The sequence below is a fragment of the Hippopotamus amphibius genome, chromosome 2 (assembly GCF_030028045.1).
Source record: "Hippopotamus amphibius kiboko isolate mHipAmp2 chromosome 2, mHipAmp2.hap2, whole genome shotgun sequence".
NCBI classification, from domain to species: Eukaryota; Metazoa; Chordata; class Mammalia; order Artiodactyla; family Hippopotamidae; genus Hippopotamus; species Hippopotamus amphibius.
Window position 1 is genome coordinate 2,538,623 of NC_080187.1, and position 279,095 is coordinate 2,817,717.

The 279,095-nt window shown below is 59.1% G+C and overlaps 5 protein-coding genes across 12 annotated transcripts; 3 read left to right on the forward strand and 2 right to left on the reverse strand.

The window, feature by feature from the left end:
- Positions 1 to 5,593: 5,593 nt before the first annotated feature.
- VAV2 (vav guanine nucleotide exchange factor 2) lies at positions 5,594 to 185,064 on the reverse strand. Of its 4 annotated transcripts, XM_057722244.1 has the most exons (28): positions 184,748 to 185,064; positions 145,377 to 145,493; positions 87,869 to 87,927; positions 65,115 to 65,183; positions 47,430 to 47,532; positions 44,508 to 44,606; positions 43,263 to 43,331; positions 41,902 to 42,002; positions 33,976 to 34,075; positions 33,009 to 33,104; positions 32,285 to 32,353; positions 30,725 to 30,811; positions 28,358 to 28,443; positions 27,467 to 27,599; positions 25,516 to 25,625; positions 24,307 to 24,408; positions 23,813 to 23,901; positions 21,120 to 21,136; positions 20,214 to 20,235; positions 18,823 to 18,950; positions 17,501 to 17,575; positions 16,174 to 16,226; positions 14,825 to 14,941; positions 12,139 to 12,226; positions 10,810 to 10,933; positions 9,941 to 10,027; positions 8,817 to 8,971; positions 5,594 to 5,778 (listed from the first exon to the last, which is right to left on the reverse strand). In XM_057722244.1, exons 1-28 carry the CDS (start codon positions 184,949 to 184,951, stop codon positions 5,731 to 5,733), a joined length of 2,607 nt encoding a protein of 868 aa, XP_057578227.1. In that variant the 5' UTR covers positions 184,952 to 185,064; the 3' UTR covers positions 5,594 to 5,730. The 4 variants fall into 4 exon arrangements, with proteins under 4 accessions (XP_057578227.1, XP_057578225.1, XP_057578224.1 ...); XM_057722242.1 differs by lacking the exon at positions 9,941 to 10,027; XM_057722241.1 differs by lacking the exon at positions 9,941 to 10,027 and having other exon boundaries at positions 8,817 to 8,974.
- Positions 185,065 to 208,259: 23,195 nt separating this feature from the next.
- Positions 208,260 to 210,568, forward strand: BRD3OS (BRD3 opposite strand). The gene is made up of 3 exons (XM_057722250.1): positions 208,260 to 208,380; positions 208,554 to 208,718; positions 208,910 to 210,568. The coding sequence occupies exon 3, from the start codon at positions 209,494 to 209,496 to the stop codon at positions 209,746 to 209,748; it is 255 nt and encodes an 84-aa protein (XP_057578233.1). The 5' UTR covers positions 208,260 to 208,380; positions 208,554 to 208,718; positions 208,910 to 209,493; the 3' UTR covers positions 209,749 to 210,568.
- Positions 210,569 to 212,500: 1,932 nt separating this feature from the next.
- BRD3 (bromodomain containing 3) lies at positions 212,501 to 247,329 on the reverse strand. 5 transcript variants are annotated; one of them, XR_009051380.1, is made up of 13 exons: positions 247,221 to 247,329; positions 233,165 to 233,490; positions 232,218 to 232,355; positions 231,294 to 231,441; positions 230,395 to 230,609; positions 228,367 to 228,738; positions 226,013 to 226,141; positions 223,825 to 224,016; positions 222,430 to 222,659; positions 218,484 to 218,776; positions 217,210 to 217,338; positions 213,508 to 215,526; positions 212,501 to 213,464 (listed from the first exon to the last, which is right to left on the reverse strand). XR_009051380.1 is itself a non-coding variant. In XM_057722245.1 (12 exons), the coding sequence occupies exons 2-12, from the start codon at positions 233,375 to 233,377 to the stop codon at positions 215,411 to 215,413; spliced, it is 2,175 nt and encodes a 724-aa protein (XP_057578228.1). In that variant the 5' UTR covers positions 233,378 to 233,490; positions 247,221 to 247,329; the 3' UTR covers positions 212,501 to 215,410. The 5 variants fall into 5 exon arrangements, 4 of the variants coding, with proteins under 4 accessions (XP_057578228.1, XP_057578231.1, XP_057578229.1 ...); XM_057722245.1 differs by having other exon boundaries at positions 212,501 to 215,526; XM_057722248.1 differs by lacking the exon at positions 247,221 to 247,329 and adding an exon at positions 245,054 to 245,180 and having other exon boundaries at positions 212,501 to 215,526; positions 228,367 to 228,735.
- On the forward strand, positions 237,289 to 239,427 carry LOC130843962 (basic salivary proline-rich protein 1-like). The gene is made up of 4 exons (XM_057719898.1): positions 237,289 to 237,373; positions 237,512 to 237,750; positions 238,169 to 239,033; positions 239,354 to 239,427. The coding sequence occupies exons 1-4, from the start codon at positions 237,289 to 237,291 to the stop codon at positions 239,425 to 239,427; spliced, it is 1,263 nt and encodes a 420-aa protein (XP_057575881.1).
- Positions 241,369 to 246,419, forward strand: LOC130843963 (basic salivary proline-rich protein 1-like). Its single transcript, XM_057719899.1, has 7 exons — positions 241,369 to 241,402; positions 241,501 to 241,750; positions 241,918 to 241,995; positions 242,236 to 242,355; positions 242,872 to 242,941; positions 244,874 to 245,371; positions 246,222 to 246,419. Exons 1-7 carry the CDS (start codon positions 241,369 to 241,371, stop codon positions 246,417 to 246,419), a joined length of 1,248 nt encoding a protein of 415 aa, XP_057575882.1.
- Positions 247,330 to 279,095: the final 31,766 nt, after the last annotated feature.

A 279,095-nucleotide genomic window follows, 5' to 3' on the forward strand; every position in this document is an offset into this window, starting at 1 on the left:
TTTTCTTTTTTCCTCCACCCTTTGTCAAGGTCCAAGAAAAAGAGTTTTCCTTGCTGTGCCATGGTGGCTGGGGCAGTGGTGTGTTTCTAGTCATCCTCACATTTAGGGTGAGGTCCACTGGGGTCCCAGCTTTAAGAAAGAGCTCACCTATTAGATTTGGTACTTTGGTGGGGGGCTTGGCTTTGTCGCCTCTCCCCCACACCCGGCCAGGCTCTACAGTCTGGTACTCAAGCTCACTCAGTTGGGCAAACGCCCATAAGGAGAGAGCCAGCTGACCTCTCTGGACTTCCTGCCCTCACTTACCTTTTGGCATCTGTGCTCCTTCTTCATTACCAGCTCGCTGATGAAATTAGAAATATTTCCCCACCATTTTTGTATTTACCAGGGAGACTGGTCAGAGTACCCAACCTACTGTTGTAGGCAGAATAATGACCCCCCAAATCTGTCCACATCCTCATGTCTGGCACCTGTGACCATGTGACCTCTCACGGCAAAAGAGACTTTGCAGATGGGATGGAAGTGAAGGACCTTGAGATGGGCAGGTTTTCCTGGATTACGTGGGTAGAACCAATCTGATCACATATGCCCTTAAAAGTGGAGAAGCTTTCCCAGCTGAGGTCATGGTCAGAGGGAGAGAGATGTGACCACAGGAGGGTCGGCAAGGCAACCATGCTGGCTTTGAAGATGGAGGAAGGGGCTGTGGTCCAGGGAACGCAGACAGCTTCTAGAAGCTGGAAAGGCAAGGAAACGGATTCTCCCCTAGAGCCTCCAGAAAGGAACACCCCTGTGCAGCGCCTTGATTTCAGCCCAGGGAGACCTGTGCGGGGCTTCTGTAACCCACTGTAAGACGACAGTGTATGTTGTTCTAAGCCACCATGTTTATGGTAATTTGTTGTGTCAGCAACAGAAAACCAACCCACCTACACACCACTGGAAACAGACACCAAGCCGCTTTTTTTTCAGGCAGTTTCTATCATCTCTCTACCATGAGCCGTGCTGAAATTAGACTATTTTCTCTTCTCTGCCCTTCCTCTCATCTCCACCCAATTTGAGCTCATCACCTTTTCTTTCTTAGTGTTTATCTTTGTGCTATTAAGTATACTTACACCTCTATTAGTTTTCAGGTTTCAAGACCAGGTCGTGACTTTTACCCGGAAAGAGAAAACCAGGGTACCCATGCTGCCTCCCACCTCCTGTCTTTTTCTCTCCCCAGCTGTCTTTTCCTGAAATTGTTTTGATAGTCGTTATTTCTTGCGACAGAGTTTAGAATCGTTGTATTAGGTTCTGTAACCAAATCTGCAATTTGTCTAAGACGTGTCCCTGAAGATTGGGGTTCAGCCTCCTCCCGCCCCAATCCTGCGGCACAGCTGCCCACTCCTCCGGCTCAAAGCTGGCCGCTGGTCACTTCTCTAAGCAGGGATAGTCCCTGCAGTGTTGAGGGTTGGAAATGGTCTACATGGTGCCTTACCTTTGACTCTGCGAGCATACCGCCTTGGGCACACGGACGGGCTGAGGTTTAAGGCAAAGCCAAGCTGTCCTCCCCGTGAGGCACTTGCTTACTGCCCAGTGGATTTTTATTCTGTCTTTGGAGCCCGGGGTTAACCATTCTGTGTTCATTCTTTTATTTCTGGAAAGTTTAAAGAACACTTTAAAATATTCGTCCTGGTCCACGATTCTGTTTCAATCCATGCCTGTTAGAGCTTCCTTTTCACGACGGGGGAATTATTTGAGACCCCGGCTTTACGTGGGGGCCCAGGTCCGGCTCGTGGCCTGGGAGGACCTGTGGCTGGTGTCAGAATCCCAGGTCCCAACCCCACACGGCCCGAGAGCCTGGATGCTGCCGTGGCCTTGCCTCCCAATAGCTGCTCTGCTCCGGGCCTCTCCTCTCCGGGACGGGCCCCTTCTCTCGAGCTCAGCCTTGCCTCTGCGTGTCCTATGGTGTTCCTGTCGGTAGTGGAGGAGTGGGGGTGGAGGGGGTCCACAGCCCCTCAGGAAATGGGCTGTTTCCATCTCTCACCGGGAAGTGTTTCCTCAAACTCTGGACACATCGGCCTCCATGGCAGCCCTGCTCAGGGGGAGTCCGCGGTTGTCAGAGTTAAGGGGCGGGACCCTCGGTGCTCCTGAGAGCCCGTGGGCAGCCCGCCCTTAGTGACCGGGAGCGTGTGGCTCCCCCCTGCTTCCCAGCGCCCAGGGTAACCTCGGGCGGGCAGGCCTGCTCCTGCTGGCCCTCGAACAGGCCTGGGGCTTCCCACCCTTTTCTGGCCTGGACCCCTCAGCAGATGCTGTAGGTGCCCTCCCCCAGGCCCCCCAGCCCCCACATTCACCCGCAACTGCCCCCCAGGCCACCTCAGCTCTCCGCTCCCAGGCCGGAACTTTCTCCAGGGCTGTCCAAGCTCACTTAGCCCCTGCCCAGAGCAGCTGAGTGCCGGCCCAGGGGCTGGTCAGCGAGGGTCCCGGCCTTTCCATCCCCCACATGTGGACACAAGAACTCAGAACTAGAGGCTGGCTCCCAGCGCAGGCGGTGTGGGAACAACTGGGCCTCTTGGGGGACACAGGCCTGAGAGATTCTCAGAGAGGGGGTGGTCCCCCATCTGGTTCTCGGGGCACCAGCTTGAGCCAGGCTCTGGGTCCTGGAGATCAGGGCTGGGGCAACCTCCAAACTCTCCAACTGTGTTACCTCACATATCTGCACACCTCCTTGGTCTGTAACAAAAACTGACATCTGCAGAGTACCAGATGTGTGCCAGGCTCTGAGTCTCACCTGACCCTCACCACCCCAAGGTGGGTCCTATCTGGTCCTGTCTCTGCAAAACAGGACCCAACATTCTCCAGGCTGTGCACTCAGCCCAGGCCCCACACCTGCAGCCTCCAGTGCAACCAGCAGTGGCCACATGCCCACGCCCTGGGTAAGGAGAGTAAGGGGAAGTGCTCTGTCAGCTTCCGTATCTGCCCACAGCCTCAATGGCAGGAGCTCCAGCAGCTACCTTGGACCATGAGGCAACTACAAGGAGGGAGCGCATGCTCAAGATGAGAGGAGTCTGGGGTGAGGGATGGGGGCTCCAAGCCACCCTGGACCACCAGCTTTGGACTACTTCCCCATAAGGGAGAAATAAGTCTACCATACTGCTCTGATTTCCTCTGCCACAGGCCACAGAGTCACCCTCTGGAGAGACCACTTTTATCTCCAACATGTATATATAAAGAAACAGGCTCAGGAGGTGAAGGATATGCCCAAGGGGCAGGGCTGGGGTTTGAATCCCATCCAAACAGAAGACAGTGACGCCCGCCTCCGGGAGCTGCTGGAGACGGCACAGGACGCTGCATAGGAAGTCCGTGACCTGGGCCAGCCTGCAGATGCCTGGCTGGTGGCCTGGCACCATTATCGCCCCAGACCCCCAACCCGTGCCTGTGGCTGAGCCACCTCAAGGCTCATGTCTGACCCAGGCTACCACCCTGTGGGCTGACAGTATCCAGACAGGGCAGACCCTTCTGGACACAGAGGAATCCAGCCACTCCCTCCTCCCCAGCACGAAAGGCCAGCCACTCCTGCAGAAAAGAACTCAGGTTTATTTGCAGTAGAAACTGTGGTCTGAAAAAAACCCTATTGGCAAATGTACAGTTTGTGTTCTGTTTGGGGTCACCACCAGCTGCAGGACCCCCAGACCCTGACCCGCATGCATCAGGCTCCTAAGTGTTCACAGCTAATCTCAGGCCCCAGGTCCGAAGCCCACCCCCCAGGAGGGCGTCCCGTCTCCTGCTGAAACCGCCCGCATCCCAGCCTGTGCCCAGCCCCCGTCCCTCCTGCTTCCTGCAGTGCAAAGACTAATCCAACCAAGACAAGTTTACAAACAAACAAAAACAAAGCAAAACAGTCACAAGAACCAGGGTTCTAAATTAGGTTTTCTCAGTGTCCTCTGTTATCATGACGCCTTGCTTCAGGACGACCTCAAATATATGTTATTTTCTTGCTATTATAAAATCTCTTCCTTATTATTCACAGATATATAATGGGACCTTTGGAGGAAATAATTACAAACTTTTTTCTTTCGCTTAAAAAAGCAAACAAGCCAAACCAAAAACAAAATGAAACAAAACAAAACCCCAACAACAATAACAAAAACCAAAACCTTTCTGACAACCGTAAACATGAAAGGGGCCCGCTGGTTTCTCCCCTCCTATCCTGGGCTCACAGCTGGGCCAGCTGAGCCAAGGTCACGTGCAAAGTGCTGGGTGCACCCTGACAACAAGGATCTGGGTCTGCTCTCTCCGTGGAAAGTTCTTCCTCCCCCACTTCGCCCACCCAAATGCGATTCTGTCACCCTCATTCCCAAGCCTTTGCTGGCAGCCTTCTCTCTCCTGCTTGACACACGCCCTCTCGGACCCCTCCCCACCTCCTCTGCACGCCGGGATGCCGTTGTGTGGGCCGAGCCTGGAGACCGCGAGGCTGACCTCAGAGGAACCCCAGGGTGCAGCTTGGCCACCAGCACCCACCCTGGCGGGGCCCAGCCTTGGCAACACCCGACCTTGTGTGGCTGGCCGAAGGGAAAGGGGGACCCACGAAGCCCAGGTTGCACCCATAGCTTTGGCACGGAGCTCGGAGGAGACAGCATCACTTGGTCTCGTGCAACAGCCAGGCAGAGAGAACATGGTCTGGCCAAGACAGCTAGAGGTCTATGGCCAGGAGAAGTGAGGACGGGGAGTTCAGGGGGTGGAGCCACCCCAAGAGCACTTATTTCGGGCTGGCCACAGGCCCCGTTTCATGGGCTGCAGGAGCCCTGGGAAGGAAGAGTTGTCAAGGGCTAGAACTGACATCTGTGCAAAGGCTGGGAAGACCCTCAGGGACCACCTTGCAGGACACGGGACACTCAGAGGGCCCGCCTGCTTCGGAGCAGTGGGGGGGCCTTCTTCTGGAGAGGAATGTGAGCCACAGGGACCCAGCCAGCGAGCGAGCGGACAACCCCGTTTGCTTCCCGCCCACATCAGGGTTCACAAACGATGTATCCACCTGGCAGCAGGACAGTACAGACACACACCGAGGACTCAGGGCAAAGACAGTACCATTGACTGGGGGGCAGGGTTGGCAGCTTCATCGTTCCTAAGGCTCCCTCCCGAGAGAGGGGATGCCCTGAGGTCTCTGCACACTCCCGGTGCAGAGGGACAGGAGGAGGCTGAGGGGCTGCACGGGCCCAGGCGATGCTCTCTCCCTCTGTGAGCACAGCAGCCTGGCTCTGGTCTCCTCTGGCTGCCCCTGGGGGCAGCAGGATGCAGGAGGGCTGAGGGTCCAGAGGCTGAGCTGAAGGGGCCAGGGGACAGTCCCCTCTGCGGTCCCCAGCCCTCCCTGGGACAGCATCTGCCATTCAAACCTAAGCTCCTGAAGGCCATCTCGACAGGACAAGGGCAAGGTGAGCTCTGGCCTCAGCTGTCACCCACAGCCTGGCCCAGGATGCCACGGGCACTCCCTCTCCTTGGCACCCTGCTGGCGGCTGCCAAGCAGGGCTGGCCCAGACTCCCTCTATGTACAAGTGGCGTACCCAGGACAGGCCACCAAGGGCAGGCAGACGGTGGGACGGATCACGTGTAGGATTCTGAACACCCTCCCCATCCCCATGGGCTGTTGAAGACTGGAAGGTTGGCGGGCATTTCCCCTCTGAGTCATGGAGCTGGGGACAGACTTCCATGCTGGAGCGACTCTTCCAAGAAAATCCGCGAGTCCTGCCCACACTCTTGCTGTCACTGGATGCCCTCCTCTTCTACGTATGTTGAAGGAAACCAACCGATCTGAAAAAGATGGCAGATGCACGTAAGTGTGTGTGTGTGCGCGTGGAGGGTGAGGGCAAGCGGAGGCTTGTGGAGGTGGGGGATTCTTTAAAAGGCCAGTGCCCTAAGGCAGGCCCGTCCCAAGAGAGGCCCTGGAGAAGAGGCAGAGAGCCTCATGGAGCCAAGGCCCAGGGGTGGGGTGACCCTGAAACGCACCAGCCCTGAGCAGTTCAAGACGACCTGCCCAACAGCTAACTGCCAGGCGGAAAAAAAGTAAATCCTCTCTGGAGGAAAATAACATCATCCAGAGCCTCTGTGGTGTTTTATACACATGCTCAGCATTTAATCAGGACCAAGAGACAGAAACTAAGAGAAAATGCAGACAGCAGAAACCAGTCTGTAAGTCATCCTGATATTGGGGTCATCCATCAGGAAATGTAAGTGATTCTAACTTGCCTGTTTCAGAAAACTGGTGAAAAAGCAGAAAAATGTACCAGAGAACTGAAATTAGAAATCAAATAGAAACCCTAGAACTGGAAAGTATAATGACCGAAATTAAGAGCAGATTAGACAAACGGAAGACTAATAAACTGGAAGATAAGTCAATAAAAAGGAATGAGATGGAAAACCAGAGAAAATGGATTAAAAACACATAAAACAGTATAGGTAACATGTGGGCCACGGTGAAAAAGACCTACCATCCATGTGAAAGGATCCCCAGAAGGAGAAAAAAGAGAAAATAGAGCAGATACACTATCTGAAGAAATTTCCCAAAGTGATGAAGGACACCAAGCCCTACATTCAAAAGTCTCTGCAAATCTCAAACAGAATGAATACGGAGAAAACCATACACAGGCACATTAATAGTAAAACTGATGAAAAACAAAGACTTGTTCCACATGGAGCCCAGTGGGGAGTAGTGCAGACATTTCCTGCAAAAGAATCACCGTAAGAATGTTGACAGACTTTTCTACAGAAGTGATGGAAGCCCAGTGACAATGGGATGACATCCTCAAAGTGCCGAAATAAAAGATCTGCCAGCCGAGAATTCTAAACCCAGTAAAAACGCTCTTCGAAAATGAACTCGATACAATGGCTCACAAAAAAGGAAGCAGGTCTCGTTGAAGAGATGACGGATTCCCGGAGGGAGAATGACCAAGGGAAGAAGAGAAAACTTTTCCGTACAGTAGAATGCCCACTAATCAGTGTATAAGAGAAGACAGAAAATCACTATTTTCCACCATGATAGAAATAACTAAATAGGCAAAATTCATCAATGAATGATATAACTGGCAGGTGAAAGTTTAATGAGGAACAGGCTATTTATCTGATTTCAAAGCATTGCCCTGCACATTACTTATCAATTACAGTAAATTTACAGTGGAGAAAATTTGCAGATGCCACCTTAATCAAGTGATCAAAGTTAATGTCACAATAACGGGACAAACTGACATTCTATGCCTCTTGAGAGGACACTATGGCACTGAAAAAGAGACAACATCCCCACTGTGGTGTTCCCATCAGAAAATAGCACCTCAGTCTAATCGTGAAGAAATATCAAACAAACGTAAATTGAGGGACAGTCTATAGAGATAACCAGCCCATACTCTCCATGTGGTCAAAGTCATATAAGACAGAGAAAAGCTGAAGAACTGTCCCAGATTAAAGACAGATGAGTGGCATGAAAAGTAAATGCAACCCATGATCTAGGACCAGGAGAAAATAACTAGAGAAGACACTATTGGGACAGTTGTGAAATCTGAATATTAGATAATTAGATAATTGTAGCAAAGGGAAACGTTTCCTTGATCTTAAGGAAGACACACTACAGTTCTTTAAAGGTAAAGGGCTATGATTTCTGCAATTGACTTCTAATGGTTTAGAGAAAAATGTGTGTACACACACACACACACATACACACACACACACAGAATGCAAATGAGAAACCAGATGGGCAAACCATTCTTAATTGGTAAATCTAAGCATTTTTTGTACAACTGCAACTTTTCTTCAAATCTGAAATTGTATCAAAATAAATTACAAACATTTTATAATGAAAACATTTAAAAAAGAAAGTAAAATAAAGACGTTCAGATCCAACAAAAACAGAATCTGTAAGTAGCAGACTTGCACTAAAAATCACACTAAGAGGGAACTTCAAGCACCAGGAATGTGGTTTTGATTGTAAATATAACAGTTCAGAAAGAAACAAAGAACCCTGGGGAAGGTAAAGAGGTAAATCTAAATCAACATTAACTGCTTACAACAAAAATAATGTGTTACAGGGTTAAAAAACTATCAAATTAAGAAACATGACAACACCTGCACAAAAGTCGGGAGAAAAATTAATACAGTCAAAGGTTGTCAGGCCCTTACACTGTCTGGGAAGTAGTGAAAGTACTAATTTAAGGTGGTCTGTCAGAAATCAAAGTGCACACTGAACCTCTAAGGTAACCACGTAAGTAACAGGAAAAGAATGTGTAACTAATGAACTAAGCAAAGGGGTGAGAAGTGGAATAGAAAAACTGATTAATCCAAAAGTAGGAAAGAAAGGACAAAAAAGAAGAAATAGATGTGATAAATATAAAATAGACTCAAATCTAAGTAGCTCAGTAATTACATTAAATGTAAATGGACTACATACACTAATTAAAAGGTTAAGACAGTTAGATCAGACTAGCTTGTAAAAGTCCATTTATAATAAGATTTTATCATATAACTATCTTAAATATAAGAATATAGAAAAGTTTGAAAGTAATACAAGAAAGAAGAAAGTATTGCCATGCAAAACACTAATCCCCTCAAAAAGCTGGTGTCTCTCAAACCACAGATAAAGTAGACTTCACAGCAAGAAGAGATGAGACACTTCATAAAAACAGGAGGTCGCTTCCTCACTGTGTGACTTTGACGCACAGAGCCTGAGGACACCCAACCTCCTGGGCGCAGCTGGAGGGTACAGGGTCAGGGCAAGGTGGTGGTGTGGTGCCAGCCCCACCTCCCCAAGCACCACGGTGAGGCGGGACCTCACGGGGCCCGGGGCAGGGGCCGGCCTGACTCACCCGGCCGTTGGTCTCGCCCTTCCACCAGCCCTGGTCCCCGCCAATGCGGCTGTAGATCTTCACCACGTCGCCTTCCCGCAGTGAGAGCTCCCGCAGGTCCCGGGCGGCAAAGTTGTACCTGGCCACGGCTGTGCCGATGACACGGGGCGTGAACACTGCTGGGGGAGACAGGTGGCGTCACACCATTGCCGGGCAAGGCTGCCAGGGCTGAGGGTCCTTTGGGCCGAGCGGGGTCTCTCCCCCGGGGGCCCAGCCCTGTGCCCACAGAGGAGGCTGTCAAGCAGAAAGGCTCTAGAGGGACAGACCAGGCTCCAATCCCAGGGCCCTTACTCCTCTGTGGGCGCCCCAACCTGCGGGCACGCGGCCCACCCAAGCTCCACCGTGATGGGGTCAGAGCTTCACCACCCACAGTGGGGGCCGTCACAGGCAGCGAGCGTGCTCATGGGGATACGAGCAGATGCTGGTGCTCTAACTGCCACAGCTCCCTCGGGCCTGGGCATCACACGGCCAGTGGACAGCTGAGTGACCGCCGCCCAGCTCCCAGCCTTCACTCTGACAAAGTGCCTGGCACCGGACCCAGGGCACTGGTGCCCGACTTCCCTCGTGTGCTCAATTCCAGAGCCCAAACCAAACTGTAAACCCAGGTGGGCCAGCTTGGCCCGGGACCCGGGAGTCCTGACGGACAGGTGACAATGGCCATGATGGGAGGGAAACATACACAGCTGCTGGGAAGGGCTCTGACTCTGGCAGCGGGGGGCCGTGCGGGCGAGATCTGTCCCCCTCACCCAAGTCCACACGTCCTCCTTACTGTTACCGAGTGGGGCCCGCCGCGGCTGTTTGCTGCTACCAGAGGCAAAGCCCCCAGAGAGCAAAGGGGGACAGTGGCTGGTGAGCTGGCGAAGGGTCATGGGGGTGAGCATGTCAGGGTGAGGGCAGCGCCAGGCCCGACTGTGTCCACAGGAGCCGGAGCCCCCCACCCCTGCCCCCCTGCCGAACCTCTTCCTTCCCTGCCCCGTCCCGCCCGCCCCGGCTGTGGGCAGCTGTGGACACTTTCAGGCCGGGGCCATGGCCCGCCAGGCAGCTGGGGCAGGCCGGGCCCCCCACGCCCCGAGCGGCAGCGGTACCTGACCAGAAGGGTGCGGAAGAGCCCTGGGAAGCAAGGCTGAGGCCCTGAGGACTGAGAAAAGAAAAGTTGTAGGAAGCGCAGGAAGCTGCAAAGAGGCGAGAGAGACCGTGAAAGGGGGGCCGGGGGAGCGTCCACACACAGTCACAAGCAGCAGGGATGGGGACCCAGGCCCCACCTAGGGCGCCAGGAGGGCAGCGGGACAGCGCGAGCCTCCAGGACCACCCAGGCATGGGTGCAGCTGCCCTCGCTCCACCTCCTGCACCTGTTTCCTGGGCCACCTCCTGCCAACAGGCGGGCCAGAGTGAGGATGAAGGGGTTTATGCGTACAGAGCCCAGCCCCTCACCCTGCACACAGGAGGTGCTCACTAAAGGCCCGTCGCTCCTCTCCTGGCCTGCTCTGCCTGGGTGGGATGTGCGGTCCTGTGGGCCCCTGCCGCTGGAGGCAGCGAGGTGGCTGCCCTGGGCCGGGTGCCAAACACTCTGGGCCCACCCTGCCCCTCCCTCCGGCTGGCCCCCATCTGCGCCAAGGAGCCCCGCCTACAAAAAGGTACTGGCTCTGGCTCCCTCGCAGCTGGGGTCCCTGGGAAGGGGGCTGGGGCACAGGGACAGACCCAAGGACAGGAGGAACCTGCCCTGTTTCCTCTCCACTCTGACCTCCAGGCAGAGGCACCATAACTCAGGACAGCGACTCAGAGCTGGCACTCCCCACTTGTCACCTGGGGCCACCAGGGCACCCTGGCATGGGAGGTAGCTGGTGAAGGGCTGGGGGGCCTGGGCCACTGCTCCCCGGGGCGGGAATTGGGAAGGGGCTCCTGGCCTAGGTCAGTCAGGGCAGCCCCCCGGAAGCCTTCCTCGCACAGGCGTTACCTGGGGACCGGCTGGACGCCCTGGAGGCCGTGCGTTCCCGTGACTTGTAGGGGTACTTGAGCGTGGTGTCCAGCTGCTTGAAGCTCTCCTTGAGCGAGTGGCACTGGTAGTACTCTACCAACTCCTGCAGGACGCACACACTCGCTGCTACCTCCGCCTCCAGGCAGTCCTCCAGGCGCCCTGCCCTCCCTCTCCCACCTCCTCAGATTCTCGCAGGGACTCATCTCCTTGATGAGGCCCAAGAACTACCCCACCTCCTCGCCACCCCTCCGCACCCAGACTGGGGGCACAGTGGTCAGTAGGGCAAAGACTTCTGATCCTGCGATTTCTCTCCCAAATGTTTCTAAAGGAAGAACCAGGGAAGAAGGCCGGGATCGATAGACACGGGCGCTCCCTGCAGCACTCTATAATGCAGGAAAACTCCACATGTCCAACACCAGGGAAGTGCTTCTAGAAACCACAGTGTATCCACGTAACCGAGTGCCACGCGGCTACAGAGGGGCAGGAAGAGGGATGTCTCCCGGTGAGCGTTCTTTGTCATGAGAGGTAAACTAGGAGTGGGGTTCAGGGTGGCCAGTGGCTCTGTTTGGAAAAGGAACCTATAAACCACACCTAGGCTGTACGCAGAGGCGGTGGGGACTCAGCCTGAGACGAGAATGTGGGGTTCGGGGTCAGGCTGTGGACACTTTCTGTTTTACTGTGTGCGCTTCTGCGGCCGCAGTGGGGCTTCTACGGGCTCACGTGCTCCAGTTAGATGTTCTCCATACACAGAACACGTGTAATTAAGCAAAGAAACACTAGGTCTAACTTTTAAATCATCTTAAGAAGGACTCTGCCTCTCATAGTTTTCTGGCTGGGCCGGCACAGTTGGGGGTGGGGCACCGGAGGCACCACGTGTGTGAGGTCGGCCGGAGGCCAGGCCCTGCATGGGGCCTCCCTGGGCCTCAGTTTCTGGCTCTGGTGGAGGCCCGGCATCAGGCCGTGCATCAGGGCTGCACGATGCTGGTGGCCCTACTGTCCACCACGGGGTTTGGGGAACAGAAGTCCTGATTCTGGGGGCTGTGACCAGGCCCTACCTGTCCCAAGGTGCCCTACAAACCAGTTTCCCTGGATCGCTTCCACACTGGGAAGACTCCTCCCCGGGAAGAGCGGCCCCCAGCCCAGTGGTGCGGCGCCCCTGCTGGGCTCTCCCCCTCCGCGAGCCTGGCCTGCGGGAGTGGGTGCGGGAGTGGGTGCGGGGGCCGCGCCTCCTCACTGTGGCCGCTGGGGGAGCCCTGGGCCTCCTCCCACCCTCGGGGACAGGCCGGGCGGAGCCCCAGGACCACCTACCAACAGGCTTTCAAATTTCTTGGCTTCCGTGATGTGCACCCAGCTGTCCTTCTCCACCACCTTAATGTGCTTCACCTCGTCGTTGAATCTGAGCAAAGCAACAGGCAGCGGTCACCACCCGAGCCACGCAGCGCCGGCCCTCCAGGGCTCCAGGCTTAACGGCACGTTTGCTGGAGCAAAGGCCTTGGCCCTCAGCCCACACCTCCTGCTCCTACGGCCGTGTCCTCTCCCCCGGCCCCAGCCTGGGCTTGTCTCCTACTGCTTGTCCACCTATCCGTCAGCCACCTTGCCCATCTAAAGCCCAAACTCCCGGGTCCGCCAAGGCCTCGGGCCCAGAAGCCCCACGCCTTCCCTCCATCCAGCCCCTTCGAGACGTCCTGTCCGGGATTCTGCTTGTTTTCTGCAGGGTGGGGCGGGGGGGTGGACGTCCCTCTCCCCATTTCCCCATCGCCTGGTTAGGCCTTCACAGCATGGTTTGTCAGTCAGAGGTCTGACCTTGGCCCATGAGGCCCGAGGGGAGCAGCCTCACCCCAGGTGTGACACCATCTCCTAAGATCCTCCCCCTCCCCGCCATCCAGCTGGCTAGAGGGGCTCTTCCTCAAGACACGCCAAGCGAAGCCCACCAGGCGCCGGCACGGGCTGTCCCCTCGGCCCAGAACGCCCACCCTCCTGCCACCCTCACGACCCTGCCTTGCGTCCCAGGACTTAATTCAAATGTGGCCTCACTGGAGAGCTCGCACCTGTTCCCTCCAAATTACCACCCCACCCCTGGCCAGCTGACTCCAAAGCCAAACAAAGATATCACAAGTAAAGAAAACGACACACCCACATCCCCTGTGACGCTACAGACACAAATCCTCGACAGACTCCCCCCACCTGCACACCTACACAAGCCCGAGTCCCACAGAAAGGGCTACACCGCAGGACCTTCACACCTGGGACACTGCAGGAATGCAAGGTTGGCTTAACATCCAGAAACCAGTTAATGGAAGAAACAAGTTGTTAAGTAAGCAAACGCCCAGCTGACCAGCCTCCTCTCCCGTGGCCCCTGTAGAACACCCACCACTCTGTTTCTCCTGGATTCAAAGTGAGCTCACCCCCACCCAGCTCCCCGGACAAGACCCGTCTGAGCACCACTCCAGGGCCCTGGGGGCCAGGCACCCAGAAGGTGCTCTGTGAGTTCCCATCAGGCGAGAGACATCTGTGCCACGTCACTGCTTGGAGCTGCCCGAGCCTCTGCCACAGACCTGCCACCACCTCATGCCTCACCGTCTCTCAGGCCCCACCAAGACTGCCGCGGGAGGCCCCACCCACACTGGGTCCGACACCTTACGATGCCTCGCCCACCTGACCTCTGGTTGAGAGCAGGTCCTGTGGACCTGGTGACCCAAGTCGTGTCCAGCTGACATTCACTGGACATTTGCCACTTTCAGTGCCACAGGAGTGCTTTGGTTTTTGTATTTTAGAAAAGCCAGTGCATTTGTTTCAGGCCCAAATATCTATGGGGCCTCTCGGAGAGGCTGTGGGGCCTGAGGCAGTCTGTCCGCCTGGGTGGGGCATCTCGTCCTCAGTCCCGGCTCCTCCTCGGCCCCAGATGCTCACCCCCACCACGTCCAGCCCGGGGCTGCTCCAGCAGCCATTCTGTGCAGTGGGACCCTGCCCTGATGAGCAGGGGATGGCCACCTGCAGACCTCCCAGCAATGGAAGAGGGGGTGGGGAGATGTTCACGCGCACACACACGCGTGCAGGCACGCGGGCCAGCGGCAGGTGCTCAGGCCAGAACCGGCACCCCGCTGTGGGGCAGCCATGCTCTAGACCCCACTGGGCACGGATGCAGAGGAAGCTGGTGTAGAGACGGAGGCGAGGACAAAAGCTGAGGTGGGCTGTGTGTTCAGGACCTGGGTGTGGCTCCACTGAGCCCGGCCCCCGTCTGCCCCTAGAGGCCAGAGGCGCTCCTGTGTCCTACAGAAAAGGCCTCTCTGCGCCCTCAGGTTGGCTTCTGTTACCCGATACCAGAGGCACCCAGGCTGCAACTGTGTGGATGTCCGGTGTCCTGGCCGCTGGCCCCGCCCTCCCCAGCACCCCCCAGCAGACCTGTCCTTCCCTGGACACAGGCCACCCTGCTGGGGGCTCCTGACCCCCAATCAAGGTCACGGCAAACCAGCACCCTCTACTCACTGGCCTGAGACTCCTGTCCAGTGTGTGTCCTATGCCAGTGGTGACCAAGCACCAATCAGACTCTGTCTCTTGGAAAGGAGACAGAGGACCCGCGAGGGGGCAGCTTCTGGGCGTGAGGACCCCAGCCTGAAGGCCACAGGCTGAAGCCTTGAGTCGCCAGCTGCATGGCCTGTTCTTCAAGGCCACCAGTGGGGCCGCCGGCAGTCCCTGACCTCTCCCCGTATGCCTGTCCCTGCACCTGAGCTCCTCCGGTTCCCACCACCTGAAAAACGCCAGACCGACCCCGCGGGAGGGCTTTGGGCAGAGCTGACGGCCTGCTGCGGTCACCCGTGACTGTCCCAGGCCAGGGGTTGGTGCGGACCCGCGGACGCCCTGTCACCGCAGAAGCGCCCTGGCGTGGGCAACACATCCCAAGGCCACGGCCAGCAAGCCCGGAATCTGGAGGGGACGTGGGCTCGGCTCACACGCTTGCTGGGGGAGGGCCTCCCGACCCCCGGCCTCCGCGTACTTGATGCTGATGGCAAAGCGCTCCGCCTCGGCCGGCCGCTCCCTGATCAGGTAGGTCCCGCTGGCGTGCGACTTGAGCAGGTTGTCGGTCTGCTGTCTCTCCATGTTGCCGGCAAACCTGCAGCGGAGGGGAGACGGGCGCTGCTCGCGGACGTGGGACCCACCGAAGGGCCCGCGGCGCCGCGAGGCCACGCCCCCGGGAGGCGGGGCGAGCGGAGGCGGTCCGCGGGGGGCGTGGCGCGGGGAAGGCGGCCGGGGGCAGGTGAGGGCCGGGACACGCCCCCGCCAGTCCACCGGGCCTCCGCCCACCCGAACCGGGCCTGCTAGAGGCGTTCGGGGTAACGGGCATCAGGTCCGTTTCCTCTCCAAGGCTTCACTGCCTAATATGCAGTAATAAACGCAAACTGCTCTCGTGGGGGTCCGCTGTGCGTCCTAACACGCTGGAGACCCCCAGCGTCTCCACGGGTGGGTTTCCGACAGACTGCAAGCTTTTCTCGCCCTCTCTGTCAAAGTGAAGCCCACCCCCACCCCACCCTCTGTGAACAAAGCCTGACCCCCTTTGCACCTCCCTGCCGGGCTGAATTGGGACTTTTGTAAATTGATTCCTTAGAAAATTGAAGTTCTGTGCGTCTCTCCATCAGGCGAACATCACAGGCAGGCCCTCCACCCTCCGCGTCAGACCCAAATGCAGGGTGAACAGCGTACTGGAACAGACCCCGGGGTCTCCGAGACGCGGATGGGGCAGCTGGCCTGCGGTGCCGGGGAGGCCGGGGACACTGGGTACAGGCACAGGGGTCCCTGAGTGGCTTCAGGGATGAACCCCGAACCGAAAGCCATGAGGGCAGGCCCTTCCGGGGTAGGGGGCCCCCTGCTCTGGGGCTGCCGCAGGGCCATCATCACTGGGGAGGCGGGTCACTCTTCCAGGCAGCTGGTGAGCCAGCGGGCAGGGCGATAAAAGCTGGACCCAAGGCCAACTGGCATCTGAGACGCATACCTACCACGTCCACCTTCACGTTTTATTCACCAAACAGCCCCACTGCTCTCGTCAAGCACCGTGTGGACAAATACACGATTATAACTTTGACCTTAAATATGCCTCCTTTTATATATTTTACACAATGTTCAAGTAAGATCGCATTAAAAAAAAGGGCTTCATTCTCTCAGATGTTCGACCCTAATGAGCTGTTTACTGATCGGGAAGCAGCTGCCTCGGGGCAAAGAAGCCTCCCCCAGGCTCCCAGCGGTTCAGAGCGGAGGAGGGGAGAAGGGGGCTCAGCCGCCCCGGAGATACGAGAGGCAGCCTGCGGCCCCACACCCCCACCACGAAGGGGCCCCCGCTGATCTACTCACCAGGGGTACGCGGTGTAGTCCATCTCCCGGGACAGCGGCCGGCTGATGGGCGGCTGGCAGGAGAGAACGTTCGGGTGAGCGGGTCCCCGGGGACTGCCCACAGAGTGGGGTCCAGCAACGTCCTATCAATGACCCCGGGGGCTCAGCCCTGGCCACCAGGGCGTCTGTGGACCTAGGCCCGGAGCCACTGCCCTGGGAGGTCCCTGAGGAGAGCAACTGGGCCTCCCCATCTCTGAGAAGATGCTCAGCGGGCTTGACTGACGAACGACTGATTGACCACATGAGTGACTCCATAGCGTCCAGCGAACAGTGCCACGTTAGGAGGAAGAGAGTGATCTGAAGGCAGTTGGCACTTCTCCGCCGTGGACAGGAGCACACCCTACATCTCGCGTTCTGTGCTGCAGACGGGCCGCAGTCCCACGGGCAGGCACTGGGCTGGCAGCGGCGCGGTCTGCAGGGGGAGTGCCGCGTCTGCAGGTACACCTTGTGCCTCTCCACACCCCACGCGGTGCCCTCGCTAGCCAGAGCCTCCACCCTGACTTCCCCTCACTGGGCCACAGGCTGGGTAAAGCCTCCCAGACTACCTGTCCCCTCCCCACCCCATTCACCATGCAGATGGAGAAACTGAGGCCCAGGGCTGGGAAGGGACACCCCCGGCCCTTGCAAGCCACCCAGTGAGTTAGTGACATTTTCTTCCTCTGCCGTCTGCTCCCTTTGACCTGCCAGCAAAGCCTGTCCAAAAATGCTTTCTCCTTCAACTGGGCAGTGACCCACACAGACACAGCAGGCGGGGCAGTGGGGCCAGAGGCCGGGCAGCGCCCGGTAGGCAGACCAGGGCTCCCGGAGGGTTGGGCACCTGCCTCCTGCTCCTTCGGGAGAAGCCTCACTCTCTCACTTAGCTTTCTCCAGGGGGTGTAGGGGTGATGCAATTTATCCAAGCCTGACCGCTCGATGCCTTTTGTAACAGAGCAGAATCTCCTCCACAGCACTGGAGGAAAGAAATGCCATGTTGCCTCTCTTCTAAATATCATAACATCTCGCTCTGGATCCTTATGTTTGAGGGAGAAGACCTGTAACGTCCCTACAATCTGGAGGAAGGCAGCTGGTCTCTGGGGCATCACCCCTGCTGCACAGACGCTCACTGCAGTGCTTTTACAACCAGCCACCTGCTCCCAACAGGAGGGCTCCCCTGCCCCGGGGCCCCCATCCCAACTCCGGGGCCGGCTCACAACGGCCTGGACAAGCCCAGGGCGTCCTGAGAGACAGCGCTCGGCACCCCCGGCCCCCTGGCCACCGTGCTCCAGGAGCTTCCGTGGGAAGTACTCACCCTTCCATCCACAGGACAGGGCTTCACAGACGAGCTAGGGAAGTAACCCGACTTCCTGGTTTGCAGCAGCCGACCCTGGGAAAGGACAGATGGTCAGGGCCAGCGGGGCCCGGCCTGGCCAGGGGTCGGGGAGGGGGATTGTGTTGTGCGCTCAGCGTATCGTGAGGAGGACGAGGGGGTCCCCGAGAAGCCCATTACAGCATCACCTTCCTGCCGTAACCTCGGCTGACCTCATCGCCATGGCGGCAGGAAGGTGAGGGGCGCCCCCACCTGACAGATGAGGATGCAGAGGAGTGACACGGCTAGCTCGGCGCTGCGACCAGAGCCCCCCTCCCAGCTGCCGTTTCCTCTCATCCACACCGGCCCCTCCCAAACCGCGAGGGGCACGCGGACCTGGGGGTCTTCATAAAACGCAGCACAGCGTGGAAGGGTCTGGGGGCGGCTGTTCACGCTCCCCGTCGCGTCTGCCTGGAAGGCCCTCCCAGGGCCCTCCTGGCACCTCTCCCTCAGCCCCCCAACTTCACATCAGGACACTGTCTCGGCAAGGCCCCCCAAACCTGTGGCCCCGGTGACACGTGGGGAGGGGAACTGGGAGTCTGGGGTCAGCGTGGGGCAGACACCCCCTCAGCGCCTGAACCTCCAGTTATGTGAGGCACAGTCCAGGGCACTAAGTTCATAAGTTTGTACTGACAAGGACCGCCACGCAACAACAAGGACGGCAGTAACAGGACTCGGACACGGATGAACACTTGACTTAGACTCCGCTCTAAGCAGGTCGCCCAGCCTGGACAAGTGCCCCGGGTTCCTGCGGCACCGCACGGACCCCCGGGGGCCAGGGCTTGGGAGAGATGCCGCACGGACAGCTCCCCTGCCTCGGGCCTTACAACCGGAACAGCAAGCTTCACGGCTCAGACCCATAAGCCGTCACGTGGACCCGTGTCGGCGCTCAGGCCTCCTCGGGGAGGGTGGCGGGTGGGTCTCGGTCGTGCTGCCCCCGTACGGAGCCTGGTGGTGCTGGCCTGGACTGGGGCGGGGTGGGGAGCAGGGCGGGCACGGCATGGCCTGGGTGGAGCCCGGGGGGCGTGTGTGCAGGACGCGGCCCAGGCAGGAGGCAGACGGGGAAAAGGCTTGGACACCAGGAGGAAGGTCTCTCCCGTGAGGGGACACTGCAGTCCCGACCCCGTCAAGGCCAACACCCCAAGACCCGGGCCCTACTAACAGCCCACCTCTCTCCACCCCGATGGTCCCTCACCCCAAACCCGCCCCGGGGGAGTGGGGAGGGGGCGGCCGGGGGCCGAGACCCTCCAACGCCCAGGACCCACCTCCCACCACTGAGACTCAGGGTCGCCTCTCAGTAGCTCAATCACGTCGCCCGTCTGGAAGGTCAGCACCGGCTTCCCGGGGGGAGCAGGGTTGCCATGGTAATTCTGCACGGCCACCATCTTGGGACCTGCAGAGACAGGGCAGGAGGGGGCGGGGCTTGGTGACTGTCCTGTGGCAGTCTGGCCCAAGATGACCTTGACCTCCCTGGCCTTCTCAGACCTCTCAGGGCTCTTGGAAGTGGACCGGGCCCTGTACGGCCCCTCCCTAAATTCTTCCCCCCGGACTCCCACGTCCCTTGGTTAAATATCTTAAGTAAACTATGCATGAGATTAACAGACTCAGGTAATAATAGCATTTCAGTAATACCAATTTTTGTTTGTCTGTTGATTTGTTTATTACTCAAAAAATCTTCATTTTTTTATCTCCATTGCGGTGCATGGGCTCCTCACTGCAGTGGCTTCTCTTGTGAATCACGGGCTCTGGGTGCGCAGGCTTCAGGGTTGCGGCACAGGCTCAGTAACTGTGGCGCACGGGCTTAGTTGCTCCGCAGCATGTGGGATCTTCCCGGCCCAGAGTTCAACCCCGTGTCCCCTGCACTGGCAGGCGGAGTCTGAACCCCTGCGCCGCCAGGGAAGGCCAGGAACTTATTTTTAAAGAGCACTTCATATGTTTTCATCCAAACCCCTTTCGAATCTGTGACTAAGAGTCAGCTGCGTGGAGCAGGAGACAGGGCGTCCCTGCCGTTACAGGTGGGGCTGGGTCAGCGCCTTGCCCAGGCCACACGGCTGCTCAGGGGCAGCTCTGGGCCGACGGGGGGCCGGGCTGAGCCCCCAAGAATGTGTAGGCCACTCCTAGATCGAGCCCTGCTCTGACCAGTCCAGCCCCGCATGGGCCGCGACTGCCAGGCCCGATCCCCGACCAGGTGCCCCCGAGGCAGCGGCGCGGCTTCTGTTTTCTGTTCCCATGATTAGGATGGACTGTGTCCGCAGCTTGGGCTGCGTCACACCTGATGCTTTCAGTTCCTCTGCTACCCAGCGCAGAGCAAGGGGGACACGAGCGGAGGGGGAAATGCTACAGTGACAGTAGCAGCGTCCCGATGTCTGCTCTGCTCGGGGTCTTGGGGCTGCAGCTCAGGGTCTCTCCTGGGCGGAAAGGACCCTGACCCTCTGCAGGCTGGGCCCTGTCCCCATGCCCGATGCTATGTCACCAGAGACTAGGAAAACTTCCGGGGAGGTGGCCGTGAAGGCAGGAGGGAGAAGGGCCGGGGGGCAGCCTGGAGCGCAGGACACCGGGCAATGCTAGCAGTTCCCGTGGCCAGGCCCGGGCTCGGCTCCCAGGGTGACCACTGCCAAGGATGGCAGCAGAGAAGGCCCCAGTCCCACACACTCACCTGGGCCCGCTCCGGAGGCATCCTGTGAGGGCAAGGACAGAGCACAGTGAGGCGGGAAGGCTGCCCCAGCATCCGACACCCCCTGCCCCCCACGCCCAGAGAGAAGGGTCAAGGCAGGACGTGGGGAGGAGGACAGAGACCCATCCTGGACGCCCACAGGTATTTGTGACAGCTTCCCTGTGTGACAACTTATTTCCCTGTGTCACAACCTATTTCCCTGTGTGACACGATTCTTACCTACAGCTTCCACCTCCACAGCCCTGGGACGTCTTTCCTCTTTCCCCTCCCATCCCTTACCACTAACTCCCACCTCCTCCAGGAAGCCTTTCCTGACCACCCCAGCCCGGGGCCTCTCTGGTGAGCCTGGGGTGTGTCGTCTTTGTCTGGGACGTGTCCTGCTGCACACACTAAACGCTCTGTCTTCCCTCCTCCTTGAGGGCATCTCTGTACCCGACACAGGGCCCAGTAAGAGCCCATTAAGTGCTGGTTAATTTGACTGGACCCCACAGCTGGGGCGAGACGGGACGTCCACAGCCCATAAGTAAATTCAGGGACTCCATCCCCAAGTCAGCTAAGGACAGGGCTCTATGCCAATCGGGATGGGTGGCAGGTGGGCAGACGCCAGTCACGGAGCTGGGCACCCAGAGCTGTCAGCAAGCCACTGGGCAGGTGGCACGGGTGGGCAGCTGGGCAGGGGGACAACCATGTGGGCCCGGGAGGCTGTGCACGAGGACCCGTTTCTATGACGTCCCCAAGGGGAACCAAAGGCCCATAGTGACCAACAGGGGCTCTGCAAGCCACGTGGCCCCGGGTCGTGAGGGCTGGAACGGTGGGGGCTTTCTGGCTCCTGGCACAGGGCAGCGTGGGGTGCAGGGCAGCAGGAAGGGGATGGTTTGGCGGACTCACCAGGTCTGCAGGAGAACCTGAAAAGGAAGCACATCGGGGTCAGAGCGCAAGGGGCCAACACCGAGGACCAGGGGGCTGCTGCCCACACGACCAGAGCCACCGGGCGCGCTCAGTCCGTGCGCAGGGCACACTTCGGGGCCCTTTGTTTCAGATGTGGGCTACGGACACACAGGGTTGGTGACCACAAAATCTCTCCATTACTCCTGATGGCAGATCCTGAGCTCTGGTTCTGGGGGCCCTTGGGAGAACACACACTGGGTATCAGACCCATTGGCAAACAGGTTTTCCTGCAGGAACCAACGCTGCCCCAACGGAAGCAAATGACTGATCACTGCGTGGAACCTGGGCTCAAAGGGAAGATTTCCACAATTGATTAGTGATGCCTGCCCCGGGCAAGGGGTGGGAGACGTAGCAGGCGTGTTACTCCACGTGTCAGCAGGCTCACTCTCGGACATGAGGCACCTCAGCAACTCAGACGGAAGGCAAACGTTCCAAAGATTCTTTCCGCCTGCCCTGGGGTGACCCAAGGGGAGGACACCGTGCCAGGCTGGGCCCCAGCCACCTGACAAGCTGGGCTGCCGCTCCGCCACCCGACAAAACAAGCACCACAAGGGCTAATGTGCGGCTGATGGGACTTCAACACCATCTAACACTCACAGTCGCAGCCTGCTTTGGGCAGACAGAGGATCTGACAGACCCTGCAGAACAGAGGTTGCAGGCATCAGGCATCGGGTGGGCAGGCAGCTGGTGCTCACCGGGGAGGCAGTGCGAGCCTCAGTCCTGACAAGCGCTTCCCAGGGAGAGGGGCTCTGGGAGCGGCCGGTATCTCCTCGGAGCATCCTGGCCCCGGGGGCAGTGGACAGTTAAACCCGCCCTGGCACGGGTCATTGGCACAACCCAGAGGTGAGCTGATGAGGCCAAGGAGCACTGCCCGAGCCCAGAACCAAAGACAAGCGCGTGGACCAGAGAGGAAGCAGCCTGGGCTCTGCAGAGGCAAAAAAGCCCGGAGCGGCTGGGGCGGGGCACGCCCCCAGCAGAGGGACAAGAAAGGGAGCCACGCACATGCCCTCGGGGGAACCACGGGCTCCTTAAAGTAAAACCAGGTGCCCGCCACGGGCTCTCAGGGACACGGGGAGCGTGCTGACAGCTTCAGCTTTCGAAAGATGCACAATTGCCTAACTGGTGAGGCCCCAGCTACGCATATCATGGAAAACACAAAAACCTAAAAAGAGATGGGGGCCGGGGGGGAGGGTGTTGCGGAAAAGGAAGAAGGCAGGTGATGGCTGATGGCAGTTGTTTTGCCAGGTGCCATCATGAGTTGCTTCTACCTTTCTTACTTTCCTCCACGTTTTCTATGGGAAATGGGTATTTTATAATCAGAGGCAAAGAGAAACAGAAAGATTATTGAAAAATAAGAAAACGTGACTGGAAATATACCAAAATACCACCTTTGGTTATTCCTTAATACGTTCACAAGTGACCATTATTTTCTTCATTTCATGTCTTCTCTTTTTTTTCTCTAAGTATGTGACTCTTAAGATCAGAAAAAAATGTCGAAAGAAATGAACGGTCCAGTCACGTGACGCAAAGGACAAGTGGCCACAAGAGGGCGGTACCCGTGGGCAACGCAGAAAAGCCGCCCTGAGGACGTGCAGCATCCTCTGGCCCGGGGTGCCTCACGGTCTGGCTGGGTCTCCACGGGGCCGAGCGGGCTGCATCGGGCCTTGGTGGGGACGAGGGGGTGTGGGCTGACCTGTCGGACCCTCCTCCCGGGTCAGGGCACTGGGCCAGCCGTCACAGAAAGTGGGGAATTGACAGACTCTGCTACTCTGGACGGTGGCACCCTGGTGACAGGCAGGCCTGGCACATCTTCCTGTCCACCTGGAGCATGTTAACCCCTCTGAGCGCGGCTGCCCCGAGCGTGGACGGCAGCATCACAGCCCCATCTCCCAGGGACGTGGGAGCCTCTGGGCCCACATGAAGCACGGCAAGCAGTGCTGCTTCTCCGCAGGTGCCCCGTGCTCGGACCCAGTGCTCAGCCAGCCCCGGGCCGTGGCGGCTCCCACACCTTCCAGAACCATCCAGCTGCTCTAGGCTGCATCCTCCCCCAACTCACCCCCCAAACCAAGACGACTCAGAGGAGCCTCAGGCTTCCCCGTCTGACAAATGGGCTCGAGGCGAAGGGGAGCACTGTAGGTTCCGTGCACGCAGAGGAACCATGTGCAAACAAAACAGGGCTGTAGCTGAAGCGGGCCGGGGCTCTCCGGGGCGGGGAACCCGGAGGGGAGGTGTTTCTCTGTGATCGGAAACCTCCACGCAACTGCCGAGAATGTTCTGTGCCCTTGCGAGGTGGAGATGCTAGAGGCTTACAGGTGCAGTGCAGCAGAGGGTGCAGGGGAGGCCAAGAAAAGCCAGCGAGCATGCAGTTAGGAGGCGGCTTTGCCACGGAATCCCCGCCCCCACCTCCGGCTGGGCCTTCTGACACTGTGACCCGGGGCAAGCATCCTCCCCTCTCTGAGCCTCACCTGGTCCCTGCCCCACGGGGTCACCATGTCAGGAAAGGAGAAAGTGGGAACACTGCCAGGGCCGGCAGCTGTGAGGGATGGGAGCCTCGGCTCAGGGGGCACAGTGGGGCCCCGAGGACCAGCCCCCAGGGCCCGTGTCCCACGGGCGGGATGCGGGTCAGTACTCACTGATCTTGCAGGGAGGGGTCACTTCCAGACACTCCTTGTGAGCCCCCACGCCACACTTGGTGCACAGGTAACCCTGGTAGAAGGTGCCCCTGCACCGGGGGAGGGCAGGAGGTGAGGTGGACCGCGGGACCTGCCTTGCCTCCGCCCCACCGGGCATCCACCCCTCAAAGCCCCGGGCCCCCAGGCCCCCCACCCTGATGCACAGCCTGGTGCTGGCTCTCCCCTTGGACAGTCCCTGGCCTGGCTCTGTCACCCCCACACCCGAGGGGACCCCCGGGGACGATCACCTCCCCTCCCGGCTAGATCCCAAACACAACGGCTGGGTCCCACACAGGTGGGATGTTTCCCTGGGTCCTTGGGGCCCAGCACAGCGCTGGCCCAGGGGTGGTGGCCTAGGAGTGGTCAGCAGAGATGGGGACACGGGACAGGCAGCACCAAGCTCCCCCGGGGCCCAGGAGGTGGGAGCGGGTGGGGGCCGGGCAGGGGGTCGGCACCTGAGGAACATCCTGCAGGCTTTGCAGTCGGTGGTCTTGTCAAACGTGTACATCTGGAAGCTGTGGTGGTTGGCGTTGGCTTTGTCAGGCTTGATGTTTGACCTGACGGGAAGGAAAGCGGGCCCCCCTGAAACGGGAGCCGCCAGAACCAGCCAGGCTCAGGAACGGAGCCGGGAGTCGGGAGGCCAGGACTAAGAGCCAGGATCTGCCCGGACCCCCATGGGCCCGGACCCCCCGGGGAGGACGAAGCTCTGAGTGGGGGCTTTTGAGAACCTTGTGGGGGGATGGGAACGGACTATATCTGGACAGGGTTTGGGGGGGGCCGGTGCAAGCACCTGTCATGACTCAGGATGTCACTGTGCGGGGCTGAGATGTAAAAATCTAAAGCAGTTGTGAGTTCGTGACAGGCACCCCGGGTATTGAGGGGACATGTACCGATGTCTGCAATTCACTACGACGCGTTCACGAGCCCATGGCGCCAGCGGTGGGGGGACGGCACCAGGGCCGGGGCGGGGGCGGCACGTGTCCAAGAGCAGCACAAGATGTGAACGGAGGAGGCCGGGCAGTTACCATGACATTCTCTCAACTTAGATGAACACTTGAAAATTTTCATAATAGAATGTGGAGGAGAAAATTACAACGCCTGGGAAGCCTTGGGACCCACCGCCTGGCCGCCACGTACTCTGACGTGTCCCACGTGGGACCCCGTTGCATCCTCCCAATAAACCCAGCACCTGGGCCTCCTTTCATCTCTGTCTCACCAGGAGGAAGAGGCCAGGGAGGTGAGTGCGCCTGCCGGGAGGCCCCCAGGCCCCCTGCCACTCTGGTCTCAAGGTCTGATGTGTCTGGGGACCCCCGTGATCACCTTTCTCTGTTGGGCTCATTGGGGCTCCTCCGAGATTTCATGGAAAAACAGCTCTGGGGCTGTCCCCAAAAGGTGAGACTCCACCGGCCCTGAGGCCCCGAGGATCCGGGTCCCCACGAGTCCAGCTGGCACCACAGCCAGTCCTGGCCACTCGCTGCCCTGCCGGTCAGGTGTGGGAGGCTCAGCCCCAGGGGAGGTTAAAGAGCAACTGGCCGATTAAAGAGCGAGGATGCCGCCCAGAGGGAAGGGGCTGGGGCCCCCTGAAGCACTGCTCACCCGAGAGGCTCCCGGGGCAAATCCACGTGGGGTATCCCACCCCCACACCGCTGCCACGGCGGACTCACATGGCCATCTCAAACTGCTCCATCCACTTCCTCTTCATGTCTTCCGTCTTGCAGAAAAACTGGAAGCCCTGCTTGCCTTGAAGGTGAATTAGATAGAAGCCGTAGGACCACTGCGGGAGGAGACGGGGACACGCTTGCAACGGGCACGGCTCCGGGTGCACGGGTACGTGTCCGTGCACGCGCGTGCCTGGGCCCGTGCGTGCACACGTGTGCACGTGTATGTACGCACGTGCGTGAGCTGTCCCAGGACCCGTCTCCCACCCCCTCAACTGGGGTCTCCACCTACAATGACCCGTGTTCAGGCCCTCGCCCGGGGCCCCCCCAGGACGCCCGCCCCCCCACTTTCACTTCGTAAATGTGATGCCAAACACACTCACTGACACACTCACTGGTCTGAATCAGAACAACAGAAAGAAACAAAAAAGGCACAGGAGGCCGTGGGCCTGGGGAGCCACGGCAAAGCCGGCCCAGCCTCCCCGCCTCGGCTACCACCAGCCCCGGCCAGCTCTCGGGGCTTCCCAAGGGGCCCAGGAAGAAGAATTGGAAAGTCTGAGCCCATCCGTGTTCGAAAAGATAAAAGGAGAAGAGGGAAGGAGGGAGGGGAAGAAGAAAGAGAAGACGAAGGATGGCGCGGAGAGAACAGACAAAACCCCGGCGGTTCTGCAACCACCCAGGTCCTTAACCTCCGGGCGGGAGTGGGCGGGGCAGGCGGGAGGGGGCTTCGCTTCACACCCCCCGCAGCGAGCAAATCTGCTACCACAAATACACCACTGCGGGGAGGACGGGGGAGGACGCCAGGGGCCCAGCCCAGCTCAGGCCCACCCCAGGCCCACCCCCCCAGACCCACTCCCGGCTCAGGGAGGAAGCGCCAGCAGCGGGCCCGGCGGTGAGGAAGGCGGAGAGCGGGAGGACGCCAGGGGCTTACCATCTTCCCGTGAGACTAGGAAGCATGAGCAGAGGAAAGGAAAAGGGGAGACAAGGTCACCAGAGGCCTGGCCCAGCCCCGCGGTGGCTTCCACAGCCCAGGACACTGCCCACTGCTGAGTGCCCGGGACGGGACGGCCAGGGAAGGGCCCTCCTCCCAGAGGGGAAGATGCCGGGGCGCGACTCGGGGGGCTTCCTCTTCAGCCCGAGCCTGGGAGGTGCCTCAGGTCACTGCCTCTGGGGCCCCAGTGGCTTGTTTCAGACATCGGGGCTCGCCAGGTCACCCCCAATAGCTCTTCCAGGAGGTACCTGCATTCCCACCTGTACGCTCGGGAGTCTGGGCTCTTAGCGCTTTGGTTCCTGGCCCCCACACCCAGCCCAGGGCTGCACACAGTAGGTGCTCAAGCACTGCGTGCAGAAGCAGGACTGAACCAGAGAGCGTGGCAGCCCCACCCCAGCCTCCATGGCCCTGCCCCCAGCAGCCACAGCCCCACCCCTGCAGTCCTGGCCCCTCCCTCACCAGTCATGGCCCCACCCCCAGCAGCCACAGCCCCACCCCTGCAGTCCTGGCCCCTCCCTCACCAGTCATGGCCCCACCCCCAGCAGCCACAGCCAGGTGGTGGACATCAGAGTCCCACAAGCCACAGCAAGGCCCACCGAGCGCCCTCCTCTAAAGGGGGAGGGTCGGGGAGGGGCAGGAAGGTCTGCTTGCTGCAGGAGCCACAGGGGCTGGAGCCAGGCGCCAAAGTCTCAGGCTGGGCTCTCAGCAGAGGCCTCGGGCCTGCCCCTCCGCCCAGCATCCTCACTGGGGAGCTGTGATCCCCGCCCCCACGCCCCGCACCCCCGGGAAAGACTCAGCCAAAAGGCCAGGGAGGTGCTGGGCCCGGCACGGGGCAAGGGGAGGCCGGCCGGCCCACCCGAGCACCCTTTCCCCGGCCGCCCTGCGATCCTGCCTCAGCGGAGGTCAGCGCCTGCCCCGCGCCCACGCCGCAGCAGCCCCTCCGTCACCCCCGGGAGCCGGGCGCACCTTCTTGACGTCCTTGTTGTTCATGGGGTCGTCGGTCACCTTGTGGAAGAGCAGCTCAATGATCTCCTTCAGCTCGTAGCTGTAGCCTCTCCGCTTGCACACAATGACCACCTTGTCGAACAGGAACAGGTACCTGGCCCGACAGCGCGGCCAGGGGCCCGTCAGCACGGCCAGTGTGCGGGGCTCCCAGGCCACGCGACAGCCGCGGGCGCCTGGGTGGGCTGCTCCCCCACCGAGCCCGAGCCCTTCCCCTGCCTGGCCACCCGGCTAACGGACCCCTCGCCCAGGTCTCGGCTGCCCAGATACAACTCCTCCAGGAAGCCCGCCTGGGTTCCCTGCCCCCACGGCTCAAGGTGCTGTGGGCTCCTCCGCCCCTCGAGCCGGCCTTCCTCGTGAGGCACTGGCCTCTGCAGCTCACTGTCCATGTACGTGTCCATGCCTCACTCGACTGGGAGCCCCTGGGGGCAGGGCTCATGTCTGCTGCGACCCCGGCCACGACCCCAGGCCTTGGACACAGCAGGTGCGCGGGGAGGGCTGAACGAGCTGGGGCCGTGCCAGCTCATCCGGAGCTTTCCCGTCGCCCGCCCGGCACTCCTGCCCAGTCCTTTGGCCGAGAGCTCACACGGCCGCTCCCGGGAGCCCGCGGGCTCACAGGCCGGACCTCTGGCTGCCCCCCAGCCCCGTCCAGCACCAGCCACAGGCAGGGGCCTCCCCACGGGAGCGGCAGCCACCGGCCCTCACCCTCACTGGAAACGGAGGAGGCAATTGAAACAGAGCAACCCACAGCCCAGCCCACAGGGAAAGCTGTCTGCAGGCCGGCTGGGGAGCGGGGGCCTGGAGCGGGGAGTCTGGCGTGGGGGCGCCGCCCGGCCTGGCGCCTGCCCTGCTCACCTGTCTTGCTTGGTGTGGTTGACTATGGAGCGCACTTTCAGTTCCCCGTCAATTTTTGGTCTCCCAAATTCCTCCAGTTTCACTTGCTGGGAAAGAAAAGGCAAGGCCGTTAGTCCCAGTGCCACAGCGTGTGCCCCACATGGAGAGACACAGGTGGGCATGCGCCCAGGGCGGCCGTTTCCCGCAGAAGCCAAAGGCGGGAGCGACGTGAGATGGGCCCCGTGGTCCCCGGCCGGTGCTGAGGACGGGAGGGGAGCAGACGACGGGGAGGAACCGGGCCTGGAGGCTCCGCGCCGGCCCCCGCCCCCTGGCCCCACGGAGCACTCCCTCCAGCTCTGCGGCAACAAAGGCCGATTGATGGAGTGGGTCCCGTGAACAGGCCACTGCTGTGTGGAACCCAGAGCGGGAACCTGCTGGGAAAGCCAGACGCCCGAGCCCAAGACACCAAATTAAAAAGAGAACAAACAGCGCTTATCAGATGGAGGGCGGGGCAGGGGGGTCAGGCCCGTGGTTCACCAGCCACAGGAAGAGCCTTTGAGTCCAACCCCCTCTCTGGTTTGCAGGGATTTCATTTTCATCTTCCGCCTGGTTTGTATCTCTGCTCTGCTTTGATTCAGAGAGACGTCTCCGGGCACGCCCCCTGTGCGGTCCACGTGGACAGAACAGGAAGGCGGGGACGCCACAAAACGCTATCAGGCCAGCCCGCCGGCGCCACGACAGGGGCCCTCAGCATCTTCCTGCGGAGTTTCCTGCGTTTTCCAGGAGCTGCCGGAGCAAAACTAAGAGTGCAGTGCCGGTGTCCCACAGGGTGGGACAGCACCCTGCTTCGTGGCTCCGTTCCTCCGAGTCTCATCCGCAAACTGCCAGGAGCAAGCCGCCAGCTCCGCCTGCTGGGACGCGGTCCGGAGAAAACCGCACGGCTGGGCAGAGCAGGGCGCCCGGCCGGCAGGCACACTCTATGCCTGCTCACCTGCTGTCTACCTTCTGTTATTTAATAAGCAACAATTACTCATACGTCAAAACTTAGAAAAAAAAAATCTTCGTGTCACAAAAGTAGGGCCCGTCCATCCATCGTGTAGCACGGAGAAAACACCCGACGCCCGACGAGGGGACAACTGACAGCCCAGGCCCCGCCAGGCACCGGCAGCCACGCTCACAGCCCGGGGCACAGCCGTCCTCAGCCTCCTCTGAGAGGAGAGAAAAACGGGGTGGGCTCATCACCTACTCAGCAACTTCCTTTCTCTTTGCTGGCTGACCCGTCACGATCGTCCCCATGCCACGGGCCTGCACAGCGGTCCTGTTTGGGCTCTTCTGACCCTGCTGGGGAAGGACCGGGCAAATGGGCACCAGGTGTTGGCCTGGGCACCCGGGGCTTCCTCTGCAAAAGCTTCTGTGCTGATTTGCCCGTGACAGAGGCTCCCCCAGACCCTGCAAGTTCAGGGACCAGGGAGGGAAAGTGTGTGTAAACCAGCAGTTCTCAGCCAGGGGTGACTGTACCCAGGGGACACCTGTGATGTCAGCAGGCGTATCTGGCTGTCGTCACTTGGGCCCCCGAAGGGTGGGGTGCTACCAGCATCTGGTGGACAGGGACCAGGGGTGCGGCTCAACATTGTACAATGCACAGGACAGACCCCACCATAAACAATGCTCCGGCCCCGAATGGCAACACTGCCGAGGTGGAGAAACCCCGTTTAAACGTTCAGCAGATCAGCGAGAAGCCGGTACTGGTTGGCACAGGCGGCAAAGGGCCTGCTTCTTGGGATGGCCCATCTCCTCAGCCCGCAGGACACAGGGCTTCACCCAACACCCCAGGGCCGAGCCTCTGAAGGACCAGGTTGAGGATAAGGTCCCGTGAGGTGTCAGTCCTGCCTGCTAGAGGCAAAGGGGGAGGGGAGAACCCGAGGGCAGCTCCCGGGCAGGGGGACCAAACCCTCTCTGTTGTCCCTTCTGGGGACAGGAGATGTGGGTGAGCCAGGGGTCCCAGCTCAGAAGGAGCCTCACACCCCCCTACCGGGAGCCACATCTTCCTCTTGGACCCAAGAGAGTCCTGGGCGAGGCCAGGGAGGGAGGGTGGAGCAGTCAATCCTGTTCCTTCCCGTGGGCCTTGCCCCTCAACCAGAGGCCACCTCGGTACACAGGGCACCTGGGCTGGCCACACTGCACAGCCTGGCAGTCCCAGGTCAGACGCAGCCCCAGAAGCTGCTCCACCCTCTGGGCGGGCGGCGCTCGGCACGGCCGCACTCGCCTCCAGCCCTCGGACAGACGCAGCCTGGGCTCACCCTTCCACTTACTCAGTATTGAGACTGTGAAGGTAATTTTTAGAAATACGTATATATGGTCGTAATTACAGGCAGTCAACACACTTACCAAGTTTTCTATGGAACTCTGAAACTCGCTGATCTTCTTCAGGGTCTCTTTGTCACGTTTAACTTCGTTTATGTACATCGCCAGGTCCTGGGACACAACAGAGGCGGGGAGGGGGTTGGCAGGCCTGTGCTGGGCGGGGCGTGAGCGGGCTCAGCCCCCAACCCCCACGGCACCGTCCAGGGCCTGGGTATTTCCAAAGCACTGTCCACCGTCCCCAGAGGAAGCTGGCCCTCCAAATGAGACGCATCACCCCACGTGACAAATGAGGCAGGAGAGCGGCACCCCGTCCGTGGGAATCCTGCCTCCTAGAACAGCTTCTCTCCACCCGTCACTCGACCGCCTTCTAGGTCAGAGTAGAAGAGCTGGGTAGACGTGGCCCAGCCCCTCCCTAGGCCCCACGGAGCCGCAGCGGAACAAGGCAACCCCCCCGTCCAGCCAGGCTGTCCACGTGCTGCAGCCGCCCGCTGGCCACCAGGGGGTGCTGCCGGCTGCGATCCGGTGGGACAGGCACCCAGAGCTGGGGTGGAGGCCCTGAGCCTGGCGGTGGAGCCCCTGAGCCCGGCGGTGGAGGCAGGGGTGAGAGCTGGTTCCAGCCTTCCCTCCAGCGCCTCCTGCCCGTCCCCACAAGGAGCCCACGGGCCGGGCAGGACCTGAGACCCCGAGGCAGGAACGTGACAAGATGGGCCTGGTGAGCCGTCCAACCACGGGGGTCTCCGTGGCACATGCCACAGAGTCCACACGGGACCTGGAGTGAGGCTCTCCAGGAGGACAGGCCGCTCAGAGACGCTCTCGACACAGACCAAGCAGCGGGGGACGGAAGCCGGGGAGGGGCCATCTTCCAGGGGACGTCACTTTGCAAAGATGGAGGATGTGCAAGACGCAGCCCGGTGACAAGGACAGCTGGGTACACACAGGTGGGCAAGGATGGAGCACATCCAGGGGCCAGAGAGTGGCCAAGCGTGCCTGGAAGGTGGGGCCTTAGGCGTAAAGGCAGCTGCAAAGCCGGCGCAAGCACGTGTGGGGCCCGCTTGCAAGGGGAGGGGCCGGGCCTGACTCCGCCGGCAGCAGGGCGCCGCAGCAGGGGTTTGAGCGAGGGAGGGACATGAGCTGGGCCCTCCTTCAGGGAGCTGAGCTGCACACTGGGATTCCGTGGACAGAGGGAGGGGGAGAGGCGATGCGGCTGGATGGGTGGGCACTGCAGAAGCAGGTGCTGCAGCCCTGGGCCAGATGGCCCAGAACTGAGCCCAGAGCCTGGGTGCCGGTGACAGTCCCGGCAGACGGTCAGGGAAGCAGGAGGAAGGGAGGCCCGGGGGGGTCGCCGTGGGCCTGGAGAGGTTAGGGGAGAGAACACTTAAGGCAGCCCCTCCACCCGCCCCCTCTGCCCCTGGTGGGTCTCATCCAACCACCCTTCCCGCTGCTCTGGTCTTGCCGTCCCAGGAAAATCTACGTCTCCGGTCACAGAGGCAAGGCTGTTAGCAAGCCCAGGTCCAGTCAAAGAAGGCGGGCACGGTCCAAGAAGCCAGGGCTGGCCCGGCCTCTCCCCTGCCTCAGTTTACCCACCTGCATGGCCTCCAGCGCTTCTTTGAGCTGCTGCCTCTCGGGCCGGTCGATGGAATGGCTCAGAAGTTCCTGGAGGGGTGGTGGGGAGTGGGTCACCACACGGGGGGCCCGGCCTGGGCCCGCCCCCCACCTGGCACCGGGTGCGCCTTCGGAGCCAGCCCTCGGGGCAAAGGCTCTGTCCGGCTGGCCCACTCCAGCAGACAGACAGCACACCCTCCCCCAGGGGACACAGGGCTTTGAGGTGGCGTGTCCCCAACTCTCGTGGATAATGGGAGGGGCATTAAGATAGCACAAAGCCAGGTGCCAAGCTGACAGGTGACCTGCTGATTCACGAAAGAGCCTCGCCCAGCACCTCACAGAAACCACAGTCTCTGGGCAGGTCTGTCTGTCCCGAAGGATTTCCTGTTTCCATGGTTACCAGGAAGCTCAGGGACTGGGTTCAGAGATCAGCCCCAGGAGCTCTTCCTTCTGGCCTGAGGATGCTCTGCCGACTCTCTCAGTTTTTCCCTTACTGATTTAAATCGTACTTTCCTTGTATACCAGCCAACAAACACTCACAATACCTACAAGTGCTGAGCAGCTCCTGGTACTTATTTTGCAGTTTTTAGGCACTAAGCATGACTGTCTCAGTCTGTGCGCTTGCTCGTGTCTCCGCCGGGCCTGTCCGTGGGCTCCACCCGCCGCCCGGGGCTGCAGGGCCCTGACCCGCTCCGGCCGGTCTCACCTTGAGGAGCAGGTGGTATTTGAGCACCCTCTGCATGGGGACCACCAGCAGGTCCTGCAGCTTAAACTTCCCGTCCTGGACCTTCAGGGTGCATTCCTGGGCGTCGGAGGGGCAGCAAGTGGATTTAGAGCATCCTTGCCCGGGGACGCCGGACCCCAGCATGCCCACCCCCCAGCCTGGGGACGGAGGGCAGACCCAAGCCCTGAACGGGGGCCCAGGTGTCCGGTCTTCCCCTGGTCCAGCTCCCAGAGACCCTCCCCGAGCCAGGTGTGTGCAGAGGGGTGGGCTTCACAGCAGGCGGGCAGGGGGCCCGCTGCCTCTCACAGCCTCAGGAATCTGCAGTGGCCACATGGGGGTATTCTGACGACCCCTAGCCTGGGGTCTACCGAGACACTCAGGGAGGCCAGCTCACACTAAGGGGGGCCACCCTCAGGAACCAGGGGCTCCCCACTGGTTTCCTGGACACACAGGCGCATCAGCGCTCTCCACGGGGCACGTCACCCGCGGCACCACCTGCGCAAAGGGACGTGGCACCAGGGTTCACTCCGGAAACCATCTGACCGGCCAAACACAACATGGGAAGCCCAGCCTCTGCAGAGCGGACACGGCAGGGGTGGGAGGCTCCCAGCAAACATCTATCAGCTGGGGCCCCCTGGGGTCCAAACAGGCTAGGGTCAGGGGTCAGTCACAGCCCCTGGCTCAGCCGGATCTGGTCCTGGGTCCTGCCGCAGCTGCGCCCAGGGGGCTCAGGCTGGGCCCCGGCCTGGGACGGTGACCTCCCCCTGCCCACTCTCAACCCCAACAACGTGCAAAGGGAAAAAAAAATCACCTGCCAAAAACATCTACAAAAAATGTCCCATCACTGCCCCGTCCCCAGCTTCCCATGAAACGGGCAAGGGGCCAGGGAGCTGGAAGCTCAGAAGTGGCCAGGGATGGGCCGGGGGCCAGGCCCAGAAGCCCCCAGTACCTCGACTTTCTGTCGGAAGTCCTCCCTGCTGGCGAGGAGCTGGTTCAGCGTGTTCTGGGCGAGTTCCATGTGGCTGCAGTATTCCCCGTAGATCAGGAGCCTGGACGTGGGCATGCACACACACACACACTGGGCATCAGCCCCTTGCATTTTCACAGCAGGCTGTAAGCCCAGCAAACAGGCCTCTCCCCGTGTGACAGCTCCTCACGTGTTAACACACTTCACAGTTTTCTCCTTTCCAGGAGGCTGCCTTCCTTCCCTTCCCTGCCCAGGAGGAGGACCGCCAACGGTGGGGAGGGAGAAGCACCCTGCCTTCCCCGAACCCAAGGAGGCCCCCTTCTGTGGTCCTGTTTCAGGTCAGGACCGGGACTGGGGGTGCCGTTCCCAGCCCCCCTTCTGCACCTGGAAAGGGCCAAAGCCAGAGAGAAGCCCCTGACCCGCGGGCGGCTCTCCCTCCAGCCCGCAGGCACAGAGCACCACGGCCTGGCCAGCTCCGGGCTCGCCCTGGGGGGGCGGCTCCTGAGCTGACATTTCGAGGTGCCAGAACCCCGTGGGTCAGCCCAGCCCTCGTTGCGTCCACACGGCGCCGATGGCCTCTGCCCGGGTTCCAAGCACCCGTCTCTCAGGGCAGGTGACGTCAGCCCCATCACCCGGGAGGCACAGGGCCGGGAGGAGCCTCGGATCCAGGGAAGATGCAGGGGGTGGGGGCGGAGGTGGGGGAGGGGTGCAGCAGCTCTCTAATGCAGCCCTGCGGGCCCCCCCTCCGGCCTCCCCTGCGTCCACGGCATCCCTGTCTCCCACCGGCCACCCTGGTTGTCACCCAACATCCTCTGCTTTGTCTCCCACTGGGCCCACGACCACCCTCCAGGGCCGACGGACCAGGGCCCCCGGCACCAGGGGCCCGGCACGCTCAGGGCCTTGGGTTACTAGCCTGAAGCTTCACCTCTGAAGACTACGGAGGAGGCCCCTGGAGGAGGACAGGCAGGTGATGACACTGGCTATGACGAGGACGGCTATGACAAGGATGGCCACCGCCCGGGAAGCCACCGGGGCCGGAGCTTCACGCACAGCGTCACGACCCTTTAACCCATTACAGAGGCGGGGGTGACGAGCCCCGCTCTCCGGCGGGGAAACCGAGGCCGCAGTGAACTTGCGAAGAGTCACCAGCTAATAAGGGGTGACACCAGGAGGCCGGGCCCCGTGCGGGAGGTCCCAGCGACGCCCTCCGGACGCAGGTTACACTGTGTCGGCCAGCGTCGGGAGACCTCTCCCGGCCAGCCGCTGGGAAGCTGGGGCCGGTCTCCGGGAGCAGATGACGATGGCCTCAGGGCCGCTTCTCTGTCCTCCGCGGACGCTGCTGCACCCTGGGGCACCTGGCGAGGCGCGCGGGGCAGGCCGTTGGGCCGTCGCTGGCTTCCCTTTCGAGGCGATGACACTGCATCCCTCCGGGGTCTGTTGGACTCCCCAGGCTGTCCCTGCACCGCCCAAGCAGCCTGTGGTGATCACAGCTGGGACCGGCATCCGGCGCCCCGGCACTGCCAGGTGAGCCCCTGGGCAGGTCTCCCCTCCCCGGGGCCTTGGGGGTTTGGGACGGACAGCCGGGACCTGAGACCGAAGCCTCGTGAAGCACCAGGCCCCACCCGGCAGTGTGACACTCTGGCCGGGAGTCACTTGGCATAAGCATCTGAGCCCTGGTTTCCACTTCAATGAGTCTGCTATTAAATTGAGATTTTTCATATTAAAGTTGGTGAAAAAGCCATCATCTCTGGAAGCGACTGGGGGACTGGAGACGCAGAGGTGTCTGTGCAAGCTGTTTTAGGTGAGCTGGCACGGTGCTGCCCGGCCACTCCACAGCACAGGAAGGCTGCGTGGGCAGCAAAAGCATGGATCGCAGCTGGGCAGAAACTCCCCACGTTCCAGGGCACAGAGGCCCCCACCTCCTGCTCCCTCTCAGCGCCCCCCGACCCCCAACCCGCCGGCCGCCGTGCTCTGCAGACCCTCCCCTAAGCGCCTGGGGCCGCAAAGCTCCAGAGCGGCTGAGCCAGCCTTCCGGGCGCCCCCTTAATTTCCGCACTCCCCTGGCTCAGCTGAGCCCAAGGTTTTGGCAGACAAGGTGTGTACATGGTGGGTCCCAATTCCGCTTTCCTCACCGCACACGCCTCACATCAGCCACAGCCCGGCTGCGTTAGCATCCTGCTCTGGCCAGAAAACTTCTACTCGTGCATCAAAACCCTGCCTTATCATTTTCTGCTCGGTGTCCCCTGCCCTCCCCACCCCCGTAGCCCAGTTCAGCTGGGCCAGGCAGAAAAGCACAGAGATGGGCAGGGAGCAGTGGCGAAGAGCCTGTCTTGTCGGGTGGGGTCCACAAGGGAGGCTGGGTCACCACCCCCACCCCCACCCGCTCTGAGCTCCAGGGACGGGTCTCATTCCTCCCTGCGTCCCAGCAGCCAGCCTGGAGCCCCGGCCCACACGAGACCCGTACACGTGCGCACGGCTGTGAGAAGCCACGACCACGAGCTGCCTGCCATTCTTCTCATTTGTGAATCAGTGAGGATGGAATGCAGCCGCGGCCACTCACAGCTCAGACCACGGGACGCACCCACGCTTGCTCTCAGCCTCACTTACACCACTTTAGGGCTCTGAGAGGTGACAGGACTCCTGAGGTCACCAGCAAGGGAGTGACTGGGCCGGATTGCAAAGCAAATCCATGTGGCTCCCAGCCCAGTCTTCCCAGCCCCACAGTGAGGCCTCTTCTGAGTCCAAAGGAAGACACTCCAGGGTCGAGCCCTCTTTCACCCCCACCCACCTGCAGAGCAGACGGTGTGGCTGCACCACCCCACCCCTGCCACCGCTAGGTGACCTCTGAGACGGGAGAGGAACTGCCCAGGGACGTGGCTGACTGGCCTCAGATGCCCTGTCCTCGGCTGAACAGTGGTCCCCAAAGGCATGTCCACCGGGAAGCTCACGACGTGATCGGATTTGGAAACAGGGTCTCTGCAGATGTAATCACAGTGCGTAGGGTCAAGATGAGATCACGCGGGTCTAGGGTGGGCCCTAAGTCCAAGCACAGTGTCCTTATAAGAGAGGAAAGGACCCACAGACACAGGAGAGAAGCCACGTGAGGATGGAGCAGAGGCTGGGGTGATGCGGCCAGAAGCCAAGGGATGCCTGAGACCACCAGGAGCTGGAGGAGGCAGGAAGGCCCCTCCCCAGAGCCTCTGGACAGAGCATGGGCCAGTGAAACTGACTGTTGGGTGCTGGCCTCCAGAACTGAGAGAGAACTAAATTTCTGATGTTTTAAGCCACTGAGTTTGCGGGAATTTGTTACAATAGCTCCGGGACACTCACACGGACCCCTTTACCCGCCGTCCATGCCGTGGCACATCTAAGTGCCTGCCCTGGGCCACGCAGCGTGGGCTGTGGAGTCCGTGGGCAGTCTGACTTTTCCTCGAAAATCCAGAGACACTGACAAGATGTTCTAAGCCCGTTGGAGGAAGTCGGTTAAGGAAGCAAAAGTTGACAGGCCTTAATTCTAACCACAGACATCTACTGCTATTGAGAAAAATTATCCAAATCTTGGAAGTAATGCAACGCGCACACGGAGGACCTCACGGGTCAAGGTCTCACGGGAGCACATGGAGACACCAGCCCCGGGGAAGGCGGCCTCCTCTGACCCGGCCTGATGCACCGTTGCGGGACACTGTTCTGTGCACGTGATTCCGTCACACTGGAGAAGCAACCCAGAGGTTCCAGCGCTCTTGCCAGGGAGGAAATCGACCGGTTTGCACCTAAACGTGGCCGCCTCATTCCTGACATCTGTCCCCACCGACTCCGCGTGGCAGTGTCCTGGACCGTCCTTCGGCTCTTCCATGAGCTGGCAGGTGTTCGCCACCAGCTCAGTGTGAATCTGTACCAGGGGCACGTTATCTAACCTTGAACATTCGACTCTGACCCCATAAAGGGAGCATGAACGCATCCCACAGAAATACGTCTGACAGCCCGCTTCCTCACTGCGCTACTTCTGTCCCAGCCCACACGACCCCAACCTCTCACGGTGCTGGACACAGGCTGGAGCAGGTTCCAGGACACAGGCGATGCGTCCAGGTGTTCACCCAGGACACAGGAACCAGCTGGGACCATGCATGGCCAAAGGCCCACACCTCTCCCGCCCTCGGCTGCCCCTCCGGGAAAGGAGGTCTGGACAGGATGGGAGGTAATGGCCTCTCCAGCTGAGGGACCCAGGGCAGCCCCCCCAGACAGGGCAGCCACGTGAACTCCTGCAGGAGTATGGCAGTGCTGTCTCTGTGCGGGACCACCCAGCCTTGGGCTTTGAGACATAAGGCCCCCAGAGACCCTGGCCCCTGTGAATGGAAATCACAGCCCGAGCGCAGTGCTGTCAACCTAACATCAGAGCACGCAGAAGCCGCAGCGCGCGGAAACCCTCCCCGGCCCTCACCTCTCTCTCCAAACACTCGCGGAAATCCCGCGGGGCCTGGAGCGGGGAATCTGCCTCCTACCAGCACTTGTGCAAAGCCCCACACACAGTCCCTCCTAAGAGCTGGTCCTCCCGCCTCTCCACTGCGCCACCAGCTCCCCGAGGCCCATCCAGCCCGACCCACGGACGCACCAGAAGCCAGGCTCCCCCCTGGTCAGCCCCAGAGATAAGTACACTGTGACTTTAACGCAAACCTCCCCCAAGAGCCAGCTCCCTCCACGTGAGAGACGTCTCCTTTAGGCCCACGTGGCAGGGTTAACGGGAGCATCTGCTTTGCCTGAGGATCGAGGTTGCATTAATGGAAGTATAACTTCCAAAAGGAGGGAGGGGATTGCCTTCTGCCATTTGGCACTGCTCATACCACACTTGGACACTACCCATCCTTCATCCGTGATGAGCTGCCAGGCTCTTGCTCCTTGAATTCCTCAACGGCTTCTCCTGTCCTCATTAAAAAAAAATTCTGAACCCCTATCTTGGCCTACCAGACCCTGCAGAAGCCTGTAACTGCTTCTTGGAGAACCTCCTCTTCGCCCCCTTTGCGCCTGCTCCTCTGGCCTCTGCCAGCTCCCCAGTCAGAGCTCCTGGCTCTCGCCAGGGCCTCCCTCTCAGCTTCTGCTGCCCCCACAGCTTCAGGGCTAATGTCCTCTCGCCCAGGTCCTCAGAGGCCTCCATCCTCTGCTACAAGTCTCTCCCCCACATCCTCCCCCACCCTGGGAGCCGCACACAGCAGGCACTCCACAAATGCTCGCAGAATCGATAAGCCCGTGAACACCAGGGCCTGAGGGGCTGACGCAGAAATAAGAAGGGACGCGCCAGAAAAGGTGGACGCTGGGATGGACACAGTGATGTGGCAAAGGAGCTCTGCTGAAATGCAGCCAGCCCCTCCCCCAAAGGGACCCCAACACAAGGGCCTGGGCCGGCGATGCCTTGCTGGGAGGGTGACCGTCTGCGGAGCTCCCGGGGCCAGGACGCACTCTGCCCACCGTAGGTGTCGAGGTGGAGACAAACGTCCTTCATTCCCAGAGGAAAGGAGGCCGGGGGGGGCGTTCAGCCTGAGGTCGTGTGTGGAGGTGGCGCTAGGTCTCGTACACGGGCAGGCTGGACCATGGGGACTGGCCAGGCAGCAGAGCCCTTGCGCCACAACGTGGAGGGTCCCAGGGGAGGGCAGGTCACCCATCTGTGCCCCGGCCACGTGCCCTTGCGCAGGGTTACCGGGCCTCAGAGTCCAGCTTCAGCCACGGCCGCCCCACCCCCAGCCAAGGCGCAGCGCTAACGAGGTGTGAGCAGTCCGCTGCGCCCGCCCGCCGGGTGAGGGTCAGGGCTGACAGTCAGCTGAAGTCCGCACAGGGCGCTGTGGGCCTCCCTGGCATGCTGGCTTGCAGCCAGGCAAGAGGAAAGCCTCGCTGGGGGCAGAGGGCAGGTTAGGGATCTGGCCTGCCCTGCAGCCCCCCACCCGCATCCCCCGCCGGGTCGGCCAGCATGCCCCCACCTGCTGGCGCCTGGAGGAACCCTGTCCGCTCCCCTCTGGCTGCGCGTGCCCCCCGCACACGGGCAGTGCCTGCTCCTGCGTGGCTCCCGGGAGGCCCCCGACTCACAGGCCCTCAGAAAGCAGGCTCGAGAATCCTCGCCCGCTCGGAGACACAGCCCCTTCCTGGAGCTCCAGGGCACCAGGAGAAGGACCTGCAGGGGGTCCTGGGTGAAGGCGCCTGGGGATCCAGCCGCCCAGGCAGCGAGGCTTGTGAGCAGAGCTGAGTCACCTGATGGGTGACGCAGGGGACCCACCTGCAGATGCAGGTGACATGGACCAGCGTCCCCACCAGCCCCCGTGGGGCCTTCTACAGCTCCAGGGCCCTCGTCAGACCCCAGGAACTGGTATTTTTAACAGGCTCCCAGGTGGCTTTGACGAGCAGCCTGGCGGAGGCACCATGAAGACAGGAGCTTCGGCTCTGTCTCCGAGGATGCTACGAGGACGGAAAGCCAGGCGCTGTCTCCTGATGCATCTCTTGAGATTCCCGTGGCTAAAAATCACCATCTCCCGCCCCCACAATGCCGGCATCTCGCGAGCCCTCCACATCATCTGGCTTCATCCTCGTCAGCATCCCATCTTTGAGCGCCAGCTGCCGAGGCGCGAGGAGAGAAGCAGGGGCCCGGGCGCTCCGCCGGGACGGCAGAGCCACCCCAATGGCTGCCCCCTCACACCCAGGCGGAAGCTTCCAGAATCGCAATCCCTGCCAGGCTCCAGCAGGACTTTCTAGAGAAGAGAGGGCTGCCTCCACACCCCCTCCATCACCCAGGGCGACCAACAGAGGCACTTAAAGCAAAGAATGACATAGGTTCACCGAGGCCACGTAACAGCAGTGTAATTTTGTTTTCTTAAAAAAGGTCCCTGCATTGATTCCTAATGAGCTGTCATTCTCCTCTGTTGACAATCTTGATTCTGGACCAGGGGCCCCACTAAAGGGCACAGTTACAGCGGGTGACTTTCTGGTGGGGCGGAGGCTGGTGCCCTCTCTGCGTCTAGACTCAGCCTAACCACCTGGGTGGGGCCTGGAGGACAGGGGCCGCCGGATTCTGACCAGAGCATCTATACCCCCTCAGGCTCCACGGACAACTGCCCCGAAGCTGCAGAGACGCGCCGGGGACCAGGGCAACACTGGAAGATGCAGGGCTCTGTGCTTCTTGTTCCTGGAACCACCGTCTCCCTGCAACCAGGGCTGAAGCTGGTTTATGCCAGGACGGCCAGGCATCTGTGCCCACAGCTGCCGCCTACACCCCCACCCGGCCCTCCAGGTCTGGCCCCTGCACACGCGCGGCCACCGCAGCCGTCACTGGGCGTGGACCAGCGTGTTGGCAGCACAGGCCTGGCCTCTGCTCACCCTAGGACAGCGAGTGGCACAGACGCCATCCTCGCCCTGACTGACAGATACAGAAGTCGGGGTGCGGTGCTGTGTGGAGGCAGCGACACGGCCTCAGCCCTGGGCACCGGGAGCCTGGGGTCTCAGCCGTGTGTCCCTGCAGCCCCTCACTCAGGCCTGCACAGGAGGGGATGGGGGCAGTTCTTGCAGCGGCGGCTGCCACGGGCCCCCTCCCCTTGGGCACCGTGCTCCCCGGCAGACCCTCCCGGCGCCCGTGTCCTCTGGGGCTGCAGCACAGCACAGCGGGAGTGTTGCGATGGCACCAAGACCCCCAGGAATAGAGGCGGAAGGGCTGCTGGAGCCCCCGTGAGGCCCCCTCCCATCCAGGCTGTGATGGCGGGGAGGGCGGGCCGTCTTCTCAGCTTCCAAGTGACCACGGGGTTGGGGGGGAGCACTGACCCCCACCTCGGGCACCACATGGCCGCAACCTGGGTAAACCTGCCTGCCAGCTCTGCCCCATCCCCACCTCTGGACCCAGAGAGGCGCCTGGACGCTCCCGAGGCCGCAGCCACTCACCTCTCCTTGAAGTCCAGGAAGACCTTGGCCAGCGTGCTGCCCCCTGCCATCATGGACACGTCGATGGCCCTCAGGAAGCTGTGATGCACCTTTATTAGGTCCTGGGACAAAAAGCAACCACACGTGAAAGGCGCAGTGGGCTGGTGGGCACGCGGGCGCTGTGATCACGCTCTTCAGGGGCTGCTATTTCCACGCAGGACGTCCACGTGAGCGGCCGGGCACTGGGTGTGCCTCCGTACGTACACCCGCCGGGTGCGATTCACTAGAAGGTGCTACAGCCGCCGCAGCCCGCACCAGCCTGTCCAGACACGTGGTGGCCGCCCCCGGCCAGCATCCTCAGGACCCGGCGTCCGGTGAGGGAGGGAAGGGGCTCACGGCGGGGCCCGGGCCCACGGGCTCTGAGAGGTGACGTCTCTCCTCTGCGGGAGGGGGGCCGCAGCCCTGGGGAAGTGTGTCCACATTTCAGGGCAGAGGGGAGGCTGGCAGGCAGCACCCTGGGGCTCCCTGGTCCCCCATCCGGGTGCCCAGTCCACCCACGGTCACTTGTACCACTGCTCACGGCAGGAGGAACTCCAGGTTGGGGGGCACAGCGGGCGGGAGGCTCCGGGGTCTGCTCCAGCCTCGCCCAGGAGGTGACCAGCGCCCACACCCCGAGCTGCTGGCACCCGGAGGAAGAGCAGGGCCGAGGCCCCCAGGCGAAGCCCACCCACACGCAGCTTCCGGCCCCGGCTCTGCTGACCACGTCCAGGTGAGCCTCCCCACGTGGGCTCACCCTCCCGTGTCCCTGTTCAGACCCCACAGAGCAGCAAGGGGGCTCTGTCGGCTCAGAGAGGGGAGGGGATACACGTTCCTCTGCTGATGACAAAACCTCACGCTTCCTCCAGGGCGCGTGCCTCCGAGACACACCTGCCAGCACAGGTATCGGGCAGCGAACTCCCAGAAACTGTGTCCTCCCACCTCTTAAAACCAAAGTCCCAGAGGAAAGGGTGCTGCTCGCCTCCCCCCATCTGTCACCCACAAAAACACCCTTTAGCCAGGATCTGCCGTGCAACCAGCAGGGACCAGCCCCCCAGGACCCCCCGGGACCAGTCCCCCAGGACCCTGGGGGACAAACCCTCCAGGACCCCCAGGGACACAGCCCACCAGGACCCTTGGGGACCAGCAGCCCCCTAGCACCTCCAGCGACCAGCCCTCCAGGACCCCTGGGGACCAGCCCTCCAGGACCCCCAGGGACTAGCCCTCCAGGACCCCTGAGACCAGCGCCTTAGGGCCCCTGCAGATGGTCAAGTTGGAGCCACCTGACATTCGAGCAGGCTGGGACCCACAGCCCGCACACAGTGAGCCAGGGGTGGGACCCTCACCTCCAGGTTGATGAAGATGGCCGCCATGTCCGCCGAGCTCAGCACCAGCCTCAGGGGGACCATGTAGTTCTGGAAGAGAGAACCCCTCACTGCCGACACCGCCTGGAGGATGCCAATCACCTTCGAGGCCACAGTCGCTGGCGGGAGGGGCTCTAACGGCTTTACTAAGGTCAAGGGTCCACAGGCGGGGCTCCCTGTGGAGCGGCCACTCAGCCCGCACACAGCGGGGGCTCCCCGCTTACTGGGGAACGCATGCTTGCTGGGGAGACCTGAGCGTCGCTCTGCAGGCGGGCGCAGTGCGGAAGTGAGGGGCCGGGCGGGATCCGGCTGGGCATCGATGCGAGCACCTGCCCCGCCAGGAGGCAAAGCTCCACGGAGGGCCCCTTGCACGGGGCAGGACGTCAACCCACTGGAAACCCCATCACGGCCACACCTCGCCCTCCCCTGCAGTGAACGAGGAGCCAGGAAGGGTCTATCTCAACAGCGGTGTTGGTTCTTTCACGCCAGTGAGCCCTGGCAGGTGGCAACGAGGATGCCCAAGGGGCACCAAGCCAGTGCCCACAGGAGGCCAGAGCGGGTGGAGGGAGAAGGCCCATCCGTGGTCCTCCGGGAGCCGGACAGGCCGGCGGGGAGGCAGCACTGACCGGCCACGGAGGGCAGCACGCCGTCTGCCGCGAGGGCTCCCAAGACTCACGCCATCGGGCCCAACTGCACCCCAGGAGCAGCCAGCTACGGGGGGGCTCTGCTGTTACCCCTGTCACGGAGTGGGGGGGCTGGGTGCAGACAGAGCCCCAGGGAGGAGGTATACACGAAGCGCTCACTCATCGCCTGGCCCGGCGAGAGCGAATCCGGAAGGCGTGCAGCTCTGGGTGAGGATGCAAACATAAAGAGCCTGGCTCAGCGCACTCGGGAGCGGCAGCCATGGCGATGCCCGGGTTAGGCTGGAAGGAGTCGCAGAAACAAGCTCAGGACAGCCTGGGGTCCGAGCTGAGGCCAAAGCTTGGGAGGTGGGACCCGGGCCGAGCGTGGCGGCCACCAAGGAAACCGGCCTGAGTGGGGCCCACAGCTTGTGTGGGGTTGGAGGGCACAGGGCAGAGGAAAGGTGAGGGCCGCCTCCTTTTTGGTGGGGGGTGCAAAGCCGAGAGGGGCCCTGAGCCCCCCCCCCACCACTGCTGCCCCGAGTCCCTGTCCAGGGACAGTGTCCCCCAGGAGGCGCGTCCTGGATGGACCCGGTGGCCAGCCCACCTTCTCGATGTCCTCCAGGGTCCGGTAGTACTTGGCCTCCGTCTCCTGAATCTCCAGCAGACAGCAGTTTCTCTTGTCGTCCTCCGTCATGCCCATTTTCTAGAGGGGACAGAGGTCGTCAGCCAGGACCCCGCCGCGCCCCCAGCCCACCGCCCGCCTGGGCTCGGGCGCGGGTCGCCGAGTGTGAAGGGGGCCGAGTGGGAGACCAAAGACCCTTCCCTCCTTTCCGCAGACGGGGAAGCGGAGGCATGGGGGAGGGGATGTGGTGCGACCCTGTGAGCTGGCGACAGCACAGAGATGGGACAGAGGTTTCCGAATCTATCTCCTACAGACTGGTCACCCCTCCAGCACACACAGCAGGCATCCCATGCTTAAAGCGCCTACTGTGTGCGTGGGGAGACGCTCTGACCAGCCCCCTGAGAACCCATGTCTACCAACGGATCCAGCCTCCCAGTTTCAGCCTGTATAATGCCTCAGAGAAAGACGCCAGCTCCCCGCAGGGCCAGACTTTCCAAATGTCCACCGGCCTCCGACCAGGTTCTGAGCTAACAGCCCGTCGGCAGGGGTCCCTGGGGACACGCCTCCGTGGCAGGGCCTGCCCCACCTCCAGGGCGGGACGGACCAAGAGACCATGGCCACAGGGGCCGGGGAGGAGGCAGCAGGGGGGTGACTGGTGGAGGTGCTGTGGACAGTCCAGACACTCTCCTTAAGTTCCTTTAGGCTGACCGGGCAAGCGAGGCTCTGGGGACACAGTGCTGGGACGTGGGACCCGCCACGTGGACTCACACCTGCCCTGATGTCATGCTCCTCCTCCAAGAACGCCCCAAGGCCCCACGCGGGTTTCCTGGGGCCACGGCTCTCCAAAGCAGCCCGCCAGGCGGACACATCACCCAGCGCCCCCCTGGCTCCTTCCCAAAGCCCGAAGCCCCGCTCAGCCCGGGAATACAGAGTTGATCCCCCGAAAACTGTGTGTCAGAATGTGGTGCCCGACTGCGTCTCCCTGGGGACACGGTCCTGCGTTGTCTCTGAGAGGCCTGAGACCTCCCCGAAGGCAGAGGAAGACAGTGCTGGCAGAAGTGACCCCGGGCCGCCCCTCCACCTGCCACTCACCTGCATGTATCTAATCTGAATGCATGGAGAAGGAAACAGGGAGAGAACCAGTTAGCAGCGCCCGTGCGCATTCAAGCCGAGCCTGGGGCTGTCAGGAAGCTCGCCCGCAGTGGCCAACGGCCCCAGACAGCACATCACACCCTCCGCCCGCCCGTGTGTCCGCCTGGCTCAGGGGCGGGGGCTAGGGACAACACTGGGACCGAGCACGTGGCAGCTTCCCCACGGCCACGCTCTGAGAGTGGCACCTGCCATCCCCAGCTTTATCTTCCTTTAGGAACCTCACTATTTCCGATACCTTCCACTTAGACCATTCAGACAGCTCCAGACATGACAGGGGAGGAAAGAAAACCAGCTGCTTTATCTGAGAGGACCTGGGGGTGGCGGAGCCCTGCCCTGCCTGGATGGACAGGACCACGGGTGAGCCCAGCGCTGAGCCTTGGGACACCACGCATTGCCGGGCAGGTGGGATGCTGGCTTGTCCCCGGGACACAGGCAGGCCTCAGCCCCAGCCCCACAAGTCCTGCAAACGCCCCAGGCCCTGTCACGTGCCTTCAGGACCAGGGACAGCAGCGGGCTCCGGGGCTTCTGCCAGCCAGGTGTACACAGGGCCTCCGGGAGCGCGTGCAACGGGTGGGCAGGGGGTCCCTCCAGGTAGTGTGGACAGGCCACTACATCCACATGACCTTGCCAGACCCACAGGACACGCAGCTTCCAAAGGCTTGGGGAACGAGGTGGCCCCGGTCTCAGCTTGCTGCAGTGCGGGAGGCCGGCCGGCCTCTCAGGCCAGCTCCAGGGGGGCTAAGCAGGGCCTTCCGGTTCCCCACACCCACTTCCCTGCAAGGTTCAGGAGCCGAGCGGCCCACGGCAAGGCTGCCCGGGGGAAGGGGGCCGACCTGGGGGCACAGACCCACAGCTGACTCTCCAGAGCGAGATGCCTGGTAACCGTGGGGAAGCAAAGCCGCCTTCAGACCCTCAAGGGGCAAAATGAGAAACCCGTTCTTAAGAGCAGCGATCAGAGCTGTGAGCCCACCACCCAGTGTCTCGGCGCCTCTCCCGGCAGAGCGGGAAAGGCCTCTCTGAAAGGCCTCATGGGGAACTGTCTCCCAGACTTTTGTTTCTCCACCACCAGCTGGCTACTCCCACACTGAAGGAAAACACTGAAATCCGCTTTCAGAGACGTTTCCCCCCGTTTCTTTGGTGAAAGCAGATGGCATCAAAAGCCTCCTCGGTTGGCAGGTGGCATCGCAACTGCCCCCAGGAGTCTGGGGTGCGAGGGGGCTGTGGTCCACTCTACCGGGTCCCCGTCTCCCATCCTGGCCAGGCAGGACCCCCCGGCCCCCAGCACAGCAGCCGTGGGCAGTACCGGAGCTGCAGCAAACGAACGCCCAAAAGATGATCCGCCGACGCCTGTCAGAAACAAACATCCTCGCGCAGGAAAGACGCACGGCTGGCTAACTGAGCCAACGGCGCCTCGTGGCGCGCTGCACAAAGGGGCAGAGGGATGCAGGCTGCCCGAGACCAGCACCGAGTCGCTACCGAAGGCTCCCTGGGCAGGAAGGACTCAGGGTCCTGCATGCCCTTTGAAGGAGACTTCCAGGGCACCATGTCTGGGGAGGTGGGGTGGCAGCGATGTGACAGCCCGGTCTCCCCAGAACGTTTCCCAGGAGAGAAGGGCCCCCGGCCGACTGGCCCAGGGGAGGAAGCCCGTGGGGGCCGGGAAGGACTGAGCGCAGCTTCCCCCTGGGTGGCTCAGACGGTGGGGTCAGCGCGCAGGCTTTAAAGGAGGGGCCGGGCTCTCTGCGGGGCACTCACCATGGGCTGCTGCACCTCCACCTTGATGATGTCCTCGTAGATGTCGTCCCCTTCATCCTCGCACGGGACGCAGTCGTAGATGTCCTCCCCCACGTCGTGCTCGCTGCACGGGAGGGAAGCAGGGGAGAGGGGTGGGGGCTGAAGCCACGTCCACGAGGGCACCCAGTCCGAGGGGGCCTCTGGGAGAGGAGAGGCGCTCAGGGCCCCTGCGAGCTCCTCCCGCTCAGCCTCAGTCTCCTGGTCCAAGGACAGGGCACCTGCCTCCCGCGGTCTCTGGGAGGTTAACCCAGGCAGCCCCGCAGCACCTTGTGCTCTGCCTGCCGCCCTTCTGGAAGGTCCCACTATGACAAAGCCCAGCTACCCCAGCCCCTTAGTAAAGGCAGGGGACACACGCTGGGGCCTGGGGGGTGAGATGCCACCTCAACGGGAATCTCTGCACAGCTGATCGACAGGTGTGCCCAGCTCTGGGGACCAAGTGCCTCTCCCCTGGCCCACGCCTGGGACCTGGAGCCCCCCGGGTGCTCTCAGCTCAGTCTCCCCAGCCCCCGCAGTCGAAGTGTGAAGGTCAAAGTGCAGAGCTTGGGACGTCCCTGGTGGTCCAGTGGCTAAGATTCTGTGCTCCCAATGCAGGGGGCCCAGGTTCGATCCCTGGTCAGGGAACTAGACCCCACATGCAGGAACGAAGAGTTTGCATGCTGCAACTAAGACCCGGTGCAGCCAAATAAATGAATAAATATTAAAAATATATATATAGTGCAGAGCTTGTAGGCACGTGGACATCTTCCTTACTAGGCAGCAAGGAAGCAGAGCAGAGAGGATGCAAAATTTGTGATGTGCCTTCCAAAAGAGCAAAGTTACCGCTTCGTTTATAATCCAACACACCTTTGTTTCCACTCACGACCTTGGCCAACAAGTTCTCCCCTCAGATCTGCAAGACTCCGGTCGACACCTCCTCCAAGAGGCCTTCTGGGATTCCCCGCCCAGTCTGCCACCCGGGACTCTCCCTGGCGCTCTTGCACAAAGGGCACCCTTCTCACTGCACCTCCAGTTATTCTATAAGGGCCTGTGGATAATGCTGTCTCCTCCCCAGACGAAGCCCAGCTCCTTAATCCCTCTGATCCCCACACCTGATACAAAGTGGGTGCTTAGCAAATATTTCACCAAATCCGCAAAGGGGCCGACCCGCCCCCCAGGGGCCACGCCGGCCTGGCGCTCAGGGACAGGAGCCACCCTGGGCCCAGGGCGGCCAGCTCTTCAGCCCGCTGAGGGGTGCGTCCTCAGGGCAGGCTGTGCTCAGAGGCCAGCTCGCCTGGGAGGCCCACGCCAGCCCCACGTGCCTGTCTGCAGAGGACACACGGCGTGGCCTGGCTCAAAGCGGGCCTGGCAAAGTGCTCTTCCGAAAGGTGTCAGCATGAGGTGGACCCCGTCGCCTCCCCACCGCACAGAGCGGCCAGAGTCCGGGAAGGGGGAGGGGAGGGAGATACCCAGCAGCTCTCACGAGTGGGTTTCTGGCCCCCTCCCAAACCTAGCTTTTGGAGATTAGCTGTCGTTCTAGAGGCTGGGGGTGGGGGGTGGAGACAGATCATTACAGATCCACTGGCGGGAGAACCTGTCGTGTGCAAAGCGGGCCCCGGTCCCTCAGAGCCCTGCACGCCTGTCCCGTGGGGCCGGGCAGAGGCACCGGGCCTTCCCTCCGGAGCGGATTCCGGGGGTGGGCGAGCCGGCGGCCGTCCTGATGAGATCCCCGCAGGCAGCTGTGGAGCAAGGGCGGGAGAGGAAGCTGCCGCTTTGGGGGTGCTTCCCTTGGTGTTTTACAGCCACGCCAGGGGTGAGCAAGCAGAAGCTGGCCAGAGGACGGAGCCGGATCGCACGGTGCTGCGCCGGCTGACGGGCCCCCACAACTATGACGACATGAACAGCCACCCACCCACCCATGAGCCCGTCCACAGGGATGCCGACGCACGCGTAGGTACGTTTTCAACGTAACACAGCCTTGGACGTGCAGAGCACTGGGGCCCTTTCACAGATTAAAAAACCGCACACCGAGGCTCTGCAACAGCTACAGGGGCGTGGGGGGTGAGCGTGGCCCCAGCTCACCCTTTCTCCCCTCTCCCGCCCACCGTCCACGGCAAGACGAGTGTCTGGATGTCGGCAGTGCCGAGAACTGGGATGCAAATCACACAGTGACAGAGCTCCCGGCTGCCGTCGGAACCAACGAGAAGGCACAGAGGGTTGTCGTCCCCCAGGGTGGGCCTTGGGAACGGGCACTCGTGTGACACAGATCACCCCCCGCCTCTCCAAATGTCACCCCCACAGGAAACAGCTCCCACAGCCCTGCCTGCCAGGTTACCGGGGGTCCAGGCAAGGGCCTGCAGGGGTTCCTTCCAAAGGGCGCCAGGCACCCGGGTTCCGTCCTGCAGCCAAGCGAGGCTGGGGACAGAGGCGCTGGCGAGAATTCTGACAGCGCAGAACAGAGAGGAGACAGGGAAGCTCCGGCTGCCCAGCGAGCCAGCGCGAAGGCAGGTCAGCCGCTCACACCATCTGGAGAAAGACATCAGCTTTGCTCTGATGGGCCGGTGGAAGGAAGCGGGGTGGGTGGGGGGCCCTTGACAGTTAAATATTCCAAGAGCCGAAGAAATGAATAAAATGACTGCACGTCAGCCTGGAAAGAGTCCTCGAGGTCCTCAAGTGCAGGGACAGCCATCTGCCAGCCCAGGAGCCCCCTTTCTCATCCCACGTTTAGGGAAACATCCTAATTGACCCCAGGACTCGACCCCATTCAGCTTGGAATCCTTCTCAGCAAAGATCCCCGTGCAGCCCCCACCACCAGTCAACCGGAATCAGGGCTCGAGATGCAAGTGAGCCCAAAGCTCTCTGTCGTGCGGATGGGAAAGCCAGGGTGCACAGGCGGGGAACTGGCCACACGGTCTTACGGAAGCCATGTTCCTGTTCTGCTGCCTTCCGGTCAGGTGGACTGGTCAGCACGCTTTCACTGGCTGAGGACCTGATGATGTGGGCACTGAGGGCTGTTCGGAGAAAAGGAACCGGCGATCTGTCAACCTTAGGGTGAGACAGGAACCTGCTCCGCTCGGACCCCAAGCAGGAGCCGCGGCACTTTTAGGAGAGAGAGGAAAGCAAAGGCTGGAGGGATCAGAAGCTTCTGGGACAGGCGGGACTTGGAACATGCTTGGACGCCCGTGTGGACTGTGGGATCCTGGAAAAGGTGCCAAGGTGCAGAGTCCCTTCTCTGCTCCCTCTTCCCTGGCACCATCCACACATCTAGGCATGCCCTGGCACCGGCAGAGCACCCACTGCGTTTCGAGCACAGGGCAGAATGCCTTCAAGGGCTTCTCACCACTTTTGGATAGGATTTATGTAGATCAAGATGTGTGTGCCCTTAGCTGTATCATTCTGACAAGGGGATACCCCTGTGTAGCTCACACCCCGTCATTACAGAACATCCCCATCCTCCCCCAAAATCCCTCTCCTTCCTGATCAACCCCTCCCCTAGGAACCCCCCTGACTGTTCTTCACCATAGAGTCCCTGCGTCTGTCCAGAGAGTCCCATCAATGGCATCGTGGGTCGTGTTCACGTCGGTGTCCGCTTCCTTTCCTCAGCATCACGCCCCTGAGATCCAGGCTGCTGCCTCCATCAGCAGTTCACGCCTTTTTATTGCTGAGTCCTAATCCGTTCCACGAATGTGCCACAATTTGACATCCATTCTTCTTTTGATGAGCATTTGGGTTGTTTCCAAGTTCTGGTTATTGTAAATAAAAGCTGCTATGAACATTTGTCTTTTCTTTTGGTGGACATGTGCTCTCATTTCCTTTGGAAATGAAATTCCACGAGGACTGGAATTGTTGGGTCAAAGGGGAGGTGTGTGCATTTCACTTCATTAGTAACTGCCAAGCGTTTTTCCAAAGCAGTTGCAGCATCTCCTCCACCACCGGCAGTGTGCACGCGTTACAGCTGTTCCAGTTCTCTCCAGCTCTGCACGGGCTCCAGCCATTTTAATTATAGCCACTAAGGTGGGTATGTAGTGAAACAGAATTGCAGTTTTACTTTGCATTCCCGCAATGATTAATGACATTGACCATTTTTCCATGTACTTATGGACGTTTGTGTATCTTGCTATGTGAAACGCTTGCTCAAGACTGTTGTCCATTTCTAAAAATTGGTAGCCTCTTTCTTGTTGAATTCTAGTTCTTTATATGTGATGGATATAAGTCCTTTGTCAGATATGTTTTGTGAAATTTCCCCCCAGTCTCTGGCATGGCTACTCATTTTCTTAATGGTATCTTTTGATAAGCATTCATTTTTCATTTTAATGAAGCTTATTTATTGACTTTTTCTTCCATGGGGTCCTGACTTTATCTTGTGTTGCATCTAAGAAATCTTTGTGCCTTGTGTCAGAAATCTCTGCTTTCTTCTAGGTTGCAAAGGATTTTCTCCTATATCTTCTTCTAAGACCTTCATGGTTTTAGTGTCTATGTTTAGGTCTCTGATCCATCTCAAACAGATTTCTGTGTATGGTGTGAGATAGGGATCGAAGTTCATTTTCCCATCCGCACATGGATATCCAGGTGTTTCGGAACAATTTGTTGAAAACTTTCTTTTTCCCACTGCATTGCTTGGGCCCTTTTGACAAAAACCAATTGACTGCACATGTGTGGGTCTGCTCTAGAATGCTCTATTCTAGCCCATCAATGTATTCAGCTATCATTATGCCAACACCACTCTGTCTCTTAGTTTTGTAGAAAGTCTTGAAATCAGGTAGTGTAAATCCTCTAGCTTTGTTCTTTTTGTAGGACTGTTTAAACTATCCTAAAGTCCTTTGTATTTCCATATCAACTTTACAATCCCCTTATCGATTAAAAAAAAAAGTCTGCTGGAATTACAATAGAAACTGTAGTGAATCTACTGTTTAATTTGGGGAAAACTGACATCTTAACAATATCATCTTCCAATCCATGAACATAGTATATATTTTCATTTATTTAGGTCTTTAATTTTCTCAGCAACATTTTGTAGTTTTATCATAGAGGTTTTGGAATTTAGGAAGCTTGGAGCTACTGTTCTTTTCAATTTTCTTTTCCTGCCATATTCTCTCTTTCTTATCCTTCTGGGATTCCAGTTATACCTGTTAGACCACTTGCTATTGTGCCACATGTCTGAGGCTCTGTTCATATTTTCCAATCTCCTTTTCTCTCTGTTATTTAGAGTCTATAATTTCCAAGTTCAATGACTCTTTCCTCTGCCATCAGCAGTCTTCTATTAAACTGATTCAGTGATTGTCCATTTAAGTTTTTCATGCTTTTTTGTTCTAGAATTTACATTTGGCCCTTCTTTATAGTTTCTATGTCTCTACTGAGGTGCCCCATCTGTTCATTCATTTGGTGCATATTTTCCTTGAAGCCCCAACCATGTTTATAAAAACTGCTAATTGTGACATATAAGTCATCTCAAAGTTGGTTCCCCTTGGTGCTGTCTTGTTTTTTCTTGAGTGTGACTCACTTGTACCTGTTTCTTTGTTGGTTTGGTGATTTTTTTTTTAATTGGACACTGGACATTATGAACGCTTCATTACAGAGATTCTGGATCCTGCTATTTCTTCTGAAGAGTAATATTTGTTCTGACAGTTAACTTGGTTGGCTGGACTCAAACTTCAAACTCTATCTTCCCTGCAGTGGGTGGCAGCTGAAATGGCTGCTCAATTCAGTTTTCAGCTGCTGCAGTTTTGCTGGAAACCTTAGGGGCTCTCCTGGGTAAGTGAGGTTTAATGGTTAACCTAGGACTTAGGTAGATTCTATTCGCAGATTTAAGCTTGTGGTTCCCTCCTTTCCAGCATTCCCCTCCTAATTTTCTGGCCGTTCTACCACCCCCAATTTCTTTCCTCTGACACCTCAAGTCAGTGGATTGAGGATGCCCTCATGCAAAAGACTACAAGCTGTCGACCCCATCCACAGAGAGTGGCTCTTGAAGAAACAGTGGGTTCCTTGGGGTAACAGTGAAATGATATAGTCCCTTTCCCCCTCCCCCTGTACTCATAGAAGGAACAGGACCACAAGACTGTAACACTGCGAATACACCCCTGTGGTCCCCTCAACACATGTCCACCACCATGATCTCAGCTGCTCTTCTTTCTCAAAATCAATAAAGACATGGAACAGTCATTCAGGCAAGATGAATTTTCATGCACCACATTCATCTCTTCTAATTCACACAGGGCACTGAGGTTAAAAATAGGCAGCCTGAAACACCAGAGGGAGAGCTGTGCTCTGGCATCTGAACTTGGGACAGAAAAATCTCAAAAATGCAGACACGATCACTTCTCTCCATTCTGCAAAATGTCTGTTATCCAGAGCCTCTTGAAAACTTGTGGGGGGAAGGAGGGATAAATTAGGAGTTTGGGATTAACAGATACACACTACTATATATAAAATAGATAACTAACTAGGACCTACTGTACAACACAGGGAACTGTACTCAATGTTGTAATAACCTAGAAAGGAAAAGAATCTGAAAACAGATATATACATGTGTATGTATAACTGAATCACTCTGCTGTATACCTAAAACTAACCAACACTGTCAATCAACTACACTTCAATTAAAACAAACAAACAAACAAAAAACATACAAACTTGAGTAGTGAGTGGTCCACTTCCTGCCTATAATGTCCTAACTTTAAGCCTGTCTACAGGGCCTCATTATACAGCCATGAGGGCACTCAGAATCCTACCCTCCACATTTATAGCTCTTTTCAATTATGAAAGTACCCCCCAACCATTACTGAATTCAGGTCAACAAACACTAAGAAACAGAGGTTCATGCATATTACACGAACTTATAAAATAGCACCAAAACTTCATTTCATGCATGTTCCACAGTATGAGAGAGGGGGAAATAAAAGAAACATCAAAGAAGTGGGTTTTTTTAAAAAATGAAAACGAAGTCATAAAAATAAAATTAAACATATTTGTTCAAGTCAGCAATGAAAAGACTATCAGATCTGACTGGTTTAATCAATACTTAGGCCAATTCTGTGCCAACAGGTAACTTGTGGAATCTGGGGACACAGAGATGACAGAGGCACCAACTAACTCTGTCCTGCGGGCCTCACAGTCCAGGTGGGGAGACAGACAGGGCAGCAGTGACGTCTGAGACACAGACTCTTCTAAACTGGAGGAGTGTCATTTGCGTGGGGTGACAAGCTCTGGTTCCCAACAGCTCTGTCCCTTCGGCCAACCTTGCATGGAAATCCCACTGTCACCCTGCTGCTTCTTAGCAAAAGCATCGCCTCCAAGTGCGAGCCTCCTGAACAGCTCAGGGGATACATTACAGGTCTTAGGCATCTGCTAAAGCAGATGAGTTTCTGCTGTGACCAGCTGGGGCCTGGTGCATCTGACGGCCATGGCTGCTGAACGGAGGGAAAGGAAATGACAGGTGTGGGGTCGGGAGGGGGGAGCATGCAAAATGAGGTCCCCGGAGAGTCTGAGTGTCCTGGAGTGCAGGGCGGTGACCTGGCAGTGAATCCAACAGGGCGAGGGTCCTGACCTGTTTTCTCCTGCAACACAAGCTCGACAGCCGTCCAGCTAGGCCCTGGCCCCCAGAACCGGAGCCAGCCCCCCGCGGCCCCCTGCACACCATCCCACGGGGGAGAGGCCCTCATATCTGGGCCTGGTGCACTTGACCCTACCCCCAGCCCAACCTCCCACAGTGCTTGATAAGGTCCCCAAGGTCCTGAAAAAACCTGAAAGAGCCTCCGAGTCAGCCCAGTGGGAGTCCAGTGCGTCAGGCCGCCTCGGCTGCGCCCCAATTCTTCTCTCAGCATCACTCGATCAACAGAGCCTTGTCTTGGGGTTCCCAGCTATGAGGGTCTGGGCTTCATCGAGAAACTGTGTCCCGCCACGCTGGAGCCGTCTGTGCACACACCTGTGCTCCGTTGCAAGTGGAGCAGGGCTGGCGGGTCCCCTTCTCCTTCAGCTCAGGTCGGAGGAAGCTGACTCTCCCAAAAGTGAACCCCTCAGGGTGGCAGGGGGAGGCAGTCAGGTGAGTCCAAGATGGATTCTCAGCCCTGCCAGTGTCTGGCTCTGCAATTCTCGGCAGGAGAACCTAAGCCTCCGTTTCCCCACCTACAAACCTCCTAGTAGGGTCGTTGGAAGGGTCAGTTTCAATGTAGATGACAAGCACAAGCCCAGCATACAGTAGGTGCTCAATAAGTGACCGTGGCCCACCACCCCATGGGTGGGAGGGGAGGGTCAGTGAGACAATACTTAGCTCAGGGGTCTGTGCTCAATAAACCGAGGCCGGCAGCATTAAACACATCAGATGTTCTAAAACACATCAGACTAGACAGTTGGGAGCCGGGTGTCAGTGCTGATTTGTCCTTGGCGGGTTTCAGAGATCACCCTTCTCTGTCCAGTTGTCCAGGAGAGAGCGGAGGACAATGTGAGCAGGGGAGTCCTGGACCACAGTGGGGACGTGGATGCCCACACGCGGACGCGCCTCCAGGCCAAGTCCACGCCGCCGCGAGACCTCGGCACCCCCTTCAGCTGGACACTATGCAGACGCCACGGCCTCCCCAGACCCAGGCCCACTTTCCGGGACAGTGGCCTGCCCTCCGGCCGCCTCTCCCCTCACCCTTTCGCTCCCGCTGCCTTCCAGCAGCAGCTGCGCTGACAGATGCCAAACCCCAACGATTATCCTGGTCCTCACCATGGCCTGAGGTCCTCCAGGAGGGCCCGAGCATGGCCCGCTGCCCTCCCGAGACGGCTGAAACCTCCCCGCCCGCCGAGACCCCTCGGCCCCCTCCCCAGAAGCCTTGCCTGCCTGTCTCGATTTTGGTACAGAAAGTCAGCTGCTCAGAAGAGCTCCCCCCGCCCCGCCATGGAGAATCAAAGAAGAGCGAACAAACTCTCCGCTTTCTGCCTCTGGCGAGCCTGTGTCTTTATGGTGGACATAAAATATCGCTACTGACAGGCGCCATGTGCATTCTGGGCCCAAGCTGTCTGATGCTGAGAAGCCCGATCCCATATACCACCGTTAAATTGTTACTAGGAAACCAAACCCGACATCTCCTGACCTCCGTCCACGCCATTCAGCGGGGGCGGCAGGGAGAGGGGGGCTTCGGAGGGCCCGGAGAAGCCAGCTGCGGCCTGGATGGGCTGCACGTGGGGACAGACAGACACAGCGCTGCGAACACAGGGGAGGTCGGCCTCACATGCCCGCAGTGGACCCTCACCCCAACACTCAAAGGAGGGGTTGTTCTCCCTACAGGTGGGGAAAGCAGGGCCCAGAGAAGACAAGATGGTCCCCCAAGGCTGCAAAGCCATTTAAGGGCACACCTAGACAAAGTCGCAGCTACCGGATTCCCAGAGGAGGTCCGGCTCGCCTGGCTGGGTGCTTCCTGCCGTAACTCCCTCTTCTCCAGGGACTCTTCCTGAGCAGTAGAAGAATCCCCCCATCACCCAGGGGACTGTCCTGGCCAAGCAGCAGCTGGCTCGGGGTTTCAATCCCTCCTTTGTCATGTAAAGAGTGCTGTGTGACCTCAGGCAATTCACTTCCCAGCTCTTGAGCCTTCATTTCCCCAACGACACAAAGGGGGCAGGGCCACCCCCCTTGCAGTGTCCAGGAGGCTGAGATAAAGGGGCAAACCCCAGGCACGGGGCCTGGCACTCAGGGGGACCCACCCAATGGTACCTGGAACCCCTGCTTGGATCCTCAATGGAAGAAAAGCAGACGTTCAGGCCCTTGACCCCGGGCGCGTCCTCTGTGCAGCAGTGTGCAGGGCCCAGCTCAAGTCATCTGCCTTTTCCGTGCTCTGTTCCCTCAGGATGACCCTCGAGGGGAGCTCACCTCTGGGGCGTGGGGGACAAATGCAGGAAGAGGATGACAACACGGTGACAAAGACACTGCTGGTGGACTTCTTAATCCTCTAGGGGAGGGGCCCAGTAGCGTTGGGGACGGCTTCTGGGAGGAGGTGACCTCTGGGCTGGGTTTTGTAATATGAATAAGAGTTTGGCAACCAATACAGCAGATGTTATGCACATGCCAGGGTTTTTTATAGCTAAATCCAACATGTCATGCGTATTCATTTTTCTAAGCAATATTTCTTAAGTGCCACTGTGTGTCAAGTCTGTGTTGAACACAGAGGAAATAATGTAAAAAGGGCCTCGTCTTTATCCTCAGGGGGTCCTGGAAGTTAGTATCAGGAGAGAGGAGAGGGCTTTCTTACACAGACTTCTGGCCACAGCCCAGCTGGTCCCTGCTTTCTTCTCAAAAACAACAAAATGAAGTGTACATCCTTCCACACTGGCCTCCCCATCCTGCAGAGACTGTGTTAAGTCAGACCCCAGAATCGCTGTGACAGCCTTGGTCGTGAAAGGAGCCGGGCTTAACTAGGTATTAAAAATAAAAATCCATGTGTCTGTGTCGTATCTGCTGTCCTGCATGATTTAAGCACGCAGCCAGGGCAGAGTGGCAACGGGGCATCTGCTGTGCATTCACTCGGAAGGGCCCCTCGTGCTCTCTCTAGCACAGAGAATGAACAGCGTCTCTCCCGCAGTGCTGGGGCTCAGGGTTTCAAAGTCGTTGAAGCCCTGGGCCCTGGGGCAGCCAGGGCCTTGCAGGACAGCTCAGGCCCAGGTACCAAGGGGCCAAGACGTCCCAGGAGGGCAGGGCAGGGAGCCTCAGAGCCTCAGGGCGCAGGGCTCGGGGCTGTCAGTTGCACCGGCTGCCTCCGTAACCAGGACAGGGAGAAGCCACGAGCCTGTTTACTGGGCAGGGTGAGGAAGGGCTGCCCTCTGCCAGCTCCGAAGGACGGGGGCGGGGGCATCGGGCAGCTTGTCTAGACCAGGGGCTGGAGAGCCACTGGGCTGCACACACACGGTGCGACTATGGGGCCAGGACGGCCAGCCCTCAGGTCCTGAGTAACAGACATAGCTGAGACCCTGACTCTCCCAGACCCCGACTCTCCCAGACCCCAGCCCAAAAGAAGGCAGGGGCCACCTGGTGGGGGCGGGGTCAGGTTTCCTAAGTTGCATTTTGGTAAATGCTATGCACGGTCCATCCACTCCAGCAACACCTCCCCCAGGAAGCCCTCCTGGTCTCCTGGCCCATCAAGGTCTGATCCCAGTGGACACTGCCTGGCTAGCTCCGGGGCGGCGGGGGGTGGAAGAGCTGTAAGAGTAAGAACTGTAGGGTCCAGGCCACCGCAGAGCTCTATCAGACAGCCTCGGGGCGGGGAGGGGCGGTCAGACAGGTGGCCTTCTGAGCCAGACCTGCTTCAAATCCCCTCTGCCCCTCAGCCGGGGGCTCAGCGTGCGGACAGACCCCCATGTGCTCCATGGACACTGGCTTCATTCCCTCCATCCGGCCAGTCCCACAGCTGGGCCAGCCTCCCAGACATCACATGAGGATGGAGAGACCCCAGGCCAGGCTCGCACGTGCCCGGCACACAGCTGGTGCTCTCTAAGTGCGCAGTGTGCAGACGAAGGCCTGAACGGCCAGGGGGGAGGCAGCTGAGCTGGCAGACAGGGTGGCCCTGTCCAGCAAGGGCCATGGGAGAGCCGAGGTCTTCCTGTGCCCGCTGTCACCAGCTCAGCATCCCGGAGCCAGGACGCCCGGTTCTGGGAGGCAGGCTGTGGACTAGGGGAGGCCTCGGCAGCACCCAGGGCTCGGGGAACCCTGCCTGTCCCCGTCCAGCCACACCCCACACCAGCCTGAGGAGGGCGGCCGCCGACCCCTCCACTTCGGGGGGTTTGACTGTCAACCCCCTTTGGGCTGTGGTGGGGTCTGTGTTCTGCACAAAGCGGGGTTTGTGGTTTGTTTTTAATGGGGCTGTTTTTGTATAGTCTGCTTTCAAACTTGTCCCCTTGGAGAAGCAATCCTTTGGGACGAACAGGAGACGTCCCCAAACCCAGCAACCCATCCAGACCTCGCACCTGGGTGTCCCCCACACGTGCAGGTCTCCTGCTCGACACTGAACTTTCACGCAAGGCAGCGTGAACGGACGGGAACTTTCTTTGCGGCTGGGAGTGGCAGGCGGGCAAGGTCGCTGGCTGGGGCGGGCATCAGCCGGGCAGAGCGACAGTCCCTTGTCCCCTGTAGTAAGGGGCCGGCAGGAGGAGCGTGGCCTCCGCCCTCCCCGCAAGCAGCCCCCCTCCACCACCTGTGCACCCCTACCTCACTCCCCAGGGACCAGGAAGCCCAGCCCAAGAAGATGCCCAAATCCCTTAGAAGGCGGCTTCGACTCGGGAAATTCCTCTGTTTTATGCAACTTAAAAAATTACCCCAGCGATGCTAACGTGACACATTTAAAGCTGCGCAGTCATTTGATGCTGTAATAAAGTGCGCAGCTATACGTTTACGGATAAATTACATTCCCTGTCGCGTTACAATCACATTTGTTTAAGCCTGAAAATCACTTCAGTTCTGAGGAAAGCGAAACGGGTGGCAAGGAGCAGACTCCTTGATCATGAAAGCCTGGCTCCTTCAAGCTCGAAGGGCTCCACGCACCATCTGGGCTGGTGCTTTCACTCCAGAGACGGGGAACGTGAGCCCCGAGAAGGACCAACGATGCTGGCGCGAGCCGTGAGCGGCGAGACAGACGCGCCCCTGCTGTCCCCCGGCCTGCGCGACGCGCCCTCTCCTGCCGGCGAGGATGACTTCAGGGCACCCGCTCCACGCCGGGCACCCTCCAGCACTGAAGCTCACCCGGGTGGGGGTCTCTGCAGGCCTTCTGATGCAGGCCGTATCTTCCTAGGTGTGAGGAGGGTGGTCCTCCCAGTGTGTCCCAGGAAGCTTTGATAATTCTGATTTCTTGCAAACGCCCTGCGGTGTCTCAAACCTGCTGCGCCTCTGCGAGGCCGAAGCTAGGCTGCACCTCTGAGACGGAGCCTGGGCGGTAGGTCCTCCCCACTCTCCTGTCTCAGCACTCGCTGCCTCCAGCTCTCGGTGGTGGGGGGCGGGCACCACACCCTCCCAGGCCTTTGCAAGGCTGCTCCTTCCTCTGGGACGCCCGTCCTGCCCTTCAGCCGCTTCCCACGTGGGCTCCAAGACTCAGATGTCACCTCTTCCAAGAAGCCGTCCGTGATTTCTGAGCTGGCACTCACCCAGCCCCACTCTGGGCTCCCACAGTGAACCATCTTACATGTGTCGTTCTTCTGGGTGTAAATCTGACTCCCAACCCCGTGTGGGGGGGGGGTCCCCTAGTGCAGGCCCCTAACCCCAGGCCTGCCCAGGAGTCAGGCAGGTATGAGAAAGTGGGCGGGCAGCTCCAGGCTCCCGGGAGCACGCTGAAGAAAGCAGGGGGTAGCAGGAGGGATGAGACATTAGGCAAATGCATGCTACTAATCGCCAGGGCAATTTAAGAACAGGCCTCTCATCTGGGGCTTAGTTTGCCTGATAAAGCGTTTTTTAAGTGGCAATATTTTGTGTTAATTTTTCAACCAGCTGCTCTATTATCTGATTATACATTATTCAAGGATCTCAGAGTGAGCTTAGAGCACTCGAGACCATCAGCTCAGCGCAGCACCATCCACTCAGACGCGGGGGCTCTGCGCCGGCCCCCGGATGCTGTCCTGCACCTGAGACCCGGGCTGCCAACACGGGGCCACTAGGCCACCCGAGGCTGTGCGCTCACACACGTGGCCAGCGACTGCCCGGACTCACGGCCGCGGCTTCATCCGCGATCTGTCACGCTGACGATGACATGCTGAACGAGATGTCTCGGATACACTGGGCTCAGTAAAAACACATTCTTAAAATTCATTTCACCTGTTTCTTGTTCTCTTTCTGATGTGGCTACCAGACAATTAACAATCGCACAGGCAGCTCACGTCTGATTTCTCCTGGACAGCGCTGCCATGGCCACCTGCAAACCGGAGACCGGGGCCACATCCTTCACTGAACGGGAGGATGGGAACCGCCCTCCCTGCCTGGGCACGCAGGGTGTGGCTGCCAGGCGCTGTGCTTCCGCAGCGTTGCCGGGGACCAACACCACGTGTCACACACAGGGAGCCGGGGCACAGAGGCTGGGTCGCCCGCCAGGGCCCACATGTGGGACACGCCGGGGCCGAGGCTCCAGGTCTGCCCCCGAGACGCCCTCGGCGGCTCTGGGACCAAGGCAGAGGCGCCTGCACAGTCCTCTCGGGGCACCTGCTTTAGGTGGCTGGAAGGGGCTCTGTGTGCAGCAGCCCTGAGGCCACAGGGCCCTCGATGACCCACGTGGGTGACACGGGGGGTCTGAGAAGGCTGGAGACACGTCTGGGAGGAATGTCCCTTCTTCTAGCGAGTATCCTGAGAGAGGCCCACGTGGGAGCCCCACATCTCTCCTCCAGCCATGCCCACGCTCACCCTCTCAACCCAGCACACTCCCCACCCCCACTCCCGCTGCCCGGAGCACGGGGTCCTGGGAGGCAGGGGTGCCTCTCCTTCCCCTTTACGTTTCTGGAAAGTGCGTAATAACTAGCTGGTGGCTGAACGCATGCGTGACTGATTGCCTGAACGGAAGCGTCCTTGGGGCCACGCACAGCCGGCGGTCCCTCGCTGGTGCCCCAGACCCCCAGCGGGCTCCCTGTGACAGGGAGAGAGCCGCGCGTGGAGTCAGCGCTCAGCTTTCCCCCGACAGCTGCGGAGCTTCCGAGGTCTGGGAGATCAGGAGGGGCCCCTTGGAAACACCAGGTGATCATCCTTTCTGACACCTGGCCAGAGCCCAAAGGAGAGAATTAGCCAGTTCTGCTGGAAACGTCACCCCCTGCCCCTCGCCGCCGCCTGGCATCAGATCCAGGCCACTGCCCCGCTCCCCCCACCCGCAGAGGCCAGGTAAGAAATGACATTTCTGTTTGTGTCTTGTAAACTGCCATAATGGATGGATGTGAATCCCAAGTCCGCCGAGACAGGACGCTAGGAAATCTTGATTTTCAGTGAAAAGAGAAGGGGGAGAAAGCATGAAAAATTTATTAACCTGGAGCCTCTGGGACCAAACCGCAAGTTAAAGACTCAAATTCATTCCCTTTCCCTATAATTTATGATTTACGTTCGCAATAAGTCCGGCCGTAAGGAGCTCACTGGATTAAGGAGGCTTGCTCTCAGTGTCATGGAATGATATTACTGAACTGTGCGCAAAGCCGCACAGACTGGCTTCTCCGTCTGAGAGGAATGCCACCCTGTGTTTTGGTCTGAGAGGTCAGACACGAGCGGGACAGGCTGAGAAACAGGGAAACGGGCGCCCGGGGTCCCTGCCCAGCTCGCTGCGCAGGAATCCTCCCACCTGAAGGCGAAGAAGCCACGGGGACAGGCAGGAAGTCCCCCCCACCCCCCCGCCCGTCCAGGGTGGCAGCTAAGCAGGGGGCCAGGCTGGTACCGAGGAGGCTGCACAAGGCCGGCGTGGACCCCATCGCCCTGGAACCCTCAGCCTCCGCTGACCCCTGAGTCATGTCTCCAGAGGGCACGGACCCCCAACCTCAGCTTAGGGGTGACGCGGGCGAAGTGGCACCTCAGGGTCTGACACTCAGCACTGGGCAGGGGGCTCCCCGGGTTCTGGGGGTCACTGACTCTGCACAGTGGGGGGGGAGGGCACAGACTCGGGGTTAAAGGGCCGCCCTGCCGCCCCCTCACTCAGTGATGCCGGCCACTCGCTTCCCTCCCGAGGCCTCCGTTTCCTTATCTGTAAAGTGGGGGCACCGCCAGAGCACACCTCACAAGGGGATTGTGCAGGTGGGGTAGGGAAGAGAAGCAGATGAAGTCCCAGCAGTGCGGGCCCCATAAAGGCTCTGTAAGCACCCCACCACCCTTGACGTCCTCAGCTGGGACGCACTATTACTAGGCCAAGGGCACGAGGTGTCAGCTGCTGGGGGCCGGGAGGGTGGTGATGTGACGACGCATGGCCTGACCTCGGGAACCTTCCAGCCTATCACGGGGCACCTCACACACCCCCCCAAGGCCAGACAAGGGTATGGATGCTCTGCGATGCGTGGGGTGGCAGTGGGGATGCTGACGGAGGGTGAGAGGCTTCCCAAAGTGGGGGCCCTCAGGCCTGGACTTGGCAGACGGGAGGCTCTCGGAGGTGGAAAATGCTGGGAAGGGAGGGAGGGCGGGAGGCAGTGCCAACCCTGCGCTGGTCCAGCCGGGGGGCTGCAGACGGGCAGGGACCCCAGGGGCCATGCCTCTGTGAGCCTCGATGTCCTCACCCCTTACGGGTGGGGGGTGAGCAGCGTCTCAGCCAGCCCCGCACCTCAGGAGGCCTCGCAGGCTGGAGTGCACCTTTCTTGAAACTTGCTAAGTCCCTCTCTGACTCCTGGGGCCGGGCGGGAGCGTCCAGACGGGGAGCTGCAGGCCCTGGCTGTGGCGTGCGTGGACCCCGGGCCCCACCGCCCCCCATCACGGGGGTCTCCGCGCGCGGACCCACACGGGGTCGGCCGGGTGCCCCGAGGATCGCCACCGTTCACACTGGGGTCACCCAGGGCCCTGGAGTCAGCCCAGGGTCGGGAAGACGGGCTGGTGGCAGCGACGCCCCTGGCCAGTGAGGTGTTTCATTCACAGATCACACGACACAGGGCCACCAGCCCGCTGCCCACACGCTGATTTTTCAATGATTCGAATTACTTCAATAGATGGGGGTCCTGCAAAGAACACGTGCCCGGCCGTATCCTAGAGGCAGCTCAGGTGGCGGGCGGGGGCGAGCGGGGGCCTCTGCAGCAAGCGCACAGTAAACCCCGTCTCTGACTCTGATGACGACTCATTCTCAGCCTGAGCCGGAAGATGAGAGAGAGGCCACGCGTCTCCCCAGAAGGAACAGCCGTCTACCCAGGAACAAAGAAATGTCTACTGTCCAATAGGACCGGGCCCCACCATGGGCATGAAGCGGGCCGGCCAGGCCAGGAGCCACAGGGGACCACCCCGCAAGCTGGGCAAGCCCGTCACCTCTCGGGCCCAGTCCCCCTCCTGCAGGATGGGGCAGCCCGGCCAGCTCCAGCCTGTGCCCCTTCTCTGAGCAGCAGGCCACACGGCCCCAGCCCTGGCCACAGCTGACCGTGCAGAGCCCAACCATCTCCTCCGGAAGAGCCACTGCCCAGGAACTCCTGCCGGTCCCTGGGGGGCTCCAGGACCATAAGGTGAAACAGCTGGGGCGGCCCCGGGCTGTGTGTGATGGTGTCAGAAACCCTCAGAGAGAGGAAGGGAGGGGGCACGGGGCAGCAAAGGCGGGGCCTCGAGGGAAGGGGGGACACCTCAGGGCCTTCGGGCAGCCTGGCCTCAGTCCGGCCCCAGCCCCTGTCAGGCCACGAGACAACCGTGCATCACCAACCGCCTTTGCTTGCAGCCTGGGCTCCAGGGGCCCCGGCTTCTGGAAACACCAGCTCTCTCCCATCCCCAACACAGCCTCCAAGGGCCGAGCCAGGACACCTCCCCAGCCCGGGGAGGAGCGGGCCCGGCCCCACCCCCACGGCAAAACCAGCCCTCCTCACGCCCGATCCTGGGGGGATGGAGGAGGGCCACAGCCGTGCCACCACCAGACATGCCAGGAGCCTTCCAGAACGTGGGGTGAAGAACGGCTCACCCCTCGGGCAAGCGACCACCAGCCCCGTGGAGACAGCCGGGCAGGACAGCCGAGACCGGCGCCCGTCGAGGGGGCCCGTGTGAAGCCCCCCCACCACCCCGTCCCCCTCCCGCCTGCTCCTTACTCCGCCAGCTCCTCCAGGCTGCGGTAGACGTCATCGTCGTTCTCCGCGGTCTCCTCCGAGGGGAAGGGCCTGCAGGAGAGGAGACGAGAGGGAGTGAGCGGGTCTCGGTGGCACTGCCGCCCCGGCCGGGCTCCCAGCCTGTGGTCCCTCACGGGGCCCCTGGAGCGCGCGTGCTGCTGGCTCTGCCTGCAGGAGCGGGTGGGCTTCTGTCTGCTCCCTCGTGGACGCAAACAAGGTGTGCATGACGCAGCTGGGTGATGCAGGACCACCCAGGCGGAGGTGCCGAGATGCAGGACCCCACGCCAGCTCAGCCCCGGACACTGCGGAAGTCGGTCCCTCGGTCCAGGCCCCCGTGTCCCTGTTGGCAAACGAGGGGACTAGCTCAGGGACAGCAGGGAGCTTCCATCCGAGCGACAATCCTGCCCCCACACGTCAGGGGAACCCCAGACATGGGCACGTGGGCTCCCCTGGACGGCCTCTCCGTGGAGCACAGGAACCCATCTCTAGGAGACACAGAGGGTGGGCCGTGAGCCCCAAACTTATCTGGACTTGAGGCCTCTTTTTTTTTCACGAAAATCTCCAAGTTCAGTATTTGGGGGTCCCCAGGGTCCCCACAAACTCTTTTGTCCCAAGACACATCTGGGAGGAGTGAGGAAGGGGCCAGGTGTCAGAAAGCTTCCCCGCTGGCGTGAGGGGGGCGGCACGGCAGGGTCCTCACCTGCAGACAGGTGTCCACCTGGGCAGCTTAGGATCCGTGGGAGGAGAACTCATGGGGAGGAGAGGGGGCTCCCTGGGAATGCGGGGGGCTCGGGCTGCACCTGTCACTACTGCAAAACGCACCTGGGCCTGACTCCTGGACAAAGGGGCAGAGCCAGCCCTCGCTACCCAGGTGCTGGGGGCCAGCGGGTTCAGGTGAGGAGCGTCAGGGAGTGAGATGGAGGTGACACGGAGCCCTGGGCACGGCTGGGCTCACGGGAAGGGATGCGGGTGCAGCACCAGCCCCTGCACCACCTGCACACGGCCCGCGCTCGCAGGGAGGGCAGTGTACCCCGCGGCTCTGTCACCCCCCCACTGCCATCTGGAGACCGATGCAAGATCCCAGTCCACAAACTGCAGGAAAGGGGCAGGCCCGCAAACAGAACAGCACGTTCGGGGTGAAGAAGCGACTGGGGCAGAAATGGGGGGGCACACTGTTGGCACCACACCCATGCCTGGCCGCCCACGCAGCAGCCCCTCAAGGAAATGGGCTTCCAGCGCCCTCTCCGGGGCTTCCTGGGGTCCCCTGCACACCCGCGTGAGCGCGCCCACCCCTGCTTCTCCTGCAGGGACCTGCAGACAAGGTGCACGGCCCCAAGTAGGTTGATCCGGCCCATGCCGGGCACAGAGGCCAGCCTCCAGGAGGACAGGGCAGGAGAGGGCGTGAATGCTGCTGGAAGGAGGGGACTGCCAGCTCCTTGACAAGCAATGGGCCCAAGTTAACCACCTCCATGGAGATGAAAATGCCCCTTTAGTTGAAATGAGCTCCTCCCCATCTCCCAGGGCGTGTGTTCTGGTAGGAAGCCTGTTACTAAGGATCTTTAAACATCTTGCAGGAGACCCGGCTGGCAGCCTCCTCCCCGGGGTCAGGCTGACATGTGCTCAGCAGGGCAGCCCAGTGAGAGTGGATGCCTGGCACTTCCACTACCAAGGCTCGGGGCCTGCGCTCCATGGGGTGGGGGCTTGCGGAGCCCACTGAGCCAGAAGCTGAAGGCTCCTGGTCCGAAACCAGACCCACCAGACCAGGGTCTCCGTCACCTGTGGCTTCATGGCAGTAGCTCGTGGCATGGCCCAGCCTGACCTCTCTGTGGGTGGACTCCCCAGCCTTCCTCCCATCACCATGACAATGGCATCCCCCACTGGGCATCACGTGGCAAGAAAGGAGGACAGATGTGTGTCTTGGGGTCACAGGGAGAGCTGCAGGCCATCAGGACATCCCAGCTCTCAGCAGGAGAGGGACCCTCACTGACCCAGCCAGGCTTACAGCCAGGAAATCACTCCCACGATACAGCAGAACCAGAAGCTGACCCAGATCCCACGTGGTTGGCAGGGTGCTGGAATGGAGCTCTGGTTTCTTAACTGAGCCCTGACTGCCAAAGGCTCCAGCCCCCACCCTACTGACCACAGAAAATCTCAGGCCAGGCTGAGATGGGGCTGCGAGACACAGAGGTGGAGCATTCCACCACCCTCTGCCAGCAGGACACCCCAGTGCCAGGACCAGCTTTCCACTGACCCCACCCACCCTCACTCAGGTCTGCCAAATCCCTCTCCAACCACCTCATCAGCTGTTTCTGCTTCTTCCAGATTTTCACTGATGAATGGTGTTACTTCCATAATCAGGAAAAAAAACTGTACTCAATAGCCTTATTATAAAAAAGGTAGTTTCTTTGCCCATAAATCAGAAATTTTAAAACCCAATCACATCCTACAAAAGTACATTGTGTATAACATGACAGGAGGGCCAGACAGGAAAAGGCTTCTTGGGGCAGAATGTGGAGAAGGAGGAAAAGTCTACAACTTGCTGAAGAGTTTCCAAGGACATGAACCATGCATTTCCAAAGAACGTTTACTGACGTGGGAAATGCTCTCAGCACACAGGTTTAAGGGTGGAACGTTCTCAGCTCTGTTTAAAAAATTAAGAGATCTCAGCCCCTCCATGCACACACACCCCACAAAAGCTAACGGTGTGACCTCTGGGGGATTTGGAGATGTGATTTTCTTTACGTTCCCCAGCTTTTCTCTGAGGAACACTGTGTGCGTGTGTTTGAACCAGAGCACAGAGCACCCCTGCAGCTGACAACATGGTGCCCTCGTGCGCAGCCCTGCCCTCAGGAGACAGCTGTCTGCACCCCACTTTCTTTGGCAGAAGGAGCACGTCTGCTCACTCGTGGGCATGGCCGGCTAGGACCCTTCCCGGAGCAGGGGAATCCCAGGGCCAGGGGCTTAGGCTTGAGGGGGAAAGGGGTGCAGGGCTGTGTCTTTTCAAACTTTGGAACAGATCCCCGTGCTGGGACTGTACTTACAACCAAAGTAACTTTATTTCACGAGCTCCATTCAGATCTTCTAACAATGAGGGCATATCTGCGTTCTGCGTCATGAGCCGAAACCTTCCATTTCCCAGCTCAGGGTGTCAGCAAATCCACGGCTTGCACACCACCCCTCACTCTCCACGTGCCCAGGCAGACATCACTGATCAACTGCTGCCCTCCCATCCCTGAAGCCCGATACAGTCTTTCTTAGCACAGGGCTCTACCCCTCAAGTAGACAAGACATTCAGATGAAACCCACCTGCTCTTCCGGGTGAGCTGAGGCAGGAGCAGGCAAGGAGAGGCTTATTTTTAAAAAATTTATAATTATTATCATTTTTGGCCACACCGCGTGGCTTCCAGGATCTTAGTTCCCTGACCAGGGACTGAACCCAGGCTACGGCAGTGAGAGCGCCAAGTCCTAACCACTGGTCCGCCAGGGAATTCCCTTGGAGAGGAAAGGTTCTGGAGCAAGGCACACCCAGGTGGACCTGAATCCTAGGCCCACCACCTGCTCGTGTGTGACCTCGGATAAGCTACTTACCTCCTCTGAGTCTCCGTTCTCTTCCCCTGAAAAGTGGAGCTAAAAGTAGCCCCTGGGGACTTCCTCGGTGGCGCAGTGGTAAAGAATCCGCCTGCCAATGCAGGGAATGAGGGTTCGCGCCTTGCCCTGGGAAGATTCCACATGCCACGGAGCAACTAAGCCCATGCGCCACAACTACTGAGCCTGTGCTCTAGAGCCCGTGAGCCACAACTACTGAGCCCATGTACCGCAACTATTGAAGCCCACGCGCCTAGGGCCCGTGCTCCACAACAAGAGAAGCCACTACAATGAGGAGCCTGCGCACCACAATGAAGAGTAGCCCCCGTTCTCAGCAACTAGAGAAAGCCCGTGTGCAGCAACGAAGACCGAGCACAGCCAATAAATTAAAAAAATTTTTTAAAAGTTAAAAAAAAAAAATAAAAAAGCTTAAAAAATATTAAAAAAAAAAAAGTAGCCCCTTACCGGGTTGTCCTGAGGACCGGCTGTAAAGTGGCTGATTGCCCTGCACTTAGCCGGACCCCACCCACGGCAGCCGCTACACAGTACTCCTGCTCCCCCTCATCCTCGCCCAGGCCATTCAATGCCACCCAAGAAAATCAACTTCTGACGCTTCCTCAGGGCCAAAGAGCCCATTACCTAGAATATTTCAGCATCTTGTTTCCTCCCAGACAAACAGAAACTTGGTGCTCACTAAAAGAAGACAGAGTAGTAATTTCAAAACTTTCTGTCTCTTTTATAAAAATAATTCATCTTTAATTCATCTTGTGTTTGTGTGATTTTCCTATAATTTCTCTTTTTTATGTCTCTGTCAGTGTCCCGTTTTACACGCCTTTTCATCTCCTTCATCTGTCCTATGCAAAAGAGATGAAACAAGAATGTTAAAGTCAAAAGAACCAACCTGCTGTCCACAAAACCCTTCCTGCTTTTATTCCAACATCCCTTTCGGGGACCACAAATCCCTCTGGGAACCAAGCTGCCAATCCAATTAATTTCTGCCACAGCCAAACAATGACAGGCTACAGCCAGGGTGTGGCAGAGAGGACAGGACAGACCACCTGCCAGGAATACACGGGGCCTCGCACCCTGGCTGCTAGGGGAGGCCTTGCCACCCTCTGGCCTCCTACTCCACACTCCCCACTGCCCCCATGTCCACTCTACCTCCACCCTTTGTGTGTGCTCTCTCCTCTGCTTTCAGCCCCTTGCCTATCCCATTCACCCAAGTCCTAGTATCCTGCAAGACTCAATCCAAGCTCCACCTCATGTGGGAAGACTTGACCGCTCTCTCAGCCTGGGTCCATTTCTGCCTCGCACAGTGCCTGACACTAGAGAGGCATGGATGGACAGACGGACGGATGGTTGGGTGGGTGGATGGGTGATGGATGGATGGGTGGATGGTTGGATGGACAGACGGATGGGTGGATGGATGGATAGATGGTTGGATGGACAGACGGATGGATGGATGGATGGGTGGGTGGATGGATGGGTGATGGATGGATGGATGGATGGTTGGATGGACAGACGGATGGAGGGATGGATGGATGGATGGGTGGTTGTCTGGGAGAACAGGTGGGCGGGAGAGGGGTGGGATTTGTGGGTTGATGGACAGATGAGTGAGGGGCTGGGGACTGGAAGGATGGATGGGTGGCCAGGAGGACAGGTTGGTGAGTGGATTCGTCAGGGAATGGATGGGTGGACAGATGAATGGATGTCAGATATTCTCGAGCTGTCCCTTCTCCCCAAAACAACACAAATGGCAGCCCTGAATTAAGATATGAGGAAGCATCTTCAAGAAGCACTTACGAGAAACCACGCAGAGGCTCCCAAGTAAGCCCTGATCTGTGACTGGATAACACTGACCCTGAGTTAACCCCAAGGAGACACATTTGCACAGAGGGCGTCTCTGGGGCCACGTTCCAGCTGTAACTTCAAGCCCAGGAGGGGCTGGAGCAGGTGTGACTCCGGTCACTTGCAGCAAGGCCCAGCTTCATCCTGTGTCCCAGGCACTGGCTGACCACCTAGCCTCCATGGCACAGTATCTACCCCCCGCTCCCCGGCTGGCCCAGACATCCAGACGTTCACGGCGGAGTTCATTTGTTCTTGAAAAGGATGGATGGGAATCACGTGTGGCAGAAGGGCACAGAAATGACCACAGGCCGGGCACCAGAGTGCAGTTATCCGATCCCGGGGCGGGGGGCAGGGGGGGTCTGGGTTCCTCTTGTTGCATCAGACCCTTCCTGAGGACGCACGTCCCTGTGCCCGGCTTCTGGGAAGCCAAGTGTTCCACTTGCACCACTGAGGGAATTAAGGGGATGCCCAAGCGGGAAGCAAAACAGCTGCCGCGTGCCAAGAAATCCCCGACAGAGCCCACGCGTCCGGCGGCGTCAGATCCTCCCAGCATCCCGTCCTCCCGGGGGCGCGGGTGGGAGGCTTGAGCCAGTGCTTCAGGATCCCCCCAGATTCCTCCTCCCACCCCGAGGTCAATGTTAGCACCTGGCTGCTGCGGCCAGCACGGCTGTGTGTGGGCGGGACAGTCACAGCTCCAGTGCCGGAGGCTGGGGGGACCCCCCACTAGAGGGGGAAGGCCCGAAAACACCGTACCCTAAGGGGGTGGCTGAGCCCAAACCCCCGCACAAAGAGTAGAGGGGGCACAGCTGCTACTCCCAACCACGCCGTCCTCTCCTTCCTTCAGCCATCGGGAAGGTACTGGGCACCTGCTCCGCGCTGGGCTCAGAGGCTGCCACTGTCACTGCTTCAGGGAGATGGGGCAGCGGGAACGTGGCTCTGGGATCAATAAATGCGGCTCTGGTGCTGGCCCACGGGACTTTTTTGAGAATATGCTAAAAACCATGGCCTCCGCACAGGGCCCGCGTGCGCAGCTGTGTCTGCGGCTGCATGGGGACAGGACACGTGGTCGGGAAGGGGGCCGACCCGACGCTCTGGGTGCTTGGCGTGAAGGTGGCGAACACAGGTGCACGCCAGCTGGGACCCAGGAGCGCCGTGGGATGGGGACACTGGAAAGCCCTGCGCGGTGGGCAGCAGGTCTGTTTAATGGAAGACCCGGGAGCCAACGAGAGGACCTCCCAGCACAGGGGCCCCCCTGGGAGGAGGTGCCGGGCCTCTGGGTTCTAGGTGGCGGAGCTCGTCCAGCTGCACCTCTTTCCGTGCTGTGCTGAGGGACGCGGGGCCTGGACGCGGGCTTCCAGGGCAGAGTGACCCGCTGTCAGCACTGACCTGCTGTTTTTCCAGGCAGCAGCTGACCACTTGGCGTGCCGACCCCTCCTGCTGTCTGGCAGCGTCCTCCCCAGCACTATGCAGTCCAACCTGGGGCTCCACCAGGCAGGGGTCCCTCCCTCCTGGGGGTCCCTCCACCCCAGACCAGGGAGCCCGGGCGCACAGCAGGAGCACGTCTCGTGACCGTGCTAAGTGTCTGCAGGTGGCCCGCCAGGACCCAGACCGTCCCTCTGCACCCTGGCAAGAAGCCAAAACAGAGACCCCACTGCCACTGTCACCTTCATTTTAGGGGAGACCTTGCAGGGGGAACAAAGAGCCAGGCCTCTGCAGGTAACAGATTCGGGTTCATCCTGGCTCTGCTGTGGACCTGCTGTGTGACCCTGAGCAGGGCCCTCTCCCCCTCTGAACCTCAGCTTCCCCTACGGTAGAACGGGGGTAGCAGTCATTGTTAGCATGAAAGGAGACGACACACGTAAGCTTCTCAGCCCGGTCCTTGTGCCCAGCGAGAGTCCCACAGGTGACGGCCTGATCATCACCTTCCCTCCCCTTCTTGGGGGCTCATCCCAGGAGCCCACCTCCAAGCCCAGGGCCTGAGACTCAGGCAGTCCCCACCGCCCCGCGGCCTCCCGAGCAGCAGCCCCAGTGGCCACCCCGGTTCCCATCACAATTAGCAAGTGCCTCCAGCCCTGCCCCAGGCCCACCGGGTCAGCACCCCAGGCCCTCCAGCTCACCCTGCTGAGCCTTTCTGCCCCGGTGCCTGGAAGAAGAATGTCACCCGAGCAATGTCACATTCAGGAGGTAAGAAAGCTGCGGGTCAGCGCTTGGCTCCGACCACCTAGCGCCATTCAGAGAATCTAGGACGCAGGGTTGGTTTCTCCGCACTTCAGATGAACGTAACCTGGGCTTGAGACAGCGCTTCACTTCTCCACCCTTCACTTGGCGTGTGCAGGGAGGAAAGTGGAGATTCGACCCACAGAGAAGCATGCCCTGCAAAGCGGCCTCCAAGGTCAGTGTTCACCGGCACCATCTCGGAGCAGCCCCATCGGCAGATGCCCCTGGTCCCCCTTGGCCGGCCCAGGGTGTCCGAGAGAAGGGGTGGGGCCTTGACCTCCCATCCTGGAGGGCGAGACCAGCTCAGGGCCCCCAGGGAGCGGACGCAGCCTCCGAGGCCTGGGGGTGCCCGGCTCCCAGCACCTGTCCTGCAGGGGTGACCACCGCCCAGCTGGGCCAGGATGAGGGAGTTTCCGAGGATGCGGGAATTCCAGGGCTAAAACTGAGACAAGCCGGCCGCGTGTGGCAGACAACAGTGCCTCGTTTACCGCGCTGACACTACCTGGGAGCCCTGGAACGCCACTCCTCCAGTTGGACAAGACACAGTTTCCAAAGCCGGCCTGAGAATTAGGTGCAGTGGGGCTGCGGGAGGCCCTGGCGTGAGTCTGGCCCTGCGATACCATCAGGTTCAGCCTCACCCACCAGGTGTGAATGGGGGGTGGCCTTGGCAGGTGCTGGATGAGCAGGAAGAGGGCAGGGTGGGCGGGAGGGACCGGACAGGGAATACCGGGCCACAGGGCACTGGGCCACACCCCCCGTGGTACCCGTTTGCCAGGAAAACGGCTGCCAGACAGACTTGAAAGGCACATCAAACCGCAGCCTGAAGGCCCTGACAGGCCCGTTTAATTATTCAAAGTGTCACCTGGGTGCCGCCTGCTAATTGGCTGGGAGGCCTTGAAGCACCGGGTTTTGCTTATTAAAAATGGCTCTGCGGCTAAACAGCCCAACTGTGCAGACAAGCAAGGGGTCTTGTGTCTCTGCTCAGCCCCCCACGCACCCACGCGGACGGGCCATCGCATCGGGGCTGCACCAGGCCGGACCACCGCACCCACACCCGCCACGAAGGCCGCACAGGACCAGAGGGCACAGGGACGGCCACAAAGGCACCAACAGCAGGAGGAGAAAAGGGAAACCGAGAGGCGCAGGACAGCTGATTAAGAGGACAACGTCTAATTTGAGTTCAGATTCCAGCCTTGTGTCAGACAGACGGGGGCTGGAATCGGCCACACAGCTTCCTGGCCCCTGAGCTGGCCAAGCGGCCTCAGTTAACTCACCTGTAAAATGGGGATGAACCACCTGCCTGCCTCACACACAGGCCTTTTGTGAAGCTTCGTGACGTGCGGTGTGGATGTGCCTTTCACAGAAGGAGGTAGAGGCGGGGGCGGGGGGGGTGGTGGACGTGGTCAAGGTTTAGGGGCCAGAGGAGGCAGCCCAGGCAGAGGCGATCACGTGATCTGTGTGGGCTCAGAGAGGCTGCGGCAGAGCGGCCGCAGGCTAAAGGGCCCGGTGGGGCAGGACTCTGACGGGGACCAGCGTGGAGGGACAGAGTGACCGATGGGCCAGTCCAGATGCCACCACCAGGACCGTAAACCAAAGTCAGCACACAGGCAGGTCTCGTGGTCCCCGTGACTCCTGCAGAGGCAGGTCCAGCAGAGGTGCGCGTGAGGGACGAGGTGTGGCCGGATCCAGGCGACGGGGGGAGACCTGAGTGAACCCCCACATCCCAGCCAGGCTGTTTCGGCCCTTGCTTCCAGAAGCCTAGTGAGGCAGGGGAGGACACTGACCTTGGGTCAGAAAAGCACATTTCCCGCCATCCCACGGTCCGAGGGAGGGGGGGGCCTGGAGCGGCTGCTGAGACAGAAGAACGCAGTTTCTCAGCAGCCGCGAGGCTGAATAGACTGTTGACTTTCCGGCCCGCTGCTCGGAACGGCAGCAGTTTGGAGCGGAAAGGCCAGCGGGTCAGTGGGGCCATCTCCCCCTGTGAGCGGGGCTCAGCCCCCTGCAGCCACTCAGCTTGTTTTCCTTTCATGCCATCCTGACCTCTTCCCAGGGGGTACCTGCCCGGCCTCGGTGGGAAATCCTGGCAGCCCGCCAGGGCCCCGCCCAGATGGAACACTCTGGAAATGTCCACCAGGGAACGAGAGGCATCCCAGAGAGGCCACACAGCCAGCAGGGGGGCTTCCCAGAGCCACGGCCCACACGGCCCGCCCCTCACAGAGCCTCTCTTCCCAGCCCGAGGCCCAAGGGCTCATGCAGCCCTGTTTTCACCAGCAGACACTGCATAAAAGGTTTCCTCACTGGTCACTCACGGGCCCAAGCACGGCCACACTGGGCACGGAGAGGCGGCCGGGGCTCCAGGGATGGATCAGGACAGGCCCAGCTCTGCGGAGGAAGCAGGTCGGGCACGCGGGCAGCTCTGCCCGAGGCTCCAGAGCCCACTGGCCACAGGGCAGGGATGGGACCGCCTCCCGGTCCGCAGCTCGGCAATCTCGGGACCCCCCCAGGGCAGCCCGGAGCGTGCATGGAAAGACGCATCCTGCAACACGCAGGGCCACGACTGGAAACGCTCTTCCCTTTTCTCCTCCTCCACGTCCAAGGCCGTTTGCTCCCTGAAATGTCTGTAACGGCAGAGCCGGGCTCCGGATGCCTCCTGACCCTCCCCCGGCTCCTGGTCACAGCCCGGCTGCACCGGACGCGGCGACAGCGGCCCGTCTGGGCTCCCGTCTGGGCACAGCAGTGAGAGTCAGAAAGACAAGCACCGGTAGTTGGCTGGGCCGGTGGGCGTCCGCTCCACACCGCTGACTCTGGACGGTAAGCCCACCGCGACGTGCTAGAAGGGCAGACCCTCCTCGTGAACCCACGGAGGCGGGGAGGCCGGGCGGGGACCCTCCTCGGGGACCTGGGGGGCCCGGCGGGGGGTTCTGAGAGACCACTAAGGTGTGTGACCTCAGGCAAGGCCCCTCCCCTCTCTGAGCCACGTTCTCCCACCTCCAGGAACAGATGGCGGCTGGGGGGCTGGGTGTCAGGGCGTCAGGGCTGCAGGCGCTCCTCTCCCCTTCCCCCACTCCCTGCCTGTCCGCTGGGAAGAGAAGGGTCAGCCCCTGGCCCTTCCACCAAGTCCTAAGAAGGCCTGTGCAGGCCGCCAGGGCGTGGGCCCCCCCCTTGGCGGGTCTACCACGGCAGAGAGGGCAAACCTTCCCACCCTCCCGCCGGGGCAGGCATCACTAGTCAATCTTGGCGTTCTCTCGGGCAGAGCTGGGATACGTGGTGCTCCAGGCGGAGACGGGTCCGTGGACTCGGGGTACAGAAGCATCCTCCTGGGGGAGCTCCTGCCAGCCCTCTACCTCATACGTTCTGCCCAGAGGTGGGCTCTGTCCCGGGGCAAGCGGGCCAAGCCCCTACGCCTGCTGAAAGGACACAAGTGAAACTCAAGCTCCCCGCCATTCACAAACGAGGGGTCCAGGGAAGGCCTTGGGGTGGAGTGTCCTCAGGTCTCCCCATCAGTCAGACTGCCGCCCACGAGACGGGGGTCACTGTCTCATCAGAGACGCCGCCGCCAAGGCTCAGAGAGGTGGAGAAACTTGCCCGAGGAAACCAGCCAGGAAGCGAGCAGAACCGGGCTTGGAGCCAGGACTATCCCCAAGAGGGGTCACCGCCGGGAAGAAACCCAGGAGAGGGCAAGCCTGCGCCCCCTCACCCCTGCCCAGGCGTCCAGCAGCGTGTGGGCTGCAGCCCCTGGTCATCCCGAGGGACTGACCCGCCAAAGGGCCGGGGGTGTCACTCCTTGCACCACCAGCACCCCCTGTGGCCCATCAGGCCCTCGCCCCTCCCGCCGGGACCCCTCCCCCAAGACGCCATCGCTCTGGCCTGGACACCCACAGCAGCCCCTCACGGGTCCTGGCCTGCGGCCTGGAGCCCCTGCAGTCCACACGGGGCCAGAGGTTTCTAGACAAAATCTCAGAGGCCACTGCCAGCTGAATCCCCACCCAGGGCTTCCCCTCACACGCAGAAAGACCGGAGACCCCCCACCCTGCCCACCCCTCCCAATACGACCTTCCTCCCACCCGCCGCCCCTCTCTATCCCACAGGGACACCCGCCAAGCACATCCCCTGCCCGGCCCCCAGAGCCTCTGCCTGGGCCTCCGCGGCCTGGGCCTCCGCTGGCCAGACCTGTCCACACGGGCTCTGCGCGCTCCTCGGGGGCCGCCCAGATCGAAGCCGCCTCCCCAGGGAGGGGCACTGACCAGCGCATCTGAGTGACTCCGGCCCTCCCTCGGCAGCCCCAGCCTCAGGCTCGTCCCCCTGGAGCCCGGCCTCGAGAGGGCAGCACACAGGAGGTGCACACGACTGGGGACGGTCCAGGACAAGCTGCGCGCCAGTGTCCCAGCACCGGGTCACTCTGGGCTCGTGTGAGGACAAGGACGGGACCGCGGCCCCCCACTGGGCCCCGCTGGGTCTGGCTTGGCCACTTCGGAGCCGAAAACTGGACTGCAGCCCTCGGGCACGGCGCCAGCCCTGGGTCTGGAGGCGGCCCTGGGCAGGGAGGGCTGCGCTCGGGCCAGCCGTCCAGCCCGCGATTGCTCACCTGGAAGTCTGTAGGGCCGAGGGCCCAGCTGAGCCTCAGGGCCGGGCTCCGGGCCTCGGCTTTAATGAGAACCGCTGGTGCCTCGCCGCTGCCCTCCTGGGAGGGGCCAGAGCTGGACACCCATCCCCTCTGAAGTCCGCTCCCGGAGTGCAGGCAGATTCCGAGCCGGAGAGACACGCAGGGCCTGGAGGTGCGCGACGGCAGGGCACCCAGCCTCCTGCACCACCAAGCCCACGGGGGCGGGGCCGGCGCCAGGACTGCGCCTTGGCCGTGAGCAGCCCCGCATCACACACAGCGCGGAGGGCCAGACCCTCCCGTGTCAGGCAGGGTAGAGGCCCGCCTCCATCTCTCTACCAGCAACCCCAAAGGCAAAGTGGTGGCCCAGCCGTCACCAGGGTCAGCAGGTGAGGCCTGAGGCTGGTTTCCCAGCCCCCAGAGGCCAGCTCTGCCAGGACCCGAGGCCGCAAGGACCCGGAGACGCCCCAAGTGGCGGATCTGTACCAGGCCCAGGACCTCTGACCCCAGCTGACTCCCACAGGAGGATGGGGTCCCGGTTCCACCCGAAGCGGCTGGACAGCCCTGGGCTAGAGGTGCCCTCGGGGCCTCCGCCTCCCCTGCAAAGTAAGGCTGAATCCTGATTCCCGGGGTCCAAGTGCTCGTTCAGTGAGCTGACCTCTGGGGAGGGCTCAGCCCCACACGTGTCGCTGCTGTTATGATGGGGGCGGGGGGGAGGGGGGACGGAGGAGGGCAGCTCCGGAAAGGCCGACGTGCCGCACAGCACAGAACGGCACACCGCCACCTGACCGATCCCGTGACAGCGGTGGAAGCAGCAGTCCCAGGAGTCCGCTTGCACCTGGTGGCTCTGTACTAAAGGTCTGAAACAACGGGGCAAACAAAACTACGCGTGACACATGATAGGACTCATTTTACAAGAGCAAAGAGATGGAAGACCCGAAGTTAAGGACGGCGGTTTCTTCCTGCCGGGGCCGCCGGGACCAGGACCCAGGAGAGCAGCGGGTGGTCACACGTCTCCTGATGCTTCGTGAGACGCAAGTTTCTAGTTTGGGGGTTGACTGTCGCGCTCGTGAGAATTAAAAATAATTAAACACTAAATGAGGGAATCCACAAAAATAAAAGGAGGGAGGAGGATAAGCAGGAGGGCGCAAGCCGGGGACAGGGAGACCGGACGGCCAATTCCGAGTCCTTTCTCTCCTGTCAAAATACCGCTGCAGGTCGCCTGACACTGAGGCGTGTGGTGGTGGGGACCGGCCGCTGGGCCCCCGGGCCTGACGTGGAGCTGGAGATGAGGGAGACGGGCGGGCGGCGGGCAGGCTCGGGCCGCACAGCCTCCTCTGCCCGGGGCTGGACAGTGCGGCGGCCCCTCCGAGGCAGCCTGGTGGGGCCGTATCTGAGTTCACTCCACCTCTTCCTCAATGCCCAACCCCAGGCCAGCCCCACAGCCTCTCGGCCTCAGTCTCCTCATCTGTAAAATGGGCCACAACAGCCCCTCCTCGAGGGACGGGCAGCATCACGCAGCGGGGCGGGCTGAGCTCCCGGCTTCACCGGGGGGCAGAGGCTATAGGAGCCGGTGCGTGACTCGCTGGGCCTCCCTCCCCTGCCGCGGTGGCCACTCTGTCCCAGCAGGAGGCTGTGTGTCAGCCTCGCTCTGGGGGCAAGCAGCGCGGGGGGGGACCCCGGCCGACACACACGTTCCCTGCGGCAAGGGCTGTATGCTGGCACTGAGAAGGCTGGTCCATCCTCGCCACAGCAGCAGCCGGCACAGAGGAGGGACACGACAGGAGACCCTGTGACATCGGGGGGGGGGACGGTCCCTTTATTACCAAAGCCCCTCTCCCAACGATGAGCTAAGCGGGCCTCGGGCTCGTCCGAGCGCCGCCTTCACCCTGTGTCACTGGATGCACCCAAAGCCCCGAAAACCTTTCGCTGACGATGCTGTATCTCAAGGCAGTGTGTCTGATTCACTTGCTCGGGCAGCCTCCCGCCACGGTCCCTCCCCACCGGCCACAGCGGGGGCGGAGCTCAGGCTGCAGAGAGCGCGGCCGACCTGGGCCCCGAGCTGGACACGGGGGTGGGGGCGGGCTGTGAGCAGGGCCACAGTCCCCTACGCCACTGGCCACACCGGGCGCCGTCGCATTCTGCTCCAGGGCGTTTTTAATGACCTCACATCCCTTCTGCATGTGGATAAATCCCACTGCAGAACAGGACAAGCGTTCCTTCTCTGTCTCTGAAAACGAGCCGACAACGTTACACAGCTGCCTGATAAATGTTTAATGGTGGTATTTGCTGAGGAAGCAGCCTTTGATTGTTTTGCTTGTTACAGAGTGAAGCAGTCTTCGCTCCCTAGCGGGAAGGACAGGCCTGCGAGGGCGGGGCGCTGGGGCTCCCGTGCACATGGACCTTCTTAAAGCCCCCCACACGGAATGCCTCTGGGGACAGGGCACCGCCAATGAGGACACCACCGTCCCGGGAGGCCCACCTCCCATCCCCGATAGCTGGAGGGGGTCTCTGAACCCAGCCTCCACCAGCGGCTTGCCTCCTCCTTGGCATTCAGGTCTTGGGTTGGCAGGGGCGGTGTGAGGACCAGGGCGGGGTCGTGGGGCTGCTGCTCCGCTTAAGAGGAGCAGCGCTGCGACCCACTCACCGGGGATGCTCGAGGCTCGGGGACCCCCGCCTGGTCCCCGCCCCAGCGCTCACTGCCCAGCAAGACCCACATCCCAGGCTTGAAACAACAGAAACTCATTCTCTCGGGGCTGGAGCCAGAAACTCTAAGCTGAGAGGCAGGGAGGGCCAGCGCGGCTGGCAGGGGTCGGGGGGAGCCCCCGGCCTCTCCCAGCTCCTGGTGGCCCCCGGCGGCCCTGGGCTCCGCAGCACCACTGCCGTCTCTGCCTCCGTCTCCACGGCCCTCCTCTGTCCCTGGTCCCTCCTCTGTGTCTCCTAGACGAACACCTGCCATTGGATGTAAGGCCCACGGGGTACCAGCATGATCTCATCTCAAGATCTCTAATTTAATTACATCCGCAAAGACGCTCCCCCCAAACGCGCACGCACAGGTTCAGGGGCACATCCTCCTGGGGCCACCACTCCGCCCACGACGCCCGCCTGCCCTCCTACAGGCTCGCCGGGGGCTCCCTGAGACGCCGGGGCTGGGAGGCAGCATCCTCAGGCCTCGCGTTGAGAACCGTGCTCGGGCCGCCCCGCCCTGGCCCCCGGTGCCGCCCTGGCCCCCGCCCCACCCTAACCCCCGCCCCAACCCCCGCCCCGCCCTGGCCCTGACCATCAACCAACCAAGCCTCCCTTTCAGAGACCAGGAAACAGACTCAGAGCTAAGAAACCTGCTGAAAATCACACCGGTAGCCCAGACTCGGGTCTCTCGGGCCCTTAACCCCGCGCCTCTGGTCTGCAGCCACGTTCCCTGTTCTCCCCGCACGCTGCCCTGCGCACGGCTGCGGTGCCTCCGCCTGCCTGCAACCAGGGTCCAGTGTCCACCTCCCCACCTGACAGTATCGGTCCCCGCTGTGTCCCAGCACCTGGCCAGGGCGGCTGGCATCCCCAGGCACCAACTGAATGAATGAATGGACGATTCCCTGGGCCCCGTCACCACCTGCTCGGGACCCCAGGGAAGGGATGCTCTCTGGGCTTCAGCATCCCCGTGTGTAAAGGGTGGAGATGAAGGGACAGGTGTGGGGCCCGCGGGATCAGCATCGGGAAACATGCACAACCTGCCTCAAGCCTCCCAGGTGGGTGCGGGCAGACCCCCCCATGCAGAGAGGCAGCGCCCCTGCTTCCCTCAGCACTGGACCTACCACGTGCCTGGCACGGCGCTGAGACCGTCACGGTCATCCTGTGAACCCTCACAACAACCTGGGGAGGGGAGCAGCTACACATGTGCCCCCACTTGACGCAGGAGGCCGTGGAGACCGGGGGTGCAGAAGCTGACCAGTGCCCCACCACCACCCCCAGTCAGCCGGGCCACTTCCCTGTCCACCCCCCACTGCAACACACTGTCGAGGGCCTGCTCTGTGCTGGGGAGCACAGCCAGGCCACGGAAGCTGTGACCTTGACCACCTTCGAGCGCCACGTGGAGACCAACCAACTGACATCCACGTGAAAGGGGACAGAGGGAGGAAGGGTGGCAGGACGGGGCGTGGACGGAGCCGCAGAAGGACTGCGGGGTGGGTGGAGAAGCGCACAGCTGATAAGCGGTTGGAAGAATGGATGGACAGGGGGATGGATGGATGCAGAAGTGGATAGATGATGGGTGGGAGGATGGATGGATGGACGGACAGATGGTTGGTTGGACGGACAGAAGGACAGGCGGGCGGGTGGGTGGGTGGGTGGATGGGAGAGGGCACGTGAGGGTGGGGGAGGGGAGGAGACAATAATGAGCTGCTCAGCTCGGCCAGACGCACACCTTCTGTGGGCAAAGTGACAGCACAGGCACGTCCAGCTGACAATGCCTGTGACGGTCTGGGAGTGGGGCACAGAGAGAAACCCAGCTGCGTTTTGTCTTTTTAAAGACCCCCGCCCGCCGTGGAAGCTCCAGCTGGCTGCTCGCTCCCCTCCTGCTGGGCTGCATCCCACACCTCCTGACCGTCTCCAGCAGAAATTAGCTCCCCCGCTGCCCCGGGGGAAACGGCCAGTTAATATATTTTGGAACAAACGTGTCTCGTTCCAGCCCTCGTGCCCAGGGCACGAGGTAGCGGCAGAGAGAAGGAGACACAGCGCCCCTTCGAAATTCCGTGCAGAGCTGCGTGATGGCTGAGAGGCAGTGGCCCGCGGGGTGTCTGCAGGCGCGATGGACTCAGTAAACGTCGACCGGCCACCGTTTGTCACCGTGTGTCAAGCATGCAGCCCGCCTCCTCCACACCATCCTCCCGACCACCCCACTCACAGACGGGGCCCAGGCTCAGCTGCAGGTGGCAAGGACTCAAGTGTCCGGGGAAGGACGCTGCAGGCCCTGGACGCCGGGGAAGGTTCAAAAGCTCTGTGATGCCACCCGAGAGCTCCGTCCCAGTTGCCAGTAAGGGCAGGACACGGCCTTGGTGCTGCCAAGGGCAGCACTGGGTTCTCCCCTCTGCCCCAGGGCTGTCCCCTCCTCCCTGAGTGTGGGTCACTGTCACCAAGTGGGGGGAGAGGGTTCCCGGTGGGGGGGTTAGTGCGACGTTAGATTCCTTCCCGGGGGGCCTGCACGGAAGCAGGACAGGCTGGTGTCGCTCTGTCGGCCTCGGCCAGCACAGCCCGGCCGGCCCCTCCTTACGCAGAGGTGGGTTCTGTGTGATGCACACCTGTGGGGCCAGCACGGTGGGGACCAGCCAGGTGGAGCCCATTCACACCTGCTCCCTCCAACAAGGGCCCGGCCCAACAACATGCACCCCTTTGAGGCGTGAAGCACCCCACCCACCCACCCACCCAGTGACGGCTGGTCACCAGCCTTGGCTACCACTTCTGTTCCAGCGTCCTCGAAACAAAACTGACCAGGCCTGACTGCGCCCCCTGCCCTGCCCTCACGCCCTCCTCCAACACCTCCCAGACAGGAGCTCCCTCCCGGCCAGCCCCGCGCCACCACGAGGAACACCGTCCCTTCTAGAACCTTCTATGCAGCCCCAGGCCGGGTGGGGAACCCTGCAGGTGCCGCTGCCCCAGCGGGTGGGACCCCTAAGATCAGGTGTGAAATGCTTGGGAACAAGATGGGGCGGGGGGATGGTACAACACTGTGAACACGGGAACTGCTACTAAACCGAGCACGTCGAAGGGATGAACTTTGTTATGTGAATTTTACTGCAATTGTATAAAAAGCCTGAGAGCAGAAGAGAGGGTGGTGGGGCTGGGCTAGGACCAGGGAATCAAAGACAGAGGCTGGTCCCTGCTCCCAGGAGGGCTCGGCCCAGTGAGGACCCAGAGCCGAGCCCATCACCGGTACCCAATGCGGTGTGTGCAGAGGCCCAGACGCCTGGGGCTCCAGGACAGCCCCTCACCGGATCCTACAGCCCCTGTCCCACGCCACCTGCATCCAATCCTACTGCAGCTGTCACAAAGCACCACAAACAGTGGCCTCAGACAACCCGGGTTTATTACCTTGCCGTTCTGGCCGTCGGAAGTCTGCGACGGGTCTTACGGACTCAAACCAAGGTGTCAGCAAGGCTGGCTCCTTCCGGAGGCTCCGGGGGAGCATCTGGTGCCTTTTCCAGCTTCTAAGACGACCCGCGTTCCTGGCTCATGGCCACATCATTTCAACCTACGCTGTGTCATCGTATCTCCTTCCTCTGACTCGGAGCCTCCTGCCTCTCTCTTACAATTACAGATGTAATGACATCTGAACAATTACATCTACACAAACTTAACCTGCAGAGAACCTTCTCCCATCACACAGGGTCCAGGAGATAGACGGTGGACATATCTTTGGGTGGGAGGGGCCACCTGTCAGCCCAACACCTGGCCAGCAGCCCGTGGGCATTCACAGAGTGCCAGGGGCTGCACGAATCACGCTGCACAGTGTACAGGCTCACAGCAACCTTGAGTGGCAGGGGGAGCTTTCCCAGCCTGTGGAAGAAGAGACAGAGGGTCCAAGAGCATCCCTGCCTAAGGTCACTCAGCAAGCAGGTGGCTGACAGACGAGCCCTCCATGGGCTGAGGGTGCCTTGGCCTCACCTTTCAGTTTCAGTCAGAGAGGGTCTTGCCCTTTCCCAACCCCTCCCTCCCAGCTACTCAGAGCCGTGATGATCCCAAAACAGGACATCCCTCAACCTGGAGGCCCAGCTCGGGCTGCGATAAGGACCCACATCCCCACACGCTGAGCTGGATGGCTCCCCAAGGACCACCCCCTCCCACCACTCCCGATCCCCCCACCGGCACCAGGGTGGGGCTCTTAGATTAAGCCTCCTATTCATCAGCCCCTGAGGAGCATAATTGGGGCTTTTGTGGGAAATCAGCTCACATGCACACAGCACGGGTTGTGAAAATCATGATTTTTTAAAGGAGCACGCTGGGCTCCTCACCAGCCGTGAAAGAAACCAGGAAGAGAGTCTTCAGGGCTGCGGGCTTGGTCTGCGGGTTTTCAAAACAGAAAAGAGTCTGACTGAAAGAACACCTTTTACTAACTAACAACACTAAGAACTGCTCTTAAACGAAGAGCCCAGTTAGGGTTTCGTGTTAGTGCCAGTGGCCCCCAGAACATTAAATTGCCTGTGAAAACCTCCGCCTGTACAGTGCACGAGGAGAGATTATTCAAACACGTCGTGCTACGGGGTGGCCGGAGCCCCCCCTCCCAGGCTCAGGGTAGGTGAGCCGTGTGAAGTGATGGAGGTCCTGCCCCCAGGCGCTGCAAAGGCACAAGACCCTGGGAGAGTTCTGGATCGGGGCTCGGACAAGAAGGGAGAAACCCAGGGCGAGGAGGGGCACAGGGGAAACTCAGCAATAAGGGTGAGGAGCAGGTGCAGGTGAGCCGGGCAGCTCTTCCTGCAAAGGCACTGCTCCCACCAGGAGCTCTGCGCCCCACCTCTGTCTGTACACACCTTCCCCTCCCCCGCGTGCAGTACAGGGTTAACTCAGCAGACCCGGGCTGACCACAGCCTGCATGTTCCGAGAAAGGTCGGGCCCTGGCCTAGCTCCTGGGAGGGACCGCTGAGCCCTCGGGACGTCCTGCTGATAAGAGCATCTCTGTCTACCTGGGGGGCCCTGGGCCAGGCCAGAGTCTGTGAAATGATGGGGTTTATGGGGGCCCTTGGGGCCCAGGGTGTCAGCTAGACCTCTGAGGGGCTGGAGACTAAGGTCACCCACGTGGGGAGTCAGCCGTGTCTACGTGACCCCCTCCCCTATGACAACCTGGATGCCAAAGCTCAGGGGGCTTCCCTGACTGGCAACCTCCACGCACGACATCACACATAGTTCCAGGAGAAGTAGGCACCGTCCACGCGACATCTCGGAGAGTGGAGACCCGGAAGCTCATGCCTCGCTTCTCCCGGACCCCAATCTATGTACCTTTCTCATCTGTTGCTTTGTATCTGCCTTCTTTTGCTGTAATAAACCAGAACGCTGAGCATAACGGCTTTGCTGAGTTCTGTGAGTCCCAGCAAATCACCAGACTCGAGGGGGGTCCTGGGGGCCCCCAACACACCCTGTTACATTATCACAACAAACTCTAATACTTATGGAGCCCTTTTGTGGGCCAAAATGACCTCGGGATCTACATGCCTCACCTGAATCAATGGTGATGGGTCCCCGGGTCTATCCCCACCCCACCAACTCAGAGAGGAGCTTTCCACGCAGGCGCGCAGCCAGCGGGATGCAGGGTTTAGAGCCAGGTCTCACCAAGCCCGCAGCCCAGCTCGCAACCCTCTCTGCTCACCGTCGCCCCAGGGGCGGCAACCTTCAGGGCTGGGGTCTTCATTCCCCATCCAGGGGCCCCCTGTGCCCACACGCTGCCCGAACAGCCCCCGGAATGGAGAGGAAAGAGGTGGGTTTGCAAGCTCAGCTGCCAGCCTCGGAGAGCACCGCGGGAGCGGCCTGGGAGGCACCTACATCGTGGGACGGGGGCCCTGGGGCTGTGGGGGCGGAGGGGTCAGGGGAGATGGGGGATGGGGGCGAGAAGGCCAGGAGGAAGGGCACCACCCCGTCCCCCAAGGGCCTCCACGCTCATCAGAGGTCACACGCCTGCTCTCAGGCCCCTCATCACCTTCTAAGCCGGCAGCAGACCCCTGGTCAGCTGTCAACCTCCAGGGAAACCAAGGCTCTAGGAGCCTGAGGACAGGGAAGTCACGGCCTCAGTCACGGGCCTCGGACCCGGCAGGGCATGGGGAGCCAGGCACGGCGCTCTGGCCCCCCCGCAGGACCACGTCCGAGCAAAGCCGGCTGCTCGCCCGCCCCAAGGGCACCGCTGGGCCCCCCGGTACCAGGTGCCCGTTTGGGAGGATGTTTCACGGGCTGAGAGAAAAGACCACACTCTCCCGTTACGTGACAAAGCAGATAAAATGACTAACTTCTGTGGCATGAGCTTCATTCCTGCCTAGGTGTAGGTGCAGACAAGCACACGGGTGGAGAACGTGCTAGAATGTAAGAAGCCACCCACCCACCCTGCCATCCCAGGCCAGCGGGGGAGAGAATGGACAACCGTTCCCGGGAAAAACACAGACAAAAACATCCACATACTGTGTTTTTATCCAGAAACGACTCATTTTTTTTAATTAAACATTTTTAATCTGTCCCTATCACCAACAAAATCCACACTGAAAACCAGCCCATGCACCTGGGGGCCTTACAGGTAAAGCAATGTTCTAGAACGCAGGCTGGCTGTTGGCTACAGGGGTTTCGTCTTAACGTTATTCTTTATACCCTAAGTGTGTTCTAATTAGTCTCAAATATGTGTTTACAAGCAGTTTAAAAACATTTTTAAACAGCCGGTCCTTCATCTGACATTTTAAAAAGTCCACAGGTAAAGCAATCCTCAATTCGATGAAATTTCTGAGTTCTTGGGAGAACCCAACAGAAAAAGAGGTTCTGGGTGGGTTCCCTAATATTTGCATCTGTTCCAGTGACTCTCTGGACCTGGGCAAACACCCCGACCAAGGGTCCTATTACAACAGGCACCCTGGTCCTGGGACCCCCAGCCCACAGGTGTGCAGCACACCCCCACCCACGACAGCACCAGGGTGAAGCCCCCTCTGTAGTTCAGTCACCTACACAATGTCGCCTGCCCCCAGCCAGGCAAGACCCCATCCACTCCACCTTCAAGGGGAGCTACCTCTGCCTTCCCAAGCTTCCCACTCCCACCCTGCTGGTCCACGACCCCCAGGGACATCGAGGAAGGCAGGCCCTTGTGCTTGTCCCCACCTGATGTGGAACCTGGTCCCCCTGACCCCGATATGTGGGTCAGAGTCCACAATGACTGGTCCTCACCCCGGGCTGCCCTCCCTTCTCCCCCATCTCCCCTGACCCCTCCACCCCCACAGTTCCAGAGCCCCCGGCCCCACGACATCCATGTGCCAGGGACAAGAGATCAGACCACGGGGGCCACGGGATTCTCTGTAATCCAAGCAGAATTAAAGCCAAGAGTGGAGAAATTCCTGCTGGGGGGGCCTCCAGCCCCAAGCAGGGGGGTCCCCTGGTTCAGCCCCATCACAGCAAACAAACACTGCTACTTCATTCGAGGCAAAACCCACTTCTGCTGTGTGGAGAGTGCATTTAGGTAGGCAACGATCTGTGAAAGGATTAATTTGCTGATCTTATTACCTAAATCGAAAGAAATTTTGCAGCCATCAGTAACATGCTTGCAAGATTTCCCTGGTGTGAGCTGAAGCTTCTCCCCTCCTCCCCACCCCTTCCAGCCGCCGCCAACAGGCAACCCGACAACACGCTGAAAATTCATGAGAAAGACACAGGCAGAAGGTCATCTGCTCAAAACTCCAGTATCTGTGACAGGGCGCGCAGGGTGGCGGATGGAGATGAAAGGGCGGGCGCTCCGCAGCACGCGCTCGGCAAAGCTCACCTGATCCCTTTGTTCTGAGCCAAGTTGTGCAGGGAGAGTCTCGACACGGCAGAGATGACCTGGGGGGAGACGAAAAGATGCTTCTGTAATTTCACCAGAAAGCCGAAAGTCATCATAAAACTGTAATGAAGTGTTTTGTAGACGCTGAGAGTTGTTCAGAAAGCACATTTCGTCTTGGTTTAAAAAGGAAAACAAAACAAAACACACAACATAAGATTTTTCAGGCGAGACACCTATTCTGTATTTGTCGTGCAAAACGTGTCATTTTGGTGCACTAATATTTGCTGAGGAGAGGTGCCCCGGAGAGGAGCAGTGCCCTGGAGAGGAGAGGTCACAGCCCCTCTCTGCTGACTCTTGAGGCTCCTGACATCAACCACCCGGCAAGCCTCGTTCTCCCCCAAGAGAGGGTCTGCCTCATCAGGACCACTGAGAGTCTGTGCAGACAGCACGCCTACAAAGTGCTCACCCCAGGCTCCTGTCTTGCAAGTTACCATATGATTAATAACAACCCCTGTTCCCAGTAGGTGCTGACCCATTTCAGAGATGGGGAAACAGAGGCCCAGAGAGGTCAAGTGACTTGCCCAAGGTCACACAGCAGCCTGGGGCACAGCATGGACGCAAACATCCCGGCGTAGTGCTCCCTCCCCTTCCAGCCCCCCCTTTCTCCATACGATTATATAACTAGATACCCGGCTCCCTAGGGGGTCAGGGTGTAGAGGGAAAACGAAGAGGCCCAGGTGCAGGTCGCACGGGGGGAATCCCAGCAGGCTCTGCCTGGACCGACAGACTTGTCAAACTCAAAGTCCGGAAGTGCTCTGCAAGGAGCAGTGGCCACGCCTTCCTCTGCTGGCCCTGCCCCAAGCCGGTCCCGCCCTGTGACCAGCCCCATCCAGACAGCCAGGACCCACCTGGCTCCCAGCCTCAGAGGCCTCAACACGGCCTTTCCACAGATGTCCACAGTGACTGGCGACAAGCAGGGATGAGGCTCCAGGCTCCATAGATGGCCACGCGGCAGCAGAGGCCAGGAGAGGGCGGTGGCTGACCCCCAACCCACGCACAGCTCACACAGGCTGCTCGCGGGTCCTGGCAGGACCGATGGGGCCCCTGTCAGGCCAGACTCCACACACTGGGGAGGCAGAGGCCAGCCTCGACTGTGAGAGTCTGGCGGGTGTGCACGAGCGTGTGTGTGTGTGTGCGCACACGCATGCCCACCTGAGGACAGGGAACATGAACACGGCCGGTGACAACCCCTTGATAAATTCACAGACACTCTCCACTGGGCGCTGCCTGTCCCAGAAACTGAGCCCGAGAGGCCTGTACGTGCACCATCCCGGCGAATCTTCACACCCCTGCAAGGCCTGCCACGCACACTTGGGAGACGGGAGAACGGAGGCCAGGTGACCTCCCAAAGCCCCCATCGGGGACACATGCCTCAGACATCCTCATGGGCGGCTCTCCTCCGAGCAACATTTTTTTTAAAAGAAGGGGGAGAAAACCCCAAACAGTACAGAAGGGGCCTGTCTCAGCTGGCGAGACGGCAGATTCGGCCAAACAGCCGAGTGCCGTGCACTGTCTTTCGGCAGGGGTTCTATTTCAGGAGCCGGGCTGCACGGAAGTTATGAATCCGAGGGATGACAGGATTCTTCTGTGTTTTCCCAGACGAGACTCAATGGGCTTATTGTGCAGCCGGCCCAGCCAGGGCGCCCACACTTGTGTGCTCCAAGAGGCCTTTCACAAATAATGAGCAACTTGGCTTCTGCTGTTATTCTTGGCTTTTAAGGGCTCTAAATATTTAGGAAGAACAAAAAAAAATTAAAGCAATATTGCTTGATGTCCTTATAGTTACTAGACAGAATGCTGGAAGTGTTAGGGCCGAAGGGTTTGGCAACTAGAGGGCACACATGCCACCCCCTCATACGCCGACCGTGGCAGACATTGCCAATCAACTGCAGCACTCCTCCGCACCGAGCCAGATGCAGGCTTAGAATCCTTCCTGCGGAGTCCACACAAGGCACCGGCAGCCGGTCAGCAGCGACACAGGAGAGGAAACCTGTCTGCCGACCTGCAGTCCGAGCCGGGGCTGCGTCTCGTACAGGTGCAGCTGCCACAGGTGAGCGAGCCGAGGCGAGGCGACTGGTCCCTGTGTCCATGTGTCCACGGTCCCAGCAGACAGAAAGCTTCTCCAGCTGCTACGACCACCGCAAGGCTCAGCCCTGAGCTCTCAGCCGCTTTGCTCCAGGCTGGAACCTGTCACTAGCGGTTTGTGAGGGCCTCCGCTCTGGGTTCCCGTCACCAGACAAGGGCAGCTCCCTAAACGGGGTTAACTGTCCCAGCTCTGCCGGAGGCGCTCTGTCCCCGGCTGCGCCTGGGCTGCGCGTTTCCTGGCTGGCGTCTGTGCAGGAAGGGAAATCTCAGGTCTCCACCGGGGAACCTCGCGCCCATGACCCGAGGCCCAGGGCAGGTGCTGTGGGAGCAGACGTAGGACCCCTGAGAGCCGTGGGGTCAGATGAAGGGCAGTGGCTCCACGTGAAATGTTAGGGGAGCAGATGCCTCTCCGTGCGGGGGGCGTGAAGTACCTCAGCGGCGTCCCGAGGTGCCTCTGGCTGGGGCCTGCCCCACTCCCGGGACGGGGCAGCCGGGCTTCCCCGGAGACACGGCTCTCCCGTGATCAAAAACCCCCCCGGCCCACAGCCCCTGCCAACTCCTCTGAAAACGTAAATGTCAAAGGATGACATTTCCCAAACTTTTATCTCCACTTCTCGTCTGCATCCCCGGTAATGAACAAAAAGATAGACACCTGCTCCCTCTCCTCCTTCCCTCCCCCTCCCCTCTTCTCCTTCCCTCTGCACAAAAGCGGCTCAGACCTTTGGGCTCAGCGATCCGCCAATTGCTCCCTCCTGGGCCCACGGAGCCTCAGCCCTGGGCGAGCAAAGGAACGTGTGTGCAGTGGCCGGGCAGGGGATTCACGGGGGAAAGGTGTGCGCCCACAGGGACCAGTCCTGCTGCAGGGAGAAACGTGCACGGCCAGCTCCCCAAAGCCGCGGCTGTCTGTGCTGTTCACGCGCACCTACCTCCTGCCTGGACCGTGACCTCTAATGTTTCAGCTCCTTTAAGACTTGGTGAAGGAGTAAGAAAGGGTGCGACAGCCCAGAGGCCCGGGTCCGGGGTCTGGACCCTGGATGGCAGCCTCATCCCCGGCCCCACCAGGCGTGGCCTGCTCTGCACGCGGCCTGCATCTGGGTGGACAGATTTCCAGACACCGGTGGCCAATCAGCTTCCTCACACTCACTGGAGGCGCTTTAGAATGCAGACCCCCAGGCACCGCAGGCACAGGGTTGGGGGCGGGGACCAGAGTGGGTCTGGGCTGCGGCCAGATGGTTTGCTGGGGGGTGGGGAAGAGCCTGGACAGTCCTGGGTTCAAACCTGGCCCCCTGCCTCAGTTTGCCTATCTGTGAAATGGGGGAGCAAACCGTTACTTCCGTGTGACTCTGCTGGACTCAGTGGAATGTGTGTCGGGGTGGGGGGTGGGCTGGCCTGCAGCAGGGGGTCTTGCCCAACCAGCGGAGCAAGGAGATCCACGTGGTGACTTAGGGCTGCCTCACCATCCCCCCTTATTCGGATGAAAACACAGGAAGGAGGCAAAGGGCCTGGCTCCAGGCTCGAGGCTCACGCCTTCGTTACAACTTAAAAAGAGGAGTTCAGGACGAGGGCTGAAAAGGCAGAGGCCAGAGGCCACAGGAGAGATGGAGAGACACAGAGAGAAAGAGAGAGAGAGAGGGAGAGAGAGAGGATCTCTGACTTTAAAAAGCAGCATCATTCAGGGGTCTCTGGCGGGGAGACAGGAAGGACAAGATGTCTCTCAGCCGCCACGCTCTCCCCTTTGCCACAGGGTGAGCACAGGCCGTGGTTCCAGGGGCTCCACGCGGAGAGCCTCAGGCATCCCCGACAATGGACACTTTTCATGTCCCACGTTCAGCTTGTCCAAGCTCTTCTGGGGCTGCCATCATATCTGACCTTCAAAAGCAGGCTCTGAGCTGCCTCTTCACATTTCACAGATGAGAAAAACTACAGCTCACCAAATGTGTATGATGGTCTTCAGTCACAGGGTGACTTTAAGAATGCTCAGAGAATGTCTGGGCATATGGGTGGGTGGGTGGACGGACGGACAGACGGATGGACGGACGGATGGAGAGACGGATCGACAGATGAATGGTTGGTTGGATGGCTGAACAGACAGGCAGTTATGGGGGTGGGTGGTGGATGGATGGTGTGTGGGTGGATGGATGGACGAATGAACAGATGGGTGGATGGATGGATGGGTGGATGGGCAGATGGACAGAGAAGATCAACAGCAAAGGTTCCAATGAGAACCTGCCTCCCTATCCCCACTTCTTCATTATCGGAACACGAGCTTCCATTTATTGAGCCCTTACTGAGCGCCATGCACTAGGGTCGGCACGACACAAACGTGATTCCTGAAGGCGTTATTCTCTCCCCCAACTCTTCACGTACGGGATGCAGACACTGGGGACTAGAGAGAACAAGGACCCTGCCCCGGGTCACCCAGCAATAAGCGGCTGACGAGGGAACTGGACCCAGGTCTGTGTCAGCCAATCCCGAGCTCCCATCGGCCGCACTGCACCCCACGCAGGAACCTGCAGTGGCAACAAAACCCCGAACTCCTCCTCCAGGCCCAACCAGACCACGTCGTCCAGCCTCTCCTGCAGTTACGGGGAACAGACATCCAGTGGGCTCCTTGCAGAGCTGGCTCACGAAACCTCCCTGCTCCCTGGGCGACCTCAAAAGCCTTACTTCAAGGTAGCAAAGCCGCAACCCGCCTGGACCCCAGAAGGTCTGCGTGGAGCAGAGGCCCCACACGCATGCACATGCGCACACGCTCTGCCCACCGGGAACCTCCCTGAACAGTTCCGCCATCTCCCATGTAAGCCAGCCCAGCCCAGGTCTACGCATCACGGCAGCTCTGCTGTCAGCACCCTGAATGTCACTCTGCCTGCAATTCAGAGCGTGAACCTAAGAACGGGTGGAGAGGATCCAGAGGAAGAACAGAGGTGGATACACAAGTCGGCCTTTCAAAGGGCCCAGGTGCCCAATCACTGGTCAGCTGGCAAGTGGATGGGTCCGTCAGCCCCGCTTGGTCACAAGGGCTTCCTGTCCCAGCTCCCCACTGGCATCAGGAATCATTAAGCAGGAACCGCACGGACCAGGAAGACTTTCTTATCGGCCAGGACCACGCGTCTGCAAACACACGAGCAGCTCCTCCTCGGAGCCAAATGGGCCAGATGATGGAGCTCATTTAAATACGTTGCCCCGGAAACTCACGTATCGGCTGGGGAAATCTACAGCTAACACGGCTGCACATTTAGAAGCAAATCATTACAAACTGCTTTCTCCAGCTCAGCCTGCATGGCCCGTCCGTTTTTTCACTTTCCACATCAAGAGCAAGGTCAGAAACAACTGTGCTGTTGCCTTCGGAATGGCAAGTGGCCGGCGAGGCAATCACGGACCACGGGCAACCACAGCTCTGAGGTCACACTCTGTAAACGGTGGCTGGGAAACAAAAGCAAGTGGGGAATACAGTCCCCCCTGCGCCACCGCCTTCTGCACAGCAGCGCCATGGTACCTGACAGGTGGGGTTTTCCTTCTTGGAAGCCAAAAGGATGCGGGGAGATGGGAGGGAGCCGGACCCCAGGCCCCAAGACAGCGAAAGAGCAGAATGAAAAATGCCATTCACGGAGCCAGGTGGCCTGTGGCAACTTGGGAGGGGAGTGCTCGGAGGGGAGGGGCTGGTCGTCCTTAGAGGGTCAGAGCTTGAAAGTGATTTAGGAGGAAAGAAAAAATAGGCTAAGAAAGAAAACTGTATGAGTATTCGGAATTGGCCCACTGCTCTTTCCTGCCCTAGAACTGAGCTTTCAGTGAGATTTGAAACAATTCCCCAAATCTAGCTGCACTTCCTCGCCCGGTGGGTCCAAATCAAGACCATCAAATGTGGGGAGAAGAGACCACCCCAAGCCTTGGGGACCAACAACCCAAATCTTCACACCTCGGACTCTGTAGCTGCTGACATCTGTGACACGGATGGATAGATGGATGGATGGTGGATGATGGATGGGTGGATGGATGGGTGGATGATGGATGGAGGATGGATGGATGAGTGGATGGATGTGTGGATGGATGAGTGGATGGATGGATGGAGGATGGTGGATGGGTGAATGAGTGGATGGATGATGGATGGAAGGATGGATGGATGGATGGATGGATGGATGGATGAGTGGATGGATGGATGGAGGATGGATGGATGAGTGGATGGATGTGTGGATGATGGATGGACTGATGGATAGTGGATGATGGATGGAGGGATGGATGGATGGATGATGGATAGATGGGTGGATGATGGATGGATGATGGATGGTGGATGATGGATGGAGGGATGGATGGATGGATGATGGATGGATGGATGGATGGATGATGGATGGACAGATGGACAGATGGATGGATGGTGGATGGATGGATGGATGGATGGATGGATGAGTGGATGATGGATGGATGGATGGGTGGGTGGATGGATGGGTGGATGATGGGTGGATGATTGACAGTGGATGGAGAGTGGATGGATGGATGGATGGTGGATGGATGAGTGGATGATGGATGGATGATGGATGGTGGATGGTTGGATGCCAACTCAGAGGGATCCCTGAGCCTCAGCCCTCCTGGACCCTCAACGGTGGCCTCACGCCCCTCTGCTCGCAGCGCCCTCCAGTGGAGCCAGCACCTGGCACACCCTCAGCTCGCTCTGTGGGTGGACCTTGCTGTCTCCACGGCCACCCACCATGGGGGCAGCACTGCTCTTCTTCACAAGTTGAGAAAACTGAAGCCCAGAGAGGTACAGTGACAGGACCAAGGTCTCACCACTGGGAGCAAGGACCACACCAAAGCCCAGCTCCTAAAACACACAGGAGGTCCCACAAAAGCAAGGATGCTGAGCATCTGTCCCAGCCCCCTCCCCCAGCCCAGGAGACAGCGCCAGCCCCCATCTCATCCAAGGCGGGTGGTCAAGGAGGACAGGCTGGACCCTGGCTCTGCTCCCCGCTCAGGGCTCTGCCTCTGAGCATCCACCCCACCCCTCAGGCCTGTTTCCCACTGGGAATGAAAGGCTGTGACCCGGTCTGGCATTCCCCTGGCTCGGATCACGTCCAGGAGTCCCAGGCCATGGTGCACAGGGCAGACTCAAAGGGCCTGGTGAGCCCCTCAAGTTGGGGGCCAAGCAGAAGTCCCAGGGACGTCACAGCTGTGAACGGCCCAGGACCAGGGGCACGGGAAGGTGGACGGCATGGGACCTGGGGCCTCTGAGACCAGCTGACTGCTACACTGAGCCCAAGACGGGAGATGGGAAGGGGGCAGGGGCACCCCCGTTCCTCTCCGTGCTCTCAGCCCCCAGAATCCCCACCTCCTCTGTGTCTCTGAGGCTACACTGGGTTGGGGGTTGTGATTTAATATCCCCTCCTTTCCTGACACCCTCGGGAGAACGGGAAGAGGCGGGCTGAGCGGCAGCCCCTGTGCCCTGGCATCATCCCCTCCCCACTGCAACCAGTGTGTAAGGGTGACAGCCCAGCCCCGACACCTCCAAAGGAGAAGGAAGCCGGGGACCCAGCTGGGGCAGGAAAGGCCGGGGGCAGCATCCATAACCCTGAGAACCAGGAGAGAAGAGGCTGGAAGGGACGCTGGATCCAGGGGTCCTCAGGGAACACGGTGAGGGGTCAGATGCCAATGGCGCGTCCTGAGCCAGCCAACAGGAGGGCTCAGGGGCCCCTGCCACAGACAGCGTCCGTCCAAGGGTCCCTGAGCACCGGATGTCTACGGTCCCCCATCCGTAACACCAGGGCAAACAGTCCACGGTCACAGGACTGGGAGAGGACCGGGGAGAACCTGAACTTGAGCTGTTCCCGACCAGGAAGGTTTGCAGGAATCAGGGAAACGTAAAATCCTTAGTGGGAGGAGCTGAGTGACCATCTGGTCCACGTTCTTCAATCTGTAAACGGGAAACCTAAAATCCAGCTAGGGAGATGTGAGTGGTTTGCAAAGGCCACCCAGCAACTTCCGGGCAGACCCGGTCAGGAAGGCAGGGATGCCACGGGGAGCCCCAGGTCCCCGCGCTGAGTGGCCGCTGACGTGCGTCCAGGTCTCCCGGGCTGAGTCTTTACCAGGCTGATTTCTATTCATTCCCCCAATTCCCCCTCCACCGGGAGACACTCCTGCCGGTCTTCCCATTTCACAGAGGAGTAACTAAGGCTCCGGGAGTCACAGCCGACAAGCGGTGAGCAGAGGCGGGCCTGGCTCGCCCAGCTGCCTGCGGGGCCCCAGCTCTGCACCCCGGCCCCGCCCCAGCAAGGCTGGCTCATCCTCCCCAAACTGAGGCCAGCAGACAGCCGTGCAGGATCGCAAACCCCGCCTCCAGGCATAAGAGCCGGGCTGCTAAGGCAGGCCCTGAGGCCAGGAAGCCCATCCGACCACAACAGAGGCTTTGGGAGCTGGCGGGGTGGGTCGTCTGTGACGGCGGCTCACCCATCCCCCTGGACACTCCCCCGCCCCTCCCTGTTAGCACAGCTGCAGTGGGGCTGCTGCGCCCCAGCAGCAGGAGGCGGGCACGGGCTGGGCCTCCCCTCCCCCATCTCGCAGGCAGGAAGTGGGATGAAGGTGTTTCACAATGTAGGAGGCATCTCAGAAGTGGGATGAAGGTGTTTCAAAACGTAGGAGGCATCTCAAACCCAGCCGCAGACAGGCAGCGACAGGCTCCCCATTGATCCGGGGTGAGGCCACGAACTGAGACGCAGACGGCGTGAGTCACTGCCCGGAAGGTACGAGCATCCCAAGGGCAGCCCCAGACGCCCCGCCCAGGGCTGCGGTGCTGACAAGCTTTACAGAACAGCACTGGGCAGGGCTGAAGGAGCCCCAGTCCCAGGTGGAGGCCTCGCCCTCCCGAAAGGCCCCCACTACACGTTTCCCTTCCCTCTTCCTGGTGGCGGGGGAGGTGAACCGAGGGGCCGGACCGGACAGCAGGCGTCTACACAGCCCGCTCCCCACCCCGGCCACGCCTGCCTCTGCTGGTACCTTGGTTCCTGCGTCGGCACGGGTGGTTTGGCTCCAGCACAATTCCGTGGGGTCAGGAGCATCTTCCCCACTTCCCAGATGAGGAAACTGCAGCCTCACCTGTCAGGGACCCAAGGGTACGAGGCGGCTCCGGGCTGTCTGACCCAGGCCCTTTCTAAGAGGCGTTTTCTGCACATCCACTGCCCTCTCGGACTTAACACGGCTGCTGAGAAACAGGGAGTGGAGTCTGTTTTCCTCCATCCCATCCTAGAACGGCAATGGGGGACACCGGGCGCTGGGGTGCTGGCGGTCCTCCAGCAGCACCCAATCCCAAGGGATGCAAGCCACAGCCCGCGGAGGCCGGGGACCACACCCCAGGGAACCTGGCCAGGCCGCTGAGTCTCACCTCGTGAGCAGTGCTCAGGGCATCACAGCAACCGGGGCCTCCCTGAAGGAGCCGACACGCACGTGAGCCTGAGCTCTGACCCCCCAGCCTGAACCCCGGCCATGGGCCTGGCGCTGGGCTGCAAAGTTCCCCCACTGCCTCCCTGAATCCTCAACCACCTGAGGAGGTGATACGTGCCCCTTGTCAGATGAAGAAACTGAGGGTCAGAGTGGTCACCTACACACAGCAGTAGAGACAGCTGAGGACCTGGATGGTCTGATTAGCGCTTCAGCCTCCCATCTGAGCCTCAGCCAGGAATCCCCGCCGTTCCCCTGCCCTGCCCCCGCATTTCCAGCTCATCTGCTCCAGGTTCTGGGCTTTCCCCATCCATCAAACGCCCAGCTTGCTAATGGGGGCGAGGTGACAGCAGCCATTACCTGGAGAGGGCCGATGGATTTCAGAGCTGCTTCACTGCCCTCCCTGATTAAGGGCCATTTTAACGGGAAGGGGAGCAAAAACTGTATCTTTTACACCACGGCAATAATTTTTCCACATACACACTTATCTCTGAAGTGAGGACTTCATAACCGGGTTATTAACTGCAGGCACAACCCCAGTGTACTTAGCGGTGTGACTCTCTCCTCTGCTGGATCAGCCCTCGCCCACACCTCGCTCCTGACGCCAGCGCCTAGAGAGCCTTTGAAACCCTGGCTACCCTGCAGGCCCGCAGTGTTTTCTCTACTTTCTCCCTGGGCTCTCTGAGGGCAAAGGAGGGTGTGGCTCTGCCCCTTACCAATCCAGAGGGCGGGTCTCTGACCCGTGATCCTGGTGCCAGGCAGAGCTCAGCCTGTGCTGTGTTCACGTGCTCTCCGCTCTGCTGACGTTTCACAGGAGGGGGAGTAGGGATGTCAGGGATGATCCTCGGCACCACAGCAGCCACAGAGCTGCGTGAGGACGGCCACAGGCAGCTATACAAACTATAGGACAAACAGCAAACCCAAGCATGTTCATGGTTGGCTGGGCGTTTCTGGAAAGATCTGAGAGCACTGAGCATTAAGAAAAGTTGCTCTGAGTCTGATAGATGAGGGTCCCCATTCATCCCCAGCCCAGGAGCAGATGCTGAGTGCAGCTGGGTCCCAATCTTCTCACCCAAGCAACAGGGGTAATGCACACCCTCATGGTGGAGGAGGTCCACCCACCCTGTGGGGTCCCTGTCACAGTCACAGTCATCATCTCTGCCCCTCCTGGTGAGCAGCCGCCCACTTCCGCCAACTCCGAGTCCTCTGTGCTTATCTGTTACTGGACAGTGGTTAGCATTCGCAGTGGACTGAATGCTTATGTCCTCCCAAATTCATGTACTGAAGCCCTAACCCCCGATGCAATTGACTTTGGAGGCGATTAGGTCACGAGAGTGGAGCCCCGTGAAGGGGATTAGTGCCCTAGAAGAACAGACTGGAGACAAATGCTCTTTTTCTCTCCAACACATGAGGACACAGCAAGAACGTGCCGTCTGCCATCCAGGAAGGGAGCCCCTACCAGACCCCGACCATCTGGGGACCTGATCTCAGACCTCCAGCCTCCAGAGATGTGAGAAATAAATGTGTGTTGTTTTAGCCACCCAGTCACTGGTATTTTTGTCACAGCATCCTGAGCTGACAGGACAGCCCTGAAGAGGCAATTCTGCAGACCCCGCCCACCAGGAAGCCACCCATGGGAGGTGCGCGAGTCCCCAGCCCTGACGGGGGCGGGGGGGAGGTTCCAAATGGATCTGCAGAGGTCCACAGAGCCTCAGACAGGGGCGGGGAGGAGCTGAGGGCAGCCGCTGACCCATGGGGTGTGGTGCGCCCACCTCCCTTGATCATGCATCCTGCAAATTCAGCCTCTGACTCCCTGCACGAGGGAGCAAGGGCGGAGGACGCTGCCCAAGGTCTCCCCGCGGCCCTGGCCAGGCACATGCCCGCCCCCATGTCAGGTGCCCGTGGCACAGCCTTCCGCAGGGACAGAGTGCCAGGCTCGGTGTCACGAAACCCAGCTTTGCATCCGGCTGCAGACTGGCCCCGTCACCTCGGCCATGCCCTAAGCTCTCACGGTCCCAGGCCCTCATCTGTAACGTGGGGATGACAGTGCGGCTAGGGTTCTCCCCTCCTCACCTATGTGTTCACCAGGGTTCAGCAAGTGGCAGGATGTGCCCACATGCCCACACTGCTGGGGACGAGAGGCCAGAGGTGGCTTTTGGAGCTCACAGGACTCAGTGTGTGCTCCATGTCACGAGGACAGGAGCACCAGCAGGGAGCCTAACCGAATTGGGGGGGGTGGGCATCAGGGAGGGCCTCCTGGAGGAGGTGCCACTCAACCCCGGGCCTGAGGGATGACCTGGACTCGGCTGGGTGACCGCTGGCGGTTCACAGTGCTGGCACGGGCACGGTAGGCGCGCCATGAGCAAGGGCTCCCTGCCCGTTGCACGGCCTCGGGGAGTGGCCTCGCCTGCCACCTGACATGGCAGAGTGTGTCCGGCTCACACGGCACGCGAGAAGCCCCCCTCCTTTCCAAAGCAGCATCAGCCCAAGAGTCCCTGCCACGCGGCACCTGTAAGGCCCTCTTGTGCAGAGAAAACCCTCGGCAGGAAAAAGCCCAAAGTGCTGCACGTTGTGATGAAGGAAAATGGCCACAGACGAAGCTCCAGAAAAGTGGGTCTGTCGCAACTCCTGCTTAATCCGGGCCCATCGGGGGCCTTCCCGCACCAGCCACGTCATGGATTTTCTTCCTACTTGAGGGTAGGCGTCAAAGATGCATTTTTCTCAGAATACATTCTCCGTGACCACAAGGGAAAAGCCGGCCCAAAGCGGAGAAGAAAGAGCCGCTGCCTGGGGAGGACGGCCGGGGAAGGACCCCCGCCCCCCCCCGCACCCCACGGCCAGGGCTCGGCTTCCCCGCCAGCCGGCACGAGGGCCACGGCAGGGGAAAAGCACACGGGACGCTGTCTCCAGCAGGAATCTTGTCTGTGAAACAGTAAAAACAAAGGCGAGGGGGTGCAGCCCACTGTCCCAGCCCAGAGGAGCCCAGGGCACGTGACAACTACATGTCACATGGGGTCCTGACGGGGTCCTAGGACCGAGAAGGACATGCGGGAAAACCAGGGAAGCGTGGCCACAGCACTGACTTCAGTCAACAATACCACATCCGTACGGGCTGAGTAACTGACCTTAAGGGCAAACAGGGTGCGGGCGTGCGAACGCTACTATCGTCTCAATTTTCCTGTAAATCTAAAATTGTTCGAAAAACAGGGTCTGTTGAAGGGCCTCCGCCCTTCGGTTGGGTAACCGTGCGCAGCCCACTCGGCCCCCCCAGGCCGCTGTGTCTCCAGGACGCTGGCCGTGGAACTGGCGGGAGGCAGACGAGAACGCGGGCCCTGAATCCCCGAGGGTCCCTCCACGCAGGTGTTGGTCCCCAGATGCTCCTGTGATAAGAGCCACAGCTTCACTCATGGCGGCGGGGGGCGCATGGCAGGTGCCGAGGGACCAGGGCTCCCACACGTCCCAGAGTGGTCTGGAGAGGCCGAGCCGGGCCCTGAACCCAGGCGGTCGGGTTTTTCCCACCAACGGTGTGGCTGGAAGAATTACGTCCCTGTGAAACCACCTCTAAGACACCGGGCCCCGGACACTGAGGCGCACAGCCTTCTGCAGGCTGGAACCCTTGTCTGCGAGTGGCCGGGCGCAGATGACCAGCCACAAGGCCCTTCTACACGTGCTCTGGGCTGTTCTGCACCCACCAGCTTCCTCCTCCGGAGAAGGATGCTTACCTGCAGGACGGAGGGAGAGGACCCGCCCAGCTAAGGCACTCTGTGAACCAGCCCGCCATCGGGGGACACTGCTGACCGTCCTGGGGGAGGGGGCGGCACAGGGGAAGGACCCGCCGCTAGGTGAGCCCACCAGCAGCCCAACCGCCCTTGAGGGCAGCGCTGGAAGCCGCCCAGGATTTCAAAGGCCCCCCGGCCCGTGCCTCTAAAGCCAAAATGTATAATTTAACGTTTGATATTTTCATCCCAGGCTGGAGTAAATTATTTAATGTCCTATCAAAAGCAATTCTACCCTTTGCACGGACTCCAACACGGCACCTTCTCTGCCCTCTCCCCCCGGCTGGCATCACAGCACACCGGGAGAAGGCCGGGCAGGCCTCCAGCAGGCATTCGCTGAGCACCTACGACGTGCCCTGCAGGCCCCGCTCCCCGGCACACAGCCAGGTCAGAGTCTCTGCATCACGTCTGGGGCCCGACAGGTGCCCAGAGGCAGCAGGGGCTACACGGGAGGACAGCAAGATGCCAACCTATTCTCAGCTGTCTCCCACCACTCGGGATGCACCACGAGAGATGCGGTGCGAACAGCAAGATACCCAAGAGGAAGGGGGCGGAGGCGGGGGACCACGCTGGGTAAGACGGAGGCCTCTCCAGGGACACCTGCATATTTTACAAGCCACCAACAAAGAGCCCTCAGTCCTCTCCCGCAGGCCCCCTGCTTTCTTCTCTGGCTCAGGTGGGCCGGCCCCTCCTCTGGACACAAACCAGCCCAGCCGTTCTCCTTTTTGCCATGGTCCCCACCATTCCCTGCTGTCGGCACCTCCCACACTATAGACTTTTATCCTCATGCGGCCCCTCAGGTGTGAAAGGCTGGAGTAGATGTGGCTCGGCAATCGCACAGGACCAGCTAAGAGGCTGGGACTTCACCAAGAGGTCACGGCAGGAAAAGTCCCGAGAGAGGAAGAGGGCACATCGTGGAAGATGCAGGGAGAGGAGGCTTCAGGCACCTGCCACGGGGAGGGCCCTCCCCACCCTATCCTGCACCCTCTCACTCAGCTGGAGAGTTCGGGCTCCCCAAGGACAAAGACCCTGTCATCACAGCCCCTAAAGGGTGGCCCTGCCAGTGCTCGGCACAAGGGACAGGCCACCTGAACACGTTGCTATTACAGCTGACTGAGGTCTGTACTACGTCTGAGGGTCCCCCCCAAATTCATGTCCTTCCCAAGACCTTGAAATGTGACCTTATTTGGGAAAGGGGCCACTGCAGGTGTAATTAGTTACGACGAGGTCCTTCTGGAGTAGGGAGGGCCCCTCATCCCGTGTGACTGGTGTCCCTATAAGAAGAGAAGAGACAGAAACACGGGGAAAGGAGAAGCCACGTGACGGCAGAGGCGGAGAGGGGAGTGATGCGGCCACAGGCCGGAAGCTGCAAGAGGCCGGAGGGACCGTCCCCTGGAGCCTGCGGACAGAGACAACCCTGCCAGCACCTCGCTTCCGGGCTTCTGGCCTCCAGGACGGGGAGAGGAGGCGTTCCGGCGTAAGCATAGGTGTGCGGTCCCAGGCACAGCGGCCGCAGGACGCTGGTACGAGGCTGAAGGTCGCAGACACTGGTCCAGGGTTGAGGGCCCTGGTTGCTCGGGGGTCGGAGCGCCCGGCCCGAGGTGACACTCGGCAGCCCTGGGACCCCCTGTGGCAGAGGCAGCCAGCAGCCCAGGAGGGCTCCCCGAGGAGGCAGCCCCGGGGACAGGACGGCTTTATCGGGGAGGAGGCAGGCATGGCACATCACGGCGACCTGGAACATGGGTCCAGCTCTGCCCCGAGGCCCCTGCCTGTTGCCCCGGTTCACGAGTGGGTGGCCTGGCCCCACACGGACCCTCCTTCCCCGGGAACCATCTCCCGCGGCTCCATCCCTGGGCCGCCGCACCCCCTCCTCCGCTCCTTCCCTCCTGAGTCGCAGGGACGGGCGACCCCAGGCTGCACAGGCTTCATGCCCTGCTCACCGCTCCTCAAGCAGGTGAGCCGTGCATCGCTGCTGCCCCGGCGGTTCGGAGAAAGTCCTGGAGAGATGGCCCCGGGGGCAACACGGCGGGAAGTGGGGGGAGGCAGCGGAGCCAACTGGTGACCTGCCGGGGCCGCTCAGGCACATGGAGCTTGACAGGAACCCATCGGAACGACCCGCTGTGCTGACCCCATGCCATCCCCACCAGGGCAGGTGGCCCCCAGGGAGGCGGGCCTGGGTTCCGGGGGAGGAGCCTCCAGGGAGGCAGGCTGACACCTGGAATGATGAAGGCCCCATCACAAGGGGCGTGCAAGAAGCCGGTGCTGGCGTTGCGCAGGCGATCGGACCAGAAGACGTCCCACATCCGCGGCCACTCTGGAGGTCAAGGGCACCGCAAAACCCTCCCCTGGGCTGGCGAACGACAGGCGCCTCTGCTTCCATGGACTCCAGCGGCTCTCACGGCCAAGGACAGGGCACGTGAAATGAACGGTAAGCAGTCAGGACGCCGGCACCAAAACAGAATAAAACCAACAGGCACGCGGGCAGGCACACACCTGACAGGCCACCGGGGTGAGGGCCAGAGGCACACGGGAGCAAGGGCATCGCTTACGTGCCACCTCCTCCTGCCGTGACTTGGGCTGTTCCCTCCGCCGGGAGAGCCCTCCCCTGCCTCCTGCCCACCCTCAGCCTCCTCCAAAGGGCCCCCGCAGGTCACTCATCCTAGAAGTACGTCCCTCTGTCCCTCGGGCCTCACTGGAGTCAGCCGACTGCCCTCGTCGGGTCCTGCCATAGTCCGCGCACCCATGGGGCGGTCACTCCCCCGCCACGGGGTGTGGGGGGAGCTCCCCAGGCGCCCAACAGATGCCGGCCACACCCAGGGTCTCTCCACCCTGGTGACCTGATAGCTTTACTCGGTAAAAATTCATCGAGCTGTCCCCTTACGACAGATGCTTTTCCTGTATGGGCGGGATACTTTGAGAAGTTACGTTTATTTAAAAAAACCTCCAGCTTCAGCTCTAGAGATTTCAAAGACATTTAATCCGCTTTATTCATTCAAAAACACACAGCTCAAGGCCTCTTGAGGAGACTGAAACTTGGTGAGGACACAGAAGGTAGAGGAAGGAAACACCCAGAGATGGGCAGGAGTCACCCAGGGACACCGTGGCCCTGACCCCAGGTCTGCACGTAGCCCACCCCCCAGGACCAGCCAGAACGGGCACAAAGGAGGCCACACAGAGGGGTTCAAGGCTGTCCCCAGCTCAGCCTCGTCCCTGTACATACAGAGACTCCGCTCCTTCCAGAAAGCCCTGCGCATGTCGCGTCCACTGGCTCCGCCTGCGACACCCACGCAGACAGGCCGGGTGGAGGTGACTCCAGAGGCTGGGAAGGTACAAGCCACATTCACCAAAACCCGTGAATCTTTCCTGAAGCAGTGACTTTCTTTGCTTCGGAGCATCTTGTGATTCTTCCGGACCCCTGAGTGCACAGGCCGTGGGGCTGCGTGCGACCCCGCGGCCACCTGCTCGGCCCACGGCCGGCTGCCCTGGAGGCTCCTGCCCCCCCACCCCCGCCCTGGCTTCTCCAGCGATTTCAAGCTCTGCGTGTTGAGGCGTGCCTGTCACATCGATGAGCGGCCACGGCCTGGCGATGTGAGTTTCTCAGGGCTCTTCACCTCCGAAACGAGACTGGATCTGAGGACACCAGCTCACCCACAGCAGAGCGGCGGCCGGGGCTCCTGCGAGCCCACCGTGTGCTCACAAGGGCCTCACACAGTCTCGCAGCACAAGGGGCAGACGATCTCCACCCACACCGTCCACCAGCCTGAACGTCCTAGCGGGGCCGGAGAGACTTGACTGGGGCAGCCCTCCTCCCAAGGCGTGGCCCCAGGTGACACATGACATCCTTGTGCCCCCCCCACTCCGTGCCCCCAGAGCCATCTGACAGCTCTGAGATGAAGGGCCTTTCACGAACCCGTCACCCCGGATGCTCAGGACCCCCGAGGTGGAGGCAAGCCCACCTCCGCACGGCCCCTGGGTTGGTCCCCAAGTGCCCCCTGCTCCTCTCTGGGCCAGAAGGAGCCACGGCTCCTCGTGCAGCCCCCACCGTGGGCGCTCGTCCCTGACACCCCAGCGCGGGTGCTCAGAGCTCAGAACGCAGCTCTCCGCCTCCCTGGGGATCCGTCGCTGAGACGACTGTGCTGGACGATGGGACAGAACCTCAGTGACAAACCTCAGCCGAGCTCGCACAGAGGCGGGTCCACGAGAGGGGGCCGGGGAGGCCCAGCGCGGCCCAGAGCAGAGCCGGCTGCGGGGAGAGGCCTCAGGAACCGGCAAAGGCCGCAGGGAGGGCGGGATGGGGGGGCATACCCACCCCCCACCACAGAGAAGACCCCAGTGATTCTGTGCCAAACACACGGGGCTCTTCTGTGCTTTACGCCGGCTGACTCTCACGGTCCCCGTCGCATCTCTGCTCAGCTTCTGGGGCTGCCTGCCCCACCGGGGGTGTGCAGTCTCCCCATCCCCTGGACCCCTCCAGGACCTCATGGCGGTGGGGGGTGCGGTGGCCTCTCGGCACAGCCAACTATCCCCCCCAGGCAGGACCCTCACTGTCCAGCAACACTGTCGCCCGGCTGGCGGGACACCTGGGGCATCGAGAACCCCTCTTCTCCGTCACCCTGACCCCATGCACTCCCGGCCGGACGTGCAGGCAACACTGAGCACCTCCCGACGTGCCCAGGCTCCTCACCCCCAGGTCCCCACCGCGAGCTCCCCACACACCTCAGCCCGCGACCCAGCCCCCCGGGGACCCCGGCCAGACCCCGGCAGGGGGACTCAACCTGAGGCCTCCACTGAGATCCACACACTCGCCCTCCCTGGTGTCGAGGGAAGCAAGACGGGCACGGCGTGCGTGCAGGTCGGGGAGAGGCTCAGGGCCAGCACCGGGGCCCGAGTTAAGGTGGGCACCCGCGCCCGCCCCACACCGGCCCAGGCCTGGGCACCCAACGAGACTCCAGCCGAGCGCTGTGCACACCGGGAGCCCTCGGCACTGCTGATCACGGGAGCAACTCCTGCCGGACATGCAGTCTCACCTCCACGACACACCTCGCACAGGATCCTCTGTCGTGAATTACCAGCCCTTCAAAAACCATCATAATGCCTGCGGCAGCCGGACCAGAAGCTCACTGTGTGGACACGGCCACGAGGACCCCTCACCGCCAGCCTGATTCCTGAGGGGGAAGGGGCCCTAGCAGGAAGGGCGACCAGCCCAGGAGCGTCCGATGGAAGGACGCCACCGGGCACAGCTCCCTACGCTGCCCCCTCGGGCAGCGGCCACATCTCCCCAAGGCCTCGGGGTGACGGGGGGCCTGGCTCGAGGGCTAATCCTGTGGCCCCAACAGCAGGGGGAGCGGTTCACAGGCCCTCCCACCCCAGGAGCTGCGTGCACCCAGGCAGAGGCACCTCCGGAGGCCCCCGCCTCACCCTTCAACCGTCCTTCCAATCAGGGGTCCCGGGCCCTGGGACCTCACACGGGATGGCAGCCTGATGCCGCTGGATGGGCCTCAGGGACCCCTTAAAGAGGCACCCCAAACGGGGACCGACCCTCCTGTCGGCCTGCAGGGCCCACCTCAATGCCCCTTTGCCCAGGAGCCGTCCCCAGCGGCCGTCCGCCCCGTGCTCCCAGGGGTGGTGCCACCTCCCTCTCCATCACAGCGTGAGGACTGCATCTCCGCGCAGAATGAGTCCCTGGGGCCTGGAATGAAGGGCTGGGATGACACCGGGCCTGGGGGCCCTGGGCAGGGCTGAGGAAGCCGGGTGGTGCAGGCGCCCAGCAAACTCCAGGAAGCGCAAACCTAAAGCATCAGCCTGGAACCCAGCAGGCGCTCAGGAAATGCTTCCCCACGAAAGAAAACTGGAGCCAGCCTGTCCGGGCGCCGCCAGCCCCAGCCGTGACTCACCTCACCCTGCCTCGGTTTCCCCGTCTATCGAAAGACGGCCCGTGGGCATCATTAGTGCCCGTCTCACTGGGTCACCGTAGAAACCGGACGTGCGTGCTGGGCACACGGAGGGCCCTGTGCCGCTGTCAGCGGGCCGCTGTCAGGACCTGTCACCCCACGCGCAGCTAAAGAGGCCCCTGCGAAAGGCGGAGAGGGGACCCCAAGCACAGGAAGGACCTGGCAGGGCCCGCGTCTGCTCGGGGGTGGCCCCGAGGGCCGCTGGGCTGATCCCGCCGGTACGCGGCAGCATCTGGCCCCCACCGCCCACCTGCCTGCTGGCCTTCACGCACCCTCGAGGACTCGCCGACCCTCCGAGGCACCCACCTCCCCAGCAGGCACGTCAGTGACCCCCGAGACAGATGGCAAACAGAGCCAGAGCAGGGCCGGGCCACGGCCCCGGGGCGCTATGTAGAAAGGCCATGTGGGCCTGGGACTCCGGCCTGCGGAGGTCTCCGCTGTGATCCGCACCCTGGTTTCCCGCGGCCCCGTGCAGAGGGCTCCCCTCCCCAAGCCAGGCCCCCGGATCCCGGGAGGCACCGTGTCCCCCAGGCCTACACTTGCACACGCCGGCCCACACTCAGCCAATGCCAGGAAGCACCAGGTCAGCTGGACATATAGGAGAGCTAGCCTTGTACTCTGAGTCCTACAGGCCGGGAACCACCTGCAGGGGCCCCTGGGTGACTGCAGCCACGCGTCGGCGCCCCCTCAACCAAGCCAACAGCCGGGCCGCCCATCTCAGGCCGAGATCCACACGGGACTCCCCTGTGTCCAAGCACATCTTGGCCAGAAGCAGGAATCTGGGGAACAGCACAGGACAGGGCACCCTGCTTACACCCCAGCCTCCCAAGGAGGGGACAGCTGTAACCCCAAGTAGTGCGGCCGGGCCAGATTCAGAGAAGCTAAGTCACCTGCCTGCGGTGGCCCAGCTAGACAGCCGCGTGTGCGGAACTGACACCCAGCTCAGGCCTGAGCAGATGAGGGGCAGCCCCAGAGTTAAGGCACCACGAGCATCCTCTCTTCCCTCTGGCCGGGGTCTGTGAGGCCCATGTGTCTGGTGGGTGCAAATCCCTTTCCCTCCAGGAGACAAGGATAGAAGACAGGCTGTGGAAGCGAGTGGCCCTCAGCCTCGCCTGGGGCACGCGGGCGCTGTACTCATCCCTCGAGAAGCTAATTCCCCGCGGCAGGACACGTCTCTACGACCTGGCGGTTCCACCAGCACGGCGTCAGGCTTTCAGTTACCCGAAGAGACATGAATTCAACAAGCACAAAAGGCTGCTTTCATGCGAACACCCCTGGAAATCTACCAGGACCACTGGCCACCTGGCTTGGGCGGGGGGCAACGTCGGGGTGAGGGTGAGTTTTCCAAAATGCAGAGGGAGGCTCGGGTCGGCGCTGGCCTGCAGGCACCTTCTCTCCGTCCGTCCCCACCCAGAAGGCAGGACTTTCTTTCCAGGCCACACAGAGGGCCACTCCGGGCGGGGCCAAGGCAGGACTGAGGACCCAGAGGCTGGTCTTTCTCCTCTGCGGCACTGGGGGGCTTCCTGGTGGGGGGGGTCTTACCCCAGAGGGGGTTCCTAGACTCAGGCCCACTCGGAGGAGGGAGGCAGCAGGCAGCCGCGTGGCCTGGCCTGGCCGGGGACAGCAGGACCCGTCACGGGCCCCGCCCTCCTCCGGGGTGGGGGCGGGGCAGGGCGGGGGGGCCATCATCTGGGCCCATGTCGGGGGAAGGGATGGCTTCACCCCCACAGAGCCCTCAGGGACTCCCTGCATAAGCGAACTGACCAGGGATGCGGTGGGGGCGGGGCCGTGAGGCCGTGCCGTCTCCCCCTCCCCCCAAGTGGGGAACAATGCAGCCTCAGCGGCTCCGAGCCCACCCACCCACCGCTCCCAGGAGGGGGCATCTGTGAAGAAGCCGGGCTCTCAGAGATGTGGACAGCTGGGCCGGGGAACTCGCGGGGTCCTATGAACCCCCCTCTCTAAAATCCGCCATTACCAGCCAGCAGCCCCCCAGCCCACCCCCGTGGACCCCCCACCAGCCCCCAAACACACACACCGGCCCCACATTCATCCCAGGAGGTGCTGGGAGAGTCCACCCTGTGCTTCTGACCAGCACCCTCCCGGACCCCAGCACCCACAGACGGCAGCAGGGGGCCAGGGGCCGTGGGGAACCGACCACAGGAGACGCTCCAGCGCCCACCACCGCCCCACCAGCCCACCCCCACGTCCCCACGGTGGACCCATAAGACCCGGGGGTGCTGGGGCGAGACCACCACCCCGTTAAAAGAGGAAGGATGGAGGCCTGGAGGGGAGGCCACGGCTCAAGGTCATGCTGGGTGCAGAGGCAGGAGAGCATCCCAGCCCCCCGGGGACCCCCAGCTCCCCGCCCAGGGCGCCCCCCCCCCACCCCGCCCCACGCAGGTGGGAGGAAGGCCAGGGGACGGGGTCAGCCTCCTGCTACCGGCCCCTGGAAGAAAAGAACGAGAGGGGGAGAGAGAGAGAGAGAGAGACCCTCGGAAGCAAAACAATACACAACGCCCTGGAGAGAAGCAGCTGCTCCTGGGGGCTCCACCTCAGAGGGCGGGCTCAAGGAGGCACCCGCCACCCACCCCGCCACGCCCGGCTGGGATGAGGAAGGTGTGGCAGTCCAGGCCTGTAGGAAGCGAGGTCAGGCCTGGGCTCAGGTCCCGGCTGTGCCACCTACAGGCGACTCCCCCTCTCTGCATAATGGGGTCCCACTCGGGATGGGATGAACCCGTCGGGGTCCCCGGGGGGCCCCTCGATGTACGATGGGGCTCTGCGTGCCCACCTCCCCGGGGGATGTCTGGGCCCCCAGCCTTTCTTCCGCAAGCATCCCGCTAGGTCAGTTTAGCTCCCTCCCACCCCTGCTTTCTCTCAGCAATTCCTGCTCTGCAGCTCTGAACCCCACACGCCCAGGCTCTGTCCGGCTTGAACCCGGCCTCTTTCCCCTGCTGCAACAGCCCAGACCACAAGCTGCTTTGACCACTGTAACCACTGCCCAGGTCTGGTCTGCTTCGCCAGGAGGTGGTGAAGGCTGCATGACAAGGTGAATGTACTTAATGCCACAGAATTTACCCTTCAAAGTGGTTGGAAAGTAAACTTTGTGTGTTTTTTACCACAATAAAAAAAGCCACTGTGAGTACCGACGACGGCACCTTCAGCACGTGGGCTCTGGAACAAGGCCACGGACGCGCCCTCCCGCTTCCTCCCGGGCCAGGTGGGCCCACGCGACTCTCTGGGTCATCCCGAGCGCCTTCCACAGAAACCACGGTGTCCGTCCTCCGGCCTCGCTGCGGCCAGGCAACACCCACGTTCTCCCAAGTGTTCAAGCAGAACAATCCCGGATGCTACCCCAATTAGCATCGTAAGCCTGAGCTAATTGATTTGTTCCAAAGGCGTCATCCCATCCGCTGGCTTCAATATACTTAACATCTAACTTCCAGATCCAGAGAGGCTGCCATGAGCGAGATTAATCGCAGGCACACACAATTTCATTCCTCCCCCTCTGCAGAAACAAAAGGGACACATCTCCCAATTAAAGGACGGGGGCCCTGGCGAGACGGCTGGTCATTAAGGAAGACGCTACATCACCACCATTTTAAATGACGGGCCCATCAAGTACATCCCTGCCGGGCACCACGCAGGGGTCAGGCCTGAGGGCCCCTGGGGTGCAGGTCAGGGGTGGGGGGACGATGCAGGGACTCGGTATCCGGAAACCTCACCTCTGACCTTCTCCACGGTGAGCCGGGGGAGGCCTGAGATTGGACAAAGGGAGAGAAGGGACTTGGACTCTGAGCTGGAAGGGGTCTCAGCCACCATCCTCTCTTCTGTCCTCAGCATGGGACGTCAAGGCCCAGAGAGGCCAGGCCTTGCCCAAGGTCATGGCCAAGGTCACACAACCACGAACTAGAGGCCAGAAACGCGGGGACAAATGCAGTGTGACCCTGGACAAGTCGCCTCGGAACTCTTGGCCTGGGCTCCTTGTTCAGGAAATCAGGGTACTCACGGGCCCCACCCTCGCGGGAGTGCTGGGGACCCAAGGGGCTCGGGGATGGGACGCCCAGAAGAGCCCCTGAGGCCTTAAAGCACAGCTCTCTGCTCACAAGGAACTGCATTTAGAAACATGTATTTTCTGGTTTCGTCCCTGTTCAGCTGAATCCGGCTTTGCAAATGTGATGGTGCTTTATGAACGCTTCAAATGCTGCTACTGATACAAGACGGGGGACCTGCAGCCTCCGCCGATGAGACTGGGCAGGATTCTTAGTGTTTCCCATGAATCATACATGACCGGAGGGGCCACTCCTGGGATGACCCCACGAGTTATTATCTCTGCAGTGCAAGGAGCGGCAGACCCAGCAGGGGGCCAGCAAAGGCTAATTAGCAGCATCCGGGCGCGCACGGGCGACCCTCAGGGGCTGCTGCGGGCTCGGAGCCCTGCACACGGGCGGAGGTTCCAAGGGGTGACACCACGGTGTGAGCCAAAGACGGAGCCGGGGGGACGGTTCCTCCTGTGGAGTCGGGCAGCTCTGGCCTTGAACCCCGCCCTGCGGGACCACACAGCGCCATCTGTGCCTCTGTCCCTCCGCCTGTAACAAAGGGCTGATGGCGCCCGCCTCACACCAGCCATCGGGACTCAAGGAGTAATACTGCGATGAGACCAGTAGTATAAACGCACTGCAGTTCCCAGCTCCTGATCAGATCCCCCCCGTCCCCTCTCCCCCCCCACCCCCACCAAAGAAAAGCCAAGGAAAAAACCCCGAGAGAGGAAGGAACGGGATCTTAGCTGTCCTCCCCGTGGCAAACACTCCAAGCCACCCTGTCCCCAGATCCCTCTCCCTCTTCGGTGGGAGATAAGTTCCAGGCAAAAACAGGGCTGCCGGGCTACAGACCTCACTTCCCATCCTCCCCTGCAGCCAGACGTGACCTTGTAACCATGTTCTAAACATCGGGTAAGAAAGAAAAAGCTGTGAGGAAGACCCCCGCTCTTAAAAGTGCTGTCTCCCCCCTTTGCTTCCCTGATGCATGGAACAGAGTGTGGGTGTGATGGCAGAAGCCAAGCAGCCATCCTGCACCATGAGGAGGCCACAGGCTAGGGATGGGGATGGCAGAGTGAGGGATGTTGGAAGCCTGAGCTATGGGGACTGTGGTGCTGCCTAGGCTTCTGCCCTAGAAAGAGAAAGCCTCTGGCTTGTTCAGCTGCTTTTACAAGATCTCCTGTTTCAGCGGCTGCGCCCATCTCACCACCAGCCAAAAAGGACTGGCCATCTTTTGTAATTGATGAACAAGAATATTCAGAGCTCCTAGTATCCATGTGGGCATTTTCTGGTCTGAAGAGGGGAAGTTCAAATGAAATAAGGTAGAGTTGGGGGAAAAAAAGTGGAAAATGAGACAAGCCTTTTCTCACCAAGGCTCTTATGGGTGAGAACCAGAATTGTGCCCGAGGTGGAGGCGCCAAAGAAAGGCTCACGGGGAACAGAGGAATCTCAGGGACCCACGGGCAGGAGCGGCCTGGATGGAAGAAGACTGCCAGGGCCACCTTGGGGGAGGCCACCTTGGGGGACTCGGTCTCCCAACTCAGCCTCTCCAAGCAGGGGCCCCTGTCCTCCCTCACTCCAGCTCTCTCCCACCCTCTCCTCTTGACCAGCCTTCCCTGTCCACCAACAGCCCAGCAGGACTGCCAGCCAGCCTCCCCTGCCCCCAGCACTGGGCTCCAGCCGGCACCCCTGACCAGCTCCTGACCCAACTGCCCAGGAGAGGGGTTGGCCAGGCTCTGCTCATCCTGCTGAGGCAGGACATGGGACACGGGACACGGGGCAAGGACACAGGATGTGGGGCACAGGACAGAGGGGACAGGGCACAAGGTAAGAACACAGGGGACAAGACTCAGATCAGAGGACAAGAACACAAGATAAGGACACAGGGCACAAGCCACAGGACACAGGACGCAGGCCACGGAGCTCTGGCCAGCCTGAGGCATGGGGCGTCCTAAATCAGTGCCCCGCCCCCCACCCAGGCGGCTACAGCAGCCAAGTCGGGGGTGAGGCCGAGAGGGCAGGCACGGAGAATAGAACGTCTGACCCAGGCCCAAGCCCACCTCCAGTGCCAACCGCGCTGGGACATGAAGCCACGCCTGACCCCCGAGCCTCGGCTTCCCCTCCGTAAACGGAGGCAGCGCCCTAGGATTCCTAACAGCCTCTTCCAAGCCGGCACTGCTGATTCTCAACAGAGAAAGGAAGGAAAGCAGAGTTCTGGAGACCGTCTCTCAGCCCCCTGCATGCCGGCTGCAGGTCGGGGCTGGTCCAGGTGTTGGACCAGAGGCAGGACCCTGGCAGGACCAGAGACAACTTTCCAAGGGGGCACCTGAGCCTGCCAGCCACCCTCCTGGGGTCTGGAGTGAGACTCACCCAACCCGCTCCCCCAGACTTCCTGAGTGGTCAGCGTGCCCACGGGCTCAGTCCAGGGGGCCCAGAGGGCCAACGGAAAGCAGACTGTCCTCCCGCCAACAGAGAACATTCCAGACGTGGGGCTGATACCTCACACAAAGACCAGTCCTCTCAGGGACCAGGAGACACAGCAGAAGCAAAGAAAGAGGCAGGAGGAGGCAGGTGAGACAGCCCTACTCCATCACCCCGTGCCTCCAACACGTGATTCCTGTCCCCCAGCCTCAGGGTCCTTGCCCATGACGGGGTGGCAACAGGATAACGAGGCATGAGGCAGAGTGTGGGGGCGAGGGTGGTGGTGCTGAGGAGGGAGAGAGGAGGGAGGGGAGGGAGGGAAGGATGGGGTGGAGGGGAGGAAGGGAGGGAGGCAGGGATGGGGTCCACGGGAGGGATGCAGGGACAGGGTGGAGGGGAAGGATGGAGAGTAGGGAGGGAGGGGAGGGAGGGATGGAGGGGAGGAAGGGAGGGATGCAGGGATGGGATCCACGGGAGGGATGCAGGGACAGGGTGGAGGGGAAGGATGGAGAGTAGGGAGGGAGGGGAGGGAGGGATGGAGGGGAGGAACGGAGGGATGCAGGGATGGGATCCACAGGAGGGATGCAGGGACAGGGTGGAGGGGAAGGATGGAGAGTAGGGATGGAAGGGAGGGATGCAGGGATGGGATCCACAGGAGGGATGCAGGGACAGGGTGGAGGGGAAAGATGGAGAGTAGGGAGGGAAGGGAGGGAGGGAAGGAAATTGTGAGACCCGGTGTGAGGGTCCACTGGGGACCCCTCAGGTAGCCACAGGGAGAGGCCAACTCGCAGAGGGAGGGTGGGGGCCGTGCAGACTGGACTCAAGGCCACCCTGGCTCACGCGAAGGCGGGCAGTCTGTGAGCTGGGGAGCGTCCTCTGAGCACAAACAGGCCTGTGTTTATTTTGGAAACGTGGGCTGGAGGCTGAGGGGGCAGGGAAAGCGGACACCCCGTAGAGAAGGCTCAGACCACGGTCTATAAACACACACTCATGCAGGGACAGAATTAAGTCCCTCGCCCAAGGTCGTCTGGCGCGTCGGCCCCGGGGTCCCCAAGAGCCCAACGGCGAGGATTTCCGATGATTCCAGCTGCCTGAGGCAGGGCCTGGCCAAAGGGCACCGAGCCGTCGTCCCGAGTGGACGCTGTCCGGGGTTTGGGCCTGAATCAGACGTCAGCACAGGCGGAGCCACAAGGGAGACAGGCAGGGCACCCAGGGCCCCAGAGTCACAGCCGGGGGGAGCGTGGGAGGGCACGGGCCAGGCCACACGAGAAGGAGGGCCCTCCCACCTGCTCCAGGCAGATTCTTAACCCCAGGCCCTCGAAACCCCCAAGCATCTCAGGAAGGCTGTGGGTCTCTCCCCAGCACACGGCACACCCGGGGGGCCTGGGACCCTGGCACCCTGACCCCGGCTGTCCAGGGAAAGAAAGAGCTCACGACCTGCGGCCCCCGAGGAGAAACGGCCGCTGCCGCCCACCCGGGCCTGCAGGAACAGCCCCAGCACTGAGCACAGCCCCACAGCTTCCACACGGGCCCCCAAGGCCCAGGGCAGAAGACACGGGGGTCAGGGCAGAAAGCAAGACCACGGGTCTTAATGCAGTGGGACGGGGCGGGCAGGAAGACGGGGGCCAGGGAAGAAAGGGCAGGCGGCCGGTGCTCTGCAGACGCGTGTCGAGAGGGCCGAGGCAAACACAGCGTCAGGATTACAAGGGCGACCGTGGAAGAACGGAAAACGCCAGCGTCGAGATCAGGGGAAGGGAGGCTGTTCAGCGACGCGCTGCCGAGTGGCTCCACCTGCCTAAGAAACGTCCCCCGTCTTGAAAAAAAAAAAAAAAAAAAGATCAGGGGAAGGGAGGGAAGCCAGGCAAGGCAGGCAGAGATGTTTAAGTCCAACGACACAAGAGCTGCGGCTGTGGGAGCATCACGAGAGCCGCAGAGGCGACCCAAGGAGAGTTAAAGACACGCTTTAGAAAGCGAGGCCCCGGGAGGGGGCTTGGGCGGAAGGCGAGGGGGCAGGAGCTGCCACGTCCCCACTCCAAGCCCGTCGACCTAACGATTGCCTTTTTGTCGTGTGCGTACGTCATTCCTCGGACAGAAATAAACAAGAATTTAGAAGATCCACCGAGACGTCCGTCAGCGGATACACAAGACGTGGCACATCCAACGGCGCGGTACTCGGCCACTAAAAGGAACCAAGTTCCGACACAAGGCGGATAAAACTCCAAGCACCACGCTCGGCAAAAGAAGGCAGACACAGAAGGCCACCTGTTGTGTGAGTCCCTTCATACGAAACGTCCAGAGTAGGTAAATCCACGCAGGCAGAGAGCAGATCAGTGGTTGCCTGGGGCCAGGAGCGACGGGGTGGGGGGAGCGCGGTGGGAAGGGTAGTAACAGTTGACGGGCACAGGGTTTCTTGGCGGGGTGATGAAACCGTTCTGGAATCAGACAGTGGTGGTGGCTGCACCACTCTGAATACACGCACTAAAAACCGCTGAACGGTACACGTTTTAAAAGGGTGAGCTCTGCGGTACGTGAATTATATCTCAATAAAGCTGTTGTTTCTTTTTTTAAGTGAGAACATTGGCTTCCACACGTTGGCGAAAAAGCCACCTTGCAAAGGCCGGAGCTGTCGTCCGAATGCATGTTTCCTGCCTCAGCAGCGGCACGGAAGTCTTTATAAAAGTTAGAGAGGTTCCCAGCGTGGAAACGGGATCGTGGCACCGCTGCATCACGTAGAGCTACACACACCTCCCGCACCGCTCACAACCGTGTGGGCGTCCGCTGACGGCTCAACGGGGGGGCGCGCAGACGCTGGTCGCTAATTTCATCGTATTTGCACACCACTGCATTCGTGTAAACGACATTTGATTTCCATTTAACACTTCAATTCCATTTTGGTTTCATTCCAAAACCTTCTATAAGGCGTTTTTCTCCCTTCCCGCTTTGCCCTGAGAGGTCTGGCGGCTCACGGAGGTCACCCCATGGATTTGGTTTGGGAAAGAAAGGCAAAGAAATGTAGCACAGAGCCATCAGGGTCTGACCTCCAAGTGTGGGCATCGCTGAAAACCAGCCTTTTGAGAAGGCTCTTGAAGAGATGTCCCAGCAAGGGACGGGGCACCGGTGCTCAGGGCAGCCTGCGGTCACCCACACAGCCACCAAGCTCGGCAGGGCTGGGGGGAGACAGAGGGTGCAGCGTGCAAAGATCCTCGGCTTTAAGACCAAGATGAGTCTAAAGAAATACATTTCATGAATTGTGAACAGAAAAGTGCAATTTTATAGTCACGTTTTGTCATATGTTTTCTAAAATGTAAGTAAATCAAGAAATTAAATATTTAAGTAAACGTTTGACTATTTCATCTATCTCTGAATGCTTATAAATTCATTGCGACCAAGAGATGTAAAATCCTGTCGCTGGGGAAAAGGTGGGAGCAGCTTGCACTTCGGGTTTCTTCCTGTCGGGGCATGTTCTGTGCCCCAAATCGCAAGGAGCGCCCGGGGTACCCCCTGCCACACACAGCTTTGTTCTCCTGGGCCAATCCCTCCAGAGAACTGAATACCAAATGCTTTTCCTAGATGCTCTGAGAGCTTGACAAGGCAGACACTATAACCCCGAATCCTCCCTCTCAAAACCTCAACCCATCTGATACACCAATAAAAGCAACGACGGATGCCTCATTATCTGAGTCCCTGCCCTCTGGGGTCCCATGAAATCCAAACCAGGAAGTACCTCGAGTCACTCTCCACTACCAGCCGCGTGGCACTGGATTAGTGCCCATCCCGAGGGCAGCAGATGTCCTTGTAGGAGCCAGACCTTGAATTGCTCCGGAGCACAGGGCACGGACCCGTCCCAGCCTCGCACGGCCACGGCACACACGCTCCCGGTGGGGTCGGGCCAGGAACCCATCTGCACGGGGTCCTAACTCCCGGGAGAGGTACGTGGCCCCTCCTGCCCAGCACCACACGACCTCTCGAGTTCCGACAGTGGCTGCGGCGTCCACTGTCGGGCACAGACCGTGTGCCGGGCACTGGCTCCCATCAGCTGCATCCCTGCCTCGCTCACCACGCTCTCACGGTGCCCCGTGGAGGGCACAGTCGTCCTGCTGCTGGCGAGGACACTGGGATGATTCCCTCACCTGCTTCCGGGCTCGCAGCGGCAATTCAAGGCCAGGTGGACCCAGGCTCCTCCCCCCACGCCGGGCCCTGCCTCCCGAGGGGCCACCAGATGCCAGGTCTGCAGCCGGGACCCTCGGTCCTTCCCCCACATGCGTGTCTCTTACTGCCCTGCGTCTCGGGGCCACGATTTCATCCAAGCCGCCGAGTCAGCCCTTTGGAAGGACCCGTGAAGCCAACCTCCCCGAGAAGCCCCCCAAGCACTGAGGGATGGAAAAAGGCCCTCTCTGGGCCTCAAGGTGTTAAACATCTGCCCATTAAAAGACCTACAAACACTGTCTGCACTAAGAATAAGGGACATTTTCGCGGAGGTAAATGCAGGTGCCCTGGCCCAGCATCCAGGCCCGACACACCAGCGCCTCCGGGCTGCACGGTCAGGCGAGGGGGCTGCACACAGCAAGGGCTCAGGAAACGGGAGAGCCAGGCGGGGAGGAGGGGGTGAGGGAGCACGTGGGCCGCGGCACAGACTGGAAGCTTCTCCCGGCGGGGGGGAGGGGGGCGGCCGGGCCAGCTGCCAAGTGCACAGTCGCCCAAGCCCCAAGCCCACGCCCTGCACAACATCGATGGCTGCTTGGGGACGGGGGTGTCCTCCCGAGGACAGGGCCCCCGTGTCTGGGCCCCTCCGCACGGGTACGGCCAGCTGGGCCTGCCCGCCTGCCCGGTCATCCATCCAGCCCCTGGCTCTCCCTCAAACAGACCGTGTTCTTACTACGCCCAAGGGTGACCAGGTATGTGAAAATGACGGTGCGACCACGGCTGGGGGCTGCAAGGCACCCCCCGGGACCAAGACACTGACTCCACGCCCCAGGACTCTACACACAAACCCAAACCTCCCCGAAATCGCCGACAACCTCGTGTCACAGGATCCCGGACAGCTTGAAAGTCAAACCACTGACCTCAACTCTGCCAGTGCCTGGGAGCTGGGAGCCGTGGGTCCCTCCAGAGCCCAGGCCCGGAGTCCCCCAGCCTTCTCTCCTGACACGGGAGCCCCAGCTCCCCCTCGGCGCACCTGGGATCCACCCGGGTCACAGTGGCTGGGACACATCAGGGACCACCCCCTCGTCCCTTCACCGCAGACACAGCGACCTGCAGGAGCGGGGGCCCCAGGCCTGCCCATGGGATCAAGAGAGCCCGGGTCCACCCTCCCCCACCAGGCTGGCTGGTCAGCGTCCAAGGGGAGGCCAGGCTTGGCTCCTGGACAGCCACCCTGTCACCCACACCTCCTTCAACTGAGGCACAAAACACACTTCCAAGGACACTGGGGACCCACGCCCAGCTGGGACACAGAGCCGTGGCACTGCACCCACGTGCTCATTCAATTACAGGAGAGCAAACCTCACAAGCCCTCCGATCACCCAGGCCGGCGAACCCAGCCAACGGGCTTCCAAACCCGAGGCCCGTCACGCCCACCCCGCAGCAGCTGAAGAGGTACTGCGAGAGGCATTGCCCGCCCCCCGCCACCACTGCTCTGGATTCAGGCTGACTTGGGCTGCTGACGTGTCCTCCACACAAAGCACGGAAGGTGCCCCCAGCCTCGCCCAGCGACCTTGGTGACCAGAAGGCAGAGTGGGGAGGAGGCTCTTTAATCCAACTGGTCCAGGGGACGTCCCTGGGGGTCCAGCGGTTAAGACGCCACGCTTCCGCTGCAGGGGGCACGGGTTCAGTCCCCGGTCGGGGAACTAAGATGCTGCACGCCTCGCGGTGCGGTGGGGGGGGCAGGGGGCGGGGGGTGAGGAATAACCCAGCTGGTCCAGCAAAACCAAGAGACTGACTGGGTCACCAGGTGACTGACGCCAAGCTCGGCAACGTTGCAGACCCCCTCGGGGCAGGTTTCCGGGACAGGAGAGAGCCTCACCAGAATCAGAACGGATTCAGAGACTCTGGAGGGAGATGCTGACGTTTCCTAGATGCCGCCATCCTCGCACATCGACTCTCGTCCTCGGCGCGGTGCGGGCCGCGCCCGCCTCGGGAAGTAAACGCCAAGCCTGATGAGTTTCGAAACAACCAGGCTGACGGTAACAAAGGGAATGACAGTGGCGGGACCGTCCTCAGCGCACTCAGGGGGGCCGGAGGCACACGTGGTGCGGGAGGGCGGGGGAGGGATGCTTCGGTCCCACCCGCCTGCACTGCCCACCCCAGACGGCAGAGGAGGGCAGAGCCCAACGACAGAGAGGGCAGAGGCTGAGCGCACTGACCCTCCCGGTCCTGCCGGCACCATCGTCCTCGTGGTCCCTCGGGGCAAGAGCCCCAGGGGCAAGGAGGTGGGCAGGGAGGATGGGGAGCCCGGCCCGATGGAGAGAAGAGGCAGAGGGAGAGAGCCACCCTGAAATGGGAGGCGCCGCCTCGGCTCGCCCCACGCTCACCTCCAGCTCCCCGGCGAGGCCGGCGGGCGCCGCCCCCGCCCCCACCGAGAGGCCCTGTCGGGACACACGGACCCTCACACCCTCCTCACGGCCCCGCACCTCTCAGACCGTCCCCCTCCCTGATGCCCGCGCAGACGAGGACCCCCAGGCCCACCCCGGGCCAGTCCCGTCCCTCGGAGGCCGCTGCAGCCCTGCACCTGCCCCTGCTCAGAGCTGCCCGGGGACAGGATGCATCCGACACACACGTGGGATCAGCCGCGCCCTATGAACCCACACTGAGACCCGGGGAGGGGACACGGTGGAGGCTAATCCCTCTCCCCTGCCCCCCACCGTGTCCCCTGCGTCCCGGGCCCACCAGGAGGGGGTAGGTGCACAGACCCACCTGAAAGGGCGGGGGTGGGGGGGGCAGAGGGTGAGAGCAGCGCTGAACGGCACCCCCTGGAGTTGTGTGACGAGGAGCTGGGGGGGGCAGGAGAGGTACCAGGAGGCCCCGGATGGAACCCAGAGCGTGGGAAAGCCCCGCCCCCCAAGAAAATATCCTCGTGTCGCATCAGCCTCTGGAAGCACAGCTCCCAACTGCGGGCAATAAGGGTCCCCACGAGGGCCTTCGGGGACCGTGCTGTCCCTGCGTCACCCTCACTGTCTGCCCCTGTCCATCACGGTCCTGGCTGCAGTGTTTTCACCTTATAAGACATGTATTTCTTGGCAGCCACCTGCCCGCTGGTGCAATGAGGGAGGCTAGTGAATTACTGGGTCCCACTTTCTTCCAGGAGCCAAGAGTGACCTGATACGTGGGCACCACTGACTTGGTATCCCAGAGAAGCATGTGCTGGCGCTTGCCCAGAGCCAGAGCCAGGCCAGACGGAAGTGGGGACGGCGGGTCCCTGCCCGCCAGAGACGGGCAGGCGTCACCTCCCCAGAGGGACAGCCAGCCCCCCGGCTCCGTCCCCCACAGAAAACCGCAGCAGGATCAGCAAATCCCTCGAGGTCGTGAGAGCCGGGCACCAAGACCAAAGCCTCCGTGGAGATGTCTGGAACCTCTGAACCGAATGGTCCAAGAAGACTTGGGGTGGGACGGCAGCTGATTCTGGAGCCCTGAAGGGGACCGGGGAGGTTTTCTGTTCTGGGTCTCTGGGGAAGACACATCTACAAACCGCGTGGCAGGAGCACGCCCCTCCCCTGGGTGGGTTTGGCAGCCCCCGCAGCTCCGAGAACCCTGTGCGAGGCCCAGCCACCTGGAACGTGATGGAGGCCGGGGCCGCTCGGTCCCGCAGAGCCCGCCAAGGAGCTCGGCTCCCGGGAGCCCGAGACAAACACGCATACCTTCCAGTAACGGGGAGGGCGCACAGGAATAAAGGAGAACCACGTGATCTTTACACAAAACGACAACGTACAGCCCAAACCCAGGCACCTAGAGCCACCAGCGATGAGCCATGGGTCTGCCTGGACCCAACCTCGCAGGGAAAGCACGCTAGGAAAGACGGTTACGGAACCCTTCCAGCAAACCCGCTCCCGGTGGAGGTGGGCTGGACACTCAAGACGCTGGGCTGGGCTCTCTCGTCTCCTTTGCCTTCCCCAGGACGGGGTGGACACGTGCCGCCTCTTCAAAGTCCCTGGCCTGAAAGTCACTCCCAGCGCTGAGTTTGAGCCCGGGAGCCCGCCAGCAGGGTCAAAACCCAGTTCCTCCGCTGCTGAGCTGCACGATCGTGTACAACCGCCAACCTCTCTGAGCCTCAGTTTCCTCATCAGCAAGATGGGTCAGGGCAGAGCAACCGCTGTAGCCAACAAGACCTCGGTGCCCAGACACAGTCCAGTGACCTCTCGTCCTTGACATGGTCGAGGGGGCACACACCACCCCCGTTCACATTCCGCCCGCCAGTGCACCACCATGCGTATCTGCAAAATGTCTAAATCGGCCGCTCGCGATGGGGCCCCAGGCAACGAGCTACACTCAGGAAGTGCTTGGAACAGTGCCTGGCGTGAATTGGCACTCACTAAATGTTAGCCAGGGACGACAGGAGCACGTCCCCATACACAGCCAGCGGCCGGGCTGTCTCCTCTGTCCCTGCCAACGTCTGGCCAGAGCTGTGCAGACCAGATGCCCCGACTGGGCCAAGAAGAGGAGAAAGCCTTCTAGAAGATGAAGGACAGAGGTGCACAGGGCCCGAGGACACACCCAGACCCGGCCCTCCTCTCCTCCACTCTGAAACCGCATTTGAATATTGATTTTCTATTTATTAATGTCCCCTTAAATCCCCAAACATGCATTAACTTTGTGTATGCCAACAAGGACGAGCTTACAGACTTGCTCTCCTAAACTCGGCTGCAGGACAGCTGGAGGCCCCTCATCCTCCATCCTGCCCGTCAGCCTCACCAGGTGCACTCCCTCTTATCAGGGACAGCCCAGGACCAAAGACCGCATTTCCCAGACATCTCTGTAACTTTAAGAGGCCACGTGACTACAATTTGGCCAATAACAAGAATAGTGGTGGGAGGGTCCACAAAGTCTGCTTCCCTTTCACCATCCTCCCTACTGCCCGGAAGAGAGAAGTAATGGCTGGAGCTCTTGCAGCCATTTTGGACCAGGACCTTGAGACTGGAAGCCAGTGATGAGGAGGCAGAAAGAAAGATGGGAGGTGCCTGGGTCCCTGATGATTCCGTGGCAGTGTCACACCTGCCCTGCACTGCCTACTTCCAAACTTCCTTCACAAGACAGGAGACCCTTGTGAGTTTAGGCCCCTGCTGTGTAGGGCTTTTTGCTTTCAGCAGCCATGTCTGTTCTAACTGATGCAGGCTCAGGTCTTCCATGTGAAGACACAGCACCAGAGGAGCATTGTGTCGAGAGCGCCCAGATGTAACCAGAACTGACCCCACTTTACAGATGCGGGGCCAGTGAGTCACTTGCCCAAACTTGCAAGAAAATGGGGGAAGGAAGTGGAGCCCAGAGCTGTCTGACAGGAGCATCCGTGAGTGCTTGGGGAAGAGGACCTGGAGAAGTCTAACAAATGCCTGCAAAGGGCACGGCCATCCTAAGGCAGGCAGGTGTTTATTTCCGCGGGGGACAGAGCCAGAAACGAAGCTGCAGCTGGGAGGCCACGGTCTCCTGACTGTCAAAATCCCTGGCAAACTAAACAGGCCGTGGGGAGTCGTCTGGGCACGGCCACGTCTCAAGAGCACAGCTCTGATCTCTACTATTTTGATGTTCGATGAACAAAATGTATTCATGCAGCCACAGTGTACCTGGAAGTATGTTTTTGTTTTTACATAAAGAAAAACAAAACAAAAAGAGCATGTCTCACTCCAGGGCAGGTCCCAGAGCAGCACTGTCCCACACAACTTCCCGTGGGGACGGAGACACCCCGTGTCCCCAGACACACGCGGCCACTGAGTCCTTGAAATGCGCCTGGTGCAACTGAGGAAGTAAATGTACTTAACTATCACAGCTTTATTCAAGTATGAATAAACTGCATATATACAATGTGTGTCATCTGGTCACTTTTGACATCTGTACACACCCAGGAATCACAGCCATCACCCCACATGTCCCCTCCTGCCCTCCTTGGGGAGCCCACCCCACTGTACGGACAGTGTCACTCCTGCGGGTCCCTAGGGCCAGCCCAGGGCCAGCAGGCTCTTAGCTGACTCTTTGCCCCCGGCCAGCCTCCTGGTGGAGGAAAAAGCCTGCAGCCCAGGTCTTGCGTCTGGGCTGCCCAGGACATGAGTCTCAGGCCCAGGCGCTGGTGAAAAGCTCAGAACCCTGGGCCGTCGTCCAGACTTGCTGAATCACAGTCCCCTGCAGGCAGGTGGGCCTCAGGACTCTGCATCCGTGAACACACTCCCCCTGCTTCACTGCTCTGCTGCCCACTGACGCTCGAGAGCCATGGTTCGCATCACTGCCCCGAGGAAATGCATTCAGGCGGCTCCAGACACGTTTGCAGAGACCTATTTTCTCCCTGAAGATGCTGTAACTGATAGATCTTCGCAGTAGAGTTGGGTGACAGCGTACACACACCTGTGTGTGGAAAAACTGCGTACACGGGAGGGTGCGTGGTCCCCCCGTGACCCTCTGTCCCTGTGCCATCAGAAGAAATATATACATCTGGTCTCCACTCCCGGTACCTGACACAGACTTTCTAAGACCCTTGGGATTTCCTGGGTCACAGGAACGTCTTTTGTTCTAACGAGGTGACTCTGGGTGGGCTCATGGGTAGCTCAGGATGGGGGCTGGTCATCAGAACGACCAAGCCAGGATGAGACACTTGGAGCTTTCAGCCCCAGATCCCATCCCCCAGGGAAGGGAGAGGGGCTGGAGGCTGAGTGAGTCATCAGTCATGCCAGCGTGAGGAAGCCTCCACAGAAATCCCTAACCTGTGGGTTCGGAGGGCTTCCGGGGGGGTGAGCACAGGGAGGTGCCGGGAGGGAGATGCTCCCGGGAGGGCATGGAAGCCCCGCCCCTCCCCCTTGCTGGCCCTGTTCACCGCGTCATCTCACTGTCCCTGAGCTGCAGCCTTTATGAGCAACCGGTAACAGCAGGCGACGTGCTTACCTGAGTTCTGTGAGCTGTTCTAGCAAATTACGGAACCCGAGTTGGGGTTGGTGGGGAGCCCCAATTTGTAGCTGGTCAGTCAGAAGCACAGGTAGCAACCTGGCCTTGTGACAGGTGTCTGAAGTTGGGGCAGGCCGCGGGGCTGAGCCCTCCACCTGTGGGGTCTGAGCTAACTTCGGGGACTGTCAGAATCACCTGGTGTGGAAAACCCACACGTCCGCCGTCACAAGTGCTGAGAGCAGAGTAGAAGAAAGGGTTTTCTTTTAGTCCCTAACTCACACCTTTCTGCGGATCAGTGCACACACTTGTGGGAACGGCTGCGTGCACTGGAGGCCGTGCTGTCCCCTCTCGGAGACGTTCTGTCCCCATCACACTTTTCTTTAAATTTATTTTATTTATTTATTTTTTGGCTGTGTTGGGTCTTCATTGCTGTGCAAGGGCTTTCTCTAGCTGCAGAGAGCGGGGGCTGCTCTTCGTTGCAGTGCGCAGGCTTCTCATTGCAGTGGCTTCCCTTGTTGCGGAGCACGGGCTCTGGGCGTGCAGGCTTCAGTAGTTGTGGCACATGGACTCAGTAGTTGTGGCGCACAGGCTTAGTTGCTCCACGGCATGTGGGATCTTCCCGGACCAGGGCTCAAATCCACGTCCCCTGCATTGGCAGGTGGATGCTTAACCACTGCGCCACCATGGAAGCCCCCCATCGCACTTTTCTACTGAAAAATGTCTCCTCAAAGAAATTCCTCAAAGTGCTGGCACCTTTGTGATAAACCCTGGCCCCATTACAAATCCCAAGAGCAGATGCTGGGCAGGTGCCCCAGGCCGCCCAGCTGGGTTGGGTCAATGATCTGGGTCTGTGCAGAGAGCCGTGTCCACCAGGAAGACGTGCGGGGAGAGCGCCCACTCAGACCTGCTGCAGGGACACAGCCCTGGCAGGGGTCCCCTGAGAGCACAGGCTCTGCACAGCCTGCTCCACGCTGGGACGCGGGACTCCCTGACCAGGGCCTGCCCCGAGGATCCAGGTGACTCTGGGCGGTCCCAGATGGCCCCCACGTGGGGCGTGCACACAGCACTCAACACGGCATCCACGGCTCCAGGTGGCCATCCCCCAAGTCCGACTCCAGGGCGAGAAGCAGGAGTCAATAAAAGGGGCTGTTTGCGCTGCCTGCTTCCAGAGAAAGCGCAGGAGCTCCCAGGGCCCGGCCCACCTCCCTCTGCGAACGCACCACCACAAGGAAAACGGTTGCGCCTGCAGCTGTCAGAACCCGTGGGTCTGTTCAATGAGCACAGAGGACGCACGGTAAAAACCGGCTGTGCCCCCAGACGGATGCCCACGTGTACGTGGGAGGAAAGAAAGGCTGCCTGAGGCCGTCTCCAGGAACTCCCGCCAGGCGGGGCTGAATCATTCATTCAGTCTGCAAACGTTTATGAGGCCGGGACGGTGTGCCAGGCACGCGTCTGGGTTCTGAGATCCGCAGATGAACAAGACACAGACCCCTCGTCTCACGGACCCGGGCTTCTCCAGGGCAAGTGACACGAGCACATTTAATAAGCTGCGTGTCAGCTTTCCAGAGGACACAGGGCAGGGGAGGGCGGGGCGTGTGCACAGGGCGCGGTCAGAGCAGGGCAGGGCAGCCCTGGGGGGAGGGCGTCCAGGCAGAGGGACCGGCCAGCGCCGGGTGCTGAGGGGAGAGCAGCCCGGCTCGACAGGGCAGCTGCGAAGAGGCCCGCAGAGCCGGGCAGGGGAGCCGCGGCTGCCCGGGTCCCGTGGGCCCGGACGGTCCTCGCGGGGACGCTGGCCGTTCCTCTGAGCGAGGACGGGCCGGGGCGAGGGGCGGGGGCAGCAGGGGCGGCCGCAGAGAGAACAGACAGGAACAACAACCCCGTGACGCGGCCGGCCGCGGGGGAAGCGGGACACAGCCGTCGATGCGAGGGCATTCGGGGTTCCTCGCTTCAGCCGATGGACCTTTGGGGCTGGATGCTCTATGCTGTGGGGCTGTACCCGCCCCCCAACCAGACGCCAGTAGCATCCCCCGTCCCCCAGCTGTGACCATCAAAAATGTCCCCAGGGACTTCCCGGGTGGCACAGTGGTTAAGAATCCGCCTGCCAATGCAGGGGACACGGGTTCAATTCCTGGTCCGGGAAGATCCCACATGCCGTGGAGCAATGAAGCCCATGTGCCACAACTACTGAGCCTGTGTGTTGCAACTACTGAAGCCTGCACGCCTAGAGCCCATGGTCCGCAACAAGAGAAGCCACCACACTGAGAAGCCCATGCACCGCAACGAAGAGGAGCCCCCGCTCACCACGACTAGAGAAAGCCCTTGCACAGCAACAGAAGACCCAACGCAGCCAATTAATTAATTAATTTTTAAAAAGGTCCCGAGATACTGCCACCTGTTTCCTGGGGCAGAACGGCCCCGTGGAGAGCCACCGGGACGGACCCTGGAGGGCTGAGTCTGCTGATGGATTGTGTGGGGGGGTGAGAGGGAGAGTGAGGTGGAGTCAGGACAGTGTGGCCCCGGCCCCTTAGCTGGTCCAGGGGCCCCCAGCAGCTCTCCACATCCACCCTGCTCCCTGGCTGTGAACAGGCTGCCTTGAGCCCAAAGGCTAGTAAGGCAGCTACTCAGTTCCTTCCTCCCCCGGCCGCCCAGACGCTGCTCCCTCCCAGGACCCACCCCCTCCCCTCTGGTCACCCCCCTGTCCCCAAACTTCCAGCGGGGCCAGGGCAGAGGAGCTGGACAACACGCGACCCCACTGAGATGCTCAGATTCTGGGCCTGGGATGCGGAGACCATGTCGGGGAGCCACGGGAGGACCAGCTAGACAGTCACAGAAATGCGGCAGCCGACGGGCACTCGGGGATGGCCGTGGAGAGGTCATGGGGGAGCGATGCCAGCAGGCTTCCTCAGTCGGTCCCAGGGAGAACATGGGCCCCCTGGGAAAGCCCTGCCCCGTGGGACGTTTCTGTCCATAAACATCCCGGCTCCGGCGGCAGGATGTCAGGCCAGCTACAGGGCAACATTAATTCTGAAACACAAACACCACCCAACCGAGAATGAGAACTCGGCTTAAATACCTCAGGCCCTAAACCCCGGGAGCTGCCCAGGCTGTCCTGTCAGGTCAGAAAGTCAGTGTCTCCGATAAGTTAGGCCCAGAATCACCACGTAACCCGGCAACGCCACTCCTCGGCATGTACCCAAAGCATCGAGAGCAGGTGTTCCAGCAAATACCCGTACACGAGTGTTCGCACAGCTCTGTCCACGGCGACCAGCAAGCCCACGGCCACCAACAGATGAACATGGGGGATGCTACAGTGCAGTACTCCTCAGACAGAAGAAGGATGATGTCCTGACACGTGCAACGTGGAAGAACCTTGGAAACGTCACGCTGAATGAAGGAAGCCAGGCGAAGACACCACCGTAACAGGAGGACACGAAAGGTCCAGAAGAAGCAAACCCACAGGGCCCGGAAGCAGACAGGCGGCCGCCAGGGGCTGAGGGACGGAGGAGCAGGGAGCGGCTCCTAACGGGTGCGGGTTTCCTCCCAGAGCGATGGAATGTTCTGCAACTGGACACTGGTGATGGTTGCTTTGTGCTGTGAGTTTATTTAATGCGCAGAATTGCACACTTCCAAGCTGTTAAAATGGTAAATTTTATGCTATGCGTGTTCTACCACCAAACAGAGAGAGAGGCGGACAGACAGACCCACAGAGCCCTGTTCCCAACAGCTCAACAGCGGAGAAGTAGGTCCAGGGCTCTGGACCAGCAGAATGTGACACCGGTCACCGGTCCTCCCACTGCCTCGTCTGCCATCAGCCAAGTGACATCAAAGTCCTTTGAGAAGAGGGCAGCTCGCATGTGGGGAGGAGCCGGGAGGAAGCAGGGGACCCCCAGTCGTGTTTGTTTTGAGAAGAGGGGCCCGCAGGGGAGCCCTCCTCCCCTTTTCTTCACACACACACTCATGACACACATGCAAGCACACACACAGCTTCCCCTCCCAGGGCCTGGCAGGAAATGGGCACAGGCCACGGCCACGGCCACGCGGAGGGGAGGGGGGAGGAGGGTCTTTTCCCAGACGCGGCTCCGCTGCTCGTGGGTTCCCACCGCTCCTGGAGGAGGCTTGGTCTCGCGCAGATAAGGCGCGATGAATACAGGCGCACAATGAATGGGTGAAATGCGGCAGAGCCCGTTACCTGCGCTGAAAGCTAACTGACAGGGATGCGTGAGGGAGGCCTCCCTCCTGGGGAGGAGCCCTCTTTGTAGACAGGGAAGGGGTGGGCGCAGACAAAGGCGGTGCAAACCCAGACGCACGGGCACATTCGCCCGCCGCTCCAGAGCTGGCATCTGGGCCCATGGGGGCGTTCTGGGAATCCGCGTGACTTTTAATGCGGAGTCTGGCACTCGGGAACACGGATGGGCGAGTGGGAGGGCGTGGGGAGGGGGAGGAGGGAGAGCAGGGAAGGGAGCGAAGCCCCGCTGCAGATTCCAGGGGAGGACACGGGGAGGGCAGCGCTGGGGCCCGGAGGGAGAGAGCTGCAGAGTCCAGATAATTCCTCCAGAAACGGAGCGGGAGGAAAGCCGGCAGGACTTGCGGGATTTCCCCGACAGACAGAGGAAGCTCCATCTCTCCACTCCTGCAGGGTTTCCTGGACCGGCCGCAGCTCTGTCTGTCTGTCCTGGGCTTCCCTCCTGGCCTACTGCGAAAGTCTCTCTCCATCAAAGCCAAGCAGGCTCCGGACTGTCCCCCAACCCACCCACCCACCCACTCTCCAGCCTGAGAGCTCATTCAATTATCCGGACTCTGCACCTCTCTTCCTTCAGGGGCCCCAGTGCTTTCCCCCCCGTGCCAGGCCCAAGTTCTCTCTCCATTCCTGATCAGAACCCATTCTCAAGAAAGGACCTGCAAACGCCTCGTCACTAAGAAGTGAGAGATACAGCTTACCGGGTTACCTACATCCATAGGAGCTTAAGTCAAAGGAATGACTCTCTAATGGTGGAATGTCAAGTTGAACATTCTTCATGATTTATCAGAGACCTGGGAACCTACCACGAGAGAAAAGAAAACTCTTTTTTTTTTTTTTTTTGCTAGAAGGGCTTTTTATGTTCACAAAAGACAGAGCTATCATTTTCAGTAAGTAGCAAAGACATAATCCCCGAAGTGCCATTAACAGCTCGAAAACAAAATACCGGTCCCACTGACAATGCCAACACCACACAGAGGGGCCGCAGCTATTCCCATCAAGTCAGCTCAGACCTGACGGGGCCTGGCCCTGTAGGGTTTCACGGACTCCCTAAGTCCCCCTGGAGGCAGGTGTCACCTCCCTTTTATGGGTGAAGAAACTGAAGCTCTGCGGGGGGCGGGGGTTGGTGCAATCTGCCAAGCGAGCACCCTTAAAGGTCTGACTTGGTTCTGTCTCCCCACCCCTCAGAACAAAGCCCAGAAAGCCCCGGAGACAGCAAATGCTGGGTGGACGCTGTCTCAGCCCATCTGGGCTGTAATAAAAGAACGCTGCAGACCAGTGGCTTGAACCCCAAAATCTATTTCTCACAGTTCTGGAGGCTGGAAGTCCGAGATCAAGGTGCCGGCAGATGCAGTGTTTGGTGAGAACCCGCCTCCTGCTTCTGGCTGTGCCCTCTACCTGGCAGAAGGCGCAAGAGAACTCTCTGGGGCCTCTCTGATAAGGGCACGAATCCCATGCATGAGGCTCCACCCTCAGGACCTACTCACCCCCAAAGGCCCCACCTCAAAGGACCATCACACGGGAGATTAGGTTTCAGCATGTGCACGTGGGGGTAGGGGGACAAAGCTTTCAGGCTACAGCAGCCCCCACACCCCGGGACCAAGAAAGAGGATGTACACAGCGCTGTGAAAATGCTGGGTCCCGCCCACCCCACGGCCCTCACCTGGCTGAGACCGGCATCCCAGGCCCAGCGCCCGCCTCTGCCAAGCGCTCCTAAGACTCTCCCTTCCCCGACCTCCTCTGAAGGACATCAGCAGTTTCTCATTTCCGCGCCTCACCAACCCCATTTTCCAAAGTGATTGAGATTCTAACACCATTAAACATGACTTAATTTGCTTTTCCTAATGATGTGCCTACAGTAGTAGGACGTCTCTTCTTTGCCACTCCAAAGACATCTCGGGGTGATTTTCTCCAGTTAAATTAATAGGGAAACCATTAGAAACACTGAAAAGGAAGAGGTGTCTCCAGCTCAGCTAGAAACTAGTTTGAAACAAAGAGGAGCAAGGCCTCAGTCGTGGCAGAAAGACAAACTGGGCAGAAGCCCTGCCGACATTAAGGGTCATCTTTCTGAGCTGTCCAGTGCCTCTGTGGCTCTAACCCATACCCGGCGCTCACCCCCGTTACCACGTCGCTAGAAACATCTAGGAATCCAGGCCAGAGGTGAGAGCCCCTGGGGGTGGGATTCCTGAGCCCTCACTGGTGCCAGGACAACGCTGGCGCTTCCCCCGCTCTCCTCCCGACGCCACGGGGCGGAGGTCAAGTGACGTCATTTTGCTTTCCATTCTGTAGGTGAGGCCAGCGAGGTTGTGTAGATGACCACGGCCACACAGTTAGTAAACACAGAGGCAGAGCCGAAATCCGGGTGGACCTGGCTCCCTCCCCCACTTCTCAGCCCCAGGAGCCCACCGCCCCCGAAACATCACCATGGGCCTTCCACAGCATCCCCACCACCCTGTATCTCCACCTCTCCTCTCGCCTGGCCTGGCTCGGCCCTCGGGGCTTACCGCGTGACTGTTCACACCTCCTCTCGGGCCCCCCTTGCTGCCGTGTCCCCCCGGCACTTCCGACACGCACCCCACTGCCCACTGAAGGGTAAGACCACCACCGCATGCTGCTCCAGAACCTTCTATGCGTGGGATCCATTCTTCCCAGGTGCCCGCAGCCCACCCGTGGAGCAGGTACAAACGGGAGACGGAGGTGACATCCCAGGCCTCGCCACCACGGAAGGCCCAGCTGGGCTCTGAAATCAGACCTCAAGGCTCCAGGCCTCCACATTCTTTGCTCGGCTGTGGAGCTGTCTCCTAGGCCCTGCCCTGAAGCCACACAGCCCCAGTTGAGGGGTTCCTGGAACCCAAGCGCCCCGACTCCCAGCCCGGGGCCTCACGGGCCCCAGTGGCTGGGACAGCTGGCCGATCGCCCTACCTTTCGAATCCACGGGTCACAGGCTGCCTGCTCAGCCAGGGAAGGCTCCAGGACACCGGAATTTTCTTGAACATTCCTCCCGTCTTGGGAGGGAGAAAAGGCACTGAGCCATTTTTGCCACCAGCTAAAATATTTCAGTCTCAGATCAGAAAGGAATGCAAGCCGGAAACGGCACAGAAGCTGGAGCCAGATGGATGTGTCTGTTTCGGGGAAGCAGAGCAAGCAGCGCGCCCTCAGCATCCCTGGGCCAGAGGGAAAGCTGTGTCTCGCTCCAAGGAATCCAGCCTCCGAGTCTTGAGCCCAGACACACCAGGACCCCTGCTCCCGACCCCAGTCTCTGCAGACCACAGACCGACCCAGGGCGGTGGCCGGGGACCCTCCTCTCTGCCCATCCCTTCCTGCCCCGTGGCACTGACCCCTTCCTCCTGGTCTAAATGGGACTCAAGGAATTTGGTGAAGTAATTTCAGCCGCACCAAATTTATTTACTATATTTTTTTTGCATTTTTATTTTTTAATTTTTTTTAAAAGTAAATCTATAGTTACTACTGCAAAAGGATGATTGTTGCCATTTAAGATTTTGGCCTATATTAGGTTTAAAGATTTGTTTTCAGCACACAATGCTGAAAAAACTCCAACTAATTGTTTATATTTCCGATTTGTGCTACTTAGTTGTCTTTGACATGTGGGATTTTTTTCAAATTAATAAGTAGAGAGAATTCCCTGGCAGTCCAGTGGTTAGGACTCAGCCCTTTCACTGCTGTGGCCCCGGGTTCAATCCCTGGTCGGGGAACTAAGATCCCATAAACCACGTGGCACAGCCCAAAAAAAAAAAAAGGTAAAATTCAGAACTTAAAAAATAAAATAAGAAATAAATAAAAGGAACCCACGAACCCTCCCCTCGCCTGTGCCCACCAGCACTGCAGAGATGTGAACGGGCTCGGGACACCCGCAGAGGATGAGGCCGCACACCAGCCGCAGCCGGCGCCGTAACGCTGGTGTCAGCAGGGCCCAGGCCACAGCAGTCTCATTCCTAGCAGGGCCTCATGAAGGCCACCGTGGTGACACGGCTGCATCGAGCCCGGCACGGCCACAGCCCGAGCCGGCTAGGAATGGTCCCGTCCTCGCTGGACAGCGTGCCTGGGACCGGCCACGGCCGCCCCCACCAGGCTCTCTGGTCTGTAAGTCAGCTCAGCACCAGCCCGTGCTCACGTCCCGGGAGGACGTCACGCCCGGCCCTCCTCGTCGTCCCCGATTCCCAGCCCTCCTTGAAGAAGCATCTTCACTTTCAGACACCCAGAGACCCCTACGGCATCTGAGAGGGCCCCCAGCATCCCCGGAGGCCGCCCTGGGGACTGGCTCCGACTTCAAAGCTGGGCCCCACGTCCCCGCCCGGCTCCGCGGCCCACGAGGAAGCCCGGGGCCTGAGCGAGCGGGAGAGACCAGCCGCTGACGAACACAAACCTCCACGGAGCCCATCTGCCGAGGCGCTCGCTCTTCATGGAAATTTAGCCACGAGGACGGGACGTGAGGGTTGTCCCAGTGCCGTTTGCAGGGAGCAGTTCGCCTGGGCGCCTCCCTGCGCGGGCGGGTTTCGGGGGCCGGGGCAGCACGCAGGTGTTCGGACGGACCCCCACGAGGCAGGACGGGCCCGCCCGAGCGCTGTCTGGGCAGCGTGCTCTGCAGCCCCTGAGGCTCCTCCACCCTGCGCCTGGGGGGCCGGGGGGTGGGGGCAGCCCTCCCTGCCCTACCTGGCCGAGCTGGGGGGAGAGGAACACCCGCCCTCGGCTCTGTCCCAGCGGTGACCCCGGAAGTGTCTACCTGCCCGGGTTTCCCGACACTCGGTGATGGGCAAACACATGTGCCTGGTGACCTGGTGGCCTTGCAGGCAGCGCTCCGGGGTGAGCCGCTTTGAAAGGTGGGGACCTGCGGACAGGGGAGGGCTGGGCAGACCCTGGGCATTCCCTGAACATTTCTCTAACCGCCTGTCAGCAGGTGGCAACTGGCCGCCCCTCCCACAGAGGCCCTGTCCTAAAAGCTGAACATCTGTCCTCCCTCAGATACACGGTCAAATAAAAAGGGAAAAAACAACCCAAAAATATGATTAAAAGATGAACAAAGACTTGAGGGAACATTTCTCCAAAGGAGACACACAGATGGCCAATAAGCACATGAAACGACGCCCGGCGTCACTGATCCCCACGGAATGCAAAGCAGAACCACAACGGGAGCCCGCGTCCCACCATCAGGGAGGTGATCATCAAACACACACACACACACAAGACAACAAGTGTTGGTGAGAGTGCCGGGCACCGTCGCTGGGAGGTAAAACGGTGCAGGAGCTGTGGACACCACGATGGCGGTGCCTCAAAACACGTAGCATAAAATTACCACGTGATCCGGGAATTCCACCTCTGGGTACAAAATCAAACGAAAGGAAAGCAGGAACTCAAACAGATGTGTGCACACCTGTGTTCCCCGCAGCATTGCCGACAGCAGCCCCAGCCCCACCCGACCCACAGATCTCACTTGTAAACAAACCCCACCTTCCGCAAGGCCCACCCGAGAGCCTGGGTCCAGACCTGTGAGTCTGGAGGCCCATTTTCTCCCCCTCTTCCCCTTGAGAGCAACAGCCATTGCGCTGGGGGTAGGGGCAACTCCTCTTGGGACCGAGCGTGGGCTTCACTCCATAGTGAGCGTCCTCAGCCTTCTGGGGCCCAGAGCCGTGGAAGGTGAGCAGGCTGTAGGCTTAGGAATTCAAGAATGTAAGTGAACAAAGCTTTGCACGTGCATGGTCACAGCTGCAGTATTCACAACAGCCAAGAGGCGACAACTGCCCAAATGCCCCATCGGTGGGTGACGGCTTGACAAGATATGGTCCATCACACAATGGAATATCATTCAGCCTGAAAGAGGAACGGGGGACTTCCCTGGTGGCACAGTGGGTAAGACTCCACGCTCCTAATGCGGGGGGGGCCGGGCTCGATCCCTGGGCGGGGAGCGTGATCCCACATGCATGCCCCAGCTACGAGTTCCCATGCCACAACGAAGCAGACTGCAAGCCACAACTAAGGAGCCTGCCTGCCACAACTAAGACCCAGTGCAACCTAATTAATTAATTAATTTTTTAAAGAGCGGAATGGAATCTGCCACACACCACAGCGTGACTGAACCCTGAATGCATTGCACCAAGAGAAAGAAGCCAGCCGCGAACGGCCACGTCCCGTGTGGCTCTGTTCATGCGAAATGCCCAGAGCAGGCAAGTGCGTGGAGACGGTACAGAGATTAGTGGTCGCGAGGGGCTGGGGGCTGGGAGAGGAGGAACCGGGGTTTCCTTGAGGGGTAGTGAAAAAGTTCTGGAACGAGATGGGGTGATGGCTACACAACACCGTCACGATCTAGAACGCCACTGAAATGCATACTTTAAAATGGTTAAAGTGCTACACTTGACATTAGGTCCATTTTACCACAGTAATTTTTTTTAAAGAATGACAGTCAAAAAGGATGACGCGGGGTAAGTGTTCCAGGGCTCCAGCCCAGACACCCTCACCCGCGTGTCAGGCAGCAGGGCCCGAAATCCGCGTCCCCGCCAGCACCCTTGCTGCTGGGGGCCGGGGGAGAACGGGCAAAGGTTCTGACCACAGCGGGGTCTCTCCTCCAGCAAGGTCACAGCCACACACCCTGTGATTCTGAGGCGCTGCCCGTGAACCCCCAGGGCCTGAGCGGCCACAGACCCCACCCGCCACGTGCCCTCTGAAGAAGCAGCTATTCCTTGAGGAAGGCCTTCCAGGATGCCAAGAAAGAACACTTTGTTACAATCAATTATTTACATTTGGATGCTTTTTTCTTCTTTCCTTCTTCCTCTCTTTCAGCTTTTTTGCTTCAAACATCACGTTGTCAGGCTTCAACAGAAACAATTAATGTCTTGGGGCACTGGGGAGAAACAATTAGCCGATTAAAAGTTAATTAACTGGACACAAACCAAAAAAAAAAAAACAGCATACACGCGTGGCACCAGGACTAGTTGAGAAAATTCGAGCTCCCAGTCCCTTGGGTGGGACCCACTGGGTACAAGTGACAGGTGAGAGTGATGACAGAGATGTGGGCAGCTTACCCGACACCCATGGGACAAGAAAGGCCCCCAGCAACCACCACCAAGAGGTCAGCCAGCCAGTCCAAGCCTCTGTTCACGGATGGGGAAACTGAGACCAGAGAGGAGCACGGAGGCCTGCCCACGTGCCGGGTGGTGCAGCGGCGGAAACAGGGCTTGGACGCAGCGCTCCGGACCCTCCACCACACACGTCTGCTGCCACCACAGGCACCCAAGTCCCCTCTCCCCAAAGGAGTCGACGGGTACAAATCGCCCACCAGGGATCCCCGAGCGAACTCCTGGGCCATCGGCCCCTCCCTGGGACCCCTCCCGGGGGTTAGAGGAACCAAAACCAAGGCCCAGAGGCTCCCCGGCCTCACACACAAAACCTGCCCATCTCACACAGGGCGGTGGGTCCAAACGGCCCACAGCTCATCAGACCTGCGGGGACTCGGGTACCAACACCGAGACTTCCTCCACGCTTGCCCACTATCCGGGCGGCGACGGCCAGTGGCTCCCGTCTAGAAAACCACTCCCATCACCGGTTAGAAAACGTGGGGCCAGCATCTGAAAGGCTTATGTGTCTCTGCACGTGCGTGCACGCGTGTGTGCACGTGCGTGCCCAGCGGTCAGCGCTTCTGAAAGTGGATGGGCTAAAAACACCCTGAAATGACAACGTGCAGTTAAAAGGAGGAAATGTTTTCAAGCAGAAGCTCAGAAAGCCTCGGCCACAGGCCCGCACCCAGCTCTGCGCCGGCTCCACGGCAGCGGCATTTTAATAAGCACTTAGCGCCGGCCGAGGGGATGCGAGGCCATGGGGACCACCCCCCGACAGCACCAGGACAGGGCGCAAATGAGCCTGCCACAGCCCGGGCGCCGAGCATCAGGCAGGCGTCGGGTGAGCGCAGGGCGGCCCCACGCAGCAAACGCACAAGCCACCCTCAGGAACGTGAGCAAACGCGGGGCGTCCCGAGGGCCCGGAGCGGAGACCGGGTGTCTGACGGAGCCCAAGGCTGCCTGCTCCGTCCCTGAGCGGAGCCCGGGGGCCGCGTCCATCAGTGAGGAATCGGCACCTCAATCCCGAGCACAGGGCAGCGGGACGAGGGGGGCAAGTCAGGCTGGCGCTCCAGACAGCACCCCTGCCCTCTGCCGAGGCCGCCACCACCCGCTCCACGTGGGCTGGTACAACGAGGGTACCAATCCGAGAGCCGCCGCCGTCTGCGGGCCTCACACACGCAGGCCCCCCGCCGCACCGTTTCAGGTCTCCCTCCAGCACCTGCAGGCCCGTTTCACAGATGGGAAAACTACGGCCCCAGAGGTGAGGTGACCATGGGTCCAGCCTGCTCCCCAGCTTCACACTCAGTCCCAAGCCCCCGAACGTACCTCGCCTGGCCCACTTTCCGCTGGCTTCCAGAAGCATCAGCACGCTCAGGAAGTCCGGAGGGCAGTGGTGGGGTGGGTGTTTGTGGGAGGGGCCGAGGCAAGAGAAGGGGTCGCGGCAGTCACGGGGCAGATGGGAGGTCCAGCAAAGCGGACTGTGTCCTCCCGTGTGCCACGTCCAGGAGACTGCCGGGGTGCCGGGTGCTGTGCAGAGAGGCTCGGTGGGAAGGTGCAGGGATGGATAAGTGAGGCCGGCCCCGGGCTCTGGAGGGGGAGGCAGCACGGGCCAGGCGCTGCCAGGCCCCGGGGGACGCAAGAGGGGGAAGGACGGGCTGATGACAGAAGAGGGTCCCCAGCAGGGAGGAAGCGTGGGGCAGAGCACAAGGAGAGAGGGCACCTCTGTCCCACAGTCATGGGGGAAGGCCACAGAGCCAGGCTCCAGGCCCAGCCAGAGTGGGGGCGGCTGACCGGTGGACATCTGGAGGGGCCGGGATGCCGGCAGACAAGGCCTGCCTGCCACATCCAGGACAGATGTGACGGGCTGCCCAACCACCAGGCCCTCAGGCAGCCCATGAGGCCACAGCCTGGCCTCCCGAAGCCCTGATCCCAGGGAGGGGGGTTTCCTCAGCTGTGATGGGCCAGTGGTTTCAAACTGTGCTTTTAACCTCCTCAGAACACTTTCATAAACAAAATGTCAGGCAAAATGCAACACAGAAAACAGGTAAGAGTAGACTCACTCTGATTCAGCGGGGCCCTGCCCTCTGCCTCCTCCTGGCCTCCATATCGCCCTCCTGGCCTCCTCCCTGCCTCCTGGCCTCCTATGGCCCTCCTGGCCTCCTCCCTGCCTCCTGGCCTCCTCCCTGTCTCCTGGCCTCCAAGTCGTCCTCCTGGCCTCCTATGGCCCTCCTGGCCTCCTCCCTGCCTCCTGGCCTCCTCCCTGCCTCCTGGCCTCCATGTCGTCCTCCTGGCATACATATCGCTCTTCTAGCCTCCCCCCTGCCTCCTGGCCTCCATATCACCCTCCTGGCCTTCACAATGGCCCCAGCCCAGCTTCCCAACCCCCTGCAGATGGCAGAATTCCACACAGCTGACCACGCCTTGTTCTGCAAACAGCTGCCTCACTTGGCAGCAGGGAAAGGGCACGGCAGAACACAGAACTCAACCTCTGCCGTCAGCAAGACCCGAATCGACCCCCCAGGGCCCCCACCGTCGTGGGACACAGGCGAGCCGCGTCCTGTCTCTGGGCTCGGCTCCCTTCCTCACTTCCTGAGGCCCCTGAAGACAGCAGGGGCTCGTGGGCACAAAGATCCTGGCACACAGCACCCGGGGCCCCGCACGCGTGAGAGATCGTGACAGGGGGAGGAGGGACGCACAGGAGGGGCACGCGTGGTGGGCGGGAGGGCTCCCGGTGGAGCCAGCACCTGGGGGAACCGCCGTGCACCCCGCCTTGCCCACTAACTTAACTAGAGGCCGGTCGTCCGCCCCCAGCCTTGCTGAGGGCCAGGTTTAACTGCTTCGGAAGTTTCTGAGCCTAGCAAAACGTTTTCATGAATAATAAATAGGAGAATTAAACCCGTTTATTGGAGGGAATGCTCTGCTCTTTAACTCAAACGAGAGAAACAGCCTTGCAGACCTTCCTCCCGGGTTGTTAATTCCACTCAAAACAGGGCTAACGTGAGCCGAGCTGACCAGGCAGAGCTGCAGGTCCAGGGCGGCCTCCTGGCCTCCTCCCTGCCTCCTAGCCTCCTATGGCCCTCCTGGCCTCCTCCCCGCCTCCTGGCCTCCTATGGCCCTCCTGGCCTCCTCCCTGCCTCCTGGCCTCCTCCCTGCCTCCTGGCCTCCTATGGCCCTCCTGGCCTCCTCCCTGCCTCCTGGCCTCCTATGGCCCCCAACGTGGACAACGGGGCACCACCGCAGGAAAGATCCTGGAGGGCCGCCTGGGCCTTCTGAGAGGTGCCCCACCCCCACCCCATCCCCACTGAACGCCTCCAGGCTCCTCCGGTATGATCCACAGACTCAGGCAGAGACAGCCTGGGGCCCCACGTGCCAGATCGGATTCTAGGCGCCGGAAGCCGTCAGTAAACAAAGCATGAAAGTCCCTACAGCCAGGAAGCTCGAGGTCCAGTCCGGGGACGGTGACCTGTGGCCCCAGTACGGAAGGAAAATTGCTGGGATGGTGGGCAGAGGAGGCGGCCTGCGCTGGAGGCATCCCCACCGTTTTAAATGGCACGACTTGGGCAAAGGTCCCAGGGAGGTGCGGGAGGCGGCCCTGCGGCTGCGGGGAGAGCCTTGCGGGCCGAGGGGGTGGGGGGCAGCCTGCGGGAAAGCCAGCCATGAGAGTGAGTGAGCCGGCAGGAAGCCGGGGAGCAGGTCCCGGGAAGGACGACCGAGGACCTCCCTGAGCCAGAGGCTGGCCGCGGCCTCCTACAGGCTGGGGCCCACCCCCCTGGGCTCCCACGCCACTTAGGAGAAGCTCCCTCCTCCCCCCGGCTCCTGCCCACCCAGAGGACAGGCTCGCCTCCTAGGAGGCTTTCTCACATCCAACCCGGCCTCACAGTGCAAGCAAACATGTCCAGCAGTGGCTGGTCCACAAAGGACTATGACGGAGACGATGGTGAAAAGTCCGCCCGCTCACTGACCACCGGGTCCCAGCCCACACGAAGAGCTTCCCACAACGCAGTGCCTGCGGGGGCCCCAATCAGCGGGCGAGAGCTGACACGACTGCTCCCACTTTCCAGATGAGGAAATTAAGTTCTGGGAAAGTCGCCAGCCCAGGGTCACCGCCGGGGGCTGGACCGAGCCCGGCGGCGATGCCAGGACCAGACACTGCGCCAGTGAAGCCACGACTTCACCGGCCCACCTAGGAGAGGACGCGCGGCCGAGGGAGGGAGGGCAGAGGGGGTCTGGAAACAGCGACTCCCAGACGGGAGACACTGACGGCGGCTCTCGTCCTCTGAGCCTCCGCCTCCCGTTCCATGAAGTGGGGGAACCCGCGCCGATGTCACGGCGCTGGGGAGGTGATGGGAGCCGACCTCTGGCGCCCAGCTCACAACCAAGAGACGAGGCTGTCCTTCCGTGGCGATTAGTATCTGCCATCTCTGGGACCAAAACGCCAGAAGAAAAAGCCACAGAAACCCCGCAGCCTCACCAAGATCCTCTGCCCAAAACTGCCAACCAGATTCCACACTAAGGCAACCGGGAAGACCCAGCCCCTCCCGGCCACCCACCCGGCCTCCCCACACTCCTTCCCTCCCCGGGACGCCCAGAACAGGGCACGAGGGCACGTGGGAAGGATCCACGCACCGTCGGGCAGGGAGCAGGGCCCCGTCCCAGCAGCACGCCCTGCCGCCCCCGCTCTCCACGCTGGCCAGCTCCAATCTTAGCTCCAATCTTCCCGACGGGACTGGTTTGAGCAGAAACTGAATCCCTTTAATGTGACCCTTTGGGAAAATACCAGGGACAAGAGCCAAAAAAAAAAACCAAAAACAAAACAAGACTTCCGGAACCAACTTTCTGGATCCTTCAGCGCCTGCGGGAGCGTGCTGGTGGGGGAGCAGGGGGAGGGACAAACTCCTGATAAAGACGACAGGACCTGTGCGTCGGCTTCCCGGCCGAGGCCCGGAGCACTGCCGCGCCCCGGGCCGTCACGTCCTCGTTCCAACCCCGCAGAAACGAAAGCTCAGAGAGTTCAAGTTCACCCAGAGTCCAATCCACACTCTCGCCCGCCCCCGGCTGCCTCCATCGCCACGCCCGAAAGAGGGAAGGCTGGCTGCACCCGGGGGTCCCCCAGCCCTCGAGGGTCTCTGAGGGTCCACCGCCCTGCTGAGGCCTCTGCCAAGGGTCTCCCCTGGGCCAGGGAGCAGAAAGAGCCCGGTCGGCACAGGGCTGCCCCTCCCCGTGCTCCTCCTGGGGTCGGGAAACACTTTCTGGAATTTCGTGCACCCCAAAACATCAGCTCCTCTCTCCACCCGCCCAGAAGGGAAGGCAGAAAGGGGAAGCCCGGGGCCAGGGGGCAGGCGGAAGGCCCTGCTGGTTCTGGAAGCAGGAAGAACCCGGCGGAGGAGCCCAACTCCACACAGTGGTTTCCTGGGGACAGGGGTGCCGAGCCCACACCGCGCACGGCCTGCTCCGTACCCACAACACAGAGGGAGGGCTGCAGGGTCACGGCCGCACGGTGGGCCAGCTCCGGGAGGAGAGGTCAGAGCCCTCGTCTTCCCCTCCCTTTTTCCACCGTGAACTGCACAACAGCTACTCTGGAAGGCAAAGGTCATACAAGTCTCTCCGTCTGATCTCTAGCGTAGCAAGTGTTTAATAAATTCTCGGTAAATTGGATGCTTCATGGACAGATGAGTGGAGGAACCAAGGCCTGAATGCCTCTTCCCTTCCAAAGAAACGACTCCAAGTTGAGAGACGTGGGGAGCTGAGAGGCAGCTGTTTAGAAAAAGAACCATACCGGAACCCAGGCAGGACCTGAACGCTATACACCTCCTTAAGTAACAGCAAAGAAAAACAAATCTGGAACCTTCTAAACCAGCCTGAGACTAACGAGCCAGCTATCCCACAAGGATCCTTTCCGCTCCTGAATCCCAGGAACGTAAGCAGAGGACGACCAGGCAGCAAGGGAGAAAGAAACCTCGCCCCTCAAGTCCCTGTACCAACCCCCCCGCCACTGTGGGAGACCCCAGCCGACCCCAAGCCCCTGCCCGCTGGCCCAAGAATTGGCCTCAGCACCTCTCTCAACGGGGGCTCTAGGCAGTCCCGGTCGGCAGAGGCTGGAATCACCCCCCGAGAGCCATCCTTCTGCCCGCGCGGGGCCAGCAGAGGGGGGCAGGGCAGGGCAGAGCAAACGTCACATCTTCCTGGTCTGACATCGCTGAGCACCGCCGGGCACCGCCGGACCAGCCTGGGTGTCCCCCCCACCCTGGGCAGGGCTCCTGGAGGGCAAAAGGAGTCTCGGCCGTGGGAGCCTCCGCGAGGGTCCACGGTCTCTCTGCCCAGAGCCGGCGCTCCACGACGATGTGCTTCCCAGGAAGTCACTCACATCTCAGCGAGAAGCCCGGCCTCCCCAGACCCGCGCCTTGTCCCGCAGGCTGCAGCCCCAGCTCTGCCTGCCCGTCCACAGCCGCCCTGGGGCGGGGACGGTCCCCGTGTCCGAAAACGGGCGCAGGGCAGGCAGCAGCGCGGCAGGGAGGCGCGGGGCCTCGCTTCCGCGTGTGTTTCCCGGGGGACCCCATCCCCGGACACCGAGGTGGACAAGCCCAGCAAGACAGGCTCTGGTCCGTGGCGCCCACGTGGGGAGAAGCTCGCCTCAGCAGCCCAGCCTCTGCCGGCCCCACGTCAGGCTCAGCTCGGGGTGCTGACCACGGGTTTACCGTGCTCGGAAAAACAGGCAGGCGGAGCAGCGAAGCCCGTGCGCCACAACGACTGAGCCCGCTCTCTAGAGTCCGCGAGCTGCAACGACTGAAGCCCGTGTGCCTAGAGCCCGTGCTCCACAACAAGAGAAGCCACCACAATGAGAAGCCCACGCACCACAACCAAGAGTCGCCTCGGCTCCCCACAACTAGAGGATGCCGGCGGATGGCAACGAAGACCCAACACAGCCAATCAATCCATCAATCAATCAATCAATCTATTTAAAAAAAAACAAAAAAAGAAAGAAAACTAGGCAGTGTACACAGATGCTCAGCCAGACGGACAGGGAGGACGGCGGGAGGGCCAGGCCAGGCTCCAGAAGTCTGCACGAATAGGACGATGGAGAAAAACCAGGAGAGGGGAGGCCGCCACTAAACCAGGTGCTGGTCTAGTTTCATTTCCACCAAAGCTGGGGGTGAGGAGGGGGCTGCAGCAGTACCGCTGTTTAAAGAGCACCTGCTACGGGCCGGGCACCGTGCGGAGGCCTCCCTGGCCCACCTCGTCCTCGGCGACCTGAGGCAGGTCGGAGTCACCCTGTCATCTGCCAAAGTCATCGGCCAGTGAGTGGACCCCGATTCTGAACCGGGTCCATCGGACTCAACGTGAAAAGCAGGGGCAGAACCAGGGCAGCCCTGCCCTTTCCAGAGCCCCAGGGCCTCCCTGAAGGACCTGAGGCTGAACCGAGGCCCCTCAGCTCCTCCGTTTCATTCCCAGCCCCCACACCACGACTCACGGTCCAAATCCACTGCCCACTCCCGCCTTGCCCCTTGCGGCCCCTCTGTGGGCAGCTGGCGCCCCCCCCCACCCCACCGGGGCCAAACCACCCCACTGGAACCACGGATGACCACGAGGGCTGCCTCCTTTCAAAGTGCTCAGCCGAGGTTGGCAGGTCACGTGATGAGAGCTGACTCCAAATTTACGTACATCGTACATCACGGCCCTCGGCTACAGCACCGTCACGGGCACCCACCACGGGCCAGGCACTCTGTTTCACAGCTGGCCGAGAAATGGGTTTGGCCAGGGTTTATCCGGTCTCTTTCTATATGCAATTATTTTAAATACCAGTTATGCGTGTGTTTGTGCAAGTGTGTGCATGTGTGTGTGTGTGTGTGTGTGTGTGTGTGTGTGCACGTGTGTGTTCTGAAGGCCCTTCCCCAAAGGCCAAAGCCACCGGCTTCTCTGCTGCCGTGGGCACTGCTGTTCACAAGGACATATAAGAACAGGAGAGAGGTTCTAATCTGTTTAAAAGCAAGTCTGTGAGGACTGAGAAGCCCGCTCATGTGAACGGACACCAGCACAGCTCCCTGCAAGTTCCCGGGGCTCCCACCCCAGCAGACGTGCCCCCGGGAACAGGGAAGCACGGCGGCCTCAGAGGCCCGGGCAAGGGCCCTGCAGCCAGAGGGACTTGGGGGAGTCATTTAAGAGAGGAAGAGAACCCTGTAACAGCTGGATGCTGACACAAAGAGATGGGCTCTGGAACAGGTCCCCGAACCTCATCTCTAGAGAATTTCAGAACTAAAGAAGAGCACCGTCGGGCCCAGGTGGCTTATGGGAAATTCCTAGTTAACAGATGCTAATTTGACACCTTACAGCACTTCGAATAAGGGCTCCTCTTGGAACTGACTTCTCAGCATTTGCAACTGCAAATACACCATTCCCCTTGCATCTCATAAATCATGTATTCACAGAACACTTCCTCAAACACCAGCTCCCTGATAATGGTGCCCAGATAAAGCGGGCAATAAATACCCTCTGATACTTCCCATCCCCAGGTGGACTGGTCCCCGGGTGGTGCGGGAAGTGGCCGTTTCGCAGAGGCTGTGCCGGCAGCAGGGGGCAGGGCCCTCCAAGAGCACGCAGGGACTCAGGCACAGCTGGACCACGGTGGCACAGAGCCAGGCCTGGCTCAAGCCCTTGGCCCCTGACCCACCGACAGCCCCATCTTTTAAAAGGAGGGAACTGTTGGCTTCCGGATGGAACGTGACACCCTGCACTGACACTCCGAACCCAGGCTCACCAGGAAGCCACAACGAGCCACACCCCCACCCGGCCTTTGCACCCGCCCGGCCTCAGGTTCCCCTCACCTGTGCCGGCAGGATGCCCGCAGGACAGCTGCCGGGGACACCTTCTGAGAACACGGGGAGCCTTCCCGGGTTATCTGCCACGGGCCTAGGGAATCACCTCCAGGGACCAGGGAGTTCAAATAATCACCCCCTCCTTGTCCGACACATGCTCAGAGCCAGACGGCCCTGCTGGTTTCAGCACAGCCTCGACAGCTCCCCTCTCAGGGCAGCACAGTAAACGCGGGACCTGCACCTCTCAGCCGACCCCAGGAGGTGGTGCCCTTCCTCCCACGAAGAATGGGAGACGTGGGGCAGGAAGTAAATGCTCAGGGTGGCTCAGCTAGAAAGGCAGGGCCCAGGCCGCATTCCCGGTTCTGGCCTCGTCCAGGCGCGGCTTTCCCTCCATCCTCCCGGATTCAGGGTGCCCGACGTCACCCTAAACGGCCCGAGAGGCGAGAGGGGCCGTCCCGCAGCCCCAGCCCACGATGCAAACCCTCCTGTTCGTAACACAGCCCTGCCTGCACCTGCCCGCGGGGCTGCACGTGGAGGGCCCAGGCCCGTCCCAGAAAGGGGCCACTCACCTTCCCAAAGTCTCGGACATCAAAGAGGTCGAAGGGGTCAAACAGCTCGCTGTTCCTGAGTCCAAATTTGTCATGGCAGACTTTAAGGAAGGTGCGGATGTTCTTCAAACACAGGAACTAGAAGAGGAGAGACGGGAAAATTACTCAACGTGCACGGTCCGTACGGGCAGTAATACTAACCGCAGCAAACTCTGCTTCCGTGCACGGACCTAGACCAGCGCTTCCCTGCCCGGAGAAGACAGACACCCCGGCCGTCCTTGGCCATTCGCCCCACACCCCTGCCCAGGGGTCTACCATTTCAACTCTGACCATCACGGCTTGAACAAAACACGCTGCTTTCAGTCAGCAGGGATGGAGCACACACACCTGCACCCACGCACAGATACCTGTGCACACTGCCTCCCCCAGCACGTGCACGCACACACACACGTTACTTTACGCAAGACCAAGCTCTACAGGAGCCATGCAGACCCCCAGAGCAGCCCGTGGAGACACGGCAGGGGGCCGGCGGGAGCGCAACGCCAGCATCAGGACCCCGGATGCGCATCCGCGGTACCTCCTGCAGCCAGTAACCCAGCATCTGAGCTCCCAGCCTGCAGCGCGCTTGGCAACACAGCCGGAGCGGGAGGCACGGGACGGGCGGGTCAGCAGGCTCCCGGCCTCCAGTCCCCGTGGAGGAAGAGCTGGTAAGGCCTTGGGGGCAGCAGGCGCGGTGCCTGGAGCACAGACCTTGGAGTCACAGGGCCCCGGGTTAGAATCCTTGCCCAATGACTCCAGCGGGACCAGCGGAGCGCGGCTTCGGCTCCTGAGGCCTGGTTCCCTAACAGGACTGCCTGGCTGGGTTCATCGCCTACCCTGTCGGCACGGAGTGGGCGTTAGGTACGTGGGAGCCACCAGCCCACCCGGTCCAGCTCGGCGTGGGCGTCCAAGAGGTGAGGACCACGGGGCACACAGCCTGCCACTAACCCAAGGTTTCAGACCAGACGTCCCCAGCGTAACAGCTCACTAAGGGCCCAGCGGCTCGACTTCAAGAGACCTGCAGAGAGCCTGGGACTGCTCAGAGGAAATTTAGACAAATGGACAGAAGATGAAGGACAGTCCAGAATCAGAAGCCACACAGGCCCAGCATAAACCAAGCTGCGCGGAGAACGCCACGGGGCAGGCAGTGCCCCAGCAGAGACGAGATTCTCCCCGCCCAGCCGCCCCCAGAGGCAGCACCCCCGGCTGGGGAGCACCCTCCTCGTCGGGCAACTCCTCTCTCCTGGCTGGGGCTGTCTCTGGGCAGAGACGACCCCGGCTCAGGTGCCTGCAGTGCCTGAATTATTCTCAACCTGGGTGCGTGGGGATCTGGGTACCTGTATGCGTATCTGTGTATCCGAGGGTGTATCTGTGTGTGTGTACTTTTTCCCATCACATGAGAGTAAACTGCAGACGTGACCCCCTTTCCACCCAAACACCTGCGTGTGTATTTCCTGAGAACAAGGACACCCCCTGCACAATCACAGCACTAATGTCAAAATCAGGACATTAATGTTGCTCCCACACATCACCTCATCTATAGCCGGTACTCACAGTTCTCCAGTAGAACAAGATAAAGGACAACCAAAACGTCCTGATAGGAAAAAAAAAAAAAAAATCTGGCCCAGGGTCTGATCCCAGATCACACACAATCTTAGTCATCAAGTCTCTTGCCTCCACGAGCCTAGAACAGCCTTCTCTGACAGAACTTTCTGGAAGGATGGACACGTCTTGTGTGCGCCACCCAGTAGGGCAGCACCCGGCAGGCATGCCCGCTGAGCGCTGGGAGATGTGACCAGTCCAACCGAACAACTGCACTTTTAATTTAACTCTATTCTAAGGAATTTAAATTTAGTAGCGAAACTGGCTACAGCTGCTGGTTCGAATGCGTGGACCTAAAACACTCCAGCCTTTGTCTTCCCAGACCTGACATTTTTGAAGAACACAGACGCAGAAAGACAAATACTGTAGGACTTCACTGACACGCAGAGATAGAAAGAGGGTGGGGGCTGGGACCAGGGGCTGGGGGCTGGGGGAGGGGGAGTTGGTGTTTAATGGGAACAGAGTTTCAGTTTGGGAAGAACAAATTCTGGAAGTAACAGTGGTGACTGCTACACAGCATCCTGAATGGACTCAACGCCACTGAATTGTACACTTAAAAATGATTCAAATGGCAATTTTCTTTTTGGCCGCACCCTGAGGCATGCGGGATCTCAGCTCCCCAACCAGGGATGGAACCCGCACCGCCTGCATTGGAAGCACAGTCTTAACCACTGGACCACCAGGCAAGTCCCAGTGGTAAATTCTGTGTCGTGTGTATTTTACCACGATAAAAAAATTATAATTCAAACAACAGAGAGAGACACAGAGAAACAGACCCACAGGGAGGAGGGTGACCCACACGTGACGACAGAGGCAGGTACGGAGGTGAGGCTCCCAGGAGCCAAGGAAGCCACCAGGAGCTGAGAGAGGGCCTGGGACAGAGTCTGCCACCGAGACCCCAAGACAGAGCCAGCCCGGCCGGCCCCTGGATCTCAGACGCCCGGAACCGTGACTTCGGCGGCTTCCACCCCACCCTCACCACGCCCTGTGAGTGGTCTGCACACAGCGGAGGCGGGCCTGAACCAGGGCCCCCTCGGCCCCCCTCGGCCCCGCAGCTCTAGACCCTCTTCCTCCCGCCCACCCGCTCGCCCGCCCTGCAGGACCGGCTGCAGTGTCCAGCCCGGCTCTGGTCTTTTCTGCACCACTCATCTCTCATTTCCACGAGGCCTTCACTTTAATTCGTCCTCAGCCTCCCATTTTTAGAGTTAATTACACAGCTCCTAACCATGATGGCAGCCGGCAAGGCCAGGCTTCCTCGCGGGGCTCAGGAGGGGGCAGGCGCCCCGTGGGCACAGGGCCCGCCCGGCCTGGCCCCATCCCCGCTGTGGCCACGCGGGCCCCTAACCTTCCAGAACCACTCCCCGTGATGCTCTGGGCCCACCCCAGGCTGGCCGTGGACAACAGCCGCACAGACAGACTCAGGCTGCCAGGAAAGGGAGGCAGCAGAACTGGGAGAAAGCGCCCAGGCCAGCATCTGTTCACGGACGCCTGTGCGCCCGCCTGGCACCGCGCTGCAGCCTCTGCCCTCCCTCCAGTAATTCACATCTTACAGGTAAGGAAACTGAGGCCCAGACATTGGCCGCGCCAAGATCTGAACCCACGCCTGCTTCAAGAGTGGTGAAAGCCCCCTGAGAGGATGAGGTCTGCCTCCAGGACGCTGAGGCATCCGGGTCCCCTCGTCCAGTGTGCTCACCAACAGCATCCGCCTCACGCCCCTAAGTGGCCTGGTGTGACTGATATGGTCACCATCTCCCTCACGGTACAATTATGGAAACTGAGGCCCAGAGACTCACCTTCCTTCGGTCCCCTCCTTCCCTTCCACCCCTGGGACCAGGAGGACGTGTGGCCAGAGCCTGGCCAATCAGAGCCTCGTGGTCCCTCACAGCCAGCAGGAGAGACTTCCGATTCTGGGACAGACTCCTGAGGGGTGAGGGTGAGAGGACGCGGCGGCGGGCACGTCTCGGCCGCAGGCTGGGTGACAGTGGCCAGGGCGGGGTGGGGGGCCAGCGTGAAGCCAGAAGCTGCCCATGCTTGTCCTGTGGCCAGAGAAGGCCTGATGGCCAGCCATGTCCCTGTGGCTTCAGGGGCAAGTGGCATTCTTCTCTCTCCTCTGCCCACGGGGCCCTCTACAAAAGGTGCCCACAGTAAGGGTCTGTCCCCAGAGAACTGGGCCCGTGACAAGCGGCCCAGGATGGAGGGCATCCCGTGGGGCGTGGGCTCCCCCAGCCCCAGCCACGGGGGGGCCCCAGGCAATCCGTCGTCAGGCCTGGCCGCTGCGCCGAGAGCCCGGGCTGCCTCTTGTTCCGGACGCGTCAACCTCGAATCTCAGACCCTTTGCAGCCTCCGCAGACCTAATCAGGCTGAAATCAGATTAGCGCGAGGACACAGGCTCCGCGGCCAGCCGCCCACCTCCCCAGGCGCAACCGGAAGGGCCAGCCCAGGCCTGCTCGCTGTCACCTGTCACTTAGCTGCCCGAGGCCCCAGGCAGGGACCTTGGACGTGAGAGACGAGCAGGGCCCTGAGAGCCTCGAGGCCCCCATGCACCCTCAGAGGGGAAAGAGAGGCCAGGGCGGGGGGCTTCCTGGCCTGGCTCAAGTGGCTCCACTACGGCCTCTTCGTGGCCACTGATCGCGGAGACGCAGCCAGGGACAGCCCCACCCCGTGGAGGAGACACGGAGGCCCTGCCCACTGGACAGGCAGCATTCAGGCCACCAGGGCCCCTCCTGTCACATCCCCCCAGGCAGCGCTGGGACGGGGCCCCCAGAGAGCACATCCCCCCAGGAGCTCGTGCACACGTCCGCTGCTCACACACGCCAACACTGAGGGGCTGGTGCAAAAGGCGGAACTGAGGCGCAGAGCTGAAGCCACTTGCGTGAGGCCACGTGGCAGCGGGGAGCCCAGGATCTGTGGTTGGAACGCACGTGGCCCGGGAACTGCCCACAGGGCAAGGGAGGGAGGTAACCATGGCAGCTCGCAGTCCTGCTCCAGTGACAAACCCATCTACCGCCTGCGGTGGCCCCAGGTGTGAACCCCATTCCACAGATGGACAGAGCGAGGCTCAGAGCAGCTAGACCACGGCTGGGTCCAAGTTCCTGCCGGAAAGGGTGCAGAAGGGCTGATGACCCCAGGCCCCTGCCTGGCGGGGAGGGGAAGCCCTGTCGGGCCCAGGACAAGGGAAAGGGGCGAGGTCTGCGTGTTCAAGGCCTGGCTGGCTGCCCTGCCCCTCAGAGCCCCCAGGGAGCCGTGCTGGGCCAGGAGGGAGGCGCCCGGCCCCGGGGTGCTGGGCTCTGTAGGATGTGACTCACCCTCTGTGCAGACCTGGCTCCTGGTTCCAACCCCCCACCCCCGCTGTGTGTGCTTGGCAAGTCTCGCTGCTACAGTGAGGGCTGGACTAGGGTCCGGGGGTCCCAGGCATCTCACACTGGCTGATTGGACTCTCCAAAGCTCCCACGTAACAAGGGTTTCCATGGCACCAGGCCCTGGGCTAGGCGCTGGGCTGCTCAAAGCATCCCAGAGTCATTACAGCGATTCCTAATTCACCGATGAAGAGACTGAGGTCCCAAGAGGTTACCTAGCCTGCCCAAGGTCACTAGCAAGGACGTGACAGAGCTGGGAACAGATCTGGGTCAGTTTAACCTCCGAGGCCAGATTGCTAACCTTTAAGCCATCTTAATAGTTTATAGGTTTCTGAGCAGGGAGATGATAAGATTTAAAAAAAAGAAAAGAAAAGAATATTTGCAGGAACACTAAGTCTGGCTGGGGTGACGGGGAGACACCCAAGGGAGAAGTCCAGCCTTTGGGCTTGACAGGCAGGCTCCACACAGAAATCGTGGCTCAGGAACCGGCCAGTGGGTGGGGGCATCCGGAATGCCTGCTGTGCACGCAGGACCACCAGCACGCCCCACTTCGTGGCTCCCTGAGACGTCCTGCTTTTACGTCTGCATTCAATCCACCCCTCTAATGGACTTCTATTTCGAGCCCCAGTTTGCAGGTGTGGAAACCGAGGTTCAGAGACTTGGCAAGGAGAGGGGTGACCTCTCCAAGCGCCCTCTGGCCTCTTACAGGGCTTGTCCCAGGGGAAGCAGTCCCTTTGGCTGCGCCCCAAGCTAAGTCAGGAGGCCGGCTGCCTTCAGCTCCCAGCAGCGATGCTCAGCTGAGGTGGGCCCCACATCCCCGCCAACCTTCCTCCCACCCCACACATGATCCCTGACATGCAAAGCTCCTCTGGGGACTCTGGCTGGCATCCCCGACCCACCCACTCCAACACACAGTCCCACCACCCCCGGGGTCTCCAGGGCAGGAAGACACAGACCCACCTTCCAGCCCAGACCCCACCGCAGGCACAGCGGGTGCAAGAGTCCTGCGGTGGCCGCTGGGCTATGCCTGCTCCCACTCGACGGCCCCATCTTCTCCCACCTCAGTTTTCCCACGTGTAAAATGGGGAGGGTCTTGCCCCCTGACTCCTACAACGCTGGGCCCCTCACTCAAGATAACTGCTTTACGAACAGACAGTTGACACTGGGACCACCTGCCTCGGGAGGTCCCAAAGTCCCTGTGCTCAGAGCTTCCCTGGGCCACCAGGCCCTGCAAGGGGGGAGGTGGGGTCTGGCCCCCGTGGCCCCTCCGGGGCCCTGTGATCTGCACCCAGGGCCGACATCTCTCCTGGACACGGTCAGCCAGAGCCGAGGCGTAGCCGCACCCCAGATGGACCTGGCCCTTCATCTGCACCTCTGTCAGCCTCTGACCACCAGCCTAACTCCTCAAAGCGGATGCCAGGGGCCGGGGGAAGGGCCGAGGCCTCCAGGAGGTGACGTGTCTGAGGCGCTCTGCTCACAGCCAAACCAGCGGGACCCCAGGGAGGCGAAGTGCATCCTCCCAGCACTCCCCCCAGGAGACAGACCCGTGGACACCACAGCCTCGGAGCGGGACCCAGGCACGCCAGTTCCCCAGCTGTTGTGAGAACAGGAACTGTGTTTTAAAATCCGTGCAACTTTCTGTGAGGCGGGGATCTCCACGTCTGAAGTTCACGCTCTACAACACAGGCTCCAAAAAGTGCCCACGGACGACCCTGAGTTTCTTGATATATTTCAGCAAGTGGCACCAAAGCCGCACTTCACGGTGACAAGTGGCTGTGCTGCAGCTGGAGCGACGCGGACCGCCCCCCGCCCCCCGCCCCGGGCCTCGCCACTGAGCCTGCCGACCAGACGCTCTGACAGGCAGCTGATGACGCGGGCTTTGATCCATAAAAAATGGGAAGATGAATTCATTTCTTGTTTCATTTATGCCACGCTCATTCCAAAAACCATTTTAAATGACTTCATGACTATTTAATAGATGCAGCTTGCTGGAATGGAGCTTTCAAATTTGGGGCCCTTGGGGTACATACGCAGGGGGCCTGGAGGCGACAGGCTGGCCAGACGCTGCCCAGGGGCAGGGCTGAGACCCTCGTCACCCCCTCAGGCCCGCGTGCCCTGGGCGAGGACCCCCAGCAGGGGTTCAGTGTCTAGTGAACGAACACATGAACGGACGAACGGACGAACGGACCACTGTCTACAGGGCATGAACGGACAGCTCTGAAATGGCCCAGCTTTCCCCCCAAGCAGCGGGGAGCCCATGATGGCTTTACAGGGCGTCTGGAGCCCCTGGATGGCTACGGCCGCACGGTAGGAACCCTCACTTTCAGAAGCATCTCTTCCAAAAATAGAGAGGCAGCTGGAAGTTGGGGTTGGCCATGACGACTGACACCCGCACCCAGGAGTGCCACCCTCGGGCCTCTGTACACCAGCAGGGCCACCTCCAGCAGGAGGGGATCACTTGTCACCCATCTTACAAAGGAGGAACCAGGCTCGGGAGGTCTGCATCTGGGATTGGAACCAGTCGGTCCGACTCCACAGTCCCGGCTTCCCACGCCATCGGGGGCCGAGCCGCCGTGACCGTCCCCAGCGCTGAACGCGGGGGCTCCCGGGGGAGAGGCCGGCGCAGCTCTCGCTCACCCGCAGCTCCAGGCCGGGAGCGCAGACCCAGCTGGGGATTCACTGAGGAGCGTCGGGGACTCAATTATGTCTGGACAATTTAACAGGAACACTTCCTCCACTCGGGCCATTTCCTCGGCTGCACACGCGCCAGGAGACGGGGGCGCACGCAGGCGCCAGCAGGCGGACAGATGAACCCCTGCGGCCTTTGTGCAGGGCCCGCTGCAGGGAGGGGAGGGGGTTTCCTTTGTGCACCGAGGTCTTCCAGGGGCCGGCCTCGCCCCGCAGCAAGCACAGGCCACGTGGGGTGGCGACACCAGGCCCACAGCTGCTCGGTTTTGTCCATGAAGGACCGAGTCGCCATCCGGCTTGAAGGTGAACACTCAGGTGTGCTGAAACACCACCAGACGGAACTCCATGTTCTCCCGTAACAGACCGTCAGCTGCTGGGCCTGCGCCAGGCGCTCCACGGAGCTCTTCACATCCACGGTCTGCGCGTTCCTCCCCTCACCGGCGAGCGCGCGTGTACGCCCGTTCCACGGCTTGCGCTCCGCCAGGTTCAACCCGCAGCGAGGGGAGGGCCCGCGCTGACCCCCGTGGTCTGGTCCAGCCTGGGCCACAAAGCAAGGTGCCTCCCATGAGGGACCCCTAAAGCCACAGACGGGGGAAGCCACAGACTCTGGGAACGACATCGGAGGAGGCCAGGGCCAACCCGCTGGGGTGACAGCAGCTGCCCTGATCTCCGTGGGCTGGTGCCTCTCCGCCTGATCCCAGCTCTCCTGGGAGGTAGGTGCTCCCCAGTGATGCCAGCCCCTCCTCCTCCCCGGGGACGTCACGTTCCTGCTGTGACCACCATACGGATTCAAAATGCCCTCGGGGGGCTTCCCTGGGGGCGCAGGGGTTACGAATCCGCCTGCCAATGCAGGGGACATGGGTTCGAGCCCTGCCCCAGGAAGATCCCACATGCCACAGGGCAACGAAGCCCGTGCGCCACAACGATGGAGCCTGCGTTCTAGAGCCCGTGAGCCACAACGATGGAGCCCATGTGCCGCAACGACGGAAGCCCATGCGCCTAGAGCCGATGCTCCACAACAAGAGAAGCCACCACGATGAGGAGCCCGCGCACCACAATGAAGAGTAGCCCCCGCTCGCTGCAACAAGAGAATGCCCGTGTGCAGCAACAAAGACCCAAGATAGCCAATAAAAAAATAAATTCAATAAATAAATAAATTTATTAAAAAAAAAACAAAAAAAAAAAAACAAAATGCACTCGGCCTCCTTCGTGCTGGGAGAGGCAGTCCCTCCAAGGCAGACCCTAAGGCCGGCCTCAACAAGCTTCCTGACCCCAGACCCTGGACCCTTCACCCACAAAGATGCCCTGACCCATTTTCAGTGCCCTCTGACCACTTTCAGGAGCACTGGGCACGGGTCTTGGCCCCTCACCCGGCCGTTCCCCTCCCGCTTTGGCCCCTGAGAAGGCAGACGCGGCACACACAGCGCCGACAGCGGGCATCTCTGGGGCTCCCGGCCCCGCTGTGCTCAGCCGGCCCGCTCCCTCCACCCGGCCCCCCACCCGGGTCACAGCTGCGTGCGGCCACCTGCTCGCCATGCTCCAGACAGTCGGCACACGAAACGAGCAGGGGGCTTCCCACTGAAAATGGGGAGCGGGCTCAGCTGAGCCACGGGAAGCAGTTCTGAACGGTCAGGCGGTCAGGCTCCAGCAGGCGGGAGACACACCGGCCGCCGGGCTGTGCCAAGCTGGCGACAGCCGCAAAGCAATCACCCCCCATCCTGATCTCAAAGTACTTCCTCATCAACACTCGAGGGGAAACTCACCAAGAAAAACAATCCTGGAAAAGCACTAGTTTGGAAGTCTGAGCAGAGCGGGAGCGGAGGGGAGCTGGGGAGCTAGTCTTCAACTCTGTCCACAGTCAGCAGACACTTAACAGGCGCCTACTGTGCGCCAGGCCCTGCCCCCAGCCCCAGGGAACAGAAAGTGCAGCAAGGACCCCTCGGCTGTCCAAGGAAAGAGTCTGTGATTTCCTCCCGATACCTGGATGCAAACTGTTCCCAGCAGTCCTCAAAAGACCCGCCGCTGCAGCTAATGGCCTGTCTGAGCCGGGGCCTGTCTGAGCCGGGGGGATAAAACGTAGCCCGCCTTATCAAGACTTCAAGGTCAGGGTCAAACCAAAGGTTTTCTACAAAGCCGGCAGGAAATTGCTTTTCTAGTGTTTCTCTGTGCGACCACGTTCGCCGAGCCAGAGGGTTCAACCCCCCTCTCCTGCTGCTCCAGTGCTCCCGGCAGGCACGGCTCAGAGAGCTTAGCTCAGCCACTGCCCGACGCGGTGCCCCCACCACCACCCCAGCACTCGACGCCCCTCCTCTCCCTTCTGCGGCCCCAAGCCAGGCCACTAATGCTGGCCCAGGAGCCCTGCGAAATCGCCCCTTGTCTCTGCCACTTCGTTTTCTCCATCTCTACTTTCTTTCTGAAAGCGGCCTCAAGGTCCGCGTCAGAGCATCCCTCTCCACGAGGCTCCACGCTCCTCTTCCCTGGCCCAACTCCAGAGGCAGGTCAGCCCTGAGGACGTGAACACGACGGTCCAAGTACAGACACACCCCCCTTCTTACAGATAAGGCAGCCATAGCTTGAGGAAGCTGTTTTGCCAAGTGCAGTGGCTTGAAAGGTAGTCTCCAAAGCACACGCCCAGGTCCTGACCCCCAGAGCCTGGGAGTGTGACCTTCCTTGAAAAGGGGTCTTAACAGATGTAATTAAGGATCCTGAGACCACCCTGAGTCAGGGTGGGCCCCACTTCCAATGATGAGTGGCCTTGTAAGACGCAGAGAGAGGAGAGACGCAGGGAGGAGAGCAGAGGCCAGGTGAGGACGGAGCAGGGACAGCCGTGAGGCGGCCACAAGCCAGGGACGCCTGGGCCACCAGGAGCTGGGAGAGGCAGGAAGGGCGGTCGGGGGAGCACGGCCCTGCCACACCTTCATTTCAGGGGTCTGGCCTCCAGAACCAGGTGAGAAGGAATTTCTGCCAATAGAAGCACCCAGTCTGTGGTCATGCTACGGCAGCCTGAGGCTCCAGATGGTGGGAGGTGCCCTGAACCGCCCGCTCCCCGACCTCAACACGACGGCCAACGCCACACCGGCAGGCCCTCAGCACAGGTCTGTGGAATGGATGGATGGATGCATGAAGTGGATTTTGCTGAGAAACGGGGACAAAAATCCTGGTTTCTTCCACCGGTCGTCCCAGCTCGCAACCTTTCCTGCGCCTCACAGGTTCCCCGACGGCCCCACCTTGCTGGGAGTCCCTGGACCCTGGGGCCTGGCACCCTGGAGCCCTCAGTAAACGTGGTTTTGACCCCCAGGGCCAATCCGGGGTTCTTTGGGGGTCAAGGGACCCAGAGAGACTCACAGCCAGATGGGCAAGTTGGAAGCAGCTGTGCTGGACCCCAGACCCACCTCCTGACTGCCTCTCTCTGAATGTCACGGGGCTTAGCTCCAGCTTTCGACCCCCTAAATTGGGGCGGGGGACGGGGGGACAGAGAGATCTGGGTTCAAATCCTGCCCCTCCCCCCGCCACACCTTCCCTGGGAACCCCGCCCCCCATGACCCCAGCTCTAGGCTGACCACCTGTCCAGCGACTGCCTCCAAGTCTCTTTGGAAAGATGTCCAGCTCGAACACCCCAAAATCGAGTACCCCAAAACAGGCCTGCGGTTCTCCACCCCCAGTGAAGAACTCTGCTCAGTGAAAGCCACCCGCCTGCCCGCCCAGGGGCTGGAGGCAGCAGAGACCCCCTTCCCACGCCCGCTTGCAACCCGACGGGCAAGGGGCCTCCACGGGTGGGAAACCAACGCACGGCGTGCAGTGTTTTTAAGGTCCGGTCACCACAAACACCAGAGACAGACATCCTTCCCCAAAGTGCCACAGACGCTGCAGAAAGTGTCACTCAAGGTAGCACACCGGGCACTCAGGGGCCCCGCTCCTCGGTCAGCTCACATCATTGTGAGAAGAGCGGATAAGACGTCATGTTCAGTCATCATCCCCACGGCTCCCCGCGTCTCTGAGAAGTGGCACGACAGACCACACTGCAGCCAACGTCCATCTGTGCACAGGCCACCTGCTGAGGGCCTGTCATCCCCGCCCGCGTGGCGTGGCAAGGCTGCCGAATCAGCTCCGCCTGCCACAGGGCCGGCCAGCAAGGCCCGACGGGGAACAGTGTCCACGCAATGTCCCCGCAGATGCCACAAGAAGTTTCAAGAAGCATCTCTCCCGAGATGTTGGAAAGGAACCCCAAATGCCCAGGGCAGGGGCGGCACAGAGTAGGTGCACAGTAAAACCTGAGCCCATACACGTGCGCATCCTAAGAAGGTTTCCATGGGGACGGGGACCGTCCCCCACCCAGGAATGGAAGGCGGCTGCAGGGCAACCGGGGGCTTCCTGGGCCCCCGGGCTCCTCTCCCCCCACACCAGCCTTGCGGGGCGCTGCCCTGTGTGCGCAGGGCGGGGGCGCAGGTGTGCAGGTGCTTGTGTGGGAGGCGTGCACACGTGCGTGTGATGGTGTAGGCGTCTGTGTTGTAATGAACGAGGCCAGGCACAAAAACGCCTGCAGGTAAACATGCACTGAGAGAAGCGGTTTTTGCAGTCCAGGCAGATGGAGGATAAGATGTGAACACGTTTTTTCTGTTTTTAATGTGACTTTAAAATTTTCACTACACTGTGAGCCATAAATGCGAGTTTTTAGCTAGATGGGGAAAAGAAGGCACTTCCCCCTCCTGCTGCCCCGGCAGACAACCCACACGATGAGAAACGGATGCTCTGCCGGGGGCCCGGAGTGCAGAGGCTGGGATGCCTCCCAGGCTCCGTCTGCAGGGAAGAGGCGGCCTCCATGGTCCCCGGGGGGTGACGCCGAGGCCCTGCTTCTCCGAATACCTGTCCCTGCGGTCTCCAACCTGTCGAGAGCCGCTGTACAATCCTTCACTCAGTCCAATACTCACTACTCATGCCCCAAAGAGGCATGCATCACATACAGCCCAGGTCCTTAGGGCCCCACAGGGAGCCACACCCTCCGTGAAGAAGGTGCGGGTCCAGCCCCCGATGCCACCGCCGGGCACCCCACCTTCTCTCCGCTCCCTGGGCCTCCCCCGCACAAGGGATGCCCTGTAAATGGTAAATCTCAGGTGTGGCTTCTGAAGTCACTTCTCCATTCATGCGGGGAAAAAACTGTCATTCCCAAGTCACTCCGACGGCTGCTGACCACGGTCTGGTGGCAGGGGCGGGGGGGGGGGGGGGGGGGGAGGTTGGGAGGCAACCGCTCTATCTGCATACAATGCATTACGGAACTCTCCGGAATCAAGGCCGCATCTCAGTCACCACGGTCAGCCTGGGAGGCCAGAGGGACACGGGGGTACACCAACACCGGGCACACAGCGCGCCAGGTGACGCGCGACAGGCCTGCCCGTCTCAGAGCCTCGGTTTCCCCAACTCAGTGAACCTGAAGGCAGTCCCTGGAGCCCCGAGGAGGCAGACCTCCTCACAAGGTCACGGGGAGAGTGGGGAGGGAGGGATCCCGCAGCACCAGCACCGGCTGCAGTGAGGCACCACCTGACACCTGTCAGGGTGGCAACTACCAACAAAACAGAAAACACGGTGTCGGTGAGGACGGCGACACACTGGAAGCCCAGGTGCTGTTGGCAGGAAAGTAAGATGCCGCAGCCCCCGTGGAAACCAGTGTAGCGGTTCCTCAAACCATGAAAAACAAAATTACCATACGATCTAGGGATTCTACTTCTGAGTATACACCCAAAAGAGCTGAAAGCCAGGTCTCAAAGAGATACCAGTACACCCAAGCACACAGCCGCAGAAAATCAGGGAAGCCATCCGTCCACTGACAGATAAACGGGTCAACAACGCGCGGTCTGCCCGAGCGGTGGACTACTTCTCAGCCTGAAAAAGGAAGCCACTCCTGCCGTACGTTACAGGATGGCCCCGGAGGGCGGTGTGCTCAGTGAAACAAGCCAGACGCCAAAAGACAAATGCGGCATGATGCCCCTTGCACGGGGTCCCTCGAGAGGCCCAAATCATAGAGACAGAAGCAGAATGGTGGCTGCCCGGGTGGGGGAGGGGAAAGGAAGTTGTTTGGTGGGTGGAGTCTCCGTTTTACAAGATGAAGAGAGCTGCACCCCAGTGTGAGTGTCCTTAGAAATGGCCAAGATGGGAACCTGGGTTGTGTGTATTTGGCCGCAATTGAAAAGAGAAAAGAAAGAACTGGACTGAAAACGTCAGAAACTGGATGGTTTTCAAGGTCCCCCCAGCTTGCGACCCCCACCGGGACCATGTGATTCCTCCTGGGACTCCCCTGAGGCCCATCCTCCCCGCCCCCCACCCCCCCGCCCTGCAGCCCTTCCTGCCCACCCCCCATGCCCTCCACCCAAAGCCTCTGGCCCCAAGGGAGGCTCTCTGGCTCTCCCGGGAGGCAGCTCAGACACAGTGATGGACGCAGGGGGTCTGGGGGCCTGGAAGCAGCGGTCGTGGCACAGCCCTGTGGGGGGCGGGGGCCCCGGGAATGTTGCCTTGCTAGGGTGTTTCTTTTTATTTCTCCAACGAGTAGGCATGACTTTCAGGGCTCCTTAAAAAGCTTCCTCCACTTTGGATGGGGCCTGGGAGGAGGGGATCCCACGGTCCACTACCAGGCGGCACCCGCCATCTACCTCTGCAAGGATTAAATCAGGTGCCGCTGCAGCTGCGGACTCAACACCCCCCGAAAGGAGTTCAGGGTGGAGAGCAGGCGCTCTGTGCTCTGGGGAAAACTGGCAGAACAGGTCTACAGATAATCAGGTGTTTTCAGGAGGCGATTTTATGAACCCAGTTCTTGCATCTCCTCACATCTAGAAAAGCACTAAAATCCTTCGTGGTGACCACTGCTCCTTATGACTAGCAGAAACCTTCTGCAGAAAAATATATGTGCTGGAAAAAACAAAAATAAATACATAAGTTAATTAAACACGGGTGTGATTGCATGCACTCCCGCTTCACCAAAATCACATACACACGGACCCTCCCGCGCCTCTCCGGAGCCGTTTCTCAGAGCTCTCTGGGATGCTGCCTCCTGGCCTGCTGTCCTCATTCTGCCCCAAATAAAACTTAACTCGAAACTCTCACGTTGTGCTTTTTTTTTTCAAGTCGACACCACGAACAGCCTAAAAACACAGCCAGGCAGCCAGCACAGCAAGCTTCCGAGGACGTCACCTTCTGACAGTCAGAAAATGAGAAGATCAACCCAGACCCTGCCCCTTCTGGAAATTCCAGCCTCACCAGAGCCAGGCCCCAAGCACGGGGGGCGCAGGGAGCGGGGGCGGCGCCCTCCATTGTTTGCCAGGCGAGCAGCTGGGCTCTCTCCCCTGAACTGCGGGTCAGGAATGTTCGCAGCTGCAGACTCACCCCCGCCCCCACCCGGGTGGGAGCCAAGCGGGGGAGGGAGGCTGCCCTGGGCCTGAGGACACAGCCCATCCAGGGAGGACTGAGACGTCTGTGCACAGAGAAGCCGGGCCAGCGCTCAGCCGGGCCCCACCTGCCCAGGATGCACGGGGAGAGTGCCCGGCTCACCTGCCCACAGGTGCCCATGGGCGGCTCCAGCTGCAGCCCATCCCTCTGGGCTTTCACTTTCCCGAGGCCTCCCCGCTTCCAGGGCTGGAATAACCCCCCCCACTTGGCCAGGTGAGGACACAGAGGCCCAGACTGGCACTGAGGGGCCTCCCCCCTCGCCAGCTGCCCGTGGGTCCCCTGCGACTTTAACAGGGGAGGAAACGTGCCTGGGGCCACCACTCCACGGTCGGGGATGGGGGGGAGCGGGAATAAAGCGAAACCCTACAGGACCTCCCGCCCTAAACCCTAAAGCACCACTGAGCGCTCGCTCGGGGCCTTCTGGCCAGCTCCTAGACCCCGCATTATTTTTTTTTAACAAAATTGACGGCTAGGAACAGCTTGCAATACCGAGTCCCGGCCTTTCCTCACTTGCATCATACGCATCCGGTCGTGGTGCTGGGGGGTTGGAATCTCTCCCTGGCCTGTCCGGCTCTTGCGTGTCCCGTGCCCTCCCCACCCCCTCCCGTGGGGCATTCTGGTTGTTTCCACTGTGTCACTATTATGTTTGCAGAACAGTGAGTGGCTGTGTTCCTCAGAAGCGATTCTCTCTTTGGGCCAAAGGCTCCACCTCCACTAGAGGTGCGTCGTGGTGGGGCCACCAATAGAGGACGGTCAGGACAGATGGGCTCCAGCAAGTGGAAATGGTGGAGCCAAGGAAAACCTCAGAAAGCCCCAGCCACCTTCATTCATCCATCCATCTGTCCACCCATCCATCCGTCCATCCATCCATCCGTCCATCCATCCATCCATCCATCCGTCCCGTCCATCTGTCCATCCGTCCATCCACCCATCATTCATTCCACCCTCATTCAAACGCCAGTCAGGCCGACCTTTGTGCAGGCACGGGGACTAAAGCCGGGAAGTGAACGCCTTTGCCCACCCCCAGCGGAAGAGACCCTTAGTTAAACCTGAGGCCTCCTCAGCAAGGTATCTGCCTACCTGCCAGCCCACCCCACCCCCACCCACCCCAGTGTTATTTTCGGGAGGAGGGGGAGGAGGGGGCGGAGGTGGAGGCAAGGAGGGAAGTGAGAAGGCAGCAGAGCGGCTCCGGGGGTGAGAACTGAGTGCAGCCAACCAGCTGTGACCACGGGACCCCGCCAGCCCACGCTCACCAACGTCCACCTCCTGGGCCTCCTGCCTTCCCATCTCCACCTGGCCAAGATGCACCTACTCCCAACGCCTGCCAGCCCCTCCCCTCCTGGAGGCACCCACACCTCCGTGTGCACCTCCCCCGCAGCCCCAACCACACTCTGTCCCCTCGCCCAGCCATTCAGCAAGGCCTGAACCCCACACCCCTCCCCACCAGGAGCCCAGGGCCTGCACCCTGCACCCCCTCTCCACCAGGAGTCCAAGTACCCAGACAACATCTGGACATAAGAAAGAGGAAGCAAGGTGCAGTGGGTTGAACTGGGCTCCCTCCCCCCCCAAAAAACCAAAGCGATGTCCACGTCCTCACCCCCAGAATGTTAGAACGTGACCTTATTTGGAATAAGGTAAAGACCTCAAGACGACATGGTCCTTCACGAGGCTGGGCCCCACATCCAATGAGCAGTGTCTTTTTAAGAGACGTGAGAGGAGAGACACACACAGAGGAGAAGCCACGTGAAGCCAGCAGCAGAGAAGAGCCAGGGGCCGCTGGGGTCACCAACAGCTGGAGGAGGCAGGGGGACCTTCCCCGGAGCCTCCGGAGGGAGCAAGGCCCCTCCCATACCTCCATTTCCGGCCTCTGCCCTCCAGAACCGGGAGAGGACGCACTGGGCTCTGTGAGCCCCCCAGGCTGTGGCGCCTTGTCAGGGCCTCCCCAGGACAGGGACGCACAGGGAGCACGGGGCGGCCTGGTCCCCACCTCCGGGCTCTCACTTGGACACACCTCCTTTGTCCTGGTCCTTCCACCAGGCTGCTGCTCTTGCTCCACCATCACTGGGAAGAACCAGACAGTTAAATCTGAGGCCTGGGACTTCCCTGATGCCTCACTGGTTAAGAATCCACCTGCCAATACAGGGGACACAAGTTCGATCACTGATTGGGGAAGATCCCACACGTCACGGAGCAACTAAGCCCGTGCGCCACAACTACTCAGCCTGCACTCTAGAGCCTGTGAGCCACAACTAATGAGCCCACGAGGCGCAACTAAGGAAGCCCACACGCCTAGAGCCCGTGCTCCACAACAAGAGAAGCCATGAGGAGCCCGCGCACCGCAACTAGAGAAAGCCCATATGCAGCAACGAAGACCCACCACAGCCAATAAATAAATAAATATTTAAAACAAAAAACAAAAAAACCCCGAGGCCCGCCATCCAGCGCTCGGTGACGCCACCCACTCCGGGATCACACTGCCTGTATCTCGGTGCACAGGGCTCAGGGCCACCTCTCCCAAACTAGGGCTGAGCTGATCTGTGGGGACTTCCATCATCTCACAGTTTAAATTCTAAGTCACAAGACAGAAGACTTACGTCCTTGCCTCCCCCGGCCCCCAGAGAGCCCTCCATCACTGGACAAAGGCCAGGGTGGCCCGGGGGCCGCTTACCCATAGGCTCACCCTGAGCTCTGGCCACAGGGACCTCCGGCCTGAGAATCGCTGCGCGAGGCTTCGCCCCAACCCTGCCCTTGAGCAGCACTGCCAATTACTCCCTCGGCCAGGAAACCGAGCACCCGTCTACCAGTGGGAAGTGGGAGCTGAGGGCATCATGTCTCCTCTTCACCAGGAGTCTGCTAACGCCAGCAGCACAGAAAAGGGAGGCGCCCGAAACGAGGGCGAGGCTCTTTCCTCCCTCCAGACAGTTTACGTGGGACGTTCCCCAGGCCAGGCCTGTGCCGCTTCTACAACACCCTGTTTGGCAAAGGGGTGCCGGACTCGGAGAGAAGGGGTCCTGGACTCAGAGGAAACAGGGCCCGGATCCTGGGAGAAGGGGGCCCAGATCCAAGGAGATCAGAGGGTTAGCGGCAGCTCCTTTGGGAAGACAGGCTCTTCACGTGCCCCCGCTGCGCCAGGCCAGGTCATGAAAGCCCCCCAGGGCCGGCACCAACTGGGCAGAAGCAGAGCAGGGCGCGTGGCGCAGGGGAGGTCGCCTGAGGTGGGTGCCGGGGCGGGCCTCGGAGGAGCCCGAGGACGGGGAGGCCTGAGGCAGGCCCTCGGAGGACGGGGCTGTCACACGGCCGGGTACCCCAGGGCAGGCTTCCATGCTGACGGCGCTCCCCTGCACCACGGAGGGCAGGGAAGCAGAGTATGTCCCCCCGCATCCCCGACGCCCAGGCAGACGTCACTAACCCGTCTGCACCCTGCCTGAGCGCCCCTCCCCATCCTCAGCACAGGCAGGCTGGGCCCAGCACCACAGTGTGGAGCCCACCGGTGAGGCAGAGGGTCAGCTGTGACCCAGGAGCCAAGGACAGCGGAGGCGACGTGCGGCCCTTTAATGGGGAGTCTGGCTTGGCAGCCAGAGGTGGTCCAGGCTCCCCCGAGGAGAACCGGGGTCGGGGAGCACTGGTGTCTGGAGCTGCAGACCCTACCAAAGGTCCGGAAAACCCTCTCCGCTCTGGCCCGGGCTCAGGAAACCCAGGATCAGGGGCACCGAGCGGGTGTGTGCCCGGCCCCTCCCCCAGGCCCCACACTCAGGTAGGAGCAGCAAGGCTCCTCTTCCTGCTCCAGGGTCTGCAACCGTACCCCACCTCGCGCCCCCCGACCCGGAGCCCGGGCTGCCTGGGAGAAAACTGGCCGAGAGGGCATGGCGAGGCCCGGGTGGCTGACCTCTGGCTTCCACCGGACACAGAGCTGCGGTCAGTTTTGTCTCCCGTGTCCAAACCCCCTCACTGGCCAGCTCAGAGGACGGCTTGGCCAGCAGCAGCTCGCTCTTTAAGAAACGAGGACAAGCCACACCCCGGCGGCTCAGGGACGGACCACTGAGAGCCCTGCAGATGCAGCACGCAACGCATGCGTGGGTGTGGAGGAGCGGGGAAGGGCAGCAGAGACCCCCAGAGGTCACCTGTCACTCTGCAGTGGGGGAGGGGAGCCCCCAGAGGGCCCCCCACCCCAACTCCTCCCCATCTCCTGACAGCTCAGCCCTGGGGCACCCCCTCCTAATGGCCCTCAGTCACCATCGTCCCCGCCGGGGGGCCCCTCACGGCAGCCAGAGGTTGGGCAGAGACGCAGCAGCAGAAGCCGGCCCAGGGCCCGAGGGTGGGGGGAGCAGACCACAGGGGAGGCCCCCCAGCCCCAACTCTGCCCACCCACTCCCCTCTCTGGCCCTCGCAGAACACACGCTGGGCACAGAGAGAGGGATGGAGACGCAGGAACGCCCTCCCCCGGGGGGAACAGCGGCTGTGGCTGCTCCGCGGGGGGTGGGGCGGAGTCAGGGGGCCCAGCCACCCGCCCCGCCCCGCCCCCGAGCACAGCGGGGAGGCCACGCCAACCGGCCAGGCTCCGCCCACGCCAGGAACACCCGCGTCTCAGCGACTTTATCCACGTGGAGGAAGCTGGAGACGCCACACGGGATGCGCTCTGCTGCGTCCGTGGATTCCTCGACGGGGTTCTAGAGACCGCTGTTTGATTTGGGGGTTTTCTCCCCACCTCCGGTTTCCTTTCGCTGAAGCCATCGCCCCCGCTTCCCTGTTACCCTGCAGGCCGGCCTCCCGCAGGCGCTCCTACGTCCTGAGGTCCCTCCCACCAGCTCTCCTTTCTCCAGATCTCACTTCCACCCGTTTTAGGCGACAACCAGTGTTACCATGTGCAGCTTCAATGACGGCCACTTTCATTTGGGGGCTGATCACTCCCACCCATGAGAATCCCACCAATTATTTAAAGGTGAGAGCACGCATTTCTTGGAGCAACGACCCTTCGAGGGCTTCGAGGGCGACGGGAACACGACAGGGCCAGGCTGCACCCGGAAGGCTGGCCCCTCCCAAAGCGCACAGGCCGACCCTCCTCTGCACAAACCCCAGGGGAACACGGGTGAGTGGGGGTCCCTTCCCTCAGAGACAAGCACCGTCCGGTCCCCGTACCAGGAGGCTAAGTGAAAAGAGCATTTCTTTGCTGAGTATTAATCAACGACCCATCAGGGAGAGACCCGAGCCCACAGAAGGGTCACCAGCTCGGGCTCACGGCTCGGCCAGGACGACCCAGGAGATGCCACGGGCTGGAGCCAAGGACCAGTGTGCAGGGAGGGCCGGGGCGCCCTGGGTGGGCCAGGGCAGCACAGCCCCTGCCTGGTGAGGGCAGGCTCTTTAAGGGAGGGGCCACACTCCAGACATCGCCTTGGAGATGCCCCGACTCAAGGACACCAGCTGGACCAAGCCTTTGTGCAGGGAGCTCTCCGAGTGGCCATCCCCATGCAGGGGTAAACAGGACAGGCTTTCTAAAAAGGAAGGTGGTGGGCACCCAATCATGGGGGGCTGGTGTCACCTCTGGAACTTCCATACACCAGGCAGCCCTGAAAAACGGGGGTGTACAAATGCCACATCTCGTCACATGGAAGGCACGGTCAGATAAAAGCCTGGCAGGTTTCACATCTCACTGGGAACACAGTGCCCACGAAACTCCGACACACCCCGTTTATAAGGATCCCAGACCACGTCGATGTCACAAAAGTGAGACCATTTCAACCACCTTGGAGCGGATGAAAGAAGGTGTGTGAAAAGACATTCGGGGCAGGTGTGGAAATGAGAAACGCAGATTCTTGATGGCAGGCCCAGCGCAGCCCAGTTCCGTGACGAACTCGGGGTGCGCACAGGTGAATATAAGGAGATTTCCTCTGGGCGTAAGCAGACCCGTCAGCCTGACACATGCGTGTGTATGAATATACCTGGCACCGCCCACACCAGGCCTGCAGAGGGGGAGAAGCCTCCGGGATGCTCCAGGGTCCCTACCCACAGGGTCACCCCCAGGCCCTGGATAAAGCTGCATCTGTCCAGATGTTACAGAACCTGGTGACCCTCAGACACAGAGGAGGGGGCGGGCAGGAGAGGACCTCTCCTTTGCTCTCTGACTCCCGCACAGAGACAGACAGAGGCAGGCCATCCTCTGACACCCCTGGGCTCACTCCTGGGTCAGCGCCCACCCAGGCTCGGGCCTTGAGGATGAGACCCCAGACAGCTGGCTCACGTGCGGCAAACGCCCCTGGGTAAAAATTTAACAAGGCTGCCCAGTCACCCTCCGCAGAGCCCACTGCGTGGTCGTGTCCTGATTAAAGCTTTAGCGGATCAACAGCAACACAGCGGCCCCAGACAAATCCACCTGAGGCAATGCCTCCTCTGAGAAAAACCACTCCTTCCACGGGCAGAAACCTCTTAAAAATGACACACAACTATTTCAGGTTTCGAGGCAGTTTCGCTGGGTCTCTGCAAAGGCCATCGTGTTACCTGGAGATGAACTGGGCGCTGGGGACCTCCTGGTCCCCGGAGAGCCGGGATCCAGCCTGCCCCATGCGTCTGGGTGGGAACGTCAGCACCTGTTTGTAACCTTTTGTGTAAACTGTGCTTCAGAAGGCAAAACGGGTGGATGGTGAGAAGGCAGCTACAAGCAAGGAGGGGTCTGGAACCCGGCCCACACTAACCAAAGGTGCTTCTCACCGTGAGCTGGCCCTGCAGGAAGATGCAGGGTTTGGCACACGGAGGCCGGGCCAGCAGGATGATCCCCCACTCCAAGTCCAGCCTGGACACTGATGTGGTCAGTCACACAGAAACCGGAAAAGAAGCAGGAAGCTCAAAGCCAAACAGACAGCACCATGGCAGGGGCGGGACTGAAACATCCCCCAACTCCGGTCAGGGCAGATACCGGACCGGCCGCTGGGAGAGCCCACACTTCCCTGGGCCTCTGGCCAAAGCCGAGCCCCAGCCCCAAGGGCCGAATCCGGACAAGCCCTACCACCTCCCCCGACCCCCACCCAAGCCCCACATCAGGGCACCCTCTTCATCATCCCACATCTGATGGGTGACCAGCCCTGCCCACCCTCCTCCCGGGCCCTGGAGCCCTCGTTTCCCTCCCTCCCCCCCACACTGCACCCCGCAGGGCAGGCCCGGTCAGTTTTCCTGCGGGGGTGACCACATCCGCCACCTCCCCAGTCACCCGGACTCTAGGCCTGCCCTCCGATCCACTCCCAGCACTGCAGCCACAGCAGAACTTTCTGGAGCCAAACCCAGGCACATCGTGTTCTCTCCAACCCCTTCCGGGACTCCTTGGCACCCAGGATGAAGCCACCCACCCACCAAACACACCCAGCCTCCTCCAAGGCAGTGGCTCTAAGTCCCTGTCACTTCCCCTAGAGATGACCACTGTTCCCACGGTCGTTCCTGCCCCCGCTCTCCCCCTAGATTTTGGACCCCTTAATGGCGATGCAGTCTCACCCATCTTTCTCTCACCCCAAGGGCCAATCGCTCACAGAGTCAATAAATGTTCCCTAAGAGCTAGAAGGCCCAGATGACCTGCGCAAGTTGCAGGAAGACCTGGAGAAATCCAGGAGGTCTCCCTGGAGGAGGTGAGAGTCTGGCAGACCTCAAAGGAAGAGGGAGCTCCAACAGGTGGTCAGGAAGGAAGGCCCTTGAGAAAAGAGGTATAGCCGCTCCCGCCACAAGAATCTGACTACAAGTGAGGTGACCACCACTCAACTGACAGGCACAGAAAGGCCTGGGGCCAGGCGTCCTCCACTAGGAGCCCACCTGCACCCCAGCACGATCCCATCACACCAGGCAGTGACTCAAATAGAAACCAGTGCCTGCCGGGCCCTGAAAGTGCACTTCACAGAAACGGCAGTTTCGAAAGTGGAGGATGGGACCCAGCTCGCGACCTGGGGCCCACCGGGGGCCAGGGACACCAGCATCCCACGGTCACACAGCAGCCCGTTTTACAGATGACCAAGTGAGCCTGGGCGGGGGCGGGGTGAAGAAGCAGCCCGTCCAGGGCACATGCAGCCACGTCACCAGTGGCGCAGGTCTGAGCTGCAGCCGCGTCACCAGTGGCGCAGGTCTGAGCTGCAGCCGCGCCTGGCTCCTGACCACGACAGGGTGCCCATCCTTCTGCCCCTGAAGGAGGAAACACGGCCAGGACAGTCTGGGTTTAAAATCCGTCGGGCACACGCGGGCTGCAGACACGGGGCCGCCTGTCCCCGAGTCCCAGCCCCGGCCCAGCCCTCCCATCCATCAGTGGGCGGCCCGGCACCTCCCAGGCACCGAGGCCCAGAGCCAGTCCCCAGCCCGGCCACGACCAAGGAAGTTCTTGCTGTCCTCAGGGACCCGAGGGGGCCAGGAACAAAGGTGCCAGCCCCCCGCGCCCCAACACAGTGGCCTCGGGTACCAAATGTGCCTGCACGTGGGCAGGCCTGGCCGGCGAGTCGCGGCTCCTGCAGTAAATAACTTCCCAGGCGCTGTCGTGTGAATCCACAGCTCTGCTCCGCCTGAGCCTGGCTGACTAACAGATGTTTCGTTTAAGCCGCTAAATTACTACAAATACACCCAAAGAGATGACAGGCCAATGTCTCCCAAGGTTTATTTGCATGAGGAGGGAGTGGTGTGAGAAAATTCTGTCTTCCCTTTTTTTGAGAAAAAAGATTTTTTTTTTTTATTACACATGTGAGTTAAGAAAAGGGGGGGGGGGCGAGCACATGAACTAGTGATGGGAGGGTTCAGCAGATGTAAATCCCGCATCTCAGCAGCCCGCTGGCACCCTGCAGGAGAGGCTGCTGAGGCCACGGAGCGCGGACGCCACGGGAATGTCGTCGCCATCTCCTGCAGGTGAACGCAGACGAGCCCTGTGCTTCCTGGGCCTCGGTTTCCAAAGCTGTCAAATGGGCGACAATGACTCCTCCACGGGCTGCCCTCTGCCCCCAGGCTCGTGACTGAGCATGACTGTCTCAGTGTCGCCAGGGGGCCCCAGGCGCAGCCCAGAGCAGGCACAGCAAGACAGGCGACTCTGGCGTGCCCAAGGAAGGTCGGAAGGGGCTGAGCGCTCCCACACGAGACACTGTCCTGGCCGGGTCCACCGCCACCGGGAGGCGGCCCAGGTGCCGGCCTGCACCTCCCCGAGCCCCCAGATGGCAAAGCTGGAGAAAGGCCGAGGGCCAGAGCCGCTCCACTGGGCAGGGACACTCTGGCCTGCTGCCCGGGCTGACCATTTCCCACCACCAGCAGGAGGCCCAGACAGGAGGGAGGGGACAGGGTGGGGGCCCTAGAGCCGGTCCAGGGTGTGGCCAAGCCACGGCCACAGGGCCCCGGCATCAACAGAACCCTGTGTTCAGCGTCCACCTGCACCACCTGCTTCCCGCCCCGCGGCCAGGAGGCGGCCAGGGCTCCCCCCAAGAAGCTAGGGTGGACGAAACCCCAGAGCCCTCGGCCGCTTCAAGGAGAGTGGATTCGGGCCCCAAAACCACCCGGAGGAGGTGGACGGCATCCCCCAGACACATCAGGGATGCAGACAGGCAGAGACAGGGACAGCGCAGACAGGGACCGAGCCCGGCCTCCTCACCCCGAGTCTGCGCGGCTCTGTTCACCGCACACCTGGCTCAGCTGCACAGCCAGCTGCAGAGAGAAGCCAGACCATGCATACGCGCGCACGCACACACATGCACACAGACACACGCACACGGACACACACAGACACGCACGTGCGCATGCACACGGACACACACGCACACAGACACACGCACACACAGACACACACACAGACACACACACACACTGACACGCACACTGACACGCACACACGGACACACAGACACACACACACGGACACACGCACACAGACACACACACGCACACGCGCACGCGTGGGCTGCGGAAGGTGAGGTTTACAGCCTGGATTCCCCGGCTGGGTTACTCACTCCAGACACGACGTGCATCCCTGGGCTCCAGCCACGGGGGTGACCAGAAAGCACACCGCCTGCACCTGACCCTCCAACGGTCGTCCCCAAGTGCCCCAGCCCCCCTGCAGCGCCAGGGATGGTGGGGGTGGGGGGACACTCCAGAACCAACTCAGGGAAACCGAGGTGCCCCCGACCCCGCAGAAACCCATGCTGCTCCAAGAAGCAGACGCCGCGTGTGCACGCCGATTCCCGGAGATGACCCCAGCTCCCGGGATGCCCCTTCTTAAGACGTGGCGTGCTGACGAGAGGGGCTTGTCAACCAGAACACAGAGACTCAGTGGCTCCTCCCCCCCCCCCCCACGAGCAATTCCACGCACACAGGTCCTGCACACCCCTCTGGAGGCCCAGATGGCGAGTGGCCCTGCAGGGACCTCAGAGGTCCCAGAGCCTTCCTCCCTTCCATCCTTGGAGCCACTGGCATAGAAGTGATGGTGCCATTTTACAGGTGGACCAACTGAGACCCAGGCACGAAGCAAGCGGCCTGAGATCTCCCATGCTCCCTGGGCACATCTTCCCTCATCACCTCCAGGAAGGCACACGGAAGGCACGCGGAAGGCACGTGGGGCACAGGGGATCAGGATAAGTCCCTTCTGCATATGCATACAGAGCTACAGAGGCCACGACCTGGACCTGTCAGGCGTCAGGCTCTGCCTGCTCCGGAGCTATTAGGCCCCAGGCATCTGAGCAGGAGGGAGCGGTGTTATCCCACAAAACTCTCAAAATCAGAGAGGACAAGAAACTTACCAAAGTCACACATCAGGTAATAAGGGGCCTCAGGTGCCTGCGAACAACTCCTGCCTCCCCCCACACCCCCGGTGGGGACTGTCGCCCCAGCAGCCCTGCCTACGGCCAACCCTCCAGGTGCACCTGCCCCCGAGGCCATCAGCCATGGGCAGCAGTGCAGAAGACGCCCAGCTCCATCTTACAGTCAGGAAAGAGACCCCGAGACGCCGACCAGGCCCAGCTCACCCGAGGAGGAAGACGTGCCCAAAGAAACACCATCCAGGGGCCTCCCTGGTGGCGCAGTGGTTAAGAATCCGTCTGCCAATGCAGGAGACAGGGGTTCAATCCCTGGGCCGGAAAGATCCCACGTGCCATGGAGCAACGAAGCCCGTGCGCCACAACTACTGAGCCTGAGCTCTAGAGCCTGCGAGCCACAACTGTTTACCCATGAGCCACAACTACTGAAGCCCACGTGCCTAGAGCCCGTGCTCCACAAGAGAAGCCACGGCAATGAGGAGCCCGCGTACCACAACGAAGAGTAGCCCCTGCTGTCCACAACTAGAGAAAGTCTGCGTGCATCAACGAAGACCCAATGCAGCCAATTAATTAATTAACTAATTTAAAAAAATAAACACAATCCAACCATCAGTCAAGGGCCCCAGACACCCCCTCAAGGGTGGGCCCCTCATCCCCTGGGACCCCAAGGACCGTCCCAGCCTTTGGCTGGTGAGACTCACCTATACCCACGTCAGTGTGAAGGCTGAGGGCAGGACGGCCCTAACGGCAGGACGGCCCTAACGGCAGCCCAGCCAAGCAGAGAGGGAATCAAGGAGGAAAGTGAGAAGTAGGAAACCAGCTCAGAGCCAGTGGCCCACCCAGGGCTGGCCTGGCCTGGCCTGAGATGGAGAAGCCAGGGACGGGGGCTGGGAAGTTGTCGACCTGACCTAGAACGGGCCTCCCCACCCCACCCCCACCTGACAGACTGCTGTTCCTCCATCAAGGCTAAGCTAAAAGGTTACTTCCTCTAGAGAAGTTCCCTGACTTTGCCTAGACTGGGGACCGCCGCCACCAGCCCTGGCTCTCCCACCCACTCAGCCTGGAGCCCCGAGCAGTGACGGAGGCCCACGCCTTCCCCACGCCTCCTCTTCCAAAGCCTTCTAGGTCATTCATAACCGGTATCAGAAACCAGCCCTTGTTACTGCCCATACAGGGGGCCCGGTCCATCTCCAGGCCCTCTGCCAGCAACGACTCCAGTGGCAGCTCCCTGGGCTGCTCCTGAAGCAGAGAGAGGAAAGGTCTCATGTCATCATCTCCCACCCAGGCCGAAGAGCCAGTTTCCTTCAGCAGCTGCAGGCACCCCACCGACGCCCCCAGGCTCGCCACTCCGGGGTCTGCCCCAGCACTGCCCTCCGCGCCCGAGGACCCAGGAGCTGTGACAGAAACCCCAGGTTCCCCTCCATCAGGCCACACCCTCGAGGACAGTCTCACCCCCAAGTGGTCACCCACGGCAGGAAGCTGCTGGAGGAGACGGGCCCCGGCCTCCATCCCTCCCTCCCTGGCCTCACAGGCTCACCTCCCGTCTTGGGGTCTGCGCCACAAGGCCCAGCCTGGGACCCTCACAGGGGGTTTAAAAAAGGCTGGGTGTTGGGCAGGGCCCGCCACTCACACGATCTCGTGAACCTCTCAAAGCAGTGGGGTGGGGTCCTGCCGGCACCGGCACCCCCAGTCCACAGGTCAGGACAGTGACTCAGCCAACATCACACAGCGGATCAAGGGCAGACACCAAAGTCCAGGCTGTCACCTCCCTGTCCTGCCTGGGGTGGCGGGAAGGCCACGCGGGCCTGACTCACCTGCCAGGCGCTGCGGGCCGGCACATCTAAGGGCCCACGAAAGCGTCTTAGGTGGAACACAATATTTAAATATTTAGGTATTTAAACACACTATTGGCATATCTGCCTTTACACCCACATGGTCATCAAATGTGACACAACGTTCCTTAGAGGAGGGAGAGCACGGGGCAGGTGTCCGGGCCACTGTGGTCCCAGGCCACGCACCTGCTCCAACTCCTCACGCAATTCTCCTCCCAACGCCACAGGGCGGTGCTACCTTTCTACTGCAGTAAAGTACAAGTAGCACAGGGAACTCCCTGGTTGCCCAGTGGTTAGGACTCAGCACCTTCGCTGCAAGGCCCACGTTCAATCCCTGGTCGGGGAACTAAAATCCCACAAGCCGCACAGTGCATACTCAAAAAAAAAAAAAGGTACACATAACGTAAAATTCAGTACATTCCCCATGTTGTGAAACCACCCAACCATCTAGTTCCAGAGCTTTCCATCACCCCAACAGACCCCACATCTGTTAGCAGTCGCTCCCCTTTTCCCCCCCCCGACAACCACCGAGCTGCCTTCCATCCCTGTGGATCTGCCTGTCCTGGTCACCTCACATAAACCGAATCACACAACACTTGCCCTTTCGTGACTGGCTTCTCTCACCCAGCGTGACGTTTTCCAGGTTCATCCAGGTTGTAGGACGTGTCCGCGCTTCACTCCCTGTTTATGTCTGATAACACCCACTGTCTGGGTTGACCACACGTTGTTTACCCATCACCCACCGAGGAAGATACTGCTTTTCTCCCCATCCTACAGAGGAGCAAACTGAAGCTCCGTGAAGGTCAAGCTCAAGGACCCACAGTGGTCAGTGGCAAAGCCAGGGCTCCAGCCCCGGGCCCTAACCACCCCACCTGCACCCGGATATCACAAGAGATGGGGGTGTCTGGTCCCTCTACGGCAAGGAACCCAGCGGCCCAGAGGGGAGGGCAATGTGGCAGGTCGCAGGTCGAGGGAAGCCTGCACATCCCATCTCCAGGCCCAGGTCACACCCCACTGCCCTGTCTCCCTCCTGCTTTCTTTGAGCCCCTGGGGTGAAGAAAAATAAAACCAGTTCAGGTGGAGAGAGGCCTCCGGCATCCAGACAGGTGCTCAGAATCCAAGTGTGTGATAACCCATCATGTGTAGGTGAAAACAGCTTGGCTCTGAAAGGTACCTTGTCTCTCACCCAAGCGACCGTCAGATGTTTCTCTCTCCGGTCCCAGCAGCAAGATAAGCTGGGCGCTGCGGCGAGGCGGGGGCGGGGGGGGGGGGGGGAGGACACAGATGGCCAGTCTCTGGGGTGGCAGGGTAAATCAAGGATGGGAGGAGCTTAGGGGCAGGGGAGGGAGGGTCTCAGGATGTGACCGTCATGAGCTTAAGGGACCAGAACCTTCTGCCACCCCTGGGGGACCTGGAGACAGGGCGTGAACGGACTAAACCTCTCCAGCTGCCGTGCGCCAGGGGCTGGGAGCCGGACACTCCCATGTGCCGCTGAAAGGTGGGGCGGTCCACGCTGTACCCGTGACCGCCGTCACACGGGGCACCTCCCCATTCCTGGAGGGACATGGAGGCCAGGTGCAGAGCCCCACCTCCCCCACCAGACCAAACCAGGCAGGAACACTCCGCCAACCAGAGCCAACCCCGAGGGAGGAAACCGAAACACGGGCCTTGGACCCCGGCGTCAGGAAGGCCGGGACAAGCCCAGGCCCGGCCCCTCATGACTGCGCGGCGCTGGCAGGGGGCTCGGCGATGCCGGGCCTCGGCCGCCAGCAGGGCTGCCCCGGCCCCTCGCCCCAGCGCTCTGCCCGGTGCCTGCACACCCCTCCCCTGACGGCACCCCATCTTTGTGAGACAACCTTAACCACCGAGAGGATGTGGGTGAAAACTGGAACCGTGTGGACGGTGCGTTTAGGAGGGGGGCGGGGCGGAGGCAGGGCTGGGTGGGGCGGGAGGCACGAGGAGCAGAGAACCATCTGGAACCCAAACCCCCCCACCTGCAAGGTGACCCCGCTCCTGGAGACCCCCGGCCCTCCACATCCCGGGAGACACCTCTCCCCCTGCAGCCGCGAGGCGCTGACCAGAGCTGATGAACGTGTCAGGGTGCAGCGCCGCAGCATCTCAAGACGTCGTCTGACAGCAGAAGACGGCCCAGTGCTCCCCCAGCCCACACAGACGACAGCCAGGCCTCGGGGAGCCTTGGGGGGGGCAGGGACTGGGGGGCCCCATCCCTGGAAAGGCCTGGAGGCGACCGAGCCTGGGGAGGGATGGGAGGCCAGGAGGCCGGCAGCCGTGCTCCCTGCCCGCCTGGACCAGCTCTCACCAGACACCACGTGCACACCTTTGAAACCAAAAACACGAAACAAAACAAACCAATACAAGCATTTATGGCCTAAAGTTTAAGCTGGCTCAGGGCGACGAGGAGGAGGTGTGTTAAAAATAATTTATTTTAATCCTTATATAAACCCTACAGAGACGACAAACAAACCCCACCAGACAGAAATATCAGGCGTTTCTAGCAACACTTAGGCTTCCACCAGGCGGGGAGCCTTGCTTGGGGGCCACCCCCGCCGCCATCCCGGCCGGCAGGCACCCCCTGCACAGCCCTGCCCCCCTCTGTGGCCGCACGGTTGTTATTTTTGTTTATCTTTTGGATTCAGAAACCAAAACAGTCGCAGCAGCCACCGGATGCTGCCTGGAGAGCCCCGCAAAGCGCGGAGCTTCAGAGAACCAGGAACGCAGCCCAGGCAGGGGGTCGGGGAGCTTGGCCTGGCCGAGCGCGAAGCTTCTCTGGCTGAGCGGGGCAAGGGGTGCATCCCACCCAGGCGCGGTGCCAGCTCCCGACCTGGGCTGAAGCAGGTCTGCAGGGCCTGCGGCGTCCACGCCCCGGCCCCAAACTCTCGCGCTCACCTCTCTCCCGGGTCAAGCTCAGGGGCCGGTGCGAGGGGAGGGGCGTCTACAGGGAGACGCAGAGCCCCACGGTTCAAAGGGCCTGCCAGCCCGGAGGGAGGGCGTGGGGGGATGGGGGAGCGGCACCACCCACCGAGCATCTCCAGGTACCGGGCAGAGCGCGTGGGGTCCCCTCTGTCCCCTGTGTCCTCAGCCAGCCCCCAGGAGGTGCTGTCACAAACCCCCTTCTGCAGCAGAGGAAACGGAGGGGCAGGGGGCACGTCGCAGAGCCAAGAAGCGGCAACCAGGACTTGAACCCAGGTCTGAGAGGGTCCACCCCAAGGATGCGTCGCGGCCGCCCCACTGCCCGGCGGCACACGAGGCCGGGCGCAGGCTGGGCAATGGGTGGGGGGGAGGGTCGCTGCCCCCGGACGACTCTGCCAGAGTGGGCGGCCCCAGGTCCCCAGGTGGGTGGAGCCGTGGACGCCGCGCAGCCACCGGGAACCGGACGGAGGATGCAGACGGGGCGGGAGGAGACACGCGTGCCACGCGGAAGCCACAGCCGCTCACAGCCGGACAGTGTGGGGCTGGCCCGGCTGGGCCTCGGACAGAAGGAGGATCCCCCAGAGACCGTGGCCTTGGGCAGCACCCCCCCACCACGATGGGCCTGCACGTCACTTACAGGCCACACGCCCCGTTCCAGCTCGGAGCTGAGACTGCAGCAAGGGGGGTGGGGGGGCGCTGCAGGAAGCGGGAAGCAGGCTGCAGAGGACCACCCCTCCCAGGCGCCTCCTCGGGGAGCCTGCCTGGGCCTGCGGCGCCCCGCCCCAGCCTCCCACCCACTGTCTTTCTCTGCATCTCTCTCCCCAGCTTAATTCTTCACGAATCCCTATTCTGTCTCCCCTCCAGAACGTCAGACACAGGACAGGGGTCTCTGTCTCTTCTACCCAAGGCCCGCAGGCACATGTTGGGCGAATGGGACGAGGGACCCTCCCCCAGCCGCCTGGGAGCAGGTGAGGGGACAGGCCTGGAAGCCACGCAGCCAGAAGGCCGAGCCGGGGCATCTCTGGGTCAGGCGCTGCGTGGCCTCCAGCCGCCTCGCCCACGGAGGACCACGCCGAGGCTGCTCTGCGGGTGGAGGGAGAAGCAAAGGGAAGGCCACTCCGGGGCCAAGAGAACGGGGCGGTCTGGCAAGAGGCCTCAGCCCCCATGCAGGTGTGCGTCCCCAGGCCGGCCTGTCACCCCTCCGTTAACGGGGGCACAGCCACCCAACCCGGGGCTGGGCTGCCAGGGAACAGTTTCCCAGGACAGAAACCTCCCACCCTAGCCTCTGCCCCCACAGAGCCCATCCCTGCAGCAACCACCCATCTCCAACCTTTCGTTCCCTAAAGGCGTCCAGTTTTCAACACCAGCTCAAGTGCTACCTCCTCCATGAAGCCCTCCGAGGTCTCCCTGCCCCCAGGGATCCAAACACCTGCACCTGCTGAGGACCCGCACAGCCCCAAAGAACGGGACAGTAAGTCCTGCCCCATCCAGCCCAGGCAGGAGCTCCTCGGAAGGAAGCGGCAGAGAGAGAGTGTGAGACCCCTTCCAGCAGGCGTCCCCAGTCACCCTCCGAGGAAGGGGCAGGGCTGCCGTCCACCAACCCTGGCCCTCCACTCCTGGCCAAGGAGCCTCCGTCCTTCCCCTCCCCCTCCCACCACCACACCGCCTGGGGGCAGAGTGGGAGGAGCTTAGGGGCTAGGGAAGCAGGGAGGGCAAAGGCCGGGGCCCTGGCATCCCAGGCTACCACCATCACGAGGCTCTGCAGCAGCTGGGCCCCCAGAGGTGCGGTGAGGACAGGTGGACAGGGGAAGGCAGCTGCCCCAGGAGGCAGGCGGCCAGCCAGGGCCAGCGTCCAGCCAGCGGGGACAAGCCGGCCAGCCGAGCAGCGGGTAGAGGCGCAGTGTTCTGGGACTTACCAGGCCTGGTGGCAGGCAGGTCCACATCTTCTCCCCAGATGCTCCCGAGAGTCTGAGAGGTGGCCACGGTCACCGCCTTCCCAGGCGGGGAGACGGAGGCTCAGCCAGGCCAGTGACTCGTCAGCACCAGGATGCTCACCGCAGCCAAGTGGCCGCGCGCGGCGCCCTCCACGGCCGTTTCCGGCAGCTCACTGGGCTGAGAGCACAGCCCCAGCCACACGCGCTCCGGGGACGAGATGAGGTCACCCCCACGAGGCACCAGGTAAGCGGTGAGGAAGCTCTGTTCCCGGAGCACTTCCTGTTCGAGGAGCCCCTGCCAGGGGCTCTGGATACAAATGGAGACATAACTCCACACGGTGATGGGGGAGCGGGGAGGGGGAGCCCAGGGGCCCAGGGGACGGAGACACCTCCGCAGGCCCCGGGAAGGGCTCTGAGCAGACGGGGCGGGGGGAGCGAGCCGGCCCTCTGCCTGGTTCTACCCAGCCTCCAGGCTAAGAGAGGTTTTTACATGTCTTAATGGCTGGGGGGAAAAAGAATACTATTTCGTGACACGTGAAAAGTATGTGAAACTCACATGTCATCCTCCACAAATACACCTTATTGGTGCACAGCCCCTCGCTCGTTCACGGTGATCTATGGCTGCCTCTGCACCACGAGGGCCGAGGTGGGTACTGGCGACAGGACCATCTGGCCCACGGGGCCTGAAATACCTGCTGCCTGGCCCTCGACAGAAAACGTCTGCCAACCCCGGCTCTGGGAGGGGGTGGTGGCGGCCGGCTGGGCGCCAGAGGAGAAGGGTTGGGTTCAAAGGGCGGTCAGGAGGGAGGTCCACTCGGGGGGTCTCAACCATGGGGCCATAGGGCATCTTCCCGCAGCCTTGTCCTGGGAAGACACAGCCACAGACGTGGCCTGGGCACAGGGACAGGAGGCAGAGGCCGGAGGGCACCGCGCTGCCAGGGAGGGGACATCCTCGGTCCCGTGGACCTCGTGGCAGGACAGGCCCAGATGAGGCACCAGGGCGGGGACGTCCTGTGGCTCCTCACCCCGGTCAGGCCAGGCACAGCTGGGCCCCCATGCCCGGCACTGAGACGCCCCGTTTCCAGGGCCCAGACCACAGACAGACGAGGGTCGCCTCTCACGACGGCCTCCCCACCCAAAACACAGCACTCTTCGCCATTTCATCCCAGCGGCCCACGCCAAAGCCAGGCATCAGCGCACACGGCACAAACCAACCACGTTCCACCAACTCCGGCCTGTGCCCACCCATGGCCTGGGCAGGTGATGCCCGCTGGCCTCTCCCGACTCCAGCCCCACGTCTCAGACCCTGCCCCACCCAGCCCTGCAAGGGACCCTCCCGTCAGCAGGTGAGCGCTAAAGACGAGACTGCTGGCCCACCGGCCTCTGCTCTCCCCTCCCCCACCCCACTGCACACACTGGGGGCCGCCAACCACGCCACCTGCAGATGCTACTGTTCAGGAAGTCAGCGTTTCTCAACCTTCTTGTCATCACCCCCCGCCAAGGAGCCTCCCCAGGCATCTGTCCTAATCGCCTTCCCCTCATGAAATTTTAATACCACGGATGCACTGTATGCCTGCGCTGGACTGTTTTCTTCTCTGTACATCTGTACTTGATGTAGGAAAAGAATGAGACTTCTTCACCCCCACAGATCGGATCTCCGCCCCCTTGGGCATCGAGTATGTAAAATGTGGTATTAGAATTAACATTATTACACAGTTCTTTTGACTTTTTTAATATGACCACCAGGAATCTTAAGAGACGGATGCGGCTCACGTACTTCTACTTGGCAGCACTGACACACGCAGAAGACAAACACAAACCTGAAGGCGGACAGCCCCGTGTGCGTGCAGACACACACACGCACACGCACGCACACTGCCCAGGTCTGAGCGCTGAGACACCCTAGCACAGGTGCACCTGCACCCAGACCTCAGCTTCTACACACACTGCTGCCCTGTGGACCCAGAGCTCCTTACACAAGTGGCTGATTCCTGAGCTGGGACAAAATGAAATCAAGATGAGCTCAGATAGCTTGTGCCAGGAAGGAGGCAGAGCTCAGAAAATGAGGGGAGCGGGTCAAAAAGACACACGGAAGCAGCGTGAAGCGGTTGCCGCTGGTCAAACCTGAGACCATCTGAGCGTCAAAATAAAGAGTGATGGTAACAGACGATAATCTATGGAATAGAAGAGAAAACCACAGTCCACGGTGGTAGAAAGAGAGGAAGGAAAGGAAAAGAGCAAGGGAAGAAAGAGGAAGGGAGCACCTTCTCGAGAACATTCATGACCCACAAGGGGGAACAGGGCAGCCGCCCGGCAAACACCACCGGTGTCAAGTGATTAAAGCCAACACCCCCAGCAAGGGGACACTCGGAAACCACGTGCCACTGCTAGACAGGATGCCCGGAGGAGAAGGCAGCAGCGTGACCACTCCACCTGCCCCAGGGGCAAAGCCTGAATCTGACGCAAGGAAACGGGAGATGAACCCAAGAGGAGGGGCATTCTGCAACAAAAGGGGGTTGTCACCTTCAAAAGCACCAAGGTCAGGAAAATCAAGGTGAGGCTGAGGGGCCATCCCAGCCCCCAGGTCGACCCTTTGCAGAAACGGGCGTTCGTGGAGCCGCGTGTTGAGACTCGAGTGGGTTACGAGGCGGCACCATCGCCAGGGCTCCCCGGGTCCAGGTGGCTGCACAGGGGACCCTCTTCCGTAGGAAACAGGCGGCGGTGCAGGACACCAGCTTACTGTCAAACGTGTCCCCATATGTCCTAAATCAAAATGAAATCTGACGTGAAAAGAAAAGGCTTCCTTGTTTCCGCTGGAATCGGCCCTCGTCCCCCTGCTCTCGGGCAGCCTGGGGGTCGCACCCCTCGGCCTCGGGAACCGTGTCCCCCAGCTGCCCCCGGGAACTCTCTGGACACTTAAAGGCCACTTCTTCATCCACAGGCACCTCAGCAACCTGCTGTGGGTCCTGCTCACCTGACAGCATCTCGGAGCAGGGACTGGGTCCCTTCCTGGCAGTACAGGGGCTCGGCAATTATTCCTCAAAGGAGGGACCAGAGTGACACAGGAGCAAAAGGAGGCCCGGCTCGGCAGGACCCAGAACCCCTTGAGAGGCTCACACCGATCCAGGGCGGGAGGGCAACCACACTGGAAATCTATCCAGCTCCTGGGTTTGGGAGAGTGAGCAGTGAGTGTGGCACCTGAGTGATGCTTGTTTACTAACACAAAGTGTGCAAAGTGCAGGCTTAGAGGGACACGCCTGGTACATGGGGGGGAGGGGCCAAGGGCCAGGCTCGTGATGCTGCAGGATGGGAGGGGAGTGAAATCAGAGGAGGCGGCCACTAGACCAGCTCCTACAGAAAGAACCAGGCTAAAGAGAGGGGTAGTCTTCTAGCAAGGGCCCAGTGCATGATGGACGCTGATGGAGGGGCTTAGGGGAGGGCGGGGTGCAGGCTGGAGTATCGGCCCGATGCAGGCACGGGACGGACTTGATACTGGAGGTTTGGGGGGGCGGAGCCCTCTCTGCCGTGTCCCTGCAGACCAGCCTCCCAGCCTGTTCTACAGGGAGGAGGCCTGCCAGGCTGGGGCGGGCAAGAGGCCGGGCGGGTGGTGCCCTGAAGGTTCAGGCTGCAGACCAAACGCAAGGGCTGTCTGCTGGCAGCAGCAACCTCAGGGCCTCATAACCAAAGCTGCCCTAGACACACACAGTCTCTTACCAGGGTCAGCAGACTGTGGCCAGACCTAATTAGTTTAATTAAACCCAAGGCGGCTGCCAGGCATTTTGGATAAAAAAAGTAAAGCACACCCGCCAGCTCCAGAAGGGCAGGACAAAGGGGCAACTTGGGTCTGCCTGTGAACCCCTCCTAGTACCTGGCTCTGTACACAGCAGATGCTCAATAAGTGCACATGGCTATTATGCGCCTTTAGGGCCAAAAACCCAGCTGAGATCCACGCAAACAGGAGGGACACTTGAAGCGTCCCTCTGAGAACAGGATGCCACCTGTCACAGGAGAAGACAGTGCGGCATCCTGGAACGAGGGGACGTCAGGCAGGCCTTCGAGCTGGACGGGCACACAGCGACAGCAGGAAGATGGAAGGGCCCTGCCCACTTGCCAGCAGAGTATCAGATCCCACAGGAAATAGGCACGTGCTCCCCGACCCAGCCATCCCGTGGAAACAGACACACACCATGAACAACCTGAGATGCAGGCCAGAGGCATCAAGCAGAAAGTGAGGGAGACAGCGGGGGGAGGGCTTCTGAAATCGGAATTTGTTTACATAGTCCTGGAAGGGATACCCCAGTCTGTGTTTTAGTTTTACCACGTACTACCTGTGTGACCCGAGGCAAGTCACTCAACCTCTCTGAGCTATAGCTGTCTCATATACACGAAGCAGGGTGGCATGAGCCTCCCAGGATCGTGCCTAGCCCAGGGCAGGATGGGCAAGAAAGGGCAGCTGTGATTTTTCTTGTGATGCAACCACCACGGACCAAGAGGACCACGTCCTCTTCCCTCCTCCATCGGGCACGCAAGTTCCCCAGACAGCAAAGAACAGCCACACAGGCAGCCCTCCACACTCCTCTCCCAAATCCTGCACAGCCGCACGTGCTCGAGAGAACTGTTCCTTTCATCGTGAATACACAGATGAGGCCATCCAGCTACCCCAGCCATCCCTCCCCATGCCAGCAAAAAACCGACATACAAAAACGGGCGTGGCCAGCCCCACCCTCTATGAGACGACAGGCAGGAGAGGACAGGCAGGAGAGACCAGCCGTCAGCCACAAGGGGCCGCGCCTGCCCGTGTACAGATGAGATCGCTAACGTTCACGGAGAGCGGCTCTAAGGACCTCCTCTGCCCTTCCCTCATTGGATCCTCACAACATGGCTGTGAGGCGGCCACCAGTACTGTCCCCATTGCACAGATGGGGAAACTGAGGCTCCCACAGGGATCACTACAAGGAGGCGACAGTGCCGGATTTCAATAAGAGCATGTGGCCATGGAGACAGACACTGGCCCATCGGGGTCTCCCTACCACCCAGCCCCCCTTGGCACCCCTTCACCTGGGCCGGGGCGGGGGGCTCAAGGAGACCGTGTCAGTGCTGCTGGCCCAGGATGGCTCCAGGGACCCCAGGATGTCTCTGCACTTCCAGGGCAGCGGCTGAGCCAAGCCACCTGCCAAGGCCAGCACCCCCTCCTCCCCATCCTGCCCAAACACAGCCAGGAGGGGCAGCCCTAGGACCAGCCGACCCACTCCCCAACCCCGCAGGCCGTGCTCTGGGCCCCAGTCCCTCTGCCAGTCAGCCAGGAGCCGGCAAGCCCCGGCAGCCCCTGCGGTTCACAGCCAAAGGCAGACACTCCCGCTCGAGGCCCAGCTCTGCCCTCAGCAGCTCCTCTTCCCTTGGGTCCTCCAGCCGTAAAACGGGCTAAGTACTTCCCAGCCCCCCGGGAGCTGGGTGGGTGAGGGCAGAGGAAAGGACTGGACCTGAGAGCACCCTGCAACCAGGGCACCCGGCCCCAGGGCCTTGGGCTACTTAGCACTGGAAGGGCCCAGGACAGTGCTGGCCTCAGGGGAGCCTGGGGACCAGACGGCAGGCCAGGGCTCCCCCACCCCACCCCCCGCCACCGACCCATCCGTCTCCGTGGAGTGGGAGGGTTGCCCCCTGCCCCCCTCAGGACTCTTCTTTGTCAGCGGGCCCCCCCATCCTCTCTGGAAAGGGGGGGTGCCCCCATCTCCTTGGAAACGCAGTCACAGCCAAAGGGCAGAGGCCATGCAGTCCAGCCTGGAAAAGCAGTGACTCACTCCATCCATCCCCCCCAGCCTATTTCGGATGTCACACTTGTGAATGGCCGTTGTCCACTCAGACTTGTGGACGGTCCCAGAAGACGGGGCCGTGGGGCTGGCAGGGAGCCTGCTCCTGGGCAGTGCTGGCCAGACCTGGGATGGCCCGCCCGCCCCGTTGGACACCCAGGGGCCCTTCAAAGGTGCTGGGGTGGGGGTCGCGGGACCCAGGAGGGCAGGACGGCAGCCTGCGCTCTGCTTAAGTCTTGGCCAAGTTCCCTTTCAAGGGCCGAGAAAGGCAGCGCCTGCCGGCCAAGCAGACATTTTCCTGCCGGCCCGGCAGCCACATGCGCCTCGGTGGCGACAAAGGCCACACTTGAGGGTACAGGGGAAGCATGAGGGCTCCTGTTCCCACCAAGTTGCGCCACCCCGGGGGCCCGGCGCTGCTTGACCCCCCGCCCAGAGCTCGGGAGGAGGCTGAGGCCGGCGAGGGGGCGGCGCCCCCAGCCCACCCGCGCCCTTGTCGGCGGGCGCTCCCGGCTCCCCGCTCTGCCGGGCCCCTCCCGCCGCGCCCCGCGCCCCGCTGCCTGCGCGTCTGTCTTCCAAGGCGTCCAGCCACCAGGCGCGAGGCCAGGGGACACTACGCCGGATGAGGCCACCGGCGCGGCGGGATCCCTGGGGTGGGGGGTGGGGGGCACCCGCGGGGTCCCGGCGCCCAGGCCCGCGAGAGGGGGCGGCAGGAGCGAGCGCCCCGCCGGGGCTCGAGATCCGCTCACCTCCGGAGGCGCCGACCCAGCAGCGGGCGCGCCCTGGCAGTGCCCGGAGGCGGCGGAGGCGCGCCCCAGGTTTGGGGGACTTCGGCCAACTTCGTGCCTCCCGGGGTCGCCCCTCGGAGGAGCCGGCTCCGCGGCCCGGGGCGCGCGCGCCCTCTCGTCTCCCCGCGCCGCCGCCTGCCGACGTCCCCGAGCCCGCCGCTCCGACCAGGCTCCCGGGACCCCCCGGCGGCGCGAACGCCCGCGGCCCGGGGCCCCTCCCGGCGCGCCCGGACCCTCACCTGGGACATCTGCGGCCGGAAGTTGACGTCCTTGAGATCGATGGAGCCGGGGGAGAGGTTGTGCAGCAGCTGGCACAGGAGGACGCCGTCGCGCAGCGCCTGGGCCAGGTCGAAGACCACGGCCGAGGGCCACACGACCCGGTGGTTGGGCGGCAGGACCTTGCAGTCGATGAGCCAGCGGCCGCACTGCCGCCACTGCTCCATGGCGCCCGCGGCGCGCGCCCGGCTCAGGGCAGCGCTCCGGCCAAAGTGCGGCGGCCGCGGGGCATCCCGCCCGCCCGGCGGGGCTCGGCGGCCGGGGCGGGGCTTCGCGCGGGCGGCCCCGGGTCCCCGCTGCGCCGCCGCGCGTCTCCTCCTCTTCCTCCTCCTCCTCCGCCTCCTCCGCCTCCCGCGGCTCCTCGCGGGCCGCCGCTCCCGCCCACGTGCGGTCGCGGGGCGGGCGCCGGGCAGCGCGCCGGGCCCCCCCCCCACTTCACACGCACGCGTGCCCCCGGGCCCCGGGCCGGGCTCCGCGCAGCCCGCCGCCGCAGCGCCCCGCGATCCGCCCCGCCGGGCGCCGCATTCTGCGCTCGGGGCGCCCCGCGGCCGCCGAAGCCTCTGCCCCGCCCGAAACAAAGGCCCGGCGGGTCGCTCGCTCGGCGCGTCCGGAGCCTGGGCCGCCCTCGCCGCCGCCGCCGCCGCCGCCGCCGCTTTGTTCGCCCCGCCTTCGGGCTCGGCGCCCGGCGCCCGGCGCTCCGACTCCGCGGCTCGGCTGCTCCGGGGCGCGGGGGGCGCGGGGGCGCGGCCGCGGGCGGGGTGGGGGCGGGGCGGGCCCGCGCGCCTGGCGCCGCCCCCGCCCCCCCAGCTTCCTGCCCCGCGGGCCCTGGCCAAAGTTGCGGAGGGCGGGGGCCGCCGCGCGGCCGGGCCCCGGGGGCGCCGACGCTCCGCCAGGGGCCCCAAGACTTCGGGGACGCTCTGCGCCCGGGGCGCGCGACCTCGCCGGGGGGGGTGACGGCCGGTCGTTGTCTCTGCGTCCCCCCTGCGTTTCAGGAGGAGCTCAGGAGATGGCCCCTGTCGCGCTCGGGGGGGCTCCGCGTGGTCCTCGGGGAAGGACCGACCCTGGAGGGGGCACCGACTGGGCGGAGTCGTCCCGCGCCCTCTCGGTCCACCAAGCGGCCCCCGCGGGAGAGCTCGAGGCGGGAGGCACACGGGCCGGAGACTCGCCCGGGGCCCCTTCCTGGCCTGTGCCCTAGCCGGGAACCCGCAAGAAGCCCCCGACCTCGCACAAGGGCCGGGATTCCCCTGTTTTGTAACCCGGAGGCCTGCCACTCGCAGCTGCCCGGAGGGCAAATCCTGGCGTCCGGGATGGAAGATGTGTCATAGGTAAGTGGGAGAGAGGGAAAGAGATGGGGCCAGACCCGGCCCTGGCTGGCAGCCGCCTCCATGCTGGCTGCGGGGTCCACTGACCCTGCCTTGAACTCCTTCTTGGGCCACGCTCTTTGGGGAGCGGTGGGCAGTGTTCCCTGCAGCAGGCCTTCTGGGACAGTGGGAGGGCTTCTCGGACATAAGAGCCCATCTGGCAATGAAATGATGTGGATCCTGGCTCGGCTGTCAGGAGCCCTGGGTTCTCAGCTGGGTGACCCTGGGCAAGTCTGATCCCCACTCTAAGACTGGTTCAGTCGTGGGGTGAGGGGGCGTGACCGATCTCTGGGCACCCTGGCACACTTGGGTTGAACCCTGGCGCAGCCCCCGGCAGCTGCCCCCGTGGCCCGGTTTCCCTCTGCCTTTGGCATTCCTGGGGCAGGAGCCAGAGCAGGGTGGCACCCCACCGCATTGCCAGCCCAGCGGGGGTCCCCTGAGCCCCCTGTTCTGGGAAGTGGCCTCTGCAGAGAGTCCGGCTCGCCCCTTCCCAAGCTGAGGAGGAAGCAGGGGCACCCAGGTCAGGTTCCGGCCCGTGGAGAGGAGTGGAGGGGGGGCTGGCCTCCCGGGCACACCCCAGACCCTGGCAGGAGTAACATCAGGCCAAGTGACTGGTGAGCTCCAAGTTCCGGTCCAGGCGTCCTTCCTGCGAGGAAACGGGTGCGGCAGCCGCGTGAACGGGGACAGGAAGGAGCCTGCCGCTGTTGGGTGGGATCGAGCCTGCCTTGCCCGAGACAAAGGGAGATAACCCCGCAGCAGCAGGCGAATCCCCCCAGCACCGCCTTGAGACATCACGAAGGCAGGGGACGGAGCCTGAACCCCGGGGCCTCCAGCCGCCCCCTCTGAGAGCCTGCACAGGCACCTTCCCCTGGAAGGACCCCCTCTCCCTGTCTGTAGAATGGGGAGCGCCCACTCCGTCAGAATCACTGATGAGGACTGAACAGAAGTAATTATCCAGGAGCTTTGCACAGTGCTTGGGGCAGAATGGGGCACCCTGTTCCCATCCTCACTGCTCTCGGCCTTCCTGCCTGGACAGGGAACCAACCTAGAGGATGAGCCCGGGCTGGGACGCAGGCGGCCACCCACCAGCCATCAGCACCGATAGTCATCTGCTGCCCCCTGGTGGGTGCGGAGGGCACTGTCGCCACCCGGCTGCCCGCTGCCAGGCTCTGCCCAACCTCACCAAGATCAGGTTTCACCTGGAGAACAACCAAGTCCGGAGACACAGGCCCCACTGCTGTGTGTTACTGAGCCAATCCCAGCACCTTCCCAGTGTCCTAATGTAGACAGTGGGGACATGGACCCACCTGTGTACCTCCCAGGGTTTGGGGGAGGCTCTGTAGGGAGGCTGGATAGGAATGAATGAATGAATGAATGGAACTTGATGGAAACTCTATCCCAGACTCTTGGTGTGGGTGTCATGAGCAGGTCCAGACTGCATCAACTCAAAGTACATATCCGGAAGAGGGGACACCATTCCAGGACATTCTACCACTGTCCACATCTTCTCAGTCTCAGAGCTGTTTGCCGGGACTGCCCATGGCACACCCGCAGGGGGCGCACTTCCCATCACATTCCAGGGAGATGGCACCTGGAGAGGAGCCCACAGGCTGCAAGGGAACGGTCCCCTCTGGGGGTGCATCTTACCTTGGCCAACCTTTATTTACCACCATCAGTGACGGCAGCTTTCCTTAGTGAGAGAGGCCACACCAAGGGCCGGGGTGGTCCACAGGAGAGGCAGGAAGCTGGGGGTGCCAGTTCAGTGGTGCAGATGAAACCCACAGGGCAGGAAGTGCCTAACCCCAAAGTAAGAAAGGAGGGTCACAGGCCCCCGCTTCCTGGGCCCCTCAGCCTCCACCTGCACCACCTTTCCTCCTTCAGTCTGCCCTCAGCAGCCCCCAAGGACGCAGTCCAACCTTGGTGAGGCCCTGTCACTCTCCTGCCCAGACAGGGAGCCCTCCATGGCTTCCCCCTCACCAGAGATAAAATCAAATTTCACTGCTTGCAGGTCCCACGTGGTGCACCCCCTCCCCGGATGACCTCACTTCCCGAAGCTCTCCAGCCACGCCCAGCGGTGCCCCCACCTCAGGGCCTTTGTACCTGCCGCCCCTCTGCCTGGGACTCTTGCCCAGATGGCTGCGTGGCTCACACCCTCATTTCCTCTGCTGACCTGCTCCCCCGTGAGACTCACTCTTCTTTGCACTTCCCACCACGATGTCTGTTTCTTGGTCTCATCCCTCTAGACTGTCAGCTCTGTGGCCACAGGGGCCATCTCTGTCCTGTCCCCAGTTCACTCCCAGCACTGCAGACTGGGCTCAGCCCCTGGTAGGCAGTCAAAAAAGAGCTGTTAAATGATGCACCAAGTGGGGCATTCCCCAGCAGTCCAGGGGTTAGGACTCCGCGATTTCACTGCTGAGGGCCCAGGTTCAATCCCTCATCGGGGAACTAAGATCCCGCAAGCTGCATGGCGTGGCCAAAAAGAAAAAGAAAGAAAGAAATTGAAACACCAAATGAATAAACCAGCAGCTCAGCAAAGCACTGCGACTACAGTTTTAACATCCAATATCTTCTTTCGTGGACGTCACAGAAATGGGTAAAACTGATTGAAAGGTTTAAAAAGTAGGCTGTGTAATCTATTGATTTGTAGCATATTTTACCATTGTTGTGTGAATCTATAACACCACACGCCGTGAGAGTTGCACTGACTTAGCACATTATTATAACTATTCGTGACTGTAACAGCCGCTCCCATTTCTGAGTGCTACGTGGCTGGCCCGAGGGCCTCGTGTGTGCCACCTGGCCTCCGTTAGCCCTCACGGTGTAAGTGTCATTGTCACGGGTGGTTAAATGCAGAAACCAAGCTCACTGGGAGCCACCCAGCGTCACCCAGCAAGGCTCAAAGGAGCCGGGTCCAAACGCCAGGCCTCCCCGGCACCTGCCCAGGCGCCCAGATCTCGCTGTTGCAAAGGGCTTCCATGCCTGGAACCGACGGCTGTCGGCTGACACGCTGGTTTGGGTGGATAGGAGACCAGGGAGACAGGGAAATGCTGTGGTGTCTAAAACACGCAGATCCTGGCTTAAAAGGCTGCCGCATACACACACACGATCACACACGCACGCATACACCCACTGCAGAAACGGATGCAAGCGCAGTCAGGAGCGGTGGGGCTGGCCGGGAAGTAGCTGCTGGGGACGCAGCCCGTGTCTGAGCTGCAGGAGGACAGGGAGCAGAAGTGCTGCCACCGGCCTCGAGCTCCTGGACGCCGGGAGGCAGCGGGGTCCAGGCGGGCCCCAGAGGAGGCCTTCAGAGGAAGGTCAGGAGGCAGGCCACAGCCGCTGCGTGGGAGGCGCCCCACTTCTGCCTCGCGGGGAGTGACCGTCCAGCTCCAGGCCGTGCACATGGTTCATCTGTGGTCAGGGGATGGGTCACTGAGCTCGAGGACCTGCCTGAGGTTAGGTGTTGGGCAGAGGCAGGGTTGGAGCTCTGCTCTGAGGACCTCGTCCGTCTCCTGCGGCGCCTGCAGTGGGGACTTTGCTTCTGCTTCCCGCTGCTGGTGTGAAGGTCCCAGGCAGCAGCACGCGGGGGTGGCGGGTTGGGGGGAGGTGTGTGATCTGAGTCCACAGCCGCCCCACAAGGCCTCCTGGGCTCCTGCAGGTTTGCCCTCATCACTAGGCGTCCTCGTTGCTGGGGCAGCACTGGGAATTTGCTCTGAACAGGGACGTGTGCCTCTTTGTGTGCTGGGCGTGCCGCAGGCCACAGCGGAAGGGCTGGAGTGCCTTCTCTGCCCATCCAAACATCCCAGGCTGATCCTTTCCACGCAGGCCTCCTCTGAGAACCAGGGAGTTCCTTAACCCAGGTTTCCCCCAACATGCCAAGGGCTGCTGTGAGATCTCAGTGCTTCTTAGCAACAGGGCCCTTATTCCATAGCCAGGGTCCGAGGGACACACTGGGAGCTTCTCCTGCAAAGGCCCTCCCCAGAAGCTGGAGTCTACCCATCCCTCCCACATCCCTCCATCCATCCCTCCACCCATCCCTCCCACATCCTTCCCATATCCCTCCAACCATCCCTCCATCCCTCCACGCATCCCTCCCAAATCCCTCCATCCATTCCTCCACCCATCCAACCCACCCATCCCTCACACATCCCTCCATCCATCCCTCCATCCATCCCTCCATCCCCCCACCCATCCCTCCCACATCCTTCCCATATCCCTCCATCCATTCCTCCACCCATCCAACCCACCCATCCCTCCCACATCCCTCCAACCATCCCTCCCACATCCCTCCAACCAGAAAGCATTTACTGAGCGCTGGCCTTGTTTTGGGGGGAGGGGAAGTGAATGTTTTGACTCTTCCCAACATGACTGGGTGAAGAAATTATTCTCACGTCCAAACCACATGACCACACACATTTTGCAGATTCCATTTGTAGCTACATCATGCAAATTCAGCTGCCACAATTTCCCGGGAAACCATAGGTGTAGAAAAAGACCATCTGGCCTACCGTGGAATCAGATTATGCCCTCCCTGAATTTTTGGGTGTGGACTTTTTATGTTTTGTTTGAAAAGACAAAATATGGACTCTTCACTGCTTGTTGCTTCGACTTTCAAAATGAAGTCAAGTGCCGTGGTCCGTGGACTATACCCCTGACTGTGACCTCTCACCTCCAGTGGGGCTTGTCTTGGCACTTCCTACCCCTTGTGTGGGGCAGCTACCTCGGAGCCCTGCTCGGGGCTTGGATCTCTTCAAGAGGCACCTGTGAGGTCAGGGTGCAAGGTTACTTATGGCTCTAAGGAGGGGGGAGGGTCTCCAGGACTTAAATCATTTGTAGGCGTGATGCTGAGAAGTCGGGATTTGGGGCGGATCCCGGATTTTTGCAGGAGCCGTCATCGTGACCCCGGCAGGCCACCTCAGCAAAGGACAGAGGTGGGAGTCCAGCCCGGCTGAGAGACCCGAGGGGTGTCCTGGGTGCCACTGCCACTCAACGTGGTCCTGGGCAGGCTCAGCCTTGGCACTGGCTGCCGGGAGCTCAGGCTGTCATTGAGAGGAGGAGGCACACCGTGGTACTCGGAACCCAGAGCTGGGGTGAACGCTGGTCAGGGCACGTCTGCTCCTGCCCTTGCTGGTGTTCAGTACTGCCCTTGACCTGGACAGGAGGCAGCCCTCCTGGGGCGATACGTCAGCACAGCCAAGGGAAGTGCCTGCTAGACCCTGCTTCCAGACCGCAGCACGAAAGCTCTGAATCCTAGAACGTGCCCATCACCCCCAAAAGACCCCCTGTGCCCCACAGCTGCCATTCCAACACCCTGCCCACACCAGACCCAGCAACAGCTAGTCTACTTTCTGTCTGCAGTGGATTTGCCTGTTCTGTACCTTTCATGTAAATGGAATCACATAATGCATGGCCTTCTTCCACTCAGCACAATGCCAGGGTTCATTTGTGTTGTAGCGTCTGTCAATAAGTACTATATTCCTTTTTATGGCTGAATGATAACTCCTTGTAGGTGGAATCCATTTTAATAGTTCGTTTTATTTTAATCCATTATATCTGAAATATTATCATTTCAACATGTAACCAACCTAAAACCTTATTAATGATATATTTTGCAATTTACTCTTTCTGCTAAAGTCTTCAAAATCCAGTGTGTATCTTACGCATCCAGCACATTTCAGCAGGAACGCGAAATTGTCCTCAGAAACATTTGATTTGTATTTAAAGCTCAGAAAATGTATCCTTGAAAAAATACATTCATGTACACCAGTTGTTTCAAATATACTTAAAAGTTTGCCAAAAACTGAATCTAGTATCCAATTTTAAGTTAATTAAAACTAGATAAAATTAAAATATCAGCTCCTCTGTCAGAGGAACCACATTGAAGCATTCAGAAGCAACACGTGACTCGTGGCTGCGGTCACACTGGGCAGCATGGGGTCTGTCTGAAGCCTGGCCCTGCTCTCCGAGGTGTGACATTGCAGAAGACATGGTCCTCTGTTTTCTCATCTGTGAAAGGGGTTTCATGACACCTGCCTCCCTGCATCCCAGGGAGTTCCCTGGGGTCTTGGATGTAATGGACTTAGCTCTGGGGCTGGCACCACTGAGTCCATGAAAGCAGAGACGTCACAATGGAGGTTTTCTTCCTCCATCATGTCAGAATCAGGCGAGTTTTGCCTGCTTGTAACAAAAGCAGGCTCCTCCAGGGTGTATGCTGGGAGCCGAGGAGTGCAGCTGTGCATCGCACTTCCCCTAGGCTTGGTGGCGTCTTTCTGGTCTCTCTCCCCCGCCTGATCCCTGCATATCCCCTACCCCCGGCAGAAGTGACCCATCTAACCCGCAACGCTGGTCATGCTCCCTTCTGCTCAGAGCTGTCCGCTGTCCACACAAAAACTCAAACACCCATGTACACAGCAACATATTCACAACAGCCGAAGGTGGACACAGTCCCTGTCCATCCACAGATGATGGAGAAACCAAATGTGACTCATCCCTAGAACGGAATGTTATTCAGCCATAAAAATGAATGAGGACTTCCCTGGTGGCGCAGTGGTTAAGAATCTGCCTGCCCCTGCCGATGCAGGGGACACGTGTTCGAGCCCTGGTCCGGGAAGATTCCACATGCCAAGGAGCAACGAAGCCCGTGTGCCACCACTACTGAGCCTGTGCTCTAGAGCCCGTGAGCCACAACTACTGAGCCCACACAGCACAGCTACATAAGCCCACGCACGTGCACCGCAATGAAGAGTAGCTACCCCCCCACCCCCGCCACGTGCTGCAACTAGAGAAAGCCTGCGCGCAGCAACAAAGACCCAACACGGCCAAATCATTCATTCGTTCATTAAATTTAAGAAAAAAAGGAAAGAGATTCTGACATGTACTACAGCATGGATGAACTACTAAAACGTTATGATGAGTGAAAGAAGCCAGACGCCAAGGGTTATGTTACATGACTCCATTTATATGAAGTGTCCAGAATCAGTAAATCCGTAGTAAGAGAAAGCAGAATAGCAGTTACTAGGGGCTGGGGGGAGGGGATGGGGCATTGCTATTTAATGGGAAGAGTGTCACTTTGGCAAGATGAAAAGGTTCTGGAGATGACAGTGGTGATGGTTGCACTAAAGCGTGAACGTACTTAATGCCCCTGAGCTGTGCGCTTGAAAATGGTTCAAATGATCAATTCCATGTTATGTATATTTCACCACATATACACAAAAAGGAAGTCCTGACATGTGCTACTACATGGGTAAAGCTAGAAAACATTACACTGAGTGAAAGAAGCCAGACACAAAAGCCATATTTGATATAATCCATGTGTATGAAATGACAGAATAGGCAAATCCACAGACGCTGAAAGTAGATTAGTGGTTGTCTAGGGCTGGGGCGAGGGGGGCAGACAGGATGTGACTGGGGATGGGGACGGGGTTTCTTTTTCATTTTTATTTTTATTTTTATTTTGGGAGGCCATGTCACGCAGCACGTGGGATCTCAGTTCCCCAACAGGGATCGAACCCATGCCCCCTTCATTGAAAGTGTGGAGTCTTAACCACCAGACTGCCAGGGAAGTCCCAGGACAGGGTTTCTTGAGATGAAAATTTTTCAGATTGACTGTGGTGATGGTTACACAACTGTGAATATACTCAAATCCATTAAATTGCGCACTTTAAATGGGTGGATTGTATAGAATTATATCCCAATAAAGCTGTTATATTAAAAAACAAACCAAAAAAGCCCTTGGCTCCCACGGCCCTCTGAGCACAGCCTCCTGGGCACAATTTTCGTGGCCCCTGTACCCCATCACAGCCCCCTCAGTCTAACCTGTGCCACCTCCTAACCCCCCTCCTCATCCCAACTTCAGCCTTAACCCTCCAACGATTCTGAACTGCCTGCTCCCCGACCCGAGCTGGCTCCAATCTCGCACTCACAGGAAATGTGTGTGTTTCCTAAAACCCATCTCAGCCATCTCTCCCTTCCAGGACCATCTCCTGCCTCCTCAGTGTCCCTCAGCGTTTTGCTTGGAGACGTCCACCTGGGAGTGAGATGGACTGTGGCCTCCTCTGGTCCCAGCCTGTGGTCTCACCTCCCTATGTCCTCCCTGCATTCAACACAATGCCTGGTATGAATTCATTCTTTCATCCACCCATCCATCCACCCATCCACTCATCCATCCATCTATCCATCCATCCATCCATCCATCCATCCATCCATCCATCCATCCACCCATCCACTCATCCATCCATCCATCCATCCACCCATCCATCCATCCATCCATCCACCCACCCACCCAACCACCCACCCCCCCATCCATCCAGGAAACACTTCTGAGCACCCACCCTGCACAAAGCCTGCCCCTGGTGGGGAGATGAAGCTGGCCCAGGATTTTCACAGTCAGGAGGGAGGTCTCAGGTGGGGGCTACAGAGGCTGCACCGAGCCTCTTGACACCTGGGGAGGTCCCAGGGGTCCCAGGAGGTGGCATGTTGTTTTCCTGAGCAGAGCCCAGTGCCCCCTCTACATCATGAGCCCCCATCCACCCCCAACACATACTCCTGCGCTTTATCCTGACGTGATGCGGTGACACCCCTATCCCAGTACAGGGCCCTGGGGCTGCAATCCTGCAGGTCTCCCAGGTGGGCTCAGCAGGAAGGGCTTCACTACAGGGGCCTTTGCAGGTTTCTTGGCTCCATTTAACGGGAGAAGATAATGGCCCAACCCCGCAGCCAGGAGGCCAGGCTCAGTAGGAGGTGCCCCTCACAGACCCCGCTCTGGGCACACAGTGGAGCTGGGGTGGGCGAGGGCCGTAGGGGGACCTCCTGAGACTTGAAGGCCCTAGGGAGAAGCCTGAGAGCTCACCTCTCTAGCCTCTCTCACGTGCGTGAGCTGACCCTAGGAGGGCTGGGGGCTCCCTCAGAGATAAAGGCCATGAGTGAGGGCCCCCAAGTTCCAGGCAGCCACTCTGCGCCCTTTGGCAAGTGATTTCTGCCTCTGAGACTCAGTCTCTTCATCTGAGAAGTGGGCACGATGGTGAACGCAGGGCAGAGGCTGCACTGCGCGAGTCAGTGAGCTCAATGCACACACAGCACTCAGGACGGCCTGACCCTCCCACAGCCCACGGTCAAGGCAGCCCCAGCACGTGCGTTTTCCCAGCCAATAGCTTCAGGCCTCACTCGCTTTGACTCAGGAAGTCAGAGCTTCCCTCCAGCAACGGCCTCCACTGCCCTGAATTGTCCCAATGCCCAGAACGCAGCCCACCTGGGGATCCCAGCGCCTTGGCCACGTGGGGGTGGTGGGGGGAGGGGTGTTGCTGGGTGCCCTCCGCCCCGCCAGGTACCAGCCCCTGCAGGCCACAGGCCATTTCTACCACCTGGACCTTGGCTCACAGCATCCTCCCAGGCCCTGCTGCCCCCGATGTTGCCCTGTCACACCCCCGACAGCTGCCGCCTGACTGAACAAGGGTCTGAGCCTTGGTACCGGCATGTCCACCAGGACAGAGTGCTGGCATCTCCTCCTCCGCACATGTTAACTTGAAGCTCCCTAGGCACCCAGTTATGGTATTTCTGGGCACGCACCTTCCCTCCTGCCTTTAGCCCTGGGTCTCCTCTCCTCGATCCCTCCAGGGTCCAGATGCAGGTCAAAGTTCTCAAGGTCCACCCTGCCTCGGCAGCCTGGGACATCACGAACCCTGGTCACTTTGGCTTCCAGGGGCCACACCCTTGATTTCGTTGGTAGTTGCCATCATGACAGGTCTTTGCCAATAGATGCCAGCACCAGCCATGCCAGCCTGGCTGTGCCCCACTCCTTCTGCTGCCCTGGCCAGGGAGGGGCAGGTAGGACCCCGAAGCTGGGGTCCAGGATGGCCTGATGACTTCCTAGCCACCCCACCCACCTTTCCTTCCAGGCAAAACAGACCCTGCTGTTCCCCCAAAGCCCAGATCCTTCCTGCGCCCCGACCCCCACTCCCAACACTGGGTGTGGGGAGGGGGTCTCGGGAAGCAGACCCAAGCAGCTACCATGAACTGGCTGACCTCGGCCAGCTGGCAGCAAGAACCCCACTGCTGATGTAAAGTGGGGTGCGGAGCGCCCAGCACATGGCAGCACCTGTTAGAACTTTCCCCAGTGCTGAACTGGGGCGGGACGTCTGCAGAATAGAAGGTACTGGGGTGCAGCATCTCAGGTGTTTGAATGACGCAGGGAGAGTAATTACTAGAACCACGGACCCATTGGCTGTCACAGGCAGCTGTGAATGCATTGGAGAAAGTCAGCGAATGGCTGAGTGATTAATCACCGGCTTGAGGCAGTGTGTATGCTAGAGCAGCACGTAAAGGGACGTCGTATAAGGAGACTTCATCTGCTGGAGCTGCGAGGCAGGAAAAGTGGTGAAGCTCCCAGGAAGGCTCCAGCCAGCAAGCCTCCTGGGTCAAGATCAGGGCCTTGACTGAGAAGCCGTGGGGCCGCGAGATGGGGGGATGAGGACACCTAGGTCCACACACTGGGAACATGTCTACCCCTGCTCGCTCTGCAACCTCTGGGCCAGCAGAAGTGGCCATTCCCTGCTTAAAGGCTACCCTTCCCCCTGCCCGAAGACCACCCAGAGGCCTCTGCCTTCAGAGACATCACACCTCTGCTTCCGGCCGACAGCATCCTTGGATATCAGTCTGCATCTGGGACTAAAATGGAGGAATCCTAACTTTTCGTTCTTTTATTTGAAGAACCATTTAAAAAGTATCCCACCCCGTAGCCAGTCACTTCTTTTTGGAGCACCACTCCTTGGTCCTCCAGAGGCTTTCCCTGGGCCTGTCACTCCAGAGGACCACAGGAGACAGTTTACTTAGCCGTACGGCCCCTTTGGTCCCATCTCTTAAGAAAGTTGTATTTTCTTCGCTTTTAGAGACAGCCTGGCCAAATAACCAGTCCTAGATTCTCTGCGTCTTCCCTGCACCCATTTCCATGTTAGGGTTTAGAGCGGGTTGGATGGTGGACCCCAGAAGGAGCTGTCACATCAAACCCCTTAAATCTATGAATTGCGACCACAGAGGAAAAGGGGTCTTTGCGGATGTCATTAACTACCTTGAGATGAGATCATCCCAGATTATCTAAATCCAATGACAAGTGTCCTTATTAGAGACACACAGAGGAGAGACACGGGGAGAAGAGGAGATGCCAGGTAGAGATGGAGACAGAAATGGAGGTGATGTAGCCACGAGCCAGGTAAGGCCAAGCACTGCCAGCAGCCACCAGAAGCTCAGAGAGAGGCCTGGAACACAGTCTCTCCCCAGAGCTTCTAGACAGAGGGGGGCCCTGCCAACGACTTGATTTCCTATTGGCCAGGCATGGAAAATCTTGAGATTCAAACATATAATGAAGGCCATTCATTGAAAGACATCAAATACATTCAAATGCACGAGGTCATATTGATAATATTTTTTTAAATCCCTGATTTTAATAAAGTCCCTTTGGAAGTTGATAGAGCACCACTCATGATTTTGAAAACTGATCAGTAAAGAGAAAGAATGAAGCCTCTATTCCACTGTTCCTGGATGAACTGTATTTCAGGGTAACCCAAGAGCTGATAAAGAAAGTTCTTCCTTATGGAAAAGAATCCCAGAAAATACAGGCAGACGTAAAATTAGAATCAGAAGATCCCCAATGTGTAATCCTTAATGAGTAACAGACCTCAGTCAAGATCATTCATGGCAGGTAAAGTGATCCTGTGAAAGACAGGTGGGGAGTTCTGTAGTGAGGAAGTCGGGCTGCCAATACCCAAAGTCAGCGGTCCATCTTAATACTGAGAGAGAGAGCGCCACGCAGTGTGTGCCTTCCTGCCACGTGGTGTGCTGGGACGTTCACAGCACCGCCCGTGGAGGAGCCTCGCTAACAAGCCAAGCCTTCATGTGGTCGAGGCTCAGACCTAACTGCCAGTTTTCAGAGCACACAGGGGAGAGCAGGACACGCCAATGACATCACCGGGAGGCTGTCGGCCAGACGCGGGGTGCAGCGTCTGCATGACACACGGCCTGTTTCTCCAACGCTTCAGTGGCCGGGGAGGAAGCAGCAAGGGAAGCCCAGAAAGAGATCTAAGAGACACAGAAGCAAATACTTGGATGCTGTTTCCAACAAATTAAATATACAAGGACATTTATTAGAATCAGCAAATATGAACACTGACCAGATATTAGATATCCGTGAATAATTGTTACATTAGGATGTGATCACGTTACCATGGTTATGTATAAAAGCACCAACAGGGAATTCCCTGGCGGTCTCGTGGTTAGGGCTCAGCGCGTTCACCGCCATGGGCCCGGGTTCGATCCCTGGTCGGGGAACTAAGATCCCGCCAGCCTCACAGTGTGGCCAAAAATAACAACAACAAAAAAACAAAACCAACCTATTCATAGGTGACATAATATAATGTCTGGGGCTATAGCAGGTATCAGTTTTCTCATGACCTGTAATGTGCTTTTTATGAAGTCTTTTTTTGTGTGAAATTTAACATACAGGAATACGCATAAATGGACAGCTTAATGCAAAGCTGTAGAGTAAGAACTTATGTAACCAGGGCCAGGTCAAGAATCAGAACTCTGACAAGACCCCAGAAGTCCTCGGCAAGTCTTTTACCAGTTGTACCCCCTACCTTCCCCCCAAAGCTACCTGCTACACTGCCATCTGTGGTCCTCACCCCCGCACTTTTTTTGTAATATCGCCATCTAGACATGGAACCGTACATACTGTCATCGGTGTTGCCTCTTTCTGATTTTTTTATATAAACAGAATCATTCAGTAGAGTCTTCTGGCGTGTGGGCTGGCTCCCTTTCCCTTGCTGTTTTGTCTCTGTGATTCATTCACGGTTTTGTACGTACTAGAGCTAATTCATTTACACGGCCACGTGGTACCGTGCACATGCCCCACTCATTCCCCCACTCTCACGATGACACACGGCGGGCAGTTTCTGGTTTTAAGCCGCTGTGCCCAGACGCTGGCATGCACATTCTTCACCCACGTGTGCACATACACTGCTCTATTGGATGATTTCTAAGATCACAGGATATAGATACTCTGAGGTTTCATGAAAAATGACACACTATGTTCCAAAGCAGTTCCGTCCGTCTGCTCTCCCACTGGCAGGGTGAGACGGTCCCCGTGGCCACACACGCTAGCCAGCCCCGCCACCGGCACTGGGTTCCGCCAATCATTTTGCTTTTAGACTTTCTTGTGGATGTCAGTGGTTTCACATGTGGTTTTCATTTAGATTTTCCTAATCCCTTTTTTAAAGCATTGCCTCTTTTTCTTATGAAATCGTAGCAATTCTTCTTATGTTGTGGACGTGAGACCTGTCGCGGTTTCTAAGCGAACCCTTCTCCCCGGGGTCAGTGATGCTGGGCCGCCTTGCCTGCAGCGCCCTCTCAGGTGCTGCCAGATGGGGGCACCACGGGGAGGAGGCTGCGAGGCTGGAGGAGGGAGGCGGGAGCACGGGTTCCTGGTGATGCTTCTTCCCGCCCGATTCCTGCTGCCGCGTGCGACCCCAGCCGTGATTCCTCACCCCGGCTGCAGCAATTCTGCAGGGCCAGCCTCCACCCTCGGGCCAGCACCGAGGAGTCCAGGAGGCCGCCCCTCCAGAGCCAGCGGTGCCGCCTCCTCAGGGCTCCCGGGGCCTCCTGCGAGCTCTGTTCCCTCGGCCCTAGGGGGCTGGGGCGTGGGGGGGGGGGGGTTGCTTCCTGCAGTTGCTACCTCCCGGTGCTTAGAGTTTGATGCGTCCAGTGACCTGGTTAACGGCTTTACACTGTTAACAAGTCTTGCTTTATTTTATTTTATTTATGTATTTATTTTATTTTATTTTTGGCTGCGCCTCGTGGCTTGTGGGATCTTAGTTTCCCAACCAGGGATTGAACCCAGATCCTCGGCAAGGAAAGGGCAGAGTCCTAACCACTGGACCGTGGGGAAATACCCCAACAATCCTTTATTTTGAAGTCTCTTTATTCAAACAACTGGCGTGGTTTCTGCTTTCTTGTGGGACCTTGACGGATACCTGAATTGATACCAGGCGGGGTCTCGGGAAGCTGACTTTCAAGCGTGGATTTTGGGGAGTGGGTTGGTCACGGGCTTGAGCTTGGACAGAGCAATGAGCAGCTCACAATTGAGAAATGGGATTCCGGTGACCCCCCAGCCTGCCACGGCAACGCCATCAGCCACACTACTCCCTGCGGTGACACGGATGGACAGAGAGGGTGCCTTGGGGCACAGATACCCTTGACCACGCGCCAGCAGTGGTGGTCCCAGGACTGACGTGTGGGATGGCCCCTGGGAGAGCTGCACAAAGAAAGAAAATCTCAGGACTTTGAACCCTCACGCAGCTCAGGTCACAGTCAAGAAAACCATGGAATCTCCACAACAATCCAAAAAGAATGTCTTATTTCTTGCAGCCACCAGGCCAACATCGGTGGATATCAGACACCAAATTGCATCTGGCGGGTTGCGGAATTATAACATCCGTTGAGTCCCCAGCCTCACCAGGTCTGTCCTGTGAGCGTGCGGCACTGGCTGGGAAGGTGTGGGACCCTGAAACTTGGAAAGGCACGACTGATTAGACTCAGAGGAATCCCTCCCCCTCTCTGAGTCTGTCTCGCCAGGGGACGTAGCTCGAAGGCACTGTAATAACCTCACCTGGGGAAACTGTCTTAGGACGAAGTGCTTCTTCTCCCCAAAACCCACCCCAAACACTTTGTCACCCTAGACCCATGTCTAAGGTCAGATCTCAGCATGCTCCAGGGTCAAGTACAAAGGCTGATCCAAGAGGAAGTAGCTTCTGCACCTAAAGAATGGAAAGGATTTGCACACAGAGATGGGCATGTTGCTGTGGATTCTGAGTGGTAGACCAAGGAGGACAGAACACAACCCTGGATCGGGCCACGTGCACTCACGTAAGCCCTGATCGGAGATTCTGGATTTAACGTGTAGCTCTTGCAGCTCGAACTGAAATGGACAGAAACTGGACTCCACAGTGGACAGTGTTTTATGAGCTCGAAATGCCAGAACTTCGCTGCCGTGGGGCCGAGGCATCCAAAGCCCTGGGCAGAGGGTGCTGGGGTCCATCTCTCATGAGCCACCTGCTCACCTCTCCTCCCCCACCGACTGCATCTCCCCAGGGGTCCCAGGGAACACTCCCTCTGCTAAGGCCTTGAGGACTGCCTTGGTGAGGGGCACCTGAGCTAGCCTTGTCCTACAGACTGTGCGATGGCGGGTACCCTGGGCTCCCTGATTTCAGACATCATAGGGTCCCGGAGTAGCAGAGACCAAGTGGCAGCATTAATTGCCAAAGCCAAGGTGAGCCCAGTTCCTGGAAAGGGCACCAGGGGCTCATGTAATCAGAAAGCTCCACCAGTATAATGACAGCCACGTCCCGAGGGACGAAAGTACTCACTAAGATGTTGCTTGACCCCTGTAGTGGGAAAACACCAGGGCTGGTGACCCAAAGCCTGACGTTAGTTGCCAAAATGGAGATTCATGGCCTCTCCCCAGTTTCTTTTTTATATATATATGTATACATTTATTTATTTTTGGCTGCATTGGGTCTTCATTGCTGCACGCAGACTTTCTCTAGTTGTGGTGACTGGGGAGCGACTCTTTGTTGTGGTGCGCAGGCTTCTCATCGCAGTGGCTTCCGCGGGCTCAGTAGTTGTGGTTCACAGGCTCTAGAGCACAGGCTCAATAGTTGTGGCACACGGGCTTCGTTGCCCCAAGGCATGTGGGATCTTCCCGGACCAGGGATCAAACCCATGTCTCCTGTGTTGGCAGGTGGATTCTTAACCACTGCGCCACCAGGGAAGTCCCTCTGCCCACTTTTGAGACTTTAACCGGTTCCCCGATCCAGAGCGCGTGGTCGACGAGGAGGCCAGGTCCCTGGAGGGAGGACCCTGCAGCACAGCCATGAAAACATGCTGTAGAGCCTTCTCCAGGCCTTCTGCAAAGGCAGCTGTGGCCCTTCACCCACGTGACACGCCCCAAGGAAAAGGAAATACCCATGCCTTTGGGGGATTGCTAGAGGCTGGCTCTGGACGCATGCTAACTCCTGGGACAACCCTATCGCTAAGGAACAAACCCAGAGGCTTAGCGGTGGTTACTTATTATGGTCTCTCGTGGTTTGGGGGTCGGCCGGCTCGACTTGGTGGTCCTGGCTTGAGGCCTCCCAGGTGTCAGTGCCTGGGACTGGCTGGAGTCACCTGGAAGGCTGGCCGTCAGTTAGGACCTCAGGCTGTTGGCTAGAACACTGGTGAGTGGTCTCTCCCTGTGGCTTGGGCTTCCACACAGCATGGCAGCTGAGTTCTACAAGCAAGTGTTCCCACACAGCAAGCACTGGGGAGAAGCCGTACCAGCACCTGTGGACCCAGCCTCAGAAATCATGCCCTGTCACTTCTGCCACATACTGTTCATTAGGAAGCAGTCACCAAGGCCAGCCACTAGTCCAGGGGGGAGGATTAGGTTCCACTTTTTGACAAGAGGGGTATCAAGGAATTTGTGGACGTGTTTAAGCCCATTACCGTCCATCCTCTGGCCATGAACTGTTTGTAATTCTTTTTTTTTAGTTTTTGAAGAAGTATGTAGGGGTTTTTTTGTTTTATTTTGTTTTGTTTTGGTTGTGTTGGATCTTCACTGCTGCACACAGGCTTTCTCTAGTTGAGGCAAGTGGGGGCTACTCTTCGTTGCTGTGCACGGGCTTCTCATTGCAGTGGCTTCTCTTGTTGTGGAGCCCAGGCTCTTGGCATACGGGCTTCAGTAGTTGCAGCATGCAGGCTCAGTAGTTGTGGCGCATGTACTTAGTTGCTTGTGGCATGTGGGATCTTCCCAGACCAGGCATTGAACCCATGTCCCCTGCACTGGCAGGCGGATTCTTTTTTTTTTTTAATTTTATTTATTTATTTATTTACTGGCAGTGTTGGGGGGTCTTCATTGCTGCACACGGGCTTTGTCTAATTGTAGCCAGTGGGGGCTACTCTTTGTTCTGGTGGGCGGGCTCCTCATTGCCATGGCTTCTCTTGTTGTGGAGCACAGGCTCTAGGCGCGTGGGCTTCAGTAGTTGCAGCATGTGGGCTCAGTAGTTTTGGCACACGGGCTCAGTTGCTCTGTGGCATGTGGGATCTTCCTGGACCAGGGATGGAACCCGTGTCCCCTGCGTTGGCAGGCGGATTCTTAACCACTGCGCCACCAAGGAAGTCCTGTTTATAATTCTTGAACATGCAGAATAAACTCACCCCTACCAAGACCCTGCCCCAGAGCCTCATCGCTTATGGCCTCCTGCCCTTGGCATCTAAGCCAGATCCAGGTGCACATGGGGCTGTGCAGGCGCCCTTCCTCAGGTACAGTTTGTTACGCAGCATCCGTCTAAAACTTATGGACTAAAAGGCCAGTGATTTGCCCCTTTCCACACACCCGATATGCAAAGGCAGGGTGGGCATAAGGAACCTCCCTGGATGCTCCCTCAGAAAGAGGGGAGCTGGGGCTGGGGCTGGGGACCCACACGGTGGTCCCAAGTCCATAACGACTCTGAATCTCTGGGCATTTTACCGCTTCCTTGAGGCTCAAGGCGTGACTCCTCGTGGCCCTTGGCTCCGCCCTCCGAGTTATTCTTTTTTTCCCACGACTGTAGCTGTGTTTGTCGCTGAGCATCTGGGTGTTATTCGAGGCTTATGTTTACTGTCGAGTCTGATTCCTGCCTAGGAGCCTGGGGAGGGGGTCAAGACTTCTCATTTTGTACTTTCTCTGCCCCTATAGACCAAGCCGGCAGGGCTGACAGCTAGTACGATGTTTTTAAAATCTTCGTAGGGAATCAGGGAAGGGGTAGATGAAAACACCACAAAGTTTGCTGTTCATACCAAAAAACAGCCTGGAAAAAAAAAAGAAAAAGTGTTCCTGGGTTCCTGCAAGCCTTTGGTTAATTTTCCAAGTTGCAAAAAAGTTTATTCTGACAGTTTTGGCCTATTTTTTCCTTGCCTTTGTGAAGGGGCAGAATCTGGCTCTCCTATTCCACCATGTGTGTTGATGTCTTGAGAAAGTTATGATTCTTCTTTTAAAAGTGGTTTATTGAGACAGAGTTCACACACTATTAATTCACCCATTGAAGGTGTACAATTCAGAGCTTTTCAGTATCATCACAGGATCGTGTGACCACCACCCAATCTATTAGAACATTTTTGCCTCTTTAAAAGCAACCCCAGGGACTTCCCTGGTGGGGGCAGTGGTTAAGAATCGCCTGCCAGTGCAGGGGACATGGGTTTGAGCTCTGGTCCGGGAAGATTCCATATGCCGCGGAGCAACTAGGCCCATGTGCCACAATTACTGAAGCCCGCGTGCCTAGAGCTTGTGCTCTGCAACGAGAGAAGCTGCCACAGAGAAGCCTGCGCACCGCAATGAAAGAGTAGCCCCCTCTTGCTGCAACTAGCAAAAGCCCGCGTGCGGCAACGAAGACCCAACGTAGCCAAAAATAAAAATAAATAAATTTAAAAGCAACTCCATGCCTATTAGCTGTTATCCTCCACTCTTTCCCAATCCCCACCCCAGCCCTAGGCAACCCCTAATCTACTTTCTGTCTCAATACTTTTTCCTGTTCTGGACCTTTTATGTCAGCGGAGTCACACGATGGTCTCTGGTAACTGGCTCCTTTCACTTTGCATAATGTTTGCAAGATTCATGCATATTGAAGCATGTATCAATATTTCCTTTTTAAAAAGAATTACTAAGTAGTCTTCCCTTGCATAGATCTCCACTGATTCTCAAGCAGTTGCTACGGGTTTGGCTGGATGGTTAAAGGCTTGGAAAGAAAACGATTGGGAGGTTGATGACAAGGAGCTCTGGGGAAGCGGCGTTGGGTGGGCTTCTTAGAAAGGACACAGACTGTGACAATATCCGTATCCCAGGTGGACAGATGTCTCCAAGGCCATCCAATGCAGAGCAGGCTCTGAAGATCAGATGGACCCAAGGACCGTTCTGGGGAGGTCTTCAGCCTCTTCTCCCAGTGGTGCATTGCTTGTTTGACGGGCCGGTGTGCAAAGTGGTCATGGAGGGAGGGACAGAGGCTCCGCATGGATGATTCACCTCCACCACCGAAGCTGCCCTGCCCACCGCCACTGCAAGCCAACGCCGAGCCCCCAAAATGGCACCATTCCCCGGGGACCCAGCCACCACAGGTGGTGGCTCTTCATTACATGGACTCACCCGTCCGTCGTGGAGGGGACAGAGATGCAGTCCCGCTGGAACAGACATGGATTCTGGGCTTGCTTTTCCTGCCAGCACCCCCATCCACGGACTTAGGGAGGGCCTCGCTGACCGTCACGCAGTGCTCTCAGCAGGGACCTCACTGCTGAGCAAGAGAAGGGAAACAATGGGCTTTTGCTCACAGAAGCCACTGGTTTTTGTTTTGTTTTGTTTTGTCTTGTCTTAAGACAACACATGCTTGTTACCTCACCATTTCTGTGGGCCAGAAGCTCGGGCATAGCTTAGCTGGTTCTCACTTGGAAGGTCTACTAAGAAAGGATCAGCTTCCAAGCTCCTTTTGGTTGTTGGCAAAATTCATTTCCTCGTGACTATTTACGCCCCATCACCCAGAGCACCCGCCTAACAGAGAGCAGAGTCGCGACCTGAGGACGTGGGTATTTCCTCTATTTGGGGAGAAGGTGAGACTGTCTCACTATTTTTTTTTCTTATTTTTTTAAATTGAAGCATAGTTGATTAACAATATTTCAGGTGTACAGCAAAGTGATTCAGTTATGTAAATACACGTGTGTGTGTAGACATGTATGTATGTATGTATATATATACTCTTTTTCAGATTCTCTTCCATATAGGTTATTACAAGATATTGAATAGAGTTCCCTGTGCTACACAGTAGGTCCTTGTTGTTAATCAATTTTATATATAGTAGCGTGTATCCGTTAATCCCAAACTCCTAATATATCCCACCCCACCCTTTCCCGTTTGGTAACCATAAGTTAGTTTTCTATGTCTGTGAGTCTATTTCTGTTGTAAATAAGTTAACTTGCATTATTTTTTAGATTCCACATATAAGCAATATCATATGATAGTTGTCTTTCTCTGTCTGGCTTATTTCACTTAGTATGATCATCTCTAGGTCCATCCATGTTGCTGCAAATGGCGTTATTTCATTTTTTTTATGCCTTAGGAACATCCCATCGTATATATGTACCACATCTTCTTTATCCATTCATCTGTTGATGATGAAACTTCCACTCTTGTATGAAAGATAGATGCATCTTATTAGACAGAAATGGAGAGTTGGGTTTCTGTTTGTTTGCTTTGCTTTTGTTATATGGAAGTTCAAATGTATATAGAAATGTATGGATGGAGGCCGAATAAGCAGGTGCCAGTGAGGACAGTTCTGCCTGCTGCCCAGAAACCTTGACATGAACCAAAGACGTAAACATCCTTCACATCCTGCTTTGTGACGTGGGGACCAGTGGGCTCCGTCAGGCAAGGGGCCTCGAGGTGGACTGGAAGCTGGAGGAGAAAGAAGGAAGCTGCTCCTTTCCCTCCGCTTCCTGCTGGCCTCCTGTCAGCCGGCAGCTCCCCCGGCAAAAGTTTGCTTTTCCTGAAGCGGCAGCTGAATCTAGTCTGCAGTTTCTCCAGCGAGCACAGAATCCACCTCATCACGTTGCTGCTACTGAGGGGTAGCAGCTGGCTGGCACCCCATCCTCGGGGTCTGCATCCCTGCCCTACTGGGACCCTATTCTTGGTGCAGTGACACCAGCTCCAGCTGCCAGCACCCCCTCCTCAAAAGTCTGAGTTTCTGCTCTTTGGTGTCCCCGCCTCTGAGTTTCTAAATGTTCATAATTCTGCCTTCTTCTCTTTGGTCCTTTTGCTTCCTGCAGTTACCACCTTTGAGATACTTTAGAGGTCTTTACTTTAACCTGAAAGTTACCTAGTTAACAACTTTGTACCTAATAAACAATCCCTTCTATTAATTTCTCTCTGGTCAAATGATTGGTGTGATTTCTGTCTTCCAGCTGTATCCTAAGTCCCTCATCAATGAAACATATTGCCAATCTCTTCTCACCTCTGTGACTTTCCTCTTTAATTTTAAAAATAAGCTTTTACATTTTAATTTAGGAAACTTTTAGGTTTATAGAAAAATTGCAAAGACAATACAGAGAGTTTCCATATACCCCACAAACACACCGTATGTGTGTATATTTTCTTGCATACGCATTTAAGACTATAATCTTCCCTCCAGGCATGGTTTTAACTGCATGCCACGGTTTTGATATATTGCATTTTTATCATCATTCGATTAAAATAGCTTAAAATTTGTATTGTGAATTTCTCTTCGACCCATGAGAAATTTCGAATTTTTTTGAATCTGTGGGTGGGCTTGAGAATATATTTTAAAGTAATAAAATATATAGGTTTTCTTCTAGTTATCTTTTTCTTGTTGTTTTATAGACTATATTTCCTGTGACCCTATTTATGGAGGATTTGAATGCTTCGAAACGTATTGAAACTGATTTAGGGTCTGGCATGTGGTCAGTTTTTGTAGATGTTCTGTGTCCTTGTAAAGAATGTGCATTTTACAGGGGTGGGTTCAGTGCTCTAGGAATGTCTGGAATGTCGACTTCCTTAATCAGCGTTGGGCGAAACCGTAAAAATGAAAGTTCAGTAAGGAAAGGGACGGATACCAAACGAGAGTCGCCTCGCAAAACGAGGTGGAGGTGCGGTGCGGCAGTTAACAGACCTACTTGTCACGGCAGAATGGGGACCTGGCCCGGCTGGGTGACATGGGTTAGCGGGAGACCTGGCTTTGAGAGGGTACGCCCGGGGGCAACGCGGGATTGTGATCAGGGGCGAGGATGCCAACATGGCAACGGGAGCGGCAGAAGCACGCAGGCAGCCACACGAAGGTACGATCCGTCGAGGAGATGCGGCGACCAACGAGAGCGGCGGGAGGACCAGGACCGCCCGCGCGGCCCCCGCAGCTGCCCCGCCCCGCGCGCGGGAGACCCCGCCCCCGCCCCGCCCCGCCCCCCGTCCCCGCCCCGCCCTGCGGAGCCATCGATGGCTCCGGCTCTTGGCGCCCGCCTGCCCGGCCTCGGCGCTCGGCTCGGCATGCCTGCGGCGCTGCCATGGAGACGCGGCCCCGCCGCCAACCGGCCCCGCCCCGCCCGAGGCGCCCGGCCCCGCGGCCCGCGAGTCGTGCAGGCGCCTCCGCGCGGGTGGCCGGGGCGGCGACGGCTGCAGGGCGCGGGTCAGCGGGCGGCGAGGGGGCGCCCCGGAGGCGGGGGGAGGCGATGCGGACGCGCGGTGGGGGCGCCCCGGGCGGGGCCGGCGAGGGGCGCGGGAAGGACTCGGCGAGCGCGGCGGGCCGGGGATGCGCCCCCGGTCGGCTTTCGTCTGACGTCATCTTCCGTTCCGGCCCAGGGACCCCCCGGATGCTTGGAGCCGGGGAAGGCGCTGGTGGCCGGGGGAGTGCCAGCGCCCCCAGCACGGCGGCTCACGGCGCTGCCCCCGCGGGCGCTCAGGACGCAGGTCGCAGACGTGGACACTAGCGCTCTAGCCAGTGGGTTGCCCGGGGTCGCCCCCCACGTGAGTAAAGGCCGCAGGATGAGGCACAGGTCTCTCCCTGCGTCCCCGGAGAGCGGCTGAAATGGCGCGGCGTGCTGGTCGGTGGCCTGGCTGGGCTCCCGAGTCAGGGAGGCGTCTGGGCCGTAAGCCCTGCCGTTGCCGCGGGGGCCCTGGCCTCCCCAGCCCCTGACGGCATGTTCCTCTCTTTGCAGGATCACCTTGAGGAGGAGCTGAAGACTGGCCGTTAAGCGAGCGCCGAACAAACGCCGCTTCCAAATCCCTGGCAGGATCAGAACGGCTCTGCGGGGCTGAAAGCGACCCCAGCACGGATCCTGCCTGGTTGCACCATGTCCTTTCATTCGGGACACCGGATACACCTTTTGGGATTAAGTGGTGCAAGTCGCGGTGTCAGAATCGCAGTGGACACCTGACACGTCCCGCCCCCGACCCCACGTGGGTGCCTCCTCCCTGTCAACTGCACACCTAACACAGTGCACACGGGAAGCGCTGCGGCCAGGGCGCCACGGACCTTGCTGACTCCCGTGTGGTTCTTAGGTGTCTTTTCAGAATGCTCCGAGGCGCCTCTCAGGTTTCCTTGCAGAGAAGCTCCACACGGGTGTCGCCTGCAGATGGCCTGGATGTCTCATTTGTACCCCTAAGTGCAAAGAAGGACTCCTCCAAACCTAACAGCTGAAAAACCGGTGCATTCGTGTGATTCATAAAAAGCGGGGGGCAGCTGTCCAGGAGCACAGGCTCAGAGGCCGCGAGCCCAGGAGAGGGGAGGTTCCAGCCAGTGATGAGCCGCCGCGTCCCCCTGGCAGAGAAAGCCCTGTCTGAAGGCCATGCCCGGCTCCGATACAGGGACACCTCCCTGCTCATCTGGCAACAGCAGCAGCAGAAGCTGGCGTCTGTGCCGCCCGGGACGTACCTGAGCAGGAGCCGTAGCATGTGGTACTCACAGTATGGAAACGAGGCCATCCTCGTCCGGGACAGAAACAAGCTGGGCGTCTCCCAGGACACAGGGCAGTCCAAGTTTTGCTCCATTATGTAATTCTGGGGTGAAAACGAGCCCAGGCACCAAGCCACCTTGCTGGTCCCTAGTCCTCACTGGGAGACTCTGAACAGTGAATATGAAGGCTGAGCTGCAGTAGAACCCCCAAATCCCAGAGACGGTGCCCTGGCCCATTCGCAGTCAGGGTGGCGGTGGACTTGGCTCCTGGACTCCGTTCTGATCTTGTAGGTGCTGTAGGCACAGCCCAGGCCAGGCTAGATGCCACTGTGGTTATGCTTCCAAATAAATCTAGTGAGAGGGGCACCCCGGTTACAGACAGCCTTTTCACGTTCTTGCAGGTTGTCTTTAGTTTTCGCTTCTGCCTGGTAAAGAACGGGTGAGATCTAGAAAAAGGTGATAGAATTGGCATCGGGTAGGGTCGAAAATCCATTTGCAGGACCAAGATGGATGTATCCTAGGTGGTCAGCAGCAGCATTTCAGCAGGAACTTTGTGGCACTTGAATCCTGAGTCTAGTTACCAAAACGATCTTTGCGTGTGATGCTCCGCGATGGCTTCTACACCAGCTTCCTGATGCTGGAGGTTTGTGGGCAAAGCCATCCAAAAACCATGAAAGAAACCCCAAATTATCAAGCTACACATGAGCTGCTCACAGTGATTTCAGATTTAATCACAGAGCTGAACCAGGCAGGTTCTCAGCCGACAGCAGTGCAGCCTCTGCTCTGAGGCTGCAGCTCCCAGCCACCTGCAGCATTTGATGCATGTTGGCCGTTACCACACACAGGCAGCCCTGGCCCACCTGTGTGGGCAGTCTTGAGTCATTTTAAAAGAATTTGCTGTCTGCTTAATTAAAGTTTGTGTGGCGAAGCAAATGTGGAAGTGTCTTTTGTCAAAGCGGAGTTTCCTTTTCTAAATAAACCTCCTTCAGGAGACCCCCTCCTTCCTCACTCACTTCGATCCATTTGTTCATAATATCCTAACTTGGCCTTGAGGGTTTTTTACAACAGTAACGTCTAACGATTGCTGAAAACCCCACTGCAGACGTGCACGAAGTGCCCTCCCCAGAGGCTGCGGCCGAGCGCAGCTCTGCACACGCATGTACTGTGGGTTCTAGAGGCGGCGTCCCGCACCACACACCTGCTTCTGCGGTGGGTGATCACATCCCACTTTGAATGGCGGGCTGGCAGCGCTCCTGGGAGCCCACTGGTGGGCAGAGACCTCCCGCCGTCCGTGCACACAGCCAGTCCTGAGCATCACGGTGCGTGGTTCCTTGTGCAGGTGTGCAAGCTGGTTAGTGAACTGCGCCCAGAAGGGAACTGCGGGGTCACACTGCATTCCCTGAAGGTCCCGTCCAGCCAGAGGCCAGTCCTGGAGATGAAGGGGGAGGCCTCACCTACAGTCAGGCCTCTGCAGTAAAGGCTCACCGGTCCAGGCACCCTGACACTGGAATTCCCCAGCAGACAGGCCTTGCCAGCGTCTGTGTAGTCCTCCGACTCAAGTTCAGTTTAGAAAATAAGCAAACTTGTGACTTGGCTGGGATGCCCCTGTGCCGCACGCTCACTGCCCCTCAGACTGACCTAGAAACAGAGGCGGTGGCCGGGAGAGCAAGCACTGGCCATGCCCACCGTCTGCGCTGGTCAGCGCATGCAGGTGACCGACATGCCCTGGGCCGCTCGCGCACAGCTGGCACTAAGCTGCTTAGCGAGTGGGGAGGCCCTGTCTGCCCCGGGGAAGCCTGGGTGACCCGCCTTCCCAGCTGGGGGCATGGACGCCGCGATGGATGTGGCCCAGTCCCCGTCCTCGGGGAGCTCGGTCTGGGTGACGGGGTGGGGAGAGAATACAGGGGAGGGTGGCCTCGGGACTGGATGTGGGCAGCCTTCTCCCGGGACGGCACTGCAAGGCTTGGCTCCAACAGCCGTGACTATTCTGAAAACGGCGTCAGAACTCGCGTTCATCTCGACACCTCCTTCATTCTTCGCTGCTGCCTTGCCGTGTGCCGGGCCCCGGGCCGTGCGGAGGAAACCTCAGCGTGTACACCAGCTCAGTGTGGTTTCCTGGAAACATCCGTTGGGCCAGCTGGATGAGTGTTTGATGCCTCTGGTCCTGGAAGGCACCAAAGTGCAGACTGAGGGCGCAGCGGGGGCAGAGGATGGTGACCGAGTGGGGACCGAGGCGACAGAACGTGCGGGTCAGCGAAGGAGGTGGCCCGTCTGCAGAGCCGCTGACCTGAAAAGGCAACAGGTGATGCTCTCTAAACCCCAGGGCTCCCCGCGGGCTGAGGATCAGAGCCCCTGAGCTCTTTAAGACCCTTTTGGATGCTCCGGGTGTTCCTGCTGGGGCTACAGGACGTCAGAATGAGAGTTCCCCCACCCCCATCACACACCAGCAAGGGGGGCTGGGAGCCCAGAAAGCACAGGAAAAGGCACCTCTTTTTTTTTCTTTTATTATGAAAACAAAACAAATGCCCCAGGAGAAGGGTCCATGATTACCAGAAACATCAAAGAGTACTTTCTACCATTTTTATTCTGTTGTGTTGAGGCCAGCATTGCAATAAACAAGCTAAAACTACTTACATTGGACTCATTTTCAGTAACTGACATTTACAGGAATATACTAGAAACGGCACTAAAAAGTTTAAGAAAAGTTACGGTAAACTTGCATGCACATCATACAGAAAAAGTAACATTTTAAATATAAAAAAGAAAAGCTTCCTGGAAGTGTTATGCAGTATGAGGGAAGAGGCCACACCGGATGGAACGGATACTTTCCCGTGGGCGGTTTTCTCCCCCCCCCCCCCCCGCAAACTGTGTAAGATGTGAATGTTGCAAAAGAACAAAAACAGAAAAATAAACAAAAAAGAAAAACGTATCTTAACAGTTTGTAAGCCAGAGGAGTAGGCAAGGGTCTCTGGAATCAAGATAACAGCGAGGCTGCCCCCTCAGCCCCTGGGGTCACCAGGGCTGTTTCAAAGCCGTTTCCGTGCCGTGCGCGAGGCCAACCCACTGAACACAGCTCCTCACCCTCGACAGGCTGCCCTCGGGTTCTCAGCTGGAGAACAGCTCGGCTCCCCCGGCACAGAGAAGTGGAAACGGCGAACTCCCACAGGCTGACCTCGGGGGAGGGGGGGAGTCCCCGGAAACTCTGAAACCAGCTTTGAAGTCTGGACAGAAAGCCTTAAGCGACCGGTGAACTGCACTGCTCAGCACCGACTGAGCCCTCCGGCGGCATCAAAGCCAGCGGGTCTTTCCGAGGAAAGGAGCACAGGCGGCTGAGCCTCCTCTCGCAGCACAGAACCAGCGGGTAAGGGAGCGTGCCCGCCGTGCTCAGCTCTAGGGCCCGCGGTCCCTGGCTGAGTGGCTGGCACAGCGGAGGCTCCCCACTCGCGGCTGGGGGGTTGCCCCACGGGAGCCCCCGGCACCTCCGGGCCCCCCGGCCGGGGTCTGCCTGTTACCCAGTCGTGTGCCTGCCGTCTACTGCCCGTGAGAGCCTGCTTCACGACCTTCCGTCGTGTTGTAATTCCTTAAAGTCATAGGCTATTTACTCCGTTAAAGATCTGTTTAGAAAACATCTTTGAAAAACAGGGCAGCTTTAAAAAATGGCAAGTTTAAAATCCACTTACATTCGTATTACAAACAAAACTTAATGAAAAGTTGAACAGACTGGCTCAAAACTCACCCAAAGGTCAGACTCACCAGCAGTCAGAAAAATGGTAATGCACCATCTGTCGCCTCATCAGAGCTCTCCTTAGCCGTGAGGGCTGGTGGAATCCAATCGATTTTAGGATTTTTAGAAACCACCACCTGTTAGGATACCAGCGACCAGTCCCTGATCCACCCAGAGGTGCTGGCAGAGAGCGCTCGCCACCAGACGAGAGGCCGGGCCACCCACGGCTCCACCCCCAGCACCCGCCCCGGTGAAGTCTCACGGGGACGTCTGGGAGGAGGCCCTGTTTCGGTCAGTTCTGTGCTAGCTGGAAAATGTGTGAGCAGGGAGCCCCGGGCAGTCTGGAGGGGAGGGAACCTTCCTGGGGCCAAAGGCTTTTCCACCCTGGAGAGAGAACAGGCCAGGGGAGCCCAGCCAGGCCACTGCTGGAAGACTGAGTGGGGTGGCGGGGGCCGCGCCCCTCCCCTGGAGGTGGGGGTTGGGGGGTGCCCCGTCGGGTGGCCCTTGCATTCCTGGCCAAAGCCACAACGCTCAGAGCCAGGCAGCCCGTGTGGGTGGGGCCATCCCCGCACTCAGAGGCCGTGTGGCAGCCTCTGGAGAAAACAAAACCAAAACATAACCGTCTGTTAAACTCTGTATATTATTATTATTACTTTTTTTTTACAATAGAAAGTTAAAAATCAAGACTTAGATTTACTATACATTTTTTTCTCTCAGATTACAAAGTTTATATTATATAACTGGGGTTCCCTAAATTGAAGTCTTTTAAAACAGTCCTAAGAGAGACCAGAAATGAATACAAAAGAACTAAAACAAACGAAATAAAAAATTAGAATGTGCTGCAGCTGGAAGTTGTCTACACCTGTAAGTCTCCAAATTTCACACACACACGAAAAAGAACAAGAACAAAAACCCCAGCAGCCCCGAGACAGAGTGAGCACTGACGTGATTGAGCGCCGGCCCGGGGTCGGGAGGCGTAGCACCTGGAGGCGAGAGGCCCGCCGGCCAGCAGGGTCTGGGCTCCCCTTCAAACCAATGAAAAGGCCTGCGTCTCTGCTTGTTTTTGAAAAATGCGTTTCTTTTGCAGTTTTGTTTTTCTTTCCTTTTTTTTTTTTTTTTTTAAAAAAATGACCAATGATGTTAATAAATAAAGTATTCATATATACATGAAACTGGGACGATGGGTCCGGAGTGCGTGGCAGCGGCTGGGCTGGGGACACACGTGGGGCTGGCCTTTCGTAGAAAATTGCTGAACCTTACAAAAAAAGTCTCCTTGTTTTTTTTTTCATCTTTTCTTCTTTTTTTTTTTTTGAAGTTGAGGTAAAAGTTTCAGTGTTTGGGAACCTTCGCGCCGCACACGTAGGCGCCGTGTTCCCTCCCGGGAACCCCGGACGTCACAGAGATCAGGCTCCCTTCCGCGCCCACCCCCGACGGTCCCCCACCCGCAGGAGCGCTGCCTGCAGTGACGATGACCCCTCCCCGCCGGGGCCCAGCCCGGGCCCTCACGGGTGGGGGCAGGCACGGCTGTCCTCAGCCCCTGCAGAAAGAGGTGACCCCTTGGACGTGAAGGTCAGAGCCCAGGCCCCCGACGACAAGGACCCACGCCTGTCCGCAACGCTAACAGCCTTCACATACGGCACCACTGCCGAGACATCTCCTTTGGAGAAACTCTCGCTGGAGCTACAGGCCAGGTGGGGCATGAGAAAAGGGATTTTGCAAGAACCTTCCGCTCACACCTCACATGTTTTCTACGGTTATCAGGTTAGCGTTTGAAGCTGTCATCGCCAAGGGACTGAATTCAGCTACGAAGGAAAGACTTTATGCAGATTCACAGCTTCTCATAAAGTCTAGTGGACACACACAAAAGGATCTTTGACCTAGTAAAGCCCAAACTGGAAGAGACCGTAACACTGAATCAAAGAGAGAACCTGCACACCATGGAACCAAAGGAGTATATTAACCACAGAGGGGGGGACTGCAGAGCTGCGGCGCGGCGTGGCCGCCGGTCCCGTCCCGGCCCGTCCTGGTGGAGTCCTGGCTTCACTCCGAGTCGCTGCTGTCGGAGCTCGACCCGCTGGAGCTGCTGCTCCCGGACTCGGAGGATGAGCTGCTGCTGAGCCGGGAGGGCCCTCCCGAGGGCGCGGAGCCCGACTTCTCTGGGGGAGATGCGTGGGTGAGAGGCGCCGCCCACGCCCCCCCCTCCCCCCCGGCAGCCCCTCCCTCCGCATGAGCTTTTCCGGAACCCCCCCCCACCCCATCTCATGCCCCGACCCACCCCGATCCTGCCCAACCCGTAACACATGCTGCTGAAAGGAACCAGCACATTAACGAGGTTGTGATGCTGTAAGAAACACACCTGGTGCCTGTACCCTGTTCCTGGCACGGAGTTCCTAAATCTCCTGGAATGACTCATAAGGAGCCCCTTTCATCACACCTGAGGTTACGCTAATGAGCGACCCAGGCCAGGCCCCAGAGAGCCGGGCACAGGGCTGGTCACCAGGAGGACCGTGTGACCAGGGGGTGGGATGGTCAGCTCCCCCCCCCCCCCCCCCCCCCCCGACATCTGAGGAGGGGTGGGACCTGGAGACTGAGGGCTTCCAGGTGCTGGAAGGGTGGTGGCTGGAGAGGCGTGGAGGCGCCGGGCCCCGCACCCTGCCCTGTGCCCCTCGTCCCCCACCCCTGGCTGTCCCCACGTTGTATCCTCCGTAACAAAGGGCAGTGGGTTTAACTCCTAATTCCTGAGTTCCTTCTGGGAGCCGTCCTAGCCAGTTTTCAAACCTAAAGAGAGGGTTGCGGGAATCCCCAATTTACAGCCCATCAGTCAAAGGTACAGGAGGCTTGGGACATGCACCTGGTGTCTAAAGGAAGGGCTGAGCCCTCAACCAGTAGGGTCTGCACCAACTCCAAGTAGAGAGCGTCAGACCTCAACTGAACTGCAGGACACCCAGCTGGCGTTGGAGCCTGGAGAGCTGGTGTGAGAAAAACTCACACATTTGGTGTCAGAAGTATGACCAGAAACAGCTCAGAGGTCAACAGATCTACATACGCTTAGAGACTGGGAAAAAGTGAACGCGATCTACTAAGAGAGACTGATGGGAAGTGGCTGGCCATATAAAGACATCCACAGTCACGTGGCACTGGGCAGTAACAGTGCAGCCACCCTGCTCTCCCCAGGGGTGGTCCAAGGGGACCCTCCCAGCCGTCCCTGGGAGCAGGCAGAGCTCCGAGGCCCACTGTGGCACCCAGCTGCTTTGTGACCAAGACTGGACCTAGCAGCTGACCACCGTGCCTGCGCCCCAAAGTCCCTGGGGCCCTTTCTTACAGGCTCGGGAGAAAGGAGGCAAGGAATCGCATCACCTGCTCACCCACAATAAGACCCCAGAGTCCACAAAGCACAGGGCCTGGGGCTGGACGTCGGGCCCTCCCTCCACCCGTGACATTGGTTGACTTGCTGGGAACCAGTGCTACCGTCTGGGGGTGGCCAGAGAGCTCCCTGCTGGGGGCCAGGACCCACAGAAGCTGCGGGGTGGGACGCCAGTCCCTCCCAAGGCATGGGGTCCAGCCCCCAAGACCACAGTAGGCCCTTCCAAAGAGCCCCCTCCCAGAGGCTCTGCAAAGTGGGGCTTTCACACACGCCAGCCATCTGCTCAGCCTCCCTGCAGGGCCGGGGCTCTGGTCCCAGTTTGCAGATAAGGAAATCGGGGTTTCGGGGGGTCAACAGCCTCCTCTAGGGAAACACAGCTCGCTATGCGGTGGAGCCACAGGCGCAAACCCGGGTCAGCCGCCCACGCCCTCCTGCCTCCCTCCCCGGGACAGAGGGGCACAGGGGCCGTGGGTACCTCTCTTGGCGGGCTTCTTGCTGTTGCTGAGCTGCCCGCTGACATCCTGCAGCCGCCTCTCGAGCTCCTTCTTCTTTTCCTGAGCCAACTCCTCCTTCGACTTGGCCGCCTGCTTCTTCCCGCTTGTGGCTGTGGGAGAGCACGGGAGCTGAGGCCGCAGGTGGGGCAGGACGGGCGGCCCCAGGGGCCGCCTCCGGTGGCACGGCCCCCACGGGGCTGATGCCAAGCTCCCGCCACACGCAAAGCTCTGTAACTATCACAGAACTCCTGAGCTGGGACAGACCCCCACCACTGCAGACAGGCCTGCAGACGGCGACACCCCGGGTGAAGGGCAGGGCCGCCACTTGAGGCCCTGACCCTCTGACTCATGGGTTTCCTTCACCGTGGCTGAGGGTTTCCCTTGGCCTCCGTGAGGGCCAGACTCTGCCCGGGAGCCCAGTCCACCACCTGCACGCCTGCACCAGCACCTCTCAGTCCACAGGAGACTTACCGAGGGTCAGCCGTGCCATGACTGCAGGGGGTCACGTGATGCTGCATCCAGGAGAAGGCGGCTGCCCCCTCAGAGCACGTGAGGACCAGGCGGCCCAAGGGGGGCCACACACAGGATCATGGGCACCTGGGGTTCCTCAGGGCTGGTGGCTGCCCTGTCCTCCTACCACCATGGGGCTGCCTGGGGCCTGCCCTTCCTCTCACTCCCCAGCGGCCACCAGACCAGCAGTGACCCATTCCTGTCCAGTGAAGTCATCAGCTTCCAGGGTGAGCCTGAGCCTGTGCAATCGTCCATCCCGGGAGGCCTCTGGACCTCAACCCCAGGCAAAGGGAACTGGCCTGCCAGGCAGGGAATCGTCGACAGGTCACCCGCAGCCCAGGCCCCAGAGCCTCAAGGCGGCTTGTGGTGAGGGCCTCAGCCAGCATTTGAACGAATGGGGCTGGGGCCCGACACAGGGGTCCTGTCTGCTCTGGTGAAGGATGAGGCACACACGTGCTGCCCACCTGCCCGGGAGCCGAAGAAGGGCTCTGGCTGGGGCGGGGCTGCAGCCAGTCTCAGCTAAGTACCTGACCCCCAGCTGAGCAGACAGCAGCTGTGTCCTTGCCTTCTCAGGGCACAAGGCAGAAGAGGGGCGAGGAGCCCGGCAGCCTGTGACCCTCTCCTACTCCCACTCCCACTCCCACTCCCGGGGCTGCCTGGCTTTCTGCTCTGGGAGGAAGGAGTGACGGGGGGGCGGGACAGGAGAGGCGGGGCGGTAGCCACGCGCTCTGCCCCGGCGACTTACAGAACGGCTTCCTTTGCTTTTTCTGTAAACAAGACTTGACGTATCTCTCTAGTTCCCGCAACGTGGTGGGTTTCAGAGTCTCAAAGTCAATCTCTATCTCGTCGGGGTTGGAGTCCCTGAGCGAGGGCTCCCGCGACTGGATGATGTGCACCACGCGGCCCAGCTTCTCGCCCGGCAGCCGGTTGATGTCCAGGCTGAGCTGGCGCTTCTCGTCGTAGCTCATGGGCAGTCCCTCCTCCTCCTCTTCCGAGTCGTAGGAGGCCGACGCCTGCTTGCCACCCTTCTTCGGCTGTCTGAGGCAGGAGGCAAGGCGCATCACGTCACGGAGTCCCCGTCCCCATCCCTGGAGACCCTCCCCCACCCAACCCCTGCCCTGCAACCCCAAGCTCCCCTCAGACCCTGACCCCCTTGCCCACTGGCCCTTGTCCTCTGCAGAACCGGGCCCTCTTATCAAGGAGCAGCCCAAAGCGGTGCCCCGGAGAGAGAAGCCGGGCTACTGCCTGGAGATGCACACACACCTCCAGAGGTCAGAGCAGAGGCTGCTACTGGCTCAGGGAGGCCTTGGCCAGGAGACAACCATGGCGGCCATCCCCCCTCAATGCCCCACAGGCACCTCAAGCACAACAGGTCAAACGCGTCTCTATATTCAAATAACCCAAAAGAAGGCAGAGAAGGGGATGGAGGAATAAACAGAAGGGACAGACAGAAAGTAACAGAATGGTAGGTGGAAATCCAAGTGTGTCAATAATTACATTAAACATAAACGGTCTAAACACACCAATTAAAAGAAAGGATGGTCCGATTGGATAAGAACCAAGACCCAATTTATTTGTTGCCTACCCCACCTCCCCCCTTTGAATATAACGACAGAGGTAGGTTAAAAGTAAAAAGGGGCGGGGGGGGCTATCCCATGTAAACACTAATCAAAGGAAAACCACAGTAGCTATAACAATTTCAGACAAAGTAGAATTCAGAGAAAGGAAAGCTATCAGGAGAAAGAGGAACACTGCGTGATGATAAAAGAGTCAACTGACCAAGAAGACATCACAGTCCTACACGTGTGTGAATCTAAAATCAAGTTTCAAAATATATAAACAAAAACTGATAGAGCTGAAGGGAAATGGGAAAATCTGCAATTTTACGTGGAGAATTCAACGAGTCTCTCTTGGTAATTAACAGAACAATCAGCAAGAACAGAGTAGATCCCAACACCATTACCAACCAAAGTAACTTAATTGACTATTTTTGTCTGTTTGGGGTTTTAAGGTTTTTTGTGTTTTTTGTTTTAACGTATACGTGTATCTACTCTTTCAAATTCTCATCTCAATATTTACAGGCTATTGAGCAGAGTTCCCTGTGCTATACTGTAAGTGCTTGTTGGTTATCTATTTTAAATACAGCAATGTGTACATGTCAATCCCAAACTCCCAGTCTATCCCGCCCCCCACCCATCCCCCACCAACCATAAGTTCCTTCCCTAAGTCTGTGAGCCTGTTTCTGTTTTTGAAAATAAGTTCATTTGTACTTTTTTAAAGAATTTTTTTTTTATTTTCTAACAGACATTTACACAACACTTCACCCAACAGCAGGAGAGTACACACTGTTTTCAAGTATACGTGGAATGTTCACCAATATAGACCATATTCTGGACCATAAAATAAATCTAAAACAAACTTAAACGTGTTGAAGACATACAAAGTATGTTCTCTGACCCCAGAAATCAATAACTGAAAAATATCTGGAAACAATCTCTAAATATCTGTAAATTAAGCTACACACTTCTAAATAACCCATGGTCAAATAGGAAGCCTGAAGAGAATTAAAAAATATTTTGAATTTAAATGAAATCACAACATATCAAATTTGTGGGGAACATACAGCCAAAGTAGTGTATAGATGCAGATTTACAGCATTAAATGCTTATATTAGAAAGGAAGATCTTGGACTTCCTAGATGGCGCAGTGGTTAAGAATCCGCCTGCCAATGCAGGGGACACGGGTTCGAGCCCTGCTCTGGGAGGATTCCACATGCCACGGAGCAACTAAGCCCATGCGCCACAACTACTGAGCCTGTGCTCTAGAGCCCATGAGCCACAACTATTGAGCCCGTGTGCTGCAACTATTGAAGCCCACATGCCTAGAGCCCGTGCTCCACAACAACAGAAGCCACTACAAACGAGGAGCCTGCGCACCACAATGAAGAGTAGCCCCCGCTCTCAGCAACTAGAGAAAGCCCATGTGCAGCAATGAAGACCCAACACAGCCAATAAATAAATAAAATAAATAAGTTAATTAAAAAAAAGTTATAAAAAAATAAAATAAAATAAAAAAAAAGAAGGTCTGAAATCAATAATCTAAACTTCTATTTTAAAGATAGAGAAGGAAAAGCAAATTAAGTCCAAATCAAGCAAAAAGAAACAGTAAAAATAAGACCAGAGACGAAAGAGAAAGAAAACAGAGAAAAACCAATGAGATCAAATGCTGGTTCTTTGAACAACCAATAAAATGGATCAATTTCTCCAGATTCACCAAGAAAAAGATATGAATTATCAACATCAGGAATGAAAGGATACATCACTACAGACCCTCCTACCCAGGATGTGAAAGGCACAAACCCCTAAACCTGACTCAAAAATAAAATGATAACCTGACTTCCTGTATCTATTAAAAGGACGGAATTCATGGTGAAAAACTTTTCAACAGTGAAACTCTGGGCCCAGATGGTTTCACTGGTGAATTCTATTACACACTTAAGGATTAATACCAATTCTATAAACCTACCCCAGAAAACAGAAGAGAAAGGAACACTTCCCAACTCACTTTTGAGGCCAGCACTGTACTGACACCAAAGCCAGAGACAGAGCTAGAATAGGGAACCTGATCTCTGCCTCCCCCTGCAAAAGGGAGGGAGGGAGGAGAGACCCCGACCACTCTCACTGCCCTTCCGGATGGCACCACTGCCCGCCCAGCTTCCAAAGCCCAAGTCCCCTGGCTCCGCAAGCCCCTCCTTCTACTTCCAGGGACCAAGGCCTGTCCATTCTGCCTCACAAACCATTCTCAAAGCAACACACCGCCACCCTGCGGCCACACCGGCCTCTCCCACCTGCGTAACCACAGTGACGCCAAGGGCATCCTTCCTCCCACTATTCCATTCTCCACACTCGCTTCATTTGCTCAGAGAATAAACTGCAAAAGCCTCAAGAGAGCCGGCCAACCTCAGCAGCCTCAACCCTCCCCTCTTCCCAACCTGCTCCGTTCTTCAGCGGCGCCCACCGTGTCCTAATTCCCAGGGGGAACACGTTCTACTGGCCTCCACGGCTTTGTACCTGCTGTTCCTGATTCTTGGAACCCCATCCTGACCCTCTGCACAGCTGTCACCCCCTCTTCTGGGAAGCCTGCCTTCTTCCCTGCCAGGAGAGGCACCCCGGCGCTGCGTGCCTTCCCCACCATCCTTGTCTCCATGCTCGTCTGTGGCAGGCATCCCTTGGGGGTAGCGCCTGGCCCCAGCGGGAGCTAAGTAAAGATTGTGGGGACTGGGGAGCTCTGTGCCAAGGCGCGCCTCAACCACCCGCCCCTCCACCTACTAGGCAAGCCGGCAACCGGGTGCCCAGAGACCAAGACACGGCACCAACGCTCCCAAAGAAAGCTCCTGGGCCCAGATCAGGAAAATATCCCCAAAGCCCCTAGATGCTGAGTTCTCCAATGCCTGTGACTGAGGCCAGCCCCACACGGAGCCAAGCAGCGCCCTCCAGAGGCCATGCCTTCCAGGTGGAGATCTCGTTTGGTCCCCACAGCCTCCCCACAAGGTGGGCAAGAAGAGAGCCACCCCCCCCCCACCCCACCGCATCTCCCCGTAACAGCCCAGCGTCCAGTTCACCAGGACGGAGCCTCGGATCCAGCATCCTCCTGCCACGCGAGTGCCCAGGACACATGGCGCCAGAGCCCACCTGCCGGCCGCGGTTGTACTGTTGGCCTTCTTGGCGGGAGCCTTTTTCTGCTGGGCCTGCTTGGTGGGCGGGGCCACCTTGGCCTTCTTTTCCTCCTCGGACTTGGTCTTGTGCCTCTCCTTGTCCTTGTCCTTGTCTTTCTTCTTCTTCTCCTTCTTCTCCTTCTTCCTCTTTGGCTTGTTCACTGGGGCCTGAGACAGGGCGGCCAGCTGCTCGTGCACGGCCTTCAGCTGGAAGAGACAGGCAGCTGAGCGGGGCTCCCCGGGGGGCTGCGGGTGGGGGTGGGCGGCTGGGGTGCCTGGGAGCTGCTGCCACCGTGCGGGGGTGGGGAGCCAGGGAGCCAGACAGGTTCCAGAGACTGGCAGAGCCCGTCTGGCCCTTGCCAACCCCTGTGACGGCGGGCGAGCCGCTGTGCCTTGCAAGGCAGTTGGCACCCGCAGGGCTCGGTAAGTGGAGGCTCCTGACTTTCCTACGAGTTTCTTTATTTCCAGATGAGGAAGACCCTCTAGGAAGAGGTTCAAATGCCTGCCCAGAGGAGACTTCCCACGGCCACTCGCGGGCAGCCGCTGGCCGTCACACAGCAGGGCCACAGGGTTAAAACAGTCCAGTGCGGGCAGCGGACTCTCATCTGGGCCGACGTGTAGCTGCCAGTGTGCTACGTGCTCCACACGCTTCTCACCTCAGCCGCCCCAAAAGGGGCCCCAGGGCCACCCGGAGCCGCACCGAACAGGTGAGGAGGCGCTGTCCCCGACCTCTAGCAGGTGGACGGGCCAAGACGGCACCACGCTTGCACACGGCAGCCACGTCCTGGACCGACAGCTGCACCTCAGGGCTGTCCTCCCTGCACCGTCATCCCTAACGAGGCTCAGCTCAGACGCCCTGCGCCACTGGGGTGCCAGCAGGGTCACTGCTACTCCACTGCCTCCTCCCCGCCGCAGGCCCCCAGGAATCAAGCGCCTCTTGGTCCCATTTTGCACATGAGGAGCGTGAAAGGGTGGAGATGGCCACAGGGGGTCAGAGGCTGAAGTAGGACGACCTCATCCCAGCAGGAGCCACGAGCCCGCGCCCACCCCACTGCACAGGCTCCTTGGGCCGCACGGCTGCAGCTTCTGCCGGTGTCTCCCAGACCTTTCTGGAGCAGGAAGAGGTTCCAGGCCTCCAGGGACACCCCAACAGTCAGGCCCACAGGACCCCGGGCCTGCAGGCACTGCCAAGGGGGCCCTCGGAGCTGACACGTTCCCTGGGTCCCCTCCCAGCAACACCGCTGTGAAGGACGGCTGTGGCTGAGGGGCAGTGGGGGTGACCAGGACAAACCTGGGGTCAAGGACCGGCCAGAACTGGGCCCTGGTCCCGCCCCACGGTCTCACCCCTGCGGTTCCCGGCCCGGCCACTCACCTGCTCCTGCAGCTCCGCCAGCCGCGTGGCCCGCTCCTCCTCCGAGTCCGAGCTGCCCGAGTCCGAGGAGCTCTCCTCGCTGCTGCGGCTGCTCTCCGTGCCCTTGCTGACCACGGGGGCCGCGGGCGCGGGCAGCGCAGGCGCCTCCGCCGGCTCATCCGGCATCTTGGCGAACCGCATCTCAAACACGTCCTGCGGGAGAGCAGGGGCCGCCTGGGTCCCGGACGCCCGTGGGCAGCCCCCGGGGAGTCGGGGAGACTGAGCCCAGCCTGTCCAGGGCGCTGGGCCGCCCCCCGCTTGCTCTCTGTCCCTCCCTCCCAGGCGCTGAGCATGGGTCCAGGGCCAGGGGACGCAGGGTCAACGGCCAAAGACACAGCCTTTTAGGAGCTGGTACACAAGCTCCACTGTTAGACACGCCCGCCTCCTGCAGCAACTTCTTAAAGCATCCAGGCCCAAGGCTCCACCTACTGCCAGTGAGAGGGCCTTCCCTTCCTGGGGCTCCCCAGCCGTGAGATCTGGGAGGCTTCCCATTTCTTTCCCCGTGATGTTACTGTAGCATCACATCTCATGCTGAGTTGGGTCCAAACGTGGACTCAAAAGGCCAAAGTCGTCCTACCAAAACCGCCAGCTCCTACACAGCCTGGGGAGTGTGCTCAGCAAAGGTCCACTCCCCTGGTGGCCCAGGTTCATTTCTGACAGGATGCGTGGCCATGAAGGGAGACTTCTTTCTGCCTAGCTCATATACAGAAAGCCACAGGCACCTGGTTTTCATACGGAAGATGCGGCCGCACTGATCAGGCATCTGGCTCCCGGAAGAGCCTGCTCTGGGTCCTGGTCCCCCAGAATCTCCTCCTGGGGTAAAGACATCTCAGAGGTGCACTGCTACGTAGTCCACGACCTGGCCCGCTCTGGGCAAATGACCCCCCCGGGGGGGTGTCTACATCAGGCTGCTGCAGTGTCGGGCTCTCACCCCACAGCGTGACTTACACAATCAATAGTGCAATTACTAAATACTCATCAGTAGTAAGATTTCCAGCCTCTGTGGCCACCCTGCGGAGACCACCTTTTGCTGGAAGAGAATCAGAGCCACTGCCCTCGGGCCCGTCTGCGGCCAGCGCTGCCTGGCTTCCTCACAGAGCAACTCGGAAGACTTCGGAGTGCCACAGAGCCACGACAGCACGGGGCTTCGCCAAGCCTTTTGGCTTCCTGATCTTGGTATGAAACCGGGGGTCCGGATGGCTTCCTCTGGGTGTGCTGGGACCACCAGCACTGCACAGCCACATCCCCCGGCAGGAGCCGGTGCACAGAGGGAACAGCCCGCAGGGAAGGTAAGGCAGATCAGCAGGACCCAGAAGCCTGGAAGGAGGCTCCCCTGTGCCCCATCCGGGGCCTGGGTGATCAAGGATGTTCCTGAGTTATCATACAGGGTTTTCAAAAGGGTTCTGAGCAAGGGACTGGGAACGTCTTACAGAACACCACTCTGGGTCCCGTGGGAAGAAGAGCTACTAGGAGAGGATGTACATCCACAGCACCACTCCTCCAAAAAGAAAACCTTCCAATCGCGTCACATGTAAAACACGGGTGCTGTTATTTACAAAAGCAACAGGCCAGGTGACCGCAAGGAGAAGGAGAGACGCCGTGTGCTGGCCCGCACAGAAACCCGTGGCAGCCCCCAGACTCTGACAGACGATCACACACGTGGGCGCGTACACACACACACCCCCACGGCCTGTGTGTGAGATCTGGGGGCACGTACGCAAAGTCCCGCCCCTGAAGGCCCGACGGCGCTCCCTGCGGGCCCCACAAAGAGCCGTCCCCCGATACGACCCCCACGGGCCTCCCCGGCAGGCTCCTGACAAAAGGGTGCCCGCACACAGCAAGGTGCAGGGAGCAGGCGTCGGCCTTCTCTCCGTCTCCACCCTGGCTACAACACCTGCCGGCGCCCACCTGCTTGCTGCCGCCCACCTGAGCCTGCAGCTCCTGGAAGGCAGAAACTGGCCTCTGGGCCACCACGTCCCTGGAGAGCAGGCCCGGGGCCGGGCGGCCCCGCGGCCCCCCCCCCCCCGACCCCACGCCTTCCCTGCTGGACGCCCTCCCGGACGCCCATGTCCCTCCTGGGTGCCTGCCCCGAGCTGCTGATCCCACCTGTGCCCCGGAGGCCCCTCCCCGGCAGAGTGCCTGGGGTTACCTGCAGCTTCCGGGCCATGGCCACCACCTCGTGGTCTGGGGGGTTGTATTTGTAACAGTTGGAGAACATCAGCCGGATGTCGGCGGCAAAGCCCTGTGCGTCCGGGTACTCACGGCTGTCCATCTTCTTCTGTAACACACAAGCCACGGGGTGTGAGGGCACCGCTGCGCCTCGGGCCCCCGCCACGTCCACCGCCGGCCCGAGGCCTCGTCTGGGAGCCCAGGGAGCGGGTGAAGGGGGGCCCGGGGGCTTGGAGGGGAGGGTCTGGGGCCCCACAGAGAGGCAGACGCCCAGGGAGAAAGGACAAGGTGCTCACGAAAGTCCCGGCTGCCGCAACCAACGATCCCAACTCGATGTGAAAAGTCGTTCTCTACCAGTTTAGGGGACTACTCAATTCTCAGAATGAGACATTTAATTTTCTTCCCCACCCCGAGGATCCAGGTGCTGTCAGCCAGCCTGCTTCACGGATGCACCAGATGGCCCCGCCGCCCCACTGGGAACACAGGACGCCTGGCACTGCAGGTGGGAGACAGACGTGCAGCCCGCCAGGGATGCCATGAGGTGGCAGCTAAGATCGGCGCAGACGGGCAACTGCTCTGGAGGGAGTGAGCTCCCCGTGCCTGGATGCGTTCACATAGAGCTCGTCAGTCAGGCACCTCATGTTGGGGCTATGAGGTGTCCGTTCATCCGGGGGGCCCTGCTCCGCTGCGGCAGGACGTTGTGGGCTGGAGCCCAACCACCTACCTCCCCAGCACCCAGGCTAACAAAGTCCTGGCATCGATGGAGGGGTTGGTGGTGGCCAGACTCCAGGACCTGCAGCCTCTCTAAGCCTAGGACACATCACCCTCCTCTGCCCCCTTGAGAGCTTCCAACAGCACTGGGGCTGCCTGGCTCCAGCCCTTGGCACAGCCTCCCCACTCTGGGGTAGCTCAGCCAGGAAGGACAAATGGGCACCCAGGACCCTCTCAACTTCTGCAAGATTCTCAGACTCCAGCCCTAATGTGACAGCTGGCCACTTTCCTGGTGCATCTGGGAGCTCGAGTACCACTGCCCCACTGTCAAAACCTGCTTGGAAAGAGCCAGCCCGAGCCAGGAGCTAATCTGGAAAGATGCAACCAGACTATTAGGTGGAAACATCTCTGGAAAGGGTGGCGATGACACCAGAGGTTAGGTCTTCTCTCCACCTGCCTCTGCTCTGCTTGGATTTTTGATCCTCTGTTCATATCTTACTCAGATTTAAAAAAAAAAATCAATCAAAGAAAAGTAGCTGACATTCCTGGGCCCCCGGGTAGAGGCAGGGCCACTGTAGCACTGAGCGTGTCCAAGATAGCCAGCGCCCTGCCCTTGCAATTAGGAAGAGGACCAGAGAGGGTGAGGAAGCTGCCTGGTCACCCAGCCCAGCCAGGCCCGCCCGACTCAGCCGGCTCCCGAGGAACCACTGCCCTGGATGGCGAGGTCTGTCCTGCCCCTGTTGGGGAGGAAGACTTCCATCAGGAGAGTCTGCCCCAGGGCATCATTCCGGGGACACGAGGCAGAATAACTGGGAACCAGCAGCTCAGGGCCCAGACCCCATTAGCGCAAAGAAACCACCTCTCGCCTTTCTGGGGGCACCTTTCCAGGCCACACACACCCAACTGCCAGGGACATTCCTCAGACCATCAGAGACTGGTCCAGGCTGAGACAGGGCAGCTGTGTCAGGGCGCAAGCTCAACAGGGTCTCAGGAACCCCTCCCGTGTGCACTCCGGGAAGACCCCTTAGCAGCTAATCCCAGCCCCAGGTCTCCTGCCCTCGGGACTGCTGCTACCCGCTGGGGAACTTTCTCCACCTCTGCCTGGCCCAAGCCCACTCTTCTCTGCTTGTACACAACCGGCCTGACCTGGAGGAAAACCCACAAAAGCCGAGGGGGACGCCCTCAGCGCAGGAAGACCCTGGCGCAGGAAGCAGGAGGCCGGGACTCCTGGTCTCGGCTCTGCCACCCCTCCCCCAGCAGCCACTTCTGTCCAGGGAGGGGCTGGACCACGGGAAAGGGCCTCCTCGCCTGACGTTACAGAGACCTGCAAACACACCGGGATGCAAACAAACGAGATGACGAAACCGGTTCAAGGGGACAAGGAAGCTGCAGGTTCAGAGAGCACAGGGCAGAGAACGCCTTCCTCCCCGACCTGACCCTGCCAGAGCCAAGCTGGGGCCCTGGGCCAGCCTGGAGGCCCTGTTTGCTGCTGTTGGGCAGGCCAAGGGAGCCGGGCGATGCCCCAGGCCTGCCCCGAGCCGGCACAAGACACCAGCACTATGACAGCCCCGGGGACATCGGGCGGCCGGGCAGCTGCTAGGGGCCGCCGGGCCACGCACGTACCTTCACGGTGCTCAGGTCCATCGGGTGCTTGATGATGTCGTGGTAGTCGTGCAGCTCCAGGGCCTCGGCGTCCACCGGCTTGTAGAAGGGCCAGGCGTAGGCCGCGTGCTTCTTGGACAGCATCTCCTTGAGGATGCTGTCGCAGTGCCGCAGGTGCTCCGAGAGCCTGCCCTTCTTGCCCGCGTGCTGGGGCACCTCGCCGTCCTCCAGGTCCTTCTTGGGCGGCTTGATGGGGCGGCCCCCGCTCTCCCGCCGCGCCACCACCTTGGCCTGCTTGGGGTCCGACAGCGGCGGGGGCGACGCGCTGCGGCTGGCGGTGATGGCGGACGTCGTGGGCGTGGTGGTGTCTGCTTTCCGCTTCACGCCCTTCTTCTGCGACGGCAAAACAACAGTGAGCCCCGGGGCCCAGGACCAGGAGCGTCCCGGCGGCGCGGCCCGAGTGCTGACCGTCTGCCGGGCCCCCGAGCGAAGCCACAACATGCACGGCCGCGGCCACCCTCCCGGGGCCCCGCGCCGCGCGGGATGCCGAGGCTCAGAGGGGCCGCGTCGCCGGCCCGAGGTCACACAGCTGGTGGCGGTGAGGCTGGACTCGGAACCTATCCCCGGGCCGCCCCTGAGCCCCTCCCGAGCCCCCAGACCCCGCGGTCACGGTGGGCCCTCGCCACCCGGAGCGGCGGCCGCTGCATCACAGCCCGCCCGCAGGCCCCTCCCGCGCGTGCGCCACGGCTCAGGGACGAGCACGACCGAGGCGGCACCGTGGCCGGGACCGTCAGCACGTGGGGCTCGGGGACAGCAGAGACGAGAGGACCCCGCCGGTCACAGGCCAGAGGGAGCACCCCAGATGCGGGCTTCAAAGCGGGCGCTCCGAGGGCAGGGGCAGCCGCGGGCCGGGGGGAGCATGCGGGCGGCGGGGCGGGGGCGGCAGCCCAGCCGGAAACACAAGCAGCAGCACGCGTCCGCGGACCGAGGCCTCCAGGGGCGAAGTGCCTGGGCAGGGCCGGATGTGACCCTGAGGGCCGCGGGCGTCAGAGGGCGCCTGCCCGCCCGGGGAGGAGACACCAAAACGACCCACAGGCCCTTGGCGGGTGTGTCCGGGGCCTGAGAGCGGGTCTAGCACCCGGGGGGGGGGGCAGGGCTCGGTGCGACCCCGAGACCAGCCTGGGGGGGCGGAGCAGCCCCCGGGCGCCGCGCGCGCGGGGAGCAGGGGGCCACCAGCCTCACGGGGGCCTGCGGCCCGGGCGCCGCCACGGTGGGTCGCCGCCCCAGCCAAGCCGCCGCCCCCAGGCTGGCGGGCACGAGCCAGGCACCCACACACACTTCACGGGCGCCCACGGAGGCCAAGCACGTGCCGCGGGGCCCGGGGGCTCATCGGGCCACGGCAGAGGGCATGCTCCAAGACAGCGGGCGCTGAGTGAGGCGGCCGGGCCGGGCGCCGCCCGAGGACAGGCGGTGGCGGCCACGGGCAGGGCCAAGCGGCGGGGGCGGCTTTTTACCTTGGGAGCCACTTAACCCCTCTGAGCGCCTGCTTCCTCATCTGTAAGATGGGGGAAACACTGCCTGCCCCACAGGGTCGCTCGCTGTGAGGGTCAAATCGGAGAAGATGAGACACGTCAGTGGCCGCCCTCACGGCCCGGCGTTCGCAGGGAGCATCGCGGAGCAGGTGGAGGCCGCCACCGCCCTCCCCACGCCAACCGACGGAAACCCGAGCGCGCGGGCGCGCGGGCGCGCGGGCGAGGGCCGGGACCCCTCCTCTCTGCACCGCCCGCCTCGGCCCACGTGCTGCAAAGGCCAGAGAAGCTGGGGTCCAAGCGCAGCCGCCCTCACCAGCCGTGTGACCTGCAGCTCTGAGCCTCGGGCTCCTCAGCGTCGGGGACCGCAGCCCACCTCCCGGGCACGCGGGGAGGGGACCCGTCCGAAGTCACGGGTGCCAAACGCCCGACAAGCGGTCGGTGCCCGGGGGAAAGCGGCGGAGCGCCCGCCTGCCCACCCCACACCTGCCCGGTCCAGGATCCCCCCGGGGGAGCTCACCTTGACGACGGGCGGCGTGGGAGGGACCACGGGGATGATGGGTGTCGCGGGAGGAGGCGGGGCGGCAGCCGGGGGGACAGGGACCGACGTGACGTTTGCAGTGATGGTTGGCACAGGGGTGGCGGCGATGACGGGCGTCTGGGAGACCGTGGGGGGGACGCTCTGGAAGGGGGTTGCCGGGGAGACAGAGGACACGGCCGCCACTTGCTGCGTACCTTGAGGACAGAGGAAAGGAGGCTGAACGGACCAGGCTCTACCAGCGACGCTTCTGGACGCTGCCAGGACCATCCCCTCCAGCCAGGGCACGCCAGGTGCCAGCAGAGCCCCTCCTCCCGAGCCCCTGGCCCTTGTCGTGGCCGCCTCCGTGGCCTGAATGAGGCAGGACAAGGCACGCAGCCTGGCAGCGGCTGCCAGGGGGCGGACTCGGGTTCCACCGGTAACCAGCCGGGTGACCGAGATGGAGCCACGTAAGCAGCCCCAGCCCCGACTGTGAAGAGTGGAGCACCCGGCCTGGCTCCGGGGCTGCGCCGCCCGGCGGTTCACCGTCGGGACCAGGCGAGGCCACCCCCGGGCTCCCGGTGCGGATCCTAATCCCCACTGCTGCCATACAGGCCAGAGAACACAACGCGTGCTGCAGGGGCAAAGTCCTCGGAGGGGACAAAGGGACAGTGTGGCTTCCGGGGGGGGAGCACCAGAGGGACACGGCAGGAGCATCATCCCTGGCAGCAAGGTCACCGGGCCTGCGGGCCACACACGGCAGAGGCCCGGCTCCCGACCTCGCAGACAGACGGGGAGCCTGAGCCTGGAGGGGCCGAGGGATCCTCAGGAGAGACGCTGGTGTCAGCACCCGGCCGCCCACCGGCGGGGGTGGACAGAGCGATCGGCCCCCGACCCTTTACCTGCACTCTGGGTTCCCGAGCCTGGTTTCCGGCCTTTGCCCTTTGGAGCAGGCGGTAACAACTCTACTTCCTCCTGGGGCATCTGGGCCACTTTCTGCAGAAAGATTTTCTCTAAGGCTTGGGCCATGAGCACTATGTCATCTGTGGGCTGAAGACACAGGGGAGGCCAGGTTACGCACTGGAGAGGGGCCACGCGTTTCCAGCCAACAACCTCGCGGCGTTGCTCAAGAAAAACATTGACTTACAAAGTTGTTAGAGGATTTGCAACCGGTTTGCGAGGCAGAAATAGAGACACAGATGTGGACAACAAACACATGGACACCAGGTGGGGAAAGTGGGGGAGGTGGGTGAATTGGGAGACTGGGATTGCCATATATACGTTACTAATAAGAAAAAAGTATATCAAATTGCACACTTTAAATATATGCAGTTTATCATATGTCGATAACAGTTCTTAAAGAAAGAAAATTGTTATGGGATTTGGTGGGGCAGGAGGGAGGCAAAAGGAAGATATTTTAACGTGGAAACTCCTAGAAGAATTCAAAAAGCACAAAGAATAAAAACCACCCTTTAACCCATCAGACGGAGAAAAAGGGGTTCAAGCGTATGGACGCTTTAAAGCATTTGGTGTGCACCGACGCCCTCTGCAAAGGCGGCTGTGACGTCCGCTCCCTCCAGCAGGGGACAGGGGCCCACACTCAAGGCCACCCCCAAACGTGTGGCTTGTGGGACCCGCACGAGGGGATTGCGGCCAGACAAGGGCTGAGCGCGAGGCTGGGACGTGCCCCGAGCCTGCCTGAGAGCCGCCGCAAAGCTCCCGGCCCCGCGGGCACCGGCCAAGCCCAGGCTGGCCCGCCAGCCCAGGGCTCCCGGGGCCGGGGCAGCTCACAGGTGCTGGGGGCCCGCGCCGCGCGGCCTTCTTACCTTGTTATAAATATAGCAGTTTGTAAACATGGTGTTGAAGTCCTGCATGCATTCACTCGCGCTCCAGTAATAACTATTCTCTAGTCTCTTCTTAATAGTCCCCATGTCCATCGGGTTTTTTATTATCTTGTGATAATCCTAGAAAACAGATTTTCAGGGGCTTCACTGTAGGGTTCCACAGGACCACGTTCGCGACTCCCAAGCGCGGCGATCGTGCACGAGGCAGTCGTCTCGGGGAGCTGGGCTGGACCCCGGTTTCTGCCCCACCTGAGGGCAGGCGGGCGTGAGGCCTGGGGCGGGCACTCGGCCAGCCGAAGCCCTGCCGAGCCTCTGGCCTGATAAGGGCTCTGTGTGGAGGCAGAGAACTGCAGGGCTGGGCCCGAGCCCCTCCCCCGCGGACTCCAGACTTCACTTGAGGGCCCGCGGTGCCCGGGGGCCGAGCTGGCCCGGGGCCCAGGGCCCAGGCCGCCGAGTGCTGGCCCGGGGCTTTCCCTTGCAGGGCTCAGGGGCTCTCTATTCGGGTCCAGAGAAGAACGCTGTCGGACGGCCATGTCAGCACCAGGCACGCAGCTTGGGGTGCTGTCCCTGGGAAAGTGGGCTGCACCCACTTGAGCGCATGGTTTCACGTGCAGACATGTCATTCTGCAGGACGTGCCGGGCATGGGATGAAGACACAGGTGAGTCTCTACATCTGACCCCATCGATGGTTCCTCCTTCGTCCACCCACGAGGCCACGGGTACCGCCCGCTTCCTGCACCTGGGACAGTGCCCTCCATTCCCCCACGTGTCTAAGCAGCCCCACTGCTCTTGGGTTGTTGTGGGTCCTGGGCCGTGCCCAGCTTATCAGAACGAGGCACAGCCCAGCACCACCTCTGCCAAGGCCAGGGGGGCCTCCTCCCAGGAGCTGGGGCCCCGGGGGGCAGGCGCGGTGGGGAGGGGCCACTCACAGGCAGGTTCAGCTTGATGGCGTCCACGGGCTGGTAGAAGGGCCAGGCGAACTGGTGTTTCCAGAGAGTCTTCACCACAACGTTCTGCATGTACTGCAGCTGGTTGGTCTTGCGGCCGGGCTTGGCGGGGTTGGAGACCTCCGGCGGGGGTGGGTTCACAGGGCCCGGGGCCACCGGGATCCCCGAGGGGGCGACCGTCGTCGAGGTGGACATCCTCCGGCTGCTCACTCACTGGCCGTCACGGCAGCGGCTCGGGGAGGCCCTGGCTTCCTCTGTGTTCCCCGCCGAGGCGTGACATCCCATGTCTGGGCCCAACCAGGCAGCACCTGCGGGGAAGGAGGGATGGCAGGGGACGGCCGGTCACCCTGGGCCCCGCTGCCCCGCAAGCACGGCTGTGCGGTCATGGTGAGGCCACGTCAGCGCGCTCACCCCCCTCAGGCCAACCCTCACCTGTCACAGAACCACTTTCCCACTGCTGCCCTCACACGGGGGCAGGGAGAGACACAGGTGACGGGACAGAATGCCCACAGGTGCCACCTGGGCAGGTGGGGAGAGGCAGGGGTGGGAGGCGGCCGTCCAGGCGGGGGCCAAGGCCGCGGCCACTGCCGGCCCACTGCCCACCAGCCGCCTGCCTGCAGGGGACTGACTCCACGCTGTTCTTGACTGTGGCAACTCTTTAGGCAATGATTCACACGGAGCAAGCCACGACGTGGACCTGACAGCCGAGCCAGGCCGGCGGAACGTGCGAGGGACCGCGCGCGGCGCACAGGGCCAGGCCCCCTTGAGTGAGGTCGCCGACGGAGATTCTAAGGTAACCACGAGAACGGGCTCTGGTTTGTGATGGTGGCTGGGCTGTGACGTGGCCGGCTGGCGGCCAATCAGAGGGGCAGGAGAAGGCAGGTGGGTCCCTGCAGCCTCGGCTCTCGGAATGTTCTCTGAGCACGGACCTGGGGAGGAAGCGGCTACCGCTGCCCCACGTGTGTCACCAGGAGACAGACGAGCGCCAAGAAAAACGCTGTGCAGTAAAGGATGAAGGGGCCACCCCAACATCAAAACCCCACCTCTCGGGAGGAAGTCGGTGGCCCCACTGTCACTTTAGGGCACAGAACACGCCGGGGGCTGCACGTGGAATCTGGAGCGGGCAGCACCCGTGCAGCTGCTACTGCAGGCGTTTACGTGCACCTGTCACGGGACTCCGCTGGGTCGGGCTGCACGGCGGGCCCACGTGCAGAGGACAGAGCAGTGCAAGTCAGCCGCTGGAAGCGTGCTTGCAAAAGCAAACGGTTAAAACTCGGAGAGTTTTTGAGCTGACTGCCATCTGGCCTGCAGCCCGCGATCTGCCGCGTGGGCGTGTTTACACCACAGCCATCAGCACAAGCTATAGACCAGGGCTTCCTCAGACCAGCTTGCTAAACCCTGACCAGTGCCTCCTCTGCCCACCCCAACCCAGAGGGAAGAGCACTCAGAAGAGACATCGGGCACATCTCCCCCCCGCAGACCTGCCCCGCTCGCCCACCCTTCCTCGGAAGAATGTTCTGGAACACTCCTAGGTGCCCTGCCCGCCCTCCTGGGGGCCCCACAGCTCATCTCCTCCACGCTCGGCCCGGACGAGCTGGCACCTCTCAGGCTCCTCCATCTCGCCCACCCGGGGGGCACCCTCGCGGCCGTGCCGGCTGGGCTGATGGTGCTGAGGCTGCATCGCGGCACCAGACAGAAGGGCGCTGGAGTTCTCACCCTTGACGCCTCGCTGCCCACCCCCAGCAGGTCTGAGCACCGCGGCCCAGCAGCGCCACCTCCTGCTGGGGTCTTCGCGCAGCCCCCGTGGGCCTGCCGTCTCCTCACGGGCCCCGCCCTCCATGGCAGCAGCGCTTCTGTCTGTCCCACTGGCTGGTGACTCGTCTCCCTGTCCTGCAGCGGTGGCCGCGCAGGCCCGCGTCCTCCCTCTCCTCCGCTGGCTCCTCTGCCCCACCGCCAGCACCTGCCAGGGCCTCCCAGACCTCGGGCAGCTCGGGGTGGCAGAGCAGGTGCCGGGGCCAGACTCCCAGTCCCAATCCCACCTCCGCCCCTCGCCAGCCATGGGATCTGGTCCCCCGGTGTCCCCATGGAGCTCTCTGAGACCAAAGGAGTCCAACATAGGGCACTCGGGCCAGCGCTGCACACGTACCAATCACCGCATGGTCCTGCCGTGACCCCTGCGGCGGCTCCCTGCGTGGGGGGCCCTCGGATCCGTGAAGGAAGGATGTACCCTGTTCCTGCCACCCCCACCCTGGGCCTAGACGCTGGCCCAGTGCACCATGGGGCGGGTGGACAGGCGCCTGGTACCCAGAGCTGCTGCTGCATGGTCCAGGGAGCAGGAACGGGCAGGACACAGCCGGCGGCTAAAACCACTGGGAAGGACACGGGTCCCCCAGGAAGGGCAGCAGGCTGCCGGCCACGGTGCAGACTGGCCTCCCCCAAGCACGAGGACCGACGGACACAGCTCTCCGCCCAGACGTGCTGGGGCTGCTGTCAGGACCCTCAGCCGGGCCTTTGCCCTCCCTCCCTCTTCTGACCCATGACGGACCGCTCCACACCGGCAGACGAGCAGGGCGCCCGCCGCAGCAAGCACAGGACACACCCCTGTCGTGGGGTGAGCTCCCAGGGGCTGCGAGGCCGTGCCGGGAACCCCAGGATATGTGGTTAAGCTCTGAGCCCCGTGCCTGACCCAGCACACGCTCACTGAAGGCCAGCGGCCACCAAAGGCCAGAGGGAGCGCCGAGGTGCGGACACACTGGGGACCCCAGCAGGGTCTGTGTGGTTTAGAGCGACACACACAAACGTGCCAGACCCCCCATGGCCTGGGGGACGGCTCGTGGCAACAGGACCCCCATGCTCTGCAAACACGAACGCTGCCCCAGCACCTCCGCCGGGATGAGGCGGGGCCCCCACGCGTGCAGACCCCCGCAGGCGTGTGAGGGCAACCACAGGGGTCACGGCATCCCCCGGCAGGTGGTGGCACAGGACCCCCCCATGGCAGAGGCCGGCGCCTGGCTCATCCTCCGTCCCCAGCAGCCTGGGCACCGGCTCGCCAGGGAGGAAGGAGGGGCAGCTACAGCGTAAGAGGTTGGGGTGCCCCCTGCTTCCCTCCCCCCCGCAAGCCCCTGCCATCCCAGCAGCCAGGACCCACCTCCTGGGAAGGGCTGCGGGGCTGGGGAGCGGGCTGGCAAGGGGACAGCCAGGAACTCAGACATGACCGTCTCTGGGGGGACACACAATCGCCGGGCCATCCAACACTGTCCCCTCTGGGGTGGTGGGTGGCGCGAAGGGGCCACGCTGCCCCCTGCCCGGGCACAGACCTCAGGGCCTGCGCGTCCCTGGCGAGCAGAGCCACAGAGAGCCTGGCCTTGCCTCCCCCGCAATCCCGCAGCCCCGACAGCGGCCCAAGGAAACCAGACGCCAGCTGAGCTCAGACGGGAGTGGAGAAGCCCACACGTGGCCTCAGGACGAAGCCACGAGGGGCAGGAAAATGACGGAGGGGCCCCCTGGGCGCCCGGGACCCCACCCCGACAGCGCCCGGGCCCCAGGGCTGCTCTCTCCCTTTCTGCTTGCGTTTCTGAAGCGGTGGATTTTTTTAAGGACGTGTTACTTTGCAAAAAGGAAAAGCATAAAGGGATTTCTCCTCTGAAAAAATGTACGAACACAGCCAAGCATCTCAGAGCTAGTTTTCTTCCCTCCAGGGTCTGGGGACAGGCCGGGCAGCCCCACGTGCTCCGTCCAGGGGACGTCCTGGGGCCGCGACGACCCTGAGGTCTTGGCTCACCCGCAGCAGGGCCGCCAGCGGGAAGCGCAGTCGGCCACCCCCGCGTCGCCTGGACGGCTGAGAAATCCCCCCAGCGCCCACCTGTCAAGGCGGCAGAGGGACGAGGATGGACGCCAAGGGTGCCGCCCACGCTCCCCCCGCCCCACGCCAGCAGCTGTGCTGTCTGTCAGCCTCCCCGTCTGGGTGGGGGTCAGGGCCACATCCCGAGACCGGAAGGCACAGGCTGCTTCCAGAAAGACGCTGGAACTTAAACAGTCCACCAGCTGACCCTCTCGGAGGGCTCAGCCCTGAACCGACATCCGTGATGGACAAGACGTGCAGAACGATGTCGGGGTTTAAAACAACAGGAAGGGGAGACTGCCGGGGAGTCCCCTCCACCTGTGCCTGGGGTCCCCCGGCCGCCCCCCTGGGTGAGGCCGTGGGGGCAGACAGCTGAGAAGCACCACAAGATACGACGGGTGGTCGGCCACGGCCACGAGCCCTTCGCCTCTGCTGAGGGTAAGACACTACGTGATCCTACAAGGTCCGTGATCAGGCCCACCACACAGGACGCAGCGGAGGGCCCTCCATCCTCGGGCTACCTCCTGAGCCCCCACCCCCACGGAGACGCGGAGACATCAGCCCAGGACCCGTGACCCTCCGACCTGGCTCCTGGCGCCACGGGGGACCACGGGCGAGAGGAGGAGCCGGCACCCAGGGAACCAGCGGCCCCACCGCCACCAACAGCAAGGCCACCCAGCCAGCCCGCGGGGCAGGCCCCGGCCAGCCGCGCCCCTCGGCGTCCCTGGTCTGATGCTACCTTCCGGCCAGAGATGCAGAGAGGGCCCCAGACGTGGGGGCTGGGCAGAAGGGCAGGGGGGAGGGGGGAGGGGGGAGTGCCCACCCCCACCCAGCTCTGCCACGCCAGGGTTCTGAGCTCCAGCACGGCCATCAGCTGTCCACTGCTCCCAACCCTGCCCCACAAGGATGTGGGAGGCCAGGGACATCGTGGACCCTGGTTAGAGGACTGGCTGACACTGGCCCCTTGAGTGGAAGAAAGGAGGTGCCTGTGGTTCCCACGCCACCTGGGGAGGGGCCACAGCAAAGAGACAGGGACAGAGCCCGAGGGCCCCTGGGCACCCACCTCCACGCCCCATGCAGACAAAGCGAGGTCACTTGGGATGGACACAGCTTAAAACACAAACACAGCTTCCCGCTTCTCCCAGCCGCCACGTCCCAACGGGCCAGGAGCCGCCGGGCACTCCCCTCCCGACCCCACGCGGTCCTGGCAGGGAACCACAGGCTGCCCAGTGGAACTGCCCTGGCCGGAGCCGGCGGCCGGGCAGGAGACCACCAAGGAGCAGAACGAGGCGGCCTGTCCATCAGAGAGCGAGGAAGCCTCCAGCTCCCCACCACGGCTCCCCGGGGCCCGGCCCCTCCAGTGGTCTCCTCGGCCAGCAGCCCTGGCCTCCACGTGGGAACACGGGATGTCCCAGCCCCTCCCCTCGGCCATGCCAGGCCCCACCCAGGACAGAGGCCGGGTTGTCCTGCCCCCCGCCCCCCCCGACTCAGCAGCCGGGGACCCAAAGGAGACACAGAAAACTGCCGTGGGGGCCTCCAGACCTCCTCCTCGAGGGAATGCCAGTAGGGTGCCCACAGGCCCCCCAATCGAGGGGAAAAGGCAAATTCAGAGCGGAGAGGGGTGCCAGAAGGGTCTGGCCTGTTCCACTGTGGCTGGGTGGGGCCTCCAGGAGGGGCCGCAGAAGGAGCAGAGAGAAGGTCCGGCTGGGACCCCACCCCGGGTTCCCCGGTCAGCTGTGGCACCCAGAGTTCACGAGGGGCACGGCCAGCTCACGCTCTCGCCACAACGTCGAGCTGCCCCCTGGGGGCGGGTGCAAGGCCCCCCCACCCCAGACGCCCACACTCCTGGGACGGCCCGCGAGCCCCAGGGACACCAGCCGTCCACTCACGCCAGCACCCGCCCCACCCGGGACAGGAGCAGGCATCGCCCCTGTGAACAGGCTGAGAGCAGACACGGCCGCCTGGCCTCATGGACAGGCCAGAGCCCGACACCAACTCTCCCAGAGCCAGGTGTGTCCTGATCGAACCTTTTGGGTCTGAGAACCCAGCAAGGGCACCATTCTGGGGCGGGATCCTTCCAGGGACACCCCCCAGCCCCCTGGGTCTGAGATAATGTCCCAGTGTCCCGTCTAAGGGTAAATAAGGACCACAGATGGCCTTTTATCAGCTGTAAAGGGTTAGCTCTCGTTGCAAAAGAGTTAGGAAAAGAGCTCACTCCCCAGAGCAGCTGTCTGGGGTCACAGCTGGAACAGAGGAAGGCAGCCCATCACTGGGTTCGGCTTCTCCGCCCAGCCCGGGACCCTCACGGCCCCCACGTGGCCCCCTGACAGCTGGGGCGGGCGAGGAGGTGGTGCCCGACCCCAGCGTCCGTGCCCCGGGCCCGTCTGTTAGAAACGCCCGCTAGACAGTGAGTCGACAGGCATTTACTTCAACACTGTCTATCTGATGACCTGTTGGATTCAATGTCGATGCTTTAGGGGTGACGGTGGTGCTGTGGTTATACCTCTAAAAAAGCCCTTGTCTTTTAGAGGTGGGTACCAAACATCTTACGAAGAAAATATGCGTGGCATTTGCTTCGTGATAATGAGGGGTGGGAAGGGGGTTGAAATGAGTGGAGGAGACAGGACAGAGCAGGAGTGCTCACGGCAGAAGCTGAGCATCCTGAGGGCTTCTACTGTCCCTCTCCTGGCCTCACTGGAAAGCCCCTACCCCACCACAAGGAAGAGGGTGACCCCCTCTTTCCTCCGGCGCTCAGGACCCTGCGTCCCCCGCCCCCACAGCAAGAGTGAGGCCTGGGGGACACCACCCTGCTCCCCACATCCCCTCCCCTGGCGGAGAAGAGGACCCCAGCTGGGGAGCGGGGAGATGCACTCAGGCAGGACAACCCAGGACCGGGTGAGGCCGTGCCGGTGACAGAGCCCAGCGCCCTAAGACCAGACGTACAAAATCCGCAAGCTGCCAAGTCTCTCCCCTTCACCCACCTCGGGCCCTGGCGGGATGGGAGTGTCTCATCTCCTGGGGGGGAAGACGTAGGGCAAAACGTGCAGCCCGATCGCACCGGCGTCCCAGCCCACCGGGCCCGCTGCACGACCGGCCGGGCTGGAAACGAGCCTCCTAGGAGGAGGGGTTTGTAAAGGAGGCTTGAAGATCCGCGGGCCTGACAGGAGGTGTGCACTGCGTGGGGACACCCCGGCCCTGGGCAGGGATGCGGCCCTGCTTCCCAGAGGGGAAACCGAGGCTCAGAGGAGCCCCAACCTCCCAGGGCCGCCCAGCGAGGTGGGAGGCGGCACCGCACGTGGGGTGAAGCTCACGGTGAAGACAACCTTCCCTCGAAGCGAGAGGATCTGAAACCACCCAGAGCGGAAATGCTCAGACAAACCACAAAAGCCCTCGAACGGCAAGAGAAAACCCAGAGACGGGGGTTCTGGCGGGATCCTGAAGAAGGCTCCAGAACGCCCAATGGACGGACAGCGGCTGGGAGCGGGGGGGGGGGACGGGGGACGGGGACGGACCAGCCACCCCACCCTCCGGGGTCACGCACTCGCCACCCCAGGAGGGACTCTGTGCTGGACACACCTGGCCTCAGACGAGGGTGGGAGGGGGACCCGAGTGTCCCCGGCTCTGGGGCGGGTGGGCCCGGAGGTCGTGGCCATCTCCCCGCCCCTTCCCAAGGTCCCTGGACTCAGCCTCTGGGACCCGCTTCCTTCCTCCCTGGGGAGCTGGAATCCAAAATAAAGCGCAGAGATCAGCCCCTGTAGGTTCGCTCAGCCCCAAGGGACACATCAGAAGAGACTGGACACCAGGGCTATTCAGGGCCCTGGACAAACAAGGAGAGAGTGGGGACCTCTGTCCAGATGCCACTATGGAAAACCCCCAGAAAAGGCGGCAGCAGCGGCTCCGGCCCTCCCGCCACAGACAGGACCACAGCAGACAGAGCCGGGTGTCCTGTGCGCCTGGACCCTGACAGGTGTCGGTCCAGGGGTGGGGGAGATGCTAGACGCAGGGGTGCCAGACAGACGGGCGGACAGAGCCTCCCTCGCCGGCATCAGGCGCAGAGCCTCCAGCCACGCGGGAGGGGATGAGGCTGGGAAGTGGGCGGGGGTCACAGGAGGAGGCAGACGGAGGGCTGGGGGTTCCTCAGGAGGCTCCCAGGTCGGAGGGCGCTGGGCCTGAAGGCGGGACTCCTGAGCCAGGTTCAGGGAGGAGGCTCGGGGAGGGTGCTGACACTGAGGGGGCGGTCAGAGGTGGGAAAAAAGCCGGGGGGGACGCCCCCATCCTGCGCGGGAGTGCGGGCCCTGCCCTCCCCCCACTCCCTGCTCTGACCCGCCAGCCCCCGCCCGCAAGAATGGTCTTCCTGAGTCAGGTGACTCAGGGGTCAGGTGAGTCAGGTACCCCTGGGGCGCCCCGTGCTTCTCGGCCCTTACTCCTCTGGCCCCATCCTGGTGTCGGCGAGGGTCACATGGGCTCCATTCTCCAGGTGGGGACGCAGGCTCAGAGGTCAAGGGGCACGAGGCCAGCCAGTCAGAAGCAGAGCCAGGCCGCGAGCAAGGCCGTCCACTCAACCCCAAAGACTCCGCCACCGCCGCCCGGGACCCCTGCCTCAACCCCCCCCCCCCGCCCGAGGCGGGGCGGCGAGCCGCAGGAAGGGGCCAGGCCCGCCGGCCCCAGCTCCTCTGCCCGGGCGGCCGGGCCTCAGGAAACAGGATCCGTGTGGCAGGGTCGCTGCAGTGACAGACGGAGCCAACTGCCTCCTCCCGCGGGCCCGGGGAGGGAGGGGACCCCAGGGGGCCCTGCGAGGGGCCTCAGCGGAGGCTAGACGGGCAGGCGGGGGCGCTCCGCACACTGGGCCCTGCTGGCCGCGCCCCCCACCCCCGCCCAGCCCCTGCCCTGGCAGGGAGCAGTGCCACCACGGCTGCCACCCGAAGGGCCTCTGCCTGGAGCCACGCAGCCCCGACAGGAGCCCGGACCCACCGTGGGTCTGGATCACGCCTGTTCTCCACCAGCAAGGGACCCTATCAGTTCCATCAAACATCCACGGCATCCCCAGGGCTGCCGGGTGCCCTACCGCACCAGCTCTGGCCCGCTGAGGCGCCTGAAGCCGCAGTTCCCTTCCCGACGCCCCCACGTCCCCTCGCCTCTGCACCCCCAGCCCCCAAGCACCTAAGGTTCCTTCTCAACCCAGCTCTGCCTGACGCCCCGTGTGCCTCCCCAGCCCGCCAGCCTCTGCAGGTTTCCTCTCCTGCCGGAACGTGGACCTCACCAGGGACCTGAAACGCCGGCTCCAGTGGGCGCCACCGGCCCTGCTGAGTGGGGAGCACGGCTCACCGCGGGGGTCAGGCCAGCCACAGCCCCTCACCTCCGCCAGGCTCTGTCCCCTCCCACCTCTCAACCAAGCTACCCAAAAGAAAAACCAACTGAAAAAAACCACAGAGATGCTGCCCCAGCAGTACATGCTGTGGGGGGCGGGGGGGGGGGGGAGCGAAGCTCCATGGGGCTTCTGGGAGGGGCGAGGGACGCCCCCTCGAAGGGGAGTGTCCTCAGGGGGCACAGTGAGTGAGGACAGCGTGACCGTCACCCACGCCTCCTCCTGGAGAGGAAAAGGGGGACCATCCTCTCTGGGTCAGCCGGTCCCACAAAGGATGCTAGGGGTCAGGCAGGCAGGTGCACTGACGGGGGGGACCCGGCCCTGCAAGGCTTGGCGTCACCACCACCCATCCCAACAGAACGCCCCCCAGTCAACGCCCAATGCCTGTGTGTTAGCAAGCCCGAAGCCCCAGGCCGGAGGAAACAACACACCACACCAGTCACTGTATCCCAGACCAGACCGGGGTAATGACTGTGCCCCCAGGTCCCTCTCAACCTCAGAGCCCGGGCAGGCACCCTCAGAAGGACGCTCTGGCCCCATCCCCCCACCGAATGTAGGGGACACGAGGCCGAGAGGGGCTGAGAGGCCACAAGGCCCAGAGGCACGGTGGCGGGCGAGCAGGCCGGGAGCCCCTGGCCACCGCCCGATCCCGAGGTGGAGGGGCAGCCGGCCCTCCGCACCCCTCACCCTGGCTGCCCCTCGGGGTCAGCGGCAGGAGGGGTAGCTCACGGGCGCCAGCCCAGAGCGGGGCCGAAGATGGTCCAGCCTCGGTGAACCAGGGTCCGCGTTAGGCATTCGCGTCCCACCCCTTCCAACAACAAACATCTTCCCTGGGTGCCCACACCTTTCCAGAAGAGCAGGCGCTCCCATGCGAGCGCTGTCCACAGCCTGGAAGCCCTGGAGAGGGACCCGCAAGCTCTCTGAACACCTGGAGGCGGCCCTGCCCTGCGACCTGCACCAGGTGTAGCTCAGGCTCCCGGGAGCTGGGCACTCCGGTTTGCAGTCTCTGGGACGTTTCCCACAGCCCAAGTGCGCGCATGCTTACCAAGCACTTCCTGCTGCCTCTCCAGCCTGCGAGGGGGCTCTGTGTCACCCCAGGGGGCAGTCACCCGGTCACCGGTGTCTCCCCACCCCAGACCCACAACGGCCCAGCTGGGACAGCCTGGTGGCAGCTAAGACAACAGAGCCCAGAGTGGGTGTGTGCCTTATCTAGGGTGCACAGCCAGCAGGGCCCCAGCTTAACAAGCAGCCTCCGGTACTGGGCTGGCACCGCCAGGGCTCTGCCCGATGGCACAAGTGGGCTGGGGGCGGGGCAGCACCCCTTTCCTGCCCTTTCTTTCCCTTTGCACCCGAGTTTCACCCTGAGACGCTGTCAGGCCAGGCTGCCCCCAAGCTCTTCCTCCTCCTGATCGCACGTCACCAGGGTCCAGCCACACGAAAACATATTCAGCCTCACAGGAAGCGGGGACACTCCTGTCCCCAGGTGCCGGGGACCTTGGCGGGGACCCTGGAGCCCCAGCTCCTCACAACGGTTTGGCACCTGTGACACGGGTGCCCCCGGCCCTCCCGAACACACCCCTGAACGTCACTGTGGAAATGCTGCCCCACGGGTGAGCAAGCCCAGCTCCCGACACGCGCAGGAAAACCCCACTGGGGCACCTGAAGCACCCCCCACCAACGCCAAGTGGCAGTTCCCAAGCAGCGGGGAGAGTGCTCTCCCGGGCCCCTCGTTGCCATCTGATGAACCCGCACAGCACGGTGGCAAAAGGAGGGAGGGGGCTTCCCCCAAATGCACCTGCCGGCTCTACCGCAGGGTTACCAAGGCTCTAAAAAGGAGTTAGGTGGAGACCCGAGTCTCCGGTGGGATAGTTAACACCTGGCGAAAGAAATAAACTCACCCACAGCACTGACACAGCAGAGCCTCTGGATACCGCCCCCCACCACACACACACACACACACACACACACACACACACACACACACACACACACACACACACACACACACACACCCACCCATCCCCTCTGCGCCGCCCCCCACCACACACACACACACACACACACACACACACACACACACCCATCCCCTCTGCGCCCAGAGATGTGACCCTTTGCCTTGAGAAGCCCCGGGCTTCTCAGATGCAGGACCACTGGCACCCAGAGCAGGGGTGCAGGCGCCAAAGGGGATTCAGGACGTGGAGGGAGGGCCGCTGAGGAGGTTCAACAAGCCGCGCCCCTGACGCAAGCACACCCACCGGGCCACCCAGCGCTGCTCTGACAGCTGCTGATCTCTCCCGCTGAGACCAGGGGACAGAGCGCCGGGTGGGACGGAGGGCGGGCTCCCCGGGCCGGCTCCCAGCAGACAGGGAGCTGCTTTCCGCCACCACTCACTCCAGTCTCCTCTGGAAGCAGGGGATGCTGACCGGTGACTGGCCTGCTGAGGCAGGGTCTGCCGGCCCTGCCTGGGGGTCCCGTCGCTCTACAGCTCCTCCAGCCTCAGCTGGGGAGGCGGGAAAGGAGGACCAGGCTACTCACCCACCCGCAGGACTGCCCCCTGCAGAGCGGCGTCAGGCAAGCGCCCAGGTGCAGCCGCTCGCTGGGGGCGACGGCGGCCCCCGGCCCACGGGACGAGAGCCGCTTTCCCGAGGAGAAGAACAGGGCCCACCTGCGACGGATGGAGAGCCAGGCAGACGCGGGGCCCGGGCCAGGGCGGCGTCCTGAGGGTCCCGTACCCACCGCCGCCCTCGGGGCCGCGGCCGGCGCTCCCCAGGGAAGGCCCTGCCACCGAGAGCCAGGAAATGGCCGTGCACCTCGCCGGGCGCGCGCAGGGCTCCGGCGCTGGCCGCGCGCCAGCCTGGAGGGAGCGGGCGCAGGACGGGCCGCCGCGGCGCCGGGCGCGCGCTTCCTCCCCGCCGCCTCCCACTTTCGCTTTCTGCCCGCGGCCGCTCTGCGGGCCCGCCGGGGGGCGGGGGGGGCCCAGCAGGTACTCGTCCCCGTCCCACCTGCGGAGCTCACTTCCCAAGCCCGCGCGGTGGCGCGGAGAGACCCACCACCCCACTTTCTAAAGACACAACAAAAGTCGACCTGGGGATGCCCGTCCCCCCTCCCCGGGCGTCCCCGCGGCGGGGCGGGATTCCGGAGTCCCGGGGCCCCCGGGGTTGCCAGGAAAGTCAGAGCGAAGTGGCCCACACCGCGCGCCCCCGACGCCGTGTGCCCTGTGTCTCCTGACCTGTAACCAGCAGCGCGCATCAAGGCCTCCAGACAGAAAAGGGCGAACACACAGCTTTATTTGCAAATGAGAGGCCGCACTCGGGCAGAGGGAGGGGGGAGGTCCCTAACTCCTCCGGACTGACCCCCTGCCGCGGTGCAGGCCTTTTCTTGACCCCCTTGAAAGCCAACCTCTCCCCCAGAAATGCCACCCAGGCAACTCTGTGTACATTTCAGGATCTCCCCAGGGCCACTCCATGGACCCCGGAAAAGGACCCCCATCTTAAAGAAAAAGTCAAGAAGAAAGCCTAAAAATGCAGCGTAAAAAAAAACAAACAAAAAAACTTTCTTCTTCTGTCCTCTTGGGGGGGGGGGCAAGAGGAGGAGGGGCCAGAGCGATTCCTTCATTGGCTTCCGCCCCCTGGCCGGGAGTTTGCCCCCTGATACACAATACCACCCCCCCGCCCCGCTTAACTTTGCAGCCACGACCCAGGGAACGCACGGGGAGGAGCCCACTGGTGCACTTCTGGGTGGAAAGTTTTCAGCCAAAATGAAGGATCGCTGCAGGGTCAGGGACTGGGCCCAATGGCTGGAACCCTCCGGCCGGACCGCGGAACCCGCCCCAGGTGGCTCTCCTGGCGGAGCCGTTCCGCGCCCCCACTTTCACCTTTCCAAAACCGCCCCCTGGCCCCGAGGGGAGGGAGGCCGCCCAAGGCTTCCACCCCGGCCTGCCCCTGGAGGAGCAACCGGCGGAGGAAGAGGACTCCCCCGAGCCCCCCCAGCTTTATTCACGGGGAGCCCACGAGGGCCGGGGGGCTGTGTGAGGTTGGGGGTGAGCGCTTCCCCCCGACGGGCTGGGGCCGTGCTGTCAGGCCGGGGCCCACCCCGAGTGGGAAGGAGGGCACGCACCCCCGCTCCTCCCGCTCCAACTCGACCTCGCCCAGCTTAAGCGTTTTTCGGGCTGATTTCAAAACGGGAACTGCGGCTCCTCCGGGCCGGGCTGCAACGACCCGACAACTCCGAAGGGCTCAAAGTCAGCGCGGGCCCCTAACTCTGGAGGAAGCGGCCCCCACGCCACGCCGCCGGCTCCCAGGCCCGGCCTCACCCCCCGCCCCGGCCGCTGCGACGGCCCCCGCGCGAGCCCCGCAGCCAGGAGCCAGGGCGGGCGCGGGGAGAGCGGCGCCGAGGCGCACCTTCCCCTCCGCGTCCTCCCCGATCCCCCCTTCGAAAGATGGCGGGCGGAGCAAAGGGGGGAAAAAATCCTCTCCGCGAGGGAGGGCGCGCGGGAGGTGGCTGGCGCGGGGCGCGCGGGCCGTGCCAACTCCGGGCTGCGCGCCCCGGCCGCGGCGACGCCCCCGAGCCCGGGACGCGGGCGGCCGGGAGGGCGCGGGCGGAGGGCGGAGGGGAGGGGGCCCGCGCCGCCGCCGCGACCCCGGGCCGCCGCCGCGCTTTGTTGCATCGTGGCCGCGCACAAAGGCGGCGGCGGCGGCCAGGGCGCCCGGCTCCCCGGACGCGCCGGCGGCCTGCGCGGGGCGCACGGGGCCGCGCTCCCCGGCCCGCCCGGCCCGCCGCCGCCCGCGCCGCCCGCCGCCCCGCGCGCGCAAGGAAGCAAGAGAAAGGCGTACTTGGCCTCGGCGGCTCCGGCGGCCGTCCCCTCCCGGCCCGCGCGGCCGGCTCCTCTTTGGCTCGCCGGCCCCGGCAGCATAATAGACGCGCCGGAGCCGAGCAGGGCTCATGCGCTGCGCCGCGGCGCCTGGCGGGAGTCGTAGTCCGCGGCCGGGCCCGCGCCGGGGCCGCCCAGGGGAGGCCGTGGCGCGCGGACTACATGTCCCGGCCCCGCCGGCGCCGCGCCCCGCCCCGCGCGCCCCCGCCCGCCCGCCGCCCGCCGCCCGCCCCGCCGACCCGGCCGCGAGCGGGCCCGGCCCGGGGGGCGCGCGGGGGCGGGGCGCGGCGCCGGCGGAGACTCGGGGACCCGGCGCGGCCCTCCCTCGCCGGGGACGTGCGCCCCTGGGCGTAGGTCCTGGTGCTCGGGGAGGCGCGCGGAAGGCGGGAGGGCGGCCAGCGCCCGCCCGCCGCTGCCATCCTCCCCCGGGACCCCGGAGTCCGGGGGCCGCCCTCGCGTCCCGGGCGCGCACGGCCTGGGCGGCGCGCACCTGCAGGGCGCCCATGTTTGTAAACAAACCGCGCGCCTAATTAGCCTGGCGGGGGCGCGCGCGGGAGGGCAGGGGCGGGGCGTCGGCGCGCGCGCAGGGGCGGCCCCGCCCGGGGAGGGGCCTGGCTCGGCCGCGCCCCCGTCCGTCTGCCCACCGCCCCCAGCCCCCCGCCTCCCGTTCCCACATCAGGCCCGGGCGCCCGAGTGCGCGGCCGTGAGGGAGGGCGCCAAGTCCCCAGAGCTGGCGAGGAGCAGCGCCCCCAGCCTGTTTTCCCATCTGCCCAGTGAGGGGTGGGAAGGAGGTCAAAGGTCCCTAGCCTGAGATTCCAGCAGTGGGCCACAAACGGGAAAACTGGGGCCCCTGGCGCTTTTTCTGTATTTTTGAAAGGTTCGGCTCGTGGATGCGTTTCAGATCTTGTTGTCGGTGGCAGTTCCTCGTGTGTATACATTAAGTAAGTTTTTGTCCAGCTATAACCTGAGTATATTGTAACTTGTGTACATTAAACCCTCATAAAAAGTCGAAAACAAAACAAGTTTTCCTTGGTATCCGGTGAACCTGCCAACTGCAAGGTCGAGTTTCCTTGTGTGGGCTGGACCCATTCCAAGGCCCTGGGGTCACTGGGTTTATTGCAGGTTGAGCAGGAGCGCTTCTACCACAAACAGCTTTGTAATATTAAAGTGAATGACTGCCTGGCTGAGCCGGTGCTTTCCCCACCCACCTAGGACAGGCCTTCTGTGCCCGGCGTACAGGTGAGGCGACTCTGGGAGGTGACGTGTCCCTGGGTCACAGAGAACTGAGATGCCAAAGCCTGGGGTCCAGGAAAGCACAGCTTGTAAGAGAGGCCAAAACCCTCTCGCGCGCTCCCCGCTGTCCCTTTCCTGGGAGTCCAGGACTTCCTACACCCCCAGGGGCCAGACTCTGGCTGAGGAAGACCTTTGCTTTTTTAGTTGACAAATTGGGATGACGTTGGAGGAGGGAAGTGTGGACGGTAAGGACCCGCAGATTGACTGCTTCGGAACCATCATCCTGGTTGCAGCCTTCCCGAAGCCGGGGTTTGGTACCCCAGTTTACAGGCTTCTGTTTTAGTCACCTCCGAGGGTACATCCCCTTCCTGCCACCTGGGTCTCATTCTCTTGGACCTTCTAGACTCTGTGGCCATCAGCATGGTCCACCTCACTGCTGAGAAAGCTCCCACCTCACTCCTCCTGAGGCTAAAAGAAAGAGCCTCTCGCCTGGTCTTATATTGCAGGGCTTGGGTGGAGCACACACGGAGGCCACCCTGACCAGCCAGGCTGGCAAGGCGGCTGACCGAGTACCTGATGACCCTCCTCTGGCCTGCCACTGACCTGAGGAGCCCCTCCAGGAGTATAGCTGTACCCTGGTATAGCCACCCCTGCGAGCCTGGCTCTGATGGAAGGAGCTAGGTCCCTGCCTCTCCCTTTCCCGTGTCCCCAGGTCCTGCTTGGCCACGCACCCATAGCCCAGGTAGCTCAGTGGAGTGACCTTCCCTGAGGCTGGAGAACTCTCTGGGAGGCAGAATCTGTAAGAAAAACGTGACCCATACTCACATTTGAGCATCTCAGCCCCTGGGCTAACAACCTCTCAAGCCTACTGCAGGGCCCCCTCCCTGGGGCTACTTGGGAAGCAAGGCTGCGTTGGGAAGGGATTCAGGTGGCCCTGACTGTCCCCACCACCTCCAGCCACCGTCCTCTCCCTTCCCAGGCTCTTGTAGCTTCAACACCAGAAGTTGGGCCTCCAGGGACTGCCGTGTGCTGGGGGTACAGCCACTTAATCTCCCCAACCGGGGTTTCCTCATCTGTCAAAGGAGGATAAAAATAGGACCTCATCCTGCAGCTGTGGGAGGGGAAAGGCGCACGCGGGCTGGGCCTCTGGCCCCTCTTGGTTGTGGCTCACCTCTCTGCCTTGGTCTCTTACTTACTGGGCTGTTGGCTGTCTCCACCCTCCAGCGTGGCAGCACCCTGAGGGCAGGGCTCGAGGCCCCCAGGGCCTACAATAGGTCTGGCACGTCACAGGTGCCCAAGAAGTATTTGCCGTGTGAGTAAACTTTGTCTTCTGCACATCTGTCCACTCCGCAGCCTCCATCTGCAAAACTCAGTGCAGCCAGACCCCTCCCCGCCAACCAACCTAAGGCAGCTGCCCAGATCTGCCCCACAGGAGCCCTGCAGACCTTAAAGCCAAGGCTGTAAAGCTTGCACTTGGCCTTAAACCCTTGCTCAGGCCAGCCCAGGGCCTGGGCCTCAGCCCGCTCCTGCTCCCTCGTGCAGTCTTTGCCCACCATGCCCCTGGGGGCACAGACCAGTTATGTTATTGCTTTATAGTTAATACGTGAGTCTCTTAAAAGCTTAGTTATTGTGAGTCCTTCCCCCGGAGACTGATCAGTACTCAGAACAACTGGAAAAAAAAAAAAAAGGAATTTCTGTGTCCACCAAGCAAAGGCTGAGCCATGCTGGATGGGGAGCAAAGGTTTCTACTTCTGCAACCACGTATTGACCATTTACTGTGAGCCGGGCACTGTGTCAAGAGCTTTACATACATAATTTCACTGAATCGCCAATTTTATGAGGTAGGGATAGTTAAGCCCACTTTTTACAGATGAAAATGGAGGTGAAATTACTAGCCTGAGCCATGGTTTGAACTCAGGAGGGTGGGGTTCACATTTCACCTGCAGAATACATTCCAGGAGCCTGCATTGTGGTGGGGGAGATGAGGTGTGTGTTTGAGGTGGCAGACACCCAAGTCCGTTAGTTGGTTCTGTTAGAAAAACATGGGGAGCCCCCCGGGATGGGATGGAACTTGGAGTGAGCCTTCTCACTTCTCTGTTTTCCCTGCCCCCAAGGTGGAAGGTCATTTGCACACAAGTAATAGTATTGTCCTTAAAAGCACAGTGTGGAAAGGTCTTGAACATGACTTGGGGCTCAGAGAGGTGAACAGAGAGAGAGGGGGCTGTGCTGCAGCTGCATAAATGTGGCCGCAGAAAGATGGTCAGCAGGAGGCAGGGTGAGAAGACAGGCAGTGGCCCCCAGAGCCTCAGTCTACCCGTCTGTGAAATGGGATAGCAAATACTTGCCTCGTAGGATTGTTGTGAGGTTAAATGTGGTAGCCGTTTTCATTCATAATATGGCATGTGCGTTTGTTCATTCACTCCAGAGGTGCTGATGGAGGGAACAGTGCCCCACACTCTTGCTTCCCCGCTCTGGAGACATAGAAGGAGCAGGACAAAGCGCCAGCTGCTGCGGAGCTGACATGCTCCCAGGGACGCACAGACTGTCGTAGAGAAGTAAAAATATGCAGTGTGCCTGGTGGTGCTTGGTGCTATGGAGAAAAATCAAGTCAGGAAGGGAGCCCGGGAGCTGGGCCAGTGGGCTCATGGCAGCTAAATATGGGAACTAGGATTGTGGGTGATTTTAGTTTATTTTTCCTCTTGATCATTTTTTTCCCATGGCAAACAGTTATTGCTATGCAATGCAAATTGAGTTTTGTTTGAAGAAGCGATCATTGTCATACAATGGAGAGAGGGTTGGCGTCTCAAGTGCTTCAGTCCCTGGGTCTGCTGGAATCCTCCCTCAAAGTTTAGGTGCCCCTGGCATTCCTGGGGCTCTGATGGCTTAAAAGATGATGGAGCCAGCCCCTCTTGGCTTTGCATTCACAGGAAAACTTTCTGCATTGATGTCCTGTGACACCATGGCCCTGTCTGTGTCCCCTCCCTATATCCTCTGCCTCTGAGAAGGAACTCCAAGGCTATGAAATGTGTGTTTAAAATGATTGAAGATGTAAAATAATTTTTAAAAAAAACAAATATCTGGAAGTTTGGAGAAAAAATCCTAGAACTGCTAGAAATAAAAAATGTAGGCTACACAGGAATTTAAAACTCAAAGGAAGGGATAAATAGCAGCTTAGACAAAGTTGAAGGAAGAATTAGTTCCCCAAAAGGTAGATCTGAGGAAACCAACCAGAATAAAGCTTAGAAAAACAAAGATGGAAAATATTGTAAAAATTGGAAAATTCAGGTAAGAAAGAGGGAAGAGGTGCTATGCCATCCTTCCACTAGGAACTGCAGACAAAGAGCACTAAGAAAGGGGATGAAGAAATATTTGCACATAGAAGAGGTGGAACTTTAACAAAAGAGATGGAAGAAATGAATCCTTGGATTCAGGAAGCACAAGTCACAAGTACAGTGAACATGAGAGTCCAAACCTAAATGTATCATCAAGAAACTGAGAAAGCATCAAAGACAAAGAGATCTGGAAAGCAATTAGTTGAGGTGAAGTCAGCAAAAATGGCAGAGCAGAGAGCTGCAGGGGCCCAGGGGCCCATAGAAATAGCATATAACCTGGCAAAAACCATCAGAACTAACTTCATCTGAACTCTGCAAACTAACTGGGAAAACAATCAAGAAAAAGGGGGCTTCATCTCAGTGATAAAGGAAACTTGTATTGACTCACTAGCTGACCACCAAGCTAATCAAACACACACGTCAGTGGCCACATAGCAGAGGATCCTGGCTTTACAACATTAGTTCAGAAAAGTCACCAAACAACAGCAGCAACCATGCACAGGTGCAGTATCAACAAACCTCTGGACAGGGGAGAACCTGGTTTCCAGAGTTGCCACATTATAATATTCAAAATGTCCTGTTTTCAACCAAAAATTATGAGACACACAGAAAAACAAGGAGGTATGGCCCCCACACAGGAAAAGGAAATGAGTAGAATCAGCTATACTTCAATAAGAATGAAAGAATGAAAGAGAGAGAGAGGAAAGAAAGAAGGAAAGAAAGAAAGAAAAGAAAGAAAGAAAGAAAAGAAAGAAAGAAAGAAAGAAAGAAAGAAAGAAAGAAAGAAAGAAAGAAAGAAAGAAAGAAAAAGAAAGAAAGAAAGAGAGATTGAACCTGGTGTCCCCCCAAAAAAATAATAAAAAATAAAAAATAAAAGTAAAAAGAAAAAAAAAAGAGAAAGAAAGAAAGAAAGGAGAAAGGAAGGAAGGAAGGAAGAAGGAAAGAAAGGGAAAGGAAGAGGAAGGAAGGAAGAAAAGGAAAGGAAGGAAGGAAGAGAAAGAGAAAGAGAAAAAAAAGAAAGAAAGAAAGAAAGAAAGGAAGGAAGAAAGAAAGAAAAAAGAAAGAGGAAGGAAGGAAGAAAAGAAGGAAAGGAAGGAAGGAAGGGAAAGAAAGAGAGAAAGAAAAAGGAAAGGAAGAAAGAAAGGATGGAAGAGAGAAAGAAAGAAAGAAAGAAAGAAAGAAAGAAAGAAAGAAAAAGAAAGAAGGAAGGAAGGAAGAAAGGAAGGGAAAGAAAGGGAAAGAGAGGAAGGAAGGAAGAAAAGGAAAGGAAGGAAGAGAAAGAGAGAGAGAAAGAAAGAGAAAGAAAAAGAAAGAAAGAAAGGAAGGAAGGAAGGAAAAGAAAGGGAAAGAAAGAGGAAGGAAGGAAGAAAAGAAGGAAAGGAAGCAAGGAAGGAAGGAAGGGAAAGAAAGAGAAAGAAAGAAAGAAAGAAAGAAAGAAAGAAAGAAAGAAAGAAAGGAAGGAAGGAAGGAAGGAAGGAAGGAAGGAAGAAAGAAAGAAAGAAAGAAAGAAAGAAAGAAAGAAAGAAAGAAAGAAAGAAAGAAAGAAAGAAAGAAAGAAAGAAAAGGGAGAAAGAAAGGGAATAGAAGCTGCCCCTAAGGAAGGCCAAACATTGACTTACTAGATAAAGACTCTGAATCAACATGGTTAATGTGCTCAAGAGCTAGAGAGTACCACATACAGGAACTAAAGGAACCACGAACACAATATCTCACCAAGTAGATGATAGCAATAAAGAGAGAGGAATTATAAAAAAGGAGCCAGAAAGAAATTCTGGAGTTGAAATGACAGTAACTAGATGGGTTCCACAGCATATTTGAGCAAGCAGAAGAGGCGATCAGAGGTGAGTCCATTGAGATTATCCAAACTGAAGAATGGAAAGAAAAAAGGCTGCAGAGAAATGGACAGAGCCTAAGAGACCTGCGGAATGCTATCAAGTGTACTAATATGTGTGTGATGGGAGTCACAAAGGCAGAGGGGGAGAGGATGGTGAAGAAAGAGTATTCTAAAAAATAATGACCCCAAACTTCCCAAATTTGATGAAAGATATGAAGCTGCATGTCCAAGAAGCTCACAAAGTTGATCCAATTTCAGATAAACTCAGAGGTGTCCACATTATCATCAAAATTTCAAAAGACAGAGGGAATTATATCCAATCTCCTGGGATAAATCATAATGGAAAAGAATATTAGAAAAAAATGTATATATGTGTATAACTGAGTCACTTAGCTATACAGCAGAAATTAGCACAGCATTGTAAATCAACTATACTTCAATAAAAAAAATTTTTTTAAGTTTTTAAATTTAGTCCTGTGGTTGAATATCTGCTTGAACACATATGAAACAAAACTTAATGGTGGAAGATGGCGGAGTAAGAGGACGTGTGCTTACTCCCTCTTGCAAGAGCACTGGAATTACAGCTAACTGCTGCACAATCATCGACAGAAAGACACTGGAACTCACCAAAAAAGACACCCCACATCTGAAGACAAAGGAGAAGCCTCAATGAGATGATAGGAGGGGTGCAATTGCATTAAAATCAAATCCCATAAATGCTGGGTGGGTCACTCACAAACTGGAGAACAGTTATACTGCAGAAGTCCACCCACTAAAGTGAGGGTTCTGAGCCCCATGTTAGGCTTCCCAACCTGGGAGTCCAACAACAGGAGGAGGAATCCCCAGAGAATCAGACTTTGAAAGCTAGTGAGATTTGATTGCAGGACCTCCACAGGACTGGGGGAAACAGAGACTCCACTCTTGGAGGGCACACAAAAAAGTGTGCTCACCAGGACCCAGGGGGAAGGAGCAGTGACCCCATAGGAGACTGAATCAGACCTACCTGTGGGTGTTGGAGGGTTGCCTGCAGAGGTGGGGGGCAGCTGTGGTTCACTGAGGAGACAGGGGCACTGGCAGCAGGGGTTCTGGGAAGTGCTCATTGGTGTGAACCCTCCCAGGGTCCACCATTAGCCCCACCAAAGAGCCTGTAAGCTCCAGTGCTAAGTAGCCTCAGGCCAAACAACCAACAAGGTGTGAACACAGCCCCACCCATTGGCAGACAAGCAGATTAAAGTTTTACTGAGCTCTGACCACCAAATTGGATTAAAGTCTTACTGAGCTCTGCCCACCCATCCCTGCCCACCCAGTCCTACCCACCATCAGTCCCTCCCATCAGGAAGCATGCACGAGCTTCCTAGACAGCTTCCTCCACAAGAGGGCAGACAGCAGTATCAAGCAGTATCAGCAGTATTTCATCTTGTGGAACTGAAAACCATAGCCACAGAAAGACAGAGAAAATGAAAAAGCAGAGGACTTTGTACCAGATGAAGGGACAGGATAAACCCCTGGAAAACAACTAAATGAAGAGGAGATAGGCACCCTTACAGAAAAAGAATTCAGAATAATGATGGTGAAGATGATCCAGGACTTTGAAAAAAGACTGGATGCAAAGATCAAAAAGTTTACCAAAGACCTGGAAGAATCAAAGAGCAAACAAACAGAGATATGCAACACAATAACTGAAATGAAAAATACTAGTGTACCAATAGCAGATTAACTGAGGCAGAGGGGCAAATAAGTGACCTGGAAGACAGAATGGTGAAAATCACTGATGCAGAAAAGAATAAGGAAAAAAGAATGAAAAGAACTGAAGACAGCTTAAGATACATCTGGGACAATGTTAAACACACCAATATTCACATTATAGGGGTCCCAGAAGGAGAAGAGAGAGAGAAAGGACCTGAGAAAATATTGGAAGAGATTATAGTTGAAAACTTCCCTAACACGGGAAAGGAAATAGCTACCCAAGTGCAGGAAGTGCAGAGAGTCCCAGGCAGGATAAACCCAAGGAGAAACACACCAAGACATATAGTAGTCAAATTGACAAAAATTAGAGACAGAGAAATGTTATTAAAAGCAACAAGGGAAAAATGACAAATCACAAGGGAACCCCCATCAGGTTAACAGCTGATTTCTCAGCAGAAACTCTGCAAGCCAGAAGGGAGTGGCATGATATATTTCAAGTGATGAAAGGGAAGAACCTACAACCAAGAATACTCTAGCCAGCAAGGATCTCATTCAGATTCGATGGAGAAATCAAAAGCTTTCCAGACAAGCAACAGCTAAGAGAATTCAGCACCACCAAACCAGCCCTACAACAAATGCTAAAGGAACTTCTCTAGGCAGGTGGGAAACACAAGAGAAAAAAAGGACCTACGAAAACAAAAACAAAACAATTAAGAAAATGGTAATAGGAACATACATGTCAATAATTACCTTGAATGTAAATGGGCTAAATGCACCAACCAAAAGACACAGACTGGCTGAATGGATAAAAAACAACACCCATATATATGCTGTCTACAAGAGACCCACTTCAGACCTAGGGACACATACAGACTGAAAGTGAGGGAATGGAAAAAGATATTCCATGCAAATGCAAATCAAAAGAAAGCTGGAGTAGCCATAGTCATATCAGATAAAATAGACTTTAAAATAAAAAATGTTACAAGAGACAAGAAAGGACATTACATAAAGATCAAGGGATCCATCCAAGAAGAGGAGATAACAATTATAAATATATATGCACCCAATATAGGAGCACCTCAATACAGAAGGCAAATGCTAACGACTATGACAGAGGAAATACAAGGCAGAAGTAGAGACACATATAGAGAACAAACACATGGACACCAAGTGGGGAAAGCGGGGAGGGTTGGGGGGGAATGAATTGGGAGATTGAGATACCAAATTGTACACTCTAAATATATGCTGTTTATTGTCTGTTAACTGTATCTCAATGAAAGTACTTAAAAAAAATTCAAAAGACAAAGAGAAAATCCTGAAAGCGGAGAAGTGACTCATCGTGTACAAGGGGTCCCCAATAAGATTAACAGCTTATTTGTCATCAGAAACCATAAAGGCCAGAAAGCAGCAGGATGACATATTCAAAGTGGTAAAAGAAAAAAAAAAGAGTCCTGTCAACCAAGAATTCTATAACTGGCAAAATTATCTTTCAAAAAAAGAAGGAGAAAGGGAGTTCCCTGGTGGTCCAGTGGTTTGGGACTCCACACTTTCACTGCTGGGGCAGTGCAGATTCAATCCCTGCTTGGGGAACTAAGATCCTGCAAGCTGCACAGAATGCCCTCCACCCACCCGCCCCCCACCACCAAAAAAAGGAGAAATAAAAATATTCCAAGATAAACAAAAATGGAGAGAGTTTGTTGCCAGTAGACCTGCCCTTTAGGAAATATTAGGTGGAGGCCTTCAGGCTGAAGTGGATGGACAATAGATAGTAACTTGAATCCACAGGAAGAAGTAAAGAACAGTAAAGGTAACTAGACAGATAAATAGAAAAGTCAGAATTAATATATTTTAGTTAGTAACACCTCTTTTTCCTCCATCTGATGGACAACTATATAAAACAATAATTATAAATCTATGTCAATGGACACACAGCACATAAAGATATAACTTGTAACAGTAAACAACATGAGGGCGGGATGGCGTGACATAGGAGCAAAGTTTTTGTATACTCTTGAAACTAATCTAAAATAGCTTATTATAAATTAAGATGTTAATTGTAATCTCCAGGCAACCAATAAGAAAATAACTAAAAAATATACCATAAAAGAGGAGAAAATGGTACAGTAGCAAATATCTACCTAACACAAAAGAAGATAGTAGTGGAAGAACTGGGGCACAGAAAAGGTGTAACATATAGGAAACAAATTGCAAAATGAAAGAGTGTTTCTGTATCATTACATTAAATGTAAGTGGATTAAATTATCTAATTAAAAGACAGTGATTGACAGAATGTATAAAAGAAAAAATGTAATTCAACTATATGCAATCTGCAAGAGACTTTAAATCCAAAGAAACAAATAAGTTAAGAAAATAGAAAAAAGATATTCGATTTAAACAGTAACCAAAAGAGAGCTGTGATGTCTATTCTGATATCAACAAAGTAGACTTTAAGACAAAAATTGTTACAAGAGACAAAGAAACACATTAAATCATGATAAGAGCAGCTCAGTGCATCAAAACCGGTAACAATAATGAGTATATATGCACGTCATAACAAATCCCCCAAAATAGGAAGCAGAAACTAACAGAATTGAAGGGAGAAATAATAGTTGAACAATAACAGTTGGAGATGCCAACACTTCACTTGCAATAATGGATGTTACAACTAGACAGAAGATCATCAAGGCAGTAGATGACTTGACTAATGGTATAAACCAGCTAGACTAACAGACATCTATAGATCACTCTACCCAGCAACAGCAGAACACATAGTCTTCCCAAGTGCACACCTAACCCTAGTTTTGACCATAGTTTATCTCTGGGCTTTCGATCCTGTTCCCTTGATCTATATTTCTGTGTTTGTGCCAGTACCATACTGTCTTGATCAGTGTAGCTTTGTAGTATATTCTGAAGTCAAGGTGTCTGATTTCTCCAGTTCCATTTTTTCCCCTCAAGATTGCTTTGACTATTCGAGGTCTTTTGTGTCACCAGACAAATTTTAGGATTTTTTGTTCTAGTTCTGTAAAAAATGCCATTGGTTATTTGATAGGGATTGCATTGAATCTGTAGATTGCTTTGGGTAGTATAGTCATTTTCACAATGTTGATTCTTCCAACCCAAGAACATGGTATGTCCCTCCATCTGTTCCTGTCGTCTTTGATTTCTTTCATTAATGTCTTATAGTTTTCTGAGTACAGGTCTTTTACCTCCTCAGTCAGGTGCATTCCTAGGAATTTTATTCTTTTTGTTGCAATGGTGAATGGGATTGTTTCCTTAATTTCTCTTTCTGATCTTTCATTGTTAGTGTATAGAAATGCAAGAGATTTCCGTGTGTTAATTTTGTACCCTGCAACTTTACCAAATTCATTGAGTAGCTCAAGCAGTTTTCTGGTGGCATCTTTAGGATTTTCTAGGTATACTATCATGTCATCTGCCAACAGTGGCAGTTTTACTTTTTTTCCAATTTGTATTCCTTTTATTTCTCTTTCTTCTATGATTGCTGTGGCAAGGACTTCCAAAACTATGTTGAATAGTAGTGGTGAGAGTGGAGGTGCTTGTCTTGTTCTGGATCTTAGAGGAACTGCTTTCAGTTTTTCACCTTTGAGAATGAAGTTTGCTCACATGATGGAATATTATTTGGCTGTGAAAAGGAACAAAGCTCTGACACGTGCTGTGACACGGATAAACTTTGAAGCTATTGTAGGATTTCACTTGTATGAAATATCCACAGTAGGCGAGTCCACAGAGACAGAAAGCAGATTAGTGGTTGCCCTGGGCTGGGGGGAGGGGGGATGGGGAGTGACTGCTTGATGGGTGTGGGGGTCTTTGGGGGGTGAGGAACAGGTGCCGGAATTAGGTAGAAGTCATTCGCTTTAAAGCAGTTAAAATGGTGAATTTTTACCTCCATAATAAGAATATTTAAAAGCCACTGGCTGACCCTCATTTGATGGCGGTTGCCTGGGAGGATGCAGAAGGGAAAGGGGGTGGCTGCACCCTGGGGAGATGCCTCTTGCCTGGTGCACGGCTCTTCAGAAGCCATGGGGCCCTGGAGGGCTTGGTGTTGGTGAGGAAGAGGAGGGCAGGGGGCTGGAGGGCAGGGAAATGAGCGAGACAGCACCTAGCAGAAAGGAGCAGCCCTAGAGCAGAGCGGACTCCCGGCTCCCGCGACGGAGAAGCTGGGTGCCGGCGGCGGCGCGCGGAGGGGGCGCAGAGGGGGCGCGGCTGCCAGCCCCAGGGCGGAGGGGGGGCTCGTGCAGATGCACGTGAGAGCCCTCGGCACGACAGGGCTCGCTCAGGGGACACTGAGGTTTCCACTCCAGCCAGAGGACGTTGCACAGAAGGACCGAGGGCTGCCGCGAGGGATGGCCAGCAAGGAAGCCGTGGGTAACCGCGGCTGAGTGCGGACCGTCTGTCGGGGGGACGGCCGGCTGACCTCACATGCCCGCGCCCCCCTTACCTGGGGACAGCGGCTTGCCCTTGATCTGCCATCTGCGGGACCCCCTCCTCCAGGCAGCCCTGGCCGCTTCCCCGGACTCTGTTTCCACAGGACAGAAGGAAAGGCCGGCTCTGTTTAAGATGTGCTGCGGTGCTTCTCTCTCTGGAAGCTGACGTTAACCCAACTCATCTAACGGGAGAGATTGGGGGGCAGCGGGGGAGGGTGGGGGGGGTGGGGATGGGGGGTGGAATGAGAGCAGAGTGGTCTGAGTTCCCTCCGCACTCGGGAGGATGGAAGAGCCACTTTCATCTTCAAGGAAGTAGGTCTTTAAGAGGTCAAGGGTAACCGCTAAGACACCAGCCGTAGGATGGGTGGCTGTCGAGCATAGCAGGACACACGCGCGGCCCACACCGCCTGGGCAGGAGGTCGCACGCGGGCTCGGAGCAGCAGTCCCTAGACGTCGGCTGTTGTGGGGCAGCACGTGTCACCCTGGAGGGCACCTGGAGTTTTGGTGTCACCCAGATTAGGGTCTGAATCCTAACGGCCCCCGGTCCTGTGACGTGGGGCAGCTAAGCCCCTCTGCGTCTCGGTTTCCTCGCAAGGGAGGCAGCGATGAAAACAGAACTGACATGATAGGGGTTCCAGGGCATAAATAATGAGAGGGACCCGTGCGTAGGTCCAGCGGCCCATCCGGAGGGCCCGGCGGCGGCCCTGAGAGGAGAGCTTAGGACTGAGCAGTGGGCATCAGGCCTGGCAGCTGAGACGCGGGAGGTGGCAGGTGAAGGGCAGACCCAGGGGACATTCCTGTCCCCCAAACACCCCAGTAGGAACCTATGTCACCCTTGACTCCCGCGGCCACGGACTCCTGTGGATTCCACCTCCTAACTGTCACTCCAGGATGTCTGGCTCCTCTGTTTCCTGTACGACCGCAGCAGCCTCTGGCTTCCACAGGACAGCAGGGGCACCTCACTGCTGCTGCCAGCGCGTCAAAGCTGTGCCGTGTCCCCAGCCCGGCCTGCAGGTCCCACGCGCTCCAGCCCATCACGTCCTGGGCACACGGATCACCTCCCAGACCCTCGGACTCGCCAGGCTCCTTCCTGCCACAGGGCCTTTGCATAAGCTGTTCACCCTGCTTGGACCACTCCTCCCATCCCCTGGCTCGCTGTCCCTGGCTCCCACGGCCGACCGTCAGATTCTCGGGCCCCTCCTCAGGAAGCCTGCCCGCCCTGCCTCACACTTTGTAGCTCACACACACGGCCGCCCCCACCCCCATCTCAGGATTCGCCCCCACTGTGGGGCACAGCTCTTGGGCCGCATGTCGCCCCCAAGGGCTGTGGCGCTGAGGCTGTTTCCATTCACCTGCACATCCCCGGTGCTTGGCCCAGGTGAGCTCTCAGCCTTCGGGGGTGAGTTTGGGCAGGGCTCGGCACATGACCCTTGCCCAACAGCCAAGGGGAGGCACTGGGAGCAAATGAAATTATGGAGGTGGCCTCGGTGCGTGGCTGTTTTAATTGTAATAGCTCCTCATTTTAGAAAGAAGACCTTTAAAGCTCTTCGAGTCAGTGCTTTAAGTCTGGCCCAAATAGTAGATTGTGCCTTTTCTTTTTTAAAATTTATTTTATTGAAGTATAGTTGATTTACAATGTTGTGTTAATTTCTACTGTACAGCAAAGGGATTCAGTTATACATATATATACTCTTTTTTGTATTCTTTTCCATTGTGGTTTCTCACAGAATATTGAATATAGTTCTCTGTGCTATACAGTAGGACCTTTCTGTTTATCCATTCTATTGGCTATATCTCATAGTTAGCATCTGCTAATCCCAAACTCCCAATCCATCCCTCCCCCCCCACCTCCCCCTTGGCAATCGCAAATCTGCTCTCTAGGTCCGTGAGTCTGCTTCTGTGTCATAGATAAGTTCATTTGGGTTGTATTTTAGATTCTACATGTAAGTGAAATCACATGATATTTGTCTTTCTCTGTCTGGCTTACTTCACTTAGTATGACAGCCTCTAGGTCCATCCATGTTGCTGCAAATGGCATTACTTCATTCTTTTTTATGCTGAGTAATATTCCATCATGTATCTGTACCATGTCCTTTCTTCCCCCCACGCCACGCAACTTGTGGGATCTCAGTTCCCCAAACAGGGATTGAACCTGGGCCATGGCAGTGAAAGCCTGGAGTCCTGACCACTACCACCAGGGAACTCCCTACCGCATCTTCTTTATCCTGTCACCTGTCAGTGGACATTTAGCGTGTCTTGGCTATTGCGAATGATGCTGCTATGATCCCTGGGGTGCATCTATCTTTTCAAATTATATTTGCTCGTGTCTTTTCTTAAGTAGGAAAATGAATTGCTATTCAAGTCCGTCTACACTGTCCCCTGCTCCCCCCCACCCTAACATGTCTGTGCCTCTGGGGGGGGGGGAATGGGAGGAGTGATGCCCAGTGGAACCTTCCCTGAAATAAGTAGGGGGAGGAGTTGTCTTCCTAAAAGCCTTGAGACAGAGTAGAAAGTAAGTGTGGGGGTCGGAAAGTGAAAGAGGAAGGTGGGCCCTCATGCCTGCCTCTCCCTCCCACACCTGCACTGGATGCTGTTACTGAGCCACCTTACAGAAGAGAAACTGAGGCTGAGAGGACGTACGCATCAGCAGGTGTCAACAGGTGTCTGAGCCAGGAGTGGCCAGCACCCAGAGGCTCAGCCGCTGGGCTCCCCTGCCTGGTGCCCACATTTGCAAAGTTCCGCACACAACACCAGGAGGTCCACCGAGGCCGTGGCGGTGTGGGGACCCCAGGTCGATAAGCGGGTCAGAGAACGGGGCAGGGAATGGGGGCGGTGCACAATGGCGGTGACCCCCGGAGCTTGGCAGGGCTGGGACGACACCGCAGAGGGAGCTGCCCCCCTGCCCGGCTTCCTAGCGCCCGAGGCCATCCAGGGCAGCAACGCCACCAGGAGCAGACCAAGATCCAGAGAAGGATGGACCCCTGCCTCTAGTTTGTGGTGCCTCCACACTGCAGGAGCCAAGGCCCCCAGATGTCCTCCTGGCTAGACAAGCGTCACGCCCACCTTCTCTTTAAAAATAAGCTTTTAGTTTTGGAATGGTTTTAGATTTACAGAAAAGTTGCAGATGGCACAGAGAGTCCCGTAGACCTTTCTCCCAGTTTCCCTATCCTTCCCGCCTACATAGCACGGAGCACCCAACACAACTGAAAAGGCGCCCTTGGCACAGACCGCATCTGGGGTCCACTGCGTGTCCGTTAGCCTCGTCCTCGGCTCAGAATCCCCGGACGCCGCTTGGCCTCCAGCCGTCAGCCTCTTCCCGCCTGTGGCAGCTTCCCAGACTCTTGTTTGGAGAAGCACTGGCTAGTTGTTTTGCAGAATGTTCCCCAATCTGGGGTTCTCTGCTGTTTTCTCCATGATGAGTCTGGGGTTATGGGTTTTGGAAAGAGACCGCAGAGGAGAGCCCGTCTCATCCCATCCCATCCCATCCCATCCCGTCGGGGTCCGTGCTGTGCATCGCTGCCTGTGCTGTGCATCGCTGCCTGAGGCTGTGTTTTCCCAAGTGAGTCACAAGCAGACCAGAGGGCTAAGCGCCCCCTCCTGGAGGGGGCAGTTACTACATGTACCATTTGGGCTGCTTTGTCTCCCCTCCCCCAGTTAGTCAGTCATTTCCTTTCATCCGTGTGGACTCATGCACGTCTATTTTATACTTTGGGGCATAATCCGGTGCTGTGTCATCTATTTCTTTATTTGCTCAAGTCACTCCAGCTCTGGCCTGCGACATCCCCTGTGGTCTCCACCCCCCACCATGTCCCTATGACACACCTCCATCCTTTTTTTTTTTTAAAGTGGGGTATACGTAAGTTTCTTTCTTTTTTTTTTAGGACTTTTATTGAGATAAAATTGACATACAATAAACTGCATATATTTAAAGTGTACAATTTGATATTTTTTTCTTAGTAATGTATGTATGGCAATCCCAATCTCCCAATTCATCCCACCCCAACCCCACCCTCACCCCCACCCCGCTTTCCCCCCTTGGTGTCCATAGGTTTATTCTCTACATCTGTGTCTCTATCTCTGCCTTGCAAACCGGTTGATCTGTACCATTTTTCTAGATTCTGCATATGTGCATTAATACATGATATTTGTTTTTCTCTTTCTGACTTACTTCACTCTGGATGACAGTCTCTAGGTCCATCCATGTCTCTACAAATGACCCAATTTTGTTCCTTTTTATGGCTGAGTAATATTCCATTGTATATATGTACCACACCTTCTTTATCCATTTGCCTGTTGATGGGTATTTAGGTTGCTTCCATGTCCCGGCTACTGTAAATAGTGCTGCAATGAACATTGGAGTGCATGTGTCTTTTTGAATTATGGTGTTCTCTGGGTATATGCCCAGCAGTGGGATTGCTGGGTCATATGGGAGTTCTATTTTTAGTTTTTCAAGGAACCTCCATACTGTTCTCCATAGTGGCTGTATCAATTTACATTCCCACCAACAGTGAAAGAAGTTTCCTTTTCTCCACATCCTCTCCAGCACTTACTGTTTGTAGATTTTCTGATGATGCCCATTCTAACTGGTGTGAGGTGATACCTCACTATAGTTTTGATTTGCATTTCTCTAATCATTAGTGATGTTGAGCAGCTTTTCATGTGCTTCTCGGCCATCTGTATGTCTTCTTTGGAGAAATGCCTATTTAGGTCTTCTGCCCATTTTTCGATTGGGTACATCCTTTGGTTTTCCAAGCAACTTCCAAACCTTCTGGCCCTACAAGGTGCTCCAGGCTTGTATTGAAGGCTGTCACACCCACTCTCCAGCTGATTGACTGACTCTTTGGTGAGTTTATTAAGCGCCTGCTGTCTAGTGCTGCTCTAATGGCACCAGGAATAAAGTGGGTGTTCCTAAAGTATCTTTCCATCCTTCTGCTCAGCAAAGAGCAGCTCGTGAAGCCAGTGATTCATCTCTGGGGTTGCCCCCAGCTTGGGGTGTCCTGGATAGCATGGTGAACGTAGCAGTAACTGTGAAATTAGGAGCGTGATGAGGTTGAGGCAGGAGGAAGTCGTGGGAATGTTTAGAGCCTCTCGAGTAGATGGAGATGGTAAATCTGTGACTCTTTGGAGTGAGCCACCATCTCCATCCTCTTGGCAACCACGTGGCACATGACAGTGTGCAGGGCACCCTTCCAGAACTCTCTTTTGTTCTGCGGGGGGCTCCTTAGACACAGAGGTGGAGGGGACCTGCACACAGGTCTGTCTGAACGGCCTGGGTACGGAATGGCAAAGCTGGTGGGCATTACCATGGTGACCAGTTTCCCATCCCTGGCAGAACTTGGCTGAGGGCACTCCGGTTTCCCTCACCTGAGTGGTGAGCAGGGGCTAGCTAGCCGAGTCACATGCAAAGCAGGTGCTTCCTCAAGCAGTCTGGCCTCCTCGGCACCTGGGTGCCAACACACCTGGGGAATCCAGGATTAGCACGGGATAAGATGCTGACTCCCTGGAAATAAATGGAAGACTCTGGACCTCAGGTGTGCAGGGCAGTGCTGCCCCATCTTCACCATGCCAAGGAGGATGGAGGGAAGAGGGGGAAAGGCATGCACTTGTTTATTAATAGTTGGGGAAACTGAGGCAGAGGTGCTGCTGGCAGGAGACCCGACTGCCTGGCTTGGTTGACAGCTGAGTTTGTGCAAATGGCATGCGCCTACTCCACAAAAAGCACAGGCTGGATGGGATGAGCAGGGGATAGTGGGCTTTCTCTCTCCTGACCTCCTGGGGTCATTCCCCCTGCTTTCCCTCCATGGTCCCCTTACCCACCATCCCTATTTGTTGCTACTCATAGAATCTTTAGGACCAAAGGGCTGAGCAGGGGGAAGGGCATCTGGTGGGCATCAGGCAGTGGTGCTGCCCCTTCCTCTTTTGACAGGGTGGGAGAGGGTGGTTCCAGACCCTCTGGCATCCCTGGGGCAAAAGCCACATTTATGCTATGGCTCATGTGTGTCCCCAGCACCTGACACAGGCCTGGGCACAGAGGAAGCAGCTGATTGATGCTTCTTGAATGCATGAATGTACTACAGCCTGGATCCCCATTGTGGGGAGAAGATGCTGGAACATGCTAGAGCTGGAATTCCCTGGGGCAGGAAAACCTCTGCTCCTCAGCAGGATGCTCTGACTTCAGTCATCTTCCTTCTCCTTCTCCTTCTCTTCTCCTCTCACAGCTTCGACCAGCAGTGCTGGGCAGCTAAGTGGGAAAGAGCAGTGGGGACATCTTGGGTCTGCATCCAGAGGTCTCTGGACTTAGATCCCAGTTCAGCACCACATCTGTCTCCCCACAGTTTCCTCCTCTGTCAAATGGAGATGATACCTTGTTTGTGGATTAAATATGATCACGCAGAAGAAATGCTTACAATGGAGCCTGGACAGGCAGAATTCAGTAATTGCTATTCGTATTATGACCATAGCTGATGCAGTGATGTTTCACCTGGACTGTGTACTGGCCTCCTGATGGCCTTTCCTGTATTCTGTTCATCCATTCATCCATCCATCCATCCATCAACACTGATTGGCTACAGCAGGCAGGCATTGGGGTGTTGGTAAATCCTTAGCCCATTTCTACCTTTATCTTTCAAAAGCAGACTCAAGGTGTACTAATTCCTAGTTCAAGATGAACCAGCAACACTTTTGGAGGGCTGCTTGTTGGTACTTATCAAATTTAAATGGCTTCTGCTTCTGGGAAGATGGAATGCCATGGTAGTGAGTTCCCTGGGTTTTCCTTTTGCCTGTTATAGTTGAAAAGCCAGCAACCTGGGAATGAACAATGGTCACAGACACAAAAGCCCAACAAAAGCCTGCTCTGCTGAGCCAAAGGACCACAAAAGAGGCAGCCTAGCAAGACAGAAAACTTTTAGACCAGCCGTCCCCAAGCTTTTTGGCACCAGGGACTGGTTTCGTGGAAGACAATTTTTCCATGGATGGGGGTGGCGGGCGGGGGGATTGCACGGGGCAGGAATGGTTCAGGTGGTAATGTGAGTGATGGGGAGCCGCAGATGAAGCTTCGCTCCCTCACCCACCACTCACCTCCTGCTGTGCAGGTTCCTAACCAGCCATAGATCAGTGCCAGTCTGCAGCTCAGGGGTTGGGGACTCCTGTTTTAGACAATAACAACTCTTCTGTAGCCCTGCACCACAGAGAGCACTGTGGCACCACCCCACCCAGGACAGCAAAAGCAGAGTGGGGGGATGACTTCTATCCTCTCCAGGCTGTACTGGGGCACCTAGCCCTCCCCCCCCCCCACACCCCTACACTGCTGGGGCAGTATCAGAGAAGGACAATTAGGGAGCTAGGAGTTTCATCCCTGCTGGGTGGAAACACCCCCTCCCCAAATGCCACAGTGTCCCTGGAGGCCACAATGGGGGCAGTAATGAGGCTTTCCTACCCCTTCCAGCTGGGGAGGTATCAGTGGAGGCCCACTGGAGAGCTGGAATCCTGGCACTAACATCAAGGAGGCAGTGCCCTTTGCCCCATTCCCTTGCTGGAGCAGTGTCCGAGGAAGCCAGCTAAAACAGGTTCATGTATGATTCAGAACTTTATAACATAATACCTGAAATGTCCAGCTTCAACTAAAAAATCACTGGTCATACCTCGAGCCAGGAAGATCTCAAACTAAATGAAAAAAATACAGTCAACAGATGCCAACATTGAAATGATAGAGATCTTAGAATTATTTTAAAAATATTTTAAATCAGCTAACATAAAAAGATTTTACTGAGCAATTGTGAACATATCCAAAACAAGCCCCCCCCCCCCACCAAAGTCTCAGTAAAGAAAGAGAATATATAAAGAAGAACCAAATGGGAATTTCAGAATTGAAAAATACAACAACTGAAACTTAAAAACTTAATGGATGGGCTCAACATCAGAATGGAGAAGGAGAGAGAGAGATAGAAATTATCCATTCTGAACAACAGAGAAGAAATAGACTGGAAAGAAGAAAAAGGAACAGAGCCTCAGGGAACTGTGAGACTCTAACAAAAGATCTAACATTCATGACACTGGAGTCTTGGGGGGAAAGTAGAGAGAGGGCAGAACCAAAAAAAGCACTCAGAGAAAAAAAAATGGCTGATAACCCCTCAAATCTGGGAAAAGATACAAGCCTACTTAGAGGTTCAGAAAGCTGAGTGAACCACAAATAGATTAAACTTAAAGAAATCCACACCAAAGTAAATCATAGTCAAACTGCTAAATATTAAAGACAAAGAAAAAAAAATCTTAAGAGCAGCAGGAAAGAGACAACCCTTATCAAAAAATAGTGAAAGGAAATTGAATGACAGCAGATTTCTCATTAGAAAGTATGGAGGCCGGAAGGGAGTGGAATAACATTTTTAAAGTGAAAGAAAAGAACTGTCAATCCAGCAAAAAAGATCCTTCGAGAAGGATAAAGACATTCTCATGTGAAGGATGACTAAAAGAATTCATGACAAGCAGACGTGCTTTAAGAGAAGTTGTCAGGTAGGAGGGAAATGAAGCAAGAAGGAAATTTGGAATGTCAAAAATGAAGAAAGAGCAATGGGAATTGTAAATATCTAGGAAAATAGACTACTTTTCTTCAAGTTTTTAAAAAATAGATATGATGGTTGAAGGAAAAAGCATCACATTGTTAGTGGGATTTTTCCATGTATTTAGATCTAATACATATGGCAACTGCAACACAATAGTAAGAGGGTAGAGGGATCAACATGCTGCTGAGGTTTCCATGCTCTGCGTGAAATGGTAAAGTAGGAATATGCTGTAACTGTGAAATAAACCAAGAAACATACTTACTTAACCCCTAGAGAATCCACTAAAAGCTATACACACAAAACATACAGGCAGAAAATCCAGCTGACAAATTAAAATGAAATTCTAAAAAGTATTCAAATAATTTTTTTAAAAGCATGGAAAGAGACACAGAGGAAGGAAAAAAACAAGACAAGTAGAAAATAAATAATGAAATGGGTTTGTAGACCCAAACCCAAACATATTGATAATTACATTAAATGTAAATGGTTTTTCTATCATCAGCAAGAATGTATTGTACACTCAAAAATCTGTTAGGAGGGTAGATATCATGTAAAGTGGTCTTTACACAGTAAAAAATGAAAGAAAACATAAATGGCCTAAACACACTGGAAAAAAGAAAGAAAAAAGAGAAAAATTGTCAAAATGGATTAAAATCTATGACCCAACCGTAGGCTGTCTATAAGAAGCTTACTTCAAATATGATATAGGTGCATTAAAAATCAAAGGATAGAAAATTACATACAACGCAAACATTAATCAAGGAAGCTGGAGTGGTTAAATTAATATCAGACTGATTTCAGAGCAATGAAAATGCCAGTTCACAAAGAAGACATAGCAATCCTAAAGGTCTGTGCACCTCACAACAAAGCTTTAAAGTGCTTGATGGAAAAAAATAATACAACTAAAAGGAAAAGTGGACAAAACTATGATTATAGTTGCAGACTTTAGCATTCCTCTCTCAGTAACTGACAGAAAAAATGGGCAAGAAGTAAAGGAAATAGAAAACTGAAAAATACCTTCAATTGACCTGACCCAATTGGCATTTATAGAACATTTCACTCAACAGTTGAACATACATTTTTTAAAGTGTCTATGGAACATTTTCAATATAGATTATAACCTCAGTGATTAAACCAAACCCTGAAACAGTTTTAAAACTTGAAATTTTACAAAATATATTCTCTGACTGTAGCTGAATTAAATTAGAAATATGTAACTCACACACATATAAGAAAATCCCTAAATAGGAAATTAAAAAATACACTTCTAAATAACAAATGAGTCAAAGAGGACGTCTCAAGGGAATTCAGAACATAGTTTAGATGTAACAAAAATGAAAATATATCAAAATGTGTGGAATGCAGCTAAAGCATAGCTTGGATGGGGGAACTTTACAGCATTAAATGCTCATATTAGAACAGAAGGATGGCCTCAAATAAATAATATAAGCTTCCTCCTTAAACTAGAAAAGGAAAAGTCAGATAAAACCAAAGTAAGCAGAAAGAAGGATATTAAAAAAAAAATAAGAGTAGGACTTCCTAGGTGGCACAGTGGTAAAGAATCTACCTGCCAATGCAGGGGACACGGGTTTGAGCCCTGCTCTGGGAAGATTCCACATGCCACGGAGCAACTAAGCCTGTGTGCCACAACTATTGAGCCTGTGCTCTAGAGCCTGTGAGCCACAACTATTGAGCCCATGTGCCGCAACTATTGAAGACCATGTGCCTAGAGCCTGTGCTCCGCAACAAGAGAAGCCACTACAATGAGGAGCCTGCGCACCACAATGAAGAGTAGCCCCCGCTCGCAACAACTAGAGAAAGTCTGTGTGCAGCAAAGAAGACCTAACACAGCCAATAAATAAATTAAATAAATAAATAAGTAAATAAATTAAAAAATAAGAGTAGAAATCAATAAAATTGAAAACAAAAGCAATAGATAAAATCAATGAAACTAAGAGCTAGCTCTTTGAAAAGACCAATAAAATTATTAGAACTATAGCTATACTGACAAAAAAAGAGAGAAAATACAATTTACCAATATCAGGAATTAAAGAGAAGATATCATTACAGAGCCCCCCCCCCCAGCCACATTATGGGGGTGATAAAAGAATACCATGAACAACCCTATGCCCATAAATTCATCAACTTCAATGAAATAAATGAATTCCTTGAAAAGCACAATCTTACCCAAACTCTCCTGAGAAGAAATAGATAACATGAATGGTCTCATGTCTATTAAATAAACAGAATTTTCGGTTACAAATTTTATGAAAAAGAAAATAATCTAGGCCCAGACAGTTTCACTAGAAATTCTACTCAAGTTTAAAGAAGAAATAACACCAATTCTACATAATCTCTCCCAGAAAAGAGAAGAGGAGGAAATTCTAGGCCCTATTATGAGGTCAGCATTAATGTGATACAAAACCTGACAAAGACAATTCAATAAAAGAAAACTATAGACATATATTCCTCATGAACATATGTGCAAAATCCTCTATATAATATTAGCAAATCAATTCTAGGAATAAAGAAAAAAAAACACATCATTACCAAGTGAGGCTTATCCTAGGAATGCAAGGCTGGTTTAACATTAGAAAGTCAATGAATATAATCCAGCACGTTAACACACTAAAGAAGAAAAACTCACATGATCATGCCAATTGATGCAGAAAACGCATTTGACACAAACTCAATATCAAGTCATGAACAAACCTTTGAAAACTAGGAATAGAAAGAAATTTCCTTAACCTCAAGGGCACCTACAAAAGCCCATAGTCAGGGCTTCCCTGCTGGCACAGTGGTTAAGGATCTGCCTGCCAATGCAGGGGACATGGGTTCAAGCCCTGGTCTGGGAAGATCCCACATGCTGTGGAGCAACAAAGCCTGTGCTCCACAACTACTGAGCCTGTGCTCTAAAGCCTGTGAGCCACAACCATTGAGCCCACGTGCCGCAACTGCTAAAGCCTGTGCACCTAGAGCCCGTGCTCCACAACAAGAGGAGCCACTGCAATAAGAAGCCCATGCACTGCAATGAAGAGTAGCTCCCACTCACCACAACTAGAGAAAGCCCCATGTGCAGCAAATAAGACCCAATGCAGCCAATAAATAAAAAATAATAAAATAAATAAATATATATATTTTAAAAGTCTATAGTCAATTTCATAGTGAATGGTCAAAGACTGGATGCTTTCCACAAAGATCAGGAATTAGGCAAGGTAGTCCACTCTGTTTCCAGCATAGCACTGGAAGTTTCCTGCAATAAGGCAAAAAAAGGGGGGGGGGGGCAGGCATCTTTTCAAAGAGCAAACTTTTGGTTTCATTGATTTTATTTATTGTTTTTTCTATTCTCTATTTTATTTATGTCTGTTCTAGTCTTTATTATTTTCTTCCTTCTGCTAGCTTTGGGTTTAGTTTGTTCTTTTTTTTTTTTTTTTTCCTAGTTTCTTAAGGCATAAAATTAAATTGACTTGAAGTCTTTCTTTTTTTTAATGTAATTCTTTATGGCTATAAATTTTCTTCTTAGAGCTGCATTCACAGCATCTGTTAAGTTTGGCATGCTGTGTTTTTGTTTCCATTTGTCTCAAGATGTTTTCCAACTTCCCATGTGATTTCTTCTTTGATCCATTTGTTGCTGAATAGAGTGTTATTTAAATTCCACATACTTAAAAATCTTCCTTCCTTCTGCTATTGATTTCTAGTTTCATTCCACTGTGTTGGGAAAAGACACTGTACATTTCAATCTTTATAATCTTTTAAAGCTTGTTTCGTGGCCTAACGTATGGTCTATCTTGGAGAATATTCCATAAGCACTTGTGAAAATGTGTATTCTGCAGTTGTCAAAGGGAGTGTTCTGTACATGTCTGTTAGGTTCAATTGGTTTATGGTTTGCTTTATATATTGTAGACCACTGATGTTTGTTTTGGTATGTGTATGTTTATAATTGTTCCATGTTCTTGGTGAATCGATCCTTTTATCTGTGTGTAATGTCCTTCTTTGTCTCTTTCAATAGTTTTTAAACATTTATAAAGTCTATTTTGTCTGATATTAGTGTAGCCACCCCTGCTCTCCTTTGGTTGCTATTTACATAAATTATCTTTTTCCATCCTTTCACTTTTTTTTTTTTTTGGCTGCACCACAAGGCATGTGGGATCTTAGCTCCCCAACCAGTGATGGAACCTGTGCCCGGTGCAGTGGAAGCATGGAGTCCTAACAACTGGACCACCAGGGAACTCCCCATCCTTTCACTTTCAACCTATTTGTGTACTTAGATCTAAAGTGAATTTCTTTTGATTGATTTTTGACAAAAGTGCAGAGGCAATTCAATAGGGAAAGGATAGTTTTTCAACAAATGGTGTTGGAAGAACTGTATATTCATTGCATTAAAATATACTTACACCTCACACCTAATACAAAATTTAAGCCAATCTGGATCATAGATCTATGTGTGAAATGTGTAATTATAACTCTTGTAGAAGAAAGACCATGGACTAGGCAGAGTTATTAGATGTGACATTACAGAAACAATTCATAAAAGAAAAAAAATGGTAAATTGAACTTCACCAAAATTAAAAAAAACAAAACAAAACAAAACCCAAAGCTTTATTTTGTGAAAGACACTGCTAAGAGAAAGAGGATAAGTACAGACTGGGAGAAAATGTTTGTTATTTACATGGTCTACAAAGGGATGTATCTATAATATAGAAATAACTGTCATCACTCAAAAACAAGAAAACAAACACCTCAAATTTTAAAATTGGCAAAATAGGGAATTCCCTGGCAGTCCAGTGGTTAGGACTCTGCACTTCCACTGCAAGGGGCACAGGTTTGATCCCTGGTCAGAGAACTAAGATCCTGCAAGCCCACACTATGGCCATAGAAATTTTTAAAAAAATTTTTAATTAGCAAAATATTTAAATAGCCACTTTACCAAAGAAGATACAGAGGTGAAAAATAAGCACAACATTATCAGGCATGCAAACTAAAACCTCTGTGAGATATCCAGAAGAGTTGAAAGCAGGGACTCAAACAGATATGTGCACGCCCGTATTCATAGCAGCAGTATTCACGAGATAGAAAGAAACACAAGGTAGAAACAAACCAATCGTCTGTCAATAGATGAATGGATTAAACACGTGGTACAGACATAGGGTGGACTCTACTCATCCCCGAAAAGGAATGAAGTACTGACACATGTGCTACTGTGGACGAACCTTGAAGACATTGTGCTAACAATCCGGACTCAGAGGGACAAATAAGATAAATAACTCACGACTCCACTGGCATGAAGTGCCTGAAATGGGCAAACTCAGAGAGACGGAATGTGGAAGAGAGACTGTCAAGGGCTGGGGTGGGAGGTTTACATCTAGTGGGTACAGCGTTTGTGTCTAGGAAAATGGAAAAGTTCTGGGAAGGGATAGTGGTGATGGTTGCAGCAGTGTTCTGAAGGTACGCAGCGCCCCTGAATCACACAGCAGACCCCCGAACAACACGGGTTTGAGCTGCGTGGCCCCACTTACACGCAGGTTCTTTCCGACAGTAAACACTGTGGGATCTGCAGGTCGGTTGAATCCACAGATGCAGAACCACAGACACAGAGGCACCGTGTATATGGAGGAAGCACGTACAAGGAGGGATGATTGAAAGTTCCATGTGGGGGGCTTCCCTGGTGGTCCGGTGGTTAAGAATCCGCCTGCCAATGCAGGGGACATGGGTTTGATCCCTGGGCCGGGAAGATCCCACATGCTGCGGAGCAACTAAGCCCGTGGGCTTCAAGTAGTGAGCCTGTGCTCTAGAGCCCTCGAGCTACAACTACTGAGCCCGCGCACCACAGCTACTCAAACCCACACACATAGAACCCATGCTTCACAACTGAAGAAGCCACCACAATGAGAAGCCCATGCACCGGGGTGAAGAGTAGCCCCTGCTCGCACAACTAGAGAAAAAACTCTCACACAGCAATGAAGACCCAACACAGCCAAATAATAATAATAGTAAAATAAAATAAACATTATTTTAAAAAATTTCACATGTGTTTTCAACTACATGGATGGTATACAGGGTCAACTATATACTTAAGAATGGTTAACATGGTAAATTTTATGTGATATGTATTTTAGCACAATAAAAAATTGTTGGCAAAAAAAAAAAAAAACCCCGCAGTGAAAATTCACTCCACATGTATCAGAATGAGGGAAAATCCCTGAAAACCTGACTATACCACGTTCTGGTGAGGCTGCTGAATGGCGAGAGCTCCTACACACCGCTGGTGGGAATACAAAATGGTCCAGGTACTTCGGAAAACAGTTCTGCAGTTTGTTAAAAGTTAAGCACATACGTACCCAAAAGACCCAGCAACCCCGCTCCTACGTATTGACTCAAGAGAAACGAAAATTTGTGTTCACGCAAAAACCTCTACATGAAGGCTTATGCAGCTCTATTCACCACCGCCCCAAACTGGAAGCAACCCAGTTGTCCTTCAGTGAGCAAATGGTTAAACAAAAGCAGTCCGTCCACGCAGTGGAATATCACTCAGCAGTGCAAAAGAACAGACTTGATACAGCAACAGCTTTATCAAGAGGCGTTACGCTGTCAGAGAGCCAGTCTCAAAGGTTACATGCTGTCTAGTCCCATTTGTACGCCATTCTGGAAAAGACAGAACTGTCAGATGTGGGACACACCTGTGATGGCCTGGGTTAGGGGTGGGAGGATCTGACGGCAAAGGCGCAGCAGGAGAAATTTGAGGGTTTGGAATTTGACAAACCTGACAAGTCCTGATTACAGTGGTGGTAGCACAAATCTGCACGTGTGTAAAACTCACAGACCTGGAGAGCACCCCTCCCATTTCAATTGTATGATCTGCTAATTTAAAAAAAAAGAAAAAGCCTTATAAACAACTGGACCTTCTGAGCGCTCCCTGGGTTCTAGACCCTGTGCCGTGCTCTACGTTACTACGTAAGAATCCTTCACGTACCCCACCCGTTGGTCTCAACATTCCCATTTCACAGATGAGGAAACTGAGGTGTAGGGAGGGGCCTGGGTGTGCCTGACTCCAGAACTCATGCTGGTGAGGACTGTGCAGTTCAGGCCGTGGTCCTAACCCTGAGAGCTGAACGGGGGCAGCAGGCCTGCTTCACGGAGGCTCCGAGAGTCTGAGAAGATGCCCATTGGCTTCCTCGGGGATAAAACTGGACTCTGACACTGGACAGAACGCCCGATGGGAGGGGGAGCGGGTCCCCCGGGCTGGCTGGCTGGGAGGGCACCGCAGGATGGCTGGAGCTGTCTGGACGCCATGCCGGGCAGGCTGAGGCAGTGGTCACACCACAGCCGCTGAGAAGCTGCTCCCGGCGGTACAGGCCCTGCTGAAGGAGCATCCCTGAGCCAGGACACTGCCTGCCCCCCAGAGCGTAGCTAAAGAGGGGCTACTGACCAAAAGTGGCCTTCCCCAGGCTTGCCATTGGGAATGGGATCAGGAGAGACGGAGGCCCTTAGAAGGACCCGCTGAGGCTGAATGGGGTCTGGGATGGGGACGGTGGGGGTGCGAAGCAGTGTCAGAGTGAGCAGAGGCCGGGAGAGCCGGCAGGCAGCAGGCCTGGCTGAGGTCTCAGCCGGGGGGGGGGACGGCGGGGGTGACTGAGGGACAGGCTCACCGGGGCTGGACACATCAGTGTTCCTCCAGGTACGGCCAGGATGCTGCAGGGGGCCGGTGAGGGCTCCCGCCCAGACACACTGGGGGTCCCAAGTCTGGGAGGCTTTCCAGCCAGCGAGGAGCCCAGGAGCCAAGGTCCCCCGCAGCCTCGTCACCTGCGGCAGCCCTCAAAGGGGTTTCCCCTGCTGCCCCTGCACGCACCAGAGGGAGCCCGGGGCACTGGGGGGGACCCAGACAGCAACAGTGGCCTCTCTAAGAGTGAAACCCAAGCACATCAGTGTCCTCGCCTTGAACTCGCTGCAGGCTGCGCCGCCGCGGCCCAGGCCCACCTCCTTCTCCCAGCACCTCCTGACAAGGCTCGGGCGTTCCGTGCCGCGGAGCGCCCGGCCGGCCGAGTGCCCCAGACTCACGACGGCTTTGCTCTCGCCACAGCCCTACAGGCGAGTCTGTCCCCACATCACCCCCATTTTCAGGGAAGGAAGCAGAACCCACAGAGTGAGTGTTCAGGCCGCTCTGGGCAACCCAGCCAGTCTGCGGGTGACGCGGCCTGAGCCTGGAGCCCTGCTCTCCACCCCGTTCCTGCTGCTGCCCAGGAGAGCTGGTTTCTCCCATCTTTACGTCTTCTGGGACCTTCTGCAAACTTGGAGCGATCCCCTGGCTGTGGGGGCTGCAGGCTCGCCTCCTTGCCAGGGGAGCTGCCCGCTGGCCTTGGCCTTGAGCTCCAGGGGGCTCTGAGCTTTCCCATCTCTCTGTCTCCATCCTCAGGCCCCCCTCTCCACAGCCTGCTGGCTGGGTCCTGCTCGCCCCTCCAGCCTCGCCTTTGCTCCCCCACACCACTGGCCTTTGTTTACGTGGCCCGTTCTCCCCCCACCCCCTCAACAGACCTGCATCTTGCTTGGAGGGCAGCCCCTGCCCTTTGGGTGCCCCTGGTCAAACACCATCTGGGAAGGCCTCCTTGACTTTCTACCAACCCACTAGAAGCCTATTCTAGAACCTGGCCCCACGTTCTGGGACCACCGGCCTGTGGGTCTGGCTCCCTTTAAGAGGAGAGCTGCCCGAGGCAGGGGCCCTGTGGGGCCAGCCTCACTCCCCCAGCCTCTGGCTGCACGGGGTACCTGGGCCCCTTGGGGGGGGGGGGAGGGCTGGTGGGTGAGAGGGGGCCAGGGAATGGGCCGGAGAGAGGGAGAAATGTGTGGGGTGGTCTACGAGACCAGTGCTCTAACCCCTGAGCTACGGAGCCTGTGGGGTGGTCTAGCTAAACCGTGTGTGTTGTTCTCCTGTTGCGGAAATGACAAGACCCGAGACCCCTTATTAGTCCCTTTAATCACAAAGGACACCTGATTGGAAGAATCTCAGGCACATAAAAGGACAATTGAAGGTGCCCCTCCCATCCTTCCTGGTTCCCTCCCCCAGGCGCCTGTGACAGGGCTGAACCCTCCTGAGCCTGTGCCCCGCAGAGTCTCACTTTCTCCCCCCACAGCTCTGTTTTACTGAAATTGTACTGTCCCGCACACATTCTCTTTCTCGACGTGCCACGGCCGTCCCTCCACTCACGATGCCCGCAGCTGCCTCATTCCTTTGGAGGCTGCAGAACGTTCCAGTCTCCAGTGTACCATGACTGACTCACCTCTTCCCCTGGGGATGGACGACTGCGTTGTCTCCAGCTATTTCATCGTTTTAAATAATGTTGCTGTGGGACCTCCCTGGCAGTCTGGTGGTTAGAACCTCACACTTCCACTGCAGGGGCCCAGGTTCAGTCCCTGGGTGGGGAAAAAAGATCCCACACACGGCAAAAAAAAAAAAAAAAGCTTTCCTACCCTTGCAGCCCCTCCTCTCTGGTCCCTGGACAGCTTTAACATAAATCGATGTCTGGGATTAGAACTAGCCAGAGCAGCCACACCCCACTTCCTCTGCCCCAGACAGAACCAGACGGGTCCAATTTCCAGCCTGTTCCCACGTCCCAGAGCTGGCCCACAGGGCGGAACGCCTGTTCCATCTGCTGGGGGCTGGAAGCTCTGGCAATGGGTCTGGGCGTGGCAGGGTCGCCCTCCCTGCCTCCAATTCCATCCCCCAAGGTCAGGCTCACACAGGAAGACAGCTGCTAGGAAGCCCCGGCTGCTGGCCAGCCTCTGAGAAGCCTTGTCCACGGCCCCTGCGAATGCCAGGCCCTTAGCTGTTTGCAGGGGATTTAAAGACCCCGAGAATGGAGGCAAAAGTGGGGAGGCAGGTGGAGGGGCCACCGCGGCTCCTTGGGGGAGCCGGGGACGGAGGGGGTGAGCTGGCAGCTGCAGCCAGCGCTCCGGGCGCAGACTTTGGCCCCTGGCGTTTCCCCTGTGTCAGCTTTTCTATTTTAGGCTGGTTGCTCCTCATCAGGGAATTCTCAGCGAGCCGTGGGAAACCCAGAAAGGCGGGCACTGGGTCTGCCCGGCTTCTGCGCTCCCTTCCGCGGCCCCGGGGTCCCTTCCAGCACCTGGTCGAGGGGCGCACCCTCGCTCGCTGGCCCACAGGAAGGTCACCCTTTCCCTGGGCTACGTGTCCTGTCGAGAATGTTCCCATCTCGTCACCCGGTCGGGCTCCTGGATCTCATCCCACAGAAACAACTTGCAGACGTGAAACACTGGCAACAGCTCGAACGAGCAGCTGAGGGCCCGCAGCTGGGGAGGGGCTGGAGGGCGCCGCGTGGGGTCACTGACGTGGGAAAAGCCCGCGACAGGCGCTTAGCAAGGGGGTGACTGCAAAGCAGCTGTAATGACAGTTTCGTGGAAACCATATCTGTACACGGAAAAGGGCGGATGCCTCATGGGATGCTCCGTAGACTCGAGGCGAGGCCGAGGGCAGGGTCGAGCCCCAGCTCTGCCACTCACTTTGGCCTTGGGACCCTCTGCACCTCCCTTTTCCTTGTCTGTGAAGATCAGGATAGCTTACCACCGTGTCTGGGGTTTAAGGAGACTGCGTTTGTAGTCCTCAGGCCAGCAGGACTCAGGCATACAGTAGGTGCTCGGGAAGAGCAGCTGCAGTGGGTTTTATGGCACGGACAAATGGAAATATTTTGACGTGACTGGGACGCACCTGTGGAGCACCGCAGCCAAATGTGTATGCCTTAAAAA

What these genes read in the sequence shown, in the direction of transcription:
- VAV2 (XM_057722244.1), bottom strand. Translation starts at nt 184,951, where the DNA reads ATGGAGCAGTGGCGGCAGTGCGGCCGCTGGCTCATCGACTGCAAGGTC. An exon ending in AAGCGCTGGAGGCCATGCAG is followed by an intron (nt 30,812 to 32,284) that starts GTGGGTAAACTG and finishes GTTGTGTCCCAG; the next exon opens with GACCTGGCGATGTACATAAA. An exon ending in TGCCTCCGGAGCGGGCCCAG is followed by an intron (nt 18,951 to 20,213) that starts GTGAGTGTGTGG and finishes CTGTCTCTGCAG; the next exon opens with GTCCCAAGATGGTGGCCGTG.
- BRD3OS (XM_057722250.1), top strand. Translation starts at nt 209,494, where the DNA reads ATGAGCCGCCGCGTCCCCCTGGCAGAGAAAGCCCTGTCTGAAGGCCAT.
- BRD3 (XM_057722245.1), bottom strand. Translation starts at nt 233,377, where the DNA reads ATGTCCACCTCGACGACGGTCGCCCCCTCGGGGATCCCGGTGGCCCCG. An exon ending in CCATCAAGCTGAACCTGCCT is followed by an intron (nt 232,356 to 233,164) that starts GTGAGTGGCCCC and finishes TCTGTTTTCTAG; the next exon opens with GATTATCACAAGATAATAAA. An exon ending in AGTACAACCGCGGCCGGCAG is followed by an intron (nt 218,777 to 222,429) that starts GTGGGCTCTGGC and finishes CTCCTGCCTCAG; the next exon opens with ACAGCCGAAGAAGGGTGGCA.
- LOC130843962 (XM_057719898.1), top strand. Translation starts at nt 237,289, where the DNA reads ATGTCGGGGTTTAAAACAACAGGAAGGGGAGACTGCCGGGGAGTCCCC. An exon ending in CGCGCCCCTCGGCGTCCCTG is followed by an intron (nt 237,751 to 238,168) that starts GTCTGATGCTAC and finishes CGCTTCTCCCAG; the next exon opens with CCGCCACGTCCCAACGGGCC. An exon ending in ACCAACTCTCCCAGAGCCAG is followed by an intron (nt 239,034 to 239,353) that starts GTGTGTCCTGAT and finishes GCCCCCTGACAG; the next exon opens with CTGGGGCGGGCGAGGAGGTG.
- LOC130843963 (XM_057719899.1), top strand. Translation starts at nt 241,369, where the DNA reads ATGGTCTTCCTGAGTCAGGTGACTCAGGGGTCAG. An exon ending in CGTGTGGCAGGGTCGCTGCA is followed by an intron (nt 241,751 to 241,917) that starts GTGACAGACGGA and finishes CTGCCCTGGCAG; the next exon opens with GGAGCAGTGCCACCACGGCT. An exon ending in GACAGGAGCCCGGACCCACC is followed by an intron (nt 241,996 to 242,235) that starts GTGGGTCTGGAT and finishes GTGCCTCCCCAG; the next exon opens with CCCGCCAGCCTCTGCAGGTT.